Source organism: Erinaceus europaeus, chromosome 13 (assembly GCF_950295315.1).
Source record: "Erinaceus europaeus chromosome 13, mEriEur2.1, whole genome shotgun sequence".
NCBI classification, from domain to species: domain Eukaryota; kingdom Metazoa; phylum Chordata; class Mammalia; order Eulipotyphla; family Erinaceidae; genus Erinaceus; species Erinaceus europaeus.
In genome coordinates this window covers 34,940,121-35,206,957 of record NC_080174.1, presented here as the reverse complement: position 1 = coordinate 35,206,957, position 266,837 = coordinate 34,940,121, and the positions used below count along the sequence as shown (strand labels likewise).

At 38.9% G+C, this 266,837-nt stretch overlaps 4 protein-coding genes, 1 long non-coding RNA gene and 1 pseudogene across 8 annotated transcripts; 3 read left to right on the top strand and 3 right to left on the bottom strand.

Annotated features, from left to right (window-relative positions):
- Window positions 1-23,407: 23,407 nt before the first annotated feature.
- On the top strand, window positions 23,408-39,433 carry SLC35A1 (solute carrier family 35 member A1). Of its 2 annotated transcripts, XM_060205498.1 has the most exons (7): window positions 23,408-23,596; window positions 26,289-26,441; window positions 33,949-34,015; window positions 36,401-36,577; window positions 37,011-37,145; window positions 37,510-37,589; window positions 38,530-39,433. In XM_060205498.1, the coding sequence occupies exons 1-7, from the start codon at window positions 23,507-23,509 to the stop codon at window positions 38,692-38,694; spliced, it is 867 nt and encodes a 288-aa protein (XP_060061481.1). In that variant the 5' UTR covers window positions 23,408-23,506; the 3' UTR covers window positions 38,695-39,433. The 2 variants fall into 2 exon arrangements, with proteins under 2 accessions (XP_060061481.1, XP_060061482.1); XM_060205499.1 differs by lacking the exon at window positions 37,510-37,589 and having other exon boundaries at window positions 23,409-23,596.
- A 2,478-nt stretch (window positions 39,434-41,911) lies between these two features.
- Window positions 41,912-103,150, bottom strand: RARS2 (arginyl-tRNA synthetase 2, mitochondrial). 2 transcript variants are annotated; one of them, XM_007528709.2, is made up of 20 exons: window positions 103,050-103,150; window positions 96,027-96,100; window positions 92,558-92,660; window positions 90,758-90,841; window positions 88,965-89,062; window positions 83,829-83,884; window positions 76,661-76,744; window positions 74,104-74,180; window positions 69,548-69,706; window positions 67,560-67,666; window positions 62,149-62,244; window positions 57,151-57,211; window positions 55,433-55,509; window positions 54,343-54,467; window positions 51,149-51,216; window positions 50,946-51,055; window positions 49,376-49,471; window positions 47,697-47,771; window positions 44,129-44,192; window positions 41,912-42,610 (listed from the first exon to the last, which is right to left on the bottom strand). In XM_007528709.2, exons 1-20 carry the CDS (start codon window positions 103,083-103,085, stop codon window positions 42,524-42,526), a joined length of 1,737 nt encoding a protein of 578 aa, XP_007528771.1. In that variant the 5' UTR covers window positions 103,086-103,150; the 3' UTR covers window positions 41,912-42,523. The 2 variants fall into 2 exon arrangements, with proteins under 2 accessions (XP_007528771.1, XP_060061480.1); XM_060205497.1 differs by lacking the exon at window positions 69,548-69,706.
- Window positions 103,151-103,216: 66 nt separating this feature from the next.
- ORC3 (origin recognition complex subunit 3) lies at window positions 103,217-189,033 on the top strand. Of its 2 annotated transcripts, none has more exons than XM_007528708.3 (20): window positions 103,217-103,321; window positions 107,930-107,984; window positions 114,739-114,836; window positions 119,097-119,241; window positions 119,590-119,694; window positions 122,066-122,217; window positions 124,031-124,161; window positions 126,648-126,807; window positions 128,955-129,068; window positions 132,652-132,785; window positions 133,346-133,409; window positions 145,784-145,900; window positions 147,389-147,468; window positions 171,707-171,840; window positions 176,704-176,783; window positions 178,159-178,259; window positions 183,030-183,171; window positions 185,356-185,472; window positions 186,371-186,450; window positions 186,950-189,033. In XM_007528708.3, exons 1-20 carry the CDS (start codon window positions 103,298-103,300, stop codon window positions 187,053-187,055), a joined length of 2,139 nt encoding a protein of 712 aa, XP_007528770.1. In that variant the 5' UTR covers window positions 103,217-103,297; the 3' UTR covers window positions 187,056-189,033. The 2 variants fall into 2 exon arrangements, with proteins under 2 accessions (XP_007528770.1, XP_060061484.1); XM_060205501.1 differs by having other exon boundaries at window positions 124,028-124,161.
- A 6,678-nt stretch (window positions 189,034-195,711) lies between these two features.
- Window positions 195,712-214,015, bottom strand: AKIRIN2 (akirin 2). Its single transcript, XM_060205496.1, has 5 exons — window positions 213,234-214,015; window positions 200,350-200,493; window positions 197,599-197,748; window positions 196,721-196,792; window positions 195,712-196,387 (listed from the first exon to the last, which is right to left on the bottom strand). Exons 1-5 carry the CDS (start codon window positions 213,466-213,468, stop codon window positions 196,377-196,379), a joined length of 612 nt encoding a protein of 203 aa, XP_060061479.1. The 5' UTR covers window positions 213,469-214,015; the 3' UTR covers window positions 195,712-196,376.
- A 29,096-nt stretch (window positions 214,016-243,111) lies between these two features.
- LOC132542498 (uncharacterized) lies at window positions 243,112-248,025 on the top strand. The gene is made up of 3 exons (XR_009553508.1): window positions 243,112-243,212; window positions 247,071-247,189; window positions 247,923-248,025. It is a non-coding gene; the product is annotated as an uncharacterized LOC132542498 (long non-coding RNA).
- A 15,735-nt stretch (window positions 248,026-263,760) lies between these two features.
- On the bottom strand, window positions 263,761-264,326 carry LOC103118507 (large ribosomal subunit protein eL29-like; annotated as a pseudogene).
- Window positions 264,327-266,837: the final 2,511 nt, after the last annotated feature.

Here is a 266,837-nt window from a genome sequence, read left to right as displayed (position 1 = left end):
AGCTACTCGTATACCCTTGACCGAAGACCAGTCTGTCTCTATTCGGGGAAGGCCGTCCTCTTCCACCGAGCGCTCAGCTTCGGGAGGGACGCACATGGAGCGGTGAGGGAGGAAGGGGACACCCTCCTAGCCAGCCAGATCAGCCGAATCAACCCTGGCGATCAATGGGGTGACAGATGTCGCAGCCAGATCGCCCTCACATCCTCAAATCCAGTTTGATGCCTATTTTTCTTGCTGCAGAGACTAGAGTCTATGGCCCAAAAAACCTAAAGGATTTACTTCTCGATCCTTACAGAAAAAAATTGCTAGCTTCAGTTTTAGAGCAGTATATGACTGTTAAGATTTCCAGAGTATTTTCCATGTGGATGCTAGGCACTGTGCTAGTATTATTTATTTATTTATTTAAGTTATTTATTTGTACCAGAGCACTGCTCAGCTCTAGCTTAGAGTGGAATGGGGGATTGAACCTGGGACTCTGGAGCCTCAGGCATGAGAGTTTCTGCGTAATCATTGTGCTATCTACCCCTGCCCGGTGCTAAGTATTCTTTGAGTTACTATAATTTACTCTCTATGCATTTTTAGGTATGTACTAAAACCCCTTTATTTTTTTGGATAGAGACAGAAGTTGAGAAGAGGAAAGACAGAGATAGGCAGGGAGAAAGACATACCTGCATCACTGTTCCAATGTTTGTGAACGTACCCCCTAGAGGTGGGGAATTTCTTCTGTTTTATTTATGAAACATCAACACTGAAGTTCCTCAGTGCAGCACGGACTTTTCATCAGTAGTATTACATTTAAACATGTTATATTTGATCTCGTAAGTGGTTAATTATTAAATTATTTTTAATGCTTTGTAATGTGTATACAGATATGAATGTGTTAAGATATGGTTGGGGCTGGAGAGATAGTTCACTCAGTTGGGTGAGTGTCTTGCCAAGCACACAGCCCAGGTTTGAGCCCTGGCACCACACAAGAGTAACATGGCACTGGGGAAGCCCTGGTGCTATGGTGTCTCTTTCTATCTATCTCTCTAACTGAATGGAAATGCTGGCCTTAGACTAGTGAAATCTCACATGCATAATGCCTCAAACACTCACACACAAGCACACATGATATGGCTTCTACTTGTTTTCAGTTTAAGTTTAGTGGAAAAGACAAAAGAAAAGAACAGAAAATTGAGGCTAGATTGTGGAATGCAAGTGTAAAAATATTCTTACTTTTTAAAATTATTTATCTACTATTGGATAGAGACAGAAATTGAGAAGGGAGGGGGAGATAGAAAGGGAAAGAGATAGACCTGCAGCCCTGCTTCACCACTCGTTTTCCCCCTGCAGGTGGGGATCAAGGGCTTAAATCTGGGCCCTTGTGCACTGTAAAGTGTGTGCTTAACCAGGTGTGCCACCAGCTGGCCCCTTTATTTACTCTTTAATGAGAAATACAGAGAAAAACCAGGGCATTGCTCACCTGTGTCTTATGGTGGTGGGGGATTAAACCTGGGAGCTCAGAGCCTCAAGCATGAAAGTCTTTTGCATAACCGTTAGGCTGTTTCTCCAGTCCTAAACAGAATAATTTTTATGGAAATGGGACTCTCATTAAGAAGTCTTCATTCTGGATAATGCCATATGGATGAGAGACCTTATATTGCAATTTTAAAAGGCAGTGCTCAAAAGTGTGTTTCTAAAAATTCCAGAATAATTTTCATATAACTATGTAGGAGTTGATAAATTAATAAAAATTGAGGCCTAGCTTTTTTATTAAAAGATTTTATTTTAATGAAAGATGCAGAGAGGGAGACTGGAGCACTGTTCTCAGCTCTGGCTTATGGTGGTACACAGGATTGAACCTGGGACCTCATAGCCTCCAACATAAGTCTTTTGCATAACCATTATTCCCCAGACCTGAAGGCTTAGCTTTTCTAATACAATTAGGGAAATTAAAAGTAGAGGGATACAGGAATATGTTTCTTCTTATTCCCCTATTTCTATAGAGAGCAGAAAAATTGACTCCATGATGAAATAGAACTGTCATGCATGAAATCAACTATTTTAATCTTTAAAAATTTTTAAAAATATTTGTTTATTTGCCCTTGTTTTATTGCGGTAGTTATTGTTGTTGTTGTTGGATAGGACAGAGAGAAATGGAGAGAGGAGGGGAAGTCAGAGAGGAGGAGAGAAAGATAGACCCCTGCAAACCTGCTTCACTGCCTGTAAAGTGACTCCCCTATAGGTGGGGAGCCGGGGGCTTGAACCAGGATCTTTATGCTGGTCCTTGTGCTTTGCACCACTGCCCAACTCCTGAAATCAACTGTTTTAAACTGTGGTTCATTTATTTTGTAACTGCTAAGGGTGTGTGTGTGTGTGTGTGTTTTCCAGATGATGGTTAAGGGGTGTGTGTGTGTTTTCCAGATGATTGTTTAGCTCTAGTTTAATGTAGTGCTGGAGATTGAACCTGGGGTCTCTGAGTCTCAGGCATGAAAGTTTATTGCATAAGCACTTTTGATTTCTCCATGGCATATTATTAAGAAGTTTTAAAAATTAATGTTAATATGCAATATGCAAGAAAAAAAGTGTCAATGAGGCCTTAAGTGTGACTTGTTACTGGACTAGTATTCAGACAACTCAGTTGCATAGCCTTTTAAAAAATGTTAATTATTAATTTTACTTTTGCTTTTATGAAAAAAGAGAGAGGTAGAGAGACAGTAGGATACTGCTCAGCTTGAGCATATGCAATGCTAGGCATCAAACATGGAACCTCATACATTCAAGTCCTGTACTCTGCTGAGCTATTGTAGACTTTTTGTCTCATTTTCATGTTTCTAACTTTGAATTGCTTGGTGTATAGTATTTTTATTCATCTACTTTAATGTATGACATAACTAGTAGTTTGTTTTGTAGAAAATTTTGTTGACATTTTATTTAGAAAAGAAGCACAAAAGTTTCTAAAACCTCACCGGACAAACCAAATAATGGTGAAACAATACTGTGGAAAACCAAGTACTATACTTCATCAACATCATTAATAATTTGTTGCTGTGTCTGTCACCAGCACAATGCAGAGGTGCACAAAAGTGATTCTTTTGTGAACATTTACCTGGAAACTACATAGAAGTCAGTAGAAAGCTTGAAAAAGTAAAGAATTATGACATGCAGAGTTGTGATGGTTCTTAGTTGACATTGTATGTCTAACAAGAATTGACAAGAAATGGGCAGGAGAGATAGCATAGTGGTTATGCAAAAAGACTTTCATCCCTGAAGCTACAGAAATAGACTGTGAAGAAGATTAAAATGAAAAACATTAGCTTCCAATTGGCAGAAGCCCTGGAAAAATCTGTAGAACATGAAAAAAATGAAATGCATTTGAGACACTTGAGTGCACTATTTATGATTATAATCTTTTTTAAAAAATATTTTATTATTCCCTTTTGTTGCCTTTGTTGTTTTATTGTTGTAGTTATTATTGTTGTTGGATAGGACAGAGAGAAATGAAGAGAGGAGGGGAAGACAGAGAGGAGGAGAGAAAGATAGACACCTGCAGACCTGCTTCACTGCCTGTGAAGCGACTCCCCTGCAGGTGGGGAGCCGGGGTTCGAACCAGGATCCTTATGCTTGTCCTTGTGCTTTGCACCACCTGCGCTTAACCCGCTGCGCTACAGCCCAACTCCCATGATTATAATCTTAATGAAGAATTGTGTGGCCAAATTATCATGTGTTTAATTGAAACACAATGGTAGAAACTAAATACCTGCTACTCAATGACAAGAAAAATTTCATTTCTTGGAACAAAGGACTTATTTTTAAGAGAGCATCTGTGAAAATGTTGACTTCTTGAACTGGTTAAATAGTGAAAGATAAAGGCATAATTATTGGTGCTAGGCGGTGGTGCACATGGTTAAGCACATTACCAAGCTCAAGGACCCAGGTTCAAGGCCCAGGACCCACCTGCAGGGGGGAAGCTTTACAAGTGGTGAAACAAGGCTGTAGGTGTCTCTCTGCCTATCCCTCCAACTCTATCTCCTTTCAGTTTCTCTCTATCCTGTCAAATAAAAAAATAATACTAAAATTTAAAAATACATAATTATTTCAGTATATGAGGTTGATAGCTGCTAGGTGAAATGAAAAGGATGCTTTGATCACTTCAGCCTTTCAGCAATATGAGGTAATTGATAAAGGACCTGAAGCACAGCTATCAGTTTTGGAAAGATACTTAGTGAAAATACTGAAAGTTGGTTCTGAATATTAAAAGGAAGCCTGACTTATAATTTTCCTGAAGCAGTGAAGTTCAGAGATGAAAAAAAGACAAAGAAGAGTAAAAGAGAAAAAAGAAAAAAAAAAAGAATTAGTATTCTCAGGCTGGCATCTCCTTTTCCAGGATTGAGCCTGACCCCCCACTGCACTGGAAGAAGCTTTGTTGCTGTGGTGTCTTTCTCTATCTAAAAAAAAATCATAGAATAGTGAAACCCTGGTAATGAGAAAAATAAATAAGTAAATAGGTAAGGATCACAAACAATCATACTCATGTTCTTAGAAAAAAATCTGGGTAGATACAGTTCTTTTTCTGTGAAGGAAAGAAAGGCAAATTAGAGGGAGGGAGACAATTTAATTTTGGGTAGCTATAGTATAATTTTTAATGCATTTGAGATAACTAAATGAGCATGGAGAACAATGATTGTTTAAAAAGAGAGTGGCCTCATATCATAGTATTTCTTCCAATAATTCATTTGTAAAACCATCTGGTCCAGGACCCTTATTCTTGGGAAGGTTTTTGATAACTGGTTGAATTTCGTTAGCTGTGATGGGCCTGTTCACATTATCCAGTTCCTCTTTATATACTTTTGGAAGTTGGTAGGTATCTAGGAAATCGTCCATTTTTTCCAGGTTCTCTATCTTGGTGGTATATAGTTGTTCATAGAAGCCTCACATGATATGTTGAATTTCTTTGGTGTCTGTTGTTTCCTCTTTCATTTACAATCCGATTTATTTGAGTCTTCTCCCTTTTTTGTTTTGTGAGTCTGGCTAAAGGTCTGTCAATTTTGTTCACTCCTTCAAAGAAATAACATTTACTTTCGTTGATCTTTTGTATGGTTTTTTTATTTTCAATGTTATTTATTTATGCCCTAACTTTAGTTATTTCTGTCATTCTGGTTGCTTTAGGGTTCCTTTGTTCTTTTTCTTCTAGGTCTTTAAGATGTGCAATCAGGTTGTTTATTTGTGCTTTTTCTTGTTTCCTAATGTGTGCTTGTAGGGCTGTGAACTTCCCTCTCAGTACTGCCTTAGCTGTGTCCCAAATATTTTGATAGCTCGTGTCTTCATTTTCATTGAACTCTAGAAACATTTTGATTTTTTCCTTTATTTCCTCTTTGACCCAGTAGTTATTAAGTAGTGTAGTACTGAGCTTCCATATTTTGGGACTCTTACTAATCTTTTGTTGATTGTTAAGTGTTAGTTTCATTCCACTGTGGTCTGAGAAGATACTTGGGATGATTTCAATGTTCTTGAATTTGCTGATGCTGTCTTTGTGGCCTAACATATAGTATGTCCTTGAGAATGACCCATGTGGACTTGAGTAGAATGTGTATTTCCGTTTCTTGGGGTGAATGACTCTGAAAATGTCCAATAGTTCTGGTTTATCTATCTCTTCATTTAGCTCCTTCATTTCTTTATAGATTTTCTGCCTGGATGATATGTCTACCTGAGAGAGTGGGGCGTTGAAGTCTCCTACTATTACTGTGTTTTGTTGCTGTTAATATATTGCTGTAGCTCTTTCAGTAGATGTTTGATATATTGAGATGGCTTCTCATTGGGTGCATGGATGTTAATTGTCAAGTCCTCTTGGTTGACTGATCCTCTGAGCATTAAGTAATGTCCATCCCTATTTAAATTTTTTAAAAAATATTTATTCCCTTTTGTTGCCCTTGTTTTATTGTTGTAGTTATTATTGTAGTTGTTGTTGATGTCGTAGTTGTTGGATAGGACAGAGAGAAATGTAGAGGGAGAGAGGAGGGTAAGACATAGAGGGGGAGAGAAAGATAGACACCTGCAGACCTACTTCACCGCCTGTGAAGCGACTCCCTTGCAGGTGGGGAGCCGGGGGCTCGAACCAGGATCCTTACACCAGTCCTTGTAGTTCGCACCACGTGCACTTAACTGGCTGTGCTACCGCCTGACTCCCTCTTTTTAAAATTTTATTTATTTTAAAGTCTGTCATGTCAGATATGAGAATAGCTGTTCCTGCCCTTTTTTTTTGTGGGCCATTGGCTTGTGTGATAGTTTTCCATCCTTTCACTTTGAGTCCGTGTTTATCTTGTTGAATTAGGTGGGTTTCCTGTAGACAGCATATTGTTGGGTTGTGTTTTCTGATCCATCTTCCTACTCTGTGCCTTTTAATAGGTGAATTCAGGCCACTGACATGTACTGATATCAAAGATTGAAGACATTTTAACGCCATTCTTGTAAAGTTTTAGAGTGTTGTGAAAGATGGCATATTTTTGGTGGTCTGCCTGTTTGTAGGAGACCTTTCAGAACTTCTTTCAGGGCAGGCTTGGTGATAGGTGATTCTTTCAAGTTTTGCTTGTCTGAGAAGGTTTTTATGCCTCCATCTAGTCTGAATGACAGTCTAGCAAGATACAGTAGTCTTGGTTGAAAGCCTTTCTCATTGAGCACTCGATAGATATCTTGCCATTGGCCTGTAGTGTTTGTGTGGAGAAGTCTGCTGCTCATTTTATGGGTTTTCCTCTGTAGGTGACACTTTGTTTTTCTCTTGCAGCCTCCAGGATCCTTTCTTTATCCTTATTCCTTTCCATTATAAATATGGTGTGTCTTGGTGTCTTTAAGTTTGAGTTAATTCTGTTTGGGACCCTCTGGGCTTCTTGAACCTTTATGTCTTTGATGTTGTTGAGCCTAGAGAAGTTCTCAGCTATTATGTCCTAAAGAATGCTTTCTTCCCCTTCCTCCCTTTCTTCCTCTGGTAAGCCAATAATGTGTATAGTATTTCTTTTGAAGCCATCCCATAGGTCTCTGTTGTTGTTTTCAGCTCTTAATCTCTTTTTGAGATCTCTTACTTCTTTTTTAGTTGTCTCGATCTTGCTAATTCTGTCTCCAGCCTCATTTATTCTATTCTCCCTCCCCTCTATTGTTTTTTGGAGTTCATCTATTTTGTTACCCTGTTCTGATGCTGTTTTAGCTTGTTCAGCTAGTTGTGTTCTTAGCTCAGCTATTTCAGCTTTCAGCTCTCTAATAACCTTGAGATAATTAGTGTTTTCTTCACTAATTGTTGTCTCACTTGTTGTTTCTGCATTTCTGATGACAATTCTTTCAAACTCTTTACTCACTCCTGTGATTATTCCCTTAACTAGTGTTTGGATGTTGACCTCATTATTTTGTGCTTCACCCTTTGTGGGGGCTTTTAGCTGGACTGTTGTCCTGGTTCATTTCTCCACTATTTCTTCTTGTTGGTTTAACCATTCTATATAGTGTGTTATGAAGTCCCTGTGTCAGTACTTTCCAAATTACTGATCACTCTTCCCTGGATTGATTTGTGTCCGAGTAAGGTACTTAAAGGGTTCACAGTTGTGGAAATTGACAGTTGTTTTAATATTATTTTAATCTTTGAGTTGGAGCACAGTGGCTTTAAAAGACTCTTTTGTTCTTTTTCTTCTCTGTAGTCTTTGGGAGCCTGAGGACTTTTAAAGTATAAGTAGGCTTCTTAGCTTAATCACTCACTCCTGAGCAAGAGATAAAGCAGGGTTGGGGAGAGATAATACAGTGGTTATGCAAAGAGACTCTCACACCCCAAGGATCCAAAGCTCCAGGCTCAATTCAGATTCTCTGCCAAGCCGGGCAGCACTGCTGGGCCCTGTGAGTTTCTAAGCAAGTCCTGTTTATAGTCTATAGATTCTGAGGCAACTGTTCACTATGTTCTCATCAGGAGAACAACATGGAAAGTCTCCCACCACACAGCCCCACCGCTAGGCCACCAATTTGTGGATCACCTGAGTTTCCTGGTTAGTTTCTGTCCCTTGGTGTCAGCACAGGTCTTCCCCTTGCTGCTCCAGCCTCTGAGGGCAGTAGCAATGGAGACTCATAGTTGCATTTGGTAAGTCTTAGGGCAGTCCTTGCCTCCCTTCAGCCAGTCATTTTGTTGGTGAAACAGACAGGAGATGGTGCCTCAACTGGTAAACTGCTGGACTGTTTGTTACCAGCTGCTCAATCTCAACTTAAACTCCTCTCTGTCCAGGAGCCACACGTATTTGAACTCGCTGGTGGTTTGGTGGATTCCTGAAGTCATTCTAGTCCTGCCGTGTTGTGGTCCCAGATGATCTCTTCAGGATTCCTTGTTGACCCAGGAGAGGAGAGGAGAGAAACACAGCTGCTGCTGCTCCTAGTTCCTGTAGGGAGTTTTTGTACCTATCTGGACAGAATGTGTTGTGGCACTGTAGATCATATGACTGAGATCTGTTCTCTTTATTCTGTGTTTTTTCATTCCCTCCTTCCCTGAAGGATGAATAATAGCCTTTTATCTTCACATTGTTAGAATGGTAGAACTTCTATAGGTTAAAGGATAGCTAGTGTTGGTTTTCTGAAACACAATAGAAGATAACAGCCTACTTTTAATCTTGAACTATTTCATACCTTGTTTACTTGTAATATTTTGTTACTTGTAATATTCTGTTAAAGGATAGTGTTGGTTTTCTGAAACAATAGACGATAACAGCCTACTTTTAATCCTGAACTATTTCATACCTTGTTTACTTGTAATATTTTGTTACTTTTTTTTTTGAGGAGTCAGAGCCTTAAGCATGTGTGATTTCATTGCTTGAGTCCACTTTTCATTTAGATAAAGAGACAGAGAAACAGCACTGGAGCTTCCCTCAGTTTCTTAGCACTTTCCATGTGTTGCTAAGGTTTGAATCTGGTTTGTTTGTATGGCAAGGCACATAACCTACCTTATGTTCTCTCACAACACAGTGGTTTATGGGACAGATTTTCATGTCTGAGGCTCAGAGGTCCCCAGTTCTACACCTGGCACCCTCATAAGCCAGAGTTGAGCTGGTGTTTGATAAACAAACAAACTGAAAATTATAAATGTAATCTACTTCTCTCTCTTTGTTGTTTAGGATATTTAATTTAGGAGAAACATATACTTCATTAAAAGGTACATGATATATTTCGGAGCAAGAAAGAGCATGGGTTTCATTTAAATTTCTTCAGGAAAAAAAGAATCATCCTTCAGATTGTGATAGAAGAATAGAAGGTAGAGAAATGTATATGTTGGTATAGGACAGTAGGCAACAAATATTAATATACTATTTTTGAGGAAAATATTAGAATATATTATTCCTATAATATATAAAACTATGTTAAAATTGCTTTTGGGAAAAAAACAGTAAAGTCTTATTTGAAAAATGAATTTGTGAAAACTAAAATGAGCAAATACCTAACTTTTTTCTTTTGAAAGCAAGTAACTACATTATAGAATATGAACTGTTAATTGCTATCAAAATGTGTTATGTAAAGTGCCAACCATCCTCTTCTAAGGTTGCAGCAACTAAAGATGCTGCCTCCAGACATTCAAGATTGTTGCTATTGAGAGTGACAGGCTGTCAGAGTGATGGCATTTAAGAAACACTCTTTCCTGTCTCCCCTTAGAAATAGGTGAGGAAAAAATACAGGTAAATACAGCTGACTTTCATTTTATCAATGTACTTCTTAGACTTATGTGAGATTTCATATTCTTTGATGACATATCTTGGGGTGTAGGACAAATTTAATTTGCCGAAGGTATCTGGAAAATAATTGGCAGTGATAGAACTAGGAGACAAGTTTCTTGATCTCTCGTTTTTAAGTTTGTTTTTTCAGAATAATGAAGTATTTTTCTTTTAAATAATTGCTTTTTTTTTTTTTAACATGACAGGACTTTATAAACATTTGTTTATTTTTAGGAGAGAGGTTAAGAAAGGGTGAGGGAGGGAGAAGGAGAGATGCCAACCAGAGCACCCTGAGCTGTATGTGGTTCCTGACATTGACTTTAGACCTCATGGCAGCATCCCTGTGCTCTACTGCTGCTATCATCCAGTCCCACATTGTGGGATGTTTGGTTTTTTAATTCACTAAACATTTTGCCTCCTTAAATATTTCAATTTCATTTTTGTCTTTTAATTATAATATGCTTTATTAAATTTTTATGTGTTTATATTTTATATATAATTTTTTCCAGACTGAGAGCAAGTTTTTTTCAATATTTATTTTCCCTTTTGTTGCCCTTGCTGTTTTATTGTTGTAGTTATTATTGTTGTTATTATTGATGCCGTTGTTGTTGGATAGGACAAAGAGAAATGGAAAGGAGGGGAAGACAGAGGGGGAGAGAAAGATAGACATCTGCAGACCTGCTTCACTGCTTGTGAAGTGACCTCCTTGCAGGTGGGGAGCCAGGGGCTCAAACCGGGATCATTATGCTAGTCCTTGCGCTTGGTGCCATGTGGGCTTAACCCACTGCACTACCACCCGACTCCCAAGAGCAAGTTTAATACAAGATGTCCCTTTATCTCTTTAGTGCATTCCTACAGACAAGGATATTCTTTCATATAGCTATAATTATCAAAATTGAGATATCAATATTCATAGTATTCATACAACACTAGTATCTCTTTATAGAACCTAGATAAATTTTGCCAGTTGTCCACTAATGTCCTTTAAGTAGCAAAATGATCACACTTTACATCTGGTTGTCACAACTCTAACATCCTTTAATTTGGAATAATTTTTCTTATTTTTTTATCTTTGTTGTTAAAGAGCATATCCTTAAATATTTCTTATGATTAAATTTAGGGGATTATTTTTGGTTAATAATATCACAGAGATGATGTGTCTTTCTCACTGTAGCATATCATGAGGCACATACATACGTATTTATCCCACTGTTAGTAATTACTTTGATTTCTTTTTCCCTTCTCCTCCACCTCCTCCTCTCCCTCTTCTTTCCTCCCCCTCCCTTCTCCTTCTCCCTCTCCCTCTCTCCCCCATCACTGGCATTAGTGCCTGCACAACTCTACCATTCCCACACTTCCAGCAGCCATATATGTGAATTAACAACATTCACATATTCTTCTACACTTAACTGGTATATCTCGTCTTGCCACTATAAGCCCGCCAAACGCCTAGGCTCAATTAAGTAAAAAATAAAATAAAATAAAAATAAAAAATATATAAAAATAAATAAATAAATAAATAAGGGAAGATATACCCCCCAATATTCAGTTGGCTAAGGCACAAAACCTCTTTTTCTATAAAAAATTCAAATCAGATGCCCTGCTAACCACAAGAAGCAGATTGTTTGTGTTTATTTCACAGGAATCCTGGGAAAAGCCATCTGGACCCCTGCATACCCTGACATCACCCACTAGACAGCACGACTACAGTGGCACACCCCCCGAAACCCTAGATGTCACCTGACGTGATCTAAAGAACCTGATTCACAGACTCCAAGGACAAAACCTTTTACTGCCTGTCTGCCCTTCCTGTTTCTGCTTTGTCTGTCATGTTTTGGCGGTTCCAGCTCACTCTCTACAGAAAAGCGGAATTCCAGCAGCTGACCTTCCTCATGCAGCATTTCATCCCCTGGCATTTCTCACCCTAGTCACCTACTTTGGACTGACACTTCTATTGGACTTGCTGGTTTACCCTTTGGACACTTTACACAATTTTACAGCAGCTTCCTTCCCTTCACACTGCTGGCTTTTCAAAGACTGACCCTGAGTAGTTCATAGACTTTATAGACTGTTGCCTTGAAGACTATACAATGCCAAATAGCCCCTCTGCTTGGTGAGCCATGCCCTCCTGCCTACAAGGCCTGCCCTTTGAGGCAGGAAACACCCCCTCATTATGAACCCTTGCCCCCCCCCTCCAGGGACTGTTCCTTTGCGCACCAAGCCTTCCCTTGACATCACACTGGCCCTTACTGCTCCCCTACTTGTCCCTTCCTGTTTTGTTATATCATTCAGGTTTATGCCCAAAAGGTTTCTGCTCACCCCTACACTACTATTCCTCTGTCACAGATAGAGTCTTTTACAGACATTGAACCATCATAATGCGATGACTAGATAGAAAGATAGAGTAAGATGTAGAAATATTGTGAGGAGATGGTTGAGCCTGGCAGAGCTTAACCTATGAGATGAGTCCCTCCAGGTAAGTCTCTCTCTCTAAAGAGGGGTTGAGCACAGGGGGGACACATGAATCTCACAAGGTTGGCGGCCATTTAAGCCTTCCCTCCCCCACAAAAACGTTCTACATCTTCCCACCTGAGCACAGAATTCCTTAAAAACATTTAAGCCTGCTCCACTCTATATATTTCCTTACTGTGTCCATTAGATATAAAAGAAAAGGGGGAGATGCTGTGCAGATGTCTTCCCAAGGCTCTGCCACCCTACACAGAGTATTATGGTACTTTCAGGTCTTTCCCTAACCAATCCTGAATCCTGTCCTGACATGTCACTCTGGGGTGGTGACCTAAAAAGTCTGCCTACTCCCCCTCCCCTCGCTCGCTCTCACTTGCCTGCTTGCCCTGTGGTGAGGTAGCAGGACACAGCCATTTTTTCTGGCTGGCTCCACGTGGCCTGAACCACCCGTCTGACCCAACAATAAAGATTTGTGTTCCCTCTATGCTCGGATTCTCTCTCCTTCGCATCCTGCCGCTGCCTCAAGCAACACATATATTTCTTTTTCATAGAGGGAGAGAGACAGGCAGACAGGAGGGGAGAGACCTGTAGCACAGCTCCACCACACAGGTGGGAATTGGGACTTGAACACAGATATTTCCCATGGTAATGTGTATATTCTACTGGGCAAGCCACCACTAAGCCCCTAACTTTTTGATTTCTTGAGTTAGTGCCCACTAAGTGTTTCTACTTAAAGTTACCAATTTTCTATTTGTAACTAATAAATATTTCATAGAGAGATCTTTGAGACAAGATGAATTTTCTGCTTCTCACTACAATTTTATCAAACATTTTTATTGCCATTTGATTTTGCCAAATAGTAATTTGCTAATTCCATTGTTTCCTATGCATTTATTTAATGGCTTGCATTCTGCTAAGGATGTCTATTTCTGTCTGTCTCTCCCAATCACTGTGGATTCATAGGTTATTTTACTTGATAGACTAAAGCTTAAAAGTCATTTTGATCATTATTTTGATGCTAAATTGTCCCAGATCTGGACACTGGCTATTGAGCAAGCTTCCTACTCTCACTCTTTTTAAAACTTACTTTGATTAGACTTTGAGCTGTCTCTTTCTAGCATTGCCAGATGTCTTAAGATTTACCTTGTTCTTTCCCATATCCAATTCTAAGGTGACATATTTCCTCAAGAAGCATTTGTTTGTGTATTGCACCAAAGTAAAAGACTCTGGGGTGGGTGGGTAGGGGGGAAGAGTACAGGTCCTGAGAAAGGATGACAGAGGACCTAGTGGGGGTTGTACTGTTATGTGGAAAACTGAGAAATGTTATGTATGTACAAACTGTTAGATTTACTGTGGAATGTAAAACATTAATCCCCCAATAAAGAAATTTAAAAAAAGAAGCATTTGTTCCTTTTTTTTTTTTTATTTATTCATGAGAAATATAGGCAGAGAGAGAGAGAAAGAACCAGACATCATTCTGGTACATGTGCTGCTGGGGATTGAACTCAGGACCTCATGGTTGAGAATCCAATTCTTTATCCACTGCGCCACCTCCCAGACCACCCTTTTTTTTTTTTTTTTTTTTTTTTTTAAGAATGGCTGTTTAGAAACCAGAATCTAGAAGGCAGATATAAGTATTGCTATTAATACACTAGCATTAATAGCAAACATTGCTTATAGCTTTTTTTCCTTTTCCCTTTTTAGCAGAAAGAGCTAGGAAATAATTATTTTTCACATACTGTTTATATGTTTGATTACTAAATTCTGTTTTGGGGACGAGTGATGGAGTAGTATTTTGACATTATGAAAATCTACATGATAAATTGGCTTTTAAAATAATTCAATTAAAGGTTTCAAATTTCAGAGTCATAATCTTATTAATACATAAAACCATGTAACATTTGGAAATATTTTGATTTTTTTCATAGAAATAATATCTATTATAAGTCTCAGGGAAATTGCTGGTTATCTGTGCTTTCCTAAACCCTACCATAGCTATTAAAATTGATAGTTTTTGATTGAAATTCTGTTTTCAGTATAAAGAAAAAGAAGTGAAAATACTTCCATATTACTGTGGGACAAATAACTTTTATTGTTTGTTACTGACTGTATCCTGTAAAGACTTAACAGTATGTGTAAACATACATTTACTTTGGGTGTGTTTAGTAATATGTATCTTAACTCTTTCAACTATTCATATGAGTTTGGAGAAAATTATTTTAATATTTTTGTAGTGCTATCTAAAATAATTAATGCACTTGTCAAACATTTATGCTATAGTTTACCCAGTCCTGTTTATCTAGCTGGTTTTACTTTTTTACCAGAGCACTGCTCATCTCTGGATTATAGTGGTGCTAGGGATTGAACCTGGGACCTCAAAGCTCTTAAGAGTCTCTTTGCATAACCATTATGCTCTCCCATACACACCCCATGTTGTACATTTTAACTGCTTTTTATACCAGTGTGATTATTTGAGTATCACAGGGAGGAAGTAAAAGTCATATGCCTCATTTGATGAGTATTTTCAAATGACCTTGTTAGTGATTGTTATACCTAGTCTTCCAAAATATTAAAAAACTTTTTTTTTTATTTACTTATTATTGGATAGAGACAGAGAGAAATTGAGAGGGTAGGGAGAGAGAGAGAGGGAGAGAAACAGAGACACCTACAGCCCTGCTTCAGCACTTGTGAAGCTTTCCTCCTGCAGGTGGGGATCAGGGGCTTGAATCTGAATCCTTGCACGCTGTCGTGTGTGCTTAATCAGCCTGTCCCCCCTTCCAAAATCTTTTGTGTGAGCTGGTTGCACTTTTCAGATGATAAGAAACTGTAAAAAAAAAAAAAAAGATGGGAATTTCTTAAATTCATAAGTAACTTAGGCTGTTTCCATTTTGCATAGTGTCTTGGTGACCTAGCCAAGGATTTTATGCCTCCTAGTACTCTTTAGATCAGGAGCTGGAAGGTTGAGGCCTACATTTGACAAAGCATGGGTCAGAAAGAATTGGTTTTAGCCACTTGACAGGATATTGGGGGTGTGTGTGAGGAGAGGCTGCAGCAGAATCTTTCTGCAGTCAGCATAGAGATTCAGAGAAGAAAGATTGCACATATATATGCTATTCCAGTGATAAAAAAAAGGAGATGAGTTAAATAGAAATTATAGTGGGAAAGACTGTATGTTAAAAATTAGTATATGCTTTTTGATTATACATTTTCTCTTCTATCAAGTTATGATTAAATTTAATGAATTTGTTTTTAACAAAAGGCACTCATTAAAGTGCTTAGAATTTATTTCCCGAAAATACCTATGAAGCTTCCCCCCTGCAGAGGGGGGGTAGGGGCTTGAATGTGGGTCCTTGTACATGGTAACGTGCACTTAATCAAGTGTGCCACTGCCCAGCCCATATATATATATATTTCTTTTGTTTGATAGGACAAGGAGAAATTGAGAGGGGAGGGGTAGTATACTGGAAAGGAAAGAGACACCTCCAGCACTATTCCAGTGCTCAGGATACTTCCTCCCAGCCACCCATAGGTGGGGACTGGGGACCTGAACCTGGATCCTTGCACATGGTGATGTGTGTTCAACCAGGTGCAACTCCACCCAGCCCCAGAGAGCATACTTTACCACATGCAGTGGAAGGGCCTGCAGAAGGAAGATTCATGACTGGCAGAGCAGTGCTGTGGTGTCTCTGTCCCCCACCCTCTGCTAAAAAAAAAAAAATGGCTGCTGAAAACATGGAGTCATGCAGGCACCAAGCCCCAGCAATAACCCTGGCAAAAGTAATAGCAACAAAATACCATCTAGAAAACACTAGTAATTATCTATCCTCTGGTGTTACTACTATGTGGATGTCAAAAAATAAATGGTCATTTCTAAATATAGTAGTCTTGAATCCACTAAAAAAAAAAAAAAAAAAAAAAAAGTAGTAATACCAAAGCTGACCACCTGGGACCAAAACAAGGCAGGAATAGAATGACTTCAGGAACCCACCAAATCACCGGTGAGTGCAAACACATGTGGCTCACGGACAGCGAGGAGCCTAGAGAGAGATTGAGTGGCTGGTTAACAGTCCGGCAGTTTACCAGTTGAGACACTACCTCCAGTCTGTTTCATCAAAAAAAAAAGAAAAAAAAAAAAGAACAAGAAAATCAAGAGTTCTGAATTTTTTCCAGTGTATTAAGAAATAATACTTTGGGGCCGGGTAGTGGCACACCCAATTGAGTGCACACATTCCCTTCTGCAAGAACCCAGCTTCAAGGACCTATAGTGAGAACACTTCACAAATGGTGAAGTAGGGCTACAGGCTTCTCTCTCTCTTTCTCTCTCCCTCTCCCTCTCTACCTACCCACCCCCTCTCTCTATCAAATAATAATAATAAATATTTTCTTTTTCCTTCCCTAGTATTGTCCTCCTCTCTATCCCTCCCCTCTCAATTTCTTTCTAATATATCAAATATAGTTTAAAAATAGAATATAGTTTTAAACAATATTCTATCAAATATAGTTTTAAAATCTTTAAGAAAAATCAAAATAAATAAAGTGTGCTCTTTACTGGGTGAATCACCTCCCACTCCCCCTAGAGCTTTATTCTGTTGTTATTTATTATTGCCACCAGGGTTATTGCTGATGCTTGGTGCCTGAACTACAAATCCACTACTCCTACTGGCATTTTTTTTCTTTTCCCTTTTCCTCTTTCTTTCTTCCCCTCTTTCTTTTTAGATAAGATAGAGAGAAATTGAGAGGGCAGAGGAGATAGGGAGAAAGAGACATCTGTGGACCTGGCTTCATTTCTCGTGAAGCATCCTTGCTACTGGTGGGGAGTGGGACTCAAACCTAGGTCCTTCCACATGGTGGTAATGTGCACTCAACTGCGTGCACCACCACCTGGCCTTAGAGCTTTATTCTTAACAGATACTTAAATCAAGAATTTAATTTGCTAGTACTGAGATAATTTACCTCCTTTAAAATTTTCTGTATGGTTAGATTCCCTCAGTCTACTTTCTTATACCTCCTGAATCTCTTAGATTCATTTATAGACATCATAGGTTTTTGTCTTTTCTCAGAACTTGGACAGTTATTTTTGTACCATTTACTTTTTCTTTTACTTTTTTTTTTGACTCTGATATTTTTTTTATTGGGGAATTAGTGTTTTACATTCAACAGTAAGTACAATAGTTTGTACATGCATAACATTCCCCAGTTTTCCATATAACAATATTACCCCCACTAGGTCCTCTGAATCCTTGGACCTGTATTCTCCCCACCCACCCCAGTCTTCTACTTTGGTGTGATACGCCAATTCCATTTTAGGTTCTACTTGTGTTTTCTTTTCTGATCTTGTTTTTTCAACTTCTGCCCGAGAGTGAGATCATGCCATATTCACCGTTCTGTTTCTGACTTATTTCATATAACATGGATTTTTCAAGGTCCATCCAAGATTGGCTGGAAACGGTGAAGTCACCATTTTTTACAGCTGAGTAGTATTCCATTGTGTGTATATACCACAACTTGCTCAGCCACTCATCTGTTGTTGGACACCTGGGTTGCTTCCAGGTTTTGGCTATTACAAATTGTGCTGCCAAGAACATATGTGTACACAGATCTTTTTGAATGGATGTGTTGGGTTCCTTAGGATATATCCCCAGGAGAGGAATTGCAGGTTCATAGGGTAGGTCCATTTCTAGCCTTCTGAGAGTTCTCCAGACTGTTCTCCACAGAGGTTGGACCAATTGACATTCCCACCAGCAGTTTAGGAGGGTTCCTTTGACCCCACACCCTCTCCAGCATTTGCTGCTGTTACCTTTTCTGATGTATGACCTTCTCACAGGAGTGATGTGGTATCTCATTGTTGTCTTTATTTGCATTTCTCTGACAATCAGAGACTTGGAGCACTTTTTCATGTGTTTGTCGGCCTTTTGGATCTCTGGTGAATATTCTGTCCATGCCCTCCTCCCATTTTTGGGTGGGGTTATTTATTGTCTTGCTGTTGAGTTTGGCAAGCTCTTTATATATGTTGGTTATTAAACTCTTATCTGATGTATGGCATGTAAAGATCTTCTCCCATTCTGTGAGGGGTCTCTTGGTTTGGGTAGTGGTTTCTTGTGCTGTGAAGAAGCTTTTTTAATTTGATATAGTCCCATAATTTATACTAGCCTTAGTCTTCTTTGTAATTGGATTCATTTCATTGAAGATGTCTTTGAAATTTATGCGGAAAAGAGTTCTGCCAATATTGTCTTCTAAGTATCTGATAGTTTCTGGTCTAACATCCAAGTCCTTGATCCACTTGGAATTTACTTTTGTATTTGGTGAAATACAGTGGTTCAGTTTCATTCTTCTGCATGTTTCAACCCATTGTTTCCAACACCATTTGTTGAAGAGACTCTGTTTTCCCCATTTCATAGTCTGGGTCCCTTTTTCAAAGATTAGATGTCCATAGGTGTGGGGGCTCACTTCTGGGCTCTGAAGTCTATTCCACTGGTCAGTGTGTCTATTCATGTTCCAGTACCAAGCAGTTTTGATGACAATGGCCCTATAATACAATTTGAGATCTGGAAGTGTGATGCCTCCAGTTCTGTCCTTTTTTCTCAAGATTGTTTAGGCAGTTCTAGGTCTTTTCTGGTTCCAGATAAACATTTGTAGCATTTGTTCTATTTTCCTAAAAAATGTGGTTGGGATCTTGATGGGGATAGCATTAAATTTGTATATGGCTCTGGGTAGTATATTCATTTTCATGATGTTAATTCTTCCAACCCATGAACATGGAATATCTTTTCACTTTTTTGTGTCTTTTTCAATTTCCTTGAGTAGTAACTCATAATTTTCAGTATACAAGTCTTTCACTTCTTTGGTTAGTTTTACTCCTAGATATTTTATTGTTTTAGTTGCTATAGTAAAAGGAATTGACTTCTGGATTTCAATTTTTTCTAGCTTAGTGTTTACATAGAGGAATGCCACTGACTTGTGAATGTTAGTTTTGTAGCCTGACACGTTGCTGTATTTCCTGATGATTTCCAAAAGCTTCTTGCCTGGATTCCTTAGGTTTTTCTGTGTCATCTGCAAAAGGGAGATTTTGACTTCTTCTCTTCCAATCTGTATCCCTTTAATTCCTTGCTCCTGCCTGATGGCTACGGCAAGAGCTTCCAATACTATGTTGAATAGTAATGGTGATAGTGGGCAGCCCTGTCTAGTACCTGATCTGAGGGGAAATGCTTCCAGTTTTTCACCATTGAGTATGATGTGGCTGTAGGTCTGCTATATATAGACTCCACTATCTTCAGAAATTTTCCATCTATCCCATTTTTTGTAGTGTTTTGATCATAAAGGGATGTTGTATTTTGTCAAAGGCTTTCTCTGCATCAATTGATATGACCATGTGGTTTTTGGTCTTGCTTTTGTTGATGTGGTGGATCACATTGATTGATTTATGTATATTAAACCAACTTTGCATGCCTGGGATAAACCCCACTTGGTCATGATGGACAATCTTTTTGATATACTGCTGTATCTGGTTAGCTAGAATTTTGTTCAATATTTTTGCATCTATGTTCATCAGAGATATTGGTCTGTAGTTTTCTTTTTTGGTTGTGTCCCTGTCTGCTTTTGGTATCAGAGTGATGTTGGCATCATAGAAGCTGGCAGGGAGTATTCCAGTGTCTTCAATCTTCTGGAAGACTTTTAAAAGTAGAGGTATTAGTTCTTCTTTGAAGATTTTATAGAATTCATTTGTAAAACCATCTGATCCAGGACTTATTTTTGGGGAGATTTTTGATAACTGTTTCAATTTCATTAGCTGTGATGGGCCTGTTCATGTTATCCACTTCCTCTTTACTTAGTTTTGGAAGTTGGTAGGTATCTAGGAAATCGTTCATTTCTTCCAGCTTCTCTAGCTTGGTGGCATATAGTTGTTCATAGAAGCCTCGCATGATATGTTGAATTTCTGCGGTGTCTGTTGTGATATCTCCTCTTTCATTTATGATCCTATTTATTTGGGTCTTCTCCCTTTTTTGTTTTGTGAGTCTGGCTAAAGGTTTGTCGATTTTGTTTAACCAACATTTACTTTCGTTGATCTTTTATACGGTTTTCTTATTCTCAATGTTATTGATTTCTGCCCTAACTTTAGTGATTTCTGTCCTTCTGGTTGCTTTAGGGTTCCTTTGTTGTTGTTCTTCTAGGTCTTTAAGATGTGCAATCAGGCTGTTTATTTGTGCTTTTTCTTGTTTCCTAATGTGTGCTTGTATAGCTATGAACTTCCCTCTTAGTACTGCTTTAGCTGTGTCTGAGGTTTTAATGCCTCCATCTAGTCTGAATGACAGTCTAGCAGGATACAGTAGTCTTGGTTGAAAGCCTTTCTCATTGAGCACTTGATAGATATCTTGCCATTCTCTTCTGGCCTGTAGTGTTTGTGTGGAGAAGTCTGCTGCTAATCTTATGGGTTTTCCTCTGTAGGTGACTCTTTGTTTTTCTCTTGCAGCCTTCAGGATCCTTTCTTTATCCTTATTCCTTTACATTCTAAATATGATGTGTCTTGGTGACTTTAAGTCTGGGTTAATTCTGTTTGGGACCCTCTGGGCTTCTTGGATCTTTATGTCTTTGATGTTGTCTAGAGAAGTTTTCAGCTATTATGGCCTGAAGAATGCTTTCTTCCTCTCCCTCTCTTTCTTTCTCTGGAAAGCCAATAATCTGTATATTGTTTCTTTTGAAGTCATCCCATAAATCTCTGTTGTTGTTTTCAGCATCTATTAATCTCTTTTTGAGATCTCTTCTTTTTTAGTTGTCTCTAATTCGTCCTCAATCTTGCTAATTCTGTCTTCAGCCTCATTGATTCTATTCTCTCTGCTCTCTACTGTTTTCTGGAGTTCATATATTTTGTTACCCTGTTCTGATACTGTTTTAGCTTGTTCAGCTAATTGTGTTCTTAGCTCAGCTATTTCTTATTTCAGCTTTCATCTCTCTAATAACCTTGAGATAGTGTTTTCTTCCAGAGTTTCATTTGTTGTTCCTGTATTTCTGATTACAATTCTTTCAAACTCTTTACTCACTCCTGTGATTATTTCCTTAGCTAATGTTTGGATGTTGAACTCATCATTTTGTGCTTCACCCTTTGGGTGGTTTTTAGCTGGACTGTTGTCCTGGTTCATTTCTCCAATATTTCTTCTTGTTGGTTTACCCATTTTATATATTATGTTATGAGTTCCCTCTCTTAGTACTTTCCAAGTTACTGATTACTATTTCCTGGATTGATTTGTGTCTAAGTAAAGTAATTAAAGGGTTCACAGTGGTGGAAGTTAACAGCTGTTTCAATAGTATTTTAATCCCTGAGTTGGGGCTCAGTGGTTTAAAAGCCTCTTTTTTTTTTTTTTTTTTCTTCTCTGTAGGTTATGGGAGCCTGAGGGCTTCTAAACTCTAAGTAGGCTTCTTATCTTAATCACTGACTCCTGACCAAGAGATAAGGCAGAGTGTGGCAAAGATAGTCCAGTGGTTATGCAAAGAGACTTTCACAGCCCCACAGCTATGCCACTGAGGTATAGGTCTTCTCCTGAGTTTCCTGGTTAGATCTCTGTCCCCCAGTGTCCCTCCCTGCTGCTGCTCCAGATTCTGAGGGCAGTAGCAATGGAGACTCAGAGTTGCACTTGGTGAGTCTCTGGGGAGTCCTCTTCTTGCTTCAGCCGTCCCCTTGTTGGTGGAACAGACTGGAGGTGGTGTCTCAACTGATCAACTGCCGGACTGTTACCAGCCACTTAGTCTCTCCCTAGGCCCCTCTCTTTCACCAGGAAGATGTGTTTGCACTCGCCAGTGATTTGGTGGGTTCCTGTAGTTGTTCTAGTCCTGTCTTGTTTCGGTCCCAGGTGGTCTCCTTTGGTATTCCTAGTTGATCCGGGAGAGGAGAGAAACAGTTCTGCTGCTGCTCGTAGCCCCGCCTTTGTACCATTTAAATATAAATAATTTAATTAACAATGATTTTTATATGCTGACCATAAATTTAGAGGCTTATTGTGACTGTCAGTAATCTATGAATTGAAACAGCTCAGTCTCACAGCCTTCTGGTGGTGCATCCCGTGAGTACCCATTCATTGGGGAAACTGACGATCCTTCCTAGCCGACTGAATCCACATGGATCCCAGTCACTTTCAAAGCCAGCAACAAGCAGCTCCTGACAGCTTTCAACCTGATGCTGTTGACTGGCTACGGAAGAAGGGCAAACGCTAGAAGAAGAAGTCTCACAGCCTAAGAGGCAGTGTAACAGATAGTGTTGGCCTCAAGCATGAGGTTCTGATTTCAGTCCCTGGCATTGAATATATGGAATGATGCTTTTATTCTCTCTCCTTCCCTCTCTTTGTCATTAGTAAGTAAATCTTTTTAAAAAGAAAATAAACAGCTGAGTTTTTCCAACAAAATATTATGGTCCTTCAAAGATTATTGTGACTTCTAGTTGAGATCTTTTTGATAAAGCTCTTTATTTTTTTGGTGTTAATCTTAAAAAAGTGTTTTAAATTTACTTTCAGAAAATATGTGATATGATCTACAATATGGTAAAATGACAACCAGTTAGCTAGTTCCTCTTGTGCAAATGTAAGAATAGTTAACAGTACACATAAAAATGTGCATTCAAGTGGACATATATGTTACAGGTACAGTGGAATTTTATGTTATTAAATCATCCCAATTTTATGTATAATAATATACACATACTTGATTTTTGTGAGAGTAAACTGTAAATATTTATTGTCTACTGTTTTATAGGTAATGAACAAATTTATAACTAGCATTTACTTGAGTTGCTCAACTATCCAAAGTAACTTCTGTGATTACTTTTTTCTTTTGTTGCAATTAGAATCTATTATAGTAATAATAATAAAAAAGTTCTAAAAGGGATATGCAGACTGGTCAAATGAAAAATAATCAGGCTGAAATATAATAATTCAAGTGGTAGGGAATAAATTTATTTTCATAGGTAAATCAAGCAATTCTGGCTTCTAGTTTCTTAATATACTCAAAAAATTCTCAGAACTTTGACCAGAGGTTGATAATGGTAAACCTGATTGTTGTCATATTTTCCTAAATAGAAAATGTAATTTCTTTTATGAGACTGTACAATGGCATGTTTCTTTTAGCCTAGAATTTATTGAAAATTAGAAAAACGTAAGTTTGATAAATTGCATTAGTGAACTAAATGCAGTATAACATGTTACGTGTGAAGGAATATTATCAAAAGGATGTTTTTTAACTGTCTTCTTTACCCCTTGTCATTTTCTCCTTTTGGTTTTTAAAGAGAAACTGGTAGTCTGGGTAGATTCAAGGCATCTTTAAGAGAAAATGTCTTCGGGAGTCCCAAAGAACTGATGAAGTTAAGTGTGCCATCGTTAGTGTACGCTGTTCAGAACAACATGGCTTTCCTAGCTCTCAGCAATTTGGATGCAGCAGTGTACCAGGTCAGTGAGAATCTTTAAAAACTTTTTTTTAATGGTAAAAGATCATTATTAGAACCTCTTTGCACAGCATCAGCTTTTTTCTTGATAATCCCGTTAATGACATAAGATATTTGACCTTTCAATATAAACTTGATTGCCTTTTAACCCTTTGTGTTACAGAGAACTTGAAAGGGTGAGAATAGAGCTTAGAGCCTGTAAACACATACTTGGTACACATCCCAACCTTATTTTATGAGTGTAATATCATTTTTGAATATTTTTCCCCTAAGATTTATTTATTTACACGAGAGACAGGAAGGAGAGGGAGAGAGAAATAGAGAATATCAAGGAAGGGGCTGGATGGTGGCTCAGCTCTGCAAGTGGTGAAGCAGCGCTGCAGGTCTCTCTCGGTCTCCCTATTTCTGCCTGTCTCTATCCAATAACTAAATAAAGACGAGAGAAAGAGAAAGAGAGAGAGAGAGAGGATAAATATCAGAGCATCACTCTGGCACATATGAGGGTAGGAATTGAACTAGGGACCTCATGTTTCCAAGCCCAATCCTCTTAACTACTATGCAAACTCCTTGGCCTCTGGAATGTCTTTTTTTTTTTTTTAATATTTATTTATTTATTCCCTTTTGTTGCCTTTGTTGTTTTATTGTAGTTATTATTGTTGTTGTCGTTGTTGGATAGGACAGAGAGAAATGGAGAGAGGAGGGGAAGACAGAGAGGAGGAGAGAAAGATAGACACCTGCAGACCTGCTTCACCGCCTGTGAAGCGACTCCCCTGCAGGTGGGGAGCCGGGGTTCAAACCAGGATCCTTATGCCAGTCCTTGTGCTTTGCGCCACCTGCGCTTAACCCACTGCGCTACAGCCCGACTCCCTGGAATGTCATTTTAAGGATCCTTATTTTTCATTTGTTGTTTTTGTTTTCTTTTTGTTACATAATCTATTTCTCCAGGGTTGGCTGGTGGCACACTTGGTTGAATGCACACATTACAGTGCACAAGGACCGGGGTTGAAGCCCCCAGTCCCCACCTGCAAGGGGAAATCTTCATGAGTGGTGAAGCAGGGCTACCAGTGTCTTGCTGTCTCTCTCCCTCTCTATCTCCCCCTTCCCTGTCGATTTCTGACTTTCTCTATCCAAGAAATAAATAAAGATAATAATAAAAAAATCTATTTCTCCAAGTTGTTTTTGCTTTCCTGTTTGTTCTGGTCTCTTTTTCTCTAAGGTTTTCTAGTTTTGAACTGTCCTTGTGTTTATTATGGGAGATAGAATGCTGAGGGGAAGTTGTGAGCATGCTGTTGGGACTTGCTGACTTGGAGCTTTACTATAGAATGGTCAGATATCTCTTTGTTGGGAAGCCCCGTTTGCCCAAAGTGACTCAGTGCCCCAGAGAGTTGTCTCATTTCCTACTTGGTGAGTAAAAGTCTAGCTAGATCTAGGAGCAGAGTGGTGGACAGCTGAGGCTATCTGTATTCATAATTCACTAGGCATAAACATCCTTAATCTCCCAAGCTTTGTCTTCTTTAATTACAGAACCCTCCACTCTTGAAAATAGGTTCTGCTAGAATGAAGGAAAATCCTGAAGTGATTGAGTGGTAGGAGAGGAACATCTAGGGATTTGCTTTATTTTTTTCTATTATTATTATTTAGATAAAGAGAGAGGCAGAGAGGAAGTAGTGAAAGAGATCATAGCACCACAGCTTCCTTCAATGAGGTGGGGGCTGGGCTTGAACATGGGTCATATCCATATTAAAGCAGTTATCTAAGTGAGCAACTTTTGCTAGCCTGGGATTTGTTTCCTAAACAGCTTATAACCTTTCTTTTTATTTTATCCAAACTTCATTCACATAGCTATGAAAGTGTTTAATATTGTTGTTTCCTGAGCCTTGTGAAGACTTTACTTAGATTGTGGTGGTTCTCAACTTTGCTTACATCTAGTTTTGGATTTCAGTCTCTTGAACCAAAGAAGTCAGTTTCTGCTTATTCATCTGCTGTGAATACAAGTTTTAGAATGTAGCTACTGTTTTCTTCTCTTCTCCTCATAGTTATGAGTTTATGTTGAGTTTTACATAGAATTGCGTAGATTGGCATTTAAAGTTGCCCCTTGAATAACATGGGAGAGGGATCTCCCCCATCTAAAATCCTTGTATAATTTTTGACTCTTCCAAAGTTTTACTAATAGCCTGCTATTGACTATAAGTCTCAATAAAAGTATGTACAGTTGATTGATATTTTGTATGTTTTACAAATTACATACTTTATTCTTACAGTAAACTAAGAGAGAGAGAAATATTAAGTAGAATATAGGAGGGGTCAAAGAGATAGCTCACTAGATGGAGTGTGTACGGTGGAGTGCATGCCTTGCTATGTGTACAGTCCAGGTTTGAGCCTCAACATCACAAGGGAATTGGTTTGCCATGGGGAAAACCTTAGTATTGTAGTATGCCTCCCTTGCTCTTGTCTCTCTATTTGAACAGAAAAGGAAAAGGTCACATGTGCAAGACCCTGACTTAAGAAGAGCAAGAGGAAAAAGAAATAGGAAAATAGGGAAGAGAAAATACATTTCTAATACTATGCTGTTTGTTTATACTGTAGGTTTACATTGTTTAAGTCATGTATAAGTGAATTTGTGCTGTTCACATGTTGATTGTATTTGTGTTACAGACTAATGTTAACTAGGTTAATTCATTTCTTTTTGGTTTTAGGTGACGTACCAATTGAAGATTCCCTGTACTGCACTATGCACTGTTTTAATGTTAAACCGGACACTTAGCAAATTACAGTGGATTGCAATTTTTATGTTGTGTGGTGGAGTCACACTTGTACAGTGGAAACCAGCCCAAGCTACAAAAGTCATGGTAAGAAACAAAAACATATAATAACTAAATAATAAACTTCCTTAGTACACTTCCCTTACACATTTTAGATATTCACATTGATTTCTGCAGCACAATTATGTCTTTGATTGAAAATAATCTTTGCTGTGTAGATAGCTACCCCTACAAACACACTCACTCTCTCTCTCTCTCTCTCTCTGTCTCTGATTTAGGACAAACATAATAGCTAAAATATGGGAATACTCACATAGTATTAGAGATGAAAGACACCTTAATCTACCTCCTTTGTTTTATTTTTTTCAGTAAGATTATAATGTATAGTTCCACATCACACCCACTACCAAAGTTCTGTAGCCCCACCCTCCCACCTCCCAGAGATAACCACCATAGTTCTCACAAGTCTTCTAAGCTTGCTTCTGTTTTGTTTGGATTTTTTTTTTTTTTGGTGGGGGCAAGTTCATGTAAATCAGATCTCCAGATTCCATATGAGTGAAACCATCTGGTAGTTGTCTTTCATCTCTTTACTTATGTTGCTAAGCCTAATCACCTTCACTGCCATCCATTTTGTCCCAAAGGACACAATAGCATATTTTTTGATTACAGATTAGGCCATAACTTCTTTAGCCAGTCATCTGATGCTGGGTATTTAGGCTGCTTCCTCTCTTTGGCTACTGTAAATAATACAGCTATGAACATAGGTGTTGTTGTTATGTTCCTGGTTTTATTCTAATACTATCTCATTAAAAGTTGGAATTCCTTTGATTCTTTTTATGAGGGACTCCTCTAGTAATTCTTGCAGTGCAGGTTTGTAAGGTAAATTCCTTCAGTTTCTGGATGTTTGAAAAGATTTTTATTTCTCCCTCATATTTGAAGGGTAATTTAGCAGGATACAGAATGTTACTACCAATTCTTACCTTTATTTATTTATTTTATTTATTTCCCTTTTGTTTCCCTTGTTTTATTATTGTAGTTATTATTGTTGTTGCCATTGTTGGATAGGACAGAGAGAAATGGAGAGAGGAGGGAAAGACAGAGAGGGGGAGAGAAAGATAGACACCTGCAGACCTGCTTTACCACCTGTGAATCGACCCCACTGCAGGTGGGGAGCCGGGGGCTCAAACCAGGATCCTTAGGCCGGTCCTTGCACTTTGCACCATGTGCACTTAACCTGCTGCGTTACCACCCAACTCCCAATTCTTATCTTTTAATACTCTGAATATGCCATTCCATTTCCTCCTTGCTTGTAGGGTTTGTGATGAGAAATAGGATGAAAGCCTGATGGTTCTGCCTTTGTATGTGACTTTCTTCCTTTTCCTGGAAGCCTGCAATATTTTTTCCTTGTTCCTGTTTTTGGGTAGTTTTATAATGTGTCTTAGTGTATACTGTTTTGGATTAAGAATTTTAGGTGTGCGTTCACATTCTTAGATTTTTGTATTTTTAACATTGGTCAGGTATGGAAAATTCTCTAAAATTTCTTTGAATATGTTCACTTCTCTCTGCCTCTCTTCTTCCTCAGGGAGCCTAGTAACTCTGATGTTCTTCTTTCTGATGGTGTCTGCTTTTTAAAAAAAAATACAGATAGAGAGAAATTGAGAAGGAAAGGGGAGATAGAGAGACAGACAGATACCTGCAGCCCTGCTTTACCACTCATGAAGCTTTCCTCCAGCAGGTAGGGACCATGGGCTTGAACCTGGATCCTTGCACACTATAATGTGAGCACTTAACCAGGTGTGCCACTGCCTGGCCCCATGTCTGAGAAATGCTTCATTTTTTTAAACCTTTCCTCTCCAAGAGTTTTAAATTCAGAGTGACGGCGGATAGTCTCTTCTCCACCTGACTAAGTCTACTTCTGAGATCTTTTACTTCAGCCTGAACTGCATTCAGAGTGTCCTTTAGCTTCTGCAGTTCTGGTTTTTTTTTTTTTTTCTTTTCTTTCTGTACTTTGTAATTCTTTGGTAAAATGATCATTGAGTTCTTTAGTTTCTTGAATTGATTTCATAGTAAGTTTCCAGACCTCTGTTTCTGTCTTTTTTTTTTTTTTTTAGATCAGTGCCTGTCTGGTCATTTGGAGTTTCTGTTATTGCTGTCTGTGTACTTCTCAATTTCCACATTTAGTGCACCTTTCATTGTTGTGCCAGCAGGAGGCGCTGTGGCCAAAGTGTTTGATTTCTCTGTTTATATATTGGTGGGGGAGGGGAGAGTTTATCCTGAGTCACCAGATCAGTTCTGTGACCTTGATGTCAATATAGGGTCTCCCTGCTGCTGTTCTAGCCTCTGTGGGGCAACAGTATTGGAAACTCATGAAGTCACAGTTGTGAATGGGAGAGTTTTTAGGTGATTTTTTTTCTTTTTAAGTTTTCTGTTGCTTAAACTTGGACCTGGAAGTGGTGGTCTCAGCCACCAATCTCCCAATTTGGTGTAAGCTGTCCCTGAACATTTTAAAAAAAATTGTATTTATTAGTTTTTCATAAGTGATTTAATAATGATTGATAAGATTATGGGATAAGAGGGGTACAATTTCATACAGTTTCTATCACCAGAGTTCCTTATCCCATCCTCTTCTTTGGAAGCTTCCTTTTTTTTTGCCTCTAGGGTTATTACTGGGGCTTGGAATCCACTGCTTCTGTGGCCATACTTTTTTCCATTGTTGTCATCGTTTTTTCCTGCTGTTGTTGGACAGGACAGAGAGAAATTGAGATAGGAGGGAAAGACAGAGGGGGAGAGAAAGACACCTGCAGATCTGTTTCACTGCTTGTGAAGCGAACTCCCCCCCCTCCCATCCGGTGGGGAGCTGAGGGCTCAAACTGGGATCCTTGCACTGGTCCTTGTACTTTGCACTATGTGTGCTTAACCCTGTGCCACTGCCCAGCCCCCAGAAGCTTCCCTAATCTTTGACGGCTCTGCAAATATGGACCAAAGATCTTTATGGGGTACAGAAGGTGGGAGGTCTGGTTCGGTAATCGCTTCTCTGTGGGACATGGGTATTGGCAGGTTGATTCATACCCTCAGTCTGTTTCTATCTTTCCCTGGTAGTAGGGTAGGGCCCTGAACACTTTTTAGACTTGGGAATGGCTCCCACATTCCCTTTCTGTCCATAAGCCACATGTGTCTGTACTCACCTCTGGATTAGGTGGTTCCCTTCCTTCCTGCCCCAGCCCCTTTTTAAGATTCTTTAGATACAGAAATGGTACACCTCAGCTGCCAAACTCCAGGTCTGGTGGCAGCTGTCTCTTGAGTATAGCCTTTTAAGTCAGGAAATCTCTCCCTCACCTCTTTTCTGTTTATTCACCTGTGGCTTGGTGAGCTTCTGAAGAAATCCTTGTTGTATTTTGTTGAGTTTTCAGGAGATTTTCATCGTTTTTCCTAGTTGATCAGGGAGGGCAGAAAACAAGTCTGCTGCTACTCCATAGCCACACTTCTGGAAGTCTCCCTCTGTTTTATAGATGACAAAATTAAAGGCTAGAGAGATGAGGTAATTTCCATAGTTATTTAATAGCTAACCTATGTGGGGCCAGGAGATGGCTCATCCCGCAGAGCACACACTGTGACATGGGCGAGGACCGAGCTTTGAGGCCCCATGGAATCACCAAGCAAAGAGGAAGCTTCACAAATGGTGAAGGAGTGTCCTTTTCTGTCTCTATCTTTCACTCTCTATCTGGGGGAAAAGAAAAGTCCACACAGAGTTGGGCAGGTTTCCCATGCTCAATCTGAGGCGAGAAGAAGAGATAAAAAGAAATGAAACAAAAACACATGCCAACAAATAAATTCATTAACAGGAAGTACACACACATGCACGCACGCAGCAAGGGTAGAGTCTTAGGTAAGCAGAGAAGGGCTTTTGCTGGATGCCTTGGGCTTCAAACTCCTTGGCAGGTGCAAGCTGTTATGGGTGGAACTTCAGCTAAGATGCTGGATCTTAGTTCTTCTAGTAAGTGGCTCTACCCTGGAAACCATCGGTTGTGGAACAGATAACCCCCCACTTAGTTCACAGGAGTTCAAGATGAGGAGCTTATCAGCACATTAGGGCGAACTTCTCCTAAGCCCTTTTGCTGAAAGTTGAACTCAGGAAAGATGTGGTTGCTTTGTAAATGTTGGTATTTATCTGAAATATATCTCAGTGTCTTTTGTTTGTTGCTCCTACCTCTTGCTAGCTGCATTGTGGGATCATGGCCACTCTGGGTCTGGAGCTTGGTTAGGGCCCCCTCCTATAGAAACCACCCTCACTATCCTATTTCACGCCAAGGACTCACTGGTTCAGTACCATGTGCCTTGTTTTCTTCTTCCTCTCTGAGTGAATTCTTGAATTCTTTGTCTCCACCTGTGCAGATTAGATCCTTCTCTGCTGAATGTAGGTTTGTTGTCTACTTGGTTTTGTCCTACCTAAGCTATAATTCCACTGAAGTTTCCCCAGCAGCTAAGAACAACACACCTGTTCCCTAGCAGCCATATTGGATCCCTCTAAATTTTTTTATTTTGGAAGGCAGCTATGCTCACCACTATACTACCAATGCAACTAATTTTTAAAATTTTGGTGTCAGGACTTTCTACCTGTATGATTCCACTGCTTCCAGTGGACTCTGTTTTTCTTTTCAGAGATAGAGAGAAAAGGAGAGATACTACAGAACTGCTGCTGTTACGGAACTTTCCCTGGTACCATGCATGGTATCATTCCATGGTGCCAGAGGCTTGACCCTGGGTCCTTGAGCATGGTAAAGTATGTGCTCTACCAGGTGAGCTATCTTACAGCCCTTGGCTTAAAAAATTTTTTTTTGTATGATAGATGATTTCACATGAGAGGGAGAGAGGGAAGAGAGAAGCCAGAGGGTCAACCTGGAAACCATAGGTATTTGAAGTTCTGTATTATTGTTAGATGAGCTATTTTATAGCCCCTTGCTTATTTTTTGCTTTGATTTATTCAAGACCAGGGTTCATATCTCTTGTGAGTTTCATGAATCTGGCTATTTATTATTTGTGCTAAAATGACATGGCTGCTGTTTTCCAAGGCTTCTAGCTCATCACCCAGCAGCTTCTTATCAGCCAGAACTGAGTCCAGAGAAGCAGTGTTTTCACCATTAATTCCAACTGTAAAGAGATTAAACTGGCAGAGAAGAAAGCTAAGAATTGGGAGCCAGGTGGAGGCACACCTGGTTAAGTGCACACATTATAGTGTGCAAGGACCCAGGTTCAAGCCCCTGGTCACCACCTGCAGAAGGAAAGCTTCATGAGTGGTGAAGCAGGGCTGCAGGTGTCTTTCGGTATTTCTCCTTCTCTACCTCTCCCTCCCTTTTCAATTCCTGTCTCTATCAAATAATAAATAAAAGATTAAAAAGAAAGAAGGGAAAAAAGAAATCTTAAAAATAAAAAAAAGAAGAAAGCTAAAGAATTTACCAGACACTAATTTTTAGTGCCTTCAGTTTTCACAACCATTGTATTTCCTTATGTCTATGATAGTCTTGAAATTGGCATAGGAGCATCTGTGCTTATCAGCTCTAATCTATAGGAGTGGCTCTCAAACTCTCGTGTACATCAGGTGTAACTGGAAAGTTATAAAGATTATCGGCTCTATTCCCATAGTTTATGAATCAGTAGGCTTGGGATAGAGTATGCCAATTTTCATCATTACTAACAAGTTCCTTAGTGATATGCTGCTGGTAGTACAGAAACACTAGTCCATAATACCTACTACTTCTGTTTGTCTTCAAGAATTTCATACCAAGCATTTCCTCTCAGGAACCTACATTATTACTTTTTAAAGGATTTTATTTATTAATGAGGGAGGTAGATGGGGAGAGAGAGAACCAGAGCAGCACCCTGCTATGTGATGCCCAGAATCAAACTAGAACCTCATGTTTAAGAATCTAGTGCCTGGGAGTCGGACGGTACCACAGCGGGTTAAGTGCACGTGATGCAAAGCACAAGGACCAGCATAAGGATCCCAGTTCAAGCCCCTGGCTCCCCACCTGCAGGGGAGTCACTTCACAGGCGGTGAAGCAGGTCTGCAGGTGTCTATCTTTCTCTCTCTCTCTCTGTCTTCCCATTCGCTCTCCATTTCTCTCTGTCCTATCTAATGACAACAGTAACTACAACAATAATAAAAAACAAAACAAAACAAGGGCAACAAAAGGGAAAGTAAATAAATATATATAAAAAAGAATCCAATACCTAAAAAGACCTCTCAGACTGCAGAAGTGATACTCTCATATCAGACATTTGAACAAAGTATGTGCTTGTTATATTATAGTCATGTGTTTCAACCTGCTACAGTGTTACTGTTGGGATAGCTTCCCTTTTTGAAGACTGGTGAAAACTCCTGAGAGGAGTTAATGTTGTAACAACACACTGAGGCCCATATTATACATCTGTTAACATAGTCTATTATAAGTATATATACTGTCAGTCTTGCCCACATTTGTGATCTAAGAACCAGAGTTTCATTTTTTAAAATATTTATTTATTCCTTTTTGTTGCCCTTGTTTTATATTGTTGTAGTTATTGTTGTTGATGTCATTGTTGTTGGATAGGACAGAGAGAAATCGAAAGAGATGGGGAGGGCAGAAGGGGAGAGAAAGATGGACACCTGCAGATCTGCTTCACCGCCTGTGAAGCAACTCCCCTGCGGGTGGGGAGCTGTGGGCTCAAACTGGGATCCTTAGGCCGGTCCTTGTGCTTTGCACCACCTGCACTTAACCTGCTGTGCTACCGCCCAACTCCTCAGAGCTTCATTTTTTCCCCCCCATTTAATACATAACATGGTATGCTACTAATGTTTGATATCAATTCAAAATATAAACTCTTGAAAGTCATTTCTTTACCCAGTAGATGACAGGAATAAATAGAACTGTTATCTTTTCCATGATTGATGTTATTTGATGATACAAGTTAAAGAGACAGATTAACTATGAAAAGTTTCATACTAAGACAAAGGGTAAGTCTATGCTTTGGAAATATCAACATGGTATACTGGGCATGTACTGTATTTGGGGGTCTTGTCTGTATGTGATCCCACTGCTACAGATTGCTTTTTTATTCAGTTAGAGAAAGGGAGACAGGAGAAATACTACCAGAGCTTGGGGGACATATTTAAAATATATATACTTTTATGAGAGACAGACCAGAGCACCATTCTGATGTATTGGTGCTGGGGATAGAATCCAGGGCTTCTTGCATCTAAATCCTGTGCCCTACGGACAGACACTTCCTGGACCACATTTATTTTATTTACTACATATAAGATGAGAAAGTTTCACAACATATACATACTCACCCCAGAATACCACATTGGTGTGGGCAGTGCTGGGATGTAATGGGATTGAAGGCATTGAAGTAAAAACATACTAACTGAACTATTGCCCTGTCTGCCACAGTGTAGGATAAGTGTCTTCTCTTTTTTTGGCCCTATCTTATTCTGTATTACACCTGGGTCTGCTATGACATATACTTTCTGTAGAACTATATGAATTTTGCAGTCATTTGGTCTCTTAGATGAATTCTACTCATTAAAAAAACTTTTAAAACATTACTATTACAGGTGGAACAGAATCCACTGTTAGGTTTTGGTGCTATAGCGATTGCTGTACTATGTTCAGGATTTGCAGGTAAATCATAAAAGTTTCTTACTTTGTCAGTTAAAAACCCACTAGCAGTTTTATCCATTAAAGGTTTATCTTCTTGTAGTTGTTTATAGTTTGTGTCAGATGTTTTTTCAGTGAATATCAGGTACTGTTTAACTGAATTCAGTCCTTATTCACACTTGTATTTACCTGACAATATACTTTCTGTCATCTATGGTCCAGCCTAAGCCCCAGAAATGATGAAAAGAGAGGGACTCTGAAAATGGAGAGACTTAGTCTTTGAAAGGTTCACATGCCTCTTCATTTTCTTGGGACTGGCACTATCCTCAGGCTAGATTCTGCAACTGTAATGGGCTAGTTATCAGCTAGCATCTGATTTTCTCTACTAACCTCAAATTCCTCATTTCACTAAATTAGGAGTCATACGAAGTAGGGAGGGGATGGGATGTAGGGAGAAAGGAGAGTAACTTCATAAGTGAATGTAACAGCCAAAAAGGGGAGAGGGGATGAAAACTAAAATCAATGACAACAAACAGAAGTCTGGAATCATGTGTATTAAGAATCAGTCCTAGTGGGGGTTATATTGTTATGTGGAAATGTTATCCGTGTATAGACTATTGTATTTTACTGTTGACTGTAAATCATTAATCCCCAATAAAGAAATTAAAAAATAATCAGTCCCCCACTTAATGAAGCAACAAAGTATGAATGTTACATGTAGCATAAGAAATGCACTGTTTAAAAAATATTTTCACCAGAAAAGAAACATTTTTTTAAAGAGTATTTTTTTAAAGCTACTTATGATTATTTTCATTTGTGTTAGTTTAAGAATTAAAGTTTTTATTTCTGACTAAGAAAGTAGATTTGATATGGAATTAGATTGCTTATAAATACAGTGTGTGATAGGGGAAAACTAAATTTAGAATCATACGTAATGACAGTATCATACTGAACTTATGCTTAGAAACCAGATAATTAGAAACAGAACTTGGAGCTACCTCAAAACTAATATACTATTTGATTTCAAATAATTTTCAAGTAATTAAACATTTATACTCAACTTTTGTTTATCCTCTCAATACACAGTTGAGGAAATGGTAGATTATTTAATATCTCGTTGTTCTTGGAGTACTAATTAGCTACTGAATATCAAATAGTTAAATGATTTTCCCAGAGAGTAAATTCCCAGATAGTAAAAGGTAGAAATTAGAATAGTTATGTTTGTTCACATTCTCTGGCTACTTCCAACCCAAGTTCATTAAAAAACAACCTTGTTTTTCATTAGTGTTTTTTAGATGATTGTGGTTCTTAAGTCTCTAATAAGGTTTTTATAACCAAAATCTTTAATATCTTCTTTAAACCACATTTTAAAAATTTGAAACTTTTTTTGTTTTGTTTAAATATAAAACTTAGAGCACTAGCCTCAGGCTAGATTGTATCCCCCCCCCCTTTTTTCCCTTAGGGGCAGGGGTCATTTGTGTTTTTTGAGTATCTGAAGAAAGCAATAAATCCCCAAACTCCAAATACATGTGCACAAAATTTACCAACTATCAATAGTTCATGATTTCTTGGTTCTAATATTTGTATATGAACGTTTGTGAAACCCTGTCAAGGAAAATGGCTTCACTCAGCAAATTCTATTTGAATTTTATTTTTGCTTGTGTTACTTTGAAACATTTCCAAGTGAGAGCTATATAGATTATTTTGCAATGTTAGGAGTATTCATTACTAGGCATCTATTATAAGGGTATGTATGGTAACATAATTGACACTAGTAGTACAGGTTTTCAGCTAACCAAAGGAAATCATTTACTGGTATTAACAAATAGCTTTTTCAATCTGCTTTTCTTTTATATTAAATGTAGAAACTGTTAATGGTAACTGAAGTCTCCCATTAAATGTGGATTAGAAATTCCCCCCTAGATAATATAAACTTTTTTTTAATATTTATTTTATTTATTTATTCCCTTTTGTTGCCCTTGTTGTTTTATTGTTGTAGTTATTATTGTTGTTGTCGTTGTTGGATAGGACAGAGAGAAATGGAGAGAGGAGGGGAAGACAGAGAGGAGGAGAGAAAAACAGACACCTGCAGACCTGCTTCACCGCCTGTGAAGCGACTCCCCTGCAGGTGGGGAGCCGGGGTTCGAACCAGGATCCTTATGCCGGTCCTTGTGCTTTGCGCCACCTGCGCTTAACCCGCTGCACTACAGCCCGACTCCCGATAATATAAACTTTTAAAGGTACAAAGTGGCACTGTTGAGTATGGTGTTATAATTAATAATAAATATACATTTAATTTATGTAAAATGTCTGCTCCCCAAATGAATCTTAGTTATTCTATCTGTAGATTAAATGAAATATATTTTAAATTATCTTTATTTCATATTTGCATATCTAATTTTCTTTTAGGAGTATATTTTGAAAAAGTTTTAAAGAGTTCAGATACTTCCCTTTGGGTGAGAAACATTCAAATGTACCTGTCAGGGATTGCTGTGACATTAGTTGGCGTCTACTTGTCAGATGGAGCTGAAATTAAAGAAAAAGGATTTTTCTATGGTTACACATATTATGTCTGGTTTGTCATCTGTAAGTATATAGGAATTAAGGGTTCTGGGTAGATTTTTTTAAAGTTCATTTTAAGCTTTTATAGCATTTTGAAATTATTCCTTTGATACTGTGAACACCAGTTTGAAAATGTAATTTTGTTTTTATTGACATACTTTTGTATGTAGCTATCCCAAAGCAATTTTTCCCTTCACAATCAAAATGTAATGTGTTAGCAATAAATGTGTACAGTTTAGTCGTAGACCACATTGCCCTTTGGGCATCTGAAAAACAATGTTGTTTTGTGGAAATTACCCCTCCTTTCAGTATAAACTCTCTCAGATGACTCCTTCTAAGGAAAACACTATTTTCCTAGGTAAATTAGTATGGAATCTCTGGGGATGAAATTGCTTCACCATCACAGAATGTTCCATTTATTTGAGCATTAAGATTTTATTTCTTTTCTGTATACAAGTCTTGGCAAGTGTTGGAGGTCTCTATACTTCTGTCGTGGTCAAGTACACAGACAACATCATGAAGGGCTTTTCAGCTGCAGCAGCCATTGTGCTTTCTACCATTGCTTCAGTGGTGTTATTTGGATTACAGATAAGTATGTCTTATAGTCTGAATTAAGCTTTTACATAAGAATTTTGTACTTGGATATTTTCATCTTTTGTAAATATTGGTTGTAGTACTTACAGAAATTCCCAGATTTGTAACAATTTATTTTACAAGTTGTTCACAGAGAGGCTGTAATGGTCCTAGATTCTATATGAAATAGGAGCAGCTTACTCAAGTTACTTTTAGAAAGAGCAGTCAAGGCTGCTTTGTCTCTCAGGTATTAGATTTAATAAGAAACTAAAGTGCTATATGATGAGTGTAGTAAGATTAGCTGTGCAAGGACATAAATACAAGGGCCTTAGGAAATGATTAGTTTCAGTAGTGGAATTTGTATATGGTTTTTTATTTTGAAGACGGAGCAGAAAACCAGCACCACCACTCCACCCCACCCCCACCCCCCGCCAATGTGTGCCTTCCTGTTTTAGAGATGAGTGTAAGTTGAATATATTACAATAATCTAAATTTTCTTCTCCCCCTTTTAAAGATATCTGTGTGCTACACTTACAGAAAATCATTACTGTAGCTGGCATGCTGGCACCAGGCTATGCTAGTCCTTCTAAGATAATATCCTCTAGCTTACATCCAGCATTCAAGTTCACTTATGAATTATTTAAGCAGTAATGCTGACTTAACATTTCAGGTGCTTTTTTTTTTTTTTTAAAAAAATTTCTATTTATTTATTCCCTTTTGTTGCCCTTGTTGTTTTATTGTTGTTGTTGATGTTGTCATTGTTGGATAGAACAGAGAAAAGTGGAGAGAGGAGGGGAAGACAGAGAGAGAGGAAGAAAGATAGACACCTGCAGACTTGCTTCACCGCTTGTGAAGTGACTCCCGTACAGGTGAGGAGCTGGGGGTTCGAGCCGGGATCTTTACGCTGGTCCTTGCACTTTGCGCCACATGCACTTAACCCGCTGTGCTACCGCCTGACTCCCTGTAAATTAGTATATTTTTTAAGTGGTCCAGCACAGGCATAATTGTATTTTTTTGAAGGTGTGTTCTCAACATAGGTGGGGGAGATAGCATAATGGTTGTGCAGAGAGGCTTCAAAGGCCCAGGTTTATTCCCCAGTGCCACCATTAGCCAGAGCTGAGCAGTGCTCCTATAAAAAAAGGGAATAAAACATAAAAAGTGTGTGTTTTTAGTGATTGCCTCTCCCTGGATTTTAGTACCTTTTTTTCTTGGGGAGGGGATTATGGAGGGAAGAATAGGGTTATAATTGGTGTTCTTTCCATAACCATGCCATCATAAAAATAATACATAGATTCATTTTGCATCTGAACTGATGGTGTAAATTCACAACCGAGAGTTTTCAAAATTATTATTGTCACATAAGTTTAAGGAAACTTAAGCTGTCTTTCTTTTTCCTTTTTCAGCACTCACCTTTGCTCTGGGTACTCTTCTTGTATGTGTTTCTATATATCTCTATGGATTACCCAGACAAGACACTACATCCATCCAACAAGGAGAAACTACATCTAAAGAGAGAGTCATTGGTGTGTGATTTCAGCCTCAAAAGAAACTGTACTAATACTAAATAGTTTGTGTTAACCTAGAGCCTTAAGTCAATCTTAGAAGGTAGGTTATACAATAACAATCAACTGTGTAGCATACAAATTTACAAGAAAGCTATCTGAATGAATTGGTACCAAGATTTAATGTGACCTAAGGTCAATCTGTTTTGTTTTAGGATGTTTTTTTTAATTGTATATATAATGTACATATAAAGTATGGAGATGACATGGTGTTAAAAATCATGTGACGCTACAATAGTCAAATAACTAGGTTTGGGGAAGGGTTAAAGTGCCAAAGCCATTTCTGCACTAACAGTTCTCTTGTCAGGTACCAGGGGGAGAAGGACAGCCCTCCTTATTCTCCAGTTCACCTAGAGTGTTTTGTTCAAGTGGTAGTAAGGATCTAGGTCTTTTCTTCCAAACAGAAACAAAAACAAGACAAGCTCGATCAGAAACAAAATGAATGTGTAACTTTACAAATGGAATCGATTTCATAGCTCAGATGAAGATTTCTGGGTAGTGACTGAGTACTCCTCTAAGTGCTGTATTTGTGCCATTCATTGTCTAGATCCATTTTTTCTTGCTCTTAGATGATATACTTTTCTTCAAAAAAAAAAAAAATTTCTAATGTCACTTTTGTAACTTTTTTTATGAAGTATGTTTAATTATTGGGCTCTCAATAATTTGTGAGATTTCAGTGTTTTTAAGAAAAGTTTCTATAACATTAATGGGGAAATTAAGCAATAAACTTAATTTATTTATATGATTCCTGTTTGTTCAATTTTGAGTTGGTTGTCAGATAAGCTGTGACTTATTTTCCTGTTTTTCAGTGCAAAATTGTGTCATGACTTTTCTAGCAACCCAGTTGTAAATATGACATTAAGATAATACAAAAACAGGTGTTCGCAGCTTTTGCTCTCTGACATCAGCACTGCATCTCAGTCACCTAGTCCAGCCAAAAGGAAGAGGTGAGATGCATAAGGAGATATGTACACCATGGCTTGTATACAGCAGACAGCCTGCAGATCAACTGGTAGTAAACCCCCAAGAAAGCAACAGGATACAGGAGCCAGTCTGTGGCACACCTGGTTAAGCTCACACATAGTGCACAAGGACCTGTGTGCAAACCCTTGCCCCCCACCTGTAGGGAGAAAGCTTCAACAGTGGTGAAGCAGTGCTGCACGTATCTCTCTGTCTCTTTTCCTCCCCCTTCCCTCTCAATTTCTCTATCCAATAATAAAAACAATAAATGTTTAAAAGAGAGAGAAAGAACAACTGGCTACAAAAGTGTCTCACAATCTCACAAGAGTGTGTCCTCTATTGGAGGGGGTGAAGAAACCTCACTCTTAGGTCTGGTAAATAGCACTCTGTGATAGATATTATTGAAAGTCCACTTAACTTCTGTATTTCAAACTTCCTTTCTATTATCAGGTATGGAAAATTTTCATCTGACTTCAAAAATAGACTGCAGCTTTCAGAGCACAGCTACTAGGGCTTTGAAGGGGGCAAGTAAGGCCTATCTAGTTGGCTTTTATAAGAACAACCAATGCCAAATGTGTTGTTGCCAGCGGGTTACCAAAAGACCCCCAGCAAACACAAGCTATATTCTCTGGGAGCGATTGGTTGTCATCTTTATTGAAAAAAATGCTAATTCTGGTCTCTCTAAATTTATCTAAAACTAGCCATAACTATACGAAGTTTGAGATTTTTCTCTCATCAACTCTATCATTAGATTATCATAGTTATAAAAATAGTTGTTTTGGCGGATGAAACCTCAAGCCAGAATTTAAACTATGCTCCTTTAGCTCCTCTTAACTGCAGTGAGTTTTAAAAGGTTTAATGTAGTTTCGTAAAACTGTTTAATACTGACTGACTATGAAGAAATTCAGATAATTATTTTGAAGGGTAAAGATTTTAAGTGTTAGACTCCTAAGCATTTGGTCCTGAATTTAATCTTGGGCATTCTCTCTCTCTAACAAATAAACATTTTAAAAAGGATTTAAAAGTTGATAGATCATTCAATAAATACAGATTCTGGATATGTATATAACACTTTATATATATATATATATATATAATTTTAAAGGTATATTTGCTAATGTGGCAAGAGTAAACAGAACTTCACTCTGGATCTTGTCCACTAAGATTGGCACTCAAACCAAGTTACATCAAAGGACATTTAAAGCTGATATTCGGAAATCGGGCAGTAGCGCAGTGGGTTAAGCACATGCGGCGCAAAGTGCAAGGATGGCATAAGGATCCCGGTTCCAGCCCCCAGCTCCCCACCTGCAGAGGAGTTGCTTCACAGGTGGTGAAACAGGTCTGCAGGTGTCTATCTTTCTCTCCCACCCCCATCATCCCCTCCTCTCTCCATTTCTCTCTGTCCTATTTAACAATGACGACATCAATAACAACAAAAACTACAACAACAATGAAAAACAAGGGCAACAAAAAGGAAAATATAAAAATTTTTTTAAAACTGATACTCTGCATTTTAAAATTTTTTTCTAAATTATTTATTTATTGGACAGAGAAAGAAATTGATAACTAAAAGGGAGATAGGGAGAAAGAATGAGAAACACCTGCTGCACTGCTTCACTTCTTGTGAAGCTTCCCCCATTAGGAGGGGAGAGGGGCCTTAAACCCAGGTACTTGTGTATCACAGCGACATGTTCAAGTAGGTGTGCCACTGCCAGGTCCCCCTTTTCGCTCTTTTAAAAAAAAATCTATTTTATTGGGGGGTGGGGATTTGGAAAATAGCTCACCTAGTAGAAGGCATCCTTTTCTATGTGAACACATGGGGTTGAGCTCCCAGTTGCCATAGGGGAGCACCAGTCAAAGGGAAAGTAGTACTGTGGTGTCTCTCCCTGTCTCTCATACTCTATTTGGAAAAAAAAAAGTCTGCTGGAAAAAGTAGAATCACACATATAAAAGCCCAATGGTAGAAAATAAAAAAGACCCTCCCCAAAAAAGTCTTGGCTTAGCATGTAAGTCCTGTACTCTACCACTGAATTATCTCCCTGGCTAAAGGAGGAGTTTAAATTCTGTTCCTAAACAGCAAAATATATAACAATAAATAAAATTCATTTATTATTTAAAATACTATTTTTATGAATATCCAAAGCAATAAAACAACTTTTCAAAATGTTATTATGAGTTTTTCCAATAATTATTTGCTTACTTATATTCTAGTTATAATACACTTTAATTATTTAATAGAATTAGCTATCTTAAATACAGTGAATATAGTAATTAATATTTATTAACAATATTGATGACTTTGTATTTTGAGAAAACACAGAATTATAAATAAACATAAAATCAAGCTGTGTGTCTTACTATCCAAGGTCTTGCTCTTTAGATTTCATTTGAAAATAACATTTAGAATCAAAGGTTGTACAGTGAGACTGCTACAGATTTCAGAGCATTTTTTTTACATTCAGGAAATATATTTTCCTTTTCTTCCATTTTATCTAATGTAAATACAGCTCCCTTTCACCTTCTGCACCTCATAAAGAATTTTGGTCTATACTTCCAGAAGGATAAAGAATAGGGAAACTTCCAAAGGAGGGGATGGGGCACAAAACTCTGGTGGTGGGAACTGTATGGAATTGTACCCCTGTTACCTTACAATCTTGTTAATCATTATAAAATCACTAATAAAAATAAAAGTGAGTGTCTAGCAAACAAGGTTGATTAATAGAAGACTGTCAGTGTGTCATGTTAATTGCATTTTGCAATTGACAGCAGTCAATGACAGTGTTTATTATATTCTTTAAGTTAAAATACAGACATTTCATATGGGAGCTATATTTACATTAAATAAAATGAAAAAAAAAACCATTTTAATAAGAAGTTACATCCTACATACAGGTGTTATTCCGAGAAGTTTCATTCCGTTGGCTAGGACAGAACAGATAGCTTTGAAAAGATGTAGTCTGGCCTACAGAATAAACAAAAAGAATGATAAAATATTTAATTCAGTAACAGACTAACTGTAAGAATACAAATACAATTACAACATTCTAGTTTAAAGCAGAGAAAGTAGCTCAAAGGATTTGAGCTAGGATTTGCTGCAGAAAAACAAAACTCCCAGCAACTCTTAAGAGTAATACTGGTAGCCAAGAGCTGTGGGTGGAGTGGTAATGATGGCATCTAGTGCACCTTCAGATAAGGTGAAGTTATTCTAACACCTTTTGTGTAAAGTATAGGATGTTGTTCTTACTCTAGTATGCTGGGAAGTATTGAAACATTGTTAGAATACAATTCTAATTGCTACGTTAGTCTATACATACATGACAGAAGTTGATTAATAAAATGGTTTTTTAAAAAAATTTTTAATTATCTATTTATTTATTGGATAGTCAGAAATCGAGCGGAAGGGAGAGACAGAGAGGGGAAGAGAGAGAAAGACACCTGCAACCCTGCTTTACCACTCACAAAGCTTTCCCCTTGCAGGTGGGGACCAGGGGCTTGAACCTGGGTCTTGTGAATTGCAACATGTGTGCTCAACCAGTTGTGCCACCACCCAGCCCCCAAATGCTATTTTTGAAATATTTAAAATACTTAGTGGGGCCAGGTGGTGGCATGCCCAGCAGAACACATGTTACAGTTCACAAAGACATGGGTTTAAGCCTCAGACCCCCAGCTGCAGGCAGAGGGGGGAGCTTCAGGAGTGGTGAAGCAGTTAATGCAGGTGTCTCTTCCTCTTTTTCCCTATCTCCCCCTTCTCATTTTCTGTTCCTATTTAAAGGGGGGGGGGGGCCATCAGGAGTGTTGGATTCATTGTGTAGGTACCAAGTCCCAGCAACAATCCTAGTGGCAGTAGAAAAAAAAAAAAGGGAGTCGGACGGTAGCACAGCAGGTTAAGCACACATGGCGCAAAGCACAAAGACTGGCATAAGGATTCCGGTTCGAGGCCCCAGCTCCCCACCTGCAGGGGAGTCACTTCACAAGTGGTGAAGCAGGTCTGCAGGTGTTTTTTTCTCTCCCCATCTCTGTCTTCCCCTCCTCTCTCCATTTCTTTCTGTCCTATCAAACAATGACATCTGTAACAACAATAATAACTACAATAATAAAACAACAAGGGCAACAAAAGGGGAATAAATAAATATTAAGGGGAGTCGGGCGGGAGCACAGCAGGGTAAGCACACGTGGTGCAAAGCACAAGGACCGGAGTAAGGATCCCAGTTCGAGCCCCTGGCTCCCCACCTGCAGGGAAGTTGCTTCACAAGCACTGAAGCAGGTCTGCAGGTGTCTGTTTTTCTCTCCCCCTCTTCTCTCCATTTCTCTCTGTTCCATCCAACAACGGCAACATCAATAACAACAGCAATAATAAAAGCAAGGGCAACAAAAGGGAAAATAAATATAATAAAATAAAAGTTTAAAATAAATAAATATTAAAAAAGTAGTTAATGTGAAAATGCTAAAGATTATACAGAAGACATTCAATGTAACATACCCCAGCCACATCAGGAGGACTGTCTTTTATGTGTAGTGTTTTGTGTGCCACAGCCGCAAGATGACTAAAATGGGAAGAGAGAAATCATGGTTAGGATAAGTGATATTTTCTGTAGTATTATATAAGCTACCTATATGTAGCTTCCAGGGTTATCACTAGGGCTTGGTGCCTGCACTATAAATCCACTACTCCACTGCTCCTGGTGGCCATTCCTCCCCCCCCCCCATTTTATTGGATGGGACAGAGAGAAATTGAGAGGGGAGGGGAGATGGAGAGAGACAGAGAAAGATAGGCACCTGCAGACCTCCTTCATCCCTTGTGAAGCAAAACCTCCGCAGGTGGGGAGCCCCGGATCCTTGCACAGGGCCTTGCGCTTCATACTATGTGCACTTAACTTGGTGTGCCACTGCCCAACCCCTGTAAGCTATATATGTAACTATACTCTTACAACTTAAAGAAATCAAAGCGTAAAGCCATTAGAAGATGTATCTATATCTAAAATTGAAAATGGAAGTCAGAATTTACTGCTTTCTAGAATAGACAAAATAAGATGTACTAAATTCAAGAAGCTTTAGCTTTTGGTCTACTATCAGAGCAAGTTAAGATTGTGATTTCATTGTTAGTTTTGTAAGTGGAGGGGTTTCCTTTCTACTGATAATTCTTCAGTTCGGCATCATTTCAGTTGAAAGGTATACTAGATCTTGATGGAGTGGAAATGGAGACTAGATATCCTTCCATTCTGTACACAAACTACCATTTTCTTTGCAGCATCTTTTCTGTTTAGGTATGGCATTGAAGAGAACAATATACATTTAATACAAATTTCTAGTTTCTTTGCCTTTGTATGTCTAAGTAGAATTTAAAGGGGGACTGTTTTTACCTTCATCTGGAAAAGAACTATAACAAGCATAATTAAGAAAATAGTCCTGTAGCCCAGGAGGTGGAGCAAGGGTTACAGTGTTGAACATAAGGTCCAGAGTCATCCCTGGCATCACATATGCCGGAGTGATGCTCTAGTTTCCTCTCCTTCCTCTTTCATGTAAATAAATAAATAAATAAAATACTTTTGAAAAAGAAGAAAAGCCTTCTGGGAAGATAGAGATCTTGCTGTAGACAAGTAGCCTGGGGTGTGTGTATGTCAGTTGAGCACACATGTTCCCATGCACAAGGATCTGAGTTCAAACCTTACTCTCCACCTACAAGGGGGAAGCTTCACCTGTATTGAAGTCCATAGGTTTTTCTCCTCCTTTCTCCCATACTATCTCTCCTTGACCTTTCATCTCTACCTTACCAAATAGAAACGGGGGAAAAAAGTAGCCAAGTTAACCCTAAAGCTTATTAAAAAAGCTCCTCATGGGGCGCGCGCGCTTCCACACTACGATCATCATCTCTGGCATTATGCTATTCCACTGCAGAATACTGTGCCCCAGTATGGTTCCGTAGCCCCCATGTCCACTTGGTCGATTCCAAATTATATTCCTCCATGAGGATAATTTCTGGAACCATCCGTTCCATCCCGGTTCCATGGCTGCCAGTTCTTAGCAACATCGCCCCGCCAGATATTCGTCGGGATGTGGCATCATCTAAGTTCATTTCCCACGTCTACGCTAGACCGGACCTGCCAATATACGTGGATATCTTCACCCACCCTGTCCAACGCTTGACGTCTCGTCACTCAATCTGGTCCCCTACGCCTACACTGAACTTCTCTGTTCCAGACTCTTGGAAACAGAGTTGGCAGTCAGCTGAGGTAAAGAACAAACACCTCATCACAGACCCCTGCAAGCGTCAACCCGGCTTTGACCTAGCACATTATGACTGGGCCCTCCTCAATCACTATCGAACAGGCCATGGCCGGTGCGCCGCTATGTTCCATCGCTGGGGAGCCAGAGACGACCCGAACTGCCCCTGCGGCTCCAGACAGACTATGACCCACATAGTCAACGACTGCCACCTCTCTAGATTCAAAGTAGGTCTCGAAACTTTACATCAGGCTCAACCTGACGCTGTTGACTGGCTACGGAAGAAGGGCAAACGCTAGAAGAAGAAGAATTAAAAAATTAAAAATTAAAAGCTATTCTGGGGAATTCGGTGGTAGTGCAGCGGGTTAAGCGCACATGGCACAAAGCACAAGGACCGGCCTAAGGATCCCAATTCAAGCAGCTTCCCACCTGCAGGGGAGTCGCTTCACAGGTGGTGAAGCAGGTCTGCAGATGTCTATTTTTCTCTCCCCTTCCTCTCTCCATTTCTCTGTCCTGTCCAACAATGACGACATCAATAACAACAACAAGGGCAACAAAAGGGAATAAATAAATATTAAGAAAAAAAGCTATTCTGAAGTTTCTGTCAATGTCTTATTGATATATCTCCCAATTTTTTACTTTGTGAGCTTAACCCGGTGTGCCTCTGCTCGGCCCTCAATCTCCTATTAGAGTAGACCTTAGCTGACTTTTCTGTGTTTCTACTTAAAATCCTTAATGCCTTCCTACATGGCCAAACAAAAATACCAAAGCAGAACAAAAAACACCCTGTACAAGCTTCATTTCTCACCGTATAGAACTATGCTTGCAGCTTTTTTTTTTTTTTAATCTTTTCCTTGCTCAACTCTGGGCTTTTTCCTTTACTACTATCATTTTGCTTTTCCTGATTAACATCTAACTCCTTTACTCTGAGAAGCTCTTGGATCCCTCAAGACTAGGTTTCTTCACCCATTCTATCATCACTCATAAACTACATTCTAACCATTGAAAGTGAAGCTGTTCACATTTACTAAACTATAGTGAACATGAATGCATGGATGGGTAAAGATTAACTGCTAAACTGTAAAGGTGAGCAGGAGTTCTTATAACTTAAAACACAATTTTATTTATTTTAATATTTTAAAAAATATTTATTCCCTTTTGTTTCCCTTTTTTATTGTAGTTACTGATGTCATTGTTGTTGGATAGGACAGAGAGAAATCAAGAGAGGGGGGAAGACAGAGAGGGGGAGAGAAAGATAGACACCTGCAGACCTGCTTCACCGCCTGTGAAGTGACTCCCCTGCAGGTGGGGAGCCAGGGGCTCGAACTGGGATCCTTACACTGGTCCTTGCACTTTGCGCCACGTGCACTCAACCCGCTGCGCTACCATCCGACTCCCAAAACACATAATTTTTAAGGTTAAGAGGTCTGTTTATAGGAAACTTTAAAAAAAAATTTTTTTTTAATATTTATTTTATTTATTCCCTTTTGTTGCCCTTGTTTTATTGTTGTAGTTATTATTGTTGTTGTCGTTGTTGGATAGGACAGAGAGAAATGGAGAGAGGAGGGGAAGACAGAGAGGAGGAGAGAAACATAAACACCTGCAGACCTGCTTCACCTCCTGTGAAGCGACTCCCCTGCAGGTGGGGAGCTGGGGTTCGAACCGGGATCTATCCTTATGCCGGTCCTTGTGCTTTGCGCCACCTGCGCTTAACCCGCTGCGCTACAGCCCGACTCCCTATAGGAAACTTTTATATGAAAGAAAAGTCCCCTATCAGATCAGGTCTCAAATGCCATTTAAAAATTTAAAACTAGCAGACAAAGTACCTCAGAGTTAGAAGGTAACTGACAATATGTTTGGGTTGAAGGTCCTGAGATGATCTATAAAGCACTTCATCAAACCTAAAAGAAAGATGACAAAAGCAATTGTCAGGGGAAGACTCCACTCATCTTACATTAAAAATTTAAGACAAAGACTTTGGAAATAAGGTAGACTTAAGATCATTTAAGAATAGAATATAATGAATGAATCCTGGAATCCCACCTCCCCAGAGCCCTACCCCACTAGGGAAAGATAGAAAAAGGCTGGAAGTATGGATAGACCTGTGGACAACCATGTCCAGTGGAGAAGCAATTACATAAGCCAGACCTCCCACCTACACCCCATAAAGATCTTTGGCCATACTCCCAGAGGAATAAAGAACAGGGAAACTTCTAATGGAGAGGATGGGATGTGGAACTCTGGTGGGGGGCATTGTATGTAATTGTACCCCTCTTATCCCACAATCTTGTCAATCATTAAATCACTAAAAAAAATAAAATAAAAAATAGAACATAATGGAAAGAATTCTTGTGTCCACCTGAATATAAAGTCACATTTTTCTCTTGAAAATTCCTTAATGGTAGGTACTTTCTAAATCATCTTGTCTTTTACATCTAGCCCAGAGCAAGGACTTAAAACTTGGCTGTTGAACTATAAGTACATAGCCTCTAGCCATGTTTAGGAGTGAATATATTCTTTAAAAAATTAGCAGGGGGCTGGGCGGTAGCACAGCATTTTAAGCACACATGATGCAATGAACAAGGACTGGTTCAAGGATCCTGGTTTGAGCCTCCAGTTTCCTACCTGCGAGGGGGGGGGGATGCCACTTCACAGGTGGTGAAGCAGGTCTGCATGTGTCTGTCTTTCTCCCTCTCTGTCTTCCCCTCCTCTCAATTTCTCTCTGTCCTGTCCAATAATAACAACCACCACCACAAAAAGGGCAACAAAATGGGGAAAATGGCCTCCAGGAGCAGTGGATTCATGGTGTAGGCACCAAGCCTAGCAGTAACCCTGGTGGCAAAAAAAAAAAAAAAAAAAGAAAAAATTAGCAGTGTCTACCTGCAATGTCAAAAGATCTAGTTGTCTTGCTTTTCCTCACAAATCACTGATATGTGATTAAACTAACTCCAGATCTCTAGAATCATTGATCATTGTGTGACAATCAAAACTACTATGCTGAGCACTCATATTCCATTTAGAAAATACTCTCTTAGGGCAAGTCAAGCCTCACCAACAATGCTTGTAAGGGCTCAAAGATGTGTCTTACTCACTGTGGGGACATCATGTAGATATATATTTGAGGCTATAAACTGAAATCAAGAAGAAATGAAGAACTTGTGGCCTCAGTGAAGCAGCACAAAAGTATGGATTGTCCTTCACTTAATACAGAGTAAGTTCTCCAAAACTAAAATGTTTTCACCAGGCTTTGCATTCTCACACCATATAACCTTGAGGATGTTAGACACTTATCAGCAGTGATAATATTTTTAGGCCCTAAGGTTTAATCTAATGCATGTTCTCTGTTTGCTTTCAAAGACGATCACTTTTTGGTTGTATCTTTAGAAAAGCACTATCTAGAGGCAGGGGGCAGACTAGTCAGTGGCCTATTCACTCCAGTGGTCAAGAAACTGCGTTGTCATTCACCAAATAGAAGTTGATGTGATAATACTAGGAGACTTCAGACCTGAGAAGATGCTGGAGAACTGAAATAGACTCTGGCTCTTGCAAGCAAGCAGTGTTGAAATCATCGAGATAACCACATCCAAATGTCTCTTCCAAACTGTTATCAAAAGTTCAAAAACAATTAACAATTAAATAAATATCCAAAGACAGAGTTGCAAATCATGAGCACTAACTTATAATGCAGTCATGTTCTCTTTAATATGGGCCTAGAACCTGAAGTTAACCTAGTGCTTCAATGGTCTCTAGTTGCTTTTTAACCAGGACATGCTCAGTACTGGCTTATGGTGATACTGGAGATTGAACTTGGGACCTTTGCTGCCTCAGGGATGAAACTCTTTGCATAACTGCTATGCCATCTCCCCTCAATTGTCTCTAAATGTATTTCAAAATGGAGTATGTCCTTTGGCGGGGTTACTCTGAAGACTAAGATAATAGAAAACAATGCATTTCATAAACATTTTTTTAAAAAACATGCTAACCGAATCTGTTATACTGCACTAAAGTAAAACTGGGATGGAGGGGAGGGTTCAGGTCCCAGAACATGATGGAGGACCTAGCAGGGGTTGAATTGTTATGTGGAAAACTGACAAGTGTTATGTACAAACGATTGTATTTTACTGTTGACAGTAAACCACTAATCCCCCCCAACATGTGCGCGTGCGCACACACACATACACACACACACACTCCTCAAACATAACAGAAGCTCCACTGTACGTAATTAGTTTTAGAGGAGCCTCAGCAGTTCCTTTGGTCTTAGAAAAATAATAACTATGCTGAACATCCTGAAAAGACCAGAGTTCACCCAAACCTTTTTTCTTTTTTGCCACCAGGGTTATCACTGGGGCTCAGTGCCAACACTAGTAATATACCAATCCTGGTGGCCGTTTTTCCTCCCCTCCCTTCTTTCTTTTTTTGTTTTATTTTTTTTATATTAATTTATTTTTTCCCTTTTGTTGCCCTTGTTGTTTTATTGTTGTAGTTGTTGTTGTTGGATAGGACAAAGAGAAATGGAGAGAGGGAGGGGAAGACAGAGAGGAGGAGAGAAAGACACCTGCAGACCTGCTTCACTGCCTGTGAAGCGACTCCCCTACAGGAGGGGAGCCGGGGTTCGAACCAGGATCCTTATGCCGGTCTTTGTGCTTTGCGCCACCTGCGCTTAGCCCGCTGCACTACAGCCCGACTCCCTCCTTCCTTCTCTTTGTCTCCCTTCCTTCCTTCCATTTAACCAGAGCACTGCTTGGTTCTGGCTTATGGTGGTGCGGGGGATTGAACCTGGGACTCTGAAGCCACAGACATATCTCTTTGTATAACCATTATGCTATCTACCCCTCCACACTCTCTTTTTTTTTCTTTTTTTTTTCTTTCTATTTTACTTGATAGGACAGAAATAAACTGAGAGGAGACGGAGAGAAAATTAGATACCTGCAAGCCTGATTCACTGTTTGTGAAGTTTTCACCTTGCAGGTTAGGAGTGTGGGCTCAAACCAAGTCCTTGAGTATGGTAACATGCACTCCACCAAGTAAGCCACCACCTACCCAGCTTGTCACCCAAGTTTTCAGTTTCTCACCTATGCAGGCGGGCATGTGTGTACTGCAAGAAGACTCCTGTGTCCCCACGACTTTGGAAAACTCGATCCCAGCTGAACTGATAATCAGATAACAATAAACCTTTGAAGTCCTAGAATGATAAGATAAGCCTTTAGCCCTGGGACTTGTTCTAATGAAGAGGGGGATTGGGGGGGAAGCCTCATAGGAAGTAATCTGAACAGACCTGAATAATAAGAGCTGCAAGTCCAACTCTCTCTGCTATCTCGTGTGGATTCTCTAGTTCTTTGGTTGCTGAAACAAAGACAGAAATCTTTAATCTGTAGGAAACTACAGAACCAGGCTTTGAAACAGGAACAAAAACTTCCTCTATCCAAAATTATATTTACAGTAATCAAGAACACTCACTGACAGATGACTGGATATAGATATATGGGCTATGGGGGCTTGGCAGTAGCGCAATGGGTCAAGCGCACATGGTGCAAAGCACAGAGACTAGTGTAAGGATCCTGGTTCAAGCCCCCAGCTCTCCACCTGCAGGGGGGGTCACTTCACAGGCAGTGAAGCAGGTCGGCAGGTGTCTATCATTCCTCTTTCCCTCTGTCTTCCCCTTCTCTCTCGATTTCTCTCTGTCCTATCCAACAACAATAACAATAACAACCACAACAAAATGGAAAAAAATGGCCTCCATGAGCAGTGAGTGGATTCGTAGTGCAGGCACCAAGCTCCAGCAATAACCTTGGAGGCAAAAAAAAAAAAGAGAGAGAGAGAGAGAGAGAAATACAGGCTATATACTCTATGGAACACTACTTTGCAATCAGAAAAGATGATACTGTGGAACTGGAGGTGATTATGCTTAGTGAAATGAGACGAAAGACAACTAACAGATGTTTCACTCATGGGGAATCCAGTAAACAGATACACATGAGCTTGCAACAAACAAACTTTCTAAGGCTTTGTGAGAACTATGGTGGTTATCTTTGGGAGGTGGGAGGGTGGGGACATAGAACTTTGGTGGTGGGTATGATATGGAGCTTACCCTGTAGTCTTACAATTGTGTTACCACTGTTAATCACAAACAACAAAAAAATTGGAAAATAAATAAAAACAAAAAATGAAAAAACAAAAACAAAGCAGAAAGGTCCACAGCTGGCAGTTTATATTCCTACTGTAGGCTAATTTACCTTTTATCAAAGCTAAATTTATGTCTACATAAAAGGGGATAAATACAAATTTATTTTTCCTACTAGTTTCCCTTGTAAAGGGTCGGGGAAGTGGCCTGGGATGTGGAACGGTGGATAAAGAACTGGACATAAAAGTATAAGGTCCAATGTTGGGTGATGGTACAACTGGTTGATCACACATGCAATATATAATGTCCAAAGACTCAGGTTCAAGCTTCCAGTTACTACCTGCAAGAGGAAAGCTTCACAAGCAGTGAAGCAGCACTGCAGATTTCTCTCTCACTATCTCCCTATTGGTTCTCAATTTCTCTATCCAATAAATATATAAATAAGATAAAAATTAAGAAAGCATGAGATCCTAAGTTCAATCCTCAATATCACCGAAGCAAGTGTGAAGCTGTAGTTCTCTTTTGTTTGTTCTCTCATATTAATAAATAAATCTTAAATAAAAAAAAAGTCTGGGAAATAGCATACTTACTTATAAATAGGCACTGATGATTTGAAATACCAGAGGTCTGAAGTTCAATCCCTGGAACTACCATAAATAAGAGCTGAGCAGTGCTCTGATAAAAACAAACAGATGGGTTGGGGAGGTAACACACGTGCCACCACCTGGCGCCCCTAGCCACGACATGGGTATACCTGCATAGGGAAAGCTTCATAAATAGTCTAGTGGTGTCTCACCTTCTCTGACTCACTCTCTAAGATTTATTTTTATTAACGGGGGCATGAGTAGAGGAACCTGGGTATCACTCTGGTACACACAGTGTCAGGTACCAAACTCAGAAACTCATGCTTGTTAAGTCCAATACTTTATCCATTATATTGCCTCCCAGGTTGCTCTTCTTTGTATCTTTCTTACCTAAGAGCTAAGACAAAAAACAAACAAACAAAAAAACCCGTTTAGAGCAGTAGAATTATGCAGGCATAGAGCCCTAGTAATAAATGGGGTGGCAAATAAATAAGATGAAATAAAATAGGAGCCAGATGGTAGGGCACACATGTTGCCATGTGCAAGAACTGGGTTTAAAGCCCTGGCCACACCTGCAGAGTGCGGGAAGGCTTCATAATAAATAGAGCAGTGCTGCAAGTGTCTTTCCTCTTTTGTTTTTCTTATCTCTCTCTCTCTCTCTCTCTTTTAATAGAGCACTTACCAGTTCTGGCTTATGGTGGTGCAAGGGACTGAACCTAGGACTTCAGAACCTCAGGCTTGAGAGTATCTTTGCATAACCATTCTGTTATCTACTTTTACCCCTTCTCTATATCTTCTCTATGTCTCTCATCCTCTCTCAAAAGAAAAAGGAAGACCTGCAAAACAGCAATCTTGGACAGACTGTTGTTCTGCCATGTGTGTGACCCAGGTTTGCGCCCAGTCCTCACTTCACTGGAGGAAACTTCAGTGCTTTAGTCTTTTTCTTTCTCTCTGTCTCTCTATCTCTATCTGAGAAAAGTTATCCTGACTCAGTGTTGGCAAAAACAAACAAACAAACAAACAAAACACCTGCCAGGATCTGTGGAGTTTTCATACAGGCACTAATCCTGTGATAATCCTGATGGCAAAGAAAAATAAAATAAATTACATAAAAATAAAATAAATAGGAAGTCGGGTGGTAGCACAGCAGGTTAACTGCAGGTGGCATGAAGCGCAAGGAACAGTGTAAGGATCCTGGTTTGAGCCCCCGACTCCCCACCTGCAGGGGGGTCACTTCATAAGTGATGAAGAAGATCTGCAGGTGTCTCTCTTTCCCCTCTCTATCTTCCCCTCATCTCTCCATTTCTCTCCTATCTAACAACTACAACATCAATGGCAACAACAATAACTACAACAATAAAAACAAGGGCAACAAAAGGAAAAATAAATATTAAAAAAATAATAAGATAAATATACCATATGGCATTAGATATAATGGATATAGTGTTTTCCAAGGGTGAAGTCTAAATAAAGCCATAAGGACTTATGAATTGTATTCAGTAACACAGGAACTTTGCAGTCTCTTCAGTAGTGAGGTGACAGTGCTGATGCTGACAAGACCTGGGTTATATCAATTTGGATTAGTAAACCAAGTAACACCCAAGCAACAAGTCTAAGTGTTTTGGCACCTCTAACAGTGTGAACTGTTTACAACCAAGTTAGTGAAGCCAAATGGAGGAATAGTAATTAATCACAAGGCACAAATGTCTGGCAAAATATAAAAGTGGTTCATGAGCTATGATTATCATAAGCAAATGAATTCACTTTTGACAGAAGCCATGTTCTGGAGCATCCTCAGTCGAATCTCATCTAAAACATCTTCTAGAAAAGTAACATCTCCTCTTCGTGTCTTCATCCCCTGTACTACTCCATAGGGGACATGCTGGCACCTTAAATGGAGGAAGCATGGATTTAAATGAAAACTAAAAAGAGGACACTATTTATAGAGGTACTTTTCCAGAAACAGTTTGAATTTTAACTCTGAGAGAACAGTATGCCACAAAAGATGTTATAGTTGTTTCATTTTATAATTACTAGCATGTGGTTAAATTACTAGATGACTTGATGGGGAGGTAAGGGGAGATGGTGATAAGAATTGTGAAAAGCAGGACACAGAGATCTCTAATAAAAATATGCTTATTGATCACTTACAAAAAGGAAATTACTATAATAAGGGTATAAGCTAAATAAATAAATTAGTCTGCTGTCCATACTGATATCTTGAAACAGGGATGTGGGGGCCAGGTGGTGGCGCACCTACCTAAGCACATATGTTACAGTGTGCAATGACCCGGGTTTGAGCCCCCGATCCCCACCTACGGGGGAAAGCTTCACAAGTGGTGAAGCAGTGCTGCAGGTATCTGTCTTTCTCCCTCTCTATCACCCTCTTCCCCCTCAATTTCTGACTGTCTCTATCCAACAAATAAAGATAAAAATAATTTAAAAAAAAAGAAAAGAAAAAAGGATGTGAAGCTTGAATGAAAATATTTTAACAGGGAGTCGGGCAGTAGTGCAGCGGGTTAAGCACAGGTGATGCAAAGTGCAAGAACCGGCTTAAGGATCCAGGTTTGAACCTCTGGCTCCCCACCTGCAGCGGAGTCGCTTCACAAACAGTGAAGCAGGTCTGTAGGTGTCTTTCTTTCTCTCCCCCTCTGCCTTCCCCATCTCTTTCAATTTTTCTCTGTCCTATCCAACAACATCAACAAAAACAATAAAAAAAAAAGGGTGACAAAAGGGAAAAATAAATAAATAAATAAATAAAATCTTTTAGCAAATTGGTAACAACTAGGAGTAGGCTGAGCTAATAAACCTTTAGTAACCCTGAGCAGGCATTTCAGAGCCATGCAGACATTACCTACTGGCCCAGTCATATCCCATCATCTGTAGTATCTGGAAGACTTGCTGGAAATGCTTTCTTTGTCCTTTATCTGTCTTTGGAAAAAAAGATTTAAAATAACAGGGATAAATTTATCTACAAAAGTTAAGTCAAACATGAATAAAATAAACTGGTTATTACCAACTGATTTGTTTTCAATGAAGACACAAAGAAGCTGCCATTTACAAAATGTGTAATCTAAGTATTCTACAAGAGCTCAGCATTCCATGGAGTCAGGAGGAAATGTGAACTTTAATCTGAGTATTCCATTTAAATTCCTTCTTCCTCAACTATTATGATTGTTACCACCCAGAAGTCCAAAGCTAAATTAATAGCAACTTATTTTTTTCTTTTCTTAGTGGAAGGGAGGTATGGAAGTAATATGGAAGGGTATATGGAAGGAAGTAAAAGGGAAAGATTAGAATAGTCCCCAGCAAAAAAGGGAAAAACTAGACTTTGATGCCTGAGGCTCCAAGGTCCCAGGTAAAACTCAACACCCGGGGCCAGGTGGTAGTGCAACAGGTTAAGCACACATGGCCTCGAACTGGGATCCTTAAGGACTAGAGTAAGGATCCTGGTTCTAGGCCCCTGATCCCTACCTGCAGGGGAGTCACTTCACAAGCGGTGAAGCAGGTCCCCAGGTGTCTGTCTTTGTCTCCCTGTCTTCCCCTAAAAATAAATTTATTGCAGGAATCTTTATATACTATTTATTATTATTATTATTATTATTATTATTATTATTATTATTATTTTGCCACCAAGGCTATTGCTGAGTCTTCCATCACTTCTGGTGGATTATTTATTTATTTAGACAAAGAAGTTGGTGTGTGGAGGTGGAGAAGGACAGTGAGAGACACCTGCAGTATTTTCACCACCCATGAAGCTTCCCCCCCCCCCCCCGCAGGTGGGAGCTGGGGGCTTGAATGTATTGGTCCTTGAGTATGGTAACATGCATGGTTTACTGGGTGCACCAATACCCAGCCCTCATATACCACATTATTATTTTGTATACCTAAAATCAATCCAGTGTTAAATGGCAATTACATCTCTTGAGAAATATAAAGTGGTTTGGCAGATAAGGCATTAGCTCTCAAACATTAGGCCCTGAGTGAGCTCTACCACTGCATGTGCCAGAGTGATGTTTTAGTGTTCTCTCTCTCTCTCCCTCACTCACTAATTAAAATCTCAAACATCAATTACATCACAATAAAAGTATACCTTAACAATTAAATATATCTGTAACCTGATAAAATTAATTTTCTAGTTCCAACTTGGGATGCACCTTTCTTATTTATTATTGGATAGAGACAGAAATTGAGAAAGGGGGAAAAAGAGAGGGAAAGAGACAGAGAGACACCTGCAGCCCTGCTTCACTACTCGTGAAGCTTTCCCTCTGCAGGTGGGGATCAGGTGCTTGAATCTAGGTCCTTGTGCATTGTAGTATGTGCACTTAACCAGGTGTGTGACCACATGGCCCCTGTAATTTCTCTCTCTCTTTCTTTTTTTACTAGAATACTGCTCAGCTCTGGCTTATGGTGGTACAGGGGATTGAATCTGGGACTTTAGAGCCTCAGGCAAGAGATTCTCTTTGCATGGCCATTAGGCTATCTCTCCTAACCTGGAGTGTAATTTCTAACTTGACAGTTTTCATGAAGCAGGAATCATAATCATTTTTGTCATTCACTGTGTTTACTTACCACATAAATCATTTCATCAAAACTATACTTGTCCATTCGATCTATAGCAGCTGCAAGGTCTCTGAGAAAAAGTATCCATAAATCAAAATTCACTAAGTAGAATGGGGTAATAATTTATTTTACCTTTTTAATGATAAGACTTTTATAATTAAGAACTACTACTAACCCATAGTCTGGGGCATACTATTTGTGCTTATATAATCTCAACACCATCATTTGGTACAAAGCAATAATAAAAAAGATAGCTTTGGGAAAAGCAACAGTAATAAAGGTACAGCAAAAGGATAACCCTCCCACCCCAAATAAAAGCTCTAGGACAAGCAGTAATAACAGCTCTGAGCAAAGTGTCTATAGGTACATTTTTTATGATTTTAAAATTTAGCCTCTACTGGAAAGTATCGTTTACTGGTCACTTTTCTGCAATAAACTCTGTTAAAGAACATATTTAGGGATAGGGAATAAACAGCATAATGGTTATATAAAAAGACTCCAAAGTCCCAGGTCCAATCACTCCCACTACCATAAGCCAGAGCCAAGTAGTGCTTTGGTAAATACATTTATTTATTCATTAATAAAAATGTAGGTGTACAGTAGCAGAACAAGTAGTCTATTGCTACTCTCCCACCATTAAGGATTTTCAATGCCTTGGATAAGTTATAAAAATAGCTACTAAAGTATTTTAAATGACCATAAAGGATTTTGAGAAAAAGATTTCCACTTGTGTTAGGTCATACTAATATATAGCTACAGACACAGCTATGCTTAAGATTTTATATTCCTTCATTTCTAATAATCATATATGTATTCTACAAAAATAAATAAAATTAGGGACCGGGTGGTGGCGCACCTGGTTGAGAGCACATGTTACAATGTTCAAGAAGCCAGGTTCAAGTCCCCGGTCCTCACCTGCAGGGAGAAAGCTTCACGAGTGTTGAAGCAGTGATGCAGGTGTCTCTCTGTCTCTCTTCCTCTCTACCCCCCTTCATTCTCAATTTCTGGCTATCTCTATCCAATAAATAAATAAAGATAATAAAAATTAAATTAAAAAATACTGGCTTTAAAATATTCCATTTATCTCTTTTATCTCTGATTAAGTGAAAAAGATCCACTGAGACACACCAAAAAAAAAAAAAATTGGGGGGAGTCGGCTGGTACCGCAGCGAATTAAGCCCACGTGGTGTAAAGAGCAACGTCTGGCATAAGGATCCCAGTTCGAGCTCCCAGCTCCCTACCTGCAGGGGAGTCGCTTCACAAGCGGTGGAGCAGGTCTGCAGGTGTCTATCTTTCTCTCCCCCTCTCTGTCTTCCCCTCCTCTATCCATTTCTCTCTGTCCTATCCAACAATGATGACATCAACAACAACAACAAAACAACAAGGGCAACAAAAGGGAATAAATAAGTATTTAAAAGAATATTTTTAAAGCATAAGTGTGAAATTTAAAAGGTCTAGCTTTGTCCTGTATCTCTGTCAGAACCTTCCGCACCTTTCTGTAATAACAGTCCCTTTAATTCACATCAGTACACACATCTATTTACTGTGGAGTCCACTCAAAGAATAAGAGTTATTAGAGTTAAAACAAGGTGAAAAAATTCAAACATTTCAACAAGGGAAAAAAAGACAGTTATTTTCCCAAATCAAGAAAAAAAAAAGTATTAAATACATAGAAAAGTGGGGAGGCGGAGCTACGAGCAGCAGCAGATCTCTTTCTCTCCTCTCCTCTCCTCTCCTCTCCTCTCCTCTCCTCTCCTCTCCTCTCCTCTCCTCTCCTCTCCTCTCCTCTCCTCTCCTCTCCTCTCCTCTCCTCTCCTCTCCTCTCCTCTCCTGGATCAACTAGGAATACCAAAGGAGACCACCCGGGACCGAAACAAGACAGGACTAGAATGACCACAGGAAGCCATTAAATCATGGTTGAGTACAAACACCTGTGGCTGGTGAGAGAGAGGAGTGTAGGGAGAGATTAAGTGACTGCTAACAGTCCAGCAGTTTATCAGTGGAGACACCACCTCCATTCTGCTCCACCAACAAGGGGACAGCTGAAGCGAAGAGAGGACTCCCCAGAGACTCACCAAGTGCAACTCTGAGTCTCCACCTGCTACTGTCCTCAGAATCTGGAGCAGCGACAGGGAGGGACAGCTGGGAACAGAGATCTAATCAGGATGAAACTCAGAAGAAGACCTATACCTTGGAGATATAGCTGTGGGGCTGTGAAAGTCTCTTTGCATAGCCACTGGATTATCTCTGCCACACCCTGCTTTATCTCTTGGTCAGGAGTTAGTGATTAAACTAAGAAGCCTATTGATAGTTTAAAAGCCCTCAGGCTCCCATAGCCTACAGGGAAGAAAAAAAAAAAAAGATGCTTTTAAACCACTGAGCTCCAACTCAGGGATTGAAACAACTGTTAACTTCCACCACAGTGAACTCTTTAATTAACTTACTTAGACACAAGTCAATCCAGGCAATAATGATCAATAATTTGAAAAGTACTGATAAAGGGAACTCATAACATAATATATAAAATGGTTAAAACAACAAGAAAAACTATTGGAGAATCGAACCAGGACAAGAGTCCAGCTAAAAGTCCTCCAGAGGGTGAAGCACAAAATAACGAGTTCAACATCCAAACATTAGCTAAGGAAATAATAACAGGAGTGAGTAAAGAATTTGAAAAAATTGTAATAGAAATACAGGAACAACAAATCAGACTATGGAAGAAAATACTAATTATCTAACCAAGGAAGTGAAAGACTTGTATACTGAAAATTATGAGTCACTACTCAAAGAAATTGAAAAAGACACAAAGAAGTGGAAAGATATTCCATGTTCATGGGTTGGAAGAATTAACATCATCAAAATGACTATATTACCCAGAGCCATCTACAAATTTAATGCTATCCCCATCAAGATCCCAAGCACATTTTTTAGGAAAATAGAACAAATGCTACAAATGTTTATCTGGAACCAGAGAAGACCTAGAATTGCCAAAACAATCTTGAGAAAAAAGAACGGAACCGGAGGCATCACACTCCCATATATCAAACTGTATTATAGGGCCATTGTCATGAAAACTGCTTGGTACTGGAACATGAATAGACACACTGACCAGTGGAATAGAATTGAGAGCCCAGAAATGAGCCCCCACACCTATGGACATCTAATCTTTGTCAAAGGGGCCCAGACTATTACATGGGGAAAGCAGAGTCTCTTCAACAAATGGTGTTGGAAACAATGGGTTGAAACATGCAGAAGAATGAAACTGAATCACTGTATTTCACCAAATACAAAAGTAAATTCCAAGTGGATCAAGGACTTGGATGTTAGACCACAAACTATTAAATACTTAGAGGAAAATATTGGGAGAACTCTTTTCCGCATAAATTTTAAAGACATTTTCAATGAAACGAATCCAATTACAAAGAAGACTAAAGCAAGTATAAACCTATGGGACTACCTCAAATTAAAAAGCTTCTTCACAGCAAAAGAAACCACTACCCAAACCAAGAGACCCCTCACAGAATGGGAGAAGATCTTTACATGCCATACATCAGATAAGAGTTTAATAACCAACATATATGAAGAGCTTGCCAGACTCAACAACAAGACAACAAATAACCCCATCCAAAAATGGGGGGGAGGACTTGGACAGAATATTCACCACAGAAGAGATCCAAAAGGCCGACAAACACATGAAAAAATGCTCCAAGTCTCTGATTGTCAGAGAAATGCAAATCAAGACAACAATGAGATATCACTTCACTCCTGTGAGAATGTCATACATCAGAAAAGGTAACAGCAGCAAATGCTGGAGAGGGTGTGGGGTCAAAGGAACCCTCCTGCACTGCTAGTGGGAAGGTCAATTGGTCCTACCTCTGTGGAGAACAGTCTGGAGAACTCTCAGAAGGCTAGAAATGGACCTACCTTATGACCCCGCAATTCCTCTCCTGGAGATATATCCTAAGGAACCTAACACATCCATCCAAAAAGATCTGTGTACACATATGTTCTTGGCAGCACAATTTGTAATAGCCAAAACCTGGAAGCAACCCAGGTGTCCAACAACAGATGAGTGGCTAAGCAAGTTGTGGTATATATACACAATGGAATACTACTCAGCTATAAAAAACGGTGACTTCACCATTTTCAGCCGATCTTGGATGGACCTTGAAAAAATCATGTTGAGTGAAATAAGTCAGAAACAGAAGGATGAATATGGGTTGATCTCACTCTCAGGCAGAAGTTAAAAAACAAGATCAGAAAAGAAAACACAAGTAGAACCTGAAATGGAATTGGCGTATTGCACCAAAGTAAAAGACTCTGGGGTGGGTGGGTGGGGAGAATACAGGTCCAAGAAGGATGATAAATGACATAGTGGGGGTTGTATTGTTAAATGGGAAACTGGGGAATGTTATGCATGTACAAACTATTATATTTACTGTTGAATGTAAAACATTAATTTCCCAATAAAGAAATTTTTTAAAAAATGAGGTTAAAAAAAAAAAAAAGTCTGCATCGGGCAGGAGTAGATAGCATAATGGTTATGCAAAGAGACTCTTATACCTGAGCCCCAGGTTCAGTGCCTTGCACCACCATAAACCAGAGCTGAGCAGTGCTCTGGCAAAAATAGGTAAATAAATAATAAAATAGAAAAATCTAGATCTAACTAGTGACAGACCAAAAACATCAGCAAATCAGGATAGTTAAGTTCTTATGAAATGGAGTCTCACTATTGCTTAGCAATATTTAACTAAAGATGAATCTATTTATTTATGATCGAAATGAAAAAAGAGAAAAACTAGCGTATCACTGGCTCAGGACTACATGCTTTTAAGTCCACTGCTCTAGCCTTTGTACCACTTACCTCCTGGATTTTGAGTGGATAATGAGAACAAGAAATTTGATAGCAATCTTGAGACTAAGACAATGTTATCAGCATTAATCCTAGAACAAAGAAGAGGAAATCATACACATATTCCAGTGTGGATGTTTCTGGACTATACAAACCTGGTTGTGTAGAGAGAAGTACCATCACTTCGCATTACAGTACACAGAAAGGAGGGGTCACCATTCCCAGAGAGATCCACTACAGTTGTTCCTTTTCTAGAAGTGCAAAGATAAAAATCTCAAGCAACATAATGAATTAAGACCTTTCAAAAGTATATCAAAGTATCTGTGCTGCCCCAGCTCCATTAATTGCTTCTCTTACGTAACTGCCCATGTCCTTTTTTTTTAATTGTTGTAGTTATTATTGTTGTTGCTGGTATTGTTGGATAGGACAGAGAGAAATGGAGAGAGGGGAAGACAGAGAGGGGGTGAGAAAGATAGAAACCTGCAGACCTGCTTCACCGCTTGTGAAGCGACTCCCCTGCAGATGGGGAGCCAGGGGCTCAAACCAGAATTCTTATGCCAGTTCTTGCACTTTGTGCCACGTGCGCTTAACCCGCTGCGCTACTGCCCGAGGACTCCCAATTGCCCATGTCTTATTAGAGACAATTCATTGTCAGCGTGAAGAGTTCAAATACGGTATGCATGAGGAATGGGGAATATAGCCACTGACATTTTATATTCCCTTCTCAAAGTCATATATTGCACAATGTTGATGGCACTTGATGCAAAGTGAGAAAACCTGCATACATTCATTGTGTTTTGTTTTTTTTTTCCTCCAGGGTTATTGCTAGGCTCGGTGCCTGCACCATGAATCCACCGCTCCTGGAGGCCATTCCCCCCCCCCCTTTTTTTTGTTGCCCTAGTTGTTGCAGCCTCGTTGCGGTTATCATTGCCATTGTTGACGTTGCTTTGTTGTTGGATAGGACAGAGAGAAATGGAGAGAGGAGGGGAAGACAGAGAGAGAGGATGAGAGAAATATAGATACCTGCAGACCTGCTTCACCGCCTGTGAAGCAACTCCTCTGCAGGTGGGGAGCCTGGGCTCGAACCGGGATCCTTTCGCCGGTCCCTGCGCTTTGCGCCACGTGCGCTTAACCTACTGCGTCACCACCCGACCCCCGTGTTTTTTTTTTTTAAGTCACTTGATTGGGAGAGGGTTAATGGTTTATATAAAAAAAATATATCTAAATATTATTTTTGACATATCAGAAGATTATTTTCATTACTTAAATAGTAATAAACAGTGTCAACAACCAATAATGAAGAAAAACAAGGAGTATTACCATGTATCTACTAATAGGAAATTGGCTTATCCTATATTTTCATTTATTTATTTAGACAAAAAAAAAAGGCAGAGAGAGAGAAAAAGAGAGACCATAGCAATGAAGCTTCCTTCAGTGTGGTGGGCTGGACTCAAACCTGAGTTGTGTAAAATGTAAAGGAGCACACCATCCAAGTGAGCTATTATGCTGGTCCATTATTGTATCATCTTAACATTTATAGCTCAAGATATTGAGATAAAATCCTTAACATAACCAGTGGAAAAATGAGATTTCAATATAATTTTAAGCAGGAAATATTATACTCTTTCAATACAGTCATTATAATTCAACACTGGTACCAACTTCTAAAAAAAAAAGATTTATTTATTCATGGGGCAGGGGGAGAAGAACAGAGAATAAACTACAGTATATATATAATGCTGGGGACTGAACTCTGGACCTCAAGCTTGAGAGTCTAATCTTTATCTGCTGTGCTACTTGCTAGGTCACCAGTGGGTTAGTTTTATAAGATGCTTGAGAAATAAAATCATGACTTTTTTTTATTGTCTTTCCCAATTAAAACAAAACAAAAAACTAGAATCTATTTATGGGAATCTAAAAATTTTCCTTAAAGACATTACTGAAGGGGCCAGGCAGTGGCACACCTAGTTAAGTATACACATTATAGTGCGCAAGGACCGAGGTGCAAGCCCCTGGTCTCCACCTGGAGAGGGAAAGCTTCACAAGTGGTGAAACACAGCTATTGGTGTCTCTGTCTGTTGTTTCCTTCTCTATCTCCCTCTCCCCTCTTAATTTCTCTCTGTCTCTACCCAATAATAAAGAAATAAAATTACATATTAAAAAAAAAAGACATTACCCTCACCTGCAGGGGAAAAGCTTCACGAGTGATGAAGCAGGGCTGCAGGTTTCTCTCTGTCTCTCTCCTTCTCTATTTCTCCATTCCCTCTCAATTTCTGGTTATCTCTATCCAATAAATAAATAAAGATTAAAAAAAAAAGAGGGTGGGGATATATAGCATATTTGCTATGCAAATGGACTCTCAAAGTTTCTCAAAGTATGTCTCAAAGTTTCTCAAAAGACAAACTGAATCTTTTTAATATATAGGCTATGTATTTGATATGCGGACTCTCTCAAAAGCCTAGACCAAGTAGATTAGAAGCATCCAATAGCACAGCTATATACAAGATACTGGGTACTGTACAGCAAACCATAACAAAGGGACTTTTCAAAGTTAACCCAATTAACAAATAATGTGATGATAATATTAACTATCGATTGTCTTTTTGAACCCTAAGACAGCAGGAACCTCACATCTTCACTATAGAGCCCCTACTTCCCCCAGTCCTGGAACCCTTGGATAGGGCCCACTTTTCCGTATGCATCTCCCAATCCAAACCAAATAATATTGCATCCGCCGATCACAACCTAACCAAAGCAACGATTGCCACCTCAACATGCTTCACCTCAGACTGTATCCAGAGACTTCACGTGTGGAATGACAACCCTTCAACTTCATTACTTGAGTGAGACCTTTCCTTTTATAGTACACTCTAATTTCATCTCAGGTAGTTCACTTTCTAACAAAGTCCCATAATCTAGATATACACCAGTTTCTGTGAGAGAGAGCTTATGTGCACACGTATCCATAAACTACTGCAAAATATATACCTGAAAGCAGAAGTACACTAGAGTTTGCAGTGAGTACCTTCCTAACACTTCCTCTCCACTATTCCAAGCTTGGGATCCATGATTGCTCAACAATTTGTTTGGCTTCATATGTTAACTCTCTTTTCAATCACCAGGTTCCAGATGCCACCAGGATGCTGGCTAGGCTTCCCTGGATTGAAGACCCCACCAATGTGTCCTGGAGCTCAGCTTCCCCAGAGACACACCTTACTAGGGAAAGAGAGAGGCAGACTGGGAGTATGGACCGACCAGTCAATGCCCATGTTCAGCGGGGAAACAATTACAGAAGCCAGACCTTCTACCTTCTGCAACCCTCGACGACCCTGGGTCCATGCTCCCAGAGGGCTAGAGAATGGGAAAGCTACCATGGGAGGGGGTGGGTTATGGGGATTGGGTGGTGGGAATTGTGTGGAGTTGTACCCCTCCTACCTTATGTTTTTGTTCACTAATCCTTTCTTAAATAAAAAATTAAAAAAATATTATTCATTATTAAAATAACTGCAAAATAAAAAAAAAAAAAAAGAGGGTGGGGGTAAATAGCATATCTGCTATGTCTGAGGCTCTGAAAACCCAGGTTCAATCCCCCATATCACCATAAGCCAGAGTTGAGCAGTGCTCTGGTAAAAACAAAAACAAAAAATCAAACACTTGGGATATTATGACTCACATTCTCCCTGTCTTCCTTATTATAGGATGATGACAGAAATCACTCTTATGTACTGTGAAAGATGGCACTTTCAAGCAGTTGGTATACTTCCACATTACAGAGGGCTTGAACTACAAAGACCAGAATTATTTGTTTGTCTAGTTGATAGTAGGAAGTGCAAGGACAAATTAGATACTGGGCAAGGAAACAAAATCCCAGAGGCACACTCCATAAGTAAAGTGTACACATTAGTCATGCATGATTAATTAAACCACAGACCAGGGTTTAAGCCCTGATCCCTATTTGCTGGGGAGGGGTGGATACAGGAGCGGTGGAACAGTGCTGCAGGTGTGCCTCCTTTTCTCAACTTCTCTCTCTACCTCCTTCTTTCTGTCTCCATTGTAAATTAAAATAAGGGGGGGGGGGAAGGAAGGAAGGGAAAAAGAAAAAAGAAAAAGCCACTGGAAGTGGTAGAATCAGTGTATGGGCAACCAAGTCCCCTAAATAACCTTGGTGGCAGAAAAGAAAGAAATCATCTCAGTGTGTGTTACATGATATACTTACTAACCTCACCCCTGACTTTTTGTTTGTTTGTTTCTGCTTCCAGATTTTCCTCTTTCAAAAACTTGTAATTTAAAACATTTAAAGGGGAGTCGGGCTGTAGCACAGCGGGTTAAGTGCAGGTGGCGCAAAGCACAAGGACCGGCATAAGGATCCCGGTTCAAACCCTGGCTCCCCACCTGCAGGGGAGTCACTTCACAGGCGGTGAAGCAGGTCTGCAGGTGTCTATCTTTCTCTCCTCCTCTCTGCTTCCTCTCCTCTCTCCATTTCTCTCTGTCCTATCCAACAACAACAACAACAATAACTACAACAATAAAACAACAAGGGCAACAAAAGAGAATAAATAAATAAAATAAATATTAAAAAAAGAAAAAAAACATTTAAAATACATTTTGGGGGGGCTGGAGGGGGTACTGGGGAAATAGCACAGCAGTTTATACAACACACTTTCATGCTTAGGGTATAAGAATTCCCTGTTCAACCTCTGGTACCACTATAACTCAGAGCTGAGTATTGCTCTGGTAAGACAAACATACAAATACCACTAATTTCATAAGCTGCCATAAGTTACAAAATGAATTTTTTTTTTTTTGCATCAATGAGGCCTTGTACATAGGTATAGCTATACTACTCCCTGTCTGTTTATTCTTTTCACGTTAGGTAAGATAGAGACAGAGAAAAGAGGGGCCAGGCAGTGGCCCACCTGGTTAAGTGCACACATTGCAGTGAGCAAAGTTGCAGGTTCAAGTCCCTGGTCCCCACCTGCAGGGGGGAAAGCTTAATGAGTGTTGGAGCAGGGCTGCAGGTGTCTCTCTCCCTCCCTTCTCAATTCCTCTCTCTCTATATATCTAATAATAAATAAAAACATTAAAAAAGAGAGAGAGAGAAGAGATACCACAACCACTTCACTATTCATGGAGCTTCCTTTGGTGCCACTATGCTCCCATTTGGGTCTGGGGCTTAAGTGCTGGAGTTTTATGTATAGAAAGGCATGTAATCCATTGGACACATGATCTCCTAAGAATTTTGAAAAGATAAGATTAAGTAAGATGTGAGTTCTACCTTAAGTAAGATGAGTTCTATAATATGTTTGTGACCTCAAGTAGGTCATTTATACTTTCTGTGCCTCAATTTCCTCATGCAAAAAATGGAGAAGATACCCTTTCTCCTAACCTTTCTAGGCCTTTGCTATGGCAGTAAAAGCCAACATGTGGAAAGTACTTTGAACAGGAAAAAACATTATAAAATATGCCAGAAAGACTTTACCCCATTATTCTGTTGTCCTTACTGATAAGATATATCAAAACCAATTCCAAAGAATAACTTTACTATAGGACAGTAACCTGGTCATACATTGTTTTCTGTAGAAGTCCTTTGCTATCCAGCAACTTTAAGATGTCTTGAGATTTTTCATGATAAAATGATTCTCCTGAGTATTCATCAAAGTGTACTCCTAGACGCTAAGGGGGGTCAAGAAACAAAAGAAACAGTTACTTAAATGTTTTCAGTTTTATGTGAAGACAGATGTGCTATAGCTAGTCACATGTGTGTGTGGGGGGGAGGCTAAGAGTCAGATTAGGTCACTCCTCAGCTCCCGCAACACCAGTCAAGCCCTCACAATAGTATGGCCAATACTGTAGTCCTAAGACATACCTTATTCTAACTCAAACAAGCAAAACTGTGTTTCTGAGTTACACTACTCATATCTGAAGTGCTCAGTAGTTCCCTGTGCCTAAGTTACCATACTGGTGAGAATAAATATAGACTATTTCCTTCACAGCAGTCCTGGAGAGTACATTACATCCTTCCTGACAACCTGTGATGCTCCTCTCCTATTGTTACTCATCCCGATTTCTAACTCCAGTCAGGTTAGACTGGAGTTAGAAACTTTAAAAACTTTTAAAGTTTAACTGGAGTTAAACTTTAAAAAATATATATATTTATTCCTTTTTGTTGCCCCCCTTTTTTATTATTGTTGTTACTGATGTCATCGCTGTTGGATAGGACAGAGAGAAATGGAGAGAGGAGGGGAAGACAGAGAAGGGGAGAGAAAGACAGACACCTGCAGACCTGCTTCACCACTTGTGAAGCGACTCCCCTGCAGGTGAGGAGCTGAGGGCTCGAACCAGGATCCTTACGCCGGTCTTGAGCTTTGCGCCTTGTGCACTTAACCCACTGAGTCATGTTTCATCTGAAACTTTCTTCATTCTGCTTACATACAGAATCTCTGACCTATTCTTCACTATTTCATTTTACTCTAAAGAATGACTTTTTTTTTTTTTTTTTTTTTTTTTTAACAAGAGCACTGCTCAGCTCTGGCTTAATGGTGGTGTGGGGGAATGAACCTGGGACTTTGGAGCCTCAGGCATGAGTCTCTTTGCATAACCATTTTGATATCTACTCTGCAAAGATCATCATCTAGCAGACTATCAACTGTTCATCTGCTCTAGCTCTCCTTCCATGCTAAAACAAAAGGTCGATGAGAGGACTTCTTTTACTTTTATTCAGTTTGAATTCCATCCCATTAAAATGAACAAATGAATGAATGAATTAGTGAATCTGTACTCACCATATGAGATCTAAGTGATAGAGGAGAGGGATACTAAGGAAAAGTGGAGAAACAATCAGAGAAAAAAGAATCCAGAAATGAAATACCAGGATATTACCTGATATTCAACTTGTAAAATTCAGAGGATTTATAATTGCATTATAGTTCAAAATTTCAGCCCAAAGAACGATACCTGATGAATGACGAAGAAAGTTGTGGTATATATACACACAATGGAACATACTATGTTGCTGTTAAAAATTACGAGATCATTTGTTTGTATTATCTTGGCCAGAACTTGAAGGTATCATGTTGAGTGAAGTAAGCTAGGAGAAGGACCAATAATGAATGACCTCACTCATAAGTGGAACTTAAGAAAAAAAGGAAAACAAGGGAAAATTTAAGATGAGACTTGAACTGGGTGTGGTATATTGCACCAAAGCAAAAGATTGGGGAGGGAGAGTCTGGGACAGGGTCAAGAGGGCCTTGGCGATCTTGATGTACCCATGTGTCCATAACGGTACTGTAAGCCATTAACCATCCAGTAAAATAGAAGAGAAAAAAATACTTGAGTTCTTATTCTCAACTCAGTAAATGTGTGCTTTTAAGCAGCTTTACTATCCTTTAGCACCAGTCAAAAATTTCACCACATGCAGTGAACTGTACACACAATGAAACTAAACCCAAAAATCTTACAATTTTGTAGACCAATGTTAAATGAATAACAGTTGAAAAAAAAAAAAAAGCAACTACACTACATTATAAGAGAGCAGAAGGGGGCAGAGACAAGTACCTCATACATCCGAATGTATTCTTTTATACTCAAGTCCCGAAATTTTTGCCATAGCCCAAGTGCTTGCATGTCACCCAGCTCCAATCGCTGGAAGAACTCATGAGCTGACTTTGTTATACTTTCATTCTCTGCTGCTTCTTTATTAACTTGGACATACACCTAAAATCACAGCAGCAGACTACAATCACTGTTAGGCTGAATAAGAAGAAAACCAAATACAATCTCCAGAATTGTCATTTAAAGGTTATGTAACTATACTCATAACTAAGTATAATACTTCTTTCTTTCTTTCTTCCTCCCTCCCTCCCTCCCTTCCTTCCTTTCTTGCAACAGACTCTCAGTGAACCCAAGAGTTATCTTTTCAAAATATGCTAGGTGTGTAAAGTAAAATAGGTAGGATTACAAAGACATAATTATGTAGAGTGACCTTGACATGGCACAGTGGATAAAATGCTGACTCTCAACCATAAGGTACAAATTTTGATTCCCTGGTATCACCTGTTCCAGAGTGACGCTCTTGTTCTCTCCTCCTCCTCCTCTCTCATAAATAAATCTTAAATAAATAAAAATAAACTAAAAAAACTCAAGACATAAATTATGTATAGTCATTCAAATACTTAAAAAATATGATATAATAACAGATTAAAATGCTAAATTTCTTGGGGCTGACTGGTGGCACATCTGGTTGAGCGCACATGTTACAGTGCACAAGGCCCCAAGTTCAAGTCCCTGGTCCCCAACTGCAGGGGAAAGCTTCACAAGTGGTGAAGCAATGTTGCAGGTAGTCTGTCTGTCTTTCTCCCTCTCTATCATCCCCTTCCCTCTCACGTTCTAGCCAATAAATAAAGGTAATAAAAATATTTTTTAAATGCTAAATTTCTAACAGAGGTTAGTTTCCTCTTTCTTTTTTCAGATAGAGGTAGAGAGAGAAAAACAAAACTAAACAAAACAAAAATATACCAGCAAAGTTTCCTTCAATGCAGTGGGTACCAGACTCAAACCTGGGTTACGTACATGGCAAATGAGTTATTTTGATGGCTGTGGTTAATGGAAATAATGTGTAATTTCTCAGTTCATAGATCCTTAAGATTAAGAATGCCTGGTTTCCATACTCCCAAAGAGGGAGAAATGCTAGGTAAAGATGACTCGAGGGCTCTGAACCCCAATTCTATAAGGGCCCTTAGCAAGAAAAGGAAAAAAAAGAAGGACACTCAGAAGAAGTAAGAGATGTAGGTGTAATTTAGAAAGGAAGAGAAGGCAGGACCAGGGGATTGGGTAGTGGCGCACATGGCTGAGCACAAGTTAAAGTGCACAAGTGCTCAAGCCCCTGGTCTCCACTGCAGGGGGAAGCTTTGTGAGTGGTGAAGCAGTGTTGCAGGTGTCTATCTCCCTCTCCCCTCTCAATTTCTGACTGTCTCTATTCAATAAATAAATAAAAAAATAATAATTAAAAAAAGAGAAGGCAGGACCACAGAAAAAATTACACACACACACACACACACACACACACACACACACACACACGTAGTAGTCAACCCTTATCTGTGATCTTGGGATTTCTTTTTCTTTATTTATTTTAATGAGAGAAAGATACAGAAAGATAGACCAGAGCATTGCTCAGCTCTGGCTTATGGTGGTGTTAGAGATTGAACCTGGGACTTTAAAGCCTCAGACATGAAAGTCCGTTTGTATAACCATTATGCTATCTCCCTAGTCCCTAATGCAGTTTCTACTGGAGGGAATGAGAATGTGGAACTCAGGTAGTGGGAAAAGTGGTTGTCTTACATTTTTTTAAATCAGTATTAAATAACTTTTAAAAATGCCTGATTGGCTGAGAGTATGGATCAACCTGTCAACACTCATGTTAAGCAGAGAAGCAATTCCAGAAGCCAGACCTTCCACCTCCTACACTCCATAATGATCCTGGGTCCATACTCCCAGAGGGATAAAGAACAGGAAAGCTTCCAATGGAAGGGATGGGATGCGGAACTCTGGTGGTGGGAATTGTGTATCCCTCTTATCCTACGATCTTGTTGATCATTATTATAACAATATCATTATTATAACAATAATAACAATGTAAAAAAGCCTGATTAGACTAGGCTAGCATATCTCCTTTTTTATTTTAATTTGATTTTTTGCCACTAGGATTATTGCTAGGGCTGGGTGCCTACATGAGTAAGCTACCACTCTCAGTGGCCATTTTCCCTACCATGTGCAATGTTGGGGATTAAATTTGGGGCCCTGTGCTTTAAAGCCCAATGCTTTATCCACTGCACCATTTCCTAAGCCACAACCCTTGTTCTTTCTTTATGTGTCTATCAATCAGTAACCTCTAACAGATGTATGGTCTCCTACTTTTTATGAAAAAAACATTGTATTGTATGAAACTGCATACGAAGAACACTATGGAGGGGGCTGGTGGTGGTGCATCAGGTTAAATGTACACAGTATTAAGCAAGGACCCTAGTTTGAGGCCTTAGTCTCCACCTGCAGGGGGTTTGGGGAATCACATCACAAGTGATGAAGCAGGTCTACAGGTGTCTTTCTCTTCCCCCTTCATTTTCTTTCTGTCCTATCCAAAAAAAAAAAAAAAAAAAAAAAAACATGGCCACAGAAGTAGTGGATTCATAGTGCAGACACTGAGCCCCAGTAATTACCTGGAGGCAAAAAATAAATGAATAATTAAAAAAAAAAAAAAAAAGAAACACTACAGAGTTTAACAGTGGATTTTACTAAAACATTTAAAGCATAATGGACAATGCAGATTTATTGTTTTCAGGATTAAATAAAACTTCTGAGTGAGCTGAAAGATGACAGTAGCACCTCTCACAGGTCAAACTACTATAAATCCTTAAACATGTTCTCACAATAATAGAACGTCACCAGGCAGGCATTTGCATTTTCTGCACCATGGGCTATTTCTGTGATCATGAATCTGATGAAATGTTGTTCAATGAGCTAGTGATAAAAAAAAAAAAATCAATACTTGTCATTATTATAAAGCCCTAAAAAATAGTAAAGTGAAAATGCCTAAAACTTTGGTATCATTCCTTATTTATAGACAGCCATAAAGAAGTATTAATTTTTAAATACTTATTTATGGATAAAACTGTTTTAGGAGGGAAAAGGGAGAAAAAAAAATCCCTTGTCTAGTATTATAGATCAAAATGTAGGTTTTCACATTATAGTGCAGGCAGACTCAAGAAGAAATTACAAACCTTTAAGAGTATAAATTAGAATGTGCCTTTGTTAAATTTTACTACGAAACTCATAGCAGAAGAAAAAATGGTTTAACAGAGAGGAAACTGATGAGACATTCTCTGTGGTGCGAGCGAGAACAGTGAGATATCTTCTGTCCGGAGCTCTTCCTCATGTACAGACACAGTATTTTCAGTCTGATCCCCTGGTATATCACCAACATGGATGATACTGTATCTGTTTCTTCTTGTGAAGTCCCAAAATAGCTGAGATAATTGGGACAATGAAAAGGAAATACACCCCTGGAGACTAATGGTACAGGAAGAGCTTTATTAATGAACTCCAGAAGGACTGAAGATAGAAAAGCAATGTATTCATGGAACCAAAATAAGTAGATTAGAAAGGAGCACACACTGGGCAAAAGCCAGTTAAAGAACCTGAAATATATCAATGTGGAAAAGTATACACAAACTTACAGATATAAACATCTGCCTTCTGCATACTGTCAGAGCAAAAAAAAAAAAGTGCTTATGTTTTTCAAATCTAGATGAATTATTTCTTTACCATGAAGAAAGTTGCAATACTATCAAGTGACAAAAATCTGCTCAATTTAAAATATGTCTTTTATTCTGATAAACTATACCTAGAAAAATACTGTCCCAGGGCTGGTGAAATAGCTCACTGTGATAATGTGCTGCTGTGCCACATGTGCGACTCAGGTTTGAGCCCAATTCATACTGCACTGAAGGAAGTTTTGGTACAGTGGTTTCTTTCACTCTCTCTTCCTCTCTGTCTCCATCTTCAAAAACAAACAAAAAAGAGAAATACTGTTATGAATTAATTTAAACAGTAAATTAAAAAAATAAACAAAAACTTAGATTTGAAAATGGAAAGAGCCCTTTATTAAAATAAAAACAACCTTTTCCATTGTTTTAAGGAATAGTTCTTCTCTAAACTTTTGGTATTAAAAACCGAGTTACAAAAAAAAAAGTTACATAGCTACATAGTACTTTGAAAAAAAAAAGCTGAGATTATTATTATTATTTTTTGACTGCAGGGTTATCACTGGGGCTCGGTGCTGGCACTACGAATCTACTGCTCCTAGAGGACATCTTTTCCATTTTTTTCCCCCATTTTTTTGGATAGGACAAAGAGAAATTGAAAGAAGAGGAATAGATGGGGGGGTAGAAAAACACCTGTAGACCTGCTTGACCACATGTGATACTACCTCCCTGTAGGTAGGGAGTCGGGGGCTGGAACTGGGATCCTTGCATGGGTTCTCGTGTGCTTAATGTGGTGTGTTATCACCTGATCCCACCCTGAGACATTTTTAATATAGTTCCTTGCCAACTTACTTCAAAAAGATGCTGTAATGGATTGGACTGGAGTTTTTCTTCATAGCCAAACAGTTGGAAGCCTGTCCCCAGAAGACCTACCACAATAATCCATAAATGAAAAAAGAAAATACAGAATAGCGGAGAAAAAAAGTGTAACATGGAACAAGTATGGATCTAGAAAAGATCAGCTTCTCATAATAATAGATTTTGAATATACTGCAATGTGTTACAACCTTCTATTGCCCTCTAAAATGATGTAATTCCAATTCAATATATTGAGTTGCAAATACAGTGTATCAAATAGATTGCTGAAATTAATTTCATAGAAATCAGTATACTGAGTCCAGCAAGGATGTATCCTGGGCTAATTTATCTTTGTAATAAGAGTGCCCAGCAACACCACCCAGGCAGACATGAATAAAACAAGTATTTATTGAGCAAACTCAGAAAAGGACATCATAGTGCTAGACAGTGGACACTCAAATTGATGGGAAGTGACTTCAAAACATTATTTTTTGAGACAACTTTTTAAAACAACAACAATAAAAATGAAAACAAAAAAACATCACCAATTTCATTTAAAATTCAACCTAATATGTTTTCCAAAAAACTAATATTGTGTTTTAGTATCCAACTGTTAATTTTCAATAGGGATAGCTGAAACAAGCAAAATTAAAACTCTTCAAAAAAAATGATGGTTATAATAGAAAGATGATGAATCATTAGCCAAAGCAGCCCTTTAGAGAAATAATATTATAATAAAATCCTGCAGTTTAAATTTAATGAATATCGTAACTATACATCTGTCAATGTCTAAATTGGTTAAACTAATATAAATGTATGCCACTTATTAAATCTCAGTGTTGATTGAGCTTAGGCCCTAAGCTTCTGAGTATCAGTTAATTATTACTAACTGCAAGTAGAATTTTAAAATGTGTGGCAAGTTTTCTGTTTTCTCTAAAGTGGGCAGCAAGTTTACTCATAGAAGGTTTCATGTCTACTGTTCTTTAGGGTCTAAAAAAAATAAATAACTGAGTAGATAACATCCATCAATGAAAGTCATGATAGACCTGTCATAGAAAATTTTACTTTATTTCAGTGCTTCTGAAGAAATATTTCAGGCAACTTTAGAACTGTGCTTCATAGAACCTTTAAAATATTATCTTGAGGGCCAGAGAGACGGTTAATCAGTGGACACCAGAATCACATTCCTGAGGCCCCAGAGGTAGCCAACTTCAATCTCTGGCACCACAAACCAGACCATAGCAATCTGTTAATCCTAAAAATTGTGTATTAACCTAGCGTTTCTTAGGGGGTAATCTTGCAAAATAAATCCTGGGTCAGATTCAGTCCTCATTCTGAAAGCCTCTTATCTGCCATGCACTATGGACACAAAAATAATCATCCCAACAGGGGATAGAAGCAAGCAATTAGAAAAGTATTAGAAAAGAGAAGGCCATCTGAATGGAGCTCATGTGAGCTCATGTGAACTGGCAATGTGAGAAGATAAGGATATGTTTGTGTGTCAGAGGATGCTTTACAGAGATTTTACAGAAAAAGGTTTGTATCTTAAAATATATATAGTTGTTGCCATAAATCTTAAATAAAAGATTTATTCTGTCTTCTACCAGTCTTTCAGTACCACAGCAACTTCACTTACCTTGCCTTTACATATTATAACTACCAGTATACTGAACAGGGAGTGATTCACAGTAAGCTCCCAATATTAAGAGAGAATCTGTGGTGCTCAATTGTTTGGGTTTCTTCCCTTCCTCTCTTTTAATTCTTCTTTCTTTTTTTAAAATATTTATTCCCCTTAGTTGCCCCTGTTGTTTTATTGTTATAGTTATTATTGTTGTTGATGTCGTCATTGTTGGATAGGACACAGAGAAATGGAGAGAGGAGGGGAAGACAGAGAGGGGGAGAGAAAGATAAACACCTGCAGACCTGCTTCACTGCTTGTGAAGCAACTCCCCTGCAAGTGGGGAGCTGGGGGCTTGAACCGGGATCCTTAGGCCGATCATAGGCGCTTTGTACGACATGCGCTTAACCCACTGCGCTACTGCCTGACTCCCCTCTTTTAATTCTGACCACCTGCCTCTGTATAACTTAGGAGAGGAGTCAAAGTATCTCACTTTGTTTTCCTCGAGGTCACTGCTCCAGGTTAAAACAAATACCACTTCACAAAGGTTGGCTCTGTGAGGCTGGACCATAGCACTAATTATTAAACTGGCAGGGCTGTGGTTGAGAAAGGCATATTGAGCCACATTTATTCCCTTCCTGTGCAATCATTTCTACATTTAAGTAACAAATATCAACTAACTTTCTTTAATTAAGCTACAAAGTTTGCATATATCAAGTCTTATTTGGAATGTGTGAAATTTCAAAATGTATTACTGTGGAGAGAATTACACTAGTAAATAAAACAAAAAATTTATGCAAGAATCATTAGGGAAATAAATAGTTCAGGTACTACTCCATATAATGAGGTTTTGCTTATATTCTGTCCAGATGATCCAGGGACATATTAAAAGGAATTAAACTTTAACAATGAAATGAAAAACTTCAAACTTACCAAATTGCATGCCCCAATCTCCAAGGTAATTCATTCGTGTTACCTGATGTCCTAAAGCTTCTTTGAGATTCGCTATAAAATTTCCTAGAAGTCAATAAAATATAGTTACTCATTCTTCCTATTCATTTTGGTATAAGAACCTTCTGCTTTTTCTACTGTCAAAGTATAATGCAAAAAATTCCTTTGGCAAAATTCACCATCAGTCTTGTGAAAAAGCACAGTCATTATCGCATTTTATAAGTGCTAAGGAAAGGAAGTAAGGGATCATTCTGGGGGCAGTTACTCTAAAAACTGCCACAGTATTCACAAGAACAGCATTTTCACCAACATAATGGTATTTGGAAACTCATGTTAGAATAACTGCTACTCCAAGTCATTCCACAAACAGAGAATGACGGACTCTCAGTAACTAACAAGAGAGATATAAATTGGTTATGTCCTAAAGAACCTGAGCTATGCTGTTTTTGTTTCCTTTGTCCCTCCTTTCCTCCTTCTCAACTTTTGCAGCCATGGGGGTGGGTGGTGGTGGTGGTGAATCCAGGCTCTCATGAATGTACAATATAGATGAATTGTCACCTCAGCCCAATATCCTATCCTACCCTACTCTGCTCTATCCCTTTCCTTCCTTCTGTCCACCTTCCTCTTTTCCTTCTTTCTCTTTCTTCCTTCCTTCCTTTCTTTATTTTTCCTTCCTTCCTTTCATTTCCCTCCCCTTCCTTCTTTAAGAGAAAGGAAGACATGGAATAAGAGAGAAGAGATAAGAGAAGTACCACAGCATAACTCTACAATTTAGTTTCCCTGGTGCCATACATGGTACTCTGCATTTGGTGTCAGTGTTTGAACCCAGGGCAAGATAAGAGTGCAATTTACTCAGTGAGCTCTCTCCCTATCCCCATACTGTACCCACTCCCATCTAATAACTTTCAATCAGAAAAGCTCTCCTTCTTAAGTGTGCTCCGTAACAACACACAGTGTCCAAGGGTTTCATCTTCTCATACTATAGAAGCTGGGTTAATATTCAACATCAGTTCCACTTTCTTTCTAGTTTTCCCTCACATACAACAGAAAAATTACATTTCCCAGAGCATCTAGCAGTTCAGTTTCCAGAAGTCATTTAGACTTGGGTTATCAGATATGCTTTATGTGAAGGTAGAAATTAAATGGAATGTAATTTTTTTTTCTTTCCCTGACAAGTCATGGAGGTTTTGTTTTCTGTGGTATCACTAACAAAAGTCTTAGTGTCCTATCAAAATTCATGTCCCAAGGGAAATGAAACAGGTCATGGGGGCTGCCCTTTTGCTAGTTTAAATTTCAGATGTCAGGGCAGGACAAGTGACTGTAGTGATTACAGAAACGATTCCTTTAATGACCAAAATTTAAAAAAATATATATTTTATTTTAGTGATAGAGATATAGATAGATAAACCAAAGTACTGTTCAGCTTTGGCTTATGGTGGTACCAGGGACTGAACCTGGGACCTCTAAATTTCAGGCATAAAAGTCTTCTTATATAACCATTATGCTGTCTCCCTTGCCCAATGACCCAAGTTTTATGGCATAATTTTGGAAGTTATGCTTCTTCAGTGCTCTGACCTTTGTAGCTAATATCTTAGAGTAAATACTTGGCTGTTTTATTCTAAAGTAGATCTCATTTCTGCCGCTAACTCTTCACCACTATATACAGCACATACATACATACATTACTGCAGTTATTTCTTTTCTAGTCTCCTTAGTTCTAAACTGTTAATATAGAGGTCCAGCAATAGGAGCTACTGTCATCAGCTGGTACTCAGACTGCATTCTTATTTCTTCCTCTTTGAATTATTATGTTTGGTAAGAGCCTGGATTCACCACCACCACTATGGCCAGGCATGTTTTACCAAGAACAAGGACCCAGGTTTGCCCCTGGTCCCCACCTATAGGGGCAAAGCTTCATGAGTGGTGAAGTTGTGCTGCAGGTGTCTCTCTCTTTCTCTCTCAATTTCTATCAAATAAAATAATGTTTTAGTAAACCTGTTTTAGGGGGCCAGACGGTAACATACTGGGTTAAGTGTACACAGTGTGAAACACAAGGACTGGCTCAGGGATCCTGGTTCGAGCCCTCAGCTCCCCACCTGTAAGGGGGTCACTTCACAAGCGGTGAAGTAGGTCTGCAGGTGTCTTATCTTTCTCCCTCTCTCAATTTCTCTCTGCCCTATCCAACAACAACAGTGGAAAAATGGCCTCCAGGAGCAGTGGATTCGTAGCGTAGACACTGAGCCCCAGCGATAAGATAACCCTGGAGGCAAACAAACAATAAAAAAACTGTTTTAAATAAAAAAAAATTGTTATATTGTACCAAAAGCTACTATCAAACTCTACTCATTGGGCATGAATTCATCAGAAGTCAGAGGCCTCAATTCCAAGCTCTGGCAAAGGAGAACTCCCAGTTTTTCTTAGCACTATTATCATGCAGACTCAACAAAATGACTTAATCTAATTAAATAATTAAGCTATCTAATTTCAAACCTTGCCTCTGATCCTTATTAGCTGTGTGATTTGGAAAAGTAATTTCTGATATGTGAGTTTATTCATCCACAGATAAAAGTTAAGAGTAAGTAGTCTGGCACATATAGCAGTGGAAATTTTGGGGCTTACAAGCATGAGGTCCTGAGCTCAATTTTCCCCACTGCATATGCCAGAGTGCTGCTTTGGCATTTTGAATTTTTTTTTTTTATTTTGGATAAAGATAGACACACACACACACACACACACACACACACACACACACACACACACACACACCTGAAGCACTATTTCATCTCTTGTGAAGTTTTCTTCGGCAGGTGGTCCCTGTAGGTGGGGGCTTGAACCTGGGTCACTGTGCACTGTAAAGTGTGCACTCAACCATGTGAGCCACCACCTGGAACCATGGCCTCTTTATCTCACTGTAGTCTATTTTATCTTGTAAACTAAATAAAATATAATTTTTATAAAATAAAGAGTTAACAGTACTTACCACATAGGGCTGTTGTAAAACTAATAATACATGACAACACTTAAAATAAGTGAGATCTCAATAAATACTATCTCTTTCAAGTCAACATAGTTCCATTAACAAAGGACAAAAACTACATCAAGTTTTACTTATCATCTACTAATGTCAATCCTTTACTTTTGATGTATTCATGAAGCTTTTTTAATAAAGCATAATTCTAGACTCTTTTCACATCAATTCCTATCATTCTCTCTCTTACAAAGCTAATTATGGGGCTGACAAGATAGTTCACTTCAGAAGACACCTGCTTTGCTACACATCTGACCCAAGTTTGGGGGAGGGGCATCATACTGGGAGAAGCTTTGGTGCTATGGTACCTTTCGCTCTCTCCCTCTGTCTCTACTGCTCTATCTAAAAAAAATTAGCCCACAGGAGTGAAACTCTGGTGACAGGAAAAAGAAAAAAAAAAAAAAGCCTAGTTAAGAAATATGAGATTCAAGGGAGACAGCATAATGATGAAGCAAAAAGATTTTTCAACCCTGAGGCTCCAAAGCCCTAGGCTCACTTCTTTTATTTAACTTTTTAAGATAGACCACACACACACACACACACACACACACACACACACACACACACACGCACGAAGAGAAGGCGAGAGGAGGAGAGAGTCACCACAGCACCCAAGCTTTCAAAGTGCTAGGGGCCAGGCTTGAACCAGGGTTAGACACATGGCAAGGCAGCACACTATCCAATCCTGCTATTCTGCACCCCTCCAACCCCATGCTTGATATATTTTATTTTTTAATGAGAGAAAGAGAAATACACACTGCTCAGCACTGGCTTATAGTGGTGCTGGGGACTGAACCCGGAACTTCAGAGACTCAGGCACAAAAGCCCTTTTTGCTTAGCCATTATGCTACTACCCCTGCCCTCAAAGCCCCAGAGTCAATATCCCACACCGTATGCAGCCAGAGCTGAGCTGACCAGTGCCCTGGTTAAAAAAAAAAAAGTCTGCCATGAGGCAGCCAGGTGGTAATATACCCAGTACAGTACACATTACCATCTGCAAGGACTTGGACTCAAGTCACCAGCCCCTACCTGTGGGGGACAATTTCACAAGCAGTGAAACAGTGCTAGAAGTGTCTCTTTCTCCCTCACTAACTCCTCTTTCTCAATTTCTTTCTGTTAGGCAAAAAAAAAAAAAAAAGATGAAGAATAGAAAAAGAGAAAGAAAAAAGGGGGGAAGAACAAAGGCAGCAGGCATATAGTTCCAGTGATAACCCTGTTGGAAGAAAGACAAGGGTGGGGGGGTATATAGCATAATGGTTATGCAAAGAGATACTCGTGCCTGAGGCTCCAAAGGCCCAGGTTCAATCCCCTGTACCACCAAAAGCCAGAGTGGAGGAGTGCTCTGGTTTAAAAAAAAAAAAAAAAAAAAACAACCAAGCAAAAACTCTATCTGGTGAGCTATTTCTCTGGTTTGTTTGTTTGTTTATTTATTTATACGAGGGCACTGCTTAGCTCTAGCTACTGGTGATGATGGGGATCGAACCTATGACATCCCAGATGCAAATCTTGTGTACTGCCACTGCTCCTTATTTTTTTTTATTTTTAAAATAGGCTAAGAAGACAACATAATGAATGGTTCATGCCTGAGGCTCTGAGGTCCCAGTTTCACTTTCCAGCACTACCATAAGCCAAGAGCTGAGCAGTGCTCTGGTGTGTCCACCTGTCTCTCTTTCGTTAAAAGTAAGTAAGTAATAAAATAAGTACTTAAAACAGGATTTATTTCATTAGTGGTTTAATAATGATTAACAAGATTGTGGGATAATAGGGGTACAATTCCACACAATTCCCACCACCAGACTTCCACATCCCATCTGCTCCACTGGAAGCTTCCCTATTCTTTATCCCTCTGGGTGTATGGACCAAAGTGATTTATGGGGTGCAGAAGGTAGGATGTCTGTCTTCTGTAATTGCTTCTCCCCTGCACATGGGCATTGACAGGTTGATCCATATCCCCAGCCTGTTTCTATCTTTCCCTAGTAGGGTAGGGCTTTGAGAAGGTGAGGCTCCGAGTCGGGCGGTAGCACAGCGGGTTAAGCGCACGTGGCGCAAAGCGCAAGGACCTGCATAAGGATCCCGGTTCGAGCCCCCGGCTCCCCACCTGCAGGGGAGTTGCTTCACAAGTGGTGAAGCAGGTCTGCAGGTGTCTCTTTCTCTTCCCCTCTCTGTCTTTCCCTCCTCTCTCGAATTCTCTCTGTCCTATCCAACAACAACAATAAAAAAACAGCAAGGGCAACAAAAGGGAATAAATAAAATAAAAATAAAAGAGAAGGTGAGGCTCTTGGACTCACTATTGAGGTTGTCTGCCCAGGGAAGTCAGGTTGGTGTCAAGGTAAGGATTTATTTATTGATGAAAGAGGAAAGACAAGAGAAAAAAAGGAGGGAGAACCAGAGCATCTCTCTGACACATGCAATGCTAAGAATTGAACTTGAGAAGTCATATTTGAGAGTTCAGTGCTTTAGCTTCAGATTTCTTCAATTCTTGAAGGTATTTAAGCTTATCTTGGAGAAATGTTGAAATATTCTCTTGTGACAACAACAATCCTATGAGTCATTATTTCCTCAATGAAGTGATACTGGAATTGAGGGGGGGAAGACTGAGAGATGCTGTAGACTGAAGATGGAAGAAGAGACAGAGTCAAGGAGCTAAGGAATGCAGGCAGAGTACAAAGAAACAGATTCTCCCCCTAAAACGTCCAGAAGGAACATGACCCTGCTGACACCCTGACTTCAACCCAGTGAATGACATTTTTTTTTGTATTAATTTTTTATTTAAGAAAGGATTAATGAACAAAACCATAAGGTAGGAGGGGTACAACTCCACACAATTCCCACCACCCAATCTCCATAACCCACCCCCTCCCCTGATAGCTTTCCCATTCTCTAGCCCTCTGGGAGCATGGACCCAGGGTCATTGAGGGTTGCAGAAGGTAGAAGGTCTGGGAGTATGGACCGACCAGTCAACGCCCATGTTCAGCGGGGAAGCAATTACAGAAGCCAGACCTTCTACCTTCTGCAACCCTCAGTGAATGATATTTTTTAACCAAATTTATGACTTGTTTAACTGGAAGATAACAAATCTTTGTTAAGTCAAGAAAAAAATATTCAGGTATATGCTATATGACTTTCTCTTAAGCTTGAGATAAAACCCCAAAGTTCCTTCCAATTCTAATACTATACAACTCTAACTTCAGTCTTTAAATTTGATTGCTGCATAAAGTCCTGTCTTTAATGAAAAGTTTAAAGCATACTACACACTGATGTATAGCAGTGATGAAATACTGCAGTATCTCTCTATTAGATTTGCTATGATTTCCAGTCCTGAAACACTACATTCAGCACTCACCTTACTGAGAGTTAGCTTCTTCTTCTTCTTCTTTTTTTTTTTTTTTAAGATTTTTAAAAAGATTTTATTTATTATTAATGGAGAAAGAAAGAACCAGACATCATTCTGGCACATGTACTTGGGGCCTAAAGCTTGAGAGTCCAATGCTTTCTCTACTGTGCCACCTACCAGATGCAGACTTGGCTTCCTTTTAAGAACAAAATATATGAATAAAACAATTGGGGCAATCACTATCGTCCTCACTTAATTATTTTCATTTTTGTATTACTTAGTTCTCCCTGTACATATACATTTTTTAAGTTAGAATTCGATGAAGACAGACTTTTTGGTCTCTGATTGTAGAATTGAGGTTATCAAAGGGGAGTGGATTAGACTGCAGTGATGGAGGGAGTCCAATGGAGGGAGTGAGGGGACACTGGAGCTTAGGTGGGGGAGGGGTGTGGCAATATATTTTGAAGAGCTGTGAAAAAGTTCTGATTTTTAGTTGTTGAGAAGCTTTACAATTTTGTAAACTGAAGGTTCCTCAAAAACAGACAACATTAACTTTCATGAGTTAGAATCATAACATAGCATTTAAGTCTGATTACTGAGATAATCTTTGGTTTATAAATGATTTCTTTCCATTTTAAAGTCAATCTCCCATTTTATATAATATCTAATTATATCAAGCTCAGAAAATTTCAATTTCTCTGATTTTTGTCTTTTGTGACCTAGAACTATCAGATTGTATTATCATACAATGCCCTGAAGGTATTTTCTGTGAAACTAATGACACTTACCTATGATGGTAGAACGCAGATGTCCAACATGAAATTTCTTGGCAACATTAGGTGAACTGCAAGTAATTTTAAAAAGTTATTTTTTCTATTCTAAGAGCAAGAGTTCTAGTTAACTAGGTCATGTCTCCATAGTTTAACACACCGGGGAATAAGAGATTTGGTAATTTAGGGCAAAGATACTAAAGCACTGGAAATTTCTAGCAGTTATATTCGTCCCAAAATCATCCTTAGTAAAACTTACATTGTGACTGTGAAGTAGCACCCAGCAAAGAAGTATCATACTTCGGTGGCAGATGCATTGAAAGATTGATAGCCCAAAATTCAGGCAGTGAGGAAGGACTTTCTTATGAACATATGAAAAACCATTCAGTTCCATGCCACTCAGCCAGGCTCTTGCCACTGCAGCTAGTCATCAGTCTTACATCATGTGGCCCACCCATTCCAGTCCAGTTTGGCTGCTTATGCTATTGCTGCCTGTCCCAGCTCAGCCACTGCCACTGCTTGGCTACCTCCATAGGAAATGACTTGGTCAAGTATGGCTACCGCTGTTGCCACCACCTAGTCAGGCTTGACTATGCCTCTATCTCTGCCATTACAGCGTCACTGCTGCTACCAACTGCAATCAAGTCTCTGTTACTACTGCCTTGATGGTTCAACTACTTTTACAGTTATTTGCCCACCAGTCTCAAGACCAGCTCTGCCTCTATCACAACTCTGTGTCCACAAGTTCACAGTAGGAGTAAGGTTGGGGGGGAGAAGGGAAGCAAAAGCAGTAAGGCAAATGTCAATTGCAAAATGCTGAAAGTAGATATTGTGGAACTAAGTACATTGAGACCAAGGAGGTGAAGGTAGAGAAGCAACCCCATTGGTGTACAGAGTCATAGTCTATTCCATAGTCTATTCCCCCACCAGTTTGTGTTACACCTGCAGCCTTGAACTTCTCATCTGGCAGATTGCTGGCAATATAACCTCAGCCAGGCACTTGTGAATACAAATCTTTGGTCACTGTCCAGACCTGCTCAAGCATAGACTATTGATACTGTTCTTCAGAGAGCATTAAACACAATGGGAGGACAAGAGGTAATCACCTGTAATAATGAACCAAGACAGCTTGGGGGCAAGCCTGTGGCACACCTGGTAAAGTGCAACATGGACTCAAGGCCCTACACCCACTCACAAGAAGGGAGATTCATAAGTGACAGAACAATATTGTCAGCATCTCTTTATTTTTCTGTTTCTATTAGAAAGAAAAAAAAAAGTGTAAGGGTGGGGGGAGAATGGCCACCAGGGGTGGTGGAGTTGTGAGCAGACTTTGAACCCCTGAAATAATCTCACAGCAGCAACAACAAAAGTCAGGAGGCAGGGCAGTAGCAAAGTGGAAAGTGAAGTGCAAGAACCGGCCTAAGGATCCAACAAGCAGTGAAGCAGGTCTGCAGGTATCTTAACTTTTGCTCCCCTGCTTTGTCTTCCCCTCATCTACTATTTCTCTTTGCTCTATCCAATAACAACAGCAATGGCAACAACAATAACAATGGCAACAAAATAGAGAAAATGGCCTCAATCCACTGGACCACCATAAGCCAGAGCTGAGCGATGTTCTGATAAAAAACAAAGGGCCAGGTGGTGGCACATGTCGTTGAGCGCACATGATATAATGTGTAAGCACCCAGGTTAAAGCCCTAGTCCCTACCTATTGGGGGAAAGCTTTGTGAATGGTAAAGCAGTACTGCAAGGTGTCTCTGTTTCTCTTGCTCTCTACCTCCCCCTTCCCTCTCTGTTATCTGGCTGTATCTATCCAATAAATAAATATGATTTTAAAAAACCACAAACAAACACAGCAGAGGGAAACATCAGCATAAAGACAGACACCAAAAGTAGAGAGCAGGAAGATACAGTAGAGGAACTAGCCCACACCCATCCCCACCTCCTAAAAATAAAGGAGAGGAAAAAAAAAAGTACTACAAAGATAATGAGAGTATTAGAACATCAAGAAGAACAATATTACATAGCAGGGTTGCAAGAAGGAGAAAAGAGAATGAAACAGAATTCATACTGAAGAAATATTAGAATATTATTATGAGAATTTCCCCTCAAATAAAGAAGGGGATAGACTTCTAAGGTCTACAAAGCTTGACTGTGATCTTATCTGAACAAAACAGGGAAGTTGAATTTTCAGGGAAGAGAGGTGACAGCATTTGATTTCAGGTTTTCCACCACTATCAGATGGAACCCAAGACTATGATGAGATGTCACCTGCCCTAACACATCATCACACCGATCCTGGAACTAACAATATGGCAACCAATACTGTTTCTGGAAGGTAGTAAATGTTTCACAAATTTCAGCCTGGGAACTTACTTAATTTATCATCATCATCATCATCATCATCTCAATTTAGGGAACAAGTTCTTGATTGCAGCAATTATATCTCTTGCTTTTTAGGGGAAAGTTACCTGATTCATTTAAGATACCATCCTCCCCCCTTTTAAATTCTCTTTTTCCACCATTGTCATGCCTATAAAAAATTCCATCAGTTTTGATCACATTCCCCACCAGTCTGTCTCTCTTTGCCGTCACAGGCAAAGCATCCAGCATCTAGAAAACTTCCAAAGGAAAGAGTAACTAACTCTGAGTTCACAGCAACATCAAGTAGAAAACAACAGAAAGGAAAGATAGTAGCTGGGAGATGGAGATGGGTTCTACCCTTGTGAGCATTCACAAACTCACTTATGTTCTAGCTTTCTCTAATAAAAATAAAAATAAAGGAAGGAGGGACAAATGAATACCAAAATAAACCAAGACTAAAAAAAAAAGCCTACAGAGTGTTAAATCAAACAGAACAGGTTGCTTTAAGATATTTTTTCTTTAAGAATTAACCAAAAAGGAACATTTATATGAGAAAGACAAGAGGTCTTGGTCTTTAAAGCTTGGCTGGGGAGGAAGGATGGCAAAAGTGAAGTGAAAAATGGGGAAGAACATGTTAAAACTAAGCAGTGATAGCAATTTTTCAAGTTTCAAAATGTGCAGTGGTATTGTTTCAAAGACGAATGCATGGTAATAGATATTATATGTGCGACTAGTCTTCCTTCACTGTTCAGCTAGGACTGAAAAGTATAGTACTGAAATGTGCGCCCCTCCCCCTCCACCCCCATAGTACAGGTGTTTTGCATCAATATAAAGATATGTATGGGGCCAGGGAAAAAACTCACTTGGATAGTGTACCTGCTTTGCCATGCATGCAGTCCAAGTTTAAGTCCAGCTCCTACCAGGTTGGAGGAAGCTTTGGTACTGTGGTGTTTTTCTGTCTCTGTCTCTTTCTATCTGAAAAAGTCAGCCTGGAGCAGTGAGGCCACAGGACATAATAATAATAATAAAAAAGATAGGTATGAATGAAAAAATTAAGAGATCATCACAAACTTTTTGTTACCCTTGCCGTTAAGAGATGTAGCCTTCCCTCTCCCCCCCCCCCACCCCAGTGACTTACACTTACTAGCAGAAAATTGATGATGTGACAGAAGCATAGTGTGGTGTGATTTTTTTTTTTAATTGTCTTGGAGTCTTGAACATCTTTGTAAAGACCTTATTAAAAAGGACTATGTGTGTGTTCCGAGAGGTGGTGCAGTGGATGAAGCATCGGACTTTCAAGTATGAGGTCCTCAGTTCAATCCCCAACAGCACATGTACCAAAGCGATGTCTGGCTCTTTCTCTCTCCTCCTATGTTTCTCATTACGAAAAAAAAAAAAATATATATATATGAGCCACCTGAATGTTTAGACCTCACAGAATTTATAGTTGACCAGAGTTGCATAAGTAATTTATTAATTCAATTACTGTAACATTCTTAATATGGTAGTTACTATTACCTCTGCCTTAAGTAACAATTAAAATTAAAAAGTACTAGTAGTTCTAAAAAAAAAAAAAAGAAAATTGGCTAAAGAGAGTGGAGGTAGATAACATAACAGTTATGCAAAGAGACTCTCATGCTTGAGGCTCCAAAGTCCCAGATTCAATTCCCCCCACACAACCATACATTAGAGCTGAACAATACTCAGGACAGACAACCCCACCAATGTGTCTTGCAGCCCCACTTTCCCAGACCAATGCCCCACTAGGGAAAGAGTATGGATCGACCTGTCAACACCTATGTTCATCGGGGAAGCAATTACAGAAGCCAGACCTTCCATCTTCTGCATCCCATAATGACCTTGGGTCCATACTCCCAGAAGGATAAAGAATAGGAAAGCTATCAGGGGAGGGGAGGGGATGCGGAGTTCTGATGGTGGGAATTGTATGGAATTGTACCCCTTTTATCCTATGGCTCTGTCAGTGTTTCCTTTTTATAAATAAATTTTTAAAAAGGCAGGGGAGAAAGTATAATAATTATGTGAAAAGACTTTTATGTTTAAGGCTCCCAAATTCCAGGTTCAATCCTATTATTATTATCCATATATATCCATATTATCCATAAGTCAGAGCTGAGCAGTGCTCTGACCTCTCTCTCTCCCTCTCTCATTGAAATCAAAACAAACTGAAAAAAAATGGAATTTAAAAATGGTCAAAGAGGTGGCGCAGTACTATGAAATAAAATTTGAATGAGTGAGGGCCTGAGTATAATATCTAGGACTGCACATGAATGATGCTGTCTCTCTCGCTCTCATAAAACACACTTTGTTTTTTGCCACCATAATTATCAATGGGGCTCAGTGCCTGCATAAGGACTCCAATACTAATAGCAGTTTCTTTATTTTTTAATTCCCCTCTTTATTTTCTGATAGACACATACAGAAAAAGAGAGGAAAGAGAGGAAGGGAAAGAGGAACACTGCTGCTCTACCACTTGTGAAGCTCCCCTCCTTGCAGGTGGGGAACCAGACCTTGCATAAGCTAATGTGTGGGCTCTACTACATGTGCCACAGACCAGCCACTTCAAATTTTTTAAAAGAATAAAAATGTAATTAACATTAGGGTTTCAAAAGTAGGGTCCCTTTAATGGCTTAATGATCACTATACTGTGATTTTTAATATAATTTCAATGATTTTCAATTTTTCCAAATGCAGTTTCTAGAGACCCGAGCAATAATGGTAAATCATTTATCATTATTGATTAAACAACACATGAGATGGTTAATCACTCACCTGAATTCAACCACAATCTTTTTCTGAGGAAGACCAGAGAAGAGTTCACTTCTAAATCCATACTTTGAACCATCTTCTTTTACTTGTTGTAACACTGTCTGAAAAAGTTAAAAAAAAAAAAAGGTATTTAATGACAAAAAACCCCAGAAATTTTCTTGATTTTTTTGTTCTATGGAACTCAGAGCCTCACAGCATTATCAGTGGCACCAATGTCTCTAGTTGGTAATGTTAGTCAGAACAGTACTAGCTTGAGTTAACACTTATGGGAGTGGTTTCTACCCTTTTGTATTTTGTGCCTTTTTATCTGTAGAAGGGACAATAATGTAGGTATTTTATAGATGAAAGAAACCAAAATTTAGAGAAGTTAAAAAACTGCAAAACTAGAAGCAGTATCTATTGATAGTATTTACTGAATGCATATTATGTATCAGGCATTGTTCTAAATATTTTGTATGTATTAACTTGTACAATGTTAAAAAATACCCTAAGAGTTAAGTTTCATTTGTACATATGAGGAAACAGAAGCAATAACAAGTTAACAAATTTCCCAAGGTCATACTGATATTAAGCTGTATAGGGAAAAATTTTTTGCTCCCCCTGTTTAACTTAGTAGTACCACCGCTGCTACTTTTGTGGTATCGATGATTATAAATAGTGCTGAAAAGCAAATAAATTATAATTCAAAGGTTACATAAGTAAAACACAAAGAAGTCAAATCTCTTGAAAACTGCTGGGGGTTGGGCAGTAGTGCAGCGGGTTAAGCACACGTGGCACAAAGTGCAAGGAACGGCGTAAGAGGTTCAAGCCCCCGGCTCCCCACCTTCAGGGGAATCATTTCACAGGCGGTAAAGCAGGTCTGCAGGTGTCTATCTTTCTCTCTCCTTCTCTGTCTTCCCCTCCTCTCTCCATTTCTCTCTGTCCTATCCAACAACGAACAACATAAACAACAACAATAATAACCACAACAACAAGGGCAACAAAAGGAGGAAAAAAAATGGCCTACAGGAACAGCAGATTCATGGTGCAGGCACCGAGCCCCAGCAATAACCCTAGAGGGGAAAAAAAAAAAGATAACTGCCAATACACATGCCAGGTTATTATTTTTTATTTTAATTTTATTTATTTTTATAAGAGGGAGAAAGACATCTGCAGCACTATTCCACCACTCATGAAGCTTCCCCCTACAGGTGGGGACTGGGCTCAGGAACCAAGTCCTCAGGCAAGGTAATAAGTATTCTACTGGATGTGCGACCACTTGGTGCATTAAAAGACACATCCTTATAGCTCTATTAAAAGGCACATCCTCATAGTTTCTTCTGTATAAATCTTTTGCTTCTGATTATTGAATTCCAGAAAGCAGAAAGAGGGAGAAAGTGAGAATCAGAATGTAGTACCTTTCTTATACTCAATACATTCAATTAACTCAATTTAATAATAGTTATCTCACTTATTACACACCAGGCATTGTGCTAGGAACTGAGGAAAAAAAAAGGTAACATAACCCTGAATGAAAATTAGAGCTTAAAGGGCAATACATATTAATTAAATTATAAAAATCTAAGATAGTTAATATGATAGTTCTGAGAAGGATCCTATGATAATATAAATGTAAGGGCCTGAACACACTGGTAAGGAAATATCAGTAGCTGATCAGTAAGAGTTAACTCGAGTGACAATAGAATGAGATCAGAATGTGTAAAGGTTTAAGGCAAAAAGACAAGGAAGAAATTTAAGAACTAGGAAAAGTACCAAAGCTAAAGCAGAGTGAGTAGGTGGAAATACCTCATTCTTACCTTTGTTAATAGTTCTCTGTTAATTTTGAATTTTACAGTTCCTTGGCCAGCACTGATTTCACTCACTACTGTATCACATTGTAGCTGAAAAGACAACAAGTAAAATAGGTATGTTATAATATAGGTCCAGTGAAATTGGTAGTACTAATACTATCAAATTGGCATCAAATGGATCTGGGAGGGGGCTTGCTGTCTCTTCAATTCCATCTTTGTGTTCAAGTAAGTGTGTTCTTTTCTTGATAGAATGCCACTCTGTGTTCTTTGGAATCTTTTTTATTTCGCTCACCTTAATTTCTTCATCTTATTAAATCCCCAACCTTTATATTCCAACAAATAAATGCATTGCTGATACACTCACAGAACTTGAGCAGATACTTCCTGTGACAAATGAGTTGTGTTCTTTGGAATCTTTTTTAGTTCGCTCACCTTAATTTCTCCATCTTATTAAATCCCCAACCTTTACATTCTACCTATTGTCTACCCCTCTCCCCTTTTTCTTCTTTTGACTTTTTTTTTTTTTTTTAAAGATCTTTATTTACTGGATAGAGACAGGCAGAAGTTGAGAGGGAAGGGAGAAACAGAGAGGGAGAGAGACAGAGAGACACCTGCAATACTGTTTCACCACGCTTTCCCCTTGCAGGTGGGGACTGGAGGCTCAAACCTGGGTCCTTGCGCACTGTAACAAGTGCGCTCAACCAGGTACACCACCACCTGGCCCCTCTTCTTTGAAAAAAAAGAAAGAAACTGAGAAGGAAGGGGGACATGAGAGAGAAAGCAAGACACCTGCAATACTGCTGCACCCACTGCAGGTAGGGACTGAGTACCTGAATCCAGGTCCTTGAGCACAGCGATGTGTATGCTCTACCAGGTCATCTGGCTCCATAATACTATACCCATTCTCTAGATGTCTCTTTTATTTTTTTGATAGTGAGTGACTGTCATTGTTTCAATTATTTTTTCCCCATTTCATTCTCAGCATTACTACTCCAGGCTAACTTTTTCATTTAGATAAATGGATGGAAAAAGAAAGAGAAGGAGGAGGATATGGAGGAGGAAGAGAGGGAGAAGGAAAGGGAGAGGGAGAGAGGCAGAGCACAAGCACACCATAGCACCAAAGAAGTTTTCTCTGATGTGGTGGGGACCAGACTTGAACCAGGGTTGCATGCATGGTAAAGAAAGTGCATTATCAAACCAAGCTATTTTGCTGGCCCTCACTGTTGCCATTCTTTATTTAAACCTACTAGAAAAAAATACCTGGGCCAACATTTGTTTTTTTCTGATGGCAATACACTAACAACTTAGACGTGGTCATTCTCCATAATCCCTTCAATTACAATTTTTCAATACCAAACTCATCAAAGAAATCAAAAATGAAAAGAGGTTTATTACATCATCTAAGTACTTCTCAGCAATCATAGTTCTATTTGTATCTAATCACGTTCACTCATGTTTTAATATCCATCTTCTCAAAAACTCATTTAAAAAATTATAACACATTTCTCTAATTTATTAAATCCTTCCTCCTAAATCTAGAAGTCCATTCAGTGCCAACATGTAAATTTAATTAACACTTCAGTCTTCTTGCAAATAATGAATCAAAAATAGTGTCATTTCATGAGGAATGCATTCTACTAATTTGAAGAAAAAAAATAATCACCCTGACCTCATGGTTAAAATTAGTTTAAATTATATTCCCCAAAGAAATACTATTAAACTCACTATTATGGCTGATAATCTGCATAGTATTTTTTTTAGTAACTTTATTATAATGTAAATAAGAAATAACAGTGCTAAAATTACCTTTTCTGCCAGTCTCAGGGCTTTCTCTTGAATATTTGGTCTTGAATAGCCATTGTTGTTTTCTGATAAAGAATCTACAGAAAGCTGAAAATCAGCTACTTCTCTAAAGGTATAAATTAAAATAAAAAAGACTGCTGTTACTTTCAAAACATTACTAGTGTAACAAAAAGACTAATCACCATAAAGTTTCCACATTGATATAATTTTATCAGAAGGTGTTAAATTTATAAATGACTTATTCATTTAATGAGAAAAAGAGAGAAAGCAAGAGAAAGGACCAGAACATCTCTCCAGCATATGCAATGCTAGAAACTGAACTTGAGACTATATGCTTGAGAGATAAAACACTTTACCTATTGTGCCACATCCCTGGCCAAAGGAGATGTTAAATTTAAAAAATATAAAAAGGCAGAAATATTATCAAGTTGTTTAGATTTTACCTTTTATCCTTTTATAAAGGTGTTTTTTTTTTTTAATCTATTTCTTACATGTAGTTTTACGAAATCTTTATGAATTAAGTAGAGTAGCAACCTTACTTTATCATCTGTGAAAATCAATGCCTGGTAAGCTAAATGTCTCCCTTAAAGTCCTATTGCACTTAAAAATTAGACTCATAAAAACAAAAAACAAAAAAAATTTAGGCCTCTTGACCTCTTCTGCAATGTTTCCTCAGCTAATAGAAGCACTTCTTTCTTTCAAGTTCATTTATTTAACTGCAAATGACCAAAGCAAAACTATTTGTTATTATTATTTTAGACACAAAGAGGCAGAGAGAGAGTGACAGAGACCACAGCACTCAAGCTTTCTTCAATATGATGGGGGCCAGACTAAAACTTAGGTCACAAACATGCCAAAGTAACACAATACACAAGTGAGATATTTTAACAGCCCTAAAGCAAAAATATTTTTAGAGGCCAGTGAAGTAGCTCAGGAGGTAGAGCATAGGACTTACATCAATGAAGCTTTATTTCTAGTATATATTCTGATCTTGTCTTTCTTAAAAAGACAAAATAGTGAATCTTTTTAAAAAATGTTTTAACCTGGGTGGTCCAGGAGGTAGCACAGTGGATAAAAAGCACTGGGCACTCAAGCATGAGGTCCTGAGTTCAGTCCCCGGCAGCACATGTACCAGAGTGATATCTGGTTCTTTCTCTCTCCTCCTATCTTGCTCATGAATAAATAAGATTTACACACACACAAAAAAAATGTTTTAACCTGGTAAGATGTGCAGTGGGTAGAGCAATGGACTTTTATGCTTGAGGTTCTGAGCTTAATTCCTAGCAGTGCATAGCAGGACATGGATACTGCTCTGGTAGTTTCTTTCTACCTCCCTCTTGTTAATAAGTAAATACATCTTTAAAAATATTTTGGGGGAGCTGGGCAGTAGCTCAGAGGGTTAAGCTCACGTGGCTCAAAGCACAAGGATCAGCGAAAGGATTCTAGTTTGGCTCCCCGCCTGCAGGGTATCTTTCTCTCCCCCTCTGTCTTCCCCTCCTCTCTCCATTTCCCTCTGTCCTATCTAACAACAACAACATTAATAATAATAATTATTACAACAACAATAAAAAACAACAAGGGCAGCAAAAGGGAAAATAAATATTTAAAAAATTATTTAAAAAATATTTGGGGCTGAGTGGTGGTGCACATGGTTGAGTGCATATGCTACAGCACTCAAGGACTTGGGTTCATGTCCCCAGTACCCACCTTTTTTTTAAGACAGAAAGATACATTTAAAGGAAAAAAGAATTAAAACATATGTACTTGCTAGTATCAATTTTCTTACTATATAGTAAGACTATTTGAGACTTCTTATTGTTATTAAAAACATATAAGAAAGATAACATCTAGACTATGAAAACTCCAGCTGTCAAAAACATCCATCCTGACCTTGAAAAAGTCATGTTGAGTGAAATAAGTCAGAAACAGAAGGATGAATATGGGATGATCTCACTCTCAGGCAGAAGTTGAAAAACAAGATCAGAAAAGAAAACACAAGTAGAACCTGAAATGGAATTGGCATATCGCACCAAAGTAAAAGACTCTGGGGTGGGTGGGTGGGGAGAATACAGATCCATGAAGGATGATAAATGACATAGTGGGGGTTGTATTGTTAAATGGGAAACTGGGGAATGTTATGCATGTACAAACTATTGTATTTACTCTTGAATGTAAAACATTAATTCCTCAATAAAGAAACAAAACAACAAAAAAAATCCATCCTGAAGGAAAATGGGCAGGGAGTAGATCAAATATACCCTATAGTGTCTTTTTTATGCATTTAAAAAAATATATTTATTTATTTATTTATTCTCTTTTGTTGCCCTTGTTGTTTTATTGTTGTCGTCATTGTTGGATAGGAGAAAGAAATGGAGAGAGGAGGGAAAGATAGAGAGGGGGAGAGAAAGATAGACACCTGTAGACCTGCTTCACTGCTTGTGAAACGACTACCCTGCAGGTGGGGAGCTGGGGGTCCGAACCCGGGTCCTTGTACTTTGTGCCACCTACGCTTAACCTGCTGTGCTACTGCACCATATAGTGTCTTAATGTCACCATTATTTGACTGGGAGAGTATTTCGTTTTATCCAAGTACCAATTTTTTTTTGGTCAAATGATAAATAAGTATAAATTAAAACAACCCAAATTTATAAAGAGGTAGGTATTTCTTTGTATACATGAAACTAATAGTTATATGATTAGTCCTAACCAATAGCTTTCTATCATAGGATCCTCAAAGGAACATTTCCTCCCCTCACACGCAAACTTCCTAAGTCCAGGTAAACATGGCACAACTACAACAGTATTAAAACATCAGATAGGCATATATGCCTCTAAGATCCCTTCGAAAGTCATGATCCCAAAGGAAGTGAACTGGCTGGCATGGCCTTGGAGAGACAGATGAACTGTGAGTTTGATAAATTGGAGTGGATAATACTAATACTAATAACAATAGCAACAACGAATAGTCATAGTAGTGTAGTAGTGGTGGTGGTGGTAACAATTCTCAGTGCACAGGTTATAGGGCAGTTTTGCAAGAAATAGTGAACATGCTAAAACAGAATTTGGAAAATGAAATGGCAAATACTAAAGTCTTATACTATGCAACTAATCCTGCTTACCTTGGTTCTTAACAATAATCACTTAAAATAGTTTTGTCTTAGGAGAAAAATCACAGAAAATCTACTCTGACCCAGATCAGAATCCATGAGGCGAGAAGATTTAGTGGTCTTGGGCCCTCCTCATTCTGTTCAATATTTACCCAAGAATCCACCTCCGAGATTTCCAGACACACTTTTTCCCCAGCAGAGGTGGGGACCTACATAATCTTTGCTACTCCCCCGTGTTCACATTATTGATGTTTTGTTTTGTTTTTTCAGATGATGTTTTAATTACCTGAGAAGAACACAGTGGTGGGAGAATTTTCCTCTAGCCCCCCAACGTAAGCAGTATGTTAGACAATTATATACTTAACTCTTTCTTTGAAACTGGAACTGCAGATATTGACTTGATCAAGTTTTCTGGAGGAAGATCCAACACTCTGGAAAGCTAAAAATCATATAGAACAAACATGGCAGATTGTTAAATATATTTGTTCCAGATGCAACTGAATCCTACTTTTTTTTTTTTATTGTTGTTGCTAAAAAGAATAAATTACTTGTATGAATGAGCTCCATGTATTACGGTAAGTGACAGAAACCAGATTTTAAAAAGCTGTATGATTTGACATCTGTTAAATAGGTGAGAGCTTTGTGGTGATGCACCTGGTTGAGTGCACGTTACAGTGTACAAGGACCCCGGTTCAAGCCCCTGGTCCCCACCTGCAGGGGGAAAGCTTAACAAGTGGTGAAGCAGGGCTACAGGTGTCTCTCTGTCTCTCCTCCTCTCTATCATGCCCTTCCCTCTCAATTTCTGATGGTTTCTATTCAATAAATAAACATAATAAAGAAATTAATAATAAAAAAAGAATGAGCCATAAGTCAGAATTTCATCAAAGGTGGAGGGGTGAGAGGCTGAGGGTGAGTGTTTTGCAGAATATTGAGAAATCTTACATAGGTATCAACAACTGTATTTACTGTAAGTTATTAATTCCCCTAATAAAAATAAAAGAATTTCATCAGAAAGTGAAAGGAAGGCCTTTATATGAAGTTTGTTTTTGTTGTAGAAGAACCAGTGCAGATCCAGCTACCATTGTAGGAGGTTCCAGGGAGACTGGTCAACCTAGAAGAGACATGCTTCCCTATGTTTATAGTTACATTATTCACAACTGGAGATAATTATGTTTCTCACAAGTGTCAGTTTGCTTGCTTCTGTTTTGTTTGGATTTTTTTTTTTGACAAGTTTATATAAATGAGATCTGTAGATTCCATATGAGTGAAACCATCTAGTCAATGTCTTTCATCTCATTATTTATTTTGCTAAGCATAATCAGCTCCAGTGCCATCCATTTTGTCCCAAAGGGCACAGTATCTTTATTGGTGGCAGAGTAATATTCCATGGAATATATATCCTGTGACTTTTTAAGCCAGTCATCTATTGATGGGCATTTAGGCGGCTTCCACTCTTTGGCTACTGTTAATAATGCAGCTATGAACGTAAGGATGCATATGTCTCTTCAAACTAGTGTTTAAGTGGCCACTGGATAAATGCCTAAGAGTGGTATTGCTGGAGCATAAGGTAGTTCCATTTGCATTTCTCTTTTATTTTATTTATTATTAGAGAAAGAGGGAAGCTGAGTGAGGGGAAGGGGAGAGACAGAGGGACACTTGCAGTTCTACTTCACAACTTGTGAAGCTTTCTCCTTGCATGTGGGGACCAGGGCTTGAACCCAGGTCCTTGAGCACTATAGTGTGTGCACTTAACCAGGTACACCACCTGGCCTCTGCATTTCTCTAATGATAAGTGAAGTGGAGCATTTCTTCATGTGTCTGTGGGCCATGTGTATCTTTTCTTTAGAAAACTGCCTCTTTAGTTCTTTGGCCCATGTTTTTATTGAGCTATTTTTATAAAGCTAAAAATATTAAGAAAAAAATCCACAAAATATTAACCACAATTCATGATAAAGAAAGGAAGTAATATAACAGAATGTGCAGAAAATCTTGAGACTAAAAGCAGGGAGTATTTAAGGAGATATCAAAAGTGAAAATCCACAGGTGCCAGACCTAGTTTGGGAACTAGTTCATAAATCAGGATGAGGGACGGTTCAGGAGGTGGTGCATTGGACTCTCAAGTATGAGGTTTCAAGTTCAACCCTCGGTAGCACATGCATCAGAGTAATGTCTGGTTCTTTCTCTCTCCCCTTTCCTCCTACTTTTCTAATTAAAAAAAAAAATTGGGGAGTCAGGCAGTAGTGCAAGGACCAGCATAAGGACCCTGGTTTGAGCCCCTGGCTCCCCACCTGCAGGGGAGTCACTTCACAAGTGGTGAAGCAGGTCTGCAGGTGTCGTTCTCTCCCCCTCTCTGTCTTCCCCTCCTCTCTCCATTTCTCTCTGTCTTATCCAACAATGACATCAATAACAACAACAGTAATAACTACAACAATAAAACAACAAGGGCAACAAAAGGGAATAAATATTTTTTAAAAATCTTTAAAATAAATTAGAGGGAGATAGCATAATGGTCATGCAAAGAGACCCCAGTGCCTGAAGTTCCAATGTCTCAGGCTCAATTCCCCATACCATCATAAACTAGAGCTGAGTAGCACTATCATATAAATAAATTAATAAACTATATTAAAAATAAATTATACCCCTCTTATCCTACGGTCTTGTCAATATTTCCATTTTATAAATAAATAGTTAATTAAATTAAAAAGATAGCAATTTCATCCTAGTTGCTGGCTCCAAATTATAAGGGAGCTGGGGGTGGGGGGGTTCCACATGTTTTAAATCTCTAATTGATTTACTGCAGTGCCATGGCCTCATGCATATGTGATGCCATGGCTCCTGGGTCAAATTTTCCATTCTTTTCATTTCAGTTAGAGATAGAGAATGAGAGAAAAGAAAGGAGAGACACACAGAGAAGAGAGACACTATAGTACCACATCCCCTTCCATGGAGCTCTCCCATTCTATCCCTGGTGCTTCCATGTGGTGCCAGGGGTACAGCATGTGCCTTATCAATAACCTATGTCCTGGACCCTAGAGTCTACTTTTCCTTGTTTCATTTTCTAGTCTACCTCTGTTTTACTCTTGTAGTGGACATTTCAGTCATTAACAATAAACTAACATTCTTGCATTGGTAAAATAAATGAATTATATCACATGAACCTAAGACAAATGATTTACATACATAAGGAGGAATAGGTTTAAGTGCTTACCACGTACTAGCTACAATATTAAACTTTAGATTTGGCAACCTAAGATCAGAGATTCTAATTGACAGGATCTTTGGATTCATAGGTATCCATTATGGGTAAGCAAATTAACTAATCAGCTTGTGGGTAGACCTCAGCCATAGCTTTCTCTCTCTGGTATGCAGGCACATGCAGTTCCAGCTCTTAGTATCCAGGTACTGGGCACAAAGCCAAAAAGATATCCTCTCAAGGTCAAAGATAGCTCCCAGGCAGGGTACAGCCCAGATTTGAGCCCAGGCACCACATGGGAAGGTGCTATGGCACCAGGGAAGTACTGGTACTGTGATGGCTCCTCTCTCTGAATGAAAAAGTATCCCTGAGTGGTTACAAATGTGTGAAGCCTTGTGCTCAGGGAGACAAAAAAACTAGTCTGATGCTAAACTCCCTTAAGAGCTAAACTTGCCAGATTCAAAATCAAACCTATGGTGATTGCATAAAAACATGGATAATGAAAGAGACCCATATGCCTTAGCAATCAGTCATGTAGATGGCAAAACTGGCATCTTTTATGAAAATTAACTGTGTCTTTTTATCCATAAAACAGAGTGTGCAGTCAATTTTTTTTGGAGGGGGGGTTTGGAGAGGTACAGGGTTTTCACCAGGTTTCATAGTTTTGATTTAACTTTTTTTTTCCCCCCTCCTCAGATAGAGAGCCAATTTAGCACCAAAGCTTTCCTCAGTAGGGGGCCAGGCAGGGCTGCATATGGCAAATCAAGTACATTATCCCAGCCCTGAAAATTCTTGTAAGATGATTAATCACTCTTTCAGATCTAGTTAAACAGTCAATTACCCCTAGTTATTGTTCACTTTTGATTCTATACCTGTGTACATTTGTTACCATGAACCAAAGCACAAACATTCCTACTGCTGTGTTTTAGACACAGAAAGAGAAAGAGACCACCACATCAAAGCTCTCTTCAGAGTGGTGAGGGCTAAGCTTGAACCTGAGAACATGGCAAAACAACGCATTATCCAAGTGAGCTATTTTGACAGGCCAAACATTCCTATTCTTGCAAAAATTTCCTTAATAAGCATATTAGTGCACTAGTGCTGATCTACACTTACTAGTTTAAAATCTTTTATTTTTAAATTTTCGGGACAGGTTGAAACTACAATGAGTATAGGTGTATCTGGGTGGGACAAGTCTATGCCAAGAATGACTGAACTATGCACCTGCTTTTTCTCCCTTTAATTTCATAGGCAAAAATTCTGTTTTTAATGCTCTCTTTCTTTATAGTTAGATATAACTAGTCGTTGAGTCCTTCTTAGCCTACTTTACATATTGTTTAGATCACAACCTCTAGGTTCCATAACTTCTTTTTTCTTTTTCATTTAGCTTGAAGATTTTATTTATTTATTTATTTATTTTCATTTCTTTATTGGGGAATTAATGTTTTACATTCAACAGTAAACACAATAGTTTGTACATGCATAACATTTCTCAGTTTTCCATATAACAATACAACCCCCACGAGGTCCTCTGTTATCCTTCTTAGTTCCATAACTTCTTAAGGCAGTGTGTGTATGTGTGTATGGGGAGTGTGTGTGTGAAATGTCAAGGTCACTGGAAAAACCAAGAGTTTACTGTACAGAAGAAACTTGAATCCAGCTACAGTTGAACAAGATGTTATCAGAAGTTTATAGCCCTTTCTTCTTTCCTAAAGCCACCCCATCTCATTCCCTGCCCCTATAAAATACCTTGCCTTTGCTCCCTCAGGTAAAACATATTTGGGAGACTTTGCTCTTTGTTCTCACTTTAGTTAGTTCTAAGGTATTAGCAAAATTAACAAGTAGCTACTGATAGAATATTAATTGCCTCCCCCCACCCCAGCATACTTTGTCTCCAACTGTGTGTTGGGTACAGAACTCTCAAATGGCTCCTCCATTAACAGTACCTCTTAAATTTATTAGATTATGTTTAATGATCAGCATACTGTAAAGAAAAGTTGATAGTGAAACTACACCTCTGTTCATAAGCCATTTCTCCAATTTATTGACTTGAGGAGGCTATTTAATTCCCCTGGATGTCAACTTGCTCAACTGTATAACAGTCCTCAGCACTACCATAAGCCAGAGATGAGTGGTGCTCTGGTTGAAAAAAATAAGAGGATTGTGTGGTGGTTGGTGTACCTGGTAGAGAAGTACAGGACTTGAGTCTCAGTCACAGGTCCCATCCTACAAGGAGAAAGCTTCACAAGTAGTGAAGCAGTGCTGTGGGCAGCTTTGTCCCTTGACTCTCTACTGTGTCCCCCACCACTCTCAATTTCTGTTTACTTCCATTAAAAAAAAAAAATGGAAAAGAGAAAAAAAAATGTCCACTTGGAAGTAGTGGATTTGTTTAGCAGACAATGAGCCCCAGTGTTAACCCTGGTGGCAATAAAAAAAAAAGCAAATTAAATAAATGAAGATAACAGAATGAAGCTAACACAAATGGATGTTCCACACATTTGTTCCAACTTACCTTCATTCACAGAGAAAGATTAAAAAATGAGAGGGGGCGGGGTAGATAGCATAATGGTTATGCAAAGAGACTCTTATGCCTGAGGCTCCAAAGTCCCAGGTTCAATCCCCTGCACCACCATATGCCAGAGCTGAGCAGTGCTCTGGTAAAAAAAAAAAAAAAAAAGGAGAGAGAGAGATGGGGGCTGGGTGGTAGTGCAGTGGGTTAAGCGCACATGCCCGAAGCACAAGAACCAGCATAAGGATCCTGGTTTGAGCCCCTGGCTTCCCACCTGCAGGGGAGGGGCTGCTACATGGGCGGTGAAGCAGGTCTACAGGTGTCTATCTTTCTCTTCCTCTCTCTGTCTTCCCCTCTCTCGATTTCTCTCTGTCCTATCCAACAACAGCAGCAATGCAACAATAACAAGGGCAACAACAAAAAAGAAGGAAAAAAAGGAAAGAAATAAAGAAAAAGGAAAAAATGGCCTCCAGGAGCAGTGGATTTGTAGTGCAGGGATCAAGCCCCATCGATAAGCCTGGAGGCAAAAAATGAGAGGGGAGAAGACACTGCATCACTCTGGAACTTGTGAAGCCAGCAATTAAACTCAGGACCTCATGCTTGTGAGTCCAACGCTTCTATCCACTAAACCATCTCCCAAGTGGTCCCCCATTACTTTCTTTGAGAAACTGAACAGTGTTTACTGACATGGCACTTTGACTTAAAGCTGAAAGCAGAAACCCGCATACCTCCTTACTCTCCTCCCACAGTTTGGGCTCTCAGGTCAAAAAGTACCTAACTTGGGGCTGATAAGTTGAGAAACTGGCAGTAGATAGGTCAGTAAATCTAAAAGCATAAAGACAACATAGAGGGATCTCCCAATGAAAACCTAAAAATACTGTGAAAATGAATTAGGGGAAATCACATACCTGACAAAGCATGTCCACTAATACTTCTACTAATAATCAGGAGGCAGGTTTGCCAACAAAGCAATAGAAAATGTCCTTGAAAAATTCCATAGGTGACTGATCAGTGTCTGTTGAATTCTAGATTTATGTTGCAGACTTTATTTTAATCCCCTTATTAAAAACTGTCCAAACATACCTCTGAATCTAGAAAAGCAGGACTTACATTTACATTCCTACATTACATATCTTACATTCCTAATTACTTAAAATAATGATAAGAGATTGAGGAGGAGGACCTAATGGTGGTTGTATTATGTGGAAATGTTATATAAGCACAAACTATTATATTTTACTGTTGACTGTAAACCATTAATCCCCAATGAAGAAATAATAAAAAATTATGAGAGGCTACCAAATTAACTGAAATAGAAATGACCAGAGGTTAAAATTAGATGGTATGAATGGAAATTATAATCCCTCAACTTCACTAGTCGTGTCATTTCTACAGGTGTGTAATCACTGCCCAATAACTTTCTACCAAAGTAAAGCACACTATGCCGTGGGTGTTTGTTTAGTCTTGAGGGAAGAAGCAGGTGCTTTTCAGTTTACTTGTCGCTCTGAAGAGATGTGAATGTAGATCACATGCCCCACACTATACACCACGCTCCCCCAGGGTGGAAGCAGGTGACACAAACTGAATTTCTGCGGAATCTTCCCTCGGACTGACTGAAGACTAGCTCGCCGCAGTGAAAGAGCTTCTGGTTGAGGGTAGCCCTCCTCCCACTCTCAGGGTCCTTACCTGGCAGGCAATAGACCTACGGAAGGCGGACGCCATGTTCAGTCCTTAACCGGAGCACCAGCCTACACGTCTAAGCTTCACCCCGCCCATTTCTGCACACCCCGCCTCCTCACGCCGGAAGCCCGTCCCCGGATCGGGCTTCCAGCCAATCATAAATCCTCATTGTTCTCCAGTAACCTCTGCCCTGCTGTCGCGAGGGCGCGCGGGAAATCCCGAGTGCGACTAGAATCCGGCGGGCCTCTGAGACCATGGCCACCTCTTCGGTGTCCAAGGTACGTGGGACGGGCACCCGCTGGGGTTTCGCCGCCGCCTCATTCCAGGGAAAAGTAATCGATCGGAGGTTGCGTAGGCTTCCGTAAAACAGTTCTAGGGGAGGGAGCGGCGGCGTCTCTGCTTTAGATCCACTTGAGACCAGCCTTGCTTGGAGACTAAGGCGCTGGTCTATCTGCCTTAGTTGCATGAGTAGGAGTTTTAAAGTTCTGGGTTTTGGACCTGGGAAGCCCAGAGGATGTACCCCAGTCTCTCCCTCCTTTCTTTCACACCTCATACATGTTTACTGTGCGCCAGTAGAGCTACCGTTAGCTAGCGAGTTGAAAATAAACTCATTTTCTGCGCTCAAGTTAGGCTTTAATTTAACTACAGGCAGCCAGCCAGGACCATAAATTGTTTTAAGTATTAGCAAGAGAAGGTTCTAAGAAAACAATGTGTCTTCATGTACGTTGGGGTTAGCAGAGACCTATGGGAGAAAGTGACATTTTAGTTGGGGCCTGAAAAATTAGTAGGTAGGTAAAAGTTAGGGAGGGAAGACTGGTGTGAAAGCATAATGGATATGCAAAAAAAAAAAAAATTCATGCTGGAGGTTCCAGAGTCCCGACACTCAATTCCCTGCAACATCGTAAGCCAGAACTGAGCAGTGCACTTGTTGGGGGGTGGTGGTGGTGGAGGCTGTTCTAGCAGAATGATACAGTTGATGCCACAAAAGATAAAACTAAAATGGCATATTAAAAGAATTTTAAAAAGTCAATATCAGATGGTAGAGATAGAAAGTGAAAGTTGAACAATAAACACAAAGCAGAACTTGGACTGGGACTGGTGTATTACACCAAAGTAAAGGACTCTGGGGTAGTGGGGAAGGGATTCAGGTTATGGAACATGATGGCAGAAGAGGACCTAGAGAGGGGTTGAATTGTTCTGTGGAAAACTAAGAAACGTGAACAGGGGTAGATAGCATAATGGCTATGCAGAGAGGCCCTTATTCCTGAGGTTCTGAAGTTTCACATTCATGGTGAATTCACCATCTTTACCCCGTCTTGGATGGAGCTTGAAGACATCATGTTAAGTGAAATAAGTCAGAAACAAAAGGATGAATATGGGATGATCTCACTCTATGGGAGAAGTTGAAACAACAAGATCATAAAGGAAAACACTAAGCAGAATTTGGGCTATAGTTGCACCAAAGTAAAAGACTCTGGGGTGAGGGGGAGGGTTGATGTCTTGGAACAGGATGGCAGAGGAGGACCTAGTGGAGGTTGTATTATTATGTGGAAATGTTATGCATGTACAAACTATTGTATTTTACTATTTACTGTAAACCCCAATAAAGAAATTAAAAATTAAAAATAATATTAAGAATAAATAAGAGTATATGCTATAAAGATATAAAAGAATAAAATTAAGAATAAAAAAGTATACTATAGATATGCTGTGTGTGAGATAACATGGTTTTTTAAAATTGTTTACAAGATCACTGCTCAGCTTTGGCTTATAGTAATGTAGCAAATCGAACCTGGAATTTTGGAGCCTCAGAAATGAAAATTTTTTCTGCATAATTATTATACTATCACCCCTTCACCACATGGCTCTCCTTCTATAGGCAGAATTCATAGATGTGCAGGGATATCAAAACATGACAGTGTAGTTGGCAACAAATTCTAGAGCTCTACTATGGTAGCCATTCTTCTAGCGTTTGCCCTTCTTCCGTAGCCAGTCAACAGCGTCAGGTTGAGCCTGATGTAAAGTTTCGAGACCTCCTTTGAATCTGGAGAGGTGGCAGTCGTTGACTATGTGGGTCATAGTCTGTCTGTAGCCACAGGGGCAGTTCGGGTCATCTCTGGCTCCCCAGCGATGGAACATAGCGGTGCACTGGCTAATAAAATATGACTATTTTACATTTGAATTAAATCAAACTTGTGTAAGTTTACATATTCAGTTCTTCAGTGAAACTAACCACACTTTAAGGGCTCAGTAGTGTGGTCCTCCTTACCATGTTAATGCAGATATGTGATGTTCAGGTGGACAGTGCTGCTACAGACCAAGTAGAGTAAGATAATGTCTGGTAACTGTAATAGTATAGTGAAAAAGCCCCTAAAGTTAACCTATCAGATAAAAGTGAGAATGCACATGAAGTAGTTGCAAGAGACTTTTTTTCTATGTTAAAACAAATTAATGAAGAAAATTGGTTAGGATATGGCATAGCACCTGAGTGGGAGAGGTTACAGTACACCCACCACATGGGTTCACATTGATGTTCAAGTGAAGTGGTGCTGTGGTGTCTCCTTGTCTCAAAAAAAATATTGATAGAAAATTAGTGAGGCCACTCAGCAGTAGTGCTCATATATTTGACCCTGAGTTTATTCCTTTGAGCCACTTTAAAAATAAATAAATAAATAAATAAATAGACTAAGGGCTGCAGAGACATCATAATGGTTATGCAGAAAGATGTCAGGCCTGAGGCTTCAAAGTTTCAGGTTCAGTCACTAGCACCACCACCATAAACCAGAGTTGAGCAATGCTTAGGTCTCGCCATCTCTGTTTTTCTCATTAAAATAAAACTTTTTTAAAAAAAAAAAACTTAAAACAATTTTTGTATTTATTTTCCCCATTTTTGCCCTTGTTTTTTATTGTTGTTGTAGTTATTATTATTAATGTTGTCATTGTTAGATAGGACAGAGAGAAATAGGAGAGAGGAGGGGAAGACAGAGAGGGGGAGAGAAAGACACCTGCAGACCTGCTTCATAGCCTGTAAAGCGACTCCCCTGCAGGTGGGGATCAGTACTTGTGCTTCATGCCACGTGTGCTTAACCTGCTGCACTACCAACCAATAAAATGCATTTTTAGAACAGGGGAGATAGCATAGTGGTTATGTAAAGAGACTCATGGCTGAGGCTCCAAAGTCCCAGGTTCAATCCCCAGCGCTACCATACGCCAGAGTAGAGCAGTGCTCTGGAGGGGGGAAAAAAAAACAAAAAAACCACTGTACAGTGAATTTAATGTTTAATGCTGATTAAAATTAAGGTAAACTTTGCTTTCCAAGACAATATATCAATAACTGTAAGTCATAGGATTTAAGTACAAATGCCAGAAAGATTTAACTGTGCTTGTATTTTTTAGTAGAATTAATACTGTTTCTGTTTTGTGCTGGTTATAGTTTCATAGATTTTGAGTTATTTGTCCTCTAATTCATTTTGTTGCGTAAATTTTTCTCTTTTGCCTCTTTTATTTTTGTATCTTTTCCAGAATTGTTAGATTTATTTTTCCAGGAAACCATGCTTAGCATTATAGCAGAAATGCTTCTCTTGAATTGCTAGTTAAGAAGCAATATATAAATGTGACTATTTCAGGAGTTCATGGAAATTATTTATTTATTTAATTGGAACAACTGGCACCTCCAACATGCTTTTCTCTCCTTCCCTGGCTACTTTTTTCATAGGCTAGAGATACCATAGCACTGAAGTTTCCTTCCACCTTGTCCTGGGGTTTGAACCTGGGCTGTATACATGATAATGCACACAATTCATTAGCTATCTCTCTAGTCCTTGGCACTTTACAGGAAAAATTTTCTGAAATCTACTTATCTACAAGATAACTTGAGGGCCAGGGAGTCAGGCGGAAGCTCAGTGGGTTAAGCACACAAAGCACAAGGACCGGGATAAAGATCCCAGTTTGAGCTCCCAGCTCCCCACCTGTAGGGGAGTCACTTCACAAGTGATGAAGCAGGTCTACAGGTGTCTTTCTCTCCCCCCTCTGTCTTCCCCTCCTCTCTCAATTTTTCTCTGTCCTATCTAACAACGACAACAGTAGTAACTACAACAGTAAAAAGAAACAACAAGGACCACAAAAGGGAATAAATAAATAAATAAAATTTTTTTTTTAAAAAAGAGATACTTGGGGGCCGGGGAAAAGTCGAATACTGATGCATTAAGACTTTCTTGGTGTACTGCACCAAAGCAAAAGACTCCCCGGGCGGGTGGTGGGGGTGGTGGTGGTGTTTCAGGTCCTGGAACATGATGGCAGAGGAGGACCTAGTGAGGGTTGAATTGTTATGTGAAAACTGGGAAATGTTATGCATTTACAGACTATTGTATTTTACTGTTGACTGGATAAGTGCCACACGATAACCGATTGCACCACTGGAGCTCTTTTACTGGCTACTGTAAGCCATTAACCCCCCAATAAAGAAATTAAAAAAAAAAAGTGGTGGTGCAAAGCACAAGGACCCGCATAAGGATCCCGGTTCGAAGCCCTGGGCCCCCCACCTGCAGGGGAGTCGCTTCACAAGCTCTCACCCTCTATGTCTTCCCCTCCTCTCTCCATTTCTTTCTGTCCTATCCAACAACGACGACATCAATAACAACAACAATAATAACTACAATAATAAAATCAACAAGGGCAACAAAAAGGGAATAAATAAATATTAAAAAAAAAAAGACTTTCATGCTTGAGACTCCAAAGTCCCAAATTCAGTACTCTACACCACCATAATCGAGAGTTGAGTGGGGCTTTAGTTAAAAAAAAAAAAAGCAAAAATTAAGATACTTGGTTAATCAGATTGGCCCGTTCCTTGGCTACTTTAATTTTTGTTTATATCTTTCCTTTTTTAGGGTTGTTTTGTGTTTAAGCCAAACTGCAAGAAGAGAAAGATCTCTGTGCCCATAGGTAAGATATATTAGATTTCTTCTCCAAATCTTAGACCTTAGAAGCTAACCTAACTCTAACCAAATGTTGTGATTTTTCTGTCAGACCATAACACATTGATATATCGCAAGTGTAAGCCAAGTAATGTTCTAAGATTTAGGTTAAAGAAATACATTAAGAACCTCAGAGTTCTGCAAGGATTCAAATTCAGATTCAGATGACAAATTTGAAAATAAATTTCCCTTAAAAGCGATACCATCATTCTTTAAAAAAAATTATCTATAGCATATAAGAACTTTAAGCAAAGATGATTGTATCATCTGAACCTGAGTGAGGTGCCTTAGGTATTTCATTCACCTTGATGGGGTTTAGAGCTTCCCATTGCTTATTCAGAACTTTTCCATTGTTTTGGTTCTTTATTATTATTATTACTTAACAAAATATTCCCTGCCCTTTAACTAGAAACCCAAGATTTGTTTTCTATTCATAAGCAGACTGTAGGAAAACTGCCTTATTTTCAGAATTATATCTTCATTAAAGACTTACTTAGGTTTCATTAGAAAGTCAGACTAGTCACTGCAACAACTAGTTCAAAGTAATGACATATCTGGGGAACAAAATGCTTCAGAAATATCTTATTGACATGAATTTTGCTAGTGAATGCAAATACATTGCTTCAAATACAGTCATGTATGAACTTTAAAGTATGTATAATATTTTTTGCATAGAAGTAATTATTTCTAAAGTTCTTAAAAATCATTTTCAGGGCTCCCTGAAATCTTCTTTAATACTTTGCTAACTCATATTCTATCTCTAAAGGTACATTTTAGGTGAGCCCATGTTAATTTTCAATAAGCAGAGCCTGAATTAATGTTTTTATTGTGAATTATCTTAGTAGTTACGTTAGGCACTGGTTCCATTTTATTAATAATTTTAATTACCAAAATACTGGTTTGTTGGTTGTTGGCTTTCTATATGATTGTTACTTTAACAGTGCCCCATCTTAACACATGGGATTAAAATAATAAAATAATCTGCATACTTAAAAATATGTTAAACATTTAAAAATTTTATTTTAGTGAGAAAGACACAAAGGAATGATAGAGACCAATGCACTGCTTCAGACAATGAGTTAGTGATCAAGTTAAGAAGACTTGATTTCCTTGAATCACAGGAAGGAAGTGTACATTATACTGGTTCTCAATGGTGTCTGCTTAGTATGATTTCAGTAACTCCCCCCACCCTAATAAAATTATCAGTTCACATGCAGTTTTGTTCTTTTTTCTTTTTTTACCAGAGCACTACTCAACACTGGCCTATGATGGTGTTAGGGATTGAACCTTGGGCTTTTAGTAGCTCAGACATGAAAGTGGCAGTGATGGACTTGAAAATACTGAACAGAGACCAGTTACAGAATAAATTATTTTATTTTGGGTTCGGCAAGGTAGCTCACCAAGATCACATACACAACTCAGACACAAGTCCAGTCTCCTATGCAGCTTTGATGCAGTAGTATTTTTCCCACTTTTGGTTTCTCTATTTAAAAAGGCCAACCTGGAGCAATGAGGCATTAGGGAAGGCAAAAAAAAAAAAAAACAACATTGTTTTATTTTTATGGTGATCAGTTTATGAACATTATTTCATTAATATTAGATATTCACGACACGTTCCCTTTTTTCCCTTAAAGTATTTATTTATTTTCAGATTATGGTGGTGCTAGGAACTGAACCTGGGACTTTAGAACTCTAGGCATGAAAGACTTTTGTGGAGCCGAGTGGTGGCGCACCTGGTTGAATGCACATGTTACAGTGTGCAAGGAACTGGGTTCGAGCCCCCAGTCCCCACCTGCAGGGGTGAAGCAGTGCTGCAGGTGTCTCTCTGTCTTTCACCCTCTCTATCCCTCCCTTCCCCCTTAATTTCTGACTGTCTCTATCCAATCAATAAATAAAGATAATAAAAAAAATTTTTTTAAAGAAAATCTTTTGCATATGCTCTCTCCCCAGCCCAAGAGATTAAATGCGGGAGGGGGGGTGGCTTTCTCAATCATATTGCTTCTTCTTCTAGCGTTTGCCAATCATATTGCTAATAATTTAGACAGCTGGGATTTGACAGAGTATTTTTATTTCAGACTCCATGATATAACTGTTAGTTAATACCGTCTCTTATGAGGCAAAGTTTTGCTTAAAACTTCCACCTGGTAAAAGTACTCAACTGTTTGAGTGCCAGACTTGCATTCCTGAGGCTCCTGGTTTGATTCCTGGCACTGAATGTGCCAATGTGATGTTCTGGCTTCTTTCTCTCTCCCTCTCTCATGTGAAACTATCTTATATAAAGTAAATAAATCTTAAATTAAATCTTAAATTTTTTTACTTAGAACTTTTTTTCTTGTATTGATGTGCAACTTTTTTTTTCTTTTAAATTTGATAGTACAGAGAGAAATTGAGAGGGAAGTAGGGATAAAGAAAGAGAAAAATATCTGCAGCAGCACTCTTCAGGTGGGGACTCAGGGAACCAGGGTCTTTGCACATGGTAATGTGTGTGCTTAACTGGGTGCACCACTGCCTGCCCTCACAGCTATAATTTTTTTTTAAGATTTGTTAAATCATTTTAGAATTGGTAAGCTTAATATGTACAACTATATGATTTGAAGGATTCTGTTTTTTATGTTTATTTTTTATTATTGTGCTGACCTAGATACTGTTATGATAGAAGAATTTTAGAAGAATTAACCCTGATTATAAAATGACAGATGGAGCAAGGAATGAGAACATAGATTTTAGCACCTGCCTTCACTGGCTTCAATTCCTCAAGCAGATTGCCTGAAGAAGTAGGAAGATGCTCTGTATTTGTCCACCATCTGTTCCCTGACTTGAAGACATTTTAGTGTATACCTAAGATTGCTAACTCTCCCTTTCCTCAGTAAACTGTAAAAAGTTTCACATCCTAAAAACAACTGGGCAGAGGGTGGAGTGGGAAGGTTGACAGACTGGCAGCAACATTGGAACTCTTGAGATTCACACTGAAGTAGAGCTCTGTGAGTGGGAACCTGAGGAAGCCTGACAAATTCATGTCTTAATTTGCCACTTTTCTGTGATTTTACTCATGCAAGTAAAGTTTTCCTACCTTGTTTTAGTCATATTGTAGCTTCTTGTGATTTTCAATATTTTTCCTATTTACTAATGAGATAATTAGGAGGAGAGAGCGAGAGAACCAGAGCATCACTCTGGTACATGCACTGGCAGGGATTGGACTTGAGATCTTATGCTTGAGATTCCAATGCTTGATACAGTGCATAACCTCCCAGGCTGCTTTCTTATTTTTTATGTTGTTTGCATTTTTTATACTTTGTCTACTGTTTCACCCTATGGCAATTTCAGAATCTTCTAAGAGTTTTGATAAAATTTAAAATTCAGTATGTTTTTTTTATTATTATCTTCATTGATTTATTGGATAGAGACAGCCAGAAATTGAGAGGAGGAGGGGAGATAGAAAGGGAGAGAAACAGAGAGACACCTGCAGACCTGCTTCACCACTTGCCCAGCTTTTCCCCTGCAGGTGGGGATCGGGGGCTTGAACCCAGGTAACGTGCACTCGACCAGGTGCATCACCACCCGGCCCCAAAATTAAGTATGATTTTAAATTCTGAGTTAAGTAGCCCATAAGTATGAGGTCCAGAGTTCAGTCCCTGAAATCACATGTGCCAGAATGAGCTTTGTCTTTATGAGTTGTTGGAAAAGTCATGATGTATTTTGCATAGAAAAAAAATGTTATGACTTTTTCCAACAACCCAATAAATAACTCTTAAAAAAAAAAAAGTCAAATATGATTAGGAGAGTTCCTTAAAATGAAAGTGAATGTATCCTAAACTACCAGTTAACTCTAAAACTTCTGGTAGAAACATATACTAGTATAATCTCATTAAAGTCAGGATAAAATAAATATTTATTTATATAATTATAATTGAAGGAGGCCAAGGGTTGGCACACCTGGGGGAGCACATGTGTTAATTACCATGCTCAAGGACTGGGGCTTGAGCCCCTACTCTTTACCTGCAGGGGAATACTTCACGAGTAGTTAAGAAGCCCATCTGCAAATGTCCCCCTTTCCCTTTCAATTTCTATCTTATCTTAATTAATTAATTAATTAATTAAAGCCACAGAAGGGTGACACCTGTAGCACTGCATCATTGCTTAGGAAGATTTCCCCTGCAGGTGGATACAGGGGGCTTGAACCAGGTCTTTGTGCATTGTAACAAGTAACCTGAAATCACATGTGCCAGAAGTTATTATAAGTTTAATAATGAACTGTTGGAAAAGTCATGTGACACATTTTGCATAGAAAAAATGTTGCGACTTTTTTGACAACCCAATAGTAATAAATAAATAACTCTTTAAAAAAAAAAGAATAAAATACTGTAACCTGCTGCGTCACCACCCACACCCACCCTAGACCTATTTCTACTCTGTACTGAATTGTACTACCAAAGTATTATACCTAAAGCAGTTCAGTTTTGGTATAGGAATTGAGCAGAGTAATACAAAAAGTTTAATAATAGTTGCAAGTGTATGTGTGTGTGTTTATGTTAACAGTTACTTTATTTCAAATCAGTGGAAGAAAGCCTGGGTTATTCAGTTGGTGAATGTTTTTCAAACTGAAGGGTATGACCCAAATATGAGCTATGAAATAAATTTGTGGGTCTTCATAATAGTCCTTAAAAGCAGAATAAACAACAAGGGCAACAAAAGGGAATAAATAAATAAAATAAATATTAAAAAAAAAAAAAGAAGAAAAAAAAGCAGAAGAAAACAGCTGGAGAGGTGGCACATTGGCTTGGACTTTGGACTTGGATGTACATGGTCCTAAATTCAGTCCCGAGCATTACATATGTCAGTGTGATAATCCAATTTTATCTCTGATGAAGACAGATCTTTAAAAAAAAAAAAAACTAGAAATGAAAGCACTTGATATTTTAAAAGTATGTGTGTGTGTATACACACACATATATATATATATATATATGTATAATTTTATTTTAATTTTACTATGAGAGAGATACAGAGAGAAAGAGACCAAAACCTGGGACTTTGGAGTCTAAGACATGATAGTCACTCTGTATAACCTTTATGCTATCTCCCCTACCAAGCATTTGATATCTTGTGATAAGGATTATTGGTATTGTTTTGTTTTAGGCAACTATACTGGCATCCTGGTGTAGTTAAAGATAGTGTTGACACATACCAGTTCCAGAGTGCCAACCAGCCCTGGTACTGTTCTGCCAGCTGTGTACATTTGACTACTTAGTTACAAGAGAGTCTTGGCAACTGCTTATGACTAGAAAGGTTAAGTCTTTTTATTTCTGTTAAATATGTATATATTGAATACATTAGATAAAATGTGTTCTTTAATGTTTATCTTGCCTTAAATGTTTTTTGAGAACAGAGTCCTGGAGGTTATACTGTAGGGTACTGGACTTGGAAGCATGAGGTCCCAAGCTCTAGATCTCATTTGTTTTCTCCCTCCCACCCCTGTTAATAAATAAATAAAATATAAAAAAGGAAAACTGTGCTGTCTTTCAGGAAAAAAGTTTGAAGATCATTGTAGCAAATAGTATTTTGTTAAGTGATTAAGTATTTGAAGAAAATATTCAAAATAGTATAGAATAATACAGACTGAGTGAATAAAAAGGTGGTCTAATTAATTGAATGAAACAAACAGCAAGATTAGTAGAAGAAATTATTTAATAAAGTTTTAAATCAATGTAAAATTTTATAATATGTAACAAAATATATTAGTATAAAATGTGTATAATTGAAACTAAAACTGTCAAATAAAACCTTGGAAATTAAAAATTCAGTGCAGGGAGTCAGGCAGTAGAGCAGCGGGTTAAGCACACATGGCACAAAGCGCAAGGACTGGCTTAAGGATACTGGTTCGAGTCTCCAGCTCCCCACCTGCAGGGGAGTCGCTTCACAAGTGGTGAAGCAGATCTGCAGGTGTCTATCTTTCTCTCCCCCTCTCTGTCTTTCCCTCCTCTCTCCATTTCTCTCTGTCCTATCCAACAACAATAATATCAATAAAAACAATAATAACTACAACAATAAAACAACAAAGGCAACAAAAAGGGAATAAATAAATATTTTTTAAAAAGGTTGGCTTTAAAAAAATTTTTTTCAATGCAGCCCAGAAGGTGACATAGTGAGTGAAGTTAACACTTGGAAGCATGAGATCCTGAGTTTGATACACAGCAGCACAAGTTCCAGAGTGATGTTCCATTATATCTCTCTCAAAAACACATAAATAATAAAAAGAAATGCAAGTTCAGTGATACAGTCAAAACAAAAACCAAAATTCAGTGATAGAAATGCAATCTAAAATTGAAAAGATTTTAAATTTAAAAGCTGCAGTTAAATATGAAGTTAAAAGGTTGAGTAAAAGATCATTTTATGATACCTTTCCCAAAACATGCATTTTGATAAAATTTAAATAACTACCCCGTTGGGACTGGGTCACCAAGTACAAAGACCTGGGTTCAATCCCCAGTCCCCACCTGCAGTTGGGAAGCTTCCCAAATAGGGCAACAGTGCTGCAGGTGTCTCATTGTATCTCTTCCTTTCTATCTCCCTGTCTCCTCTTGATTTTTCTCTGGCTCTATCCAAAAAATATGTTGATGTAGATATAGATAGATCTACCCTACCACTACCATGACTTCACACAGAAATTTTCTAACTTTGATTGTATGGTAAAGAAACTGACTTTTTTTTTTCTGTAATTTTAGAGGACTATTTTAAGAAAGGGAAAAATGAGTCTGAAGACAGTAAGCTTCGTTTTGAAACTTACCACTTGATGTGGCAGCAAATGAAATCAGAAACTGAGGTGAGTTTTTTTTGAGGGGGGTGGTTTGACATTACTTTAATAATGTAAATCTCATATTCATTGCTTCCTATCTTCCATTCCACTCATTTACAAAAGTGTTGATGAAATTGGGTAATGTTGGTTAAGTATGTAGACTGTATATTCTTTTCAAAAATGTTAAACTCACATATCCAGTATTAACTAAGCTTCAACTACTAGAACCTATATGTATAATAATACTTGTTAAGCCAGAGACTTTTTACATATCTTTACACCTTTAAATGGTGATACTTTTTAAATTTTCCACTCAGCTATACAGGTAAGAAATCAAACTATTTCAAAACTACTTCACTCCTTCTCCTCATGTTCAGTTACCATACTCTTTATAGTCTGGCTCTGAAGACTTCACCATAAGAAGTTGGTAGTTCTAGAACCAGTAATCTTGACTAGACTTGTTTTGCTTGACTAAGATAACACTGTATTTATTTATTTATTTATTTATTTGTAGTTTAATAATGATTGACAAGATTGTGGTATAAGAGGGATACAATTCCATACAATTCCCACCACCAGAGTTCCATCTGCCCTCCATTGGAAGTTTCCCTATTCTTTATTCCTCTGGGAGTATGGACCAAAGATCTTTATGGGGTGCAGAAGGTGAGAGGTCTGACTTCTGTAATTGCTTCTCCACTAAACAATTACATGGGACAGGTCAGTCTTTCCAGGGCAGGGCTCTGGAGAGGTGAGATTCCAGGACACATTGGTGAGGTCATATGTCCAGGGAAGTCAGGTTGGCATCATGGTAGCATCTGTGACTTGGTTGAAAAGCATTAAGATGTAAAGCAGAACAGATTGTCTAATAATCAGGAACTAAAAAGGTAAGAGTATAGCAGATGAAAATTTGGATCTTCATGTTGGAAGGAGCTAGGAAGTTTATTTTAGGTATATTTCGAGGGGCCCATGACTTTACTAATTTTTGGCTGAGCCCAAAACTAAGTTGGGGGGAAATATCTACCTTAAAGTAAAAATGTACAATGTTCTACAGGGATGCTAAGTGCGTGCACCAAGCAAGTAGAAAGACATGAGAAAGAAGCCATAAGGTACTTAATCAAATATTTTCTACTTAGACCTAGATACCCTCCTCAACTATTCCCTTCAGATGAAGTAAGGACTACAAAAGCTGGATAAGGGCTAGAGACTGGCACATTTTGATGATGGCCGTTTTGGTCACGACCAGGCTGCCCTATCATCTAGGGCCCTAGTCAGGGAATCCTTGGATTCCCACATAGATGTGATGGGCCTAGACCTCTAGCAGATCCCTGTCTCCACCATCACTGGTCATCTCGATCAGGAACAGCATTGTTGACCCACTTGTGAGCCTCTACAGAACATTGCCCTCAGTGTAAAACAACAGTGGTAGAAATTGCCCCACTCTTGGGAGGGAGACTGGGTCAACATATTCTGACACTCAAGGAAAGCTGATCCTGAAATGATTGTGGCCTAGAATGTTCCTAGCTATGACCATTGAATGTGAGCTCAGACTGACAGGGATGCAGAGGTAAATGGGCCCAAGGTCAGATCAGTGTTGTTTACAGTTAATGGCATTTGTATACTTTTCCCAAATTTGGGAGCTTCTCTCTGCCCTTATTCAGCTTTCTAGTCCTTATTCAGCTGCCCTTATTCAGCTTTCTAGTCCTCAACTCTGACACCATCTTTCTAGACAATACTCCTAGTCCACTTGCATGTTAGCTACTGGGCTCAGCCAAAAATTAGTTATGGAGCCTTTGGAAATATACCGAAAATAGCACTATACTTTTTGAAAATATTTTTATTTATTCGTTATTGGATAGAGAGAGATATTGAGAGGATGGGGACATAGAGAGGGAAAGAGACAGATACCTGCAATCCTGTTTCACCGCTCATGAAGCTTTCCCTTTGCAGGTGGGGATCAGGGGCTTGAACCTGGGTCATTGAGCATTGTAATGTGAGTGCTCAGCCAGCTGTGCCACTGCCTGGCCCCCTGTATTTTTTGTTTTAATGACTTGGGATAGTTAATATAGTTTATATACTTTACAGTTTATTTCTTTTTTTTTATATTTATTTTATTTATTTATTCCCTTTTGTTGCCCTTGTTGTTTTATTGTTGTAGTTATTATTGTTGTTGTCGTTGTTGGATAGGACAGAGAGAAATGGAGAGAGGAGGGGAAGACAGAGAGGAGGAGAGAAAGATAGACACCTGCAGACCTGCTTCACCGCCTGTGAAGCGACTCCCCTGCAGGTGGGGAGCTGGGGTTCGAACCGGGACCCTTATGCCGGTCCTTGTGCTTTGCGCCACCTGCGCTTAACCCGCTGCGCTACAGCCCGACTCCCTACAGTTTATTTCTGTTCCTTACCTCTCTTTTTTTATACTTTAATTTAGTTATTTATTTTGAATAGAGACAGAGAGGTCAAAGGAGGAAAAAGAAAGAGAGAGGGAGGGGGGGAAGGAGAGAGAGAGACAGAGATAGGAAAGACACGTGAAGCAGGGCTTTACTGCTTGCAAAGCTTTCCCCTTACAGGTGGGAACCATGGACTTGTACCCAGGACTTAGACATTATAACATGTATTCTTAACTGGGTACAATATCGTCTGGCCTCTCCCTTTACTCTTTATTTTGTAGTACTTAGAGACTTTGCTCATCCATATATCTCTTGAAATTGATTTGGGGTTTCCAGTATAGGGCTTCATGATTTCATTTCTGTTTGTTGTTATTGTTTTCTTGTTTTGTTTTTTGTCGTTGCTGAGGTTTCACTGTTCTGAGCTGTTTATTTTGTTTGTTTGATTTTTCCAAAGATAAAGAGAGGGGCCAACCCAATGGCACCTTTGATAGACCTACATGCTGCTATGCACAAGGTCTCAAATTCAAACCTCCCTGCCTTCTCTTGCAGGGGGGCAGGCTTTATAAGCAGTGGCAGTGCTCTGTCTCCCCCTTCCCTCTCAAATCCTCTGTCTCTATCCAAAAAAAAAGACAAAAAAAGATAATGGAATATCTTAAATCTTAGAGAGAGAGAGAGAAGGAAAGATAACACAGCAGGAATTTACTCCAGTGCAGTGGGCAGGGGTTGGATTTAGACCTGACTCCCATGCATGGCAAAGCAGGTGCACCACCCAGATGAGATATTTTGCTTTACAGTCATCTTTATTTCCAAGCCTAGATTGTCATACTAGTCTCCTAATTGATGTCTTTGCCTCTGATGTCAAGCTCTTCAGGTCAGTGACTAGCCCCAAAGGTACCATTGACCAAATTAGGTAAATTATCTGTTAAGATTCCCTGTGGGGCTAGCAAAATAGCTCAGTCTTTTAGATAGTGTGCTGCTTTGCCATGTGTGCAACCCAGGTTCAAACAGTAAAGGAAGTTATAGTGCTGTTCTCTCTCTCATCTAAAAAAAAAAAAAAAAAAAAAAGACTTGAATGTACTGTGAGGTTAAACCTTCTAAAACAGTAATTATGTCTCTAACAATGATTTTCCTTCTAGGATAAAATCCAGACTCTTTAGCACCGGATATATTTTTTTCTTCGTCTATTGCCTTGTGTTTTTTTTTTGTCTAGTCTCATTTTCTAACACTTTATTTTTTTAGTTTTTTAATGTCTGTAGCTTCCCAAATGTTTGGTGCTTTCTTCCTTCCTTGATTCGTCAACTCCCCATTCCTTCTAACTTTCTCTTATCCATAGTCACCTGCTCCTAATGCTCTGACACAGATATATTTCCTCTTCAGTTTGTTTGTTGGTTCTACTCTTTTTTCTTAATTAACTAATTAATTTATTTTCATCAAAGCACTGCTCAGCTCTGGTGTGGTGGTGTGGGTAATTAATCCTAGGACTTTGGAGCCTCAGGCAAGTCTACTTGCATAACCATTATCTTATCTACCCCCACACCCTATTCTTTGTTCTTTATTCTTACATTATCAAAGCACTCTACATAGTGTATGTTAATTGTTAGTAAGTACTCATGCTCTGTTTCATCACTTTTTTCAGAGTGAAGACTAGGTTTTATTTGTTAGGTGTATAGTAAATGCTTATTAAGTAAATGAAATTCTTTAATGAATAAATCCAGAGCATTATTCATTGGTGGTTCAAGGGGAAAACATGTTTTTAAAAATTGCATCCATCTTATAATCATCTTGTCTATAGCCTTTGGATTTGAATTATGATGCTAATTTCTTTCCTAAACTTGGAGAGAAACATCAGTTACTAGTAGTGGTGCATAAAATTTTTTTTTTATTTTTTTTTTATTTTTTATAGAGACTACAAGAAGAGTTAAATAAAAGCCTGTTTGACAGTCTAATTGAATTTCTGCACAAGTCTCATTGTGGATACCAGAACAATTCAGGGGACTGGGGAGCTCAAATAAAACTCAGAGAAATTCCAACTGCTGCTCTTGTTCTAGGTATGAAGGTATATATACACAGTTTTTTTAAGTTGGTGATTTAGTTGTTGAGACTAGTAAAGAATAACCTGTTTTGATAAATCTATTTCTTTCATTTACAGAATTAAACTATAGTTTGCTTTGCATACTTTCAAAACCAGGTGCCTCTGTTAGCAAATGACTTTATAGACTTCTAGATAAATACTGTTAAATGGACACCTCTTTGTAAACTATATTGTCTTGGTTTCTGCTTTAAGTCGTGTTTTGCTTGTTTTAATTTGGTAATTCACTAATGTACAAATAGCTTTCATTAATATTAAATTATTAGTAATAAAATTGATGCTATGATATTACTGCATTGTCCCATAGGTGTGAATGTAACAGATCATGATTTAACATTCAGAAGTCTAACAGAAGCCCTTCAGAATAACGTCACACCATATGTAGTCTTGTTACAAGCTAAAGATTGTCCAGGTGAAGTATAAAGACTATATTAACTTCGGTGAAATGTTAGAAATCTCTTTGTTACTTTTTACTCAGCTTTAATTTTTTTTTTTTTTCTGAGTTCATTTGTTTTGGTTATTTATGTTCTATATATGAGTGAATTGTTTTTCACTTCTTGCTTAGAACTACATGTTCTAAGCGTGATCATTTAAGTTCCATTCATTTTGTCCTAGGAGGCATGATTTTGTCTTAATAGTAGAGTAGTATTCCAGTGAGTATCATACCATGATAGTTTTCAGAGAGAAAAAGGGAGGAAAGAGGGATGAATAACTAGAGGAGTCTTTTAAGATTTATTTATTACATATAACAGATGAAGAGAGAGAAAGAGACTTTTATATATGAGACAGAGAGAAAAATAAACAAGCCATAATGCCACTCTGGTACATGAGGTGGTAGGAATCAAACCTGGGAACTTCAGTATGTAGGCTTGATGTTTTACCAGTTGAATTATTTTCCCAGACAATAGTGGTGTCTTGATAGTCAGACCATACTAGACCTTTATTAGTGGTGGGTGAATCTGAATATACACATATAGAAGTATAAATTCTATAGTATTATAAGCCATTGATAAATCAATTAAAAATTTTCTTCTCTCTCTCATTTTTACTCACTTCTTTTTATTCATAAGAAGAGCATGGTACTACATTTTTATCAGATTAAGGAGTATTGCCTCACACTCATCTTGACTCTGGCAGAACTCTTTGCCATCTTTGTTTATTCCAGGCCTACCCCTGCCATATCATACTCACTACCATTAATAGTCTTAATTTGTTGTTGTTTTTTTTTTTTTCTTTGCATGTATGTATTTTATTTAACTGGGAGACTGAGGCTACAGCACTGTTCAACTTTGTTTATAGTGGTGCCAGAACTAAACCTGAGACCTTGAGGCCTCAGGCACGAAACTATAGTATATAACTGCTGTGTTACCTTCCTGGGCCCAGGCAATTTATAAGTAAAAAAAGCTTGGACAAGGGAGCTGAGATTTGAGGAATGGGCATATTTTATGTAGCCCATCAGAGAGAACTACATAGATTATATAATACCTTATTATCTCACTTTGAAACATACCATAGTAAAAATAGTTCATTGACTGAGCTAAGCTCAGGTATCTAAAGTAATGTTCTTTTCTTATTTTACAAGAGCACTGCTCAGCTTGTGGGGTTGCAAGGGATTGAATCTGGGACCTTGGAACCTCAGGCAGTAAAAGTCTTGCATAACCATTATACTTTTTCCTTGGCCCGTGCTACTCACTATACTGAGACCATGAAATCATAAAAAATGTGAACAGTAATAGAGTAAAAATGTGTTTAGATTTGGATTGGTATGAAGACTTTATACTGGGGGTGGGAGAGTGGGGTACCTGATTAAGTGTTAAATGCATATAGTACTATGGGAAGGACCTGTGGCGCAAGGACCTGGGTTCAAGTCCCCCCACCTCCCACTTGCAGGGGAGAAGCTTTATAAGCAGGGAAGCAAGTCTGCAGGTGTCTATCTCCCTCTCTATCTCCTCCTCCCCTCTCAATTTCTCACTGTCCTGTCAAATAACTTAGAAAAAAAGAGAAAATAAATGGTCTCTGGGTAAACAAAACAGATTCCTGGTGATAAATGTTGCAGATCTGGTGAAATGGGGGTTTAGAGCCCTCTGGATTACTTCCTGTATCATTTTGGGGCAGGATGGTGGCACACCTAGTTGAACGCACATGTTACAATGCTCAAAAAGACCTGGTTTGAGCCCTGGGCTCCCACCTGTAGGGGGAAAGATTTACTAGTGAAGCAGTGTTTTAGGTGTTTGTCTTTCTCCCTCTCTTTCTCCCCCTTCCTTCTTGATTTCTGTATCCAATAAATAAAGATAATAAAAAGATTAGACAAAAAAGACTTTATACTTAAATTTCTTCCTTATTCATATACAGGGGTAAAAAAAAAAACCCCTTAGGGCATCTTTAAAAACAAATATATGACTGATCTGTAATTAGTAAAATAACTTGTGAACATAATCGTTTAAATCTTTATTAGGGGCTTTAAAGTCTTTTTGTTACTCAGTGTAATTTAAATTCTTATTATTCATAATACAACTTCTGGCCTTCATGTTTAAACATCTGCTTAAATGATACTTTTGTTATAGGTAATACACAAAGACTCTGGCATTCTTTTGGCCTGAGTTAATGAAATTTAAATATAAAGGAGACCTTTTATAGTTAATAATTACTTACTGTTACTATGTTGAGTATATTAATATTAAGTATTCAAAAGCACATTCTACCCAAGTAATGTAACTTAATGATCAAGAAGTTTCAAATTTATTTTAAGGGGAGATAAGCTTGCTTAATTTTATATCTTGCAGATATAAAACATTTTTTGCAAAAACTGGTATCACAGCTGATGGATTACTCTGTGGACATAGAATCCAAAGAGGAGAAAAATATTCAGGTTGCCCAGAAAAAGTCTCATTGTTCAATGGATTCTCTTTCCAATTGGTACATGAATATGACACAGGTAAGTGTAGACTGCCAATGTTTTCTTGGGAAATTGGCATGTGATTGAAAAAGTTTAGAAATACATTAAACTTAATATTTTATTTGCATAATGATATGCTTAGGCAATACTTATGTTAATTGAATAGTAGCTACTTATTTTAACCAAGGGTACTACAATTTATAATTATTCTTTTACTGGTATGCAGCCTAGTTCCTGGTAAATGTTTTAAGTTCTTACTTTTTTGTGTGATAGATTAGCATCTAGTGGCTAAAATGGCATCAGGAATTTGTTCTGCTGCAGACTATATCTCTTTTTATAGCAATGGCTATCAGTAGTATGTTAGCTCTTAGGTACTCAGTATTTGCTTTGGTGCACTAGAACATGCTGCCAGTATTCACTGCTAACTTAGTCTGATAAGGAATGTTAATATTTTAAAAATCAAAGTTGTCTAATGTTTAAAATCCTTAGGAAATTAATTCTGTGTAAGGGAAGTATACTCAATGAACAGATAAATAGAAAGCTCTAGGGAGTCGGGTGGTAGCACAGTGGGTTAAGCGCATGTGGTACGAAGTGCAAGGTTCAGCCTAAGGATCCTGGTTCAAGCCCCTGGCTCCCCACCTGCAAGGTGGGGGGTCTCTTCATAAGCAGTGAAGCAGGTCTGCAGGTGTCTTTCTCTCCCCCTTCTGTCTTCCCCTTCTCTCTGTCCTAACAACAATGACATCAATAACAACAACTACAACAACCATAAAAATCAACAAGGGCAACAAAAGGGAAAATAAATAAATAAATATAAAAAGAAAAAGAAAGCTCTGTTCCATGACGACAGTTTTGGGTAAAAATGATAGATGATTCATAAATAACTGTACTGTCAAACCACAGCCTTAGTTTATGATTGTATTGGTAGATAGTATAAGGGAAAATACCATGGTGATATTTTCTGATAAACATTATTTGCTGCTGATGTAATAAAGTTTCATTTCCCTTCATATAGAGACTTAGTTGGATCTTTCTTATACCTTAATTTGATCTATATGTTTTAGATTTTCTAGAAATGCAATGCTGCACATAATTTTATGTTAGATAGTTAAGAGATTGAGATGAGATTAAGTTAGCTGCTGTTTAAGATGTTTTTGAATTTGAAATTTCATACTACCAGAGCAACAATGAATGTTTTATTTATTTATTTATTTATTTATTTATTCCCTTTTGTTGTCCTTGTTTTTTTTTTATTGTTGTAGTTATTCTTGTTTTTCATCATTGTTAGATAGGACAGAGAGAAATGGAGAGAGGAGGGGAAGATAGAGAGGGGGAGAGAAAGGTAGACACCTGCAGACCTTGTGAAGCAACTCCCCTGCAGGTGGGGAGCCAGGGGTTCATACTGGGATCCTTAGGCCGGTCCTTGGGCTTTGTGCCACATGTGCTTACCCCGCTGCCCTACTGCCCGACTCCCACAAATAATGTTCTTATTATGCTCTTTAATTGAAAATACCAGTCACCTTAAAGCAAAATATAAGATTATACCCAGAGAAAAATCAAACTTAAGGCAAATATTATCATACTTTTGTTATCTTTTTAGCAGAAAATATGTTTTACTGAGATTTGATTTTATTGGAGATTTTTCTTTTTGGTTATTATTCTCACAGAAATATTCTGCTAGTATTCACAGACCCAGACGTCCTGCTAATAACTGTTGAAGTGTTACTGATTATGTGAAAAAAGTAAAAGAAGCAGTATAATTGTGAATTATAATAGGAGCTACATCACCAAGTGGCATTATTTTGTTCAGATTATAAGGTTTACTTTTTAACTCCTTCTCACAATGATTTAGAAGAAGATGGATCCAAAACTACCAAGGAAAAAGAGGATGTCTAACCAATGGCAGTCTCCTCCAGTTGTGCTTATCTTAAAGGATATGGAAAGTTTCACTACAAAAGTACTTCAAGACTTCATAATTATTAGCAGGTAGATGGTGTATCATCTGACTTTTGCTCAAAAATTTTTTTTTGTTAAAAATTATTTTTAGTGGCCAGGCAGTGGTGCACATAACCTGGTTATGTGCACATATTATAGTGCACAAGGACCTAGGTTCAAGCCCCTGGTCCCTACCTGTAGGGGGAAAGCTTCATAAGTAGTGAAGCAGGCCTGCAGGTCTCTCTCTCTCTCTCTCTTTCGCTTTCTCTCTCCCCCCCACTTCCCCCCTATTTTCTTTATCTAATAATATATATATAATTTGTAACTTGAAATGCAACTTTTATTTGGAGAAAATGAATGGTAATTTAATCTCCATTTTAGTACCAGTGAAATGGAAACAAACAATTTCAAATTCTTTGTAATTGAGTGTTAAAAAAGTTTTTTTTTTTTTTTTAATAGGACACTACTAAGCTCCAGCTTGTGATGCTACTGAGAACTGAATTTAGTGCCTTTGGGGCCTTAGGCATAAAAGTCTTTTTGTATCATCAATACGCTATCTGCCCAACCCCACCTATCCCACTTTTAAATTATGCTCAAGTTAAGAAATTTTTGGCAAGTTTTTTTTAACCTTAGAGACTCTGAGTTTTATGTGACTCTACTGAGAAAGAATGTTTTCTAAATAATATATAATATTTCTGGTACAAAACTACTTTCACTGGATCTACAAAACAATACTGAGAGAATTAAGTAGCTGAACATAATTTAAAATCTAGTGACTTGAATTTCCTGTGGTACATTTTTGCGTGTAATTTGTTTTGATTTGTTTGTTTGTTTGTTTGCTAACTTAATAGTTCAGGCTAAATTTGCCTAAACATTATATCATGTTATAGTGTAATAATATACTAATGATTTCTACTTTAATAGTATCTTATTGGCACTAAGATTTCTAGAATCTAAGCCTCTTAAAGATAACACTATACTGCTTAATCTGCTGGAAAATGGCACAGTATAGAATAATGAGTTCAGACTTAGGACTATTTTAAACATCAAAAGTAAAGATAAGAACTTATAATATTGGGAGTTGGGCAGTATCATAGCGGGTTAAGCGCAGGTGGCGCAAACTGTAAGGACCGGAGTAAGGATCCCAGTTCAAGCCCCCAACTCCCCACCTGCCGGGAAGTCACTTCGCAGGTGGTGAAGCAGGTCTGCAGGTGTCTCTCTCTCTCCCCCTCTCTGTCTTCCCCTCCTCTCTCCATTTCTCTGTCCTATCCAACAACAATAACAATAAAAAAGCAAGGGAAACAAAAGGGAAAGTAAATAATAAAAAAAATTTTAAAAGAACATATAATATTAATAGGCTCTATTCATGTTACCCCTAAAAGGATAGAGGTATATATAGCTAAAATACTGAAAAGCAGTAGTTATCAGAAATAAATAAGCCAAACCACCAGTCATGATACAAAAGACTGACCTGCAGTAGCTCTCAAAGATAGAACACTTTTACTCTGCTTTGTGTATGTGTACATGCCTGAACTTTACAACTGGCCTGGTCAGTTCTTTTTCTTTAATTTGAATTTCAAATAGAGCCAGGAAAAACACCACAGTACCACTCTACCACTTTTGAAGCCTGTGCATGTTGGTCTTATGTGGTTCTCAGGGCTCAAGTCTGGGTTTTTGTGCATATAATATAAAGTATGCTTTTTGAAATAAGTTAGATAAAAAAACCACTGCAGGATGGTTTCACTCATGTCTAATCTAGATAATTGAACATGATAAACATGAAAAAAAAAACCTGTTTCTAAGATGGTGTGAGAACTCTTATGGTAGTTGTCTTTGGGAGGATGAGGACACAGAACTTTGGTGGTGGGTGCGGTGTAGAACTAGTCTTGTAACCTACTGTTAATCACAACTAAAAAACATATATATAAAGTTAAGTTTTCTTTGGCAGACTGTCAACCCTACCAGCTTTAATGACCAAGAGTTGATTTGTACTCATAATGGTAATGCTAAGTCGTGTTCAGTAAGTTTGAGATGAGAATATAAAGAATGGATCAATGTTTTTTAATATTGTACATTAAAAATACATGTTCCTTTTGTGTAAGTAAACTTGTCTTATTAACTTTTTTGTTATTCAATTTGGTGGATATGAAGAAACAGAGCAAGTTACTTGAAAGTTAAGGCTTTATGTCACTTGTAAAGTGTAGCTAGGACTCAAAGCATGAGTTAAATGGAAGCATATTCTTAAACTTCTGACACTGGAGGTTGCACTGCCTTAGAGGGAAGCACTTGATGTCTCTGGACCTCTGATCTTTTCATAAAATGATATCTAATAATAGATTGGTTTCAGTGCTGCCACATCTGGGAAATAATTTGATGTCTTTAACAGAGGTTAATTGTATAAGTTATCTAAGGAAGCTTAATATTTCAAGTGATAACTTCTTACCAATGTCTTAGAAAGTAGTCTCTAAAATTAAGGTCTTGTTTTAAGAAGTATTTGCTAAAGGAATTCTACTTTTTTTTTTATTTTTGAAAATTAGTCAGCATCTACAAGAATTTCCACTAATACTGATTTTTGGAATTGCCACATCTCCTATTATCATTCACCGGCTCCTTCCTCATGCAGTATCATCTCTATTGTGTATAGAACTATTCCAGTCTTTGTCTTGCAAGGAGCACCTAACTACAATACTTGATAAGGTAAAAAGAAAAAAATTACCAGGAATATAAAATAAATCAGCCACCAATAATTATAAAAATAAATGTGATAAAAATTTTAATTTCTCATAGTATGATTTTAAACATACTTTATCACATCCTATTCACTGATTTAAAAAAAATGGGGGGGGGTTACTTGCATGAGAGAAGTAGAGGGAATTAGACCATTATTCTGGCCCTGGCAATGCCTGAGATTGAATTCAGGATCTAATGCTTTTGAATCCAATACTTTAGCCATTTTACTACTTTCTAGGCTGCTCAAGTATTATCTACAGTAGTATAGAATTGCCTCCTCAGATAAAATATAAACTTTGTGAAAAGAGTGATCATATCTGCCCACCTATCAGTCAGTAATTATCCAGTGAGTAGCCTGGGAGGTGATAGAGCTGGTAGAGTACTGAACATGGCAGCATGTGGTCCTGATGCTGATCCATGGCACCACATGTGATTGACTGAATAATGATGCTCTGGTTCTCTCCATCCCCCTACATTAATAAGTACAACAAAACTTTATAAAAGTAGTCACTCAGTGGTGACTACATAATGTTTATACAAAAATCTTTCATTCCTGAGTCTCTGAGGTCTAAACTTTTGTCCCTGGCACTATCATAAGCTAAACCTGATATATACCAATGAAAAATGTAGAGTCAATATAAATTTTTACAGAGTTAATGACTTTGTAAGTGACTTGGAAAATTCACAAGCCGATTCTAAATGTTTAACACTGACTAGAGTTATTGAGGCGTTTTAAATGACAAAATCTAGCACACATAAATTTATTTTAAACATTTATTTATTAATGAGAAAGATAGGAAGAGAGAGGGGGAAAAGAACCAGACATCACTCTGGTACATGTGCTGCCAGGGATTGAAATCAGGACCTCCTGCTTGAGTCTAGTGCTTTATCAACTGTGCCACCTCCTGGACCATGCATAGGTAAATTTAAATTCATAGTAATAATAACAAAAGGTAGTTCTGTGCTGCTTGTATAAGGTAAACTAGTTTCATATAGACAATCCAGATAGATATCTGTGAATTTGGGGTTTCTCATGCACTGTATAATATGTTACTTTGCATTAATGTTCATAAGTAAGAATGAAAATGAAATTTCAATAATAAGAACTGTCAATGTTCAGTCCTCAGAGCTACCATATGCTAAAGCTGAACAGTGCTCTGGTAAAGAAAATGGAACGGAAAGGAAAAGGGAAAGGTGAAGAGAAGAGAAGAAGGGATGGGAGGGGGGGATTGTTAAAACTTGCAGTCTCTCCAATAGTATCTGTTAGGATAAAGGACTATATAGTTAATAGGCTAATTTTTAAAATTAGGAATCAGATGGAAGATGCTGTATATCTTTGATTCTGAGATGCATGGCTTCTTTTGTACTTGTTTCTTTAGAATCAGATGGCTTAAAAAAATGGTTGATATTTAGTTTAATTAATTTTTTTTTTTTTTTTTTTACCACAGCATGGCTCAGCTCTGGTTTATGGTGGCCCTGATGATTTAACCTGGGGATATCAGATCCTCAGGTACTAAAGTCTTTGTATAGCCATTATGTTGTCTCCCCAGGCCAGATAATATTTAACCTTTAAAAACACTGGTTTGTCAGTAATGTCACGAAGCATTTTTGCATAGAAAAACTTGTCAAGACTCACTGGACGACCCAGAACTAGCAACTAGATAGGAGAGTTAGTGTAATGGTTGTGCAAAATTACTTTGTGCCTGGGTCTACAAAGCACCTGGTTCTGCACCCCCACACACACACATGTTCTCTCTTTACTGCTCTCTCATTAATTTAAAAGAAATATTTATTTGGGAGCTGAGTGGTGGTGTACCTGGTTGAGCAGACGTTACAATGTCCAAGGACAATGTTTGAGACTCCAGTCCCTACCTACAGGGGGAAAGCTTCACTAGTGATGAAGCAGTATTGCAGGTCTCTCTTTCCCTCTCTATCACCTCATTCTCTCTTGATTTCTGGCTGTCCTTAATAAATAAAGATAATAAAAAATAAATGACATATTTTTAAAAATACTAGCAACTATTTTCATACTTACTATCATGTCGTTGTCACCTTATTTGTATAAAATACAAAGAGTGAAAACTAACAAAAGTATATCCTGCTTTCTCTTTCAGCTACTTCTTACAACTCAGTTTCCCTTTAAACTAAGTGAAAAAGTGTTGCAGATTTTGACAAACATTTTTTTGTATCATGATTTCTCAATTCAAAACTTTATAAAAGGACTTAAGGTAAGGAGACAGACACTAAAGTATTTGAAAATTCATAAATTAATTGTAAATGTTTCACACTGACTAGAGCTATAAAGGCATTTTAAATGGAAAAATCTAGCATACATAAATTTAAATTAATATTATTCTAGACTAGCATTTTTTTTCTGTTATTTTGTAGTAAAATGTAAAGAATATATTAAAATAAAGAATGGAAAATACTTCTTTCCATTTTAGTGCTTAATAACCATCTTGGGAACAAGGAGGGAAGAGAATATTTACTTACTATTTTTAAAAGTTGTTGTTTATTTATTAGGAGAAGCTGGAGGAGGAGGAACCATAGTATGACTCTGGCATATGTAATACCAGGAATGTAACTTAGAACCCCATGCTTGACAGTCTGCTGTTTTATCTACTGCTCCACCTTGTGTGCTGATAATTTATTTTATTTTTATTTTTTATTCCAGTAGAGTTTCACTGGGGCTTGTTGCCTGCACAGCAAATTCACAGATCTGGATGGCCATTTTTCTCTCTTTTTCTAGAAAAAGAAATTGAGAGGGAAGGGGGAGATGGAGAGAGAGAGAGAGAGATACTGACAGCACTGCCTTACCACTCATGAAGCTTGGTCCCCAGTAGGTGGTGACCAGAGGCTAGAACCCAGGTCCTTGTGCATGGTGATATATGTACGCTGCCCCTGCCCTTTTTTTCTTTCTTCTTCTATTTTTTCTTAGCCAAAGCACTGTTCATCTCTTCTTTATGATGGTGCAGGAGCCTCAGGCATGAAAGTCTTTTTTTTTTTTTAATTTTTATTTATTTATTTATTATTGGATAGAGACAGAGAAACTGAAGGGGGGAGATAAAGAGGGAGAGATACAGAGAGACACCTGGAGCCCTGCTTCACCACTTGTGAAGCTTTTCCCCTGCAGGTGGAGACCAGGGGCTTGAATCTGGGTCCTTGCGCACTGTAATATGTGTGCTTAACCAGGTGCGCCACCACCTGACCCCAAAAGTCTTTGTATAATTATTATGCTCTCTATCCTACAGTATGTATTCTTATATACTGGGATTTCATTCTCATTAGAGATTTGTGGATTGTCATAAAGAGAATTCATGAACTTAGCTTTAAGTCATTTGTTCTGATCTTCTTAGTTCATTAAAACATAGAAATTAGTGAGTTTTAGTAAAAAGGGCAGTATGATAATACTTCATTAATTCTGCCACCATGTAAAACACTAGTGGTCTTGTAGTCCTGGTGGTGGCGCAGTGGATAAAGCATCAGGCTCTCAAGCATGAGGTCCTGAGTTCAGTCCCCGGCAGCACATGTACCATGGTGATGCCTGGTTCTTTCTCTCTCCTCCTATGTTTCTCATTAATAAATAATAAAACACTAGTGGTCTCTTGTGATTTACACAAGACTTTTTTACTTGCACTTAAAAATATTTTCTTATTTTTTAAATTATTATTTATTGGATAGAGACAGAGAAAAATTGAGAGGGAAGGGAAAGATAGATAGGAGGGACAGAGAGACACTTGCAGCACTACTTCACCACTTGTGAAGTTTTCCTTCTGCAGGTGGGGGTCACAGGGCTTGAACCAGGGTCCTTCCACATTATAATGCACATTCAATTCAATTAAGTGTGCCACTGCTGAAGCCCTATACCTTTTTTTTTTTCCAACTTTTTATATTTATTCCTTTTTGTTGTCTTTTTGTTGTTGTTGTAGTTATTATTGATGTCGTCGTTAGATAGGACAGAGAGAAATGGAGAGAGGAGGAGAAGACAGAAAGGGGGAGAGAAAGACAGACACCTGCAGACCTGCTTCACTGCCTGTGAAGCGACTCCCCTGCAGGTGGGGAGCCAGGGGCTCGAACCAGGATCCTTAACGCCAATCCTTGCGCTTTGCAAGGATTAACCCACTGCACTACCACCCAACTCCCACCCTACTCCCACCCTATACCTTTTTTAAAAAGAATATTTTTAATCAGTAAAGTCTTAGTAAGAAGTGAAATTATATGATACTGAGATATAAATTTCAGTTTACTTTTTTCATTCATCTGTTTATTCCTGAATTGTATCATGACCTTGGAGGTGAGGCGGTATGACTTTCAAGTATGAGGTACTAAGTTCAGTCCCCAGCATTGCATTTGCCAAAGTGATGTTCTGTTTCTCTCTTACTAATAAAAATCTTTTTAAAAATATGTATCAAGAGCCTACTTGAGCTAAACAGTATTGTCAATCCTGGAGATACACAGGACAAAGAAATCCTTACCTTCAAATTTCTCACTGTTTAGTGAAGACAGAAGAATAAACTACATTTATAGTTCTGAGTAGTCAGTACTATGGAAAAGATATCTGTGGGGAAGGGGAGGTTCCACAAGAGAATGGTAGTACACCATAAGAAGTAGGAACCACAGCGGGCTAAGCGCACGTGGCACAAAGTGCAAGGACTGGTGTTAGGATCCTGGTTCGAGCCCCCAGCTCCCCACCTACAGGGGAGTCGCTTCATAGGCAGTGAAGCAGGTCTGCAGGTATCTATCTTCCTCTCCCCCTCTCTGTCTTCCCCTCCTTTCTATTTCTCTCTGTCCTACCCAACAATGACAGCAACAATAATTACAAAAACAATAAAAAAAACAAGGGCAACAAAAGGGAAAATAAATAAATATAATAAAAAAAAAAGAAGTAGGAACCAGCCAAGTCAACATTGGAAGAACATTCCTGGCAAAGGCAACAACAGAAGAGAGATATATTTGAGAACTATTATAGTGGATGGACAAGATATAATTAGGTAACTAAGGTAACAATAATGATACTACATAGAAAAAACAAATTTTAGGATGGCATAGAATTGACAGAACCTGGTAGATGTCAACGAAGTAGATGTTTAAGAAAGGAGACTAGGTGACAGACACACAGATTTTAGCTTAACAAGTGGATTAGAGATTGGTGCCATTTATTAAGTACACATTTTAACACAAAGTAAAATTTTAATACAAAGTAAAGTTTATGGTAAATTCTGGAAAACCATCCATAGCATTCTAGCTACTAGAATACTTAGATTTACTAAACAAAGACTATACCATACTTCCATGAAATGAAACAGAATTTTAAGAGATAAATGTTAAAGTGTGTACTATTGAGATTGAATTGAGTAGCTGATCATAATTTAAAATCCAATGACTTGAATTTCCTGTGGTACATTTTTTGCATATAACTTATTTTGATTTCTTTTGTTTGCTAACTCAGTAGATCAGGCTAAATTATTATTATTTTTATATTGTGTACTATTAATTCTAAACTATAGGTCAAACCCTAGTCCTCTCCCCACCATGTTTACAGTTATTGTGGGGTTGCTTCTGCAGGTAACTAACTTAACATTTATATTAGTTTTTTTAGTTTGTACTTCAGAGATTACAATTTTGTGACTTAGTTCACACATTTGAAACCATAACATTGAAGGTACTCAGTCATTTATGCATTTTTTGCAATGTTGTTACACTATTAGTTCCATAAATAATTTGCTGTTTAAAAATATTAAGATGTAGTTGACATATGGTAAAGGATTGGCAAAGTACAATAAATATATCTAATCTTCATATTTCTTTCAGCTTTCTCTGTTAGAGCATTTCTATTCCCAGCCCCTCAGTGTTCTGTGCTGTAATCTTCCAGAAGCCAAAAGAAGAGTAAATTTTTTATCAGATAACCAATGTGAAAACATCCGACGTCTTCCATCATTTAGGAGGTAAGTAGAGACAGACATATTTAGCATTTAATAGAGTTTGGGGCAAAATAAGGAAGCTCATTTTGAAGTAGTGAAAGAAAAATAACTTTTTTGTCATTTAGGACAAAGTAAGACATTTTTTGTTGTTTTAGTTGTGCGATTTCTTTGTTGGATTTGAAACTGGCATAAAGAAAAATTTTTGTTGGAGGGAATTTTATTGACAGGTTTTCCAATATTACTTTTTATAAGTAATGTTTGCTGTTTGGGGATTTTTTTTTTGGGGGGGCTTTGTTTATAATGATATTCCTAGACTGTCGGTACAGTTTACTAAAACAGTTGAAAATGAGTATTACACAGTAAGCAATCTATATTTTGAATGATATATTTTGAATGAATACGTGACAAATTTAGAAGAAGAAATAAAACATTACAATTGTCATCTTGAATTATTTTTGAGAGGAAATGAAACAGTGTGGTAACCAATATAGATAGTGTCTTCTCCCCTACCCCCGAACATATACCATTGAGATATTTAGATGTATAATTTTCTATTTTTGTGTATGATATTGTAAAAATTTTAGGCATGTGGAAAAGCAAGCTTCAGGAAAGCAAGTTGCACTGTTGACCAATGAAAGATATTTAAAGGTAGGAATATGAATGTATTTGTTTCAATTTTCTTCTTTTTTTAATGTAAAGGAATATGCACAGAACTGGGGAAATAGCACAGTAGTTTGTGTAATAGACTCTCATGCCTGAAGCGCCAGAGGTCCCAGGTTCAATCTTTGGTGCCACTATAAGCCAGAACTGAACAAGTACTCTGGTTAAAAAACAAAACAAACAAAAACAGAGATAAAAAGAATACGCACATAACATTTACAGAGTTGATTTTATAAAACATATCTTGCACATTCTGACATGCTCTGCACATGAAATACTGGATCTTGCTAATGTGACTATTAAAGATGACTTAAAACATCAGTTCTAAGAGATAAAACTTTTTTTAAGCAAGAAAAAATATTCGCTGGAACATTGATTTCTTTTGGGGTCTATTTTGAGACCATTTCTAGATCTCAACTTCCTTTCTACATATCAGTTTGGAATCTGCAGTGGTCAGTCTCAATTTAATGGTCTTTTAAAGACCATCATAAATAAAAGCACATAAAATTCATGAAGCTTAGGGATCTACTGTTAAGTGGGTATTGATTTAATTTGAAAAATATATTACATATTGATAATTCTGGGAAAGAAATAAAGAGCTTAGACAATTCTGAGTTAGCCATACATCATAAGCTATGTTAAAGGAGGATTTTTTCTTTATTAAATAATACTTGGACATGGTATATAATTCAGAGGGTATGAATAATATATCAGTATAGTGAAAAGGCTCTTTTCTACCTTTATCCTCCAACTATCTACTTCCCCACATTGGATGAAGACCATATTACAGTTTCTTCTGCATCATTCTAGAGATGTTTTCCATATACATGTAATTAAATGCATTTTGGGGGTTTCCCTCATCTGTTTGCTATATCCATTATTTATCCTGCACCCTGTTTTGTTATGCACTTAATCTTTGAAACTATTCCAAATCAGACTAGTGAATGGTATAATATGCTATTAAGTGAAAGTAACTTTTTTAAATTTAACAAGCTCCTTATTAACGGATGTCACACTTATTTTCATATTCTTCATACATTAAGGGAAAAGTTGTTATAAAAATTTAATGAAATTGAAGTTAAACTGCGCTTCTAAATGTGCATCTTGTTGATATACAGTATTTTTAGTTTTTGAATGAGTAATGTTAACTTCTAAAGGGCTCATGTTCCATAAAGTTCTAAATATTGTTATATTATTTTTGCAGTGTCACAAAAATTTTTATTTAACATTATTTCTAATAGAGAATCTACACATGCCATAATATAAAATCACTTCTAAATTGGATTTAATAATCATTTTAATAATCTATGTGACCTTTTCAAAGTAGTATAGGAAATCCTCTAACTTTAGTAAAAGTTTTTTTGACATAGAGTGAAGTTAAAAAGCAGGTGGTGAAGCAGGTCTGCAGGTTTCTATCTTTCTCTCCCCCTCTGTCTTCCCCTCCTCTCTCCATTTCTCCCTGTCCTATCTAACGATGACGACATCAGTAACAACAACAGTAACTACAACAACAATTAAAAAACAAGGGCCACAAAAGGGAAAATAAATAAATATTTAAAAAATAAAAACCAATGGAAATGGATGTGTGCATATTTATTAATTTTTACGATTAGATACATTAGCTTTTTGCTGAGTCAGCTACTTGCCAGGCACATTTCCTGTGGTACTTTCTGATAGAAATGTATTTTTAGAAGCCAAGAATGAATTTTTTAAAGAGAATCTTTAACCACTGAAATGACCCTAAAGGGTGAGAGTGTTTAGCTGGCCTATTAAACAGGTAGTCTGACATTTATCTCTGCTTTTCAATGATTTGTTATTTTCTTTTTTTTTTTTTTAATTTTTTATTTAAGAAAGGATTAATGAACAAAAACATAAGGTAGGAGGGGTACAACTCCACACAATTCCCACCACCCAATCTCCATAACCCACCCCCTCCCATGATAGCTTTCCGATTCTCTAGCCCTCTGGGAGCATGGACCCAGGGTCGTTGAGGGTTGCAGAAGGTAGAAGGTCTGGCTTCTGTAATTGCTTCCCCGATTTGTTATTTTCTAAGCATTTGTTTATATCCTATTTGTTCCTTATTCTTTGCCTTATTTGTTATTATTTTTACTGTATTAACTAAATTTTTAAATTTTAGTTATTGAGAGAGAGATGCCTAATACCAAAGCTTCCTTCAATATGGTGGGTATTGACTGGGCTCAAACCTGAGTCACCACATAGCATAGCAGTGTACTGTCCAAATGAATTACTTTCCCAGCTAGACTATAGTAATTTTAGATTGCATATTTTGTTAAAGATGTAGGGTCTACAGATGTATTACATTATGAGAACTATGACAGCACTCAAGATTTGTACCCTTGTCCTGAGAGTTACCAGTGGGCTATCTGAAAAATTTAAAGATTTGTCTATAAAAAAAAAAACCTTTCTGTGTTCTAGGAGGTGGCACAGTGGTTAAGGCATCAGACTCTCAAGCATGAGGTCCTGAGTTCAATCCCTGGCAGCACATGTACCAGAGTGATGTCTGGCTCTTTGTCCTCCTATGTTTCTCATTAATAAATAAATAAAATCTTCAAAAAAAAAAAAGTTTCTGCTAAACCACTGAATTTTTTTAATGTCTCTCTATATTTTACCACAAAAATATTTGAACAAACTCTACATGTTAGTAACATGTTACTCTAGAATAACACAGTAGAAAATTCTGACCTTGCCCTCAGAACTATTGCATTTCAACCCCAGCTATTTGTTAGCCTATGTCCTTACGGAAATCATGTACTAAACTGGCAAGGTGACTCATCTGGATTGTGGCCTGCTTTGGTGTGACACTTGATCCAGATATGAGCTGGCCCCCCACCACACTGGAGGGCATAATTCTCAGTTGATTTCTTTCAAAGGTTGATAATAAAAGTTTGTTCAGCAAAAGCAGATTAAATAATCATATCCTAATGAGAGCTTTGAAGAAGATCATGACTCCTTATGCCATATTTAAGGGCTAGGATTAGAAAAAATACTTTCATGTCTCAGGTAGCAAAGGTCCTAGGTTCAATCCCTAGCACCACCGTAGTTTTTTTTTTTTAATGAAGATAAGTAATAATGATATAACTAAATAAGGCTATATTTACATATTCTCATTTTTATCTGATAATTAAAGATAATAGGCCCCAAAGTTCTTAACAGAACTTTTAAAAAATTTCTTTATTGGGGATTAATGTTTTACATTTGACAGTAAATACAGTCATTTGTACATGCATAACATTTCCCAGTTTTCCATATAACAATACAACCCCCACTAGGTCCTCTATCATCCTTTTTAGACCTGTACCCTTCCCTCCCACCCATTCCCACCTACCCCAGAGTCTTTTACTTTGGTGCAATACACCAACTCCAGTTCAGTTTCTATTTGTGTTTTCTCTTCTGATCTTCTTTAACTTCTGCCTGAGAGTGAGATCATCCCATATTCATCCTTCTGTTTCTGATTTATTTCACTTAACATGATTTCTTCAAGCTCTATCCAAGATGGGCTGAAAATGGTGAAGTCACCATTTTTTATAGCTGAATAGTATTCCATTGTGTATATACCACAACTTTCTCAGCCACTCATACATTGTTGGACACCTGGGTTGCTTCCAGGTTTTGGCTATTGCAAATTGTGCTGCCAAGAACATATGTGTACACAAATCATTTTGGTGGGTGTATTGGGTTCTTTACAGTATATCCCCAGGAGAGGAATTGCAGGATCATAGGGTAGGTCCATTTCTAGCCTTCTGAGAGTTCTCCAGACTGTTCTCCACAGAGGTTGGACCAGTTGACATTCCCACCAGCAGTGCAGGAGGGTTCCTTTGACCCCATAACCTCTCCAGCATTTGTTGCTGCTACCTTTTCTGGTGTATGATAATCTCGCAGGAGTGAAGTGGTATCTCATTGTTGTCTTTATTTGCATTTCTCTGACAATCAATGACTTCAGCAGTTTTTCATGTGTTTCTTGGCCTTTTGGATCTCTTCTATGGTCAATATTCTGTCCATGTCCTCCCCCATTTTAGGATGGGGTTATTTGTTGTCTTGTGACTGAGTTTGGCAAGCTCTTTATATATTTTTGGTATTAAACTCTTGTCTGATGTATGGCATGTAAAGATCTCCCATTCTGTGAGGGGTCTCTTGGTTTGGGTATTGGTTTCTTTTGCTGTGCAGAAGCTTTTTAATTTGATGTAGTCCCATAGATTTATACTTGTCTTAGTCTTCTTTACAATTGGATTTGTTTCATTGAAGATGTCTTTAAAATGTATGCAGAAAAGTGTTCTGCCAATATTTTCCTCTAAGTATCTAATAGTTTGTGGTCTAACATCCAAGTCCTTGATCCACTTGGAATTTACTTTTGTATTTGGTGAAATACAGTGGTTCAGTTTCATTCTTCTGCATGTTTCAACCCATTGTTTCCAACACCATTTGCTGAAGAGACTCTGCTTTCTCCTTTTAATAGTCTGGGCAACTTTGTCAAAGATTAGATGTCCATAGGCATGGGGGCTTACATCTAGACTTACAGTTCTATTCCACTGGTCAGTGTGTCTATTCATATTCCAGTACCAAGCAATTTTGATGACAATGGCCCTATAATACAGTTTGAGATGTGGGAGTGTGATGCCTCCGGTTCTGTTCTTTTTTCTCAAGATTGTTTTGGCAATTCTAGGTCTTTCCTGGTTCCAGATAAACATTTATAGCGTTTGTTCTGTTCTCCTAAAATTGTCTTTGGGATCTTGATGAGGATAGTATTAAATTTGTAATATGGCTCTGGGTAGGATATTCATTTTAATTATGTTAATTCTTCCAACCCCTGAACATGGAATATCTTTCCACTTCTTTGTGTCTTTTTCAATTTCCTTGAGTAGTGACTAATAATTTTCAGTCTGCAAGTTTTTCACTTCTTTGGTTAGGTTTACTCCTAGATATTTTATTGTTTTAGTTGCTATAGTAAAAGGAATTGATTTCAGGACTTCATCTTCTTCTAAGTTAGCCTTTGCATAGAGGAATGCCACTGACTTTTGAATGTTAATTTTGTAGCCTGACAACTTACTGTATTGCCTGATGATTTCCAAAAGCTTCCTGCTGGATTCCTTATGTTTTTCTATGTATACTATCATGTCATCTGCAAATAGGGAGAGTTTGACTTCTTCTCTTCCAATCTGTATGCCTTTAATTCCTTGCTCCAGCCTGATTGCTATGGCAAGAACTTCCAACACTATGCTGAATAGTAATGGTGATAGTGGGCAGCCCTGTCTAGTACCTGATCTGAGGGGAAATGCTTCCATTTTTTCACCATTGAGTATGATGTTGGCTATAGGTTTGCTATATATATAGACTCCACTATCTCTTAACAGAATTTTTATAGTTGAAAGTTTTCTTCCTTTCTGTAAGCTAGTTTTGACTGCTAAAGTATAGTAACAACTTTTCCCATTTAGCAATTTTTTTAAATATTTATTTATTCCCTTTTGTTGCCCTTGTTTTATTGTTGTAGTTATTGTTGTTACTGATGTCATCATTGTTGGATAGGACAGAGAGAAATGGAAAGAGGAGGGCAAGACAGAGGGGGAGAGAAAGATAGACATCTACAGACCTGCTTCACAGCTTGTGAAGCGACTGCCCTGCAGGTGGGGAGCTCAGGGCTTGAACCAGGATCCTTCCGCTGGTCCTTGCGCTTTGCGCCACATGCGCTTAACCTCTGCGCTACCACCTGACTCCCCATTTAGTAATTTTTTTTAAGTTATTTTTATTAAGTGGTCCAGGTGTGGCATATTGGACTCTCAAGCATAAAGTCCCAAGTTTAGTCCCTGACAGCACATGTATCAGGGTGATTGATGTCTGGTTCTTTCTCTCCTTCTATCTTTCTCATTAATAAATAAAATATTTTTAAAATGTTTTTCTAAAACATATTTTTATTATTGGAGTGGGGAGGAGAAGGAGAGAGAGCCAAAGCATTATTCTGGTACATGCAATAACAGGAATCAAACTTAGGAACTTGTTTCTGAGAGTTCAGTGCTGCATCCACTGTTAGTACATTTTTTTTCCCTTAATCAGAGGTTTCTAACACACTTTACTTTGCAGACTACTGGGTTGTAGCTTTTGAGGACCAACATCTGAATAGATTCCTGAAAGCTTCCTGTTATCTCATTTCTAGCCGGCTCTTGGGTACTGCACACCCAGCTTATTGCTTTAGTTCCAGTTCCACGTGGGACAGGCCTCCCATGGGTTTATGGAGGGGCACAGCAGGCTAAAACCTCTTCCAGTTAGTACTTTTTAAAAAATATTTATTTATTTATTTATTTATTTATTCCCTTTTGTTGCCCTTGTTGTTTTATTGTTGTTGTTATTGTTATTGATGTTGTTGGTGTTGGATAGGAAAGAGAAATGGAGTGAGGAGGGGAAGACAGAGATGGAGAAAGATAGATACCTGCAGACCTCCTTCACTGCCTGTGAATTGAACCCCTGCAGGTGGGGACAGTTAGTACTTTTAATGCATTGCCTCAGTCTGAGTCATAGTCACTTGAAATAAAATTTTTTGTTTGTTGTTTGTTTTTTCATTTTCTATTTGTGGTTACAATATTGTAAGATCTTGTTCTTATCACACCCTCCACCAAAGTTTGAGACAGATGTTTTTATCTCTCTTTTTTTTTTTTTGCCTCCAGGGTTATTGTTGGGGCTCAGTGCCTGCACTACAAATCCACTGCTCCTGGATTTTTTTTTTTAATAAAATGGAAATATTGACAAGCCCATAGGATGAGAGGAGTACAAATCCACACAATTCTCACCAACGGAACTCCGTATCCCACCCCCTCCCTTAATAGCTTTCCTGTTCTTTATTCCTTGGGAGTATGAATGCAGGACAAAGAGAAATCAAGAGAGGAGGGGAAAAAAGAGGTGGGAAGAGAAAGATGGACACCTACAGAATCGCTTCACAGGTTGTAAATCGACACCCCCCCCCCAGGTGGGGAGCCAGGGGCTTGAACTGGGATCCTTAGTCCAGTCCTTGAGCTGCAGCTTAACCCACTGTGCTACTGTCCAGCCCCCTGTTTTGTTTTTTTTTAATTTGCCTCCAGGTTTATTGCTGAGGCTTGGTGCCTGTGCCCTGAATCCACTGCTCCTGGAGGCCATTTTTTCCCTTTTGCTGCCCTTGTTGTTTATCATTGTTATTATTGTTATTGTCATTGCTGTTGTTGTTGGATAGGACAGAGGGGGAAAGAAAGGTAAGACACCTGCAGACCTGCTTTACTACCTGTGAAGTGACCCCCCTGCAGGTGGGGAGTCGGAGGCTCCAACCGGAATCCTTAGCAGTTCCTTGCACTTTGTGCCATGTGCGCTTAACCCACTCTGCTACCGCCCAGCCCTCCCAGCCCCGTTCTTATCTCTTTATATAAATGAGGGGAGTCACTGAAACATTGAATAACTTGCTTATCTAATGTGTCACAACTAGTAAATTGAAGAGCTCACCCAGGTTTGACTTGAAAGCCCTCATACTTTCTGTAACACTTCATTTAAAAAAATAATATAAGCTAAGATAGGCATAAGGGACTTTATTAGTGTTCAAGAAAAGAGAAATGGAGTTTGTGGAGTTTTAATATTGTAGAATGTTAATAGTGGAGACAATTCACAGGAAGCTAAGAGCCATTGCTAGCCTCCTATAACATAGTACTCCCATGACGTGGACAAGGTACTTGAACTTGGGCTGCAGGCATGGCAGAGCAGGTGCCCTCGCAGGTGAGCTGTCTCACTGACCCAGGTTTTAGCTCTTAATCTTACAAGTTTAACTCTATAGATTATACTTAGAAGCTTTAAATTCAGTCCCTTGGAGGGGGGCAGTTGGAGTTTTATTATTCTGACTTATTATATGTGTCTATGCCTATTTGCCTAACTAGATTATATTTTTATTAAAATTAACTTTAATTAAAATTTTTATTAAAGTCTGTTTTGTTATTGAGGAAGCTACCAGTACAGCTCTCTGTCATTTTATATACTGTTAAAGATCAAACCCAGGTCCTTAGGCATGCACAGCACGTGATCTATCTGTAACCACTTTTCTGCCCCTCACCTGGGATGTGATGTAAGTCTTGAACTTCATAGATTTGTAGTATTTGGGGCCTGGGACCCAGGTGGCTCAGTGAGTAAGGCAGTGTATTTGAGAGCATGTGGTTCCAAACTCTAGCGCTAGCATTCCATGTCCCAGTTCAATGCTTTGGTTCTGATCTGTGCTAATAAATAAATGAAATATTTTCAATAAAGAAATTGCTATTTTAAGAAATTAAAAAAAAGAAATTGGTATTTTACTACTCGAACGATAACCTGCTTGCTTGTTTTACAGATGAACTGCAGCCAAAAGAAAGGAAGAGAGGTAGCTGTGAGTGTAGAGCAAATTGGAGGTAGAACAAGAACTTCTTTTCATCATTTCAGTGTGTTTATCACACGATTCATGAACAAAGGACATAAAAATAGTTGATGAGTTTGGTGGAGACCTGCCTTTCACCTTTGCCCCACTTCTTCTCTGTTTCTTTTTGGCAAAACTAAAGGGAAGGGAAGAAAGAGAATTCTACCGGATAAAAACAGTAGGGCCCTTATGATGGTGTCTCCAGTAGAATGCATATCTTAGCATGCATGGGTATTGGAGTTCAAGCTGCTTGTTCTTACCTGCATAGGCAGGGATGCTTTGTTAGCAGTGGAACAGTATGCAAGTGTCTCTCTTCTCTCCTTCTCTATCTCTCTGTCTCTCATCCTCTATCAAAATAAATTGTGCTATCTTGCCAGCCTCTTGAACTTACTTTAAGATTTACCTTGTTAATTTATGAGCAATAATTTGAAATTAGAGCTGCTCTAGCATGTGAGGTGCTAAGGATTGAACGCAAGTCTTCTTACATGCAAGCTCAAAGCCCTATCTGCTAGCCAATTCCAGGTTATAGAATTAAAATAAGGGTTTCACCAAGGTGAATTTTTAGGTAAAGACTTAAAAGAATAGAACTTGCTGTTCAGAAAGTGTGAAGGAAGGAATTCTAAGCAGAGAGACAAGTAGAAAGAACCTTTAATTGATGTAGATCTCATATTTGAAGAAGAGAAAGGAGGCGGCTATGTACCCTGTTTCTGTTAGAGCAGAGAAATTTTTTGTTGTTATCTGTCAAAAATCAATAAAGTACCAGGAAATCTTCATGTTCCTGCCTTGCTGGAAAAGTGTTTTCTGTTGAAAAAAAAAAAAAATCATTCTTTGTGCAATTACAAAATAAAAGTGACAACAGTGACTAAGCATACAGAGATAACATAATGGTTATGCCAAGAGACTTTCTTGCCTGAGTTTACAAAGTCCCAAGTTCAGTCCTCTTCCCCAGCAGAAGGGAGAGCTGAGTTGTGCTCTGGGGAACAAAAGAAAAAAAAAAAATCATCACTATTACAACAAACTTTCCTTTTGCATACGCATACTATAAAGCTGCCACAATGTATTAAATGTATTAAATATTAAATCTGTATGCCCTTTATAAGTTTGTGTTCAAAAAGCACATTAAAAATTGTCTTGCATTAAGGAGTTTATAGATATGTATGTCAGTGAGACAAAGATATTAGAGAGCAAGTTATATGGGAATAGTTGATGATTTGTGATATTTTCTGCTATAGCTGATAAGAACACAAATAAATAGCAATATGTCTATCTGCCTTGTAGGAGATAAGATGCTAAAGTTAGCACATAAGGCAAAAATTGAGCATAGTAAAAAATTATTTAGAAAAATCCTTTTTCTTTTTTTCTTTTATTTTCTTTGTTATCTTTATTTACTTACTGGATTGAAACAGCCAGAAATCGAGAGGGAAGGGGGTGATCAAGACAGAGAGAGACACCTGTAACACTACTTCACCATAAAACTTTCCCTCTGCAGGTGGGGACCAGGGGTTCAAGCACTGGTCTTTGTGCATTGTAGCATGTGCACTTAACCGGGTGCACCACCACCCAGCCCCCAGAAAATCCTTTAGAACAATATACTGAATAACATTTTCTCTCATTAAGTTCGATACAGCTAGACCTCCCACCTCACCCACTGTATTTGAACTAGAACTCCATTTCAGTTGAACATCAAAATGAAATACTTCTCATGTTACATAAAAGCAAAACATTTTTAAAGGCTATAGAATTCCCCTCAGTAAAGGAAGTAGTTATACTTTGATAGACATGGTGGGTGGGACCTCTGAGTGGAGAGAACATGTTCACATCTCTCACCTCAGATTTCCTCCATTCCTGAGTATGCAACATTTCTAGTACTGCCTTAAGTAGTTTCATTATTCAAGTAAGTCCAGTGAGTGTATCATTCAGTTCTATATCTGTTATTTATTAGTACACTTACACCACAAAACAAAAATATATAGGTAGTACAGATAGCGTGGGATATGATTGTTATTCATTATTAGTAAGTTTCTTTTTTCCAGAATATTTCCCATTTAAAACTAAGCTTCTAGAGACTGGACAGTGACATAACTGGTAGAGCAATCCTGGTTGTTCAATGACAAGGATTCTGACCTCTGGTTCCCAAAGCTTCACAAGTATTAAAGCAGGTGTCTAAGTTTTGGGGAGTCAGGCAGTAATGCATGGAGTAGAGAGTATATATTAGCATGCCTGAGGACCCAGGTTCAAGCCGCCCACCCCACCCCTTTTGCCACCTTCCAGAGGGAAACTTCACAAGTGGTGTAGCAGTGCTGCAGGTGGGTATCTAATTCTCCCCCACCATCCCACCAACCTCTATAAGAAAAGAAAAAAAAACTATAGTAAGATTTTTACATCACAGCAAATGGTTGCTAACTTTACTTGATCTCTGAATTATGACTTAAAATAAAAATAAAATTAGAACACAATATGATAGCTACTTTTGTTATATTAGGCTGGTTAATTAAAAAAAACATATATATAGAATACCAGATGAGTACTCAGATCTGGCATACGTGGTGTTGGGAATCAAACATGGGATCTCATGCATGCAAGTCCTGTCCTGTGCTGCTCAGCAGTTTTCCCACTAGGAGACCTGTTTTGAAAGTACCAACCAACCAACACAAATAATGGAAGGAAAAGTTTTCTTGTACTAAAAGTTTTTCTCTCATTTACCCTGTGCTTTCAGGCAATACCATTTATTGCTGAGTAAGTTAGAATTTAGGAAAATATATCAGATTTATCACTTTATATGTTATACTTGCTTGGATTTATTGATATCTCAGGTCTTTCTGCCAAAAAAAAAAAATCTCTACAATATATTATTAGGAAAGAAAATAGCCCATGAAGTGTAAAATCTTTTAGTTGGCATCTTTAAAAAAAAATTATTACTAATGGGGTGCAGAGTCCAGAGAACTGCCTGGCTCAGGTATAAGGAGGTACCACAGATTGAATTAGAAGCCATTAGGACCTCATACATATAAATTTTGTGCTCTTACTTGCTGAGGTATCTCCTGGACTTCAGTTGATTTCTTTGAGAAGAAAATTTGAAAGCCATGCCACAGGAAGATACATTAAGTATTTGAGAACTGGAAAACACTTAAGAGGATGTAATATTTTAAAAACAATTTCTTAAGTTTCTAGAATGTAGCCCTTCCCACCATCCCAGATATATCCCCCCCCCCCCAGTTACTTTTGAAATTGATCTGTGGTTTTGCTTTAGGTATCTTAAAATACTTGTTACCCACATGATACTTATTGGCCTCTGAATTATGAAAACATGTCAACTTCAGATTTCTTTTATTAGTGGAAAGTTAATAAAGCCAGCTTTTGAGATTCTGTCAGAAATTCAGGTATTTATCAGTCACCAGTATTATTTCTCCCAGTCTTTCTTTTTTTTTTTTTCCTCCTTCAAGCACAACTCCAGCAGTATTTTTAAAAAGCTGATGTCATAAGCAGAGCTTAATTACTTGGACTCTGGAGAGCTCTGCTCCCTTGTGATGATAGTGAGGTGAAGGATAATGGACTGAGACAGAAATTTAATAGGGTGCTCTTTTATACACTTATATTTTGTTGACCAAATTACTGAGGCAGTATTGTAGATTCAAGGCAGTTAGATTACAGTAGTAATTCTGTTATGTAAAGTATCACTAGACTTGATACCAAATCAAAAATGTTCAGCCTTTATCTTGGACATCGTATGCATTATAAATTCTCACAATTGAGGAGGCTAACTTATATTCTGAATCTTTCTTACCAGTTTTTCACAAATTACATAGAGTCTCAAGCATGTGAGTTTGGTTCACTACTGCTGAACTATCTATGTCCTAGAAATTACATTTGTAAAGTTAGTTTCATTATTATATTCTTTTAATTGCTGACTTACTATATGCAACATATATTCTGTGATTTTTAATTTTTTTTTTAGGAGGAAACACAGTTGTTACTAGAAAATCTGCATGTTTACCATACAAATTACTTCCTTGTTTTGAGATGTCTTCATAAGTTCACTTCTTCTCTTCCCAAGTACCCTTTGGGTCGACAGGTAACCAGCACTTTCTCATTTGAGATCTGTGGTATGGAAAATTAGTATCATTGTATTATTGTTAGAATTTTGCTTTGATCTCTTTCTTTTTTCTTTTTTCACCAGGGTTTTTGTTGGGGCTTGGTGCGTAGATGACGCCACTGTTCTAGTGGCCAGCTCTCTCTCTCTCTTTGTTTTTTCTTCCTTTCTTCCTTTTCTTCTTTTCTTTCTTTCAATATAGAGATTGAAAGACTGGGGGGGTGGGCGGGGAGGAGGAGGGGAAGAGACACAGGATTACTCCACCATTCATAAAGCTCTCTTTCTGCAGTTGAAAACCAAGGGCTTGAACACAGGTCCTCACATGGTAATGTGTGCACTCTGCTGCTTTGCACTCCCTGCTTTGATTTTTGTAGCATTCAGTGGCCAGACATTGGAATGGATCCAGAATTGCAATGAGAGCAAAGACTAAATCCATTTCAACTGTATACATTATTGGTAATTGAAACATAATTCTTCATTACAAAGGCCACAGATAGAATCACATGAAAACCAGTAGTATAATATATTTCCATTGAGACATTTTAACATTTCTTTGTCTCTATACGGAGAGAACTTGTCCTTCACCTTGGTGATATGGAAAAAGGAGTATATTTGAGAATGCTTAATGGTTAACCTTCTATTGCACTAAATGAATGGGTAGCAGTGAATCTTATTGCAAAATTACTCTATTGGCCCTGTGTCATCACAAATTTGTGAGTCATCTGTACAATGGATGTTAACTGAAGAGTTCTGTATTTCTGACTTAGAGATTTAGAGAATATAATTAGTGGGCCAGGTGGTGGTAGACCTGGTTGAACACACACATTACAGTGTATAAGGACCCAGGTTTGAGTCCCTGTTCTTCACCTGCAGGGAGAATGCTTCACAAGTGGTGAAGCAGGTCTGAAGGTATCTGTCTCTCTCCCTCTCTATCTTCCCCTCCCCTCTCAATTTCTCTCTGTCTCTGTCCAATAAATAAATTAATATAATAGAATTAGAATCACTTGTTTACAAGGTGGGTTTTTTACAGTTGCATTATCAGTTTTACTTTTATCATTTATTACAGAGTGGCGAATGATTTAAACCAATCCCAGTATTGCCTCACTTCTTATAAAGCCTGATTCACATGATATATACAAAGTTGCCATCTAAAGAAAATGGCTGGGCCCAGCAAGATGACTTACTTTAATAGTGTGCTTGCTTTGTTATGCATATGGCCCAGATTCTAGCCCAGCTCCCACTACACTGAAGAAAGCTTTGGTGTTGAGGTGTGTTTTTCTCTGTCTCTTCATCTCTGTCTCTATCATTCTATCTGAAATAGTCATCCTGAAGTATTGAAGCCCCAATGATGACAAATCAATGGGAAATTGTTTATAATGACATTGATTTTTTTTCATCTTAATATTTATGGTTTTACCAAAATGATGGTATACAAACTTGATTCCTCATGAATGTGCTGTTCACTTATAGATCAGAGAGCTGTACTGTACTTGTTTAGAAAAGAACATATGGGATTCAGAGGAGTATGCATCAGCTTTGCAGCTTCTGAGGTAAGTTGGTATTATTTATACATTTTTGTAGCTGTTGGTGAACAGCAACCCAGAGTAGGTAGTTGCCTTGACACCTTCATCCATGTGAGTGGACTCTTAACCCACATTAATACTGGATAATTAATAAACTTTAAAATATGAATAAAATGTCCTAATTTTATTACAGTTATAATAAGTTGTATTCCTTGCCTTTACTTTTCAGTGTTCCATAAAATTAATGACTAACCAGATAGTAAGAAAGGGGAAATAAAGTGTGAGTTCAGTTTCTCCACAGTTTTGTAATTTTCCTCAATAGATGTAAATGCTTATAGGAAAATATACAGAAGCCTGAGAACTGAATATTAAGTCTTGGTTTCCCCTGCATCTGTAAGAGAAGAACAGATGGGCACAGTAGGAGGAAAATTCACATTGAAAGGACTTAAAAGTCCAGAGACTTAATAATACAAATGTTAGTGATTTCCAAGTGCAACTTAAGATAGGAAACTAATGTCATGCAATTTGGGAAAATAGCTCTCCATGGAAACTAGTTACCACTGAAAAGATATGCTTTATTTCATATTTTAAAATACCAGTAAGAAATATATCAGCTGAATATTTGAGGCTTCTTTTGGCTTTTTATTCAAGTCAATATACCTATATCGAACACACAGTTGAACATTGCTGGATTTCCTCTTTTGACCATCATGACTAGTGATTGTCTTCTCCAGTTGAGAATTCTCAAATTTATTGGCTTCTTTGACAGAAATAGGTTTTTTCTTATCTTTCTTTTAAAAAAATATTTACTTCATTTTATTTATTGAGCCAAGACAGAGAAATTGAAAGGGGTGGGGAATGGAAAGAGACAGAGACCTGAAACTGAGACCTACTGCACTGCTTAATCACTTGTGAACCTTTTCCCTGCAGGTGGGGACAGGGGGCTTAAATCTGGGTTTTGCGCACTGTAGGTTATGTTTGCTTAACTGGGTGCATGACTGCCCAGCCTCAGATTTGCTTCTTTTTTTTTTCTGTACCTCCTTAGCATTAGTATTCTTGGAGTACAAGTATGGAAACAATACCAGTTCTGAACTAGAGTAAGGAAACATGAACAGTATTCATAATTGTGACAGTGGTGACCACTGTTTATGAAGAAATGCACCTTGTTTTTTTTTTTTAATTTTTTATTTAAGAAAGGATTAATGAACAAAACCATAAGGTAGGAGGGGTACAACTCCACACAATTCCCACCACCCAATCTCCATAACCCACCCCCTCCCATGATAGCTTTCCCATTCTCTAGCCCTCTGGGAGCATGGACCCAGGGTCATTGAGGGTTGCAGAAGGTAGAAGGTCTAGCTTCTGTAATTGCTTCCCCACTGAACATTGGTGTTGACTGGTCGGTCCATACTCCCAGTCTGCCTCTTTCTTTCCCTAGTAAGGTGTGTCTCTGGGGAAGCTACCTTGTATGGCACTGCTAGGTACTTACAGTATATTTTCCAGCCTAATAGTCAAGTAGACACTTGCAAAGACTGTGAGAGACACTTTACAGCTGAGGAGACTGAAGTACATACAGAATTCAAATTATTTACATGAGACTTCTTTTTTTTTTTACTTATTTTTTATTTATTTTCCCTTTTGTTGCTCTTGTTGTTTTTCATTGTTGTTGTAGTTATTATTGTTGTTGATGTCGTTGTTGTTAGATAGGACAGAGGGAAATGGAGAGAGGAGAGGAAGATAGGGGGAGAGAAAGATAGACACTTGTAGACCTGCTTCACTGCCTGTGAAGCGACTCCCCTGCAGGTGGGGAGCAGGGGGCTCCAACCAGGACCCTTCCGCAGGTCCTTGCGCTTTGTGCCACATGCGCTTAACCCACTGCACTACTGCCCGACTCCCAACATGAGACTTCTTAACTGCTGATGGGACCAGGATTCTTTTTTTTTTTAATTAATTTATTTATTTAAGAAAGGAGACATTAACAAAATCATAGGATGGGGGGGGTACAACTCCACACAATTCCTGCCACCCAATCTCCATATCCCATCCCCTCCCCAATAGCTTTCCCATTCTCTATCCCTCTGGGAGCATGGACCCAGGGTCCTTGTGGGTTGCAGAAGGTGGGAGGTCTGGCTTCTGTAATTGCTTCCCCGCTGAGCATGGTCGTTGACTGGTCGATCCATACTCCCAGTCTGCCTCTCTCTTTCCCTAGTAGGGTGAGTCTCTGGGGAAACTGAGCTCCAGGACACATTGGTGGGGTCTTCAGTCCAGGGAAGCCTAGCCGGCATCCTGATGGCATCTGGAACCTGGTGGCTGAAAAGAGAGTTAACATACAAAGCCAAACAAATTGTTGAAGAATCATGGACCCAAAGGTTGGAATAGTGGAGATGAAGTGTTGGGGGATACTCAGTGCAAACTCTAGTGTACTACTGCTTTCAGGTATATATTTGCCCTAGTTTATGGATATGTGTGAACATATGCTCTATATCCTGGAACCTGGGACCAGGATTCTAACCCAAATCTGACTTCAGTGCTGTTCTCCTTAGCATTACTGATTGATCATCATCATCATTATCATTATTATTTAGATGTTTCTTTATTTAAAAGGGAGTGGAGCAAAAGAACCAAAGCATGGCAAATGTGATGCCAAGTAAATTAACTTATAAGGCCTCATGTGTTTTACCCACTGTACCACTTCCCAGACTACAACTTGCCATTATTTTTTGCTAAGATCCAAAAGAAGAATTTGAGGATTTGAATAAAGAAACAACAAATTAAAAATGAAGTTTCAGCCACTTTTTGTAATCAGCAATGAAAGACCTTAAGACAAAAGGTTTAGGGGGTCAAGCAGTGGCACACCAGTTTACTTACACATAATACAAAGCACAAGGACCCACACAAGGATCCTGGTTCGAGCCCTGGCTCCCCCTGCAGGGGGGTCGCTTCACAAGTGGTGAAGCAGGACTGCAGGTGGCTATCTTTCTCCCACACTATCTCTTCCTCCTCTCAATTTCTCTCTGTCCTATCTAATAAAAAAATTTTTTTAAAGATGGCCACCAGGAGCAGTGAATTCATGTGCAGGCATCAAACCCCAGCAATAACCCTGGAGGCAGGAAAAAGAGAGAGAGACAAAAAGTTTAAGGGCTGGGTAGTGGCACATTCAGTAATGCACACATTACTATGTGCAAGCACCCAAGTTCAAGCCCCCAGTCTCCACCTGCAGGGTGAAACCTTCATAAGCAGTGATATAGGGCTACAGATCTCTCTCTCTGTCTCTCCCTCTGTCCCCTTTCCTTTCAGTTTCTCTTTCTCTGTGAGAGAAAGTTTACCTTCCCGTTGGCAATAATTTCTAGACCAAGAATTTTTCAGACTTTGTTTGAAAAAATTTTGCTTCCAAGGTCAGGTTTAAAAGGTTGATACAAATCAAAGAATCATTAACTTGGGAACATGGTGGATCAGGTGGGCCTAAAGGATAGTGCAGTGGTTCTTGGGTTGGTGGGTGATACTGGAAAGTGAGCTGCTCTTATAGATGCTTAACTCAACCCTCCATCTCATCAATTAAAGGATTGCTTATCTAGATTCATCTAATTTTCTTCCAAATAAGGAAACCAAAGACAGAAAATTAACTTAGCTGTTGACTGAGCTGGAATTTAAATTTGAATCTTCAGTGACTAGTGTTTTTCATCTTTATTCCAATTACTTAAGAGAACAGGAAACTTGTGGGTTTGAAGTCAGTAATCATATTCAGAGTTTACACAAAAAACTTTTAAATGAGCCAGCAGAGAAAGCTTCAGAGGTCTAGGCCACCCCCCTTCTTCCTCTTCCCTCATGCTACTTGTCTATCCTGACATGAGGCGTCTTGGCACAAGGTACAGACATATCAATGAAAAGAGCCACAATGTCTCATTTGCTTGTCCCAAGTGTATCCTTAGGTTCTTGCAATAAAAATACATAAAATGAAATTGATAGATAGCTAAATGAATTTACTTTAGACTAAAATAAAGTATTCTAATTTCTGTTAAGGTTTCTGACTTTTCACCTGTAATATATTACCAGATCAGCTCCACTTTTACCAGGCTAAAAAAAAAAAAAATGAGGGAGTTGGGTGATAACGCAGAGGATTAAGTGCATGTGGCGCAAAGCACAGCGACCCGTGTAAGGATCCCGGTTCGAGCCCCTGGCTCCCCACCTGCTGGGGAGTCCCTTCACAAGCAGTGAAGCAGGTCTGTAGGTGTCTATCTTTCTCTCCCCCTCTCTGTCATCCCCTCCTCTCTCTATTTCTCTCTGTCTTATCCAACAACAACGACAATAATAATTACAACAATAAAACAATTAGGGCAACCAAAGGGAATAAATAAAATGAACCCAGTAGTAATATTAGCATTTGCTCACTTAAGTTTTGTTCAGAGATGCCAGAGATTTGGGATCTAAATAATGCATTGTTTCCTGACAGCAAATCAACTTTAGGTCATGTTTAAAGATCTGGTTATGAAAAATGACAAAGCTCCACAGTCTCTTAGGTGCTTCCTAAGTAGCAATAATTTCACTTGGTGCTTCTCTAGATTAATCTATGTAGAAGCTATATGAGAATGAGCAATTGATGTAATTTATTTCTTTTAGAACACAGATTGCCAATCTTAAATTTGCAGTCACATCAGGTTCTTTACAATTACATATAGATGTTGGTAAACATTTGAATTTGTTGAATCATTTATTTGTTTACTTATTTATTATTGGATAGAGACAGAATTTGAAGGGAAGGGGGGAAGGTAGAGAAGAAGAGAGAGAGAGAGAGACCTGTATTACTGTGTCATCACTTGTGAAGCTTCCACCCTGGCAGGTGAGGATTGGGAGCTTGGACTCAGGTCCTTGTGCATGGTAATGTGTGACCTCAACTAGGTGTACCACTGCCTGGCCCCTAAAGCTTGTTTTAAAGCAAAAGATAATAAGTCACTGTTTTTTTTTTTTAAGACTTTATTTCATATGAGATAGTTTCACTTGAGAGAGGGAGAGAGAAGCCAGAGCTACTAGGGATTGAGCAAGGAGCCTTAGGCATTCAAAATCCAAAATCAACTAGCTTGAGCTGTATTGTCAGCCATGAGAGTCAATGTCTTTAGACGTTAGCGTGCCTAAGAATCAGCTGATAGGTATTAGGTTCTTAGAACAGTCATGATGTATTTTTCTGGATTTTTTTTTTTAATTTATAAAATGGAAACACTGACAAAACCATAGGATAAGAGGGGTACAATTCCACACAATTCCTGCCACGGGAACTCCATATCCCATTCCCTCCCCTGATAGCTTTCCTAGTCTTCAACCCTCTGGGAGCATGGACCCAAGTGTCATTATGGGGTACAGAAGGTGGAAGGTCTGGCTTCTGTAATTGCTTCCCCGCTGAACATGGGCATTGACAGGTCGATCCATACTCCCAAGCTGTCTCTCTCTTTCCCTAGTGGGGCAGGGATCTGTGGAGGTGGGCCTCCAGGACACATGGTGGGGTTGTCTGCCCTGGGAAGTCTGGTCGGCATCATGGTAGCATCTGGAACCTGGTGGCTGAAAAAGAGTTAATATAGAAAGCAGAACAAATTGTTGACTAATCTTGAGCCTAAAAGCAAGAATAATGCAGATAGAGACTTGGGGTCTCTGTTTTAGAAAAGCTCATAAGTCTATTCCAAGGGGCCCATGACCCAACTAGTTTTTGCTTGCACTTGACATCTAATATGCAGGTGACCTAAGCTATTGTCTGGGGAAATGGTGTCATAGTTGGAAAAAGGACCAAAAAGCAGAATCAGGGAAGAAAGTAGCTCCCAAATATGGGGAAAAGATATATTGTTAACTGTAAACCCCACCAGTCTGATCTGGGTCCCATAGTCAGCATAGGAGCCTAAGAGGTTACATATAACCTCTTCATCCCTGTAGGTCTGAGCTCACATTCTGTGGTCACAGCTAGGAACATTCCAGGCTGCACCAATTTCAGGATCTGTCATCCTCAAGTGATGGGCAGAGTATGCTATCCAACCTCCCTTCAGAGAATGGAACATTCTCTGCCATTGTTGATTCACATTGAGGGCCAGGTCTGATAGGGGCCCACAGAAGGGTCCATTATGTTGTTCCTGATGGCAATGACCAGTGACAATGGAGAGGGATCTTTTCTAGGTCTAGACCCATCATGTCTGTGTGGGAATCCCAGGACTCCCTAACTAGGGCCCCAGGTGATGGGGTGGTCTGGTAGTAACTAAAGAGTCATCATTAAAGTATGCCAGTCTCTTGCCCTTATTCAGCTTTTGTAGTCCTTACTTTGTCTGACAGGGTTAGCTTTGGAGTGATTGAGGGACGTGCAATATAAGGTAGGTGAGGAGGGTATCTAGGTCTAAGTAGAAACGATTTAATTAGGTACTTTATGGTTTCTTTTTAGGTCTTTGTGCTTGCTTGCTACATTTATTGACTCACTGCAAACTATTGTGTACTTTTGCTTTAAGTTATATGTAATCCCCCAACTTCTGGGTATATGTACTTATGCCCCATCTCATGGACCCTAGTCAATATCTAGGCTTTGGGGTTTGTTAAGAAGTGTACCACCCGAAATGAATTTAAGGAGTCATATGAGCTAGGAAAAGTCTGACTGTTGTATGCTTTACATTGGGTTCTAGTTCTCCCCCACCAAGAGAATTAGATCAGTCCAGTTAAATTTCGCGGGCCCGCTTGGCCCCGCCCCAGAGGAACCCCACCAGAGTTCCTGAGTTCCTGAGTTCGAGAGGAAGAGAGAGAGGGCCAGAGGGTTCCCCAGTACGAGAGCTCCAGAGTGTCAGAGTTGGAGAGTTCCTGAGTTCGAGAGTAAGGGAGAGTGTTTGTGCCGCCGCAAAGAGACAGCAGAGTTCTGTTTGGTGATTAGTTTGTCTTAGTTTATGAATCGTTGTTCCTGAATAAAGAAATACAGCTTCCCTGCCCAGCCGTTGTCTCCGTGTCTCTGTTACCCGCCCGTGAAGCTAGCCGGCCGGCAAGAGCCTCCGAATTTTAACAACATCTGACCAGAGTAATGAAGCTTGTGGATTCACATTCCACGCCTGACATCTCTAGATGCAGTCTGAAGAGAAACGTGCCGAGGTGGCACTGATTGGTTAGGTTGGGATTAGCAGGTGCAGTATCAGTTGGTATGAATTGAGAGAAGCATGCGGGAAAGTGAGTCCCACCCTAAAGGTTTCAGGACGGAGAAATACAGGCTTTATAGAGAAAGGGGAAGGTTCCTGCTGTCTTAGGGTTTAAGAAAGCAGTAGATAGTTATAGCTATAACCAAATCATTTGCCAATTGGGTTAACTTTGAAAATCTCGTTGTTAGGATTTGCTGTACCATACAAGACTTCACCATAATTTATGTCCTTTTATGCTATTTACTTATATCTGTATCTTATAAAGGAACACCACCAGTTGCTTCTGTTCTCCCTGGTTTAAGTTTTTAGGAGTTTTAATATTTCAAAGAACAAGTCATTATTAGAACTGTATTAACAATTTGAGCCCACTGTTAAAATTTAATATGACTACTAATTTGAAGTCTTAAGTGCTTAAATTGAAGGAACATCTACCCAGATCTATGGTCTATGCAACAAAAAGTTTGAGACAATCAATCCATTTTTCCCCTCTCTTATAAATTGAATAGTAATTTGTGAGACTATAAGTTAATAGGAATGTATATTAACACCATTCCCACCACCAAAAGTTTGTGTCCCACCCCCCAACCCCCAGTGAAACTGAACATCTACCCTCACTCTCTTTCCAGAGATTTTTACTTTGGTGCCCTACTCCAATATCAGTCAGATTCTGCTTTGAGTTTCCCTTTCTGTTCTTCTTTCTCAACTTTTTTTTTTTTTTTTGCCTCTGGAGTTGTTGCTGGGGCTCAGTGCCTGCACTACAAATCCACTGCTCATGAAGGCTATTTTTTCCCCTTTTATTGCCCTTGTTGTTTATCGTTGTTGTTGCTATTATTGTTGTTATTGCTGTCACTGTTATTAGATAGGACAGAGAAAAATCAAGAGAGAAGGAGAAGAGAAAGACAGACACTTAAAGACCTGCTTCACCACTTGTGAAGCTACGCCCCTGCAGGTGGGGAGCCAGGGGCTCAAACCGGGATCCTTACGCTGGTCCTTGTGTTTGGCACCATGTGCACTTAACCTGCTGCACTACCTCCTGGCCCCCCTTTCTCAGCTTCTATTTATGAGTGGGATCATCCCATACTCATCTTTGTCCTTCTTAATTGCTTCTAGCTCCCTTCAGGATGGGTCAGAAAATGTGGGTTCATTGTTCTTAATAGCTGCATAATATTCCATTATGTAAATATACCACAGCTTTCTCAGCCATTGATCTGTTGTTGGACACCTGGTTTGCTTCCAGGTTTAAGCTATTAATTATGCTGCTATGAACATTGGTGTATACATATCTTTTTGATTGGATGTTATGTAGTCCTTAGGATATATCCCTAGGAGAGAAATTATTGTGTCATATGGGAGGTCTATTTCTAGCCTTCTGTGAATTCTCTAGACTGTTCTCCGCAGAGGTTGGACCAATTTACATTCCCACCAGCAGTGTAGGAGGGTTCCTTTGTCCCCAAAACCTCTTCAGCATTTGTTGCTGCTGTCATTTTTGATGTATGTCATTCTCACAGGGGTGAGGTGGTATCTCAATGTTATCTTTGTTTCTCTGGCAATCAGTGACCTGGAGCAATTTTTCATGTTTGTTAGCCTATTGGATGTCTTCTGTAGTGAATATCCTGTTCATATCCTCTGCCTATTTTTGGATGGGGTCAATTGCTTCTTTGTTGCTAAGTTTAGTGAGTTCTTTATATATATTGGTTATTAGCCATTTGTCTGATGAAGATCTTCACCCATTCTGTGAGGTGTCTCTTTATTTGGGTGATGCTTTCTTTTGCTGCAAAAGTATGTTACAACTTTCCCATCAACTCAGTATTAAAAACACGGAGATGTTTACCTTCTCCCCAGAGACTCTGAATATGGTTGTTGGAAGCATAGGTGTGATAGTTAGCAGGAATCTACATTTAAAAGGCATTCTACATCTTTGGACAAGATGATCCACACTTTGAGCAGTACTACTGTAGAAAACAGTAAAGGGGAATAAGGAAGGGTTCAACAATTAAGGGGTAAAAAGCAACCAAAGAAAAAGAAAAGCCTTTGTAGAGAAACTGGATGACTTCAGATAGTTCATCTCAAATTGGTTATAAAACTAAAGTATTCGGTAAGTAGCTAGGAAATATTTTGAAATAGATGATCCAATTTAGTTTGATACGTTTTCCTAAACTCACAGCTAAGCTTTTATAGCACATCTGTAATATATGTATATATTTTATCATACTAAGGTTGTTTCCCAACATATGGTAAATCTATTCATTTTGACATTCCAAAAAAAATGATATTCCACAAATGTATCATGACTTTCAGGTGTGCCATCACCTAATTTGAAAACAGAAATTATTCTACACTAATGCTTGACATGCTTGACACTGGTCCTTATACTCTGAATTTTTTTTTTTTTTTTTTGCCTCCAGGATTATTGCTGGGGCTCAGTGCTTGCACAAGGAAGCCACTGCTCCTGGAAGCTATTCCCTTTTTTTTGATGCCCTTGTTTTTTTTATCGTTGTGGTTATTATTGTTGTTATTGATGTCATTGTTGTTGGATAGGACAGAGAGAAATGGAGAGAGGGGAAGACAGAGAGGGAAGACACCTGCAGACAGACCTGCTTCACCGCTTGTGAAGCAACCCCTCCAGTCCCACCCCCCCATAGGTGGTGAGCCAGAATCCTTATTCTAGTCCTTTTTTTTTTTTTAATTTTTTTTATTTAAGAAAGGATTAATTAACAAAACCATAGGGTAGGAGGGGTACAACTCCACACAATTCTCACTGCCCAATCTCCATATCCCACCCCCTCCCCAGTAGCTTTCCCATTCTCTATCCCTCTGGGAGCATGGACCCAGGGTCAGGGTCATTGAGGGTTGCAGAAGGTAGAAGGTCTGGCTTCTGTAATTGCTTCCCCCTGAACATGGGCGTTGACTGGTCGGTCCATACTCCCAGTCTGCCTCTCCCTTTCCCTAGTAGGGTGGGTCTCTCGGGAAGCTGAGCTCCAGGACACATTGGTGGTGTCTTCAATCCAGGGAAGCCTGGCTAGCATCCTGATGGCATCTGGAACCTGGTGACTGAAAAGAGAGTTAACATACAAAGCCAAACAAATTGTTGAGTAATCATGGACCCAAAGCTTGGAATAGTGGAGAGGAAGTGTTAGGGAGGGTACTCACTGCAAACTCTAGTATACTTCTGCTTTCTTACTTTGGTGCCATACTCCAAACTCAGTCAATTTCTGCTTTGTGTTTCTACTTTTTCTTTTTTTTTTTTTTTACATGCATAACATTCCCCAGATTCCCATTTAACAATACAACCCCACTATTTCATTCATCATTTTTCATGGACCTGTATTCTCCCCACCCACCCGCCCACCCCCGAGTCTTTTACTTTGGTGTAATACTCCAATTCCATTTCAGGTTCGACTTGTGTTTTCTTTTCTAATCTTGTTTTTCAACGTCGGCCTGAGAGTGAGATCATCCCATATTCATCCTTCTGTTTCTGACTTATTTCACTCAACATGATTTTTTCAAGGTCCATCCAAGATCGGCTGAAAACGGTGAAGTCACCATTTTTTACAGCTGAGTAGTATTCCATTGTGTATATATACCACAACTTGCTCAGCCACTCATCTGTTGTTGGACACCTGGGTTGCTTCCAGGTTTTGGCTATTACAAATTGTGCTGCCAAGAACATATGTGTACACAGATCTTTTTGGATGGATGTGTTGGGTTCCTTAGGATATATCCCCAGGAGGGGAATTGCAGGGTCATAGGGTAGGTCCATTTCTAGCCTTCTGAGAGTTCTCCAGACTGTTCTCCACAGAGGTTGGACCAATTGACATTCCCACCAGCAGTGCAGGAGGGTTCCTTTGACCCCACACCCTCTCCAGCATTTGCTGCTGTTACCTTTTCTGATGTGTGACATTCTCACAGGAGTGAAGTGATATCTCATTGTTGTCTTGATTTGCATTTCTCTGACTATTACAGATTTGGAGCATTTTTTCATGTTTCTCGGCCTTTTGGATCTCTTCTGTGGTGAATATTCTGTCCAAGTCCTCCCCCCATTTTTGGATGGGGTTATTTGTTGTCTTGTTGTTGAGTCTGGCAAGCTCTTTATATATGTTGGTTATTAAACTCTTATCTGATGTATGGCATGTAAAGATCTTCTCCCATTCTATGAGTGGTCTCTTGATTTGGGTAGTGGTTTCTTTTGCTGTGAAGAAGCTTTTTAATTTGATGCAGTCCCATAGGTTTATACTTGCCTTAGTCTTCCTTGAAATTGGATTCGTTTCATTGAAAATCTCTTTAAAATTTATGCAGAAAAAAGTTCTGCCAATATTTTCCTCTAAGTATCTGATAGTTTGTGGTCTAACATCCAAGTCCTTGATCCACTTGGAATTTACTTTTGTATTTGGTGAAATACAGTGATTCAGTTTCATTCTTCTGCATGTTTCAACCCATTGTTTCCAACACCATTTGTTGAAGAGACTCTGCTTTCCCCATGTAATAGTCTGGGCCCCTTTGTCAAAGATTAGATGTCCATACGTGTGGGGCCTCATTTCTGGGCTCTCAATTCTATTCCACTGGTCAGTGTGTCTGTTCATGTTCCAGTACCAAGCAGTTTTGATGACAATGGCTCTATAATACAGTTTGAGATCTGGGAGTGTGATGCCTCCGGTTCTGTTCTTTTTTCTCAAGATTGTTTTGGCAATTCTAGGTCTTTTCTGGTTCCAGATAAACATTTGTAGCATTTTTTCTATTCTCCTAAAAAATGTGCTTGGGATCTTGATGGGGATAGCATTAAATTTGTAGATGGCTCTGGGTAATATATTCATTTTGATGATGTTAATTCTTCCAACCCATGAACATGGAATATCTTTCCACTTCTTTGTGTCTTTTTCAATTTCTTTGAGTAGTAACTCATAATTTTCAGTATACAAGTCTTTCACTTCTTTGGTTAGGTTTACTCCTAGATATTTTATTGTTTTTGTTGCTATAGAAAAAGGAACTGATTTCTGGATTTCAATTTCTTCTAACTTAGTGTTTGCATAGAGGAATGCCACTGACTTTTGAATGTTAATTTTATAGCCTGACACATTACTGTATTGCCTGATGATTTCCAAAAGCTTCTTGCTGGATTCCTTAGGTTTTTCCATGTATACTATCATGTCATCTGCAGATAAGGAGAGTTTGACTTCTTCTCTTCCAATCTGTATGCCTTTAATTCCTTGCTCCTGCCTGATTGCTATGGCAAGAACTTCCAACACTATGTTGAATAGTAATGGTGATAGTGGGCAGCCCTGTCTAGTACCTGATCTGAGGGGAAATGCTTCCAGTTTTTCACCATTGAGTATGATGTTGGCTGTAGGTTTGCTATATATAGACTCCACTATCTTCAGGAATTTTCCATCTATTCCCATTTTTTGTAGTGTTTTGATCATAAAGGGATGTTGTATTTTGTCAAAGGCTTTCTCTGCATCTATTGATATGACCATGTGGTTTTTGGTCTTGCTTTTGTTGATGTGGTGGATCACGTTGATTGATTTACGTATATTAAACCAACCTTGCATGCCTGGGATAAACCCCACTTGGTCATGATGAACAATCTTTTTGATATACTGCTGTATCTGGTTGGCTAGAATTTTGTTCAATATTTTCGCATCTATGTTCATCAGAGATATTGGTCTGTAGTTTTCTTTTTTGGTTGTGTCCCTGTCTGCTTTTGGTATCAGGGTGATGTTGGCTTCATAGAAGCTGGCAGGGAGTATTCCAGTGTCTTCAATCTTCTTGAAGACTTTTAAAAGTAGAGGTATTAGTTCTTCTTTGAAAGTTTTGTAGAATTCATTTGTAAAACCATCTGGTCCAGGACTTTTATTTTTGGGAAGATTTTGATAACTGTTTCAATTTCATTAGCTGTGATGGGCCTGTTCATGTTATCCACTTCCTCTTTACTTAGTTTTGGAAGTTGGTAGGTATCTAGGAAATCATTCATTTCTTCCAGGTTCTCTAGCTTGGTGGCATATAGTTGTTCATAGAAGCCTCGCATGATATGTTGAATTTCTGCAGTGTCTGTTGTGATTTCTCCTCTTTCATTTACTATCCGATTTATTTGGGTCTTCTCCCTTTTTTGTTTTGTGAGTCTGGCTAAAGGTTTGTCGATTTTGTTTACTCTTTCGAAGAACCAACATTTACTTTCATTGATCTTTTGTATGGTTTTCCTATTCTCAATGTTATTTATTTCTGCCCTAACTTTAGTAATTTCTGTCCTTCTGGTTGCTTTAGGATTCCTTTGTTGTTCTTCTTCTAGGTCTTTGAGATGTGCAATCTGGCTGTTTATTTGTGCCTTTTCTTGTTTCCTAATGTGTGCTTGTATAGCTATGAACTTCCCTCTTAGGTCTGCTTTAGCTGTGTCCCAAATATTTTGATAGCTTGTGTCTTCATTTTCATTGAACTCTCGAAACATTTTGATTTCTTCCTCGATTTCCTCTTTGACCCAGAAGTTGTTAAGAAGTGTACTGTTGAGCATCCACATTTTGGGACTGTTACTAATCTTTTGTTGATTGTTAAGTGTTAGTTTAATTCCACTGTGGTCTGAGAAGATGCTTGGGATGATTTCAATGCTCTTGAATTGGCTGATGCTGTCTTTGTGGCCTAACATATGGTCTATCCTTGAGAATGACCCATGTGGATTTGAGTAAAATGTGTATTCCAGTTTCTTGGGATGAATGACTCTGAAAATGTCCAATAGTTCTGGTTTATCTATCTCTTCATTTAGCTCCCTTATGTCTTTACTGATTTTCTTCCTGGATGATCTGTCAAGTTGAGATAGTGGGGTGTTGAAGTCCCCTACTATGATTGTGTTACTATTAATATATTGCTGTAGCTCTTTCAGTAGAAGTTTGATGTATTTAGATGGCTTCTCATTGGGTGCATAGATATTAATAATTGTTAAGTCCTCTTGATTGACTGATCCTCTGAGCATTAAGTAGTGTCCATTCCTATCTTTTTTAATCTTATCTATTTTAAAGTCTATCATGTCAGATATGAGAATAGCTGTTCCTGCCCTTTTTTGTGGGCCACTGGCTTGTATGATAGTTTTCCATCCTTTCACTTTAAGTCTTTGTTTGTCTTGTTGTGTTAGGTGAGTTTCCTGTAGACAACATATTGTTGGGTTGTGTTTTCTGATCCATCTTCCTACTCTGTGTCTTTTAATAGGTGAATTCAGGCCATTGACATTTATTCATATCAAAGATTGAAGATATTTTAACGCCATTCTTGTAGAGTTTTAGAGTGTTTTGATATATGTCCTATTTGTGGTGGTCTGTTTTTTTATAGGAGACCTTTCAGAAGTTCTTTCAGGGCAGGCTTGGTGATGGTTGCTTCCTTCAACTGTTGCTTGTCTGAGAAGGTTTTGATGCTTCCATCTAGTCTGAATGACAATCTAGCAGGATATAGTATTCTTGGCTGAAAGCCTTTCTCATTGAGCACTCGATAGATATCTTGCCATTCTCTTCTGGCCTGTAGTGTTTGTATGGAGAAGTCTGCTGCTAATCTTATGGGTTTTCCTTTGTAGGTGACTCTTTGTTTTTCTCTTGCAGCCTTGAGGATCCTTTCTTTATCCTTATTCCTTTCCATTCTAAGTATGACATGTCTTGGTGTCTTTAGGTCTGGGTTAATTCTGTTTGGGACCCTTTGGGCTTCTTGAATCTTTATGTCTTTGGTGTTGTCTAGACTAGAGAAATTTTCAGCTATTATGGCCTGGAGAATGCTTTCTTCCTCTCCTCCTCTTTCTTCCTCTGGTAAGCCAATAATGCGTATATTGTTTCTTTTGAAGTCATCCCACAGGACTCTGTTGTTGTTTTCAGCATCTCTTAATCTCTTTTTGAGATCTCTTACTTCTTTTCAGTTGTCTCTAATTCATCTTCAATCTTGCTAATTCTGTCTTCAGCCTCATAGATTCTATTCTCTCTGCCCTCTACTGCTTTCTGGAGTTCATCTATTTTGTTGCCCTGCTCTGATACTGTTTTAGCTTGTTCAGCTAGTTGCCTGCTTAGCTCAGAGATTTCAGCTTTCAGCTCTCTAATAACCATGAGATTATTAGAATTTTCTTCCATATTCTCATTTGTTGTTCCTGCATTTCTGATTACAATTTTTTCAAATTCTTTACTCACTCCTGTTATTATTTCCTTAGCTAATGTTTGGATGTTGAACTCGTTGTTTTGTGCTTCACCCTTTGGAGGACTTTTAGCTGGACTCTTGTCCTGGTTCGAGTCCCCAATATTTTTTCTTGTTGTTTTAACCATTTTATATATTATGTTATGAGTTCCCTTTATCAGTACTTTTCAAATTATTGATCACTATTGCCTGGATTGACTTGTGTCTAAGTAATTTAATTAAAGGGTTTACCGTGGTGGAAGTTAACAGTTTTTTTTCAATCCCTGAGTTGGAGCTCAGTGGTGTAAAAGCCTCTTTTTTTTCTTCCCTGTAGGCTATGGGTGCCTGAGGGCTTTTGAACTATCAATAGGCTTCTTCGCTTAATCACTGACTCCTGACCAAGAGATAAAGCAGTGTGTGGCAGAGATAATCCAGTGGTTATGCAAAGAGACTTTCACAGCCCCTCAGCTATGCCAAGGAGGCATAGGTCTTCTGAGTTTCCCGGTTAGATCTCTGTACCCTGGTGTCCCTCCCTGTTGCTGCTCCAGATTCTGAGGGTAGTAGCAATGGAGACTCAGAGTTGCACTTGGTGAGTCTCTGGGGAGTCCTTACCTCCCTTCAGCTGTCCCCTTGTTGTGGAGCAGACTGGAGGTGGTGTCTCCACTGATAAACTGCTGAATGTTAGCAGTCACTTAATCTCTCCTTAGGCCCCTCTCTCCTCTCTGTCACCAGCCACGCGTGTTTGTACTCACGGGTGATTTACTGGGTTCCTGTGGTCATTCTAGTCCTGTCTTGTTCGGTCCGGGTGGTCTCCTTTGGTATTCCTAGTTGATCCGGGAGAGGAGAGGAGAGGAGAGGAGAGGAGAGAAAGAGATCCCTTATTCTAGTCCTTGCGCTTCGCATCATCTGCACTTAACCCTCTGCGCTACTGCCCGACCCCCTATACTCTGAATTTTAACCAAATGGGATAAGCAAGTATACAGGCACTTACAATATAGATTAATGAATGTTGTGATGGGTAGTCTAGAGTGTTGAATGGACTAGACTGTTTATCTCAAGAAGGTTGGTGATTTCTTAGATGCAACAGCATCTAATATGAAATATCAAGACTTTGAACTACCCATACTTTTATTTGTTTCATTTTTTAGAATTAAATGATTCCTTTGTTGTATTATCTTTGAAAAAGTCTCTCTCTTAAGATATTATTTATGAAAGTAAGTATCAGAGCATCAATCTGGCACATGCAAAGCCCTTGATTGAACTCAGGACTTCATGCTTAAGAGGCCAACAATTTATCCACTGCTCCACCTCCCAGGGCACTTAAAAAAAAAAAAAAAGTCTTCCTTCCTTCCTTTCTTCCTTCCCTCCTCCCTTTCTTCCTTCCTTCCTTTCTTTCACCAGGTCACTGCACAGCTCTGGATTATGGTGGTGCTAAGGATTGCACCTAGGGTTTTTAGAGCCTCAGGCATGAAATCCTTTTGCATAACTATTATGATATCTCCCCTGCCCTACTGTTATTCTTTTGAGCAGAGCACTTGCTCAACTGGCTAGTGGTGGTGGCAGAGCTTGAACCTGGAGGCTTCTGAGCCTCAAGCGTGAAAGTATGTATCGTAAATCATTGCAGTAACTCCCTACTCCCAATATTTGAATTTCTTGTAGACTTTTTCTACTAGTATTCATTAATATATGTCTAGGTTTGTGTCTTTGAAAATTTTCAGAAATGCCATTATAATAGAAATATCTGCCTATTACTTGAGAACTCACTATTCAGTGCACGTACGCTTAACCTGTTGTGCTACTGCAGAACTGAGAACTCACTATTCAGAAGACCTTTGCTTTAGCTCTGGATTGACCAGTTTCTTTTTATAGCCCTCTCAATCAGATATTTATATAATCAGGACTTAGTTAGAAGTTATTGGCTTTCTGCATGATGAAATAGAACACTCCATTGCCCTACAGAATAATTGTTTTTAATGATTGCTAAATCATTCTCTTTCTGTCTTGGTTAGGGGAACATTTTTTTTGTGACACTCTACACTATCAGGCCTTTTTTTTTTTCCACCCATCTGAATGATAGGGGCATAACCAATCTTTAATTGGTTAAAGAGATATATCTCACTTTGACATTAGTGTGACAAATCTTATATGTAATTTTTTTCCCTTTCTCTTTAATCTGGTTTGGTAGCTTTCAACCTTTTTAATTTAGACTTTTCAGTTTCTTTTTTTTTTTTCCAACTTCAGTGTCACTTGTTTTAAAGATTTAATCATTAACATAAGAAAGAGAAAAAGAAGACTGGAGGGTTGGCCAGTGGCACACCCAGTTAAGCACACATAGTATTAAGCATAAGGATCTAGGTTCAAGCCCCTGCTCCCCACCTGCAGGGGAGTCACTTCACAAGTGGTGAAGCAGGTCTACAGGTGTCTATCCTTCTCTCCCTATCTCCCCTTTCCTCTCAGTTTCTCTCTGTCCTATCCAATAAAATGGAAAGAATGGCCACCAGGAGCAGTGGATTTGTAATGCTGGTACCAGCCCCAGCAATAACCCTAGAGAAAAAAAAAAAAAGAAGAAGAAAGAGAAAACCATATTAGCTCTGTGGCACATACAATACTAGGGATCTAACTCAATACCTCATTCTTTCAAGTCCCATTCACTAGCCACTGTGCCACCTCCTGGATGCCAGTGTCACTTTATAAAGGAAATGTCTATTTACAGGATTGTCATGAGGATATATTTCCACATGTCCCTAAAATAGATGTCAGTGCATCTCATCCTCCACCAAACCATCTTCCTCTTCTAAAATAGTGACTTAGGTCCCCAACTTCCCACAGCGCTTTTTCCACCACACCCCCTCCTTAGTCCTCCACTCTGCTGCAGTAGTCTACAGTCCATTGAGGTGTCACCCTGTATTGTCCTTTGTTTTTGTCCCATGTGGTACTCCTGTTCGTTCTGGATTATTTTGATCAATATAATTCCCTCTGGTTTCATGTTGTATCGAAGGAGAATATGTCCTTTTTTTATTACATAGGGAGATTAATAAAATATTGTACATGTATAACTTTTCTATTTTCCACATAGCACTTTAACCCCCTATGTCCTCTTCTACCATCATTTTCCAGGACCTGAGCGCTCCCCCCAACCCAGAGTACTTTACACCAAATCCAGTCCAAGTTCTGCTTTGTGTTTCCCCACCTCTCGTTTAATAAAACTATATAGTATATATACTATTTTGTCAGTATGCCACTACTCTAACCATTCATCAATTGTTATACACACGGGTCATTTCTAAACATTGGCTGTTACAAATAGCACTGCCACAAATGTAATTGTACATACATCTTTTCAGATAAGTGTTTTAGGGTTCTTTAGATAAGTGCTTAAGAGATGAATTGCTGGGTCATACAGTAGGTCCATTTTTTAATGTTTTCAATAACCTCCTGTTTTCTGTAGGGCTGCACCAATTTGTATTCTTATTGACAGTGTAGAAAGGTTCCTTTTTTCTACATCCTCAACTAGTACTTGATTCTGTCCTTACTGATGTAGGCCATTCTCAGAAGGGTGAGAGGGTATCTCATCATTTCTTGATTTATATTTCTCTGATAACCAGTGATTTTGAACACCTTTTAATATGCCTGTTGACTCATTTCCTATTACTATTATTATCTTGGAGAAGGATGTTAGATGGAATCCATCATAATCTGAAATTACTATACTGTCAAATTCTCTCATTTTCTTTTTTTCTTTTAACCAGAGCACTGATCAGCTCTGGCTTATGGTGGTACAGGGGATTCGAAGCCTCAGATGACAGTCTGTTTGCATAACCATTATGCTATCTACCCTTGCCCTCTTTTTTTTATTTTTGCAACATTTTTATTTATTTTGGATAAAACAAATTGAGAGGGAAGGAGGAGGTAATAGGGAAATTATACTGTCAAATTCTTCTCTTTTTTCAATATTTTTATTTATTTTTGGATAGGAACAGAAATTGAGAGGGAAGAGGGAGGTACAGGGGAAGAGGGTCAGAACTGCAGTGCTGCTTCACCACTTGAGAAGCTACCCTCCGCACACACATGTTGGGACCAGAGGCTTGCATCTGGTCCTCACAGTGTGCCACCAGCCCCTCACTTTCTCTTTGAGTTTTTATATAAAACTATTTCAATCATCAGGCTGGTTGGTGGAGCACCTAGTTGAGTGTACATGTTACAGTGCAAAAGGACCACGGCTCAAGCCCCTGCTCCCTACCTGTAGGGGAAAAGCTTCAGAAGTAGTGAAGCTGTGCTGCAGGTTTCTCTGTTTCTCTCCCTATCTCCTCTTCTTCCATCTCAGTATCTGACTGTCTCTATCCAATAAATAAATAAAAGATCACCAAAAAAATGTTTTTAACTTTTTTAGGTAGTCACCAGTGACCTGTGTTCCTAAATTTAATGATCAGTTCTCTGTTTTCATTTGTATTAGCCAGTTATTAATATTTAACATAAGTCATTACTTTTCTCCCAGTGACTTCCAGAACCTGACTTTTGTGGTTCTCCTCCTACCATAGTAACCTCTCTCAGAATTCACTGACCCTGTGGTCCGGGAGGTGGCACAGTGGATAAAGAAAGCATTGGACTCTCAAGCATGAAGTCCTGAGTTCAATCCCGGGCAACACATGTACCAATGTGATGTCTGGCTCTTTTTCTCTCCTCCTATGTTTCTCATTAATAATAAGTAAAAATCTAAAAAAAAAAAAAAAAGCACTGACCCAGAAAAGTGTTGTAAGCATTCAACAAATGTATATAAATGAATGAATGGTTAATGACTATTGAAAACCTAGTTTGAAAAATACTAATCTCATGCTCAATTTTCCATTTGGGATGCTATATATAAAATACATGTTTGGGTAATTTTTTTTCTTTAGTTTTTATTTATCTTCAGTTACTTTTGTTTGGTTATGCTTGGTTAGTCCAAAATTTTGGTTTAGAGTCACTCTAATTGTAATCAAAATGAAAATATCACATTACTTTTTTACTGACACTTTTTGTGTTACAAAATGGACAGCCAATCATCCACTGTTAGAAATTTCTGCTACCAGATTTTTTTCCCAGGCATAAGCATATTAAATATACATATAGTTAGTGTTCCATAACTTGTATTTTGTTTTGAGAGTTTGGTTGTTTTTTGTTGTGGTAGTTATTGTATTGTACTCTGATAGTCTACCATGGAGGTATATTATGAGTTGTCACATAGCATGGAGGCCAGTTGAGATTGGATTCAAATTCCAGCTTTAATAATTACTACACATGGGACCCTGAACATGTTAGTTTTTCCATGCTTCTGTTTTCTCTTTCCAAATACGGGAATGAAAATACTCACATTGTTGCAGAGATCAGATGATGCCTGGTGCATATGTGTGCATGTGGATGTTAGTGATCATGAAGGTTTATCACTGCTGTATAGTGTCTCATATAGTTTTTAAGATTTTATTTATTGACATGAGATGGGGCAAGAGAATCAGAGCATCTCTCTGGCACATGCCATAGCAAGGATCAAACTGGGGAGTCACTCTTTTGAGTCCAGTGTTAGAGGCGCTGTGCTGCTGCCCAGGCTGCGTAATGTCTCATATTTGAAAAGTGTAACATTTTGAGCCAGGGAAATAGCACAATGGTTGTGCGCCAGGCTTTTTGTGCCTGAGGCTCTGATAGTCCCATATTAGATTTCCATCACTACCATAAATCCAGAGCTGAGTTTGCTTTGGTAAATTTTTAAAAAAGTGTAACATTTTACTTAATCCTTATTTGACATGAAAATAACTCAACTGCAACTACCACAAGTTTCATCTTTTCTAATATCCATACCACTTTATTTTTCCTTAATTTACTGTAGATTAGACTCTGTAATGATGTTGATTCATAGTGATGATGGCAGGCATCTTTGTTGATTCTTTATATGTTTGTATAATTTATTATAATTGATAATTATTTCATTGGGTTGATCACATTTTAGCTCAATCAACCAATTTTACCTCAAGTCTTGCTTTATATTAAATCAGAAAATACTTGAGAAACATAAGATCTTTTGTTATTTTAGAAATAATGATAATTTATTCTTATCTAAGAATAAAAAGAATGGAACATGAAAGATAGCTCACCTGGTAGAATGCATGTCTTACAATGTTTAAGGTCCAGGTTTGAACCCTGGTAACACATAGTGCTATAATAGCACCAGGGAAGCTCCATTGCTGTGGTATCTCTTTGTGCCCGTCTAGTCAAATGAAAAATTAGGTCCGAGAGTGATGAAATTGCGCATGTACAGGACTTAAGCTCTTCCAGTAAATGAATAATAACTGTCTTGAATTCTTGGAAGTTTAAATATGAAGTGAGAGGTCTCCCCCCTCCAATCAAATGCCATGTTAAAAGTTATGACTGAAGCATGATAGCCCCGTATATACCCTGAAAATTCACTGCTCGCCTTTGCCTTTTTCAATATTCAGTTTTGTAAGCTGCAGATTACAACGTGTGACTATCTCTAACATGGGAATCCACAGTATTCAGGGTGCTGATGATGTGGGTTAGACTTCTACCAGCATTCCCTCAGCTTCTTTGCCACTGCTAGAAAATGAGTGCCGGTGGTTTCATGGGCCCTGAAAATGCTGATTTCTCTTTAAGTAGGATTGAAGGTCAGATGTAACAGATTATTCAAGTATATTTGACATAACGTACCTTGTTTAACTCATTTAGTAGCTTAATGCCTTGCAGATAAATATTTGGATACTTATTACTGTAGGTAGAGGAGGGCAAGATTTTATACTTTTTTCTTTAAACCAAGGAAATGTTTTTGTCCATTCCTACCAACTTGTTAACTGTATGACATTTTACTTTTTGCTTGAATTTAAATTTTAGTTGAAGTAGACAGCCTAATTTCTCAGTAGTCATAACCTATTGAGCCTTTTTTTTTTTAACCAGAGCACTGCTTATCCTTATTATGAAAAGTATTAAACATAAGTTAGTTATCTTGCAGAATGCCTTCTATTTGGGATTTTCAAAATGTATTTCTTTTGAAATTAATAAAAGAAATTTTACTTCAGATCTGTTTCTTGAGAATTTTTATGATTGTTTTATGTCACTTTATCATTACTGACCTGATTCTAGTTGTTTGTTATGAAAGAAGTATTACTTAGCTGGGAGATCCTGTAAAGTTTTGACTCTGGGTACAGGATTCTTTTTTAATTTTTTATTTTACCTTTTGTAGCCCTTGTTTTTTCATTGTTGTAGTTATTGTTGTTGTTATTGATGTCATCATTGTTGGATAGGACAGAGAGAAATGGGGAGAGCAGGGGGAGACAGTGAGGGAGAGAGAAGATAGACACCTGCAGACCTTCTTCGTTGCTTGTGAAGTGTCTTCCCTCCAGGTGGGGAGCCGGGGACTCGAACCGGGATCCTTATGCTGGTCCTTGCGCTTCGTGCCATGTGCGCTTAACCCACTACGCTACCGCTGGACTCCATGGAACAGGATTCTTAATCTTAGAGTGTTTATATTCCTTTCCCATTTCTAACAAAGATTTCATATTTGGCTTTGAAATGAATTATGTAGCCATCCTACCTATGCTATAGAACTAGCAGAAATTTCCTACCTTATTTAAAGTTTGGTGAATCAGCTGACATTTGTAAAGTCCATAGATTTGTAAAGTCCATGGGTAAAATGATAATAATTTGATAAATTATTACTCTTCTGTTCCTTTCAAACACAATATCATCTAGCATAGGTATTATAGCCTTCCCTAGTGGACTTTTTTTTTTTTTTGCCTCAAGTTTAGAACTAAAGAAATGGAAAACTATACAAAGTAAAATTTGAAATGGGGTTGGTGTATTGCACCAAAGCAAAGGACTCAGGAGTGAGTGAGTGCAAGGGACTCGAGTGAGTGTGTGTGTGTGTGTGTGTGTGTGTGTGTGTGTGCCTTTCTGTGTTGGAGGTGGTTTGGGGTACTGGTACCTGATGTCAGAAAAGCACCTAGGCTGAGGATGAGAGTGTTTTGCAGACACCTGTCATGATAAAATGAGGAGTTTTACTCATGTGTCAATAACTGTACTATAAACCATTAACTATCAAATTAAAAAGAGAGAATATAAAAACACTAATCCAAAGATTAAATCCCTGCTTTGTGGTGGGCACTGTATATTTTTCAAATTTTTAACCAGGGCACTGCTCAGCTCTGACTTATGGTGCAGCGGCTTAAACCTGAGACTTGAGAACACCAGGCATAAAAATCTTCTGCATAACTATTATGCTATCTCCCTACCACCACCACCCTTTTCATTGAATTTTAAGTCTGAATTGAACCTGTGAAATATGTGAGTTTCTATTTCCATTTGTGCTAACAAGAAAACCAAGTATCAGGAATATTTTGTGGCATATGTGCTGTATTGCATTTATAGTGTCAGAATTCAGCTGTGAATCCAGAGCTCTTCTGAATACTACATTTTTTGTATTGGGAATCAAACCCAGTGTGTCATGAATATTACTTTCCAGCCCAATGTGCGCCTTCTTTTTTTTAGAATGCGAAAGGCTGAGAGCAATGTTTTCCCTGCTGTTCCTGTTTAGTAGCTGGGATTCTAGAACCCAGAGACTCACACATTTGAGGCAGATGCTATAGTTCTGAATCATCTCCTGTCCATCTAACAGTGCTCTCATTGGGGGTGTGTGTGTGTGTGTGTGTGTGTGTGTGTATTCAGTGAAAGGAGAGAGAACCAGAGCATTATTCTGATACATGTGTTGCTAACGTTTGAACTCAGACCTCATGCTTGAGAATCCAGTGCCTTATTTACTGCACCACCTCCCAGGCCACTCATGAATACTCTGTAATGCCACATACATTGAGGAAAACCTCTTTCTAAAAATTGGTGGCTGCTAGTAAATTTATACCATCTTCTTCTAACCAGAAACATTTACTTTATAGACTGTGTTTTTAAGTTTATTACTTTTCCAGTTATATCTCCTGTTACTGATTCTGTTCTAGGATGCTGGCAAAGGATGAACTGATGACTATGCTTCAAAAATGTTTCGAGATTTTGAAGTCCTCTCCTGAAAAGCAGATTAATATCATGGCAAACAGTATAGAGGAATTCCTGGCTCAGTTTCAGAGCCTTGATGGTGAGAATATCTTATCTTGCCAGTTCTGCTGGCTATGACAGTCACTGAACTAAAATAGCATGGAAAAAACCCACATTCTTATGTGTTGAGATGAAGAGATAAAATAGCTCATAATCACTCATAAAAACCCCAGAATGTCAGATATTAGCAAACACAAAGAGGCCAAATAGTTCTGTTTCAGATATGGTATAAATAATTAAAAGCATAAAATGGACAGGAAGACATTATTTTTGAGATGGACAGTTTGCAGTTTGGAGGACTTGCCCGTAAAAGAAAATGGAGCAATAGCCACAACAAAAAAACTATAGAGAGAGTACCAGAGCATCGTAATTAAGGAGTCCTTTTAGATTTTTTTTTTAATTTTTTAAAAATTCTTATTTTCTTTTTGTTGCCCTTGTTTTTTTATTGTTGTTGTAGTTATTATTGTTGTTGAATAGGACAGAGAGAAATTGAGAGAGGAGGGGAAGACAGAGAGGGGGAGAGAAAGACAGACACCTGCAGACCTGCTTCACCACCTGTGAAGCAACTACCCTGCAGGTGGGGAACCGGGGGCCAGAACCAGGATCCTTCTGCCAGTCTTTGCACTTTGCGCCACGTGTGCTTGACCCACTGCGCTACCACCCGACTCCCCCCTAGATTTTTTTTTAAGCTTTTCATCTAGTTCTTTAAAAAAAAAAAATTTTCAAAAGCACTGCATAAATCATTTGTAAGCTTGAAAAACTAATAGCTGTGAACAGCCTTCAGAGGCTCATTTGTATGCTGATTAGTGAAACATGCATGAAGTTTGCTGTAATCGGATTTACAAAACCTTAAATATTTTAGTCCTAACTCAGTGGGGGGCAGCCTGGCATCCCTTAACAGTAGGGTTACCGATTCTTTTATTTTATATGCCACCCATAGAATCACTGATACTGCTTAGTGCTCAGAATGCCTGGTTATCTAGATAGCCATGTTCCCTAACACTCCTTTGTTCTAATTGGGTAAAATGGACTGATTACTGATCATTAACTTCTCTTGCTGTATTTCTAACTCTCAAGTATGGTATTAAAAAAGGATAGAGCACCTTTTGTTTTTCTCTGTATAGAAAAAAATAATGAAGTTTGGGGAAAGAGGCAACTTGATGTATTAGTATTATACATAGATTGGACATGGCATGGTGAACATACTTAATTTCAGGATGTCCATATTAAACCTTTTTGTATTTAGCAAGTATTCTTTTGTCTTGAAAGTCCTGTAGATTTGAAAAACTGCTCTTGCCAAAAATCTCTCACTGTATCTCCATCTTTGCAATACTAGGCACCTGATGAGTGCTCATTAGTGGAAGATAAAAGATGAAGTTTACCTGACTGCAGTGCATGAGAATGATAAAATGAGGAAGTGACCAGATAAGATTAAGGGAGTTCCTTCCAAATTCTGTGTAGGCATTGCTCTTTTGCCACTATAGCAATAAGCTTTATAATTTGTCAAACCATAAAAATTTAAAGGGATAGAAATTAGTATTATGAAAATCATTGAGTCCAACTACAAACAAAAACTGAAATCAAATTTGCAAAAGAGAGTAAGTTGATTGAACTCCCACTGCTAGTTAGTGGTAACATGCATACCTCCTCTTTTTATAGCTGCTTTAAAAAAGAAAAAGAAAAGAAAAAAAAACTAAAAAAAAAAAATCACCCATGTGATTCCAGGGCTCGAACTCAGGTCTTTGTACTTTAGAGTCACTGGGTCACATGAGCTTCACTGCACATGTGATGGGTGTGTGTGTTGCCACCAGGGTTTCCATTGGCATTCAGTGCTAGCATGGCTACTATTCCTGGTGGCCACTTTATTTTTTCATTTTTAGAGGGTGGGATAGGGAGAGAAAGGCAAAGAGAAGAGGAGATACCTATAGTACTGCTCCACCACCCGTGAAACTTCCCACCTGCTGGTGGGCACCAAGGGCTTGACTCTGGGTCCTCAAGCATAGTAACATGTGCACTCTATGAGGTGCACCATCCCTTTTTCTTTCCCTTCTGATTCACAGTTTAGCTCCCATCATTGTGTACACTGAGACCCTTCCCTGAAGGTCATTCAGGAATAAATAGCATAAAAGACTATACAAGAAATTGGGTGAATTTCTCAGGGTATTTTGTAAAAAGAAAATGAAGATGCTATGAAAATTTTAATTGGAGGTCATATAACCTGGTGAACAGTCTGTGATGTACTTTGTTTTTTAAGTTAAAAAGCAATACAGCTTTCAGAAATGGGAAAATTGGAGACTAAAATGATTAACATTCAAGGTGGGGGTAGATAGCATAATAGTTATGCCTAAGACTGCAAAGTCCCTGGCTCAGTCCCTGGCTCAGTCCCCTGCACCACCATAAGCCAGAGCTCTGGTAAAAAAAGAAAGAAAGAAAGAAAGAAAGAAAGAAAGAAAGAAAGAAAGAAAGAAAGAAAGAAAGAAAGAGAGAGGGAAAGAGAGAGAGAAAGAAAGAAGAAAAATTAACATTGTAAAGAATTTCTTAAATTGAAGAAAATCTTTACAGAAATGTTTGTCTTTGTTTTCCAAATATGACACATTGTTAATAATAACATGAAATTGAAGCACCCTCTGCATTAGACAAGTAAAAATATTTGACTATATGCTACCTTTTTGATAATTGCTACATAATTATAATCTGGGTTTAAATTGCATTTAGGAGGTTAAGTAGGTCATAGTGTTATTTATTTTTAAGGCTGTTCATAAAATGGCACATAAAATATATTAAATTTGTTAACCTTGAATCTTTCATGACCTAAGAATTATTCACAACTAAAAAATTAATTCCTTAATAACAACACAGATGCACCAGTTGCACACTTTTCAAATTTATTCTTTTTTTAAAAAGACTATTTTAGTGAATTTTTTATTTTCCCTTTTGTTGCCCTTATTTTTATTGTTCTAGTTTTTATTGTTGTTGTTATTAATGTTGTTGTTGTTAGATAGGACAGAGAGAAATGGAGAGAGGGGGAGAGAAAGCAACTCCCCTGCAGGTGGGGAGCCGGGGGTTCGAACCGGGGTCCTTAGGCCATTCCTTGCACTTCATGCCACATGTACTGAGAGCACAAGGCTCTCAGTAGTGCAGGGGCCACCACTTGCCTCGAAGACCACCATTAGAAATGTATTTGACACCATATCCATCTGGGATGAGATGCTTCTTAGCCATCATGCCTTCAAATTCATCTGCATTAAATATGGTGAGGGCCATTTGGAGGTAATGAATCTCAGGCAGCCAGAGAACTTGAACTTGGACCCCCTGTGCATGGCCCCAATTACATGTTCCTTTTCTGCAGTGTGGATAGACATGATGACATGGCCACTGTACCCTGGGGTCTTCCAAAGTCATCCCACATACCTGTCTAAAGCACAAGAGTGGGTCCAGCAAGTGGTCAGGCATGAAATGAACATTCACTGGGAAGGACTGGCTCCAATGTCTCTTAGAAAAAGATTCGACAGACTACATGCATTATTCAGGAAGCCGAGGTTTGTAGGCATTGCACATTAGACACAACTACATTTTTACCAGCAATTATTTTTTATTCCATTTGCTAAAGAACTATTATGCACTTTATTTATTTATTTATTTTGCCTCCAGGGTTATTGCTGGGGCTCGGTGCCTGCACTATGAATCCACTGATCCTGGAGGCCATTTTTTCCTTTTGTTGTTGTTGTTACAACTGTTGTTGTTGGATAGGACAGAGAGAAATCAAGAGAGAAAGGGAAAACGGGGGGAGAAAATGATAAGACACCTGCAGATCTGCTTCACCACTTGTGAAGTGATCCCCCTGCAGATGGGGAGCCAGGGGGCTTGAACACACTGGTCCTTGCGCTTAGCACCACCACCCAACCTCCCCCGCCATCCAATTTTGCACTTTACACTGTGGATCATGTCAGAACTTTCAGACAGTACCATCTTCATATACAGAGAGTATTCATTGTACCAAAGCAGTAATTTGCAAGATGTGAGGTCAAGGTATAGCTTTGTGATATTTACAGTTGTGGCATAATCAAAAGAATACATTTAAATGTGTTCTCCTTAAAACAAATAAAGGCTTGGAGTTTTACGATTTGGGGGAGGGAGGCACATGGGGGGTTATTTTATTCTGTTTCTATTGTCACATTTTAAAATTTCAGAGGGGTTTTGTTTGTTGGCTTTTGCTGCCAGGGGCTCGATGCTTGCATGACAATTCCACTGTTTGTGGTGGCCAATTGTTTTTTTCTTTCTTTCATTTGGTAGGACAAAAAGAGAAGGAACAGAGGGAGAGAGAAAAAGAAACATCTGCAGCACTACTCCACTGCTTGTAAAGCTTTCCACACTGTATGTGGGGACCTGAGTGTTTGCACATGGTAACGTGTGCTCTACTCAGTGTGCCACTCCCTGGGTCCCTCAGAGTTCCTTTTTTGAAGACCTCTCTGTGCCATAACTAATGTAATATTTACTGACCTTAAATTTGTGAAAGAAATAATTTATTTGATGGAGCCTTGACTTGCCACATTAAAAGAAATAGGTTAGGGAGTCAGGTGGTAGTGCAGCGGGTTAAGTGCAGGTGGCGTAAAGTGCAAGGACTTATGTAAGGATCCTGGTTTGAACCCCCAGGGTCAAGGTCTGCAGGTGTCTTTCTCTTCCCCTCTCTGTCTTCCCCTCCTCTCTCCATTTCTCTGTCCTATCCAACAACGACAACAACAATAATAACTACAACAATAAAAGAAGGGCAACAAAGAGAATAAATAATTTAAAAAACAATAATAAATAGGTTAAACTTTATTTCCCTTGATGTAGTAAAAGGTTTGTTTTCTTGACTGAAAAGGTTTGCTTTAGTTGCTATATATTGGTTTTGTGTTAAAAGCACAAGTCAAAGAGGAAGAAGATACTTCTGGATCACAGGCAAAGGGACTTCAGAAGACAGACCTCTATAATCTTCAGAAGGTAGGTCACTTCAGTTTTAAACCTCAATCAGGAAGAAAACAAACTTTGTAACTCACTTAAAAATTAATCAGCTGTTAATCCCACTGCCATCTCTATTTTCTTATACTTAGTCTGGAATTCACTATGTGATGTAGGTGGAAACTTCTTACAGCTTTCAGACAAGAAGAGCATTAACTGACAGTAAAGGAAAGTGGGAAGATGTTTGCAAAAAGGAATCTGATTATCTTTTTGAGATACTTGCTTTTTGTAAAAAAAAAAAAAAAAATCAAAATCAAAATATCCAAATGAAACTAACTCATTAGCTTCAGATGTTTTTCTTTGTTTATAGTTCTTATTAGTGGTTTACACGAAAATAAAGTTACCAGGGTATAGTTCTATACCACATTCACAAAGTTCTGCCCCCATTCTTCTTCCAATTTATAATCACTGTAATTCTCATGAAGTTTAAGAGACAGATTTCAGTTTAGTTCATGTTTCAGTTCTCTATATTCTGCATACGAGCAAGACCATTCAGTAGTTGTCTTTTACCTCCTTACTTCATTAACTGTGTTCACCTCACATTTCATCTGTTTTGTCCCAAAGGACACAATATCATCTTTTTTTTTAAATTAGAGTAGTATTCCACTAAATATATGTCCCATAACTTCTTTTCTTGATTTGTATAATACATATTTGCTACAGAGTAGAAACCAAGTCACTATATATCCAGTCTAGTCTTTTCAGATAGTTCTAACGTAGGATCTTGGTTATGAAAGCAAGAACCTTCTTTGTACCATGATACCAATATTTAACATAAAGTTAAAAAGATTGATCTAATCAAAACAAAATGTATAAATTCTATTCAGTCATAGATTAGGGCATTTATTTCTCTTTTCTCCTATAATACTTGATAGAACAGAGACAAGTTGAGAGGGGAAGAGAGATAGAGAGGAAGAAAGACACCTGCAGACCTGCTTCACTTCTGAAGCCTCCTGGCTGCAGATGGGAAGCTGGGGTTCAAATCCAGGTTTCTGCACATGGTAATATCTGTGCTTAGCCAGGTGCACCTCAGAAGTCTTTTTCTTAAATCCAGTAATGGATTATGATTAATGAGCACTCTGCTATATGACTTAGTAATGAAGTGAACTGCCTTTTTGCTCTTTTCCTTCAAAATTCACTTGATAGGAATTTGAAGCAAAATACCTAAGAAGAGAGATTCTTTCCAAGCTTTGAAAGTTAAAAATAAAAACCATCTATTTTGATCTCGTTCTTTCTCTGCACATTATGTCTTATGGAAAAACCATCTACTGCCTCTGCCTGAGTAATAAAAAAGGCTTCTCTTTGAGGAGTTTTAAGTCACAGATTACCAGAAAACAGTATGTTCTTTCATCCGTAGTCCTTATTGGAAATGAAGGAGTTAAGAAGAACAACTAAGAAGCAGAGCAAGTTTGAAATACTCAGAGATAAAGTTGTGAACTTCATTGATAGTATGGTGAGGTGAGTCTGTTGCATTTAAGATCTGAAATTCATGCCATTTTCATTCAGAACAGTAGCATGACTAGTCCTGCCTTTATCTTAGCATGATTATTTGGGGTGGGGGCTGGTGCTGTTGCACCCAGTAGAGTGTACACATTATCACATTCAGGGACTGGGGTTCAAATCCCTAGTCTCTACCTGTAGGGAGGAAGCAAGCAGTGCTTCACAAGCAGTGAAGGTGTGCATGTGTCTCTCTTTCTGTCTTGCCATTTCCCTCTCAACTTTACTATCAAAAAAATGATGACTCTTGGACTTCTGAGACATGCAATAGCATGTCTCAAAACAGTTGGAAAGGCAAATGATTTGTAACCTGGGAGGTGGCACAGTGTATAAGATCTTGGACTTTCAAGCATGAGATCCCCCAAGTTTGATCTTCAAAATCGAATGTGCCAGAGTGATGCTGCTGCTCTTCTCTCTCCAATATATGTATATTTTAAGATTTTCTTTCTTTATGAGAAAGATAGGAGGAGAAAGAACCACATATTACTCTGGCACATGTGCTGCCAGGGATCAAACTCAGGACCTCATGCTTGAGAGTTCAAAGCCCTATCACTGTGCCACCTCCCAGACCACTCTCCAATAGTTTCAAAGCAGATATTGTCACTGCTTATTCCATTTTTTAATAGCTTACAGTAATAGGTCAAGTACTGATTAGAATCAAATACGAAAAAAGATAGCAGCTAGCGTGGCAAGATATTTTACCTGTGAAAGTGTCTGCTTTGCCATGTGCATAACCCAGGTTCAAGTCTACAGCATTGGGAGAAGCTTCATAATGCAGCTGGTATCTGTCTCTGTCTGTCTCTCTCATGACAAGCATTGTTTTCTGATAAATTACCAATCTTTCATAGTGAAAAGTTCTGCTTTTAAGACAGTGTTGGGATAGAGTCATTGTTCCTCATCACTGGGGAGAAATTACTATTACTGTAGAAGAGTTCCAAGTAATCAACCAACTGTGACAAAAGGAAACAAAATGAGGAAAATGATGCAATCACTGAACTGACCTACAAGCCAGAAATTAATCTTTTTGCACTCACAGAGTTAACCTTCCTTACCCTACTAAGCTATCTTACTCTTTTAGCATCTAGCCTCTAGCTAGTCTAAAGATTTCTTTCCACTGCAGGTGGGAACCAGAGGCTTGAACTAGGGTCCTTACACATAGCAGCATGTGCACTGTACTAGATGCACCAACCCCAGCCCCTAACTTTCATTTATAACAGTTGTATAACATTGCCCTTGCTAAGAAAAAAGGTAACTTTTCAATGTAATTTAGCATACTTTCTAGGCCAAATGGCAGACTACTATTTTGATTTTCTACAAATCCCACAATGTAAGCTTTTTTAAAGAAAAAAATTTTACTAGCTTTTTTTTAATTGGATAGAGACAGCCAGAAATCAAGAGGGAAGGGTGGGATAGAGAGGAAGAGAGATAGACACCTGCAGCACTGCTTCACCACTCATGAAGCTTTCCCCCTGCAGGTGGGGACTGGAGACTCGAACCTGGGTCCTTGTGCATTGTAATGTGCACTCAACTAGGTTCGCCACCACCTGGCTCTTAAGCCAAACCAGGCATTCCCCTCTCTTGATCTTTGGCCTGATATACCTGACTGTGCATCTCTTAAGCAATTATTAAATATAGAGGAGTATGATTGAAATATGCTAAGCTATATATCCCAGGTTGAAAGAGATTGTGACTAGCATTTTAAAGCAAAAAAGAACCTAAAGAGTTACATATGAAAAAAAAAAAAAAATCACATATGGTAGCTGATACCCTGAGAGGTCATGGCCTGTACAAAGCCATAGTCAGTCCCAGAATGCTGATATATCTACCAGAAGGTCATATAATGTCTCCTCATTGCCCACAGGGACAGCATCATACATGTTTGCACAGAGCTTGGAATCTGTTAGAAAAGATGTCAAAATAAAAAAATGCAAGCAGTAAACCCCAGAAGCTAAGTCCCTAGCACACCATGAGCTGCTCTTGTTGAAACTACTGAACCAAGAAAAGTTGCTACTTTCTAAATGACTTTTTCCCCCAGTATATAAGCTTCAACTTCAAGTCTATTGCTGAGAGTAGGTGTCCCGTCCCCTGAAAACTAAGTCTTCTACTTGTAAACTCTGATCTGTAGCCAAACTAAGGATCAGGCAGCACTCTGGTCCCAATATCCAAGTCTGCACTTGAATAAAAATGCTAGTAATGCAGGATGTTGTTTGGTCACTGTTCAGCTATGGAAGCAAAATAACATGGCAGACATTTTAATTTGCCTCTGTTGGATATTCTTATAGGAGATTCAGAAAAGTTCTTTTTGTCTTTGGAATTACCTGAATTTTTAAGCCTTAAACATATAGATGTTAAAAAGAAGAATTAATTCACATGAGACAATAGACCCCCCCCCTAAATTAACACTTACCTGATTGCCTCATTAGATTTCCAAGTCAGTGGAATACCCTGATGTTAGTGTGTGAAGATTTTATGGTTTAACGACCCATGCAAGAACACAATTATTCAGCATCATGAAATGATTCCTGAGACAACAACTACATCAATAACTTAATGTTAAGTAAGATAGTAATACTTGAGGTATTATCCAAACATTCTCCCTACCAATTGACTACCTTTCAGGCCACGCAAAAGCTATGTCTGTTGAGGCACAGACCAGCTGATGAGCTCATTATCCATTCAAAATGATTTTTGACACTTTTTTTTACACTCAAGTTGCATTAAAATTGCTTTTCATCTAGTTCATAAATAAATAATCCATCAGCATTTTTATTTTAAGGATTTTTAAAATTTCTTTATTAGGGGATTAATGGTTTACAGTTGAGTAAAACATAATAGTTTGTACATGCATAACATTTTTCAGCTTTCCATATAACAATCAACCTCTACTAGGTCCTCCTCTGCCATCATGTCCCAGGACCTGAATTCTCCTCCCTACCTTTTACTTTGGTACAGTACACCAAACCCAGTCTAAAGTTCCACTTTGTTTTCCCTTCTGTTCTTCTTTCTCAACTTCTGAATGAGATCATCCCATATTCATCCTTCTGTTTCTGACTTACTTCACTTAACATGAACCCTTCAAGCTCCATCCAAGATAAAGAAGGTGAATTCACCATTTTTAATAGCTGAGTAGTATTCCATTGTGTATATATACCACAGCTTACTCAGCCACTCATCTGTTGTGGGACAAAACCTGGGATGCTTCCAGGTTTTGGCTATTACAAATTGTGCTGCTATGAATATAGATATACACAAATCTTTTTGGATGGGTATGTTTGGTTCCTTGGGATATATCCCCAGGAGAGGAATTGCAGAGTCATAGGGAAGGTCCATCTCTAGCTTTCTGAGAGTTCTCCAAACTGCTCTCCACAGGGGTTGTTAATTTACATTCCCACCTGTAGTGCAGGAGGGTTCCTTTGTCCCCAAAACCTCTCCAGCATTTGTTGTATAACATTATCACAGGAGTGAAGTGGTATCTCATTATCTTTATTTGCATTTCTCTGACAAAGACTTTGAGCATTTTTTTTATGTTTGTTGGCCTTTTGGATCTCCTCTATAGTGAATATTCTCTTCATATTTTCTCCCCACTTTTGGATGGGGTCATTTGTTTTAATGTTGCTGAGTTTGGCAAGTTTTTTTTAATATATATTTTGGATATCAGCCTCTTATCTGCTGTATGGCATGTAAAGATCTTCCATTCTCTAATTCTCTAATATCTCTTCATTCCATGTCAGTATTTTTAAACAATTAAAATTTTATGAACATAATTTTTTTTCAATATTCTAAAAGTAGAATTTGACTTCTAATATAAGAGTAAGTAATTCAAGCATAGCAATATTCAAGGTAGCACTTCTGTGATATGCCTATTAAAACATTTTCTGTTATCATCTAAAAAGAATTTCTTAAACTCTTAATTCTAGAACTGAAGCAGATACTTAATGCCTCCAAGAATTCAATGTTTGCCATGGAAGGAATGTGGATTTCTTAGTCTTCTAAATAAATTAGTTAATACTCCAGAAAAGTATTCATGAATGTATTTAAGAAATTCCACCTTACAGATTTTGAGCAAATTTACTTTTTCTTTTTACCAGAGCATTGCTCAACTCTGGTTTATAGTGGGGCTAGGAGTTGAACCTGGGACCTTTGGTGCCTCAGGCATGGATCCATTTATTCTTAAAGGTTTAAATAAAAATTATATATATTATAGCCTAAATTCTGGAATATATCATATATAGATAGATAGATATATATAGATATATATAGATATAGATATATGAAAAGGTATAATTCTGAGTGGGTCTGTACTGAATTTGATTTTTTTTTTTCCATGTTTGATTTTGGTTGTTGATACTGCTTTTTAAATTTCCTCGGTCTTCCATAGAAAATTGACCAAATATGCTAGAATGAAAACAACCCTCTGCTTACAAAAGTTGATACCTGGGACTTGGGCAGTAGCGCAGCAAGTTAAGCTTGCGTGCAAGAACGAGTGTAAGGATCCTGGTTCAAGCACCCAGCTCCCCACCTGCAGGGGAGTTGCTTCACAGGGGGTGAAGTAGGTCTGCAGATGTCTATCTTTCTCTCCCTGTCTTCCCCTCCTCTCCCCATTTGTCTCTGTCCTATCCAACAACGAGGACACCAATAACAACAATAATAACTACAACAATAAAACAAGGGCAACAAAAGGGAATAAGTATTTTTTTTAAAAAGTTGATACCTGACTTTGGGCTGTTTTAGAGAATATCTCCTGCCTCCAGAGACACAGCCTTTACACGAGGTGGTATACTTCAGCGCTGCCCACACCCTTCGTGAACACTTGAATGCTGCTCCAAGAATTGCTGTCCACACTGCACTCAACAATCCTTATTATTATCTTAAGGTAAGAACAAATTCCTTTTTCTGATTTTTTTTTTTTTTTTTGCCATCAGTTGAGTGCCAGCACTATGTGAATCCACTACTCCTGGTGGCTTTTTTTTCTTCTTTTTTTCCTTTTTCAGTTTTATTTGACAAGACAGAAAGAAATTGAGAGGGAAAGGCATAGAGAGGGAGAGTGAGTAGTCCAGGAGGTGGCGCAGTGATAATAAAGCTTTGGACTCTCAAGCATGAAGTCCTGAGTTCGATTCCCAGCAACACATATGCCAGAGTGATGTCTGGTTCTTTCTCTCTCCTATGTTTCTCATTAATAAATAAAATCTTTTTAAAAGAAAAAAGAAGAGGGAGAGAGAAAGACATCTGCAGACCTGCTTCACCACTTGTGACGCATCCCCCCTGCAAGTGGGGTGTAGGCTCAAACTGGGTCCTTCCACATTGTAATACTGTGCTTAACTGGGTGTGCCACCTCCCGGCCCCCTCTCAGATGTTTTAAGAGATTTTAGACCCCAGGCTTGATTCGCTACAGGAATATTATAACTTTCCAATTGTAGTGACTATAGAGTTGGCAGCACTGGTTGTACCTCTTTCATATATTTAAAAAAAAATTTTTTTCTTTAGATTTTCTCTAAGCCTATCAGGGTACCAATAAGTAGACAGCTAATGCTGCCAACTTGTGACCATGTGATAAAACCAGATCACAGGCACTGTGACTTAAGAGTATATTACTGTTATGCTTGTGCAAATAAGGAATGTTTCTTAGACTTAACAGGTCAAACAATATGACTTAGTACAACTACTTAAAAGATCCAAGTGATTGTTTCAGGTGAAGAAAACTAATATATGAAGATTTCATCTTGAATTATTTAGTTTTCAAAGATTTATTTTATTATTCAGAAAGAGCTGGGGAAGCAGGGAGAGAATCAGAGCATTTCTCTGCCACATGTTATGCCAGTGACCACACCAGGACCTCTTGATCAAGGGTTCAACATTTTAAATACTAATTATTTTTTAATGATGTATTTATCACATCTGAGTATGTGAGAGAGCATTTTCACTTTCTGGCAAGCTAAAGTACCAGTCTGGCGCATTTGCTACTGGGGAACAAACTAGAAACCTCAAGCATGCAAAGCTACCTCTCTGGTTATTCATTCACATTTTAAAACTTAGAAAACTTGAGCAGTGATAGGTACAGAAGAAATCTGATTAAACTTAAGCAGTTTGGAGAAGTATAATCTCCATATGCAGGTGAAATTGTTTCAGTGGTTAATAAGAATCATAGATTTCAAAGAGGTTGAAAAATTACTCAATTTTTGAAAGGGTTTGGGTCTGCAGTATTAATGTAGCATTTTCATTGGCAGACATAGCTCATAGTCCTGGTAGTGATATAAGTATTAATATAGTATATTGTTGCTGGAGTTCATGTCATTTTTAATGTTGCAAGTAGCTTTTTACTGAAAAATCCATTAAGAAGTCTACGAACTTTTATGGAAATAGAAATGCATCAATACATGTAATTAATTATTAATATAATAATGTATTAAAATGAAAAATACATTAATAATTTATTGCTTAGATGAGAGATTACATTTCTGAGCCTGGGAGTTTTTTAAATTTTTTGATATTTCTTTTGCCCTTGTTTTAACATTGTTGTTATTGATGTTGTTGTTGGATAGGACAGAGAGAAATGGAGAGAGATGGGGAAGACAGAGACGGGGAGACAGACACCTGCAGACGTGCTTTACCACCTGTGAAGTGACTCCCCTACAAGTGGGGAGCCGGGGGCTGGAACCGGGATCCTTATGCTGGTCCTTGCGCTTTGCACCACCTGCACTTAAAACCCACTGTGCTACCGCTTGGCTCCCATGGGAGTTTTCTAATAGATCAAGACCCAACTCTAAACTAGAACTGTTAAAAAATATATGCAAGGCCAGGAGGTAGGTTACATAGTGATAGTCCACCAAACTTGCATGCCTCCTGCTCCCAGATGCCCTAGGTTTATCATACCACTGTTTTCTATAGTTGAGAAGTACTCTAGTCTTGTGAAAATATGCAAATCTTTAGCGTAAATGCAGCTCATTAAAGGAAACCAAATATTATTAATTTGCTTTCTAAATTTATTGATATCATTAATGGTTGCTTTTATTCCTAGACATTTTTAAAATGGTCATCTTAGCCTTACTATTATTTTTAGAATGAAACCTTGAAAAGTGAAGAAGGCTGCATTCCAAATGTTGCCCCAGATATCTGCATTGCATACAAACTGCACCTAGAATGTAGCAGGCTCATCAACCTTGTGGACTGGTCAGAGGTATGTGTGTATGTGTTGGGGTAGGGTGTATGTATCAATCAAGACAATACTCTTAAAATCTTTTTGTGCTTTTGGTACTTTGTAACTCATCTCCCCCATCCCATGGGAAAACACACTTCATATTTCAAAAGTTTCTGCAGAAAAGCAACTAATTTAGCTCAACAGCCCCATTTCTAAATCCCCTTTGTTCTGAGACATCTCAACCAAGCCAAATCTGCATTCATGCCAGGTTGGACTAAGTATATGGTCTAACCCCACAGCTAACAGTAAACAAAAGCTCAACAATTTAGGTTGCTTCTGTTTTTCCCCAAAATTGAAAGCTGCATTATCATCTAATATTTCCTTTATTGTATAAAAGAAAAAAAAATACTGGAATGACTACACACAACAGGCTTAGTAATCAGGATGTACAAAGAATATTTGGCAAGGCAATGGACAACTGTTATTCTTTAAAATAAATAGCTATTCTTTCCCTCAGAGGAATATTACAAAGAGCTTAACTGTAATAGGCCCTGTTTGGCAGACGTCTTTTCGCCATTTAAAAATACTTATAATCAGCTGCTTGCAAGGAATTGGGCATTTTCCTGGGATAATGGAGGCTGGGGAGTGGAGAGTACAGGACACCCTTTGCTTTTTAGCCATAACTAGCTTCATTTCCCTCTGTGATCCTTCTTCCTGCTCTGAAATCTGATTATTTAGAAACCATTTAATTATCAGTGTGTACTTGATTTAAAATGATTATTTTGAGAATGTAAAGTTTGGTGTGGTAAATAAAAATATGCCAGCTATCAACATCAGTAGTGCTTGACCTGGCTTACTACAGAGCAGCTAAGGAAGTGCAATAGAAAAATATTTGGCAACTGTTGAGATATTTATTTTCTATCTTGTCTCTTGAAAGGCTTTTGCAACAGTTGTGACAGCTGCTGAACAAATGGATGCAAATTCTGTAACCTCAGAAGAAAGGAATGAAATTATCCAGTATCCTTTTCAAACCAGTTCAGTGCCCAAGGACACATTTAGAATATAAGTTTATCGTTTCTTCAGATCTATATTAGAGAATGCTCCAAACATCCTTATCACTTAGCATTAGCCATAACTCATTTCTAAATACTCTAAATTTAGTGTAAAGTAGAAGCAAATCTAAAATAGTTGGTATAAAACTTGTGTCAATATAATTACAGAACTCACTAGAAACTCCTTAAATTGTTACTATTTTTCTGGAGTCATTAATGTACTTTTAGAAGCTGAGAGAACAATGTCTGTGTTATGTGAATGTATAACAATGCCCATGTTATGTATAAGCATTAAGCACTCTGTCTTGTTGACAGTAGATTCTAATGTTTAATCTTTTCTGCTGAGGATTATAATTTTAATTTCACGAGTCTATTTCATTTTACCAATGAATGTTAACACTGACTTTGCAACTATTTTTATTTTTAAATACAGCTTTATGAGTTTCCTTAGCTATAACCTTCAGTGCTCGGTTTATCAGAGCAGTTTCTGAACTAGAACTTTTAGGATTTATAAAACCTACCAAGCAGAAGACTGACCATGTGGCAAGGTTAACCTGGGGAGGCTGCTAGAAAGCAAATCAGTGAAGTGAAAAGGATCACATTTAGCTGAAGAGACAAAGGAGACTCGTCTGCCATGTTTATCTACCACTGGAGGAAAACTGTTTTTCTGAAAAGAATGTATAAGCACATAGACTGGTAACCCTAAACAGGAATATATCAAAATACCTGTTAAGTACTTCAGAATCCAACGAACAACATTGTAACTGCAACCTGTCTCACATCATTTTTAGTAATTGCCCTAAATTGTGAGTAAATGATTTTTGAACATATGTAGTATATGTTCAAAAAGCTCTTCTCTGCAGAAGTACAATGTATGCAGTTGATTTAACAGCACTCATTTCTGCTTCCCTAGTTTGCTGTATTGCTTTCTGCTTAATATATTACATATAGTAAGAAGAGGAGTGTCATATAGCATTACCTTCTAGTGGTAACACAGGTTTTAAAATTAATCAGTGCACGCATTTGCTTTAGTCTTGTAAGTTGAAGGATATAAGCCCTGAGTTGTTTGGCTCCATGCTTAAAAGCAGTAAGTATTCTATGTCAGGATGACCCATCAGAGTATTACCGTCTACTCTAAGGCCTAAATGAAATATCTGCTCTCTTTCACAATAAAAACTCAAGAGGGCAGTTCAGAGTTCATCCTTTTAGAGCACAGAATCTACATTCCCAAGGCCCCAATTTCAATCCCTGACATCATGTTATGCCAGAGCAAACCAGTGCTCTGGTGGTCTCATTTAAAACAAACACACATTAAAGGACTCATCAATGACTCTAGGAGGTGGGACATGGATAACATCTTGGACTCTAAAGTGTGAGGTCCTGAGTTCAGTCTCTAGTATCACATGCCAGGGGGATGCTTCTTGCGTCGTTTTTCTTCTCTTTTGCTCATGAATCTTTTTTTTTAAAGAGAGAACTTGATCAACAATATGAAACAAACATCTCAATTTCACTATTTAATGTCCTATATTCCCAAGAGACTTTTGGGGTGTGTCTTTAGGATTACTAACAAACCAAAATTATCATGAAATTATGGCCAAGGGAAAAACAAACCCAAATTCAGTAAAATGGAAAAACTGTTCTGGTTAGCAAACTGTAGGCCTATGTAACTGCAGCTGTTGTTTTATGAAGAGAGTTAATGTAGTTAATTATTTTTTAATATAAAAAACTCATTAGTTTTGGAGTGAGAAGAGGCAGAATGTAAAGACTAAAATTAAATGACATTAATGTCATTTAATGCTCCCATCCCTCTCCTCTTCTGAAAGCATAGATGCGAGGCCGGCAAGATAGTTCACATGGGTAATGTACTTGCTGCTTTGTCATGGTCGTGAGCACAACACAGGTTGAGTCTGGGGAAAATTTAGTACTGCGGTTATCTATCTGGGGAAAAAAATTAGTCTGGAGTAGTAGAACCTATTGTGAGGATCAAAACAAACCCACATAGAAATGCTAAATGAGGTGGTAGTGCAGCAGGTTAAGCACACGTGGCGCAAAGTGCAAGGACTGGCGTAAGGATCCCAGTTTGAGCCCCTGGCTCCCCACCTGCAGGGGAGTAGCTTCACAAGAGTGAAGCAGGTCTGCAGGTGTCTTTCTCTCCCTCTCACTCTCTCTTCCCCTCCTCTGTCCTATCCAATAACTAACAGCATCAACAACAACAATAATAACCACAACAATGGCAACAAAAGGGGAAAAAATGGCCTCTAGGAGCAGTGGATTCACGGGCCCCAGCAATAACCCTAGAGGCAAAAAAAAAGCTAAATGAAATATATACCAAAAATAGTTTGTCAAAATGACGCCAGTTAAAAAGTAAAACTTCAAGGTACATAGCCCTAGAAAGCTTTGAGGAAGATAATTAGATTGACGGTCTTATCTTCACCTAAAAGATGCCAGGATTCCTTATCCAGAGCTATCTATCACTTGGAAATTAAGAACTTTATAAAATGCAAACACAAACACTACCACAATAAAACTGAATCCATGTGATAATAAATGGTAGTCTCAGTCATTTTGGGGGTTCCTGAGTGGAAGAATGGACAGACCCTCTGCCAAACGGTTTGCTCAGAGCACAGAATATATTTCTGTGGTGTGACAGCTCTGTGATTTATCTGTTAAAGCAACAAAGTACTTTTTCCTCAATGTGCCCCCAACTACTTATCTATCATTTTGACAGTGAAAAACATACAATTATAAGGAATTTCTGTTACCCGTTTGTGTCAAGTAGTCAAAAGGCAGGAACAGATTTTCTTATTAATACAAAAGCATCAGTTTTCAAAGAGTACAGATGAGCACCTGATAAGATCATCAGTTTCTTAGTTTGGTTTTGGCCAGAGTACTGCTCAACTTTGGGTACTGGCAGTGCCAGGGATAGAATCTGGAACCTCTCGTAAGTCCAGTGTGCTACAACTATGCTATCCTGATCCCAAAACATCAATCTTTAGAGTTCATTGTCTTCAGCAACTTACGGATACAACAAAATGCTTATTCTGTAAGGTACAGAAGAATTAATCTCACAAACAAGTAGATTCAGATTCATGTCTGAGGCACTGATGCCCCAAGTAGAAATAACATACTTTTTACTTTTACTGAGCACCTAAAGTGAACTCATGCTACCTAAATGTATGGCATACATTGAACCACTTTTTTTCTTTACTATCTAACAGAAGAATCAATACTTTTACAGAGAATACCAAAAAAAAAAAAAAAACTAAAATTGAAACGTCATTTACAGAGCACAAAAATATCAAATCATACTGATATGTCAGCTCAGTCACAGTAGAGAGGTTTTATGGAATATCTTAATTTACTAAACTTTTTGCCTAGTAAAATACTGAGAACCCTGAATTGAAAAAGTTTGAAAAAGATATTGAGGGGCAGGAGTAAATAGCATAATGTTTATGCAGACTTTCTTCCCTGAGTCTCCAAAGTCCCAGGTTCAGTCCCCTGCACCACAATAAATCAGAGTTGAGCAGTGCTCTGGCAAAATTTTTGATACCAAAGTAAGACTCTGGGGCTGGGGGACGGTTCAGGTCCTGGAACATGATGGCAGAGGAGGACCTGGTGGGGGTTAAATGGAAATGTGAAAAAATATTACACATGTACAAACTGTTGACCTGGTTGAGTGCACATGTTAACAATGCACAAGGACCCAGGTTCGAGCCCCTGGTTCCCACCTGCAGGGAGAAAGCTTTGCAAGTGGTGAAGCAGTGTCTATCCAATAAATAGATTTTTAAAAAAGAAATAAAAAAAAATGAGGACATACCATGTGCCAGGACCTTTCCAATAACTTGTGATATTAAGTGAGCAAAAATCCCTGCCATCCCTACTAGAAACAATTTATAGCGTATTACCCCAAAAAAAAAAAAAAAAAAAATGTTATGGCCTGGGAGGTGGCACACTATAAATGTGTTGAGACTCTCAGGCATAAAGTCCCTGACATGTAATCTGGTTCTCTGGCTCTCATTACAAAATAATAGTTGGAAGTTATATTAGAGCAGAAATACAGAAATGGTAGCTTGAGTGGTAAAGGATCATTTATCTTTATTATTTGATAGAAATAGGCAGGAATTTAGAGGGAAGGGGATGACAGAGAAGATAGAGACAGAGACACCTGTAGTACTGCTTTACCACTTGGTATACCACTACCCAGCCCCCTATTTTTTATTTTTAATGCAGCAATGGAGAAACATTGCACTTTAAAATAAGACCTTTTAAAAGAAATGTAAAGATCACAGAGTCAAGGTTCTGCTATGTTTAAGAAAAAAAAAAATACAGGAGTCGGGTGGTGGCACAGTGGGTTAAGCTAAGCATGCATGGCACAAAGCACAAGGACCGGTATAAGGATCCCAGTTCAAGCTCCTGGCTCCCCATTTGCAGGACAGTCGCTTCACAAACGGTGGAGCAGGTCTGCAGGTGTCTAGTATCTTTCTCCCGTCTTCCCCTCCTCCAATCAAACAACGACAATAATAACTACAACAATAAAACAAGGGTAAGAAAAGGAAATAAAAAATAATAATAATAATGCCTTATATACTGTCCTACTGGGTGACCTATCTTTGACCTAACTTTGATTTTTTTTTTTATTGTGGGGGTCAAGGGGTTTCACTGCTTTAGGCTGACTTTTCTAAGTATCACATGGTGTGCTGGGAGTTCAAATCTGGCACAACAGGTGCTCTCCCAGGTGAACTATCTTGCAGGGCTCACAAAGATTGCTTCTTTGTGATATGTGTTGGGGAGGGGAGTGGATAGACCCTGAGTCTCTTAAATTCCCCAGGTTCTTCTTCTAGCGTTTGCCCTTCTTCTGTAGCCAGTCAACAGCGTCAGGTTGAGCCTGATATAAAGTTTCGAGACCTCCTTTGAATCTGGAGAGGTGGCAGTCATTTACTATGTGGGTCATTACCAGTGTCTCATTTTAAAACCATTCTCTTTAGATATGCAAGTCCTTGAAGTCAGCCAATGACAGTTTTGATATTCTACAAATGTTTTCTCCTCAAAAATACCTCAAGAATTACACATGCCTGGCTTAACACCCCCACCTTTAAAAAAAAATTATATTTACAACAAAGAGAACCAGAAACTACTCTTGGGGCATGCAGTGCTGGGTATCAAACTTAAGAGTCCTGTGCCTGAAATCCAGAATTCTATACAGTGCACCTCCTGGACTGTGTACCATGTACCCCAGTGGTCATAGTGACCAAAAGTGTGGTACCAGCACTGCTTATGACTCTTAGCATACTAAATTCTGTTGTATATACTTTTAAAAGAATAGTAGACAGACCATGACACTGAAGCTTCATTCAGTGAAGTGGGAGCCAGCAGTACACTATCCATGTGAGCTATTTCACCAGCCCTACAGTCTGAACTTCTTAAAAGCAGTATCAGGGATCTCTGGGAATCACTAGGCAGCCATAAATATTGACATAAATATTTCAAGCTGTTGGTCCTGCTCTTCGAGTCCTCCAACTTAATGTTGAGGGGCTGTCCTTTGCCAAACGCGTTCTTATTGGTCAATTGGCGATACAGCATCAGGCAGATGTTATTTGCCTACAAGAAACACATATAGCAGTCGATGAAGCTGCTCGATTCACCATCAGTGGATTCAATTTAATATGCTATAATCTCCATCCTAAACACGGCCGAGCCATCTACGCTAAATCATGTCTTGCGGACGTTTACCATACGGCCTCTTCGACCTTCTACGACTCCATTACTATTGGAACTATTCAGCTCGTCAACGTATATAAGCCTCCCAGTGCCTCATGGGATAATGAGGTCCTGCCTAGCCCGAATCACCCATCTGTTTACGTTGGAGACTTTAATAGTCATCACCAAGACTGGGGATATTCCTCCACTCGTGCTGACGGCTCTATCTTAGCCGACTGGGCTTCAGTGAATGACCTCTCCCTATTATATGATCCCAAACAGCCAGGCTCTTTTCACAGTGCTAGATGGAATAAAGACTCGTCACCCAACCTGTGCTGGATTAGCACAGTCAACAGCCAAGCCTTTCCCGCTAGAGACAAGTTCTCAAGATCTTCCCGCACAGTCATCACTACCCAGCTATCATCCACATTGGTCTCCAGCTCCCACTGATTCTGTGCTCGGAGAAACTAAGATGGAACTTTCGGAAAGCAAACTGGCATCTGTTCAGTGATCTTACCAACAAATCTATTCCTGCAATTCCAATTAACTCTATCCCCTCTGAAGATTCCTACAGGCGCTTCCGCCAAGCCATCTTCAAAGCAGCTTCCCAAGCTATTCCTCGTGGGAGACGTGCTAACTATACGCCTTGTCTTGATGCTGAATGCGAGCAACTACTAAAGCAGTATGAGTCGGGCGACCCAGATGTGGCTGACCATCTCATTGCCTCCCTGGATGCAGCATGCCAAGCCCCCTAGCAACAACTCACGGAAAATCTGAGCTTCACCCACTCAAGTAGGAAGGCCTGGAAGCTTCTTCATAGTCTGGGTGCCGGTAGCCAACCCTCTCCCGTCTCCAATCCTCCCATATCTCCAAACTCAGTGGCCAGTCACCTAACTCAAGTTGAACGTGCTAAGATCAACCCAGTCTGGAAAAGAGAAATTTCCCATGAGTGGTCATCCCACTTCCGTTTATCTTGTCCATCTCCAAAACTCTCTCCCTTTACACTGTCTGAACTGGAAGACGCTTTGAAGAGGGTTAAACTGGGAATGGCTGCTGGCTATGATAACATCACCCCAGAACTCATTCTTAACTTGGGCCCCGCGGCAAAGAAGTGGCTCACTTCATTCCTGTCCCACATCTTGGAATCCGAATCCATGCCCAAAATTTGGCGTCGTGCAAAGATAATAGCAGTTTTGAAACCAAAGAAAGACCCAACACTGGCCGCCAGCTATAGACCAATTTCTCTCCTCTCCGTGTGTTACAAACTCCTTGAGAGGCTGCTGCTGTCACGTATTTCTCATCTTACAGAGAAATTGCTATCACCCGCCCAAGCTGGTTTCCGCCCAGGAAGATCTACCTGCGAACAAGACCTGGCCCTCTCAACTTACATTGAAAATGGATTCCAGAAGAATTTAAAGACGGGTGCTGTCTTTGTTGATCTCACAGCAGCCTATGACATGGTCTGGCACTGTGGTCTCCTAGTCAAGATCTCAAGATGCCTGCCTCCATGGGTGGCCAACACTATATTGTTTCTTCTCTAAAACAAGATTCCGGGTGCATCTGGGTGACAAGTCTAGCAGATGGAGACTTGTCTCAAGCGGCCTCCACCAGGGCTCTGTTCTGGCTCCTACGCTATTTAATATTTACATCATTGACTTTCCAGAAACTTCTTCAAGGAAGTTCATCTACGCCGATGACATCTGCTGTGCAACTCAGGCATCCAAGTTTGACATCCTCGAGGAAACACGAAAGATATGTCTTTGATATCTGATTACTGTAAAAAATGGCGACTAATCCCTAGCACTGCAAAAACGGTATCATCTGTTTTCCATCTACACCATGCCTCGGCCTCGCATGAGCTTAATGTGCAGCTTGACGATACGAGAATCCGGCATGAAGCCCAGCCAGTCTATCTTGGCGTTACTCTTGATCGCACCGTCATTTCACGAACATCTCATAAAAACTGCAGCAAAGGTGAGTGCGAGGAATAACATCATTGCAAGACTGGCCAGCTCCTCATGGGGCACGAGCGCTTCCACACTATGATCATCATCTCTGGCATTATGCTATTCCATTGCAGAATACTGTGCCCCAGTATGGTTCCGTAGCCCCCATGTCCACTTGGTCGATTCCAAATTATATTCCTCCATGAGGATAATTTTTGGAACCATCCGTTCCACCCCGGTTCCATGGCTGCCAGTTCTTAGCAACATCGCCCTGCCAGATATTTGTCGGGATGCGGCATCATAGTTCATTTCCCACGTCTAGGCTCGACCGGACCTGCCAATATACGCGGATATCTTCGCCCACCCTGTCCAACGCTTGACGTCTCGTCACCCAATCTGGTCCCCTATGCCTACACTGAACTTCTCTGTTCCAGACACTTGGAAACAGAGTTGGCAGTCAGCTGAGGTAAAGAACAAACACCTCATCACAGACCCCTGCAAGCGTCAACCCGGCTTTGACCTAGCACGTTATGATTGGGCCCTCCTCAATCGCTATCAAACAGGCCATGGCCGGTGCACCGCTATGTTCCATGGCTGGGGAGCCAGAGACGACCCGAACTGCCCCTGCGGCTCCAGACAGACTATGACCCACATAGTCAACGACTGCCACCTCTCCAGATTCAAAGGAGGTCTCGAAACTTTCCATCAGGCTCAACCTGACACTGTTGACTGGCTACAGAAGAAGGGCAAACGCTAGAAGAAGACTATTGACATCAAGTCAATATTTGAACTAGGGCAAGAGTGGGAAACATCTGGCCCACAAAACCATTTGGTCTGGCCCAATCAAGACAACCATAAATGGGATTTGAGAAACCAATACATCTAGGAGCTTTTTTCACAGCAATATTAAGTGCAAATTTTTAAATTGATAATTTTATATGATCAATGAATGATGTTATAGATATCCAAATAGTTCTTGGCAGGGGGGGGGGGGGAGGTGCTCTTCTACCCCTGGACTAGGGTATTCAACTACTGGATCCATCTAATTAAAACTAAATCTAAAAAAATTCCCACATTTTTCCTGAAATTACCTCACTAGTTAAAACCAACTGACTGGGCCTGGAAAGGTTGATGACTTGGAAGTGTTAGGACTCCCACCAAACATGAGGTCCCAATAAAATCAGTGCTTACATGCTATCACATATGCCATAGTGATGCTCTGGTTCTCTAGCCTTTCTCTTCCCTAATGAGTGAATATAGCTATCATGTAGCTAGTTTTAAGAGAAGCAGTTTAGAATCAAAACAGTTATATAAAATTCATTTTTAAAACCTCATCATTAACACTAACTTTCTTCACTGAGTTCTTAAAAATGCTGACAATTGGGAGGGAGTAGATAGCATAGTGGTTATGCAAAGAGACTCTCATGCCTATGGCTATGCAGTTCCAGGTTCAATCCCCTGCACCACCATAAACCAGAGCTAAGCAGTGCTTTGGTTTAAAAAGGCCATTAAAAAAAAATGCTTATAATTAAAACACTGAATATTCAAATACCACTCATCTGTATATTAAAAAACAAAGCAAATTAGAAGTAAATGGTTTATTCTTTCAACTAAATTCCAGTACTACAAGGGCAGTAAAACAATGATACACTGTAGGGGAGAGGGGGAGAATGCAGCAATAAACATTTGTTAAAAAGACCAATAGAATAAATAAAAACTACCAAAAAAAAAAAAAGTAATCATATAAACCCATTCTGAAGCCCCAAGAAGTCCTGGTACACAGAAATGCCCTCCTCCACTATTTCACAGGAAGCACTGTAGGCTATTTGCTTTAAAATGTCCTGGGATTACAGTCTAAATTATTAATAAACTGGTTACATCTTGGTTGTAGTAGTGCACAATTAAAATCACACTAACTTCATCTGAAGTGTCATTCTACAGTTTTATTTACACAACCAGTGAAGGGCATGTTCCTGGAATACCAGTTTTAATCCTTTTTAAACATATTAATGTAAGAAGCCAAATTGTAATAACAGCAAATGAGGCCACTGGTAGCAAAGGTCCACATCCAGGTGGTACTGACAGGGGAATTTCCAAAACCAGCTGCTGCCTAAGAGTGTTTGCCACTGACGAAAACTTGAAATAACCTGTATCACAGGGCGTATTGGCATTGCTGCATGTCATAACTGGGACCTCTTGCAACAACTCAACAAGGAACAAGGCAGCCAACAAATGCAGAAAATTTTATTCATGAAACATCTAAAAGGTGAGAAAAAAGAAAATCAGTGTAAAGTTCAGACCAAAAATCAAAAAATTCATCCCCAATACTATGTGTTTAAATAACTAAAAGTAAACCTTAGGGAGATTTTGTTGCCTTTTTTCTCCATACTTCTTCCTTCTGACTAGATTTTTTTTTTTTAATTATTAGTAGTATTGCCAGAACACTACTCAATTCTGGTTTATGATGGTACAAAGGGATTGAATCTGGTATTTTGGAGCCTCAGACATGAAATTTTTGCATAACCATTATGCTATCCCCCCCTGCCCTAAATCATCTTTATCCTACGTCTAGATCAAAGGTAGAATACTCACAACTAGCAGGCTGTTCTCCATATCGTCGCATTATCTGATCATGCGTAAACTTCACAAATGCATCATATTGTTCTGTGAGTAAAACATATGTCACTTATGTGATCTGCAAAATGCCCTAATACACAAGCAAGGTGAATTCTGAAAAATACAGTATTTTTTACAGTATCCTAACCTGTTGCTTAAATCACCTATCAGTAACAGTGTATCAAATAGGAAAACTATTTATTCAGGAAGCATAAGACTCAGTTCAAGTCACAGGACCATCATGAATATGTAGGCTGGATGATGGCTATTTCTTACCCTATTTAAGACTTGAAGTCAAAGGCCTTGTCTACTCTAAAAGCTTGCTTTACTGCACTTAAATTATGAACATTTAGCTTCTTGTGATGACCCTATATAAGTTAGATTTTACAATCCACAACCAACTTAAGGAAAAAACAGATAGTCAAATAAAAAATAGCATCTTTAAAAAAAGGTCTAATTGGGGCCAAGTGGTGGTGCACCTGGTTGAGCACATGCTCAATGCAGTGTGTAATGACCTGAGTTCAAGTCCCTGGTCCCCACCTTCAGGGGGGAAGCTTTGCAAATGGTGTAGTAGTGTTGCAGGTGTCTCTCTGCCTCTTTCCACTATCACCCCCCTTCTCTCAATTTCTGGCTGTTTCTATCAAACAAAATAAAAATTTTTTTAATATTTAAAAAAAGGTCTGATTTATTACTGCTAATGATCCATATAGCTTTTTAAAAAACTATTTCTTGAGAATACTAGGATCAACCATGTTCTAAAAGTGAAAATCTCGGGGCATTGAGGGGGTGGGCGCACTAAAGGGTAATTTTATTGGCATGAAGTAAATCTGGAGACTATAGTAAACCACTCATACCTGCAAGTTTTGTGTTAAGTATTTCTTCATACTCTTCTCGAACTTTCTCTTCACGTTCTTTCAACAAGCGTTCACAGATCATTCCAACCTGCCGTAGAGTGAATAAGGGCTGTTCTTTTTTTGATGGTGAGGATGTTGCAGACGAAGTCCCTATGTATAATATAGACAAAAAAAAAAAAAAAAAAAAAAAGCAACACCTGATTTAGAACCATCACAGAAAACATCTTTTAATTGAAGGTATTTCATTTGGACTCTTTCATCCCAACCAGAGCTTCATTGGGCGCTTGGGCCTGAGGGATTCTACCACTCCTGACAAGGTTTTTTTTTTTTTTTTTTTTTTTTTTTCCCCCACAGATATAGGATGAGAGATGGAAAGAAGAGAAACCACAATACAATTCCACTGTTCATGAAGCTTCCCTTTTGTACGATGCTCCAATGTAGTTGGCAGGGACTCAAACTGGAACTTCCCCCAGTGGTGGGGTGGGGTGTCTGGGCTATATGCATGTAGTGTGAGTGATCACTCCATTCCCTCTAACATCTTTATTACTTCCCCTCCCCTTTCCTTGCACCAACTTCTATTTAACCTCTACCCTCACCCCAAACATACACATGCACACACACCTACAACTCTGACAGGAATGCTGTCATATTTTATTTTGAGCAATTTTGAAGGTCCTGATCTAATTGTGATGATTTTATAGTTGCCACTGAAAATTTTCTATTCTACTAGGTATTCCCATTCCTGCTAGGAGACAAACGGAGGGAGGTAGGAAACTGGTGTCAGAAGAAAAACAGACACTTTTGAGGGCTCTTTTTCAACTAGACTTCACTTGCCCTTCACACCAACCCCCCCACTTTTTGCCTTCTAAAATATGTATAGCGGCCCAGCAGGTGGCACAGTGGCAGAACATTGGACTAGTAAGCATAACGCCCTGAATTTGACTCCTAGAACTCGATGTTCCAGAATGTGACTCAGGCCTCTATCTCATGAAATACAATTTTGTGGGGGTCAGGCGGTAGCACAGCGGGTTAAGCGCACGTGGCACAAAGCACAAGGACCGGCAGGGGAGTCGCTTCACAGGCAATGAAGCAGATCTGCAGGTGTCTATCTTTCCTCCTCTCCATTTCTTTCTGTCCTATCCAACAACGAATGGCATCAACAACAATAATAACCACAATCCTACCCTATGACCCTGCAATTCCTCTCCTGGGGATATATATCCTAAGGAACCCAACACATCCATCCAAAAAGATCTGTGTACACATATGTTCTTGGCAGCACAATTTGTAATAGCCAAAACCTGGAAGCAACCCAGGTGTCCAACAACAGATGAGTGGCTGAGCAAGTTGTGGTATATATACACAATGGAATACTACTCAGCTGTAAAAAATGGTGACTTCACTGTTTTCAGCCGATCTTGGATGGACCTTGAAAAAATCATGTTGAGTGAAATAAGTCAGAAACAGAAGGATGAATATGGGATGATCTCACTCTCAGACAGAAGTTGAAAAACAAGATTAGAAAAGAAAACACAAGTAGAACCTGAAATGGAATTGGCGTATTGCACCAAAGTAAAAGACTCTGGGGTGGGTGGGTGGGTGGGTGGGGAGAATACAGGTCCATGAAAGATAATGACATAGTGGGGGTTGTATTGTTAAATGGGAATCTGGGGAATGTTATGCATGTACAAACTATTGTATTTACTGTTGAATGTAAAACATTAATTCCCCAATAAAGAAATAAATTATAAAAAATAAAATAATAATAATAATAATAATAACCACAACAAGGCTACAACAAGGGCAACAAAAATGGCCTCCAAGAGCAATGGATTCATGGTGCAGGCACTTAGCCCCAGCAATAACCCTGGAGGCCAAAATATATATATATATATATATATATATATATATATATATATACATTTTTGCTATTATCACCAGTGCCATCAATGTTCCAAGTCAACTTTATCAGAAAGAGTGACCACACAGCATCATGGCTCCCCCCAGCTCCAGGCTCCCAGATGAACTATCTCACTAGCCCTAAAATACATAAATTTAAAAGCAAAACAAAAAGGCTGGGGCAATAGCTCAATATTAGAACATAAAATCTGTATGCCCAAGGCCTCAGAAGTCCCAGGTTCAATCCCAAGTAGTACCATAAATTAAATATTTTTAATTTATTAATTCAGGAAATAAATCATGTGTCAACTCCAATAAGAGTATTCTGTATAAAGGTGGTTGTCTTTAAGGAGTGGGAAACCATATAGCTATTATTTATTGAGTACCATGTTTTTAAGACACCATACATTGATTGACTTTTTTGTTTTCTTTTTTTGCCTCCAGGGTTATTGCTAGGGCTGGGTGCCAGCACTACGAATCCACTGCTCCTGGAAGCCATCTTTTCCCCCCCTGTTGTTGTTGCTGTTATTACACTTACTGTTGCTGCTGGATAGGACAGAGAGAAATCGAAAGCAAAAGACAGAAAGGGGGAGCAAAAGACACCTGGCAGGCCTGCTTCACTGCTTGCGAAAAGGAAGAGGACTCAAACCGGGGATCCCTGCAGCTGTCTTGTACTTAGCACTATATGCGATTAACCCAGTGCCCAGCCCCCAATAGGGTGACTTTTTAAATCAAGGGGAAGAATATTAACATGATTATAAAGGCAACCTGGATTGTGTTTTCTATAACAAAGAACACTTTCACTTATAAAAAGTGTATAATTTAAAAAAAATAAACAAAACGTATAATTACCTGGTGAAGCTGGTCCACTTAGGAGAAATGCATGTGGCTGAGCATCAGATGTACAACATGGATCTGTCTGTTGAAAACTAGTTTCTAAATGTCTTCTCTTCTGCATGCGTTTATACTCTTGTTTTATGTTATACAGAATTTGTTCTAAAAGGGAAAAAAAAGTTAAAATTTGGCAAGATAAAAACTTTCAAGGAAAAAAAAACTACCAAAAATATTATTTTCAAAGAGTATCCACAAAATTGAGATTCTGGGATTAGTGAGTTTCCTCTGTTCTACAGTGCTTTGGGGTCACTTAAGATACCGCCAGCCTTTAGGTTCATGATTAGTCAACAATTTGTTCTGCTTTATATCTTAACTCTTTTTCAGCCACCACACCAGGTTCCAGATGATACCATGATACCAACCGGACTTCCCAGAGCAGACCAATGTGTCCTGGAGCCCCTCCTCCCCAGGTCCCTGCCCCACTAGGGAAAGAGAGAGACAGGTGGGGAGTATGGATCGACCTGCCAATGCCCATGTTTGGCAGGGGAAGCAATTACAGAAGCGAAACCTTCCACCTTCTACACCTCATAATGACCCTGGGTCCATACTCCCAGAGGGCTAAAGAATAGGAAAGCTGGGCAGGGTAGATAGCATAATGGTTATACAAAGAGACTCTCATGCCTGAGGCTCCAAAGTCCCATGTTCAATCCCCCGCACTACCAAAAGCCAGAGCTGGCCAGTGCTCTGGTGAAACGAAAAAAAATAGGAAAGCTATCAGGGGAGAGAATGGGATATGTAGTTCTGCTGGTGGGAATTGTGTGGAATTGCACCCCTCTTATCCTATGGTCTTGTTCGTGTTTTCATTTTATAAATAAAAATTAAAAGAAAAGACACGACTGTCTGTGAATTAAAAACATGTATCAGATTCTTTCTTAAGAGCCCTAAACTTGGGAGTCAGGCTGTAGCGCAGCGGGTTAAGCGCAGGTGGCGCAAAGCACAAGGACCGGCATAAGGATCCCAGTTCGAACCCCAGTTCCCCACCTGCAGGGGAGTCGCTTCACAGGCGGTGAAGCAGATCTGCAGGTGTCTGTCTTTCTCTCCTCCTCTCTGTCTTCCCCTCCTCTCTCCATTTCTCTGTCCTATCCAACAACGACAACAACAATAATAACTACAACAATAAAACAACAAGGGCAACAAAAGGGAATAAATAAATAAAATAAATATTTAAAAAAAAAAAAGCCCTAAACTCTAAGGTCATGTATTCATCACAACATATCCAACTATTAAACTGCCAATCTTTCCCAAAGCTATAATAATCAGAGGCTGTCAGGAGTATCTAAGTATACACCAAATAAGAAGGGAAAGTGTATGGTCTACAAGAGAGTGGACAGAAACTGAAAATTACAACTACCACGAATAAACTCAGCAGAACCTGTGAAAACTACAGTAATAACAGCAAAGTATTCTGAATTTGTAGTTAAAAATGGACTAAGTAACTTATAGTAACTGAGTAGCTAAGTAGATAAAGTGTTGGACTCTGAGGCATGAAGTCTCAAGTTCAATCCTTGACATCACACGAGCCAGAATATACTCTGGTTTCGCTCTCATTGAACCATGATACCTCAGTGCCATTATCTTCAACCACAACCATGGAAAATAGGTAAAAATCATACTGTGTACATTCTCTAGGCTAGTATGATTCATTTTAGAAAAATTTCTCATTCAAACATGTTCTATTTACTCTCAAGAAAAATCTCTGATGTTTTCATTATCCAAGTATTTTCTTGTCACCTTTAAATTAATTTTATCCAGGTCAAACAATCCCATGAAGTTTATTAATCCCAATTAACTGCAAACCAAAAAGGGAACAGATAAGAAAACTAGGGGAGTCGGGCTGTAGCGCAGCGGGTTAAGCGCAGGTGGCGCAAAGCACAAGGACCGGCATAAGGATGGATCCCGATTCGAACCCCAGCTCCCCACCTGCAGGGGAGTCGCTTCAGAGGCCGTGAAGCAGGTCTGCAGGTGTCTATCTTTCTCTCCTCCTCTCTGTTTTCCCCTCCTCTCTCCATTTCTCTCTGTCCTATCCAACAACGACAACAACAATAATAACTACAACAATAAAACAAGGGCAACAAAAGGGAATAAATAAATAAAATAAATATTAAAAATATATATTAAAAAAGTATAAAATAAAAAATAAAGAAAGAAAACTAAATAAAATGCGAGCATAATCCTACGATGATGCATTACTTTAGGAAAAAAATAAATCAGAGAGTCGGGCAATAGTGCAGGGCACTGCTGGTAGTGCTGGGGATGTAACCTGGGACTTTGAAGCCTCAAGCATAAGAGTCTCTTTGCATAACCATTATGCTATCTATCCCCACCTGAGCACTTTTCTTTTTTGTTCTCCCAGGGGGAAGTTATTTTAAATAAGGGTTAGAAACTAATGTTCAGGGGCACGAAGCACAATGACCGACAGCGTAAGGATCCCGGTTCGAGCCCCCAGCTCCCCACCTGCAGGTGAGTTGCTTCACAAGCAGTGAAGCAGGTCTGCAGGTGTCTGTCTTTCTCTCCCCTCCTCTATTTCTGTCCTATCCAACAATGACATCAATATCAACAACAATAAAACAAGGGCAATATGAGGGAATATAAAAAATACCTGAAAACTCAACTAAAGGTTTATGTAAGACAATTCATTTTAAATTTTAATATTAGTAGTTTTCTGAAGTATATTTAACTTTTCATATCTCTCTTATAAGAAAAACTTTTATGGCTTTTGAGAGCCTGAGGGAACAGCAACCAGCCACTTAAAATGGAAGGAAACTGCAAAATATATATTTAATGAATATTCCATTTATGTAAATCCCATGTGTGCACAAATCTGCTTACCTGAATAGACATCATCACCCGGTTCTACAGAAATATGCACATGTACCCTATGTCTATTTTTAACAAAATTCTAAGATTTTTAAAGCAACTATGTTTTGGCCTACCAAAAGCAAACGCATTCATTCATCACTGTGCTTAAGATGCCATAATTTGATCAAATATGCCATGCAAGGTATCCTTAAATTTATTCACAATACTTTTAGATGTACTAGCTCACAGTAATCTAACATCTTTTGTAACTTGTTCTTTGGTTGTCACACAAAAGTTCTTCTACATTAACTAAGCTTTCCTTTGCTTCACACTATCAAGCAAAAAGTACAACTGAGATTATACCCAAAAGAAAAGTGGTAACAAGTTCATAAAGATAAGGTGACACTTAGAAGGGTTCTAAAAACAGAATCCTTGAAGAGGGCACTCAGGTAACACAATTAAGTTGAAGGCCAAATCCATTCCTTTTTTTTTTTTATCTTTATTTATTGGATAGAGACAACCAGAAGTTGAAAGGAAGGGGGAGACAGGGACAGGGAAGGAGAGAGACAGAGAGACATCTGCAGCCCTGCTTCACCACTTGCAAAGCTTTCCCCCTGCAGGTGGGGATCGGGGACTCGAACCTGGTTCCTTGTGCACTGTAACGTGCACCACCACCCAGGCTCAAATCCATTTCTTATAACAACTTTTAAAATATTGGTAAGATGAGCAAAAGATGCCTGCCTTCTAGTGTGAGCAGTAGTTTGTTACTCATTGTAAGCCAGCATAATAGAAAAGCAGATAGATGTATTTGTTCATTACCTGTAGTAAATCTGAATTTCATAGTAAAGGGCATTAGGATAAGTGAATCTGTATATGTTAATATCATGGTAATGAATCTTTATAGGTAGCTCCCACCAAGTATGAATTAGTATGGTAATACTGTCCTATTAAGGAGGGATAGATCTAAATTAAACCTATAAAAATCATGCAGGTGGGAGCAGCACAATGAATTGATATCACTTAGAATATTTTTGTACTTGACAGTAATCTCTGCGGTTATAGCTTTTGTCTGTACTCCATTTTCTGTTTGTCCAATAATAAACCAACCACCTTTCTTTTAAACCAGGGCACTGCTGGTAGTGCTGGGGATGGAACCTGGGACTTTGAAGCCTCAAGCTTAAGAGTCTCTTTGCATAACCATTATGCTATCTATCCCCACCTGAGCACTTTTCTTTTTTGTTCTCCCAGGGGGAAGTTATTTTAAATAAGGGTTAGAAACTAATGTTCAGAATGTTTCAGGCAAGTAATATAAACCAGTGAAGTAAACTAGGGAGAGACTAATGAGTTCTAAACAGAAGCATCTTGGGCTCCATTCTAATCAAACTTATCTGGTGATTTCAGAAGTATTTGAGTATTGATAGCCAGACTGCCACTCACTATATCTTGAGTCTTGCCATGTACTTAAGCGTCAACAGATTTCAGGCCAGAAGATAGCATTTTGCTACATGTGAGGACCCAAGTTCAAGCCACATGGGAGCAACACCCAAGGGTTCTGAGGAATATTCATGAACAGTGCAATTTAAAAGTGGATTTCACAGAAGTTCTCACTTCCAGAAGTAGAGAGAAATACTGAGATCTGGATTCTAGTGGTTTACTTTTATCATGCCTGAGGTACAGGAGGTCCCAGGTTCAATTCTCAGCATCACCTTAAGCTGCAGCTGAGCAATGCTCTAGTTAAAAAAAAAAAAAAAAAAATCCCCTCAGAACTGAGGTGATATAAGTTAGAGCATTATCTGTAAGTGGAAACTCAAGTCAGGAACATGCATGGGACAACCAAGGAATGTGAAAAGTTTTAGTGACCAGATGAGGTCAGGATAGAACAGCCATGAATAGATGAAAAATTTTATCATTATATCAAAATTCTTGATATAATGGGAAGGGCGTGGGCAGTAATGCATACACATTACCATACAGGTTTCTTTTTCTCTCCCCTCTAGTTCTGTCTACTCAATAAATAAATAAATAAATAGAAAAGAAATAAGTCAGTAGTGTGAATGTTGTAAGAAAAGTCAAACAAAGGGCAAGAGTAGATCGCATAATGGTTACGCAAACAGACTCCCATGCCTGAGGCTCCAAAATCCCAAGTTCAATCCCCTGCACCACCTTAAGCCAAAGATGAGCAATGCTCTGGTTAAAAAAAAAAAAAGAAAGAAAGATCAACTGGCAATGCACCATAGTAGACATTAATTTTACAAAAAATGTTTAATATACTTACAATCCTAGGTATTAACAAGTTAAGGTTTATCCCACAGATGCAAGAAAACGCTGCTTCAATATATGCAAATCACTAAATGTGATCCTCCAAATCAACACCAGAAATGAAAATCAAGACCCACTTGATTATTTCAATAGATGTAGACAAAAAGAAAAAAGACTCTAACAAGATTCAGTATCTTTTTATGAGCAAAACATAAAAAGTACAGGGATAGGTGGGACATTCTTCAAACTAGTTGAGTCTATATACAGCAAACCCGCAATCATACTCAATGGCAAGAAACTGAAAGCTTCCCTTTTTCATTCAGGTACAAGACAGGGCTACTCACTATCACTGCTACTATTGCACATAGACCTGGAAGTCGTAGCAAATATGCAAGAGAAAGGAAAGTGACAAAAATTGAAAAAGTAAAGTTCACTATTTGAAGATAGTATGATAGAATGAAGTTAATAAAGGAGGTGAACTACTCAAGGAAATATAAAGGTAAAGAAATGGAAAGTCATAGTGTGCTCATGGATTGGAAGAAATGTTAACACTGTCAAAACAATTGCCCTAGCCAGAACCACATACAGACTTAATATAATCCCTACCTATCAAGGTCTCATCAAATTTCTATAAGTAAACAGAGCAAAATCTATAATAAAGTTATCGAGAACCGTGATTACTTTTTAAAAATAATTTTTTAAGATTTTATTTATTTATTAATGAAAAACATAGGAGGAGAAAGAACCAGGCATCACCCTGGTACATGTGCTGCTGGGGACTGAACTCAGGACCTCATGCTTAAGAGTCCGATGCTTTATCCACTGCACCACCTCCCGGACCACATGATTACTTTTTTATATGAGCAAGGTTATTTCATTGAAAAGGCTTTAAAGTCTCATGTGAAGTTTTCCTACCATGATTATCCCCCAGCACTCGGGGACAGGAAATGCTCTTAATCCTCATAACCACTTGAAGAAGCAGATATTATCATGTGCATAATTTTATATAGAAGGAAAATCACCTCTGCTTCAATGTCTTCTGAAAAATTACACAGCTAGGATATGGCAGGACCAATTCTGACTTCAAGACCTAATATAGTCTGTTAAAGAAAAAAAAATGTATTTGATCCCTAGGGGGTGGTACAGTGGCTACAATGTCAGACTCTTGAGTTTGATCCCTGGCACTCTCTGTTGATAAATGTATCTTTTAAAAAAGACATATTTATGAGAGAGAGAACCGCAGTCATCACTCTGGCACATGGATCTAACTCAGGACCACATGCTTATTAGGTCCTAGGCTGGCCTAATAAGCTCACTCCCTTTGTCCCTCTCTTCCTTCTTGGCCACCAAGTTTATTACAGGGGCTCAGCCACTGAACAATGACTCCACCACTCCAAGCATTCACTTCTTTTTCTTTTCTTATAGTGACAGAGAGAAATAAAGAGACACCTATAGCACTACCCCACCACTTGTGAAACTCCCCGACACCCCCCAACCCCCACTGAAGGTGGTGAATGGGGGCTTGAACCTGAGTCCTCACACAAGATGAAATAAAAGCCACCTCCTCGTTCCTCCTAAAAAGCCCTTAACATCAACTGCCCTCTCCAATATTACTATGCTATCAGTATTCCAGATTACCCAAAGGTAAAACAAATTGCAACTATATGTTTATGCTATATCCATATGAAGGATGCTTCAAGAATCTCTAAACTACATTCTCTTGTGATAAGTTTCTTCACGGGGAAACAGAACATTTGAGCTAATTAAGCTTCCCATTTTTCAAGGCTCTTTGAATGTTGAAGTTTTTTTTTTCCTTTACAGGCTGCTTTGTGACATGTTTGAAAAAAAATGTTTTGACTCAGCTGATTGGTAGTACATTATACACAAAACATTGTACACAAATTTTAAACAGTACTTTTTGGAAGAGGTGTTTTCAGGTATTCTCAAATTTCCCTCCTAAATTTGAAAGTAAAGAATTACTCTAAAACCATTCAACATTAGCACACATGCAGGACTGGTTGCAGTACAGTATTAGGTTCCCTTGCTGTCACAGCAACCTAAAACCTCCTATACTCTTCTCTAAGACTTATTTCTGATTTCTATTAATTAACACAAGGTAGAGAAGAGAGAACACCAGAGCATCATTGACACATGGGATGGCCAGAGATCAAACTCAGGACCTCAAGCTTTTAAGTCCAAAACCTTATTATACTTTTAACTAACTAGCCATTTACTAGTTTTTCTTCCAGAAAACTGTTTTAGTACTAGAAACAAAGCAATTAAAAGGCAAACTGTAAGGGCACTAATGCTTAAAAATTGGTTTTCTGTTATCTTTCAAATTCTACTTTACACTCTTCAATTGCTAGATATGTTCAATACTACCTTACTTAAAGTGAAAAGTCATCCACTTTCCCTTCAGTTTGGTTTTTGAAAGCAGTTTTCTAAAAAGTAACATTAATGGAAATGTAAGCAAATACTAAATCAAAGCCAGGATCCACACATCAAACCTGAAACAATTTTATCAGGTCACTAATTAAGTAGCACCTAAAAAAGGCATGTTCTTTACCTTTCAAGGTTAATTAAAGTATGATCTAATCAGTAAACTAACTTCAAAAGTCAGGCTGCCAAAGTTAAAATTAAGGTTAATGTGGCAAGACCATCCTGATTTGTGGATGATCTCATCAGAAAGTTGAGAATACCTGAAAACACCTCAAGTGCTTTGGAAAAATACTGTTTGTGTACAATGTTGCATTTATCAATCAACTGAGTCAAAACATTTTTTTCAAACATGTCACAAAGCAGTATGTAAAAGGAAAAAAACCCTTCAGCATTCAAAGAACCTTGGGAAATGGGAAGCTTAATTAGCTCAAATTAATATTTCAAGCCTTATTTGACAGATCACAATTCTAAAGTATGTTTAAAAAGCTGAGAAATGAGAGGCCAGGGGGTGGTGTAGCATGGTTGATCCCTGGTGTAAAATTTCCCTCCTAAAAAGCTTACAATGTGCAAGGCCTAGGGTTCAAGAACCCCAGTCCTCACCTGCAGGGGGAAAGCTTTCCAAGTGGTAAAGCAGTGGTGCAGATATCTCTGTCTCTCTCCTCTCAAAAAAAAAAAAAAAAAAAAAGGAGAAAGCTGAGTAATGTAAACTATGCTGTAGGATCCTAATACTAGTGATAAAATTAAAGAGGCACCTCTCAACTAAAATCATTCGTGAAGACCTCATCAAATATTTCCCCTTTCTTACTTTTAAAAGAATGGTTTCATATAGTCACAGACAATGGTTTGAGTCAACAGAACTAGCACAGTATTGATATAAAAACTGCAGGGACTGGTAAAGCACAATGCTACCATCAAAGAGGTTCAAACTTAATCTGTGCTGTTATTCTTCTACATGCATTGAGAAAGCTGTATTTTCAAGAAGTTAAGTACTTCTTATCGAAGCTTTTAAAAAGCTAGATGTTAAACCTCAACATTTTAAAACAAAAAAATTTCATCACCATTTTTCTAAGTTTATCTTTTAAGATTCAGGGAAGATGGACCTGCATTCTTTTTCTTGTAAAGCTATTTAAGAACCAAAGAATTTCTTTCTTTTTATATCTGATTATGTCTCTGTAGCAACCACAGAAACAAGCAGCATCTGTACTAAAGATAGTGTAATTTCACTGGTCTAGTCATTTTTACCCTCTGTGCTTCTGTGTGTCAAGCTTTTTGGGGTGGGGTGGGGGGCAGCACAGAGGTGCAACTGAACACAAACGTTACTAAAATGCACAAGGACCTGGGTTTGGAGCCCCTAGTTCCCACCTTTGGGATGGGGGAGCTTCAGGAGTAGCGGAGATCTACAAGTGTCTTTCTATCTCCCCTATCTCTCTCAATTCATTGGTCCTAACAAATAAAACAGAATTTAAAGAGGTGTCTCTCACTCATCTCCCTCAACCTCTCAATTTCTCCATTCTATCAAATAAAATAGAACAGGGAGGGAGGGAAGAATGCCTTGGGAGCGCATATCCCTCCTACTGTCCAGGTGCATTCCTACTGCCCAGCAATATCCCTGCCTGCTGGCAATTAAAAAAAATGTTTTCTATTTCCAAAACAAAGCAGCTTAAAAATGAATAACTACATTCTGCTTTTAATAACCATAAACTTACAGAATCCTTAAATGAATAATTCATTAAAATTGAAATAGCTGCAGCATACATAGTCCTAGATAAAATATCAAGTTTAAGATCCAATGTACAAAGACCATTAAAAACAGTTTATTTGCCAAATCCACTGAGAAAGGAGAAGCAACTCAACAGCTGTCCAAATAACCACAAAATATCAAAAACACTCCTGGCTCAATATAAATGACATCTGAAGTGAAATGCTGCCTCCTCCAACAGACATCTCATTTTGTTTGCCTAGAACCATTTATACTTCATTTAAGCCAGCTGGTGTCTCTGTTTGCAGGCATGCATCAATGTCTACTGAACAATCAGTAGTTCCTGTAAGTTCCTGTAAGCCCTTCCCCATTCACAAGCTGCAATTTCCATTTTTAATGGCAAGTTTCCAGCAAATACAATGAGTTCTTACAAAGGAATTTAACTCTTCAACTCAATTCCTAAAGCAGACTAGAGTCATAGTAAAAAGACAAAAATTGTATATGAGTGCCAACAACTCATAAATAGGTTAACACTGAATGATTTTTCTCACCAGGCCATTCATTCATTCACTATATAATTGTGAAAAACAATGTACTGGGTTTGAATGATCATCTTTTGTAATGTCAGGTAATATTTTGGTTTACTAAAATAAGCCTGCTTTGGGGACCGTTACAACAATCTTTTGGCTAAATGTAGTATTCTGAGATGCTTCAAAAACCAATTAAGAAAGGAACAGTTGAGATCTGTTTTCAACTCACTTATGAGAATAAGCTGGAACAGAAAGAAGATTTAATCTACCATCAATACATTTCTCCGCTCCACTTATCTTCACTTTTCCTTTTCCATATCCAGTATTACAAAGGAGTGTTAGACTCCTCACTGCCCCTCACCTTAGATGAGGGGCAGGCAAGCTAGTTTACTAGAGTGAACACTTAAACTTTGAGAAAATAAACTTTCCACAACCACAACTCTGCAGTTGCAGCTTGAGATGAACAATACACTTTGCTTTCTTGTGTCTCTTTCTTTTCTTCTTCCTAGTACTAAAGTGTAAGAGCCTGAAAAAGTAATTTATGTAATAGCTGTCAAGTTAAAACTTTGGAATGACCTCTTTGGGATGCCTAAACTAATAAGAAGGGTTTAAAAAAAACCAAGTTTTTTTTTTTTTTAACACCAATGACAAGACTTAAGCTACTACTCACCAAGAGGCAAGATATAAATATCTAAAGAACAATGATGAAATAAATATAAATCCTATACATACTCTGAAAAAATTTTGCCTTAGTACTCTAGTTCTATATTTAAATTAAATTTGAGCTTAAAGAAGTGAAAACAAGTCTCATAGAGCCTAGTCAATCAATTTGGTAAATCACTTTCAATGTCCAATCCTAGCTACTTGGGCTGAATAAATATAAGAATATTCATTCTTCCATGTGTCAGGATGGCCAGTGTGGTCTGAAACTCCAGACTCAAGAACATTCATTGTTGCAAAGTTTAACAATCATTACCATTAAAACAAGAATACAAAAACTAGTGAGCTCTTGATAGTTACACAACACTATTACAAAGAACAAGCAGGAACAAACCAAAAACTGGTCATGTCAAACACAAACTCAAATTAAATTATATGTAGAATGTCAATGGCAATCAAGATTTTTAAAAGAGGGTGTATAATGTAATAATTAAAAACTTTTGCAAGTTTAGCTGCTTTTCCCAAGTAAGCTTTTCATATTACTATCCAAATCAACTGATTTAGCTAACTAGACTCAACAAAAACCAACAGTGTGATTTTAGAGGTTCAATACATGATCAACCTTCGATAGTAGTTGTCAAAAACACCACGAATATAATAATGTATAGCAGCACTTTGGAAATGGTTCATTTGAGTCAGAGGCTTAAACAAGTCCGGTAATTTCATTTTACTACTGTAGGCAACTGAAATTTGGAATAACGCAGAGCTACAAATCTATCAATGAAATGTCACAATTCTGTACAACTTCCCTTTATAATGAGAAAAAGTGTAGTCCCTGGGTGGACTTCACCCTCTATACTCGATTATTTTAACATTGAAATACACTTTAACAATCAAACATTACACTGTATGAACTCAAACCCTGACCTGAAAGTTACCGCTGGTTAGCTAGTGCTATTTTTAAGTGGCTTTAGTTAGGGTTCCATGAAATCATGTAAATAGACAAATTAAAAATGTTAATTACCGGAAATGCATTAACATTTTTTTTAAGGCCAGCACATACCGTACATACTCTATCAACGGATGCCTTGAGGTCGAAGACAGTTTCCGGGAGATCAGGCAAAACTTGAAATTGCTCTGAAAACTTGCTAACCCTCAAAAGTAGTATATCCAATGTGAGATCAACTACTAATAGCAAAAACGAAAGCCCAGTTAGTTTGAAGGACTTCCTGTACATTTGGGTGAGAATTTTTAAAAATCTGACGGGGGGGGGGTTGGGGGGGGGACGGCGACCTAAATGATCTCTTCCAAATGTAAATCACCAAACATATAAATACAGACGTACATACTGTCCAGACTTTTTTAAAAAACTAACAGCGAAATGTTTATCAAGACTTTGTCTACACCCCTATACCAAAGGTTCACACAGGAAACCTTCGTATACTACACAATGGAAACAAATTAGCACTTCAACGCCACAAAAGCCCATCCCAACACTGCCAGGGGCCCATCAGAATTGTCAAGAGTAAAAGCGGCCACGCACAAGCAGTACGAAGCAACCGAAGGCACTCACTCCCCCACCCAACCACGTTCAGGAAATGTTTCAAGACGGAAAGCAAGAAGGGTCTGAACTTCTCTGGAGTCCTGATACCACGACTTTTTTCCGCCTTTATTATCTCCAAGTTTTGGCTGTTTCCTCCCAGCATACTTTGGTCGGGTCGACATAAAGCCTTCCCCAACCAAAAGTGACAAAAGTAGTGAGCCACTCCCGGTGTTCACCACAATTTGCTTTTCGCCTTGCAAGTTCAAGTGCTCCGAGGTCTAGATGTACGGGGCGGCCGCGTTTCGGTGCTCCCGGAGAGCATTCTCTTTGTTGTTTGACCCCGCTCGGGAAACAGGTCTTGACTCAGCCAAGTGGCGTTCCCGCGGGTGATTAATGACAGGCCTCCGTCTCGCCGGGCGACACCGCCCCCCGCCCCCCGCCCCCCGCCCCGGCACCGAACTGGCCATGTCGACCGGGAGAAGGGGTGGCCGCAGCCTCGCCTCCGGCCACCCGCCCTTCACCCCGAACTGAGAGCCACCGATCCCGGGAAACCGACACCGAGCTTCGGGGGAAACGGGGCTCCGGGCTCGCCTACATTTATCAATAACATCGCCCTTTCGAATCGTTTCCGCCAGGAGTCTCCGGACTACGGAAACATTCAATCCCAGCCTCCCGGCCCCAAAGAAAAGGCTTTTTCTCTTCCCGCCCCCGGCCCGACCCACCCCCGGGGTCCCCCTCGCCCCGCCACCCCCACGGACACCCCGCCGTCTCCATTGTGTATCCGAGGCAGCAGGACCTCAAAGTCCAAGAAACGCGGCGGCCCGACGACTTTGCCAAGAGCGGGGACCGCCCGGGCTCCCCGGCCCCCCCGGCTCCCCGGCCCGGCCCGCCGGCCTCGGGGTCCGGCTCTGACCTGTGGTGAGGCGGGAGGACACGTCGCCGAAGGGCGAAGGCTCCATGCGGAGATACTTCTGCGGCGAGGCGGCGGCGGCCGAGAAGGAGGCGGCGGTGGCCGCTGTCGCAGACGACGGGGAGGCGGCGGCCGAGGTGAGCGCCGACAATGGCGCACATCGCCGCCGTTTCGGGGACGCCGGGCTCAGCAGCGGGTCGAAATCCAGAGTCCTTTTCAGAGTCGCTCCGCACGCCATGGCCGGGGGAGGTCGAGGTGCCGGGCTCGGGCGGGGTCGGGGAGAGGGGGCGACGGGAGGGAAGGGGGGCAAGCGGGGACTCGAAGGGAGCCTAACCGACGGGTTCCGGAGCCGAGAGGCGAGTGGCGGAGCGCCGGTGGGCAAGAGGGGCCGCCGCCGCCGCCGCCGCCGCCGCCGCCTCCGCGGCAGGGGCAGTGGCCTGGGGGGGGGGGGGGGCGGTCCGGACGAGCGCGGGAGGGGCCGAGGCGGCAGCAAACGCCGGCCGCGTCAGGGGGGGCTCTTCCGCCTCCTCAGGCGCGGCTCCCTGGGGAAAAGGCTCCGGCCGCCCCCGCCGTCCGTCAGAGCTTTGCGCCGCACCGGCTCCCTTCGAAAGTCGAGACCAGCCCGGCAAGGTGTGAGACAGGAGCGCGGGTCCTAATGCCCGAGTTGGCACGGAAGCTGGAGAGCGGCGGTCGATGCAGAGGGATTGCGAGATGCCGGTAACAGGAGGACCGCAGGCGAACACGTCCAGCCGCTTCCTCTGCCACTGTAGGACTCTTCTACCCGCCGCTGGCCCCAATATGGCGTCAATAACAACGCCGCCGATTCAAATCCTGCGGCCTCAGGGCGCGTGCGCACACGAGCACACGCCCGAATGGTGCATTCTGGGAGTTAGAGTGTTTTACTACGGAGAGACCCCAGCGTAAGAGGCGGTTAGAAAGGGGTCACTAAAACTACGATTCCCGTCATTCGCGGCGCACGACTCCAAGTTCCGGGTTGGAATTTAAATCCCCTACAGAGCTTGAGTGTAAAAGGAACTAAGCAAAAGAAGAAAAAGGAAAGGCTTTGAGAGAATGGAGAAAAGGGAAGCGAACCAGTGGGGAAACAGACTTAATAAACAGGAAAGAGACCTTCAAAACCGAGGACATACTTGTCCTGATACTTCTTCCACAGTAATTTAACAACCGAGAAACAGAACTAAGTCAATCTAACAGCTCGAGACACATTAATTTCGGTAATCAGAGTTCCAGAGACAAAATGTCACGTCGAGGCGCTTAGAAATAATAAGTGTATGAAATCTATTTAGTATTTCGAGCAGCAGTAATAGTATGTGATTGTAGTGTTCTTGACTGAACTCCCTGCTTTGCCCTTCTCAGATAGCTTCTTGTGTTCAGTTATCAAACTCTGCAAACCTAGCTTTATTTACCTTGTATGATTCAAGTGATAACACAGTACCCTGGGTTGGGGAAATAGCATAGTGACTATGCAGGACTTTAATGCCTGAGGCTCTGAGGTCCCAGGTTCAATCCCTTGCACCACCATAAATCCATTTTTCTCTCGGTGACTCACTCATTAAGAGAATTAAAATGATAAGATAAAAACCTTGCATTAAAAAATAAATGATACTGTGGTCCGGGAGGTGGCGCAGTGGATAAAGTGTTGGATTCTCAAGCATGGGGTCCTGAGTTCAATCCCAGGCAGCACATGTACCAGAGTGATAATCTGGTTCTTTCTCACTCTCCTCCTATCCCTCTCATTAATAAATATTTAAAAAATAAAAAATAAATAAATAAATGATACATAAACTCATATTGCTTAGCATATTGAGTGATAACGGAAACTATTCTGTTGAGAGCTGGACGGGTATCTTATGAATGATAAAAATTAAATCAAGATAGGTCACCCACCTGCAGGGGGATCACTTCACAAGCAGTAAAGCGGGTCTGCAGGTGTCTTTCTCTCCCCTCTATCTTCCCCTCCTCTCGATTTTTCCTTGTTCTATACAATAAAATGTAAAAAATGACCACTAGTAGCAGTGGGTTCATAGTGCTGGCACGGAGCCCCAATGATAACCCTGGAAGCAAAAAAAAAAAAAAAATGTAAGTAAGTCATGGGTTTGAGGTCCATTTTGATGTACAGAGAAATGCTAAAAGTTATTATAATCAAACACCTAAATTTATAATCAAATAGAGCCTTACCAAATTATTTATATAGATAACTCATTAGTCTGATTCTATAGAAACAATCACCACTCCAAAAAAGAAAAAAACTAGTTATTTTAATAAACATTATCAAATACTCATATTTGTCAAATAATGGCTTCTAGTGGATACTTATTATTGGTTGTTAGGTAACAAGCTTGATACTACTTTGTCCACAAGTTCTTATACCAATTTGGAGTGGTAACTCAGTATACTTATTTTTGTATTATATAATTGTTCAATACCTCAATAACACGTATTGATCACACTATCAAAAACTACTGATTTGGGGCCAGGTCGTGGAGCACCTGGTTCAGCGCACATGTTACAATGCGCAAGGATCTGGATTCCAGCCCCCTGTCCCCACCTGCAGGGGGTGGGAGGGGTGGTTTGCAAGTGGTGAAGCAGGACTGCAGGGACTGCAGGTCTCTCTCTGTCTCCCTCCCTCCTTCTCTATAACCCCCTTCTCTCTCGATTTCTGCCTGTCTCTATCCAATAAATAAATACAACTTTTAAAAAACTACTGATTAAAGTTATTATACTATTTAGAAAGTATCTTTTGAGAAAGATCCACACGGAGAGGGAAAGATAGCTTAGTGGTTATGCAAAAGACTTTCATACCTGAAAACTCCCAAATCACAAGCTTAACCTCATACCACTGTATGCCAGAGCTGAGCAGTGCTCTGGTTAAAACAAAAATAGAGATAGATCCTCATGAAACATCAACTTAATTATGACACTTAATTGGTAATTTTAAAACTTTTATCTTTCAGAATGAATTTGAGAGAGACTTTCACATGAAGCAGAGAAAAGGAGAAGAGAGAGAAACAAGTGAGTGTACCACTGCAGTGGTGTTGGAGACTGAAATGGGAACCTCAGACATGAGAGTCCCACATGCTGCCAGTCAAACTACCTTCCCATGCACCCTAATAGATAAATTTTTACTAAACTCCATGAAATCTGTTTTGTGATGAAGTTAGTGGAATATATATATATAATGTAATTATAAAAAGTAAGCTTAGCTCATGAAAAAATACAATTATGCTTCTAATAAATAGCTTCTGAAAATTAGATTTGACCCTAAGTTATGATTTTGTAAGAAAGGGAGTAAAAGCAGCCCAGAAGGTAGAACAATGGATAAAGCATTGAACTATCAAGCATAGGGTCCTGTGTTCAATCTCTTGCTAGAGTGATACTCTGGCGGTCCTTTCACTCCTTCTCTCTCTCATAAATAAAAATATAAATATTAAAAACAGGAAGAGTAATTTGAGTTGAAATATGTCTCCTCAAAATTTACATATGAAATGCTCAAAATGTGACTGATAATTAATTCCAGATTTTTAAAACTATTATTTTACTTTATTCTTTTACTTACTTTATTGCAACCAAGATTATCACTGCTCTTGATATCTGCACAGTGAATCCACTGCTCCCAGTGGCCTTTTTATTTTTTCTTTTTCCTTTCATTTATTTCACTTGATAGGACAGGAAGAAATCAGGGTGGAGAGGAATAGAGAGGAAGAAAGGTAACTGTGGCACTGCTTTACCACTCATGAAGCTTTTCCCCTCCACATTGAGACTGGGGATCCTAATGATAAGGTGCTCTCTACCATGTGCTCCATCTCCACGCCCATTCAAAATGTTAATTACTAAAGATGTGGCCATCTGTAGTGGGGTGAGTTTCTACTCTAACATAACTCACACTCTATGCACATAAAGGTGATAAATCTATAAAGTTAGGAAAGTCAGCGATTCTCAAACTACACAGAAAGAACCAAGCCTTGAATTCTTGTGATCACTTGATCTCAGAATAATATATAGGTGACAAATTTCTGGTGTTTCAGTCAACCAATTTGAGGTACATTGCTATGGCAACCCAAAGAAATGAATATGCAGGGATTGTGACTATCCTTTTTTATCATTGTATTTATTTATCGGATAGAGACAGCCAGAAATAAAGTGGGAATGGGGAAGACAGAGAGGGAGAGAAACAAAGAGACACCTGCAGCTCTGCTTCACCACTCGCAAAGCTTTTTCCCTGCAGGCGGGGACCAGGGGCTTGAACCTGGGTCCTTGCGCACTGTAACAAGTGTGTTAAACCTGGTGTGCCACTACCTGGCCCCTGTAGTTATCATTTAAGACACGAAAGAAAGAAGGAAGAAAGAAAAACAGAAAGAGATATGAAAGAAAGACAGAAAAAGAGATATGAAAGACAGAAAGAGATGAAAGAAAGAAAAGAAAGGAGAAAGAAGGAAAGAATTATACTTACAGGTGGTGGAGATATATGGTAAACTTGACATTTTAGTCATAATAATTGTCCACATGATCACCACTACACAGCATATCTGCTCTCTGTTGTGATTACATAGTGGCAGGAAAAGGGCAACCTCCCTTCTACCAATGTCCGTTTAAAAGCCAAGAGGGACAAGGTAGACATTTTGTTGTTCACTCCTGTGTGTTTTGCTCAGGCTCTTTGCTCCAGACCTAAGCTGACAATTTGCTCTTTAAGACTTATCCCAGGTATTAAATTCTAAAGGAACTTCCCATCAGTGCCCCAAGGATGAATAAGCCTTATAGATTCTTATAGATACATATCTGATATCTTCATCATTATTTTCACCACACTGTAATATACTCTGTTCATGAATCTGCCTCTGCTACTGTGTGTTAGCTCCATGCCAATAGCTTGCAACTTTGACAAATAGTCATTAAATGTTCATTAAACCTTTTTAAAATACCCTTTTGTCCCCATACCCCATACTTAACATTGTCCCTCAAGCTATTACTAAAACATTATAGCAACCTTTCTAGGGTGGAAGAAAAATAAAGAAAAAGTCTTAAAATAGTTTAGAAGTGGATTTTTCACTTTTTGGATCAAAAAACAAGAGAAAACTATATTAAACACAGGGATAACTTGAATCAGGTCATGTGAATATAAATATATAATATAGTTAATGAGTTCTATGACCTATAGAGACCAGAATTGTCTGGTTGTGACTAAAATGTCAATAACAAGTTTTTAAAAGAATATATTTATTTATTCATGAGAAATGATAAGAGAGAGAGAAAGAAGCAGACATCACTCTGGTACATGTGCTGCCAGGGATTGAACTTAGGACCTCTTGCTTGAGAGTCCAATGCCTTATCCACTGTGCCATCTCCCGGACCACAATAACAAGTTTTTTTTTTATTTTATTTCTATTTTATTTATTATTGGATACAGACAGAGAAATTGGGAAGGGAGAGAGGGAGAGAGAGAGACAGAGAGACACCTGCAGCCCTGCTTCACCACTCATGAAGCTTTCCCCTCTGCAGGTGGGGACCAGGGGCTTGAACCTGGGTCCTTGCTCATTGTAATGTGAGTGCTTAACCAGGTGTGCCACCACCTGGCCCCTCACAATAACAAGTTTTAAAGACTTGAACTATTTAGAATAGTTCTTCTACAATCTCAAAAGTAGCATCTGATTTACACAATTTTAGGGGCCTTGGAAGAAAATCAAACTGCTTTAGCAAGGAGTTAGGATTTTCTTAGTAGTGACCTTTCTAAAATTACATATATATATATATATATATATATATATATATATATATATATATATATATATATATCTTCTTTATTTTTTTCTTTATTGGGGGGTTAATGGTTTACAGTCAACAGTAAAATACAGTAATTTGTACATGTGTAACTTTTCTCATTTTTCCAAGTAACAATACAACCCCCACTAGGTCCTCCTCTGCCACCATGTTCCAGGACCTGAACCCTCCCCCTCCCCCATCCCAGTCTTTTTTTTTTTAATTGGGTGATTAATGTTTTACATTGGACAGTAAATACAATAGTTTTTACATGCATAACATTTCTCAGTTTTCCACATAACAATACAACCTCCACTAGGTCCTCTATCATCCTTTTCCAGGACCTGTACTCTCCCCTCCACCCACACCAGTCTTTTACTTTGGTGCAATACACCAACATATATATATATATATTTTTTTATCAGAGCACTGCTCACCTCTGGCTTATGGTGGTGCTGGGGATTGATCCTGGGGCTTTTGGTGCCTCAGGCAAAAAAGTCTTTTTTTATAAGCATTATGCAATATCTATTTTTTTATTATCTTTATTTATTTATTGGATAGAAACACCCAGAAATTAAAAGGGAAAGGGGTGATAGAGAGAAACAGAGACACCTGCAGCACTGCTTCACCAGTCTTGAAGCTTTCCCCCTGCAGGTGGGGACTGGGGGCTTGAACCCAGGTCCTTGTGCATTGTTACACATGCACTCAACCAGGTGTGCCACCACCCAGCCCCTAACCATCATGCTATCTCCATAACTCTATTTTAGCCTTTTAAAACATGTTTTATTAGGGAGTCTGACGGTGGCGCAGTGGGTTAAGCGCACGTGGCGCAAAGCGCAGGGACCGGCGTAAGGATCCCGGTTCGAGCCCCCGGCTCCCCACCTGCAGGGGAGTCGCTTTACGGGCGGTGAAGCAGGTCTGCAGGTGTCTATCTTTCTCTCCCCTCTCTCTCTGTCTTCCCCTCCTCTCTCCATTTCTCTCTGTCCTATCCAACAACAAAGCAACGTCAACAATGGCAATAAGAACCGCAACGAGGCTGCAACAACTAGGCCAACAAAAGGGGAAAAATGGCCTTCAGGAGCGGTGGATTCACGGTGCAGGCACCGAGCCCAGCAATAACCCTGGAGGAAAAGAAAAAAATAAATAATAAAATAAATGTTTTATTTACTTAATTATTAGATAGAGACAAAAATTGAGAAGGAGGGAGAGGGAGAAAGAGAGACACCTGCAGCTCTGCTTCAATCATGAAGTTTTCCACCAAGGGCTTGAACCCAACTCCTTGTGCACAGTAGTATGTGCATTAACTAGGTGCACCACTACCTGGCCTAGATCCTCTTTGTACTATAAATCATTTCTGAAATATTTTATCTGATACTAAATAAAGACAAATGTATATATGTAAGCTGTAGAAAGGTGTTTGTTGATTTTGCATGCTGAGTTTGAATAATCATAAGCTCAGCATTGGGAAGCAATAGTGTTAATTGAGCAATGTCTTCAAATCTATATTCAGAGCAAACAAAAAACAAAAAATATTTAAATCTTGTGTAATTGTAAATGAATGCAGCAGAGAAGAGTAGACATTTGCAGGCTGGTTGGAAACTGTCAGGATGCCATATTTGGAGAATATACTATTTTTCCATTGGTGATCTGGTGCTGACTGTTTTCTTTTTTTTTTACTTTGATTTTCCATATTTTGTATGTCTTTTTTCTAGTTGACTGGACAGACTATAGAATGATCAGAACCATATATTCAAGAGGTGGCCTAAGTCTAGTCCCCACTTCAAGATATGACTACTTGTAAACTCTTAAAGTCAAATGTGTACCCATCTTAGTCATCTGCAACATTTTTAGAAACAGTATCAAGAAGTCTTGTTCCAGTGTGAAAAATGCAACTGCAAATTTTCTTTTTTTTTTTCTTTTTTTAAAGTTTTTTTTTCTTTAAGAAAGGATTAATTAACAAAACCATAGGGTAGGAGGGGTACAACTCCACACAATTCCCACTGCTCAAACTCCATATCCCACCCCCTCCCCAGTAGCTTTCCCATTCTCTATCCCTCTGGGAGCATGGACCCAGGGTCATTGTGGGTTGCAGAAGGTAGAAGGTCTGGCTTCTGGAATTGCTTCCCCGCTGAACATGGGCGTTGACTGGTCAGTCCATACTCCCAGTCTGCCTCTCTCTTTCCCTAGAAGGGTGGGTCTCTGGGGAAGCTGAGCTCCAGGACATATTGGTGGGGTCTTCAATCCAGGGAAGTCTGGCCGGCATCCTGATGACACCTGGAACCTGGTGACTGAAAAGAGAGTTAACATACAAAGCCAAACAAATTGTTGAGCAATCATGGACCCAAAGCTTGGAAAAGTAGAGAGGAAGTATTAGGGAGGTACTCACTGCAAACTCTAGTGTACTTCTGCTTTCTTACTTTGGTGCCATACTCCAAACTCAGTCAATTTCTGCTTGCAACTGCAAATTTTCTTATATCTAACTTAAACCTCATTTCCACCAGAGGCTGACTTCTACTTGTATAGTTCTCCAGAAAGAACTATTCATATAAGGGAATAAGTCATGCTACTCTTAAGCTGAGGAAAACCACAGCATAAATAAATCTTTATGAAGTTCTTATTTTAAAATGTGTATAATTCTCTCAAACATGTACCCTCAAAATACCTATGTCGTGTCGTGAGGAGACAGCATAATAATTATGTAAAAGACTGTCATGCCAGAAGCTCTAAAGTCCTAGGTTCACTCCCCAGCATCACTATAAACCAGAACTGAGCAGTGCTCTAGTCTTTCTCTGTGTATCTCTCACTCTCTCTATGATTCAAACTAAATATATATGTTTTCCCTGTGTCCTTAGAAAGGATTTAGTCTTATTGTACAGAAAAATCAATCATATCTTGGGTTGTTATTTACCAGCTCAAATCAATTTAAAAGATACTATCAAATAGGGACGGGATGGTGGCACACCTGATTGAGTGCATACATTACAATGCTCAAGGGCCTAGGTTCCCACCTGCAGGTGGAAAGCTTCATGAAAGGTGAAACAACAGTGTTGCAGGTGTCTCCCTATCTCCTACTTTTTTTTTCTCATTTTCTCTTTGTCTCTATCCAAAATAAGTATTTTTAAGAAATTAATTTTTTAAGTATTAAATAGAAGGAAAGAGAACATAGGTTGAAGATGCTTTACACTGATGACCACAAACAAAATATATTTCATTGAAAAGTAAGAAACTAATGGAATTGGAGTATTACACCATAGTAAAAGACTCTGGGGTGGGGAGAATACAGGTCCATGAAAAATGATGAATTAAATAGTGGGGGTTGTATTGTTACATGGGAATCTGGGGAATGTTATGCATGTAAAAAAAAAAAAAAGTAGAAACGCAAAGCAGAAATTGACTGAGTTTGGAGTATGGCACCAAAGTAAGAAAGCAGAAGTACACTAGAGTTTGCAGTGAGTACCTCCCTAATACTTCCTCTCCACTTTTCCAAGCTTTGGGTCCAGGATTGCTCAACAATTTGTTTGGCTTTGTATGTTGGCTCTCTTTTCAGTCACCAGGTTCCAGATGCCATCAGGATGCCAGCCAGACTTCCCTGGATTGAAGACCCCACCAATGTGTCCTGGAGCTCAGCTTCCCCAGAGACCCACCCTACTAGGGAAAGAGAGAGGCAGACTGGGAGTATGGACCGACCAGTCAATGCCCATGTTCAGCGGGGAAGCAATTCCAGAAGCCAGACCTTCTACCTTCTGCAACCCTCAATGAACCTGGGTCCATGCTCCCAGAGGGATAGAGAATAGGAAAGCTATCAGGGGAGGGGGTGGGATATGGAGATTGGGCGGTGGGAAAAAAATAAATAAATAAATAAAAATAAAAAAAAGAAAAGTAAGAAACTGTAGGGGTCAGGTGATGGTACACCTGGTTAAGCACACATATGTATATGGACCAGGTTTTAAGCCCTTAGTCGCAACATGCATGTAGAAAATCTCACTGAGTAGTGGAATAGTGCTACAGGTCAATCTCTCTCTCTCTCTCTCTCTCCCTCTATCCATGCTTCCCTTCTCAAATTTCTCTCAGTCCTGTGAAATAAAAGAAAGAAAAATGACTGTTGGATGTGGTAGATGCCTTGTGCAGTCACTGAGCCCCAGCAATAACTCTTGTAGCAATTAAAAAAAAAAAAAAAAAAGCAAGAGACAAAAACAAAAAAAAAAACTATGAAATTTAAAAAGCCCCAAACTACGAAAGCCCAAAAGCATTGAGGTTCTGAAATGTTAGAACAATGAGTTTGCCCAAGGCTTAACTGCACCTGAGGCATCACTGTTACTAGCCCAGTGCTACGTAATAATGGCAGGGTGCCAAATTTAATAAATAAAGTTGAAGATGCCCGGTTAAGTGTGAATTTCAGATAAACAAATAGTAATGTATTAGTTCAAGTATGTCCCCAATATTGCTTGTGTTTATCTGAAATTCAGTCTTTTTCTGGGTGTCATGTATTTTATCTGGCAGCCCTGAAATAAGACTGCAATTCAAACACTGTGTAATGAGTGCCATATTAGAAATGTTCCATAGATAGCACTTTCAGATAAAGAAAATCAACTTTCAGTTGCCTGGAAAGTTAATTTATATGAAATACTTTGATCTGTACATATTCCATTCACTGCAGAGTGCCAGGTATAAACATTTAATAAACATGGAATGAAATGCAAATAGCTTCACAGGCCATCTTTCCAGTGGTGAGGCACCTCAGGCCTCTGAGATTTGCTTTAGTCCATCCTAATCACTTAGTTTTAGGATTCCTTCACATTTTCTGGTATAGTGTAGGTGTCACTTTTGTGGTCCTGCATGTGAAGCCTGATTCAGTGGTTATATCACTCTCTGTGTAAGACTCCTATTCCTTCTCATATTTTTAAAAATTTCTTTATTAGGGAATTAATGTTTTACATTCAACAGTAAATACAATAGTTTGTACATGCATAATATTACCCAGTTCTCCATATAACAATACAACCCCCACTAGGTCTTCTGAATCCTTCTTGGACGTGTAGTCTCCCCACCCACCCACCCCAGAGTCTTACTTTGGTGTGATATGCCAATTCCATTACAGGTTCTACTTGTGTTTTTTTTTTTTTTCTGATCTTGTTTTTCAACTTCTGCCTGAGAGTGAGATCATCCCATATTCATCCTTCCATTTATGACTTATTTCACTTAACATGAATTTTTCAAGGTCCATCCAAGATCGGCTGAAAATGGCGAAGTCACCATTTTTTACAGCTGAGTAGTATTCCATTGTATATATATATATATACCACAACTTCCTCAGCTACTCATCTGTTGTTGGACACCTGGGTTGCTTCCAGGTTTTGGCTATTACAAATTGTGCTGCCAAGAAAATATGTGTACACAGATCTTTTTGGATGGATATGTTGGGTTCCTTAGGATATATCCCCAAGAAAGGAATTGCAGGATCATAGGGCAGGTCCATTTCTAGCCTTCTGAGAGTTCTCCAGACTGTTCTCCACAGAGGTTGGAACAATTGACATTCCCATCAGCAGTGTAGGAGGGTTCCTTTGACCCCACACCCTCTCCAGCATTTGCTGCTGTTACCTTTTCAGATGTATGACATTCTCACAGGAGTGAAGTGGTATCTTATTGTTGTCTTTATTTGCATTTCTCTGACAACCAAAGACTTGGAGCATTTTTTCATGTGTTTCTCGGCCTTTTGGATCTCTTCTGTGGTGAATATTCTATCCATGTCCTCCCCCCATTTTAGGATGGGGTTATTTGTTGTCTTGTTGTTGAGATTTGCAAGTTCTTTATATATTCTGGTTATTAGCCTCTTGTTTGATGTATGGCATGCAAAGATCTCCTTCCATTCTGTGAGGGGTCTCTTGGTTTGGGTAGTGGTTTCTTTGGCTGCGCAAAAGCTTTTTAATTTTATGTAGTATAGGTTTATGCTTGTCTTAGTCTTCTTTGTAATTGGATTTGTTTCATTGAAAATGTCTTTAAAATTTATGCGGAAAAGAGTTCTGCCAATATTTTCCTCTAAGTATCTGATAGTTTGTGGTCTAACACCCAAGACCTTGATCCACTTGGAATTTACTTTTGTATTTGGTGAAATACAGTGGTTCAGTTTCATTCTTCTGCATGTTTCAACCCATTTTTTCCAACACCATTTGTTAAAGAGACTCTGCTTTCCCCATTTAATAGTCTGCACACCTTTGTCAAAGATTAGATGTCTGTAGGTGTGGGGGCTCACTGCTGGGCTCTCAGTTCTATTCCACTGGTCAGTATGTCTATTCATGTTATGGTACCAAGCAGTTTTGATGACAGTGTCCCTATAATACCATTTGATATGTGGGAGTGTAATGCCTCCAGTTCTTTTTTCTCAAGATTGTTTTGGCAATTCTAGGTATTTTCTGGTTCCAGATAAACATTTGTAGAATTTGTTCTATTCTCCTAAAAAATGTGCTTGGGATCTTGATGGGCATAGCATTAAATCAGTATATGGCTCTGGGTGGTATATTCATTTTGATGATGTTAATTCTTCAAACCGATGAACATGGACTATCTTTCCACTTCTTTGTGTCTTTTTCAGTTTCCTTAAGTAGTGACTCATAATTTTCAGTATGCAAGTCTTTCACTTCTTTGGTTAGGTTTACTCCTAGATATTTTATTATTTTTATTGCTATAGTAAAAGGAATTTATTTCTGTATTTCATCTTCTTCTAAGTTAGCGTTTGCATAGAGGAATGCCACTGACTTTTGAAAATTAATTTTGTAGCCTGATACCTTACTGTATTGCCTGATGATATCCAAAAGCTTCTTGCTGAATTCCTTAGGTTTTTCTATGTATACTATCATGCCATCTGCAAATAGGGAGAGTTTGACTTCTTCTCTTCTAATCTGTATCCCTTTAATTCCTTGCTCCTGCCTGATTGCTATGGCATGAACTTCCAACATTGTGTTTAATAGTAATGGTGATAGTGGGCAGCCCTTTCTAGTACCTGGTCTGAGGGGAAATGCTTCCAGTTTTTCACCATTGAGTATGATGTTGGCTATAGGTTTGCTCTATATAGACTCCACTATCTTCAGGAGTTTTCCATCTATTCCCATTTTTTGTAGCGTTTTGATCCTAAAGGGATGTTGTATTTTCTCAGATGCTTTCTCTGCATCTATTGATATGACCATGTGGTTTTTGGTCTTGCTATTATTGAAGTGGTGGATTATCTTGACTCATTTACGTATATTAGACCAACCTTGCATGCCTGGGATAAAACCCACTTCGTCATGATGAGCAATCTTTTGACTGTATCTGAATGGCTAGAATTTTGTTCAGTATTTTACCATCTATGTTCATCAGAGATATTGGTCAATAGTATTCTTTTTTGGTTCTGTCCCTGTCTGCTTTTGGTATCAGAGTGATGTTGGCTTCATAGAAGCTGGCAGGGAGTATTCCAGTGTCTTCAATCTTCTGGAAGACTTTTCAAAGTAGATGTATTAGTTCTTCTTTAAGGTTTTGTAGAATTCATTTGTAAAACCATCTGGTCTAGGACTTTTATTTTTAGGGAGATTTTTGATAACTGTTTCAATTTCATTAACTGTGGTGAGCCTGTTCATGTTACCTAGTTCCTCTTTACTTAGTTTTGGAAGTTGATAGGTATCTAGGAAATCGTCCATTTCTTCCAGGTTCTCTAGCTTGGTGGTATATAGTTGTTCATAGAAACATCACATGATATGTTGAATTTCTGCGGTGTCTGTTGTGATACCACCTCTTTCACTTAGTATCCAATTTATTTAGGTCTTCTCCCTTTTTTGTTTTGTGAGTCTGGCTAAAGGTTTTTCTATTTTGTTCCCTCTTTGCAAGAACCAACATTTACTTTCGTTGATCTTTTTATGGTTTTCTGATTTTCAATGTTATTGATTTCTGCCCTAACTTTAATGATTTCTGTCCTTCTGGTTGCTTTATGGTTCCTTTGTTCTTCTTCTTCTTTAAGATGTGCAATCAGGCTGTTTATTTGTGCCTTTTCTTGTTTCCTTATGTGTGCTTGCATGGCTATGAACTTCCCTCTCAGTACTGCCTTAGCTGTGTCCCAAATATTTTGATAGCTTGTGTCTTCATTTTCATTGAACTCTCGAAACATTTTGATTTCTTCCTTGATTTCCTCTTTGACCCAGAAATTGTTAAGAAGTGTACTGTTGAGCTTCCACATTTTGGCACTGTTACTAATATTTTGTTGATTGTTAAGTGTTAGTTTAATTCCACTGTGGTCTGAGAAGATGCTTGGGATGATTTCAATGCTCTTGAATTTGCTGATGTTGTCTTTGTGGCCTAACATATGGTCTATCCTTGAGAATGACCATGTGGATTTGAGTAGAATGTGTATTCCAGTTTCTTGGGATGAATGACTCTAAAATGTCCAATAGTTCTAGTTTATCTATCTCTTCACTTGGCTCCCTTATGTTTTTATCGATTTTCTGCCTGGATGATCTGTCAAGTTGAGAGAATGGGGTGTTGAAGCCCCTACTATTGCTGTTAATATATTGCTGTAGCTCTTTCAGTAGATGTTTGATATATTTAGATGGCTTCTCATTGGGTGCATAGATGTTAATAATTGTTAAGTCTTCTTGATTGACTGATCCTCTGAGCATTAAGTAGAGTCCATTCCTATCTTTTTTAATCTTATCTATTTTAAAGTCTATCATGTCAGATATGAGAATAGCTGTTCCTGCCCCTTTTTGTGGGAAATTGGCTTGTATGATAGTTTTCCATCATTTCACTTTGAGTCTGTGTTTGTCTTGTTGAGGTAGGTGGGTTTCCTGTAGACAACACAGTGTTGGGTTGTGTTTTCTGATCCATCTTCCTACTCTGTGCCTTTTAATAGGTGAATTCAGGCCATTGACATTTATTGATATCAAAGATTGAAGATATTTTAACGGCATTCTTGTAGAGTTTTGGAGTGTTCTGATATATGGCCTATGTATGGCCGTCTGACTGTTTATAGGAGACCTTTCAGAACTTCTTTCAGGGCAGGCTTGGTGGTAGTTGATTCCTTCAACTGTTGCTTGTCTGAGAAGGTTTTGATGCCTCCATCTAGTCTTAATGAACAGTCTCGCAAGATACAATAGTCTTGGTTGAAAGCCTTTCTCATTGAGCACTCGATAGATATTTTGCCATTCTCTTCTGGCCTGTAGTGTTTTTGTGGAGAAGTCTGCTGCTCATCTTACAGGTTTTTTTCTGTAGGTGACTCTGTTTTTCTCTTGGAGCCTTCAGGATCCTTTGTTTATCCTTATTCCTGTACATTCTAAATATGATGTGTCTTGGTGTCTTTAAGTCTGAGTTAATTCTGTTTGGGACCCTCTGGGCTTCTTGAATCTTTATGTCTTTGATGTTGTCTAGACTAGAGAAGTTTTCAGCTACTATGGCCTAAAGAATGCTTTCTTCCTCTCCCTCTCTTTCTTCCTCTGGTAAGCCAATAATATGTATATTGTTTTTTTTTTGAAGTCATCCCATAGTACTCTGTTGTTGTTTTCAGTATCTCTTAATCTCTTTTTGAGATCTGTTACTTCTTTTTTAGTTGTCTCTAATTCATCCTTGATCTTGCTAATTCTATCTTCAGCCTCATTGATTTTATTCTCTCTGCCCTCTACTGTTTTCTGGAGTTCATCTATTTTGTTACCCTATTCTGATACTGTTTTAGCTTGTTCAGCTATTTGTGTTCTTAGCTCAGCTATTTCAGCTTTCAGCTCTCTAGTAACCTTGAGATAATAAATGTTTTCTTCCATAGTCTCAACTATTGTTCCTGTATTTCTGATTACAATTCTTTCAAACCCTTTACTCACTCCTGTTATTATTTCCTTAGCTAATGTTTGGTTGTTGAACTCATTATTTTGTGCTTCACCCTTTGGGGGGCTTTTAGCTAGACTCTTGTTCTGGTTCATTTCTCCAATATATCTTCCTGTCGGCTTAACCATTTTATGTATTATGTTATGAGTTCCTTCTCAGTACTTTTCCAATTACTGATCACTATTGCCTGGATTGACTTGTGTCTAAGTAAGGTAATGAAAGGGTTCACAGTGGTGGAAGTTAACAGTTGTTTCAATAGTATTTTAATCCCTGATTGGCTCAGTGTCTTAGAAGCGTCTTTTGTGCTTTTTCTTCCCTGTAGGCTATGGGAGCCTGAGGGCTTTTAAATTATAAATAGGCTTCTTAGCTTAATCCTGACCAAGAGATAAAGCAGGGTGTGGCAAATATCCAGTGGTTATGCAAAGAGACTTCACATCCCCACAGCTATGCCACTGAGGTATAGATCTTCTCCTGAGTTTACTGGTTAGATCTCTGTCTGCTGGTGTCCCTCCCTGCTGCTGCTCCAGATTCTGAGGGCAGTAGCAATGGAGACTCAGAGTTGCACTTGGCCTCTGTGGAGTCCTCTCCTCCCTTCAGTGTCCCCTTGTTGGTGGAACAGACTGGAGGTGGTGTCTCTGATAAACTGCCAGACTGTTACCAGCCAATTAATCTCTTCCTAGGCTCCTCTCTGTCCACCAGCCACAGGTGTTTGCACTCACTGGTGATTTGGTGGGTTCCTGAAGTCGTTCTAGTCCTGTCTTGTTTCGGTCCCAGGTGGTCTCCTTTGGTATTCCTAGCTGATCCGGGAGACCTCTTCTCATTATTATTATTTAAATATTTATTTAGCTGTTAAGGAGAAAGAAGAGAGAGCTAGAGTGTAACTCTGTCAATCCTAGGATTGAAATCAAGATTTCATGCTTGTGAGTCTAACTTTTTTCTACTGAACCACCTCCCAAGCCACACTCATGATTCTTATTGTTCCTGTGACTCTGGGCATCCATGATGCCACCATGATCCTTCCCTGATGAGACTTTTGAAGAAAATGAAGTGAAACCTATACTTCCACAATATTTGGGACTTCCCACAGCAAGGCTATTATCAAGACCAGTCCAATGTGTGGTATAAAGGAAATGAAGAAGCAGACCTAACTCTCCCTCCAGAAGTAATTTTCCCAGTTCTGTCTCCAGAAACATTACCCTGGGGATATTTATTGATCACTTGCAGCTCAAGACTGGCGATAACACTATGGTTTCACTAAACAACCAAGATTTTTCCATATTTTGTCTTATGTTCCAGAATTATTTTCTGTGGCTTGATTGATTCAATAAAGTGTGCCCTATCAAGGGATAAAACCTAAACTCCTTTATACAAATTTATTTATCCTCTTATGGGGGTGAAGTAGATCAGAGATCAGATCACACTCTGTCATGTGTGATGCTGAGGATCAAACTCAGGGCCTCATACTTGAGAGTCCAGTGCTTTACCCACTGGGTCATAATAGTTTAAATTCTTAACAGGATTTGTCTCTGATCAGCAGGACTTAGAAAGTATCTCTGGAAATAAGCCAAATGTTTGAGGCTTACTTTCTACCTTATATGATTGTCTGAAGAGCCTTCTATAGAAATTCCATTTATTGTAATTATTCAGAAAGTTAATGTAATTTTCTGATATTACAGAACTAAGACATCTCAATTACCATCACTCTGAAAGCAAACAAGCCAGTACATCCCAAAATACTGCCCAATAGAGAATAAATCCTTAAGTGATGGTTATTATTATCATGCTAAAGTAAGCCCCTAGATTCCTCTAAGCTAGGCATGGTAGAATCTCTGTAGTGTCTTCTTGTCTATTAGATAAATCAAAGGTTAATTATATTGGGGAGTGGGGAAATTTCTAACTCAACATCCCCCACACACCTCTAGGAGGGAACTCAGAGAAGAGCTAGATTCCAAATTAATATAGTTGGGTTACAGGATGTGTATCACTTTAATTCCACTAACATAAATGGGAGAGACCTAGGTTGTTAATACTGGAGACTCATCTTGCCCCAGGTTTCTTTCTCAGTTAATCCCTTTTTACTGTCTAATTCTTGACTCAGGCCTAAGGTCACGTTTTATTTTTTATTTTTTATTCTCCCTTTTGTTACCCTTTGGTTTTTTTTTTTTATTGTTGTTGTAGTTATTGTTGTTGTTATTGATGTCATCTTTGTTAGATAGGACAGAGAGAAATGGAGAGAGGAGGGGAAGACAGAGGGGAGAGAAAGATAGACACCTGCAGACCTGCTGAACCCCCTGTGAAGCGACTCCCCTGCAGGTGGGGAGCTGGGGGCTCAAACTGGGATCCTTCTGCCAGTCCTTATGCTTTGCGCCACCTATGCTTAACCCGCTGTGCTACCACCGCCCAACTCCCAGGTCACAGTTTTAAATAGATCGAAGCTGGGGTTGTTGCCTAAATTCATAGATCCCAAAAGAACATCTTTGCGGTCTATACTGTAACTTGGGTTTTGAAGAAATTGGAAAGGAAGGGAGTCGGGCTGTAGCGCAGCGGGTTAAGCGCAGGTGGCACAAAGCACAAGGACCAGCATAAGGAACCCGGTTCGAACCCCAGCTCCCCACCTGTAGGGGAGTCGCTTCACAGGCAGTGAATCAGGTCTGCAGGTGTCTTTCTCTCCTCCTCTCTGTCTTCCCCTCCTCTCTCCATTTCTCTCTGTCCTATCCAACAACGACAACAACAATAATAACTACAACAATAAAACAACAAGGGCAACAAAAGGGAATAAACAAATAAAATAAATATTAAAAAAAATTTAAAAAAAAAGAAATTGGAAAGGAAAAGATAGACCAACTTAAATTAGACAAGGCATCATGAGGGAAATTTATAGCAAATGGCTAGTTAAAAATCTTTTTAATTTGTCATTGCAGAGGCCTCACTACTCTGGACCAACTTTTTCAGATAAAGACAGAAGGAGAGGGGAAGTTACCACAGCACTGAAGTTTCCCCAGTGTGTCCTATCTCTACGCCAGATGCATCTGTTACACATAAAAACTCTGTGTCCCTGCCCTGAGGGCAATCAAGTGAGTGATATCAAGTCTGTGAATATAAACAAAACTGTATGACTTGTAGTTTGACAGGAAAGGACTAATTCATCTGCTTTCTTTCTATTGTAATTTCATAATACTGAATTACTTTGACTATCTGAGTATTACCCTCAAGAATTCCTTTTGTTCCCTAAGATACTTACCTCCCAAATTAAAAAGTCATAATCAACAACTGAAGACTCATCTGCCAGTCAAGAATATTTCCCCTGAAATTGTACAACTTATCACTCCAGCACTGTTCTCTATATTAAAGCTGCGATAAGTGTGGTCTGTGGATTTATTCCCAGACACAAAATGATAAGTATAGAAATCAGCGATGATGCTTTAGAAACATGTAGCAGTGTGACATTAACACTATGTACAAAGGCACTGCCAAAAGTATAGTCTCACTGAAGGGATGTTATGGATTGAGTGCTGCCTCTTGCCCCACCCACCTATCCCATTCATAGGCTAAAACTTAATCCCCAGTGTAATAGTATCTGGAGATGACTTTTTTTCATGAAGTCCCCTTGCCCTTCTCACACGGAGGACACACAGAAGATTGTGAAGAGAGTACACACAGCATCTATGCAATAGGAAACAAGCCCTCTAATGTTGCCTTGATTTTGGATTCTCAGTCTCCAGAACTGTGAGAAGTTAGTATCTATTGTTTTTAAGCCACCCAACTTCTGGTCTTTTATTGTAGTAACCTCAATAAACTAAGACACAGGGTATAGTTTGGATGCTGTGCTGGAAAGGATGAGTCAAGTGTGACACAGGCTGCATTCTAGTCATCCTGAATAGAACCAACTGTGATATTTTAAGGTTGGTTTGTTAACCCAAACATACATGACATCCAGGATCCATCTTGTTCATTTGTTTTTGAAAGGTAATTTAAAATTGAACTCTAATATTCTTTTTATAAGATTTACTTATTTATTACATATTAGAGAACTTTACATGGCAGGGGAGGAGGGGATGAGGATGAGAAAAGCAAGAGCACTGTTCTGGGATATGTAGTATTGAGAATTAAAAGGGAATCTCAGGTGTGCAAATCTGATGCTCTCCCTGATGAACTATTTTCTCAGTCACTGAATTTTAACTTTGCTTTTTCAAAAAAAGATTGATGTATTGGGAGGGGGAGAAGAGAGACGTAGAGGGAAAGAACCAGAACATCACTCTGCCACATGTCATGTTGGGGATTGACCACTGGACCTCAGGCTTGAGAATCCAACAGTTCAACTACAATGTTGTTTTCCAGACCACTGAACTTTAAATCTCAAGGATAGTCTTGTATCTGACTACTGATGACAGAGCGAAAGTGAATGTTGAATGTATATTACATATTGAATTTTAGATAAAAGTGAAAAAATGACTAGCCAGTGCTCACAGAAATCTGTTTCCTTTTTTTCTTTCTCATCAAGCTACCTCTGTAAGACTGGTTTCTCTACTAGGAATGTTATTAAAGGAAACATAGAAACTATTTAGATATGCATGGTCTTCTCCTTGTAGTACTGTCACCTGCGCAACCCAGAGGAGATAATTTAACAAGTAAAATGCAAGCTCGCTAGTCACATGAAATTTTATATACTAGTATATGATGTGCCCGTTTCAAATGTGCCAATCAAAATGAGGAGTTGACAAGAAGTAGAGAAGAAAGACTATGACTTTCCTTAACTCAGGTTTTCAATGTACATATCTTTGTAATTTAGTTTTTCTGTTTTTTCCCCAGTGGCGTTTATTGAAATGTATTGACTCTAATAAAAATGTGAGATTGTATTCTATAGTTTCTCTTTTTTGTTGTGATCAGTCTTTGTTCTGTATACAAAAGTGCTGGTCCATTTCATCTGTGGGATAAACAACTGAATCTTCACCCAAGTTAGTTGGAGAAAGATTTCTTCATCATCACCTAACTATTATGACTATTACTCCTGTCAAATCCAGGTTGGTGAAGAAGAAAAAACATTATTAGCTAATATAAAATAGTATTGACTACCTGCCATGCATGGTCTGTATGTTTTTATGTACTAATCCGTTTACTCTTGCCTGACAAATTAAGTGCTTTTGTGCCACCATATTATTGATAGAAAAAATGAGGCACAGAGAAGTTGGTCTCTAGTTCAAGGTCTCATAGCTCTAAAGTGTCAGATGTTAGTTTTTGACTCCGTCCTCTTCTTGCAGGGGACATAGGACAGATATTGTAGTTGTTAGCCCTTCACCAGATAACTATAAGCTTGTGTGAGTCATTTACCTTTGTAAGGGTTCAAAAGGGAGAATTAGAACAAATAACAAGCATTGCATCATAGTATCATTAGCATATGTTAGGCATTGAGCTAAGTATTTAACAGGCATGATCTCAGTGTCTCCTTAGTAGGGGGTGATAGAGCAAATGGCTTCAGGTAATAGGAGATAATTAAATAGTACTTGGGCAAGGATGAAGTCAAACTGCATGACATAATGAGAAAGTTATTCCTTCCACAATCTTGTGTCCCTCAGAACATATCTATCTGGTAGAGTGTTCTCTTGTGCGGGTCTTGGATGACTCCACTATGAGCTTTTTTTTTTCTTTTAAATATTCTATTTATTAATGAAAGAGGAAGTGGGGAGGAGGAGGAGGACAGCAAGAATAGAGGGAGGGAGGCAGAGCATCACTCTACATATGCAATAACAGGGATCAAATTCAGGATCTCACAATGAGTATCCAGTGCTTTATCTACTGAGCTACTTCCCAGGAAAGAAAAACAAGGATTTATTTGCTTTTGCTACAAAAAAAGAGTAATGCTTTCTCTGAGGCAACAAGGCCTTTTTAACTTTCATTATACTTTTGAAATTTTGGGTTGTTTTTTTTTTTCTCTCTCTATCCCTCTCTCTCTCTCTCTCTTTTTTTTTTTTACCAGAGTACTGCTCAGCTCTGGTTTATGACAGTGTGGGGGAATTGAACCTGAGGTTTTGGAGCCTCAGGCATGAAAGTCTTTTTGCATAACCCTTGTTTTCAAATTTTTAAAAACATTTAATTTATTTATTATTGGATAGAGACAAAGAGAAACTGATAGGGAAGAGGGAGATAGAGAGAGGAAGAGACAGAAAGACACCTACAGCCCTGCTTCACCACTTGTGAAGCTTCCCCCTGCAGGTGGAGACCGGAGCCTTGAACTTGGGACTTGCACACTGTAGTTTGTGCACTTAACCAGGTACGCCACCACCTGGCCTCCTTGTTTTCCATTTTAAAAAATCTTTGTGTATATGCACAGATTCCACATATTAGTGAAACCATCCAGTAATTGTCTTTTTAGAATTATTTTATTTATTTTTGGATAGAGACAGAGAGCAGTTGATAGGGCTGGGGGAGATAGAGACAGAGAGAAAAAGAGAAACCTTTAGCATTGTTTCACTGCTTATGAAGCTTCCCCCTACACCACAGATAGGGGCCAGGGGCTTGAACAAGGATCCTTATGCATTATAATATTTGTACTCTACTGGATGTACCACCATGTGACCCCTCAGTAGCTGTCTTTCATCTTCTTGTAAAGAGTTCTTATGATGGAAGCTATCTGGTGGAATGATACTTTTTAAGATTAATAAATCAATTAATTTGATTGAGATAACCAGAGTGTCATTTAGGTACATGCAATAGGATCCAACTTGGAAATTTGTGCTTGAGGCTTCAATATTTGATTAGAGTTGTGTTTTTTTTATTACCAGAGCACTGCTCAACTCTGGCTTATGGTGTGCAAGGGAATTGAACCTAGGTCTTTGGAGCCTCAGGCATGACAGTTTCTTTGCTTACCCATTATGCTATCTACCAACACAACGCTTCAATATTTGATAGCTTACCCCCTGGGCAGCAGTATTTAAAATAAATATTAATGGAGGTGGGGAAGACTGCAGAATGGTTATACAAAAAGATTTTTATGCTTGAGGCTCTAAGGTTCTAGGTTCAATCCCCAGCACTACCATAAACCAGAGCTGAGCAGTGCTCTGATGTATCTCTTTCTCTCTTTTTCTCTCTGAATCTCTGTCATTAAAATAAGTAAATAAAATGTTAAAAGTACTCATAATGGTGAGTCAAGAGACTATGAGAAGGAATAAAAATACCATAAAGTAAAATATTAATGGGAGCATTTTTTTCTACCAGTATTACCACTCTTCTTCTCTTTACTCCCACTACCTCCATTTAAGCAGGTAATCTCTGTAATTTATTGCTTCAGGGGAAGGACTTGCAAAGCAGAAAGCAGAAGTAGTATTTAGCTTTCATGTGTCCAAAGAACATAAACTCATTAAAGACGTCAAGGTATGTGTTTTGAAACAGTAGCATAAAAATATAGCAAGCATTACTGAGGGAAAAAATAGTAGAGTTGATAGTGGACATGTTTCCCAAGACTAGAAACAAGTTTCTCACCTCTTGTGGGTGGATGGGTGTGGGGAAGAAGAAAGACATTAAAGAGATTCATAATGAAAGAAGAGTTTGAGTGAAAGGACCCAGCCACTGCTTGGTCACAGTGGGGCATCTTTCATTATTCAGTAGTATCCTAGGACCTGGGAACTGCTACCACCTAGACCTGTGTCTCTGAGAGACAGCTCCTATTCTCCATCCTCATGGTTGTCTAGAGGAGCAATAACATCTGACTCATCCAACCTGGATCAAGATAACCTCAGAATATTCTTGGCCTATCAGGCACCCAAGGGCTAGTGACTTGGCACGTGGACTCTTGGAGGGCTGATGGGAGTTAAAAGGCAGCAGGCTACAGTGGACTGGGAGGTGGCATAGTGAATAAGGTGTTGGATACTTAAGCATGAGATCTTGAGTTTGAGCCTTAGATAGCATGTGTCAGACTCAGGTCCCTTCTCTCACGAACAAATAAATCTTTTAAAAAAAACTGGAGCTAGGCGGTAGTGCAGCAGGTTAAGCACACATGGTGCAAAGCGCAAGGACTGGTGTAAGGATCCAGGTTCGAGCACCCAGCTCTCCACCTGCAGGGGGGTCGCTTTGCAAGTGGTGAAGCAGGTCTGCAGTTGTCTATCTTTCTCTCCTCCTCTCTGTCTTCCCCTCCTCTCTCCATTTCTCTCTGTCTTATCCAACAGCAACAACAGCTAGAACAACAATAACAATAACAACCACAACAATGGCAACAAAATGGGAAAAATAGCCTCTAGGATCAGTGGATTTGTAGTGCTGGCACCGAGCCTCAGTGATAACCCTGAAGGCAATATATATATATTATATATATATATAATACATTTTATTTATTTATTTTAGAGTAGCAGTAACATTGTCAATGAAGGTTCTAAGTAGAGTCAGTAATAGATCTACCTTGAGCTAAAAGAGCAGTTTAATGCAACTTCTCTCAAATATGAAGAACACAAAACACACCTAGTGGCAACTAAACAAAAAGGGACTGTGTAGTATTCCAGCAGAAGTTGCAAACTGATTGCATTATCCTTGAGTTCATCTCACCAGTGAGTGTTTTCGGTCCAAGTCAAGGAATTGCTGTGTTTGTTTTACTAGAATGGCTTGGGTGTGTGCGGTCCACACACAGGTCTTTCTTCCATCTAGACACTTCACCCATCAGCATTGTCAGCATTGCCCCTGAGGACATCTAAGTTTTTGGAATCTTGCTTTACATAGTGATGATATGTGTAGAACTGTTCAGAATTCAATGTGTACAAACTGAAACTGTACTCTGAGTCCTGAAGTGGATTTTTTTTTTCCTGAGGCAAGAATCAGATTTCATTAAGTACTGATAGTAGGTAGTTTTTTCTTAACACATGGATTGCAATCCTGGCTGCTATTCACAAAATATTCCGCCTTGAGTGTGTCACTTAGCTTGTCAGTGCCTCCATTTTCCCATCTGTCAAACAGGGATTTAATAGTATCAAACTGAAAAAACAGGAAAAAAAGAAAACCTGAACATAATAAGTGAAAGTTCCCTAGCTACTCAAGTGAATATAAAAACAAGTACCAAAATTCAAGGGCTGATATGAGGAGCAAATTACCTAATATGTAATATATTAAAAAGCTACTCAATTCAATCATTAATAAGTTAATTTATTAATATATCAGAGCAGTTCTGGCCTATGGTGGTGCTTGAGACTGAACATTTGACCTCTAGTGCCTCAAGCATGAAAGTCTGTTACACTACTGATGATAGTGTTTTCTCTAACTCTCAGACAATTTTTTTTCCATTGTCACTTGTGCTTCACTATTGTAGCTCAACACTTCTTTTTCAGGGAGAAGTAGAGAAAGAGAGAAAGAAAAAGAAAGAAAGGAAAAAAGAAAGAAGGAAATAGAGAAAGAAAGGAAGGAAGGAAGGAAGGAAGAAAGAAGAGACAACACAGCATTAGATAATTTCACAATGCAGTGGAAAACAGGGGTTCAAATCTGAGTTGCTTACATGGCAAGGTAGATGCTTTCACAAATGGGTTCAAATCTGAGTTGCTTGCATGGCAAGGTAGATGCTTTCACAAATGAGCTATCTCGATGACCATAAAAGGCATTTTTAAAAAAACTTTATGCAATGCTGGGAGATGAACTCAGGCTTTTGCATATGTGAGTGACCTTCTAAGGTTCAATTTCTTCATTGCTTGTTTAGACGAGAAGACAGGGAAAGGCAGAAAGGAGAGATACCACAGCAATGCTCCACTATCCATGGAGTTCTCACTGGTGCTGTCCATGGTCTTCTCATGTGGTACAGAGTCTAACACATTTTCAGGTTTGAGGTCTACCAGGTGAGCTATTTCCCAGCCACCCTGAATGGCCAACTTCTTTTTTTTTAGCCAGAGCAGTGCTCAACTCTGGCTTTTGGTGGTGCAGGGGATTGAACCTAGGATCTTGGAGCTTCAGGCATGAAAGTCTCTTTGCATAACCATTATGTTATCTACCCCTGCCCCTGGCAAACTTCTTAAGTATTGGGCTGGCATTCTTATCATAGAGGCAGCAGAACTGGGGTAGGTGGAGGACCAGTCTAGGGTAGAGAGAGATGTGTGAGGTCATTCCAACCTATAGCACAGCCTGTATAGCCCTCAGAACTCACTTGTGCAACACTGGACATGAGCATGGTGGAAATGACCAAGGAAACCTCTCTGTATGTGATAGCTGGGGTGAGTGGCCTCTTGCTCTGAAAAAGACTAGTATTTGAAAGTAACATTCAGAGGAGACCTGGAATCATGATCTCAGATAACACCATTCTGCTCAAGACTGATGCTGCCTTAGTTCTAGACAACAGGCATCAAGCTGGGCTAGTCCAGGAAGGAGAAAGCCAGAGAACAGACACCAGAATCATACTCCACTACCTCTTTCCTATGTATTCTTGAATAATTGAAAAAATCTACCTAAGCCATAGTTATCTCTTTTGTAAAATTGAGCAATAACATGCCTACTTTAACAATTAAAGAGTGAAATAGAACATGTGCAAAAGCACTTAGGAAGCACACAGTAAGTGCGTAATAACCAGAACCACTGCTAATATAAAGTGAGGATTCACAGGGAGCTGAGTAGCATGGGGGTTGGGGTTTGACATCATAGGGAACCTTGCAAGAATAAATCTGAATCACTTTAGTGAAGGTGTGGCCTGTTTGGCAATTTCTTTGTCAGCTTGCTATCATCATTGGGGATCAAAGACTTCTTAGGGTTTCTTTGCACTTCTTCAGAACCACTAGGGAAGTTTTTAAATCAGAATTTTACTTTTTTTCATGAAGGCTTGGGAGTTGGCATAGTGGCATCAAATATGAAGTCCCAAATTCAGTTCCTCAGATCGCATAAGCCAGAGTGATGTTCTAATTTTCTCCCAGTAAATAAATAAATTAATTAATTAAAAAATAACTATATAAAATATGTTTTCGTAGAGGATAGATAGCATAATGGTTATGCAAACAGACTCTCATGCCTGAGGCTCCAAAATCCCAGGTTCAATCCCCTGCACCACCATAAGCCAGAGCTGAACAGTGCTCTGGTTAAAAAATTAAAAAAAAAATGTTTTCAAAACTAACTGTTTTATGCCTCCAACCTAGACTCTCATAGTGAAGGATTTGTGACATGGCTTTTTTTTTTTTTTTCCAATAGAAAGCTATTCAAATGGACCTAGACCTCTAACAGATCCCTCTAGCCACTGTCATTGGTCATCTTCATCAGGAACAATATAATTGACACCTTTGTGGGCCTCTCAAGGCAGATCAACAGTGGTAGAGATTTCCATTCTCAGAAGGAAGGTTGGATAACATACTCTACCTTCCACCTGAGGAAGATGGGTTCTGAAATTTGTGCAACCTGGAGTGCTCCTAGTCGTGACCACAGAATGTGAGCTCAGGCCTACAGAGATACAGAGGTTACATAGACTCCGGTGCTGAATATGGGCCCCAGATCAAACTGGTGGGGTTTACAGTTAACAATATGTATATGCTTTCCCCATATTTGGGAGCTACTCTCCTCCCTGATCCAGCTTTCTAGTCCTTTTTCCAACTATGACACCATCTCCCCAGACAATAACTTGGGTCCACCTGTATATCATATGTCAGGCTCAGGCAGAAACTAGTAAAGTCATGGGTCATTTGGACCTAACATAGACCTATTATTATTATTATTTTTAATCTAAAATAGACCTATTATCTTTTTCCAAAACGGAGACCCCAATCTTCATATGCAATATTCTTGCCTTTAGGTTCATGATCGGTCAACAATTTGTTCTGCTTTATATCTTAACTCTTTTTTCAACAACCAGGTTCCAGATGATACCATGATGCCAACCTGACTTCCTTGGGCAGACGACCCCACCAATATGTCCTGGAGCCCTGCCTCCCCAGATCCTTGCCCCACTAGGGAAAGAGAGAGGCAGGCTGGGAGTATGTTTGCCCATGTTCAGCGGGGAAGCAATTACAAAAGCCAGACCTTCCATCTTCTGCACCCCATAATGATCCTGGGTCCATCCCAGAGGAATAAAGAATAGGAAAGCTTTCAAGGGAGGAGATGGGATACAGAGCTCTGGTGGTGGGAAATGTGTGGAATTATACCTCTCTTATCCCATGGTCTTGTCAATATTTCCATTTTATAATTAAAAATTAAAGAAAAATAGAATTCATCCAGAGGAGTGTATGGAAGTGCTTAAGGTCACAGACCCTCATCTGTGCTTCCAAGTCACTCCTACTTCTTTCTTCTCTTTCTGTGGATCTAATTTTTCTTTGTTATGATGTATAAGAATAAAATAAAAAATTGACCTAGCCCACCTTTACATAAACTTTGCTTTTGGTTTTAAATGGGCAGACTGGGCGGTGGCGCAGCGGGTTAAGCGCACCTGGCGCAAAGTGCAAGGACCAGTGTAAGAATCCTGGTTCGAGCCCCTGGCTCCCCACCTGCAGGGGAGACAACTAAAAAAGAAGTAAGAGATCTCAAAAAGAGATTAAGAGATACTGAAAACAACAACAGAGTCCTATGGGATGACTTCAAAAGAAACAATATACACATTATTGGCTTACCAGAGGAAGAAAGAGAGAGGAAAAAAGCATTCTTCAGGCCATAATAGCTGAAAACTTCTCTAGTCTAGACAACATCAAAGATTCAAGAAGCCCATCCTTACTTTGTCCTTACTTTGTCTGACAGGGTTAGCTTTGGAGTGATTGGGGGACATGTAATAAGAGGTAGGTGAGAAGTGTATCTAGGTCTAAGTAAAACTATTTCATTAGGTACTTTAAGGTTTTTTTTAGTTCTTTCTACTTTCTTGCTTCATTTTTTGACTCACTTCAAACAATTTTTCTATTGCTTTAAGGTATATATTTCCCCCTAACTTATGGATACATGTACATATGGCCTATCTTATAGGCCCTGGTCTATATCTAGGTTTTGTTAAGAAGTTTGCCACTTGAAATAGAATTAATGAGTCCTATGAGCTAGGAAATGTCTCACCAGAGTAATGAAGCTGAAGAGTTGACACTCCATGCCTGATGTCTCTGGACACAGTCCAAAGTAAAACATGCTGAGGTGGTACTGACTGCATTGATTAGGTTGGGATCAGCAGATGCAATATCATTTGGTATGAATTGAGAGAAGCATGCAGGAAAGTGGGCTCCACCCCAGAAACTCCAGGCCTGGGAGATGTATGGGTTCTACAGAGAAAGGGGAATTTTCCGGATGTTTTAGGGTTAAAAAGGTGATAGATAGTTATTGCTATAACCAAATTATTTGGCAATTGGGTTAACTTTGAAAAATCCAAATTTTTAGAATTTGCTGTGTCATACAAGATCTCACCATAATTTATGGCCTTTTATTCTATTTATATATGACTGTCTCATAAAGTAACGCTACCAGTTGCTTCTGTTCTCTCTGGTCTAACCCTTTTGAAGACAATATTTCAAAGAACAAGTCATTATTAGAAATGTATTAACAATTTGAGCCCACTGTTAAAACTCAATCTGACTTCCAATTTGAAGTTTTAAGTGCTTAGATTTTTATTTCATTTTTAAACCAAAGAATTGCTCAGTTCTGGTTTATGGTGGTGATAAGGATTAAACCTGGGACCTCAGAGCCTCAGGCATGAAAATATTTTCATATAACCTTTATGCTATTTGCCCAGCCCGAGTAGTAGTTTTTTAAAAATGGAAAAACAAAAGGAAAAGAGATCACAGAAAAAAGTTGAGAATAGGATGCCCTTTTTGCCAAACACATACAGAATATGACATATATTGTGTACTATGTTTCAAGTATTTGGAGTTTACACAACATATAGATCTGTGCATTTGTCTATATATCTAAAATATATAGAAATAAATATAGTGTATATATAGACATATCTGGAAGTACTAATGAGTATCTTGTAATTGTCATCATCTAAGAGAATAGAATTATAGAAATTTTTTACTTCATACTTTATCTACTTTTCTACTCTGAAACTTGAATTTAGGGAAGAAGATAATGAATTTTACATGCAAAAGAGAAACATTTGATATTTCAAAAATTAAAAAGGACAATAAAAACCTATTTCCCAGGGCCAAGCAGGCATAAATAGTGATAGTAAAGTCTACCCTTTCAGGGAGCCTGGGATGTTCTAACATCAGACCAGAGTGTTCTAACATCAGCTTCTCTCAGTACATTAGGGCTCTCCTACCAGAAGGACTTGGATTACCCAAATTCCCCATTAGCTTTAGATAAATAAATAGACTTAATTTGATTAAGTTGTAGTCTTTTAAAAATATTTACTTATTTATTTGATAGAGACAGAGGGAAACTGAGAAGAAAGGAGAGATAAAGAAGGAAAGAGATGGAAAGACACCTGCAGCTCTATTCACCACTTGTGAAGATTTCCCCCTGCAGGTAGGGACCAGAAGCTTGAATCTGGGTCCTTGCAGTGCTGTAATGTGTGCACTTAATGAGGTGTGCCACTGCCTGGCCTCTTGAGTTGTACTCTTTATTTTAAATCAAGAAATAATAGATGAACAGATGTTTCACATAAATAGAACAGGTAGATAATTAGTAAGAATCAAGGCATACAACCAAGTGTGTGTAGAGAAGAGAGAAATGGGATATAAGAAGAATTAGAGGTTGAATTGGGGAAAACAGAGATACCTTGGGTCAGCTGCAGAGACATATTTAACTGCTATAGGTCATGTGCTTATGTCAGTGTTTGGGACTTTATTTTAAATATTTTATTTTCATTACAGATAGAGAGGGAAAGGTACAGAGGAAGAGGGATAGAGAGAAAGAGAGGAACTAGGGTATTGTTCAGCTCTGGCTTGTCATGGTGGTGTCTTTTTAAAATATATATTTTTTATTGGATAGAGTTAGCCAGAAATTGAGAGGGAAGTGGGTGATAGAGAGGGACAGAGACCGAGAAACACTTACAGTCCTGTGTTACCACTTGCAAAGCTTCTCGCTGTAGGTGAGGACTTGGGGCTTAAACCTGGGTCCCTGAGCACTGTAACATGTGCACTCAACCAGACGCAGTACTACTCAGCTTTGGTGATTGGACTTGAATTTGAGACCACAGAACCATAGGAATGAAAATATTTTGCATAACCATTGTGCTGTCTCTCTAGGCCAGGGTCTTTGTTTTAGAAGAAATTTGAATAAATTGAGAAATTGAAATTCTCTCTGGAATTAGTATTTTTTAAAAAATTTTATTAGTGACTTAATATTGATCCACACAATCATGAGATAACAGGGTATAATTCTGTATTGTTTCCACCAGCAGAGTTTTGTATACCCCACTCCCTCCATTGGAAACTATAGCAGATCTCCCAAGGTTGTAGATATGGGTTGACTATTATTTCAATAACTGTCTGTCTATATTTATATGTATATTTGACCATTTTTATGGTCCTGTCCTCTCTTCTTTTCTAAGTCACACCCACACCCACTACATCTGAATGTCCTTCCTTTTTTTCTTCTTTCTCCATAGTTCTGATGGAATTGGAGTCCAGAGACCCCTGGTCATCTTTCCTTATCATTTCTCTTCCTCTGGGAGTATAGACTCAAATTATTTATGGGGTAAAAAAGGTAGGAGGTCTGGCTCCCATAATTGCTTCTCCCCTGGACAGGGGCATTGACAGTTCAACCCATAAGCCTATTTCTGTCTTTCCCTAGTGGGGTAGGGTTCTGGAGAGGTGAGGCTTTGAGACACATAGGTGAGGTCATCTTTCTGGGATTAGTATTAATTTTTAAATGTTTTCCTTTCACTATTTCCTTATTTGAGAGGACCATGCCAAGTATTAAAAGAGTCAGTAACAATTTTTTTCCAATTCCATAGTGAATTTCAATTAAGGGAAAATTAATCTTAATGTGTAGGCAAATTTTAGGAAGTCTTCAAATAACTTTAGTGTAGATACAAAGCAACTGCAATTAACACAGTCTTTTGTCTTTATTTGTAGTAGGCAGTTTACTAGTTTAGAATTGAGTGATTTTCACTGTATTAGTTTTTCAAGTCTTTAAAACCTAGAGAAAGCAAAGTCTTTTAGATCAAAGGTCTGTTTCTTATCTTCTTTTAGAATTTCACTCTAAGCAAGAAACATTCACTGAATGCCTATCTAGGGACTGGAACATTGCTAACTCATATAATGGCCTTCCAAAAATGTTTTTAGTAATGGTAATGTTGATATTAGAGTTGGTCAGTTTCTTACATTATGAGATTCTGAAGATAAAAATAATAATCAGAGTCTGTAAGAGCTCTAAGTTCATCTTGCTCTGCTCCCTCGGGTTACTTATGAGAAAATGAGTCTCTGAGAGATTAGTACTGTACTCTAGTGTTGTCACTAAGAAATGTCAGATTTTTCCTCCTCCAAATTCACTCCTCTTTTCATTACAGCTAGGCATGTCTCTCTTAAACATAGGTTTCTCTTTCAGACATGGGTCTGTCTCAGAAATGCCAAACACTTTCTCCCTACCCACATTCTCCTTGGAGACTGCCCCACTCACAACTTTGAGATGGACAGTATATATACCATGTGACTCTTCTCTGCTTTCTCAGTCACTGACTTGAGAATAGACATCTGACCTAAGCTGGATTGATGGAAAACTCTCCCAGGAATTTGGAATAGGGACAAAGGGGCTGAGTCACTTAGCTGGGCAGAGCTAAGCTGCAAGGTCATGCCCAGCTGTCCTGCCACAGCAGGCCAAAACCTCATACTAGCCACAGGGAGGGGAAGCTGAGAAATCATGAGTCTGCAGAAAACATGAAAAGCAAAAGTCAACCAACCAACCAACCAACCAACCATCAACAACAAGAACAACAACAAAATCTCTGCTCTCCAGATAGAAAAGCAGGAGTATAGTAGATGCCCAGAAATAAATAGAAAGACCATGTACCTCAAAAGACAGAGGAGAGAGATATAGATAGATAGATAGATAGATAGATAGATAGATGATAGATAGATATACAGAGGGAATGAATTTGAGATCTTCATAATTCTCTCTCTTTTTAAATTCTTTTATTATTTTTATTTATTTATTGGATAGAGACATCCAGATATCGAGAGGAAAGGGAATGATACAGAGGGATAGAGACAGAGAGACACCTGCAGCCCTGCTTCACCACTCATGAAACTTTCCCCCTGCAGGTGGGGACTAGGGGCTCGAACCTGGGTCCTTGTGCATTGTAGCATGTGCACTCAACCAGGTGCACCAAAACCCGACCCTCATAATTCTCTTTTTGGTTCATTCTGCCAAGCTGTAGCATATGCACTCCTTGTAATCCCACAATAAATGCTGCATTTCAATACACTCTAAGATAGTTAATGATTTATATCAAATATGTTTTCAGGTAGAAAGACTGTTATTTTTTTAAAAATTATCTTCATGGGAGTCAGGTGGTAGCACAGTGGGTCAAGCGCATGTGGCGCAAAGCACAAGGACCGGCCTAAGGATCCCAGTTCGAGCCCCCAGCTCCCCAATTGCAGGAGAGTCACTTCACAAGCGGTGAAGCAGGTCTGCAGTTATCTATCTTTCTCTCCCCTTCTCTATCTTCCCCATCTTTCTCCACTTCTTTCTGTCCTGTCCAACAATGATGACATCAGTAACAACTACAACAACAATAAAAACAAGGGCAACAAACAGGAAACAAATAAATAAATATCAAAAAATCTTTAAAAAACAAAACAAAACAAAACAAAAAATATCTTTATTTACTCGATAGAGATGGCCAGAAATTGAGAGGGAAGGGGATGATAAGGAGAGAGACAGAGAGACACCTGCATCTCTGCTTCACCACACTCTCTCAAAGCTTTCCCCCTGCATGTAGGGACAGAGGGTTCAAACCCAAGTCCTTGTGCATTGTAGCATGTGTGCTGAACCAGGTGCACCACCACCCAGTCCTGACTGTTCTGTTTTTAATAAAGATTATGAGAACTTAAATCTTTTTGTTTGTTTTGTTTGTTTACCAGAGCACTGCTCAACTCTGGCTTATGGTGGTGCAGAGGATTGAACCTGAGACCTTAGAGCCTCAAGCATGAGAGTTTCTTTGCAAAACAATTATGCTGTCTCCCCTGCCCTGAACTGAAATATTTTAAATATATTTTTATTGGGAAGATTAATGGTTTATAGTAATTTAAATTGATGGTACATGTGTAAAACTTCTCAGTTTTCTGCAAAACATTCTTAGCCCTAGCTTAGGTCTTCCTCCATCATCATGCAACCAGGACCTGAAAGCCCTCCTTTCCACACCCCTGTACCCCACCACAGCAGACCTAGTTTTTCAGATGAGCAGTTTCCAGAACTTCAGGTGGAAGATAATACAATTATGGATCTCCCTTCAAAGTATCCTGAAAATAAATCTGTCCTGGAATAAAAACCATATTGAGGTATGTAGCTGCCACTTTGTGAGTACTTGCCAGGACTTCTTAGAGATTTTTCATTTCAGTTTTCAAAGAGTTGACTTTGCCCTCTCATAATAGTCTCTCTCCTTCTTTATGCAAAATATTTATAAGCCAACCTAACTAACAGGTGATCATAGCTAGATATATTCAGTTACTATTCCTGCAAAGTTAATCCCTTTTAAGACAACAGAGACTTTTGAAAAATTCTGCTTACTTTTCTAATTGTTTGAGTTAATATAATTATAACATAGCATAGAAATGATTAAATCAGTTGTTTATTAGATGATAGAATATTATGCAGATATTTAAAAGGATAATCACTCAAATTAAACAATATGGAAATATATTTATAATTAAATGTGTGAACACAAAGTTCTAAACACTCTGACATGGAAACATTTTTTCTTGGTAATTTTCAACACGGTAGTTTAGGTAGCCTCATCTAAGATAAAATATATTGCACATTTCTGCCTTAGATGATTTTGATTATGAAAAACTATTGGTCTGGTTCAGCTCTTGAATTTCCTCCACCCTCCTCCTTTGTCTTCTCCTCCTTCTCTCTTCCCTTCTCTCCCTTCCCTCTCCTTATTCTCCTTCTTCTTTGATACATATGCTGCTGGGAAATGAACCTGGAACTTCATGACTTCAAGTCCAATACTTTATCCACTGTATCAACTCCTAAATTATGAATATTTTTTCTTCTATTGACCCTAGTTAGTTCTTTGTGCTGATCCGCTTCCAAACCCTCCTTACTGGTGTGATCATGGTACTCAATCTGTCTGTAATTACAGTCTAGGAGACTTTTGCAATGCACCACACAGGTGAGTTTAGATTACTTTCATTAGGTTTTCCTTACTTAGTAGCTCTCAAATCTGTGGCAGGGTGGCAGTGTGGTAATTGCTTCAGCTTCTGGGGATGTTGTCCAAAGTTCAGGTGACATTTGGTAGAAAAAAATGTGTAGATCAAACACTGCCTGATATTTTCTTTCTTACAGAAGAGTCTTCTTCCTCCTCCTTCTTTTCTTCTTTCAGGGCTTCACTGGGAATTAGTACCAATATAATTCAACTGCTAAGAAAAAACTATTATTTTTGTCCAGGTAAAAGTGAAGGAAAATAGGAAGAGAGTGAGCAAGAGATAGAGAGAGACAGAGAGATAAAGGAGAGACCACCTCTCACGAAGCTTCCCTTTTGCATGGTGCTCCTATTGGGCTAGAACCTACATCTTCCTGCATGATAAAGCTGTGCTCTACTGGATGAACTGTCTCCCAGTAAAAGTTATCACCAGAAAAATCTTTCTGTAAGTGTTTAAAAGTCAAGTTGCCTTGATTAGTTAAATTTAACTGAGTTAAATACTAGCTACTAACCTCTTGCTGTTCTGCAGAAGTCTGTCTGCTTATCTCATATCTGCTCTGAGATATGCTTGTGGTTATGCCTCATCTCATGAATGTCCTTCTCATATTGAGGAAGCTTAAACATTTTGAATTCTGCCTTCTTACACTAAAACTAGAGCTCACAAATCCAGCTTCCTTTGAACCTGGGTGAAGCATGTCACCTAATTTCTGCAATTGGATGCAGCTGTACAAGACTAGAATGCAGAAGAGAAAAACTGTGAGAAAGCAGGTATCCTACAGTCAGTTATTTAGTGAGGGCAGTGGAGCTTGGTGGAAGTACCCAGGCAGTAATAGTAGCACCCCCAAGGGACTGTCAGTGTGCCTACACTGCACCATTCAGCAGTGCTACCAATTGATTACAACTTCTCACTGTACAGGCTCTGGTTCTATGCCGTTCCAGACAATGGATGTGTTATCTAACATCATCTAACACAATTATTTTAATATTTTATTTTAGAAAGAGACAGGGAGAGAGAGAGAAGAGAGAAAGAGAGAGAGGGAGAGAGAGAGGAAGAGAGAAACACACCATAGCACCAAAGCTTCCTTCAGTGAGGGGAGAGCCAGATTTAAACCTTGGTTGTACACATGGAAAAGCAGCACACTATCCAAGTGAGCTATTTTATCAACCCTTTCTCTCTCTCTCTATTTCTTTTTTTTATATACCCTCCTCCACTCATCTCTAGTTGTACTTTTTTTAAATTAGTGATTTATGAAATTACAAAATACCAGGGGTACAATTCCACACCATTCCCACAACCAGAGTTCTATGTCCCCATTCCTTTCATTCCTTTATTTTTAAAGTAGCATGAATGAATTGTGCTGTCTGCACCTAAAAACCTAGAACATACCAACCTTCAAGACTTCATACTAGACTTAGTAGGAAATTATTCTTCTTATTCACCAGTCTGTTGCTACAAATCAAATCACATTAATGATAAATACTAATTTTTCTCTCACATGCACAATATAGGTTTTCTGACCTCCAGTCTCTGTTGGAATCCCCAGGGTAATCTCTCATGCTTATATAAATTTTTCTCACATTCTTTATCCTGTCTTCTGTGTTAAGCCTGATAAGTCTTTTGTAGGAGCTGATTCAGGACTTATGAGGGTGTCAAGCATGATGGGACCAATATTCATGTCAGATGTGTGCTACCTCTAATGCTTTCATTATGTGTCACTTACAGGCCCAAAGCAGCACCATCTAGTCCATTTCTTTTATAGGTGCCCCTTAAGGAAGTACTTCATCTAGTGAGTAAGACACTTCTCTCTTAGCTTCAGATAAAAATACCTAGAACTGAGTAGGTGATCAAAGAACACTTAATTTTTTTCCCATTTCCTTCTATTCCAGCATACTGATTCTCTTCTCCCCACGCCCAGTGCAAATCAACTCATCCAAATAGACATCCCAATCTACAACACTGCAACACATCATTGCATCCTCCATATGGGAATGGATTAGAATAAAGCTGGTAGACTTCTGAATCATTATTTCTTCCTCCACCCCCCACTATTGTTGTTACAGTGCTATTTTTCAACAAATAGAGAAGTCTGACCTAAAACAGTCAATTTTTCTTGTGAAATATCTGCTGATACCACCTGCCTTTGCCAGGATGCTTTCTTACAGATGTCTTCTTCCCTTAGACTCTTGGGTATTTGCCTATTAACAGAATCCAGGCAGCTACTTTGGCAAGTAGACTCAGAATGTCAGCACAAGCTCTGAGTCTTGGGAAAATGGAACAATTAGGGGGGTTCTTGGCACCGCCACTGCCAGTTTTCCTTGGGTACTTGTGTCAGTGTTTATTTTAATGATTTCAATTAGGATATTTCACTTGCCCTAATTCAGAGAAGCAAGATTTTAGTGACCAACAGGGGAGTCAATGTATGATAGCCTTGCTTTGCAGAAATTATTGGGTGGAGTTTTTCAGTGAGTAAATGAAGCAGTAAAAATCCCTTCTTACCAACTACTTTCCAACCTAACTTTCTCATTTGGCACCTGTCCACCTGTAGTTATTTTAACAACTCCAGCTTATGGTTCATAAAAGATCATAAAGTGATATTATGTTCACAGATTGAGTCCTGAAAATAGTATTCAAAAATCTTTGCTTTAGAAAAAATTGTCCAAAACATGCCTCAGAGTTCTTAGGTAAAAGATTTTCATTGCTTTTTCTTCTTTTTTTTTAATTTATTTCTTTATTGGGGAATTAATGTTTTACATTCAACAGTAAATACAATAGTTTGTACATGCATAACATTCCCCAGTTTCCCATTTAACAATACAACCCCCACTATGTCATTTATCATCCTTCATGGACCTGTATTCTCCCCACCCACCCACCCCAGAGTCTTTTACTTGGGTGCAATATACCAATTCCATTTCAGGTTCTACTTGTGTTTTCTTTTCTGATCTTGTTTTTCAACTTCTGTCTGAGAGTGAGATAATCCCATATTCATCCTTCTGTTTCTGACTTATTTCACTCAACATGATTTTTTCAAGGTCCATCCAAGATCGGCTGAAAACGGTGAAGTCACCATTTTTTACAGCTGAGTAGTATTCCATTGTCTATATATATCACAACTTGCTCAGCCGCTCATCTGTTGTTGGACTCCTGGGTTGCTTCCAGGTTTTGGCTATTACAAATTGTGCTGCCAAGAACATATGTGTACACAGATCTTTTTGGATGGATGTGTTGGGTTCCTTAGGATATATCCCCAGGAGAGGAATTGCAGGGTCATAGGGTAGGTCCATTTCTAGCCTTCTGAGAGTTCTCCAGACTGTTCTCCACAGAGATTGGACCAATTTACATTCCCACCAGCAGCGCAGTGGGAATGTCCCTTTGACCCCACACCCTCTCCAGCATTTGCTGCTGTTACCTTTTCTGATTTTTCATTGCTTTTTCTGATCTGTATTATGATTACTTTGGGAAATACTGTTGGCTCTTGTATAGTAAACTCTAAAATTTTCCAAGTTTATTAAAAGGCAAAACAAACAAACAAACAAACAAACAAAACCAATGTCAGATGTGAGGAAAGACATTTAACTAGGGAAAGAGAGGGAGGGGTTGGGAGGGGAGAAAAAGACACATGAGAGAGAGAGAGGGCTTTTACAAACTACCAAGGAGGCCAAACAAGAATTCAATGAAAGATATTCCTAGGAAGGCATAGCCCTGTAATTGATTTCAATTAAAGATACTGCCTAGGAAGATCTCACACTTGAAACAATGTCTCAGGATCTGTTTTCTTCCTCTATTTTTCTTTGCATTCTAGAAGAGAAAAGAGATACATTTTGAAGGTGTGATAGGAAGGTGATATACATGCAAAAAAAAAAAAATCAGTAAATGTAGATGAGAAAAGTGACAAAAAATGTATATGAAGGGTAGTTTGACCTTCAGAAAGGAAATGATTCTTTTTAAAATTTTTAAAAATTATTTATTTATTCCCTTTTGTTGCCCTTGTTGTTTTATTGTTGTAGTTATTATTGTTGTTATTGATGTCGTCATTGTTGGATAGGACAGAGAGAAGTGGAGAGAAGGGGAAGACAGAGAGGAGGAGAGAAAGATAGATACCTGTATACCTGCTTCACCGCCTGTGCAGCGACTCCCCTGCAGGTAGAGAGCTGGGGGCTCGAACCGGGAGGAAATAATTCTTTTATCAATGTTTGTTTCCAACACTGTAAAGCAGTAGCTACCCTTTCATACATTTTCTGACAACTGGTTTATTTTAAAATACATCCAGAGAAATAATACAAATATTAAACCATCTAACACTTACATTTATGAAATCCATTAGCAGATCATTTCCACAGTACTACATTGAAAGTGTAGAGTGGTGGGGGAGGATAGTGAGGAAAAGATATCAAGAGCATCTAATTTACTTTTTTAGAATATAAAGACTCTCATGGTACATGAACAGTCAGCCTGAAATCTTAAAATGCTTTAATTAGAAAACCCAAGTTGTTCTGAGTTAAGATACAATTTTAAAAAATATATTTTAAATATTTATTTTATTTATTTATTCCTTTTTGTTGTCCTTGTTGTTTTATTGTAGTTATTGTTGTTGTTATTGATGTCATTGTTGGATAGGACATAGAGAAATGGAGAGAGGAGGGGAAGACATAGAGAGGGAGAGAAAGACACCTGCGTACCTTCTTCACTGCTTATGAAGCAACTCCCCTGCAGATGGGGACCCAGGGGTTCCAACTGGGAGCCTTATGCTGGTCCTTGTGCTTTGTGCCACATGTGCTTAACCTGCAGTGCTACCACTCAACTCCCCAATTTTTTAAAGATAATTATTATTTTTTTATTGGGGAATTAATGTTTTACATTCAATAGTAAGTACAATAGTTTGTACATGCATAACATTCCCCAGTTTCCCATATAACAATACAACCCCCACTAGGTCCTCTGAATCCTTCTTGGACCTATATTCTCCCCACCCACCCACCCCAGAGTCTTTTACTTTGGTGCAATACGCCAATTCCATTTCAGGTTCTACTTGTGTTTTCTTTTCTGATCTTGTTTTTCAACTTCAGCCTGAGAGTGAGATCATCCCATATTCATCCTTCTGCTTCTGACCTATTTCACTCAACATGATTTTTTTTTGAGCTTATCACTGTCCCTTTTATTTTATTTATTTATTTATTTATTTTTATTTTTTTTCCTCTTCTTTTGGGGGTAATTAATGTTTTACATTCAATAGTAAATACAATAGTTTGTACATGCATAACGTCCTCCAGTTTCCCATTTAACAATACAACCCCCACTATGTCATTTATCATCCTTCATGGACCTGTATTCTCCCCACTCACCCACCCCAGAGTCTTTTACTTTGGTGCAATACACCAACCATTTCAGGTTCTACTTGTGTTTTCTTTTCTGATCTTGTTTTTCAACTTCTGCCTGAGAAAGATAATTTTTTTTTGTGTTGTGTCCATAAAATGAAGTGATTTTGGTGTCCATATAGAAAATTACCCAGACATTATGCTTTTTACTATTTCTCATTTTTAATCAGATAAACATAAAGATAAGACACAAAAGGTGTAGAAAGACTAAAACTTCTCATGCCTTTCACATGACAAGAAGGTGAATGAGTCATTTACTCAAATAGCAGCCCAGACATTTTATCTCATACACCAACAAAGAGGCCTCAGCCTTAACTGGGCATTGAGTGTCCCTCTGGTGTGTAAGACGGTATCTGAGTCACATGACAAAAAGGGGCTGAGCCTGTAGTCAGCTCTCTCTTTCTCTGTCTTTCTCTCCTGGCAGTCTTTCTGCACCCAGAACATTCTTTATTATGATTCTGTCTGCAGGTTCCAGTGTCAGCCCTAGCTCAGCTCACTATTGCTAGGACTAGAATCCTGAGTCTCTTTGAAGATGGAAAGACAGGCAGGTCTGGCTCTGCTTCACTTCATGACACAAAGGAATGTAACCTTTAGGTTCCCTGGGAAAGATCTGTGTGGTTGGTTGCACCCTGCGATCAAGGTCATCCATGTGATTCCTGGAAAGAGATGCAAAGTGGGTGTTTCCAGCCTGGAGCAGGAGTCTCAAATCACATAATTTTAGAACAGGAAATGTGTGTTATGGTTCTTGAGAAGTACCTGGTCAGTGAGGAAGGCTGCAATGACACATGTAGACACTTCTACTATGGACTTGTATGTTCTTGCTGGGTCATCTGCAGAGAAGTTCATCTGCCCAACTAGAAAGCAGGTAAATCCTGGCATAAAACAGCCCAACTTTCTTATTAGGAGGAGCAGAGGGGACAAAAATATCTTCTCTGCTCTACTTTGAATTTCTGTTGTGGTAATTACACAATTGAAAAGGAACTGAGATGAAGGAAACTGTGGCTTCCTTGGTGAAATGAAGTAAGTCAGTTTGGGCTAGAATGAGTTGAGTAGCCAACACCAGAGTAAGAAAAATATTTCCTGTCTCCCATCCTGAATCATCATATAATGGACTTCTGACATGCAGGAAAGGCCTGAAGAAGTGCAGTGAAGAAGGAAGTGAATGAGTCAATTGCATTGGCTCAGTGCCCGAGGAACACCCTGCTTTGAGGATAAAATTGCACCTTTTGTGCCAACAGTTGAGGCAAAGAAACCTATGCAAATAATGCCTGGAATTCAAGGGAAGAACATATGAAAACAGATTCTACAGGCATTTTTTTTTTAAATAACACCTAAGATTGCTTTTTTTGCTTGATTTATTAGCTTGTTTGCATTAGTTCAGCTGATGAGATGAAGGAGTAAATAACCCATTCTTTTGTTCTGAGTAGAATGAGTTTAGATGATACAGAGAAATGTCATCTATGTAAAGGAGGGTGTGAACCTTGCTACCTCATACCACCCTGTTGGACAAATGAAAAGCCAAAGACTAGCATAAAAAGTAATTTGTGTCCAGTTCATGGGGGAGGGAAGTATTCTCACATTATGAATGTCACACTCTATATTTTACCCTCTTGCTTTTTCCTGCTTTTACTCATAAAGTGATTCACATGACTTTAGTAGCTTTAACTTCTCCAGAATGGAGAAGCCAGCCAGCCATTGGCTGCCTGAAGGGATTATACAACATGATTTATTTTGGAGGAAAGGGAAGTCAGGGTGAGGATCATTATTTCATCAGCCTCATGAACACAAAAGTTACCCAGGCTAAAAATGGTCTTCAGTCACTCTGCCAATTATACTCTCCCTCAACCTCCATCCTTGTTTTCAAAGTCTCATGCTAAAATTCTCTTTTTGTGAAAGCTACTTTTACATTTAATTTTTTTCCTTCTGTCTTATTTTCTATAGCTTTTTTCCTTGCTGAGTCTTTTCCACTGTCCAATGATGGAAATAGGGTAATTCAAGCTGTTGAGGCTTCCTAACTCAAATCCAAACCATTTCTTGACTGCAATCAAGAAACTAGCATGTATCTAAATTTAATCATTTTTGACATTTAAAAAAATATATATTGGTTACATGCATTCCAACCAGAATGAGGTAATAATGACACTAGTGTCATGATTTGATAAAGAAGATTCAAATGTCAAGAATTTTAGAACCTGACAATTGACACTAGGAAGATAACTGATCTGGTAAACTAGCTAATATTGATACTTAGGGGCTTACTCTGTTCGGGACACTCTTCTAATCATTTTACACATTTGGACTTATTAATAATAGTAGTGTAGTAGTACCAAAATTAGTACTGGAGCTTGGTGCCTGCATGAGGAATTCATTGCTCTCAGCAGCTATTTCTCTCTTCCTCTTTTAATTAAAAGGATAGAGAGAAATTGAGAGAGCAGGGGGAAACAGAGAGGGAGAGAGAAGCTTCCATTTGTGAAGCTTTCCCCTGAATGTGGGGACTTGGGGTTTGAACCTGCATCTCCACACATGCTAATATGTGCACTGAACTGGGTACACTACTGCTGGCCCCTGAATTCATTAACTTTAAAACAAAATTTATTGCCATTAGGGATATCTCTGGGGCTTTGTTCCAACATGACATATCCACCTCTTCTAGAGGCCAGCTTTCTCCCCTCTTTCTTCCTTTCTCCCTTTCTTTCTGATCAAGACAGAAAGAAATTGAAACAGAAAAGGGAGATAAAGAGGAAGAGAGAAAGACACCTGTAGTACTGCTTTACCACTTATGAAACTTCCCCCAACAGGTGGGGCCTAGGGCTTGAGCCCTGATACTTGCAGCACAGTAATTAACATATGTGTTCTATTGGGTGCAGTGCCTCCCAGCCCTTGCACCCTTGCACTCATTAATTCTTTATAGCAAATCTGCCAGGTAGTTACCAATGTTATCTCCATTTTGCTGAGCACATAATGACTCTTGAGCTACAGACACAAAGGATATTTTGGCCAATTGCCTCTACTTATTACTACATTAGGGTCTAGTTCAGCTGTGTGGTCCTGTTGGGATACGAATGTAATTAGCATATGGCTGACAAACATAATTCGCATATGGTTGACTTCAGGCTCAGGACTTAGACTTATGTAAACCCACAAAGGACTGTGGGTGGTTGGAAATGATTTAAGTGCCAGCCTGGTAGAAATAAGTCTTTTTTCCTGAGCACTCTTGGTGTCTGCTCTTCTCTCCAGACCCCTGCCTTGCTGCTTCTCCCAGGACCTGAACAAATGTAGCAGAACTCTGGTAAACTAGCTTAAAAGACTCTTTAGCCATAATGACTTGTTGTACCTAAAAAACTGTCATGTAATAAACTTCCTGTCTGTGTAAACCTTGACCAAAGCTGGCTCAAAGTTGTTGTGTTGTTGTTTTGCCTCCAGGTTCAGGTTATTGCTGGGGCTGGGTGCCTGAACTATAAATCCACTGCTCCAGCTGGCCATTATTCCATTATTGTTGTTGTTGCTGTTTTATTGTTGTCGTTGTTGCTGCTGCTGTTGTTGTTGGATAGGACAGAGAGAAGCTGAGAGAAGAAGGGAAGACAGAGTGGGGGAGAGAAAAATAGACACCTGCAGACCTGCTTTACCATTTGTGAAGTGACCTCCCCCCCGCAGGTGGGGAGCCAGGGCTTGAACCAGGATCCTTGTGCTTCACACTATGTGCACTTAACTTGGTGTGCTACCGATGGGTCCCCGAAGTTTTCATTTTTTAATTACTATAGGCCCTAAATCAAGACTTGCCCAAGGTGTCTGCATCATGTGACAAAGAGACCAGACATAAGAATTCAGATGTCTTGATCCAATATGGGGCAATTCTGATGAGTAATAATCACAACAGAGATACTAATCTTATTGGCTGAACTTAGATGAACCTGCATCATGTACAACTTATGCCTCATCTAGGTAACCAACCATTCCAGTCTGTGTGGGGTTATCCTGCTTTTGGCACTAAAAGTTCTGTGTCCCAAAGAAACCCTCTCCCTAGGCAAACCAGAATGACTACTCTCTTTTTCCTTCCACAGGTATTGATCCCTAATATTCATCTCACACCTTAAACTCCATCTCATCTCCATTCCTGGGAACCACATATGTTACAAACCCAACTATATCACAGACAATCAGCATTCAGGCACTAGGTTTCCTTCCTTATCATCTTATTAATTTATTAGATAGAGGCAGAAAACTTAAGAAGGGGTAGAGAAAAGTAGATGCTTGTATCACTGCTTCAGTGATCATGAAATTTACTTCCTACAGGCGGGTACTGGGGGCTTGACCTAGGTTTTTGCATATTATAACATGTGAACTCTACAAGGTGCACTGTTACCTGGCCCCAGGCTCTGTATTTTCTAAAAGATTTAGTCATTTATTATTGTGATGGAAAAAAGAGCCATTATGCTCATACCCTGCATACCCTGACATCACCCACTAGATGGCACGACTACAATGACATACCCCCCTGAAACCCTAGATGTCACCTGACGCGATCTGAAAAACCTGATTCACAGACTCCAAGGACAGAACTTTTTTACTGCCTGTCTGCCTTTCCTGCTTCTGCTTTGACCTGTCACATTTTGGCGGTTCCAGCTCACTCTCTACAGAAAAGCAGAATTCCAGAGGCTGACCTTCCTCGTGCAGCATCTCATCCCCAGCCATTTCTCCCCCTAGTCGCCTACTTTGGACTGAGACTTCTATCGGACTTGCTGGTATACCCTTTGGACACTTTGGAAAATTTTACAGCAGCTTCCTTCCTTACACGTTGCTGGTTTTTCATAGACTGACCCTGAGTAGTTCATAGACTTTACACACTGTTGCCCTGGCCATTAGATAAAAGGAAAGGGGGAGATGATGGGAAATTGTGCCGATGCAGTCACATCTGCCATGTTGTCCCCTCAGGCTACTGCTAGTTCCCTCGAGAGTTGGGACATTCTCGGAGTGCCTGTTCAGCCATGTTGTGCCCTCAGGGCATTGTCTATATCCCCATGATATTTGGAGTGCTTTGGTTACTCCTCCCCCTTGCCATTCTCGCGAAAGCTACTCCTATAAAAGCCCTTCTTCTTCCGCACCTCGCTCTCTTGCCAGCGCTTCACTCCGGTGTTCAGACACAGGAAAGGTTACTGCATGAGGCGGCCATTTTCGCTACCTCCACGTGGCCCAACCTGCCTCTCTAGCACGCAACTCTGAGGTGCCAGTGCAAATTTGTGTTTCCTCTTCTCTCTGGACCCCCTCTCTCTCTTCTCCTCGGCCCGCGCACAACATCAACTTTGAAAAGTCCTTTTGTTAGGGTTTGCTGTACAGTACCCAGTATCTTGTGTATAGCTGTGCTATTGGTTGCTTCTGATCTACTTGGTCTAGGCTTTTGAGAGAGTCTGCATATCAATTACACAGCCTATATATTAAAAAGATTCAGTCTGTGTTTTAAAAAACTTTGAGACGTACAATTAATTTTCCCCCTCTCATATTAATTAACTAGTGATTTATATGACTACATTTTACTAGGAGTGTACATAAACACCATTCCCACCACCCAAAGACTGTGACCCATCCCTCCCACCCACTCCCACCCCCCACTGTCCCAGGAAGCTACATGTCTACCCCTCACCACAGGGTTTTTACTTTGGTGCCCTACTTACAATTTGGTCAGGTCCTGCTTTTAGTTTCCCTTTCAGATCTTCTTAGTCAACTTCTGTTGATGAGTGGGGTCATCCCATACTCATCTTTATCTTTCTGACTTAGCTCACTTAACACAATTCCTTCTAGCTCTGTCCAAGATGGGTCAGAGAAGGTGGGTTCATTGTTCTTGATAGCTGCATAGTATTCCATTGTGTATATATACCACAGCTTTCTCAGCCACTCATCTGGTGTTGGGCACCTGGGTTGCTTCCAGGTTTTAGCTATTATGAATTGTGCTGCTATGAACATAGGAGTACACACCTCTTTTTGGTTGGGTGTTATGGAGTCCTTGGGGTATAACCCCAGAAGAGGAATTACTGGATCATATGGAAGGTCCATGTCTAGCCTTCTGAGAGTTTTCCAGACTGCTCTCCACAGAGGCTGTACCAATTTACATTCCCACCAGCAATATAAAAGGGTTCCTCTGTCCCCACAGCCTCTCCAGCTTTTGTTGCTGCTGTCCTTTTTGATGTATGCCATTCTTACAGGAGTGAGGTGGTATCTCAATGTTGTCTTAATTTGCATTTCTCTGACAATCAGTGACCTAGAGCAGTTTTTTGTATGTTTGTTAGCCTTTTGGATCTCCTCTGTAGTGAATGTTTTGTTCATATCCTCTGCCCATTTTTGGATGGGGTCATTTGCTTTTTTGGTGCTAAGTTTGCTGAACTCTTTATATATTTTGGTGATTAGCTTCTTGTCTGATGTATGGCATGTGAAGATCTTCTTTCATTATGTGAGGGGTCTCTTTGTTTAATAGTTTCTTTGGATGTGCAGAAGCTTTTCAATTTGATGTAGTCCCATTGATTTGTTTCTGCTTTAGTCTTCCTTGCAATTGGGTTTGATTCATCAAAGATGTCCTTGAGGTGTAGGTGGGAAAGTGTTTTACCAATGTTTTCCTCTAAGTATTTGATTGTTTCTGGTCTGACATCCAGGTCTTTGATCCATTTGGAGTTGATTTTTGTTTCTGGTGAGATAAAGTGAGATAAAATACTTTGGGCCCCCTTATCAAAGATTAGATGTCCATAGGTGTGGGGGTTACTATCCTTTCTGTTGTATTAAATTCTCACAGGAGTGAAGTAGTATGTCAATGTTTTATTTATTTATTTGTTTATTTATTTATTTATTTATTTATTGCCCCCAGGGTTATCACTGGGGCTCGGTGCTTGCCCTATGAATCCACTGCTTCTAGAGTGCTGGGCTAGTGTGGGGGTATCTCTTCCTAGGCACGTACTCTGCTACTCACTCAGAGGTGCGGGAGAGATGACTCATGAACTCCTGGCAGTGTAGCAATGCAATGTCTTTATTGATCAGAGAGCCAAAGCTTTTAAAGGTCTGACCTGGAAGTGGCAAGTCGGAAACTAAAATGAGTAGGAAAGGGGTGGAGAAAAGCAAGAGGAGGTTGGGAAGGTAGAAACTTCCTTGGCAACTGTTGTGAGGGTTTTAACTGATGGGATTAATATTACCCTGCAGGCTGGGAGGGTCTTGAAGGTAGAAAGAAGATAGATCGGGAGTCGGGCTGTAGCGCAGCGGGTTAAGTGCAGGTGGTGCAAAGCACAAGGACCGGCATAAGGATCCCGGTTTGAACCCCGGCTCCCCACCTGCAGGGGAGTCGCTTCACAGGCGGTGAAGCAGGTCTGTAGGTGTCTATCTTTCTCTCCTCCTCTCTGTCTTCCCCTCCTCTCTCCATTTCTCTCTGTCCTATCCAACAACGACAACAACAATAATAACTACAACAATAAAACAACAAGGGCAACAAAAGGGAATAAATAAATAAAATAAAATAAAATAAAATAAAAAGAAAGAAGATAGATCAAAGGTTTGGAGAGTTTGCTTGCCCTAGAACAAGTCTCATGACTTTTACCTAAGTAAGCTTAGAAATTTAGACAAATCTAGAGATCAGGTGGTGGTGCACTCTGCATATGTTTCACCAAGTGCAAGGAATCAGGTTCAAGCCCCAGGCCCTTACTTGCAGGATGAAAATTTCACAAGCAGTGAAGTAGGACTGCAGATCCTTTCTTTCCTCCCTTCTCAATTTCTCTATCTCTATCCAATAAATGAATATAAAAAAACATTAAAAAAATGAAATTTAGATAGACCTAAATATTCTAGCATTGTAAAATGGCAATAGTATTTTCCCTAAGTACAATTGTTCAGGGTAGGTCAGTGAAGAAATGAACATAATTTGGAAAAATTGTTGGGAGTTCAGCAAGTTGACATATCAGTTGTCAAGAAAAAGAGTTTAAGCACAAGGTTATTTTTAATTGTCACTGTCTAAGCAGAAATTGGAATGAGCAGAGACAAGTAATCAGCACTTACCAAATTCCAAATCTATCCTCTATTTGCCAACAGGCCTGCAAGAGTATTTAGGAGAATACTGGACTTTCCATAGGCTTCAAAGGGCATTGAATTTAATTTGTTGGCATCTTTAGGGATGGGGGACTTCTAGATGATAACTGAGATTGCATATGCATGACATGTAGTTTGTTTACTTATTTATTTAATAAATTTTAATTTAATTTATTTATTCCCTTTTGTTGCTTTTGTTTTATTGTTATTGATGTCATCATTGTTGGATAAGACAGAGAGAAATGCAGAGAGGAGGGGAAGACAGAGAGGGATAGAGAAAGACAGACACCTGCAGACCTGCTTCATTGCCTGTGAAACGACTTCCCTGCAGGTGGGGAGCTGAGGGCTCGAACTAGGATCCTTATGCTGGTTCTTGCACTTTGTACCATCTGCGCTTAACCTCTTTGCTACTGCCTGACTCCCAACATGTAGTTTATTAAGAGAAATCAATGGAATGAAAGTAACGACCTAGTAGAAGGAAATAGGAAAATGGGTAACATTTGCTTTCTTTTACTGTGCTTTTTCTGGGTTTTTTGAGCTATTGACAAGAAATAGGCTACATTGGTAATCTGAGAGAAGATCACTAAATTATCAAAATAGTCAGTGGCAAACGCTAGAAGAAGAAGAAGAAGAAGAAGAAGAAGAAGAAGAAGAAAATAGTCAGTGTCTATTTCTGATAATGACTTGTGGTATGCCCAAGACAAAACACATGTAAACTATGTTACTCATTAGTTATTTCATGTGAAAATGATCCTTGTGTTGACAACTGTGCTGTAAACCATTAATCTCTTAGTAAAGTGGGGAAAAAAAAGAAAAGTGCTGCATATAAAATGAGGAATTAATATTGGGGCCTGGTGGTGGTGCACCTGGTTGAGTGCACATGTTACAATGCGCAAGGACCTGAGTTCGAGCCCCCAGTCCCCACCTGCTGGGGAAAAGCTTCACAAGTAAAGTAGTGCTGCAGGTGTCTGTCTCTCACTCTCTCTGTCCCTCCCTTCCCTCTTGATTTCTGTCTCTATCCAATCAATAAATAAAGATAATAAAAAAATTTAAAAATATATTAAAGCACCCAAAATATTTCAAGTCAGCACCATGGGTATAGGAAGAGTACAAAATATTTAACATTTAAAGTCAATTATCAAGACTTGGTTCAGGCCAAGGTTTAGTCCCAACTTGATTATATATATAATATATATAATATATATGAAATATATATATTATATATATATAATTTATTTTTTGTATAGAGACAGAGAGAAATTGAGAGGAGGGAAATTGAGAGACACCTGTGGCCCTGCTTTACCACTCATGAAGCTTCCTGCTTGTAGGTGGGGACCAGGGGCTTGAACCTGAGTCCTTGCACATGGTAATACATGTGCCCAACCACATGCACCACCACCCGGAACCTCAACTTGATTCTTGACTCATGTCATGTTGAACATATAAGGAATTTCTCTCTTTAACTTTTCCTATACTCGAAGTGATGGATATTATTTGTAAACAGACAATTGTTGTGACTTGAGACTTGATTAGCATATGACTAAGGTTCAACTGTGAGAACATAATTAACATATGGATGATGTCATGCTGAGGGATTTATGTAAACCAAGTGATTTAACTTCCAGCTAGTCCAGCCTCCTTCCCCTACCCCTCTCTTCCTGACTCTCCATGGTGGCTCTTCTCCCTCAGGGCCTGCCATGGCCACTCCTCCCGGAATGTGTACACGTGTACCTGAAGTCTGGTAATTAAGTGCTGGACTAGTCTTACCTCTACCAATAATTGCCTATTTTGCTGTACCTAAAATATACTGTTCTGTACTGCTGTACTGCCATGTAGTAATCCTTGATTGTTTTAAACCCATACTGAGCCGTGCCCCCATGAAGTCATTTTTATTTTTTAACTCTATAGACAATGTTTACAAACAACTGTGAGGTCTCTGCATTAAGACTTGATGTAAAGGCAGAACTAAGATTATGACTTATTTCTGTGTTGCTAATCAAGCATTTGACCACCATTCTGCCCCCCCCAAATAAAAATAAAGATGATAAACTAGTTTTCTTGCTTCTTCTCAATAGCACAGGTTTTAGTATTTAATGAAAAAGCAAATTAAAGCATTACTGCTTTTCCTTATTCATCAAAAGTATTTAAAAGAAAAATAAAGGCACAGTTTATTGTTTTCAGAGAGCTCAAAAAGGCTGGTATGCCAAGGGGTGCAAGATATCCAATTTCATGTCTTGAATTGCTTTCATCTTTGACTTGCTTACTTTCTTAATTTTTTTTTTTTCGTGTCTCAAGTTTATTGTACAAACAGCACAGGAGGACACCAGCCCCACTGTCCTCACCCTGACTGGAAGGGGCCTCTACCGTGCAGCCTTGGGGGCCTGGGAGCTTTTGGCAGCTGGAGCTGGAGCAGCTGGAGCTGTGGCTGGAGCCTGGGCTTAGGCCTGGGCCTGGGCCTGGGCCTTAGCCTGGGCCTGAGCCTTGTCTTTTTGCCTGAGATCCCTGGCCATGTAGGCACGGACACGTTTCCCAAGTCTGGGGTGGGCGATGAAGACCAGTCGCTTGAGCTTGCGGCTGCTGCCCTTTGGGATGTTGGTCTTGGCCTGCTTGGGCTCTGCCACAGCCTTGACTACCTAGACCCGTACGCTCATGGCCTTGGCGTTATTGGCCTGCATCTTCTTCAAACCCTTCTTGTTGTGTTTCTTGGCAAACCGCATGTTCCTCAGGAACTTGGGGTCCACCCCCTTCAGAGATTCGTCTTTGCGATGTAGGTTCTTGATGCCGTTTCTGTGCCATTTCCAGAACTGGTTGTGCATTGTGTGGTTTTTGGACTTGGCCATGTCTGCACCACGCAGTCAGCCTCAAACTCCTCCTTGTGGCTTGGGCCCCGCCATAGTCCGGGGGTCGCGGATGGCTCTGGATCCCTTGAAGGTTGCACGCCGACTTGCTTACTTTCATACTTGGACAGAGTGGTTGGAAAATTGAATACCCTGTTTTGTTTGTTTTTGTTTTATTATTATTATTTTTTAGAAAAATGAAGGGATCTTGAGCAAAGGCAAGAAAAATTAGAAGTGTCATAAAGAGAATTTTTTCCCCCACAACATTGCTCAGCTCCGGCTTATGGTGGAGCTAAGGGTTAAACCTGGGACCTCAGAGCTTCAGGAATGGGGTTTGTTCACATAACCATTATGCTATCACCCCAGCCCATAAGAATTCCTTTAGACTCCAGTCCTCTTGATAAACGAAAATGCATTGTTTCTCTCATCCACGTTGCCTTACTTTGAACCTGGCCATCAAACTTTTCTCTTTCTTCTGCGGAGATAGTATTTATTATTAATTTTCTGGTTTTGGCTTCTGTTTTGGTCACTGGGAAAAATTAACTTCTGGAGTTCAATTTATTAACAGACATAATCTAAATTTTACATAGTGATTTTAAGATTTATTGATTATAAAACCTGAAAATCATGAGGATATAAATGCTATCAGTGATAGTAAACTTTAGAACTGAAAAAACTTGCAAATATTCTAATCAGATACATGTGACATTCATTTTCTGCAATGGCTGTAATTAAATATTCATTTTTTTGGCCAGGTGGTAAGTACCTTATAAGGGCATATATTACCATGCTAGGACTCAGATTCAAGCCCCCAGTCCCACCTGCAGGGGGAAAGCTTCATGAACAGTGAAGCAGTGCTACATGTCTCTCCTCTTTCTTTCTCTCCATCTTAACTTTTCTGTCCTAGCAAATAAGAACTTTAAAAAAGATATGAACTGGAAGATATTTTAGAAAATATTTACTTTTAGGGAGTCGGGCGGTAGTGCAGTGGGTTAAGCGCAGGTGGCTCTAAGCACATGGACCGGCTAAAGATCCCGGTTCGAGTCCCCAGCTCCCCATCTGCAGGGGAGTCACTTCACTGGCGGTGAAGCAGGTCTGCAGGTGTCTGTCTTTTTCTTCCCCCTCTGTCTTCCCCTCCTCTCTCCATTTCTCTCTGTCCTATCCAACAATGACTTCATCAATAACAACAACAATAATAAAAAACAACAAGGGAAAATACATAAATAAATATAAAAATATATTTATTTTTAAATTTGCAGGAAAGATTCAAATTTTTAAAAAAATTAAAAGAGTCCTCCAGGAGGGACTCCTGGAGGCATGACTATGGATTAACAGCTATCTCACATTGCTCCCCTAAGCAACTAGAAAAAGCAACAACAATAATCACTTGAAAATTTAATAAAATACAACTGAGATTTCTTCAGAAACTCACTGAACCACAGATGAATGCAAACATGTGAGGTTAATGGATGGAAAACGGGTCAGGGGGAGATTTCCAGGACCCAAAAAACCATACTCACTGATGGCTGGGGCCAAATTGGGAGTTACCTAGCAGAGCACATTGCTAGTGGCAGGAAAGTAGGTCTGGGTGCTTAACCTGTGAATTTAGGGACAACAGGATATTGAACTGCCTACAAGGACCCCCTGGGGTATAAGGGAAAAATCTGTCTGAAATTAAAGTCTTCAGATCTGCTAGGGCTCCCAGAGCACGCCAGAAAAAGAAATCTCAGCCAGTTTCTAGCAGCATGACAAGGGATTAGCAGCTGAAGCACTTCAGTCCTGGGAAAGATTAAAAGGGAGTTTGTATCTAAGGTTGTTTATTAGTTTAAAGTCTTTCTTTCTCTCCCCCTTTCCCCACTCCTCCCGCTTCTCCACTACCCCTCCCCCTCCTCCACCACCCTCTCCCTCCTCCACCTTTTCCTCCTTTTTTTCTTTTGTATCAGGGTTATTGCTGGAGCTCGGTGCCTGCACTATGAATCCACTGCTCCTGGAGGCCATTTTTCGTTGCCCTTGTAGTTGTTAGATAGGACAGAGAAATCCAGAGAGGAGAGGAAGACAGAGAGGAGGAGAGAAAGCTAGACACCGCAGACCTACTTCACTGCCTGTGAAGCGAACCCCCTGCAGGTGGAGAGCCTGGCTGGAAGGAACCCCAGTCCTTACATGGGCCCTTGTGGTTTGTGCCATGTGCGCTTAGCCCGCTGAGCTACTGCCCAGCTCCCTGATAAGGTTTTAAAAATCTGTTTTAGATCCTGATTTGTAATTTCTCTGTCAAGGACATTTTGAAAAATCAGATATTTTGACATTTTGAAAGTTTGAACTTGGGCTAAATATTAGGCGATATTAAGGAGCTATTGTTAATTTTGTTCAGTGAGTCAGTCTTAATTTAGTTATAGAGGGAAATATTCTTATTTTTCTCATGTATATTGAAATATTTACAGATGGGAAGTCACTATGTCTTTAATTTGCCTTAAAATGCCAACAACAAATAACAAAATAAAAAGTAAGTGGACTGGA

Bases quoted from the DNA above. Each gene is read 5' to 3' on its own strand.
- AKIRIN2 (XM_060205496.1), bottom strand. From the start codon at position 213,468: ATGGCGTGCGGAGCGACTCTGAAAAGGACTCTGGATTTCGACCCGCTG. The intron at 197,749-200,349 runs GTAATTATACGT...TATTATACATAG, and splicing joins AAGTGGACCAGCTTCACCAG to GGACTTCGTCTGCAACATCC. The intron at 196,793-197,598 runs GTATGAGTGGTT...TTTTACTCACAG, and splicing joins ACTTAACACAAAACTTGCAG to AACAATATGATGCATTTGTG.
- RARS2 (XM_007528709.2), bottom strand. From the start codon at position 103,085: ATGGCGTCCGCCTTCCGTAGGTCTATTGCCTGCCAG. The intron at 57,212-62,148 runs GTTTGTATAGTC...ACTTTTTCTCAG, and splicing joins ACTTCTCTCTACACAACCAG to AGACCTTGCAGCTGCTATAG. The intron at 55,510-57,150 runs GTAAGTAAACAC...TTTTTTCCAAAG, and splicing joins TTGATGAAATGATTTATGTG to ACAGATAAAGGACAAAGAAA.
- SLC35A1 (XM_060205498.1), top strand. From the start codon at position 23,507: ATGAAGTTAAGTGTGCCATCGTTAGTGTACGCTGTTCAGAACAACATG. The intron at 34,016-36,400 runs GTAAATCATAAA...ATTTTCTTTTAG, and splicing joins ACTATGTTCAGGATTTGCAG to GAGTATATTTTGAAAAAGTT. The intron at 37,146-37,509 runs GTATGTCTTATA...TTTATTTTGAAG, and splicing joins GTTATTTGGATTACAGATAA to ACGGAGCAGAAAACCAGCAC.
- ORC3 (XM_060205501.1), top strand. From the start codon at position 103,298: ATGGCCACCTCTTCGGTGTCCAAG. The intron at 119,695-122,065 runs GTGAAGTATAAA...TATATCTTGCAG, and splicing joins ACAAGCTAAAGATTGTCCAG to ATATAAAACATTTTTTGCAA. The intron at 129,069-132,651 runs GTAAGGAGACAG...TATTTCTTTCAG, and splicing joins ACTTTATAAAAGGACTTAAG to CTTTCTCTGTTAGAGCATTT.